The 227203-nt window shown below is 40.1% G+C and overlaps 1 protein-coding gene across 1 annotated transcript; it reads right to left on the bottom strand.

The window, feature by feature from the left end:
- Positions 1–16519: 16519 nt before the first annotated feature.
- NEB (nebulin) lies at positions 16520–214570 on the bottom strand. Its single transcript, XM_080669929.1, has 165 exons — positions 214454–214570; positions 213774–213858; positions 213209–213273; positions 209292–209333; positions 206971–207168; positions 204687–204794; positions 204108–204212; positions 203437–203541; positions 202641–202745; positions 198001–198105; positions 193941–194045; positions 193198–193305; positions 190330–190446; positions 186255–186359; positions 186066–186173; positions 185878–185982; positions 185394–185492; positions 184229–184333; positions 182447–182554; positions 182250–182363; positions 180343–180444; positions 180141–180248; positions 179954–180058; positions 178795–178893; positions 177041–177145; positions 176366–176473; positions 176169–176282; positions 172220–172417; positions 170283–170390; positions 168342–168440; positions 167455–167559; positions 167261–167368; positions 165537–165848; positions 165225–165431; positions 163043–163147; positions 161961–162068; positions 159636–159947; positions 158440–158646; positions 156214–156318; positions 154582–154689; positions 152925–153236; positions 152167–152373; positions 151596–151700; positions 151232–151339; positions 150312–150623; positions 148896–149102; positions 146244–146348; positions 142605–142712; positions 141293–141604; positions 140967–141173; positions 140440–140544; positions 139373–139480; positions 137087–137398; positions 136683–136886; positions 133590–133694; positions 131901–132008; positions 131251–131562; positions 130635–130838; positions 130218–130322; positions 130024–130131; positions 128661–128972; positions 128183–128386; positions 127639–127743; positions 125931–126038; positions 124027–124338; positions 121522–121725; positions 121103–121207; positions 119538–119645; positions 117787–118098; positions 117005–117208; positions 115854–115958; positions 114692–114799; positions 113288–113599; positions 112138–112341; positions 111594–111698; positions 110583–110690; positions 108443–108754; positions 106781–106984; positions 105687–105791; positions 105436–105543; positions 104728–105039; positions 104359–104562; positions 103446–103550; positions 102422–102529; positions 100495–100806; positions 99529–99732; positions 98362–98466; positions 97711–97818; positions 96622–96933; positions 94292–94495; positions 93697–93801; positions 90164–90268; positions 89751–90062; positions 88950–89054; positions 87827–87925; positions 87528–87629; positions 87298–87405; positions 86262–86573; positions 85109–85213; positions 84896–85000; positions 84440–84547; positions 83578–83685; positions 83362–83475; positions 82770–82967; positions 82272–82376; positions 81452–81556; positions 81250–81354; positions 79085–79192; positions 76538–76651; positions 75996–76193; positions 75532–75636; positions 74774–74878; positions 73747–73854; positions 72525–72632; positions 71045–71152; positions 70839–70943; positions 70633–70737; positions 69897–69995; positions 69467–69577; positions 67616–67720; positions 66835–66939; positions 66475–66579; positions 65616–65720; positions 65083–65187; positions 64333–64437; positions 63028–63132; positions 61608–61712; positions 60890–60994; positions 59196–59300; positions 58727–58834; positions 56503–56607; positions 54858–54962; positions 54333–54437; positions 53617–53721; positions 53420–53530; positions 52636–52746; positions 52314–52415; positions 52125–52229; positions 47372–47482; positions 46742–46846; positions 46111–46215; positions 44712–44816; positions 43079–43189; positions 42567–42677; positions 41905–42018; positions 41028–41132; positions 37436–37540; positions 36817–36921; positions 35475–35567; positions 34494–34586; positions 31772–31864; positions 31190–31282; positions 30085–30177; positions 27870–27962; positions 26794–26886; positions 26118–26210; positions 24449–24541; positions 24070–24162; positions 23663–23755; positions 22754–22861; positions 22466–22649; positions 22067–22159; positions 21063–21215; positions 20454–20560; positions 16520–18246 (listed from the first exon to the last, which is right to left on the bottom strand). Exons 3-165 carry the CDS (start codon positions 213242–213244, stop codon positions 18073–18075), a joined length of 22575 nt encoding a protein of 7524 aa, XP_080526055.1. The 5' UTR covers positions 213245–213273; positions 213774–213858; positions 214454–214570; the 3' UTR covers positions 16520–18072.
- Between the last annotated feature and the right edge of the window lie 12633 nt (positions 214571–227203).

Below are 227203 nucleotides of genomic sequence, written 5' to 3'. Positions count from 1 at the left end.
CTCAAGTCTTTAGAAAGGTCTTGTACTTTGTATACAGACAATGGAAGTTTTGACTTTTAACAGTGTTTCTCAAATTTGCATGTATGTGTGAAAATGCAGATTCTGTCAGTACATCTTTGGTGGGGCACAATCCTTCATTTCTCAAAAACTTCCACATGACATACTAAATAGTGATGTCTGTGGACTGCACTTGTCCTAGCTAGGCTGAAGAGGCTTCAAGCTGTGAGTGAGTTTTGGATAGCCCAAACTGATTTAAGTCCTTACAGTTATTGTCACAAAAAATAAAACTAGTCTTTTTTTAAAAGTAACTCCCAAATTTATGAAATGGAGAGATAGAACACTTCAAATTAAAGTTCAAATGGCAAAGAAAGTTTAAAGTAGAATTTTGCCACATTTGGAGCCTTGTTAATGTGGAAGATTTATATTTTTAAATAGGCAGATAAAAATCTTATTAAGCAGTTTGGACAATGAGTCTTGGATTATGTTCTGATTTTTAAAAAATATTAAAGTAATCTTTAAAATATTAGAGATGGCATTTAGTTTCTAAATGAATCTTGCCTTCTAAGTTACGGGACTTCATTATTTTATTTATAAACATTGAAAATAGACCACCCCAAAGATTAAATGGCAGTGAAGTTAGCAATGTAACAGCTCTGTTTTGACATTGTACTGAAGACCTCCAGTGTCTTTGTTGTTAAGGCACATGGTTGAAAATTGCAAAATAGAGTTTGAAAGACAGAGTTGAATAATTTGTATTCTCTAAACATGAGTGTTGCTTGGCATTCTGTTAAGACACTGTATTTCTCTCACATATTTAAGTACTCTTTTTTTGTAAGAGCTACCCTCATCCAAAGCATTTAAGAAAAGGTAGCCAGAAGTTAAGTGATGTACTTAACTAAATGGTTTTATCAAAATTTATTGACTACTTAATCTATGAAACAAATCTGGGCTTTGTGGCTTGTAATGGCCCAACTAATATATCTATTATATGCCAGGCTTTGTATATTGCTTTTGAAAGTATACATTAAAATCTGAGTCATTTGGATTTGAAGATGTATAGATATTTAATGAAACAGTAGTCTTAACAGAATTGAGTATTTATGCAGTTCTCTGGATATAATGCTAAATTTTACAGTGTGGTCTTATCATTTTTTCTTTACATGACAAACCCTTCACCAAAGAACAGTTAAAACCGAACATGAATTGCCAAGCTGTATAAATGCTTACTCCCCTGAAATAGACTATTAGAATGGAAGATAATCTTTTTTTTTTTTTTTTTTTTTTTTTTTTTTTTTTTTTTTTTTTTTTTTACCTGAGAGTATAAGTTTGAAAGCAGTATTTTAAATGAAGGTCACAGAGAAGAAAAATAAACTACCTAGCTTTTGTCCTCATAGCAGAGGAAGCATTTTCTTTAGGCCACAGTGTACTGATTTGTAATTGTGGGTAAAATTGTGCTTATTAGACAGCAGGTTTATATGTTGATAGAGATTGATGCACTGATAAGTTATAAAATTTCCAACAAGAGGCAGCATTATTTCTTAAATACATAAAATGCATGTAACTAGAAAGCTGACCTTCAAAAGTGTCATGGAACTGAAAATGAATATAGTGTAGCAGTTATTTTCATAATTAATTGAATAACAATACTTAAAGAATTTTTATTTTTATAGAATGGGAACTTTGTAATAGAAAAATGGAATTAAGAACACAGAATCAGTTTTGAATATAAGAACAAAGATGGCAGTCTTAACTAGTATGTTTTTATAGATCAGGGGATGATAAACTACAGCTGGACACCTGTTTTTGTATAAATCCTATGAGCGAAGAATGGTTTTTACATTTTCTAAATGGTTGAAAAAAAAGAATATTTTGACATTTGAAAATATATGAAGTTAATATTCAGTGTCTGTAAGACATGACAGTAATACAGATTTTATTGGGATACAGCTATGTTTTTACATATTATCTTTGGTGGCCTTCCTGCTACAGCAGCAGAATTGAGTGGTCTGACAGACTGACCTGTATTACCTAGCATTTACTGCCTGGCCTTGATGTAGAGTTTACTGATTCCTGTTACAAAGGATAGTTTTTTTGTTCACACATGGCATGTAGTCAGTTTGGTTATTTGCTTCTAGCTGGTGGGAAGAGGATCTAGCTTCCTTAATTTCTTAAACCTGTTGCTGTTATTTAGGTTTTACTTTATAAAATGGGTTCCCCTATTCCATTTATGTTTTCTTACTAATGTGCAAGTACACATATTCTAGAAGATACTAGTACTTTTAAGGAACTTGTTTTCTCTTCCTTAATCTTAAAATATAGTTAATGTGTTTGCCATGGATATTAAGGAACCATGATATGTCAGAGGAAGGCATCTGGCACTAATTGGTTAAGTCACAGTTTGCTTTCTGAGTAATTGCATTGCTTTCAAACTACCTCCTGTGGATAGACTTGACTAATACGCACTTAGAGAAAGACAAGAGAAGTCAAATCAGACATTTATTAGCCCTGTAATATTTTTGTTCTGATGGCTTGATAGACTTTCTAAGAGAGCTTAGTTTTGCATTCAGAAAGTATTTATATTTGGTAAGTTAAATGACTTAAGTTGAAACCTCATAGAAGTACCTGTTCATTCCTCAGTTAATGCATTAGTAGATCGGAAATAAGGGTGTAGTCAGTTTTATCTGTGTAATGCTTTTATACAATGTTTGCAGCAGCTGGACCTATGGTAGTATATTTTCAGGTTCAAGACTGGATTGAGGGAGGGAAAAACCTTATGATTCACAGTAAAAATTTTCATGACCTACTGAGTTGTTATCACTTGCCAATTGAAACTGGACATTGAAACATTTTAAAGAAATGCACTTTAATCTGTAATAAAAGTATAAAAACTAAAGCATAATGGTACTTGTTTGTTTGGTTTTGGGTTTTTATTTAATGAGACCTGAATTGAAGAACAGCATAATCCAAATACCAACTTAAAGTAAACATTGTATTCCTCTACAAATAAACCATTCATTTTTGCCTCCTTTTATGGCCTGCTTTTAACGATAGGTTTTCTGTTTTATGAGTTCCACACACTTTTTAATCCATATTTTTAAATTTTTTTAAAAAAGTAATAGACTTGTTGAAGGATAACATTAATTTATTATGGTTGCTATAACAGCCACAGACAGTGGCTTAAACAGCAAATTTGCTGTCTCAGTTCTAGACTCTGAGATAAAGTGTCCTTTAAGGCTGTGTGGGAAACGGTTCCATGCCTCTGTGTCCTAGCTTCTGGTGGTTTGTTGGCACTTCTTGGCTTTCCTGGCATATAGAAGTATCGCCCCAAGCTCTGCTCTCATCTCCACATGATGTTCTCCCTATGTGTTTGTCTACTTGTCCAAATTTCCCTCTTAGAAAGGCACCAGTTCCATTGAATCAGGGCCTACCCTTAGGATCTCATCCTAACTAATAATTTCTGCAATTACCCTATTGACAAGGTCACATTCTGAGGCACCGGGGGGCAAAAACCCCTAACATTTCACAAGAGAGTGGCGTTGAGTAGTACCGGGGAGCATTGGTCATTGAGAGAGCTGAGTTGAGTTCTGGCTTGAGTGTAATCTATAGACATTATTTATCTCCATTATAACCTTTTGAATATCACATGGATTTCTAGTCACACAAAGGACATCTCCAGTGTTAATGCACTGACAAAAATGGGGGCCCTAACAGATGGCTACAAAGTGGAATGAAGAGGAACGTTGAACATTAGTGTTTTAAGGTGTGTCAATTGTGATTTAATTTTTAAGAAATGTGATTACTAGGAATCCCACAAGGTAGTGGGAGGAAAGCATTGGTGTGGGAAAGAGAACAAGATTAACCCTGAGTTGATAACGAGGCTAGGAGATGGGTAGAGTAGAATTGAAATTTTTTAATTGAAGCTTTTAAAAAACTAAAATTAGATAAATGTTATGTCTCTTTTTTCTTTGTATAGCAACTATAAAGTGCTTGGGCAGCTTTTCGAAGTGAATGGGAAATTTAAAAACAAACATTTATTGTAACTGAGCATATGCTTTGGATGTTCCCCAAATTTAGGGGAAAACTAGTGTACAATGGGATTGTTGCCCAGCTTAACTGTGGGAACCCTTTTCATGTCCCGCGTGGTTCAGGGTTCAGGTTCAGGGTTCGGGTTCTGGAGAAGGCCGCACACAAATGAAAGAGATTTAGAAAAGTATTAATTTGGGAATACTGGGGGCCAGGCGGGAGCCCAAGAGAGGACTACACCCCGCTCTGGCCTTGCTATTCCTTTTGTTGAGACTACACCCATAGCCCTTAGGCAGGAATTTACATAAGACAAAACAGGTGGAGGCTGCTTCAGCTAACAAATGTTTCAACTAAACAGTGAGTGATTATCTCTGACCTTTCAGAGCAATTAAGGTTGTTGACCAGCCTTCCGGGTTTCCTGTCCACATCTTTTTATTAGTGAGACAATGATCGGTTTCTGGCGCTTAACCTGGATTTTTTAACCCAGTTTAAGTGAAGATTGAAGACTTGGGATGGGGAGAGTGGCTGTCTCCACCATTAGGCTGCTTAGGAATGGTCTGCCTTTTTCTAGGGTATGTGAGTTTAATCCGGACACCAACTGTCTCTTGTTCATCACTCAAACCCCAGCATCTCACACAGTGCCTAGCAGACGTGTAGTTGCGGATCATTCGCAAGTGTGGGCACTTCGCTAGTGTACTCCCTGAGTCTCAGACACATTAAGAAGTCTGTGGACACTATACCACTATGATGCCCATAGGCTGGCCCACCATCTACACGTAGTGAGTGCAGGCTCTGCATGCAGAGCCATGGCCCTGGATGAATCCCAGATGCTGCAGGAGGCTGGGGACAGCATAGGCCTATGTGACAGTCACAGTGGACTGCCCAGAGTCCTAGCAGAATCTGTGCGCCTCCCAGCAATGTCGGTTCTTGGTTCTTGAGTTCTAAAAGAATTCAGAGCCAAGAACTCTAGTGCTAGAAGAAGTTGATTTATCATGCAAAGTGAGAGTGCACTCTTAAGAGATTTGAGCAGGCTGCTCATAACTCCTTGGCCTTTTAGAAAGACATAGAGGCTGAAGTAGTGAAAGAACCCCACGAACCCTAGGAAGGAGAGTATTTCGTCTGCATTCCTCGGGGGTGAGAGGTCTCTCAAGGCCGCTAAGCGGTCGCTCGTCAGAGAGCGAGTGGTTGGAGTCAGTTTTATTCCTGGATAGGTAACCTCTGAGAGGAATAGCTGGGCCTTTTTGGCAGAAACTCGATAACCTCTGCCTGCCAGGAAATTTAGTAGGCAGACTGTCTGTTATGCCCAGATTTCGTGATCCCCAAAGACCACCAGGGAGCCAAGTCCGATGCAAAAGCAAAGAGCCTTTAATCGAGCTAGCTCGAGCCCAGTCCCCCCCCCCCCCCCCCCACACACACACACCGGGGCAGCGGCGAGGTGGAGAGAGAGAGAGAGAGTCAGCCCCCAAACGCGCTGATTTATAGGGGGCCTGGGAGAGATAGGAGGGGTGAGGTAGTGTGGCCTCAGCTGATTGGTCGGGATCAGGTTGCACATGGGGGCAGGGTGAGGCTTACCTTCCCCTTGCATTTCTATTGGCTAATTCAAAAGTGTGGGTTGGGCTCTTGGAGAGGTTCTAGGGCGGGAACCTGACTCCACGAGGTGGAAGATATGGAACAAAGGGAACATGGAGTCGGTCTCTCCCCGCCCTTTCATTCCCCCCTTGTCTTGAAACTTACAGGCCCAATCATGGGTCGGTTTGTATTTCTACTGGACAACATTCCTGGGTCACGAGGGTACACCATCCCAAATTCCCTGTACTAATAAAATCAGAGTCCCCAAGTCTTCCTTCCCCCTCCAGCATCAGGCAGGTCAAGCACGCCGTAGCTTGAGCTTGAGCGGGTTGCGTTGATCTCGATCGATGCTCCATTTGGTGACGAAGTCTTCCTGGATCACAGATGGGTCCACTGACCGGACGTGAGTGTGATGGACCCAGGTCGCGACGCCGTCTACCTTGAGAGCGGTGGGGGTCGTAAGCACCACGACATAGGGACCCTTCCATCGTGGCTCAAGGGTCTCCCGGCGGTGTCTCTTGACATAGACCCAGTCCCCGGGCTTATGCTGATGAGGAGTCGGGGCTGGGCCGGTCTCGTAGATAGCGCGGAGGCGTGGCCAAATGTCTTCGTGCGCCCTCTGGAGCCCTCTCAAGGAAAGAAACAGTTCTTGACTTTCAAATTCTGTAAGAAATTCGGCTTTAAGGTTAGGGATAATAGGGGGTGGCCGGCCAAACATGATCTCATAAGGAGTAAAACCCAGGGTGTAGGGAGAGTTCCTAACCCGGTAAAGGGCATATGGAAGGAGAGCCACCCAGTCCCCGCCAGTCTCCATGGTCAATTTGGTAAGGGTCTCTTTTAGAGTTCTATTCATCCTTTCTACTTGCCCTGAGCTTTGGGGCCTATAAGCACAATGCAATTTCCAATTTGCCCCAATGGCCTTGGCCACTGCCTGCGTTACCTGCGAGACAAAAGCTGGTCCATTGTCTGACCCTATCTCAGCGGGAAAACCATACCTGGGCAAGATGTCTTCTAGCAGCTTCTTAGCTACCGTCTGAGCTGTTTCATGCTTAGTTGGATATGCTTCTACCCATCCGGAGAAGGTATCTACAAATACTAAAAGATATTTATAGCCATACTTTCCTGGTTTAACCTCAGTGAAGTCGACCTCCCATTGTGCCCCAGGCTTGGTTCCTCGAAGCCTGGTTCCTTTTTTACTCGGCCTTATTCTCGCATTTGTGAGTTGACAGGTCTTGCAAGCAGATACAACCTGCTCTATTTTAACGTCCTGCTGGTGGATCTTAATTCTGGCGTGTCGGATTAAGTCCTTTAATTTACATGCCCCCAGGTGAGTGGACCGGTGCATGTGTTTTATCATGGAGACTCCAAGCCGGTCTGGCAGTATGAGCTCCCCTTGTGGTGTATACCACCACCCCTTCTTCTCCTTTGCTTGGGGAAGCTTCCTAATGCGCTGTAACTCCTCCAGGGAATATCCTGGATGAACTGGCAGAACTGGGTCTCCTGGGTCTGGGAGCTGTAAGGCCATGGTGGGGATCGGAGAAATGGCTACTGCCTTGGCCTCCTTGTCAGCCCTGCGGTTTCCTCTTGCCACTGGGTTGTCAGCCTTCTGGTGTCCTTGGCAGTGTATGATGGCCAGTTTGGCAGGGAGCCATAAGGCTGAGAGTAAGTCGAGTATCTCCTGTTTATTCTTTATAGTCCGCCCCTCTGCTGTTAGTAGCCCTCTCTCTTGGTAGATTGTCCCATGAACATGAGCGGTGGCGAATGCATACCGGCTGTCTGTGTAGATGTTGAGCCGCTTTCCAGCTCCCAGTGTCAGGGCCTTGGTGAGGGCCACAAGCTCTGCTCTCTGGGCTGACGTCCCGGAGGGTAGAGCCTCTGCCCATACAGTGTCCGTTTCAGTGACTACAGCCGCACCCGCATACCTGCTCCCGTCCCGTACGAAGCTGCTTCCATCGGTGAACCAGGTGACGTCTGCATCTGGAAGGGGCTGGTCGATCAGGTCCTTCCGGAGCCCATGCACTTGCTCTAGGATTCCTGCACAATCATGTAGGGGAGCATCTAGGTCTGGGTCGGGCAGCAAGGTGGCAGGGTTGAGGGCCGCACTGGGATGAAACCGTACTCTGGGAGGGTTGAGGAGACTATGATAGTGGGTTATACGTGCATTGCTCATCCATCTATCAGGAGGCTGCTTCAGGACTCCCTCAATGGCATGTGGGTGGTGATCCAGACTTCCTGTCCCAGGGTCAGCTTGTCAGCGCCTTTGACTAAAAGCGCCGTTGCCGCAATAATCCTTAGGCACGGTGGCCAGCCGGCAGCTACAGGGTCTAACTTCTTGGACAAATAAGCCACCGGGCGGCTCCAGGGGCCTAGGGTCTGAGTTAGGACCCCTTTCGCTATTCCTTTGTGTTCATCTACGAAGAGATGGAAGGGCTTCGTGATGTCTGGCAGGCCCAGGGCCGGAGCACTTAGGAGGGCTTTCTTTAACTGCTTAAAGGCTGCCTTCTCTCTTTCAGTCCATTCAAAGGCCTTTCCCTCCTTGGTTGCCTCGTATAGGGGCCTGGCAATCTCTGCGAAACCCGGTATCCAGAGGCGGCAGTAGCCAGCCGATCCTAGGAATTCCCTTACTTCCCTTCGGGAGGTGGGGGATGGGATTTTCAAAACAGTCTCTTTTCTGGCATCCGACAGCCGCCGCTGTCCACCCTCCAGGATGTATCCCAGGTAACTCATCCTTTCTTTGCATATCTGAGCCTTCTTTGCAGAAGCCCGGTATCCAAGGGCCCCCAAGGAGGCCAGCAGGTCTCTTGTCCCCTCCTTGCAGTCCTTAGCTGTGTCTGCTGCAATCAGGATATCGTCCACATACTGAAGGAGAGTGAGGTTGGGGTGTGCTCTCCGGTACTCACCCAGGTCCTCATGCAGGGCCTCATCGAAGATGGTGGGCGAGTTCTTGAACCCCTGAGGTAACCGAGTCCACGTCAGTTGTCCACTGTAACCCTCTTCCGGGTCATGCCATTCGAAAGCAAACGGGGGTTGACTACGGGGAGCGAGCGGCAAACTGAAAAAGGCATCCTTCAAATCTAACACAGTATACCAGACACGGGAGGGTGCCAGAGAGCTTAAGAGAGTGTATGGGTTGGGGACCGTTGGATGTATGTCCATAACTCTTTTATTTACTTCTCGGAGGTCCTGTACCGGCCGGTAGTCATTCGTGTGGGGCTTCTTGACTGGCAGGAGGGGGGTGTTCCAGGCAGACTGGCAGGGGACCAGCACCCCTAGGCCCCTCAGTCTCCGAATGTGTGGCTGAATCCCCTTCCGGGCTTCCTGAGGCATGGGGTACTGTTTGATTCTCACAGGGCCTTCCCCTGGTTTTAACTCTACCAGGATTGGGGCCCTGTGGGCGGCGAGCCCCACTCCCCCTGTCTCCGGCCAAGCCGTGGGGAACTCCTGCAGCCATTCGTCTGTGCTGCCCTCTATTGGAGAGGCTTTTTGGTGAAGCCGGTACTCATCCTCCAGCCTTATGGTCAGGACCTGAATGGGGTGGCCCTTGCCATCAGTAACCTGAGGCCCCCCTTGTCTGAAAGTTATCTGAGCTCCAATCTTAGTGAGCAAGTCTCATCCTAACAGTGGGTAGGGGCATTCTGGAATTACCATAAAAGAGTGGGATACCCAGCCCGTCCCTAAATCCACCGTTCTTCGGGTAGTCCATGAATACTGGCTCATACCAGTTGCCCCTTGTACCCAAGACTTCTTATTTGTTAATTTTCCTTGAGGCGTACAGAGGACCAAGTGTTGCGCTCCGGTGTCAACAAGGGAGTCAATGGGGGTCCCCTCCACTTTAAGAGTTACCCTGGGCTCGGGGAGGGGATCCGAACCCCGACTCCCCTAGTCACTCAGTTCATCTAGCTCCAGGACCTTCACTCGATCCGCTTCGCCTCCCTTTTTGCTGGCCCTTCTCGGGCACTCTTGTTTCCAGTGCCCTATCTCCCTACAGTAAGCACACTGATCTTTCTGCAGCTTCCGCCTCCCGCCCCAGGCGGTCCCCTTACCGTCCTCCTGGTTGCCGGCGAGTCGGCGGAGACGGCGGTTCCGTTCCTCGGAAGAGTCCTCGGTGGTGGCGAGCAGGATCTTAGCTAGGTCTCGGGTTTGTTTGCTGCTCACAGCCGCCGCAGTGTGAGCCTGCCTTTCTTCCGGGGGCTCCCTGTTATACACCTTCTCGGCTACCTCCAGTAGGTCCTTTAAACTCTTCTCCCCCAGCCTATCTACTTTTTGCAGTTTCTTTTTAATATCCGCAGCTGATTGGTTTACAAAGCTTATGATCACAGCTGCCTTGTTTTCAGGAGCTTCTGGATTCATGGGGGTGTAGGTGCGGTATGCCTCCATGATCCGTTCTAAAAAGACAGCTGGAGACTCATCCCTTTCCTGCTGAACATTCCCTACCGTGGCCAAATTAGTTGGCTTTCTAGCAGCCATTCGGAGACCCCCCATTAGAGTCTGGCGGTAGACCCGGAGCCTCTCCTTACCTTCTGCCGTGTTGAAATCCCATTCAGGCCTAGTTAAGGGAAAAGAGACATCTATCTGGACCGGGTTGGTGGTTGGGTTCCCGTCCACGCCTGGAACCACTTTCCGGGCCTCATTGAGGATTCTTTCCCTCTCCTCAGTTGTGAACAGGACCTGTAAAAGCTGTTGGCAGTCATCCCACGTGGGCTGGTGGGTGAAAAGGACAGAATCTAACAGATCAATAAGCCCTGCTGGCTTCTCAGAGAACTTAGGATTCTGAGCCTTCCAGTTGTAAAGGTCACTAGTGGCAAAAGGCCAATAGTGATGGAGTTGATTGCCATCCGAATCTGGGGGCCCCGCGGCTCATAAAGGTAGGGCTTTAATAGTGGAGTCAGGGGCTGTGACAGACAGTTCCCTCTGAGCCCTTTGTCTAGTAAGAGGCGTGCTTCCCACTGGAACCGCAGCTGCTCCTGGAACTCCGCCCCCAGACACTCCTGGAACTCCGCCCCCAGACGCTCCCCTTTGCGTGGGAGCATCGCCCCCCTGTGAACTTCTAGGGGGCTGATATGAGGGAGGAAAGATTAGTTCCTCTTCAGTTCCCCCCTGAAAGACAGGGTAGAGGGGAGCTGAAGGCGGGATGAGGTCCTTCTTCTTCTTCACCTTCTCCGTTTCCTGCAAAGCAAGTATGGGTTTCAGCTCCAGGGAGCTCGGGGACAGAAAGGGTTTAAGCCAGGAGGGTGGATCTTCCACGAGGTCCTGCCAAGTAATAATGTAAGGGAGTTGATCAGGATGTCCCTTCTTGGGCTGAGAGACGATGTCCCACACCCGGTGGATGGTGGGGAGGTCGAAGGTCCCCTCTGGCGGCCACCCAACATTAAAAGTCGGCCACTCCCTAGAACAAAAAGTTTACCACCGGCCCTTCCGGACCTCTACACTGAGGTTGCTAGCTCTTCCCTTAACCTCTTTGAAATGATCAACCATAATGCTTAAAGGAGTGGTTTGAGTCTGTCCCATGATGTCCGTCAACAGAGTCCACAAAACAAAACAGAAAAACACAGACACAGACAAAAAAAGGGCCCTTGAGACAATCTTTCCAACGCAAGTCTGTTGGAACAAAACTGACAAAACCGAAAGTGCAGACGACGGCCTCACGCCGATCGGTGGGAGCGACCCACCTCGTCCCAGAGGTTCGAGGGGAATACACGTCCCTCCTGAAGGAGGATCAGGACGTCTCCCGATTCCTCCCGCCCGTGGTCCTCCGGTGCGTCCACCTAGACAGCTTCGGGCACTACCAGAGATTCAGAAATGAGCTCACACAAAAAAGAGACAAGGAACAGACAGACACCTACCGTGGCCAGTCAGACTCTCCAGATCGGGGGTCCCTTGAGGTTCTTGGGGATCCCGGACGAGCCCCCAAATATTATGCCCAGATTTTGTGATCCCCAAAGACCACCAGGGAGCCGAGTCCGATGCAAAAGCAAAGAGCCTTTAATCGAGCTAGCTCGAGCCCAGTCCCCCACACACACACCGGGGCAGCGGCGAGGTGGAGAGAGAGAGAGAGAGTCAGCCCCCAAACGCGCTGATTTATAGGGGGCCTGGGAGAGGTAGGAGGGGTGAGGTAGTGTGGCCTCCGCTGATTGGTCGGGATCAGGTTGCACATGGGGGCAGGGTGAGGCTTACCTTCCCCTTGCATTTCTATTGGCTAATTCAAAAGTGTGGGTTGGGCTCTTGGAGAGGTTCTAGGGCGGGAACCTGACTCCACGAGGTGGAAGATATGGAACAAAGGGAACATGGAGTCGGTCTCTCCCCGCCCTTTCATCTGTCAGCGGGAATCCGCCTCCGAGGGGCTGCAGAGTAAGAGATCATCTACATACTGCAGGAGAATAGATGGGGTAAGCTGACATTCCTGGAAGTCTCTAGCTAGGGCCTGGCCAAATAAGTGGGGGCTGTCCCTGAAACCTTGTGGTAGGACCGTCCAAGTTAGTTGCTGGGCCATACCGGTATCTGGGTCCTCCCAGGTGAAGGCAAACAGATTATAGCTGTCCGGGTGTAGGGGGATGGTAAAGAAGGCATCCTTAAGGTCGAGGACGGTGAAGTGGGTAGTGCCTGAAGGTATTCTGGATAGGAGGGTGTAAGGGTTGGGAACTACCGGGTGTAGGGGGATTATTGCCTGGTTGATTAATCTGAGGTCTTGCACGAGGTGTTATTCCCCCGATGGCTTACAAACTGGTAGAATCGGGGTATTGTAAGGAGAGTCAGTAGGGATTAGGAGGCCTCTGTCCCGCAGACGGGGAATTATGGGTTTTAGGCCCTGTCTGTGTTTGAGTGAGATTGGGAACTGAGGACGGCTGGGGAAAGAATTGGGGTCCCGTAACCGAATGCAGACCAGAGGGTGGTGCGCAGCCACACTGGGGGGGGGAAGTGTCCCATACAATGGAATCTACCTCAGTAGGGGAAATGGGTGGCTTCCGGGTTTGAGAGAGAAGGGAGTCTCGCGGTGGAGAGGAGCGCGCGAGAAGAGTGGAATATGGGAGGGAAGGTAGGTGGATACTGGCTCTGAGGCGGTGTAGGATGTCGTGACCCAGTAGGGGAATCGGGCAAGAGGGAATAACCAGGAAGGAGTGTGTAAAAAAGGTTTTTTCAAGTCGGCAGCGTACTGGGCCGGTGGCTAACGGGTGGGATGGTTGGCCGTCAATCCCCACTACGGAGACCTGGGAAGGACATAAGGGACCGGAGAAGGAGGGAAGGACAGAGTAGGTAGCCCCCGTGTCCACCAGAAAGGTGGTTGACTTACCCGCTACCTGGAGGGTTACCCTAGGCTCGGCGAGGGTGATGGGGGTCTCCGAGTCTGGGCCTCCTCAGTCGTCCGCAAGTCCAAGCATTGCAAGATCCAAGGCCGGGGCCTCAGCTCCCTCCCCACGTAGAGGTGCCGAGAGTGAGTCAGCGGTCCCAGGACAATCGGATTTCCAATGTCCGGCCTTTTTGCACAGTGGACATGGCTTGCAGGGAGGACGAGTGTTGGGGCAGCTTTGGGCCCAGTGACCTTCCTGATCACATTTGTAGCAGCGTCCTGGAGGGACGCCGCCTTTTTTCGGGACCCCCTTCCCAGCCGCTGGCCTCAGGGCGGCCACCAGGGCCTGGGCCTGGAGAGCAGTGGCCTCTTTGGCCTGCTGCTGGCGGGCTATCTCTGCGTCCTCCTCGCGGGAGTTAAAGACTTTAATTGCCATGTTTACCAGGTCCCGTACCGGAGTTTGAGGGCCCTGTTCTGCCTTTTTGAGCTTCCTTCTGATGTCCAGGGCTGACTGAGTGATAAAGTGGGTCGCTAAGACCACAGCCCCGGCAGGGTCTTCAGGGGATAGTCGGGTATGGAGATGCATGGTGGCTTAGGAAAGTGGCTGGGTTTTCGTCTTTGCCCTGGGTGATTTCCCTGAGTTTGTCGTAGTTGACTACCTTCTGAGCCGCCCTTTCCATGCCTTCTATAAGGCATCGGAGCACGTAGTCTCGGCGTCTCCTTCCCCCCTCCCCATCCTGATATCCCCAGTGGGGGTCTTCTACCGGCACAGCCTCTGTAGCAGCGGTGGTGTTGGCTACGTGTGCTCGGTCTGCGTAGTCTCTTGCTGCTGCTTGGACTCGGTCACGTTCATCTGCAGTCATGGTGGAAGTTAGAATTATGTGGATGTCATGCCAGGCGAGGTCATAAGCCTGAGAAAGGTATCTGAACTCCTTGATAAATTGGGTAGGGTTAGCAGAGAAGGAGCCTATCCTTTTTTCTATAGAGGAGAGATCGGCTAGAGAAAAACGGACATGGACCTGGACGATTCCCTCAGGTCCTGCGACCTCTGGGAGGGGAGCTAGAGTCTGGGGAGTCTGAGGGAGAGTCCAGGGAGCAGCGAGGGTGGGGTGATTTGACCTGGTCCGACCTGCTATAGGGGAAGAACCCAGCGGAGGTTTAGAGTCCTCGGTATGAGGAGAAGCGGGAGCGTACGGAGGGGGAGGGAGAGGGGGAGGGGGATTTGACGCAGACGGGAGTGGGGGGTAGAGTGCTGCGGGAGTGGGGGACAGCATAGGGACAGGTGGAGATGCTGGGACCGGCGCAGGGACAGGTGGAGATGCTGGGACTGGTGCAGGGATGGGTGGAGGTGCTGGGACTGGCGCAGGGACGGGTGGAGGTGCCGGGACCAGGGGTGTTGCGAGCGATTCCGGCCAGGGGCGAGTCGCCCGCGGGTCGCTGATCCGGAACCTGTGGAGCGGAAGCTTTCGGGTCTGTTTTAGCGAGGAGAATTTGGGTGGGAGAGCAGGTCATACAGAGCTGGGGCGAGAGCGGAGGTACCAGAAAGCCTGAGCATAAGGGATTTCAGGCCATTTACCTGTTCGTTGGCAAAAATTGGTTAGGTCAGTCAAGATTCTGAAATCGAAAGTGCCGCCCGGGGGCCAGACGGAGCCATTGTCTAGAGCAGGGGTCCTCAAACTTTTTAAACAGGGGGCCAGTTCACTGTCCCTCAGACCGTTGGAGGGCCGGACTATAGTTTTTTAAAAAAAAACTATGAACGAATTCCTATGCACACTGCTGGCCCAGGACGAGTCGGCTGCTAGGCAGGACAGGCAGCGGCACTCGGTGGGCCGGATAACTGTCCTCGGCGGGCCGCATGTGGCCCGCGGGCCGTAGTTTGAGGACCCCTGGTTTAGAGTGTAGCAAGGCCATATTTCAGTGGACAACTGGATGAGGCGTCGCTTTCTCTGTTCCGTCTGATCATACCCTAATTCGCGCCAATTGGAGAGAACGCACCCTAAGGGTGTTTTGGAGCCCGGCTTGGAGGAATTGCTGCCCATACTGATTCAGGTCCCCGTCGGAGAGGTCTCTCAAGCAGGCGTCCCCAGTTGGGAGAGAACTCCGAATACAGACAGAGGCAGGGGACAGGCCGTCTCAGGGGCGTCCCCACCGGAGAGGCAAGTCCGTGGAAGAAATCCCTGGGATACCTCACAGGAGGGCTCCCTCGCGCGGCCTCAACTACAGACAGGGGTGCCCTAGGAACTCTGAACAGAATGGGTGGAAGCTTACCTCACCAACGGGCGAAGATCGGTTTGGAGACCGGCTGGTCCGGTCAGGGAGGTCCTGGCCAAAAGGCGTGGTAGACCTCCCAGGTTTCGGCACCAGGATATAAGGTTTAATCTGAGATGTAAGATTTAATCTGACCGGAGCCAATAAGTTGACCAAGACAAGCGGGGTAAAAGCGAAAGATTGCATTTATTGAAAGCTCTCGGGTGAGGTCCTGCGGTCCGAGAGCATAGGCCGGGGGAGTCACACCCGCCTGTGCCTGGCAGAGTTCCTTTATGCTGTTGTTGAACCAATCAGGTTTATTTGAGGTAGCTTATCTGAGGTAGCTTGTGGCGGGTGATTTATGATCAGGAAGCTGGTACAGCTACACTCTGGCCATCCTTGAGAAGTCTCTGGCGGTTATTTATTGTCCAGCAGGGCGCCAGCATGGCTGTGGCTTGTCCAACTCAGCGGGGGTGGGATCGGGAAAGTTCCTGCTTTCCCAGCCCCAGACCTTACACTGCCCACTACTCCCCTGGTTGCAAGTCTTGTGTGACCCTTAGAGCTTAGGACAAAGAAAGCAAAGATACATGCCTGAAGAAAGAAGGCACAGGCAAGCTCTAGAGAGAGAGTTCACCTTGGGTCCTTTGTCTTAAAGGTTTTTATCTGTTTACTAAAGGAGGAATTTTAGGAGAGGTCTCAGGGAAGGATCTGAACAGAATATTCATCAGCTTTCCATGGGTGTCCTTTAATATACCGATCCATCAAAATGAGAGTATAGCCCTGGCCAGAGAGGCTCGGTTGGAGTATCGTCCCTTACGTAGAAAGGTTGGGGTTTGATTCCCAGTCAGGACACATTACCTAGATTGTAGGTTCAATCCCTAGTTTGGCATGTATGGGAAGGCAACCAATTGATGTGTCTCTCTCACATCAATGTTTCTCCCCCTCTATAAAAAAGAGAGTATAAGGTTAGGATCATGGTCTCTACTAATAGGTCATTGCTAAGGTAGGGGGTCATTTGTCACTGCATCTGGTCCTGCTGTCAGTCATGATGTTGCTTCATCTGGTTTTGCTGCTTTTCTGGGCCTGGAACTGAAACACAACTGACACCTAGATGTTACCCCTAATTTGACCAAAATTCTGTCTCTGTGATCAACAGACCTGAGGCTTTGTTCCTAAGATTATTGGATGCTGATTAGAACCTCATGGGCCTGAGGGCTTAATGCTTAAGAAAGTGGTCATGCAAGGGAGAAGGAAGCAGGTGAGTCAGGGTACTGGTGAGGCCAATTTGAATCAGCTGTCTCAGTGTCACATTCCATTTGCCAAGGAATTTTCCTGGCTTCTTACTACAGGCAGTCCTCGGGTTACGTCGGACTCGACATAAGTCGTTTCGTGGTTACGTTGCCATCTCCCATTTATTTAAAAAAAAATAAAGTTCCATCATTTCGATATATGACATATGTGCTTTATGTTCTTTATTATTTATTTACCACAAGTAAAGGTCAGGTATTGTTATCTTTCTTTTAAATTTTTTTTTACTGTTTCACTTCATTACTGCTGTGTATGTGATCCATGTGAGTGACGTAGGTGCTTATGCATGTGGGTTCCGACTTAACGGCGAAAATCGCATTATGTGGTGCCGGAGGAATGGATCTGCAATGTAACCTGAGCACCTACTCTATTCTGCCTCATGGGGCAGCAGTATTACTACAGCTCTAAAGTAACATGGACAGATCTTTTTTTGTTTAGAAAGGATACTCTGCTAACTTGAGCATTAAGCCATCATTGGCTGGCACTCTACCTTTTGCCCACTTAATACCTTTGTCACCTAAAGCCAACCCACTGGATTCAGAAGAGAAAGATCCCTGAGGTTAGGATTGGATCCAACACTGTTTCTAAAACTTTATAAGCTGAGCCATAAAGGAAACTTTCGGAACACAAGTATGGATAGAGTTTTCATAAAATCTATGCTTGTGCATTTTTAACAGTACATTTTTTTAAGTTTAATTTTTTTAGTGAAATGTTTGTTTTATTGAAATGTTTATTTGTAGACCATCATAAAACTATTAAAGGTAAGTAATGCTGCCCTAGTCGGTTTTGCTCAGTGAATAGAGCGTTGGCCTGCGGACTGAAGGGCCCTAGGTTCGATTCCAGTCAAGTGCACGTACCTCAGTTGCAGGCTCCCAGCCCTTGTCGGGGACTTGTGGGAGGCAACCAATTGATGTGTCTCTCACATCAGTGTTTCTCTCCGTTTCTCCCTCTCCCTTTCACTCGCTATAAAAATCAATGGAAAAATATCCTTGGGTGAGGATTGAAAAATAATAAATAAATCTCATTCCATCAGTGGCATTTATTGCAGAATTATATATTTTATTAGTTACTAGCTTATACCAGTTTATACTGACTATCAGCTTATAACTTCAGAACTGGATTAGAAATAAAAGCATCAACATTCAGTAAGCACGGAAAAGGTGAACATCTCTGCCATTTTCCCTTTAACGTGTACATGTTCACGTTTTAGACAAGAAATAATGTTAAACATTTTCATAATGCAGAAATGGGTTGATACAGCAATAATATAACATTGCAGAAACTTTTAAAATGTCTATTCTGAAATTAAACTTGATTTTAAAACCCAAAAGAAAGTTTGATAGTGGCAATTTAAAAAATAATGAACATATGGATTTAATGTTGTCCTTTGTCTTATGTGCAAGTCCAGAAGATAATGAAGTAGAACAGTTTAATAATTGGACAGATTAGTCATGCTAACCTTTTTACTGGAGAATTGTTTAGGTTCATATATGAACAAATTGAAAGATGGTACAACAATAATTCATATGGACACAGAAAATCATTAGGCGGCTTGAGAACTTGGTAATAGTGGAGAATCTAAACAAATCCTGACTGCAGGAGTTGTAGATCCTGTAGGCAGGCATGATGCTTTGAAATGCCTAAATAGCTTCAACATAGTTGGCTGGGAGCATGCCGGTCCTGCCGGTCCTCTGCACAGTGCCATACATCCAACCTTCATCTATAGCTTGAACATTCACTATAGCATCTCCATCCTTGAAGGACACCTCATCAGCATCAGCAGCCATGTAGTCGTACATGGCACGGAAGATTTTCTATTTGTGAGGGTGGAAAGAAAAGGGGGGAGATATATTAGATTTGCAACAATTAACCCAAACTCTCAATTTTAAGGTCTCCTATGACTCCATAAACTTAAGTTGCCCAAAAGAGAATGTACAACCACCAACAAGGAAGTAAAAAGACAACTCACAAAATAGGAGAAAATATTTGCAAATCATATATCTGATAAGGGATTACTATTCAAAATATCTAAAGAACTACAATTCAATACCACATACACACACACATACACACACACAAAGGTGGGGGCAAAGGATCTGAATTCTCCTAAAAAAGTATACAAAGAACCAATAAGCACATGAAAAGATGCACAACATCACTAGTCATCAGGGAATTGCAAATAAAAAAGAATGAAATACCACTTTTCACACACCAAAATGGTGAAGAGCAAAAAGACAGACAATAACAGGTGATGGGGAAGATGTGGAGAAATTGGAACCTTCCTAAACTGCTGATGGGAATGTAAAATGTGCAGCCATTTTGGAAAACAGTTTTGGGAGTTCTTCCCATGTTAAACATAGAGTTCCCATATAACCCAGCAATTCTGCTCCTAGGGCGTAGACCCAAGAGGAATAAAAACATATGTCCATTCAAAAACTTATATACACTTACTCATTCACAACAGCATTATAACAGCCAAAGAAATGAAAACAACTCATGCCCACCAAGATGAATGAATTTTTTAAAAAGTATTTCCATACAATGGAATATTATTTGGCAATAAAAAGGAATAAAGTACTCAAAACATTAAGTAAAAAAAGCCAGTTACAAAGATCTCTATTGTGTAATTTCATTTAAATGAAATGTCAATATGTACACAGAGGCAAATATATACAGACAGAAAATACATTAGTGGATGCCTAGCATTGGATAGACAATGGAGGGAAAGACCCAGGATAGGGAGTGACTGCTGATGGATACAAGGGTATTTTTGGGGGTGATGAAAATGTTCTAAAATTGCATGATGGTCATGTTGAACAACTCTTAAATGAACTAAAATTCAATGGAATTGTACATTTCAAATGATGAACTTCCTAGTACGTTAATAATGTATTCAACATGGATATGTGTCCATGTGAAATATGTGGACTTGTTTATATATGGACTTTTTTTTCCCTTTGGAGGAGGTCAAACTTGTGTTTTGTAGAAGAATTGAAAAACCATAAAATATTGTAGGTATCTCTCGCTTTGGGAATTTGGGAGCATACCAGTAGTATGCTGACATATAATTATTTTAGGATCCATTTTTGGACTTTATCTTTTTTTTAATTTTTTTCCCCATCACCATTTATTCCCCATATACTGTTTTCCACCTCCAACTTCCACCCTCCACCCTCCCTGGACTTTATATTTTTCAAAAATCTATCCCCATGCTAAATCCATATTTAATTATGATAGCTTTGTATATGTTTTCCTTTAACATGGTTAAGTCCTTTCCTATTGTCATTTTCAAAATTTACTTGGTTATTCTTGCATCTTTACTCTTTCAAATAAATTTTAGGCTTAACATACAACATTTAAAAAATGCTTTTGGGATTTTGATTGCCTTGAATTTATGGATTTATTTTAGGAGATATGACATCCTTACAAGATTCCCTTCTGAAATATAATGGCTCTCAATACTTTTTTAGATCTTCATTTACATCTTTTAGTAGATAGTTTTCTTCATACAAATATTCATTTCAATCCTAAATAATTATGTGTTTGTGCTATTATGAATAAGATCCAGGGTCTTAAATTGAGAGTTTTGAAGTAGTCTGGTGAACTGTGAACATGATTTGACTTAACTTTTCAATATATATATATTAATAGGAGAGGTCTAAGATATGACATGTTCATGTGTGTGATGTGCATACAGATCTACTGTATATTCTTGAAGAATGATTCCAAGCAGCAAACGTCTTAGTTAAAATTAGTGGGTGGGATCAAAGAGCCCAAACTAATCATGTGCTTTGTTGTTTTTTTGTTTTGTTTTAAATCATTGAATAATGCTTTATAATTAGTTTTAGTTTTGTATGAAGGTTTTCTGATATTGCTATTAACCTGAGATGTGTTGTAAAAAATAAAATAGCATCATATAAAGTAGTAAGTGTGGTGCAAAAAAATCAGAATGCCTATCATTATTTTCATATATATCAAAAAAGTAAGAATGATTTGAGTAAGTTCTTTATTATTTACTTACTCCAGCAGTAGATGGGTGAGATGGGATAGAGGATACTGTTGTCTGTTGGGTGGCAACTGAAGATGATCGTTGTTGTGGGAGCTCTGTGGTTTTTGCATGTTTGTAAGCTGAAAGGAAGGAAGAAATAGTTTATAAGAAGAAAATATAGCCAGACATCATTAAATCTATGTTCAGCTGCTGAACAGTGCTGGCTTTCCCCATAATTTAAAAATAATAAATTCCAAGAAAGGAGAAATGAAACATCTAACTCATGTGCCCCCTCCACAATTATAGTCGTTTCTCATTAGAAGAAAGAATCCAGCCTTAGCCTGTTTGGCTCAGTGGATAGAGCATCAGACTGCAGACTGAAGAGTCCTGGGTTTGATTCTGATCAAGGTCTCATGCTCAGATTGCAGGCTCACAGCCAATCAATGATTCTCTCTCATCATTGATGTTTCTATGTCTCCCTCTCTGTTCCTATGTCAATAAAAATATTTTTAAAAAAACAAGAAGAAGAAAGAATCCAGATTTATTTATTTATTTATTTATTTATTACTCAAAGCTTCTGTTATAGTAACTGCCAGTGAGCTGGCCGACCATGCTGTCAGAGTCAGTGCCACCCACTTGTACCTGTTGAGGTTGCAGAGAAGAAGATGCCGCCGTTGCTGTAGGTGGACAGGTGGTGGTCGGCACCTTCTGAGTGCTCAGACTTCTCCTCGCCGCCACTGACGCTCAAAGCACTGGCTGATCGCGACTGTTCCCGGCTCCGGCGCTGAGCTTGGGCTGGGGAGGTGAGATTTAGAGAAGGAGCAGAGATGAAACGTTGATGGCAGGAATCCCTAGCAGTATTTGAATCTCTGTTGGTTTTTGTTTGTTTGTTACCAAGCACGGTCTTAAGTAGTTTTCCATGGATGAAACCCCCAAAGCACTTATGGTATATTGTGTCATCCTCATTTTCCAGATAACAGTTTAATTACCAAAAGGCAGGTGATAGTGAAGTGGTACAGACAGGCTGGCAATCCCGGAGTCTGTCCCTGAGACTGCTCCTTCTCTCCATCCAGCCCATTTTCCTGCCTCACCAAAATGAACACATGGTCATATTCACATTCACACTCCAACTTTGCCTTCTCCAGAAAGTCCTCCCTAACTTCCAAGTCAGTTTAGATGCCTTTTCTCTGTGTTCCTCTGTGTTCAGACCTTTCAAACTGTACTGTCAAGGAGTAACCACTGGTTTACTCGTCTCCATCAGTAAACTAGAGTGTAAATCCTTTGAGGACGGGCACTACATGTTATTTGACTTTTTAACATGAATAGAGGCATAAAGGCATGCGTGTGACCTCTTTAATTGAATGACTAATCTTTGACATAAGACAGTTCAGAAAGTTGCTAAAGGTCAAATCCATTCTTCCCTTTGCCTATATATTTTTTTTCATTATTTCTCTAATAGAAAGACTTACACTGAGGCAGTGAAACTTGACTAGACATGAGTTTGGCCCACTAGTCACGGTGTTTTTATGCTGAATGGGCAACTCAGGAAATTGAAAACCCTTGAGGAAAGGAACTTCAGAAAGTCATTGATTCTAGCCCACTAAATGGTGACATTTTTGTTGTGATCCTTTTGTGGCATAACGTACCATTAATCATGTGTAAGCTTCGGGATTGAATGTTGTCTTCTGCTGGGTCATAGTCAAAAACTGAGCCAGGATTAGTACGCCAGACACGTAAACCTGAAAGTGAGATGAAGGATCAGAGCAGATGTTCTTGGACTCTCTCAATGATGTGGAGACCTAGGTACGAACTTAATCATAGGAGGATTGATTTAGCTTAGGTTTTAGTCGTGTCTCCTCCTGGGAGAAGATCAAAGCGTAAATAAGAGAGGTCAGGCTTGCAAGTCATGAAATAATAGAGGTTTTCTTTCACACCTAATGAAACACAAATTGAGGTCCTTTATCCTTTGCCTTGCTATAGATAATTCACTTCTGTTCCTCTACCCCCTTACCTTCAAGTCGATTTCCCCACTATGGCTCAGTCACCTGTAATAGTCTCCTGATCCTGGTCATTCCGTTTTTGTTCCATTTGCACCACTTTTCTCTGAATCCCTCTGTAGTTGATGTCACTGAAGTCCTGTGTGTTCTTCTTCACTCGTTCAGTGATAGGGTCTGTCACCACCGGTGTGAAGCAACCCTTGTGCTTCTCAAAGTCTTCATGATATTTCACCTGAAATTTCATGAATTCGTTTTGTGAAAACATGATGGTGGATCATTTCCTTTGCCCCATGTGCCCACAGGCTGGCCAACCAATCCTGAGAGTTCCTGACTCACGGTTGAGATGTGGCGTTGGGTCTCTCTCACCCGTCTCATCTCTGGGGTGTCCAAGACATAGGCAGCTTTGCCTTGTATTTGTTTCCGGAAGCTATCGGAATAAAGAACCTGACGGAGGAGAAAAAACGAATGAGCACAGGTCATGGTACTGTCCTCACTCTGAAGCCTCCAACCCTCTCCAACAGGTGGGGGTGGAAGGAGCAGGGAGGGAAGCTTGAGTCCAAAGGACCCAGCAAGACCCAGGAGCAAGACCCATGAGTAACATGGAGCAGGTTAGCATGAGGATGGGTGGGCAGGGCTCGCATCCAGGAGGATCTGTTTTGACTTTGAAAATGTAACTTTCGTTTTCAAAGGAGAAGAGGCACAGTATAATTTTGAAGGGAAAAGGAAGGAAATGTTCTCTTGAATTTGCTGGGAACTGTAACACCAGCATATCAGATGGTATTTGGTGCTAAATGTGCTAATGACATTTGAAAGAACTATCCCTTAAAACAAGTAATGGGTTTTTTTTGTAGGTTTATGTCAAGATTTTACCGTATAAACCCATATGCAAATACAGAAATCAAAGTCCTCCAGACACGAAAAACCCAAAACATCAAAATCAGAGAAGGCATCCATTTCAGAGTATTAACTGTTTCCTAAGGTACCTTAAAAGGAAAGGAACGCTGAAGGCTGGAGGTGTTAGGAAGTCAATTTGTTACAGGTGGTTACATAAAACTACCTCAGAGGAAAGTAAAAGGGGCGAGAAACGTTGGCAATTAACTTGTTACGTCTTAGCATGATCATTTGGAATTTAAAAGCACAGTTGTGTTAATTTCAGTGGAATAAGGAAGTGCACATTTTTATGAAGTTAAAATGTTATTGTCCAAGTTGTTGCATTCCCTTTTTTTTTGTAATCCTAGAAAATACCGAGCTAATGTTTTCTTGGTTGCGCTTAGCTCTCTCCATCTCTGGAGTAACAGGTGTCGGAGTTGCTTTTCTCATGTTTTCTTTGTACAACACCTAGAGGAGCCAAGAGAGTATCCAGACATCAGAGAGCAGAAAACCATTTCTGAAAACCATCAGCTAGCTGGTGTTATGGCTCAATTAAATCACACTCGAGAAACACCTCAGGAAGATGAAGCCATTAAAACGTTATTGTATAAAGCACAAGGTGAAGTTTGGGTTGGAGGGGTTGGTTTGTTGTTTTTAAGTAGGCAAAGAAGAATTTTAATAGATAAAAGTTTGGGGAACACAGTGAGATAAATTAGTGGTATAACCATCTTTGCCAGGCTTGTTAAAAAGTGTAGCAATTTCTTTTTTCCTCTCTGAAATACCGAGCTAAAGTTTTCTTGATTGCGTTTGACTCTTTCCATCTCAGGAGTAAAAGGTGTGGGGGTCGCTTTCCCCAGGTTGTCTTTGTATAACACCTGTGAGATACAAAGTTGGACCCGAAAGTCACTAGGAGGCAATTTTCAGGCTATTAAATATAATGCAATTTGGGTGAGAAAATCCCATGTTTAATCGATTATTATTAGTGAGGATAGCTCTCAAGAAGAAAGCTTAAAGCCAGTTAATGGCTAAATGTAGTATGTCATTTAGAGAAGGTTCTAGAAAACTGGCATGTGGTTTGTTTTTAACCTGGGATGGAGTTAGGAGCAGGCCAAACTGCAGGGATTACTTTGCAAAAATAAAAGCACTTTCTCAAGACAATACCGAGCTAATGTTCTCTTGATTGCGTTTGACTCTCTGCATCTCTGGAGTGACAGGGGTTGGGGTGGCTTTCCCCATATTTTCTTTGTACAAAACCTACATGAGTCCAATGGATCCAAAAAGGCAAAAAGAAGAAGAAGAAACAAAAAAGAATTACAGTCACCAAAAGATTAAACAGAACAGGTAACTCGTTAGGAGGCTCAGGGTGCCAAACCACTTGGGCAGTGAGGTTAGACGGAAAGGAATATGCTTCCAAAGGAAGTTGGCGTAGTTAACAGCAAGACACACGTTTCCAGGGCAGGACCCTGCGCTGACATCCTTGCAGCCTGCAAGACAGAACTGCAGCGTGCACCCCCTTCACCCTGCCCTGGTGCATGAATTTCCAGCACCTGCTAGGTCATCTAAACAGCACCTAGGGGCCTGGGCTGGAACGCTACTGAGAAGGGTGAGGCTGCTCCTGATTTCGCAGTGGGGAGCCCCACCTTTTTGCAGCACTTAAACTCATATAGACACCTCAGTAAAACCGTGGGTCCTTAAACAAGCAAAGGATATCTCCTCTCTTTCCTCCTTGCTATCATTGTGTTGTGCCTCTTGCTTCAGTTTACTACAACATCCAACTTCTCAGCAATAATGTCACTATATGGTAAGTCATTCAATACATGGTAACACATCATGACAAATCCTCAACCTCGATGTCTCCCCTCAGTGTCATTCTTTTGGAAATGCCACTCTAGAGGAAGACTTCTGTTAAGGTAGTGGTTCTCAAAGTGGGGTCCCTGGACAGCAAGGTCAGCAGCATCTGAGAACTTGCTAGAAAGGCACATTTTCTGGCCCCACACCAGACCTACAGAACGAGAAACAGTGGGGGCAGGACCCAGCAGTCTGGTTTAACAAACCTTCCAGGTGATTCTGGCACACAACTATTGTAGAAACCTGTAGACTGCGCTCATGTGGAGGCCACAGCGTTCTTCATTACGTAAGCTAGAGTCATCCGGACACAAACCCCATCCCCGGTCATTTATCAACATACAGAATATTGCAGAGCACAGGCTTACAGGAAATGGCTTACTAAATTAGCAGTTAAAGATCATGAAAAAGACAGAACAAAAAGAACTCAAATTGGTAAAACAAAAAACAGTTCTAGTGACACTTTCCTTTTTAAGTTAATTAATGACTATTTGCCAAAACCACTACTGAATCTTCATTTGTCATTGTTTCTGAAGGAGAGGATCGGGATTATTTTTCCCAAGGTCGCTTTGTCTAAATCTGACAGGGTAGAACTTAAAGTCATAGGCGCAAAAACATACAAAAAACCCGCACAACTCCAATGTACCAGAAAGAGCCCTTTACACCGACTATGCCACCTCCCAAATTTCACAAATACAGAAAACAAAGAGACCTTGGGGGTAGTGAATAGAGAGTAAGTTTGGGGAGAGATGAGCAAAACAATATTTTATTGGAAAATCCATTACTTTCTGATATTAGAATTTTAAATTGTGGATTAAAGCAATCTTGTTATTATGGGGTTAAGGCTAAGGTAGCCCTGTAGGGAAAAAGGATAAATGTGATCAAGAAATTCACAAAATTTAAGTTGTCTTTAAAAAGGAGGATTAATATGTATTATTTTAAATCACTTTTAAGTAGTAGTTTTTTTCTTTTCTTGCCAAAGTACCGTGCTAATATTTTCTTGATTGTGTTTGACTCTCTCCATCTCTGGAGTGACAGGTAAAGGGGTTCCCTTGCCCATGTTTTCTTTGTATAACACCTGTGTGATGAGAAAGCATCCAGAAAACAACCATAAGTAACATTTCGTTTGTTGTGAGATTTTAAGGGTGAGTTCAACTTCTTTGTTACCAAGTTACACAGTAGTCTAAGAAGCCAGGAGTTATACACGGACCAGATGCCACAAGCTACTTTAATGGCAGCCATTCTTGGGATCAGAAAACACTCGCCAGGACGCCAAGGACCTCAGCCGCAGTGGGTAAGGCTGTCGGAGTTATCCATGTTATTTTTTCATTTCTTTGAGCACAGTACCTCCTAAACAATCACATAGGGTTTTAAGATGGTTAAAACTCAGTTTCGTTGTTATCCAAGCAAATGAAAAGGTAAGGTGGTTTAAAAAATATGAATATTTTAAAATATCAAGTGGCAGAGAAATCAGGATTAACTGAAATTTAAAAAATCGAGTTGATAGTAGTATAGAAATGCAAGCATTGTATGTATGTCCTTTTGCTAAGTGAGGTATATTAGAAGCAAAGGAAGGGAAGTGGGTTTCAAAAAAGAATAAATGTTTAGTATCAATTTATGAGGTTAAATGGCATCTTCTTTTCCCTTTCTGTCCAAAATACCGAGCTAATGTTTTCTTGATTTTGTTTGACTCTCTGCATCTCAGGAGTGATGGAGACTGGAATTCCTGTTCCCACGTTTTCTTTGTATAGCACCTGTATGATAAGAAAGCATCCAGAACAAAGAGAGCAATCAACCACTTGGCCCTTCTGTGGAGCAGTTGGGAGCAAAAGGAAGAACGTGAGTTAGAGGAAGGGAAATCCCACAAGCTTCTAGATCCAACCTGTATGAGCCTAGACTAGAGTCATCTTTAAAGCCAGGGAATGCAGGAAAGAGCAGTGAACACTAGGAGACGGGAAAGGAAAGTTTTATAATTGGTGTTGTTTGAACTAATCTCTGCAGCAATGAGCGACGGAGAGCAAAGGGAATGACCAGCCCTTCTCAGCTTGTTATGAGGAGGAGGGAAATTAAAAGGGCAAGAGACAGAAAGAGAACCAAGGAAGTTATTCTTGATTTGGAAATGTTAATAACAAAACACATAAGGATATTTGGGTTTTATAAACAAATAAGAAGATTCGTACACAAACATCTTCTTTTGTTGACTTTCAAAAGAAGTTCAAGTATTTAATTTTTAGTTTGGGTGAACATATTGGGGAAAATTAATCCTTTTAAAGGCAAATGGAGAGTAATGACAAAATGACAAAAAAACAAACAAAACAAAAACAAAAAACCCACACAAACAAAAAACACCTTGAAAAAATCTGTACAAATACCAGCAGGGACAGAGGTTAGAAGAGGAAATGAGGCCAACTGTCTGACTGACACAGGATGAATGTGAGCTTTCGTTCAGATCAAATTGGCAAAGCGGGTAAACGTGGGCGCTTAGGCATTGAGAATGTTAGGCTTTTAAAAGCTGGTCTGTAATACGGAACACTTTTTTAAAAAGTCAAATGATTATATTAATGTTTAACCAAAATGGGGAAACTAATTCATAGGAAATGGCAGCATTAAGTTGCGAACAAGACGTGTCAAAGTTTTTATTGGGATAAGTTGATTAGATTTTAAAATATAGCCATTAATCTTTTAAAAATGTTTTTAAAACAGTTAAGGGATTTTTTTTTTTTTCCTTTTTAAATACCGAACTAAAGTTTTCTTGATTGTGTTTGACTCTCTCCATCTCTGGAGTGATGGGAATCGGGATCCCCTTCCCGAGGTTCTCTTTATACAACACCTGCATGACACAAGAAACCATCCAAAAAACAAGAGCAGTCAGCACAGCCCTTCCCTCTCTGTCTCGCAGGGAACCTAGTATGAGACTGTGACATCAGACAGGAAAGACAACTTCAGCCTGTCTTTTCAAGCACGGATCTGGAGGACAACATGCACCATGGATCTATAGCTAAAGTGCTAGTGTATTCGATATTCAGCATTTAGTCTAACTCATATATTCAATGTTTGTTTTCTGTATCAAGAAATTAAGAAAAAAATACAAATGCTAATTTCATAAGAGCACTAAAATGCTTAGTGTACAATAGGAAGATTATCTTTCAATTAGATTGGCAAATATTTCTTTTTCCTGTACAGAACATCTATATTAGATTGGCAAATATTTCTTTTTCCTATACAGAATATCTTACAGAAGAACAGATATTCAAAACCCCAGGCCAAATCTATGAAATATGGTGAAATTGGTCTTTGCTAAGTAACTTCAAATTGTGGAGGTGGTCCAGTCTACAAGTCAAGGTTTTAATAAATACACAGCACTGTTTATTTTCCATGGTGTCATAAAGGTTCTATGCACCACTGGACAACTTGGCCTGAATGCAACTTGTGTAATAATTAACAAAAAGGGTTACTTAGAAAAGCACCTGCATGATAAGATCCTGTCCAGGATCATCGGAGTCATCAAGATCTTAAATAGATATAAATAATAATATACTTACTCTAATATAGAAGAAAATAATTTTGAAAAATTAATGCAGACCTTTGCAAAAGAAGGAATAATAATAATAAACCCAAAAGGAAAACAGTGATGGTAGCATTCCAAAAGTAGTATTAGTTGACATTGAAAATTTAAACAAAATCAAAAGATTGTTAGTGAATAGTAATTAAAAACAAACAAAAAAACAAAACAAAAATACAGTGGTACTAATAAGAGTGATCACTTTCTAAGTTATATAAATATCTATTCACTATGTTGTATACCTGAAACTAATATAGGTATATTGTATGTCAACTGTAACTGAAAAATTAAAAAATATTAAAAAAAGACAATGGGACCAAAGACAGTTACCGATCTAATTATGTGAAAGAATCAAACTCTGAGAAAATATTTAAGCAATTAAAAACCATTTTGGAGCCCCATTGGTATGGATCAGTACTTGAGTGTCAACCTATGAACCAGGAGGTCACGGTTCAATTCCTAATCAGGGCATATGCCGGGGTTGTGGGCTTGATCTCCAATAGGGGGCATTCAGGAGGCAGCCGATCAATGATTCTTTCTCATCATAGATGTTTCTCTCTCTCTCCATCTCACTTCCTCTCTGAAATCAACAAAAACATTAAAAAAACCACACAAAAAAACACATTTTGGATCAAATCTTCTCCCATCCTCACCACCCCCCCCCCAAAAAAAAAATTCAGCTACATTTTCCTAACATTTGATTAGATCTGATTCAGATTTTAGATTTGAATCTAAGATCCTTATATAGAAGTCTCACAGACCCTTTGAGGACTGTAGAGGTTTTCAGCAATAATAATACAAGAGAAAATAACATTAAATATAAGCTTATGGTCTGATTTGTGTGTTAAAAACAAATCAGAAGGTTTGGATTTCTATTCATGGAGTGGCTTATTTAGAACAAGTATCAAGATGAGATTACTTTGGGTCCTGATACTGAGCCATCTCCTTTCTCAGTATTGCTGTTTCTCCAGATAGGACCTAGTCCAGATAACCCCTGTTCCAAGCAAGAGCCATTATTTTTACATGGGGCCTCAATCCTGTGTCTTTTCTTGTGATGCTTATCCAGAAATATTGAATAAAAAGAGTTCCAAGTAAATAATACTGACAGTGTTTGTGGGTTTTTTGGACATCAACTAACTTCAAAAGTCCCAGTAATAACATAACAGGTGAAAAGATAAGAAAAGGAACCAATTAAAAGTTTTAAGGGACTAGTATAGAAAGCATAAAACGTTAGAATCAAATGCTGGTTAAAGAAGGATTCAGTTGATGAGATTTAGAAAGAGAATTTGTTAAATTGAGAATTTTAAAGGGACTCATAGTAAGTTTGGATTTATAGGAAGTTAATTATTATTTTTTAAATATGGAGTTAAAGGAGCTTTCTGCCAAATACCGAGCTAAAATTTTCTTGATTGCGTTTGACTCTCTCCATCTCAGGAGTGACAGGTATGGGGGTCCCCTTGTTCAAATTCTCTTTGTACAAAATCTGTGTGCACAAAAGCAATAATCAAATCAGCCTGGAGCCATCATTTAGGTAGACATAACCTTTAAAATAGTCTCTAAAATTATTTTTGTTTATTTTCATAATTATGTAAAATAGGCCTAAATAACTTTAGGAAATAGAACTATAGGCCACCTTTGGACATTTAGTCAAACAGCACAATGTCTGTCTCTAAGTAGCATTAATACAGGCATAGCTGCCAGGATGCAGGCAGGAGTCACTTACACAGGCCTTCTCTCAAAGGCAGAGGACTAGGCCTTATCAAATAGCATTCAAGTTAATTGAAATTAATATCTATAATGAGCTGTTGGTAACTCTAAATTAGGGAACGAGAGATGATAGATAGACAGATAGATAGATAGATAGATAGATAGATAGACAGATAGATTTGGAGAATAAAATAAATATTAAAAGCTAAATAAATAGTAGCTTTCAATAATTCTGAAACTATGCCAAAGGAAAACTCAGTTATATCTTGCGTGGTATACCAACACACCTAACTCAAGGAAACTTGTATTTCTGAGTTACTAAAAACTGCTGCGTTGTCTTTTGAATGAAAATGTTTAGGAATCACATTTTTTAAAGAAAAGCTGCAACCACAAAATATACATCAAACAGAGCCAGAATAAATACCACTAAAATTCTAATTAACATTGACCTTTTAACAGGATGTTAGATTTTACTTTTGACATGTGCCACACCAGTTAGAAACACTTATTGTTATTCAAGGAGGATCTGAGGAAGGAAACACTGAGTATTACAGAAATTTAAGGAACGTGATCAATACTATGTTTTAGGGAAAACAGTTAAAATTTCACACCAGAACTAAAGTAAATACTACATTAGATTTAGATTATAAACTGAAGTAATATTTCGTATCATTATTTTTATATAAATTTAGTAATTTTATAGGCAGAAAAATCAGATGTTTGTAATGTGTTAAAATATTATTTTAAATAAGAGTTAAGGGATTTTATTTTTGTCTCCTAAGAAATACCGAGCTAACGTTCTCTTGATTGCGTTTGACTCTCTCCATCTCTGGAGTGATAGGTGTTGGGGTTCCTGTCCCCAAATTTTCTTTGTACAAAACCTGTGAGATACAAAAAAGTACCCAGAAGACATTCAAAACAAGCATAAGGATTAAGGAAGGGAGAAATTTAAAACAGGAGTATGTGAGGGGGGTTATTTCAGTGAATAATATTTAGTATGGAGAGTGCTTTTACTTCACCATTTTAATGATTTCCACAATGCTATTCTCAGAATAAAAAAGTACAACGGAAAGCACTGAGCTTAAGATATGAGTAGAATGATGAGAAATTGTGTGTTAATTTTACTTACAGTATTTCACATCTAAGTACTCACACTTGTCAGTGGTTAAAGTACCATCAGAAAGGGGAGTCACTTGGTGTGAGTCCCGATGGTTTGGGTCAGGTAATAACACACACGCGCACACACACAGACACAAATACACACGGAACCGTTGTTAAGATGTTACTCTTTAAAAAAAGGATGATGGGTTATTCTGGTAATTTTTTTTAATGGGAAATAAGAGTTTCTTATTTGATATATGTATAAATACCGAGCTAAAGTTCTCTTGATTGCGTTTGACTCTCTCAATCTCTGGAGTGACAGAGGTTGGAATGCCTGTTCCCAAGTTTTCTTTGTACATAACCTGCAGGAGATAATTAGAATACCCAGAAAGGTAAAATGACCGCGAATCCTTTGTATTACAGCTACACGTGTGCTATTTGGTGGAAACTCATAAAAACAGTCTTGCTTTCAAATATGACACCCAAGGAATAAGGAGAAGAAATTCCACAAGTATTTACGTTCTCTCTTCAAAAGTAATAATTTTACTACTTTAAAAACTGAGCACTAAATTGCACATTTTGTATAGTCAACACTTAAGAGATTCCTAAAATGCACTAAATAGTAGCAATGCTTTCAGCAATGAGAAAAATCTCTCCATTTTGTAACATCTTGTATTAGTACCTTTCATATAGCGGGTCCACGAAAAATCTATTTTACTTAAAAATAGGTAGCTTGGTTTAAAAATTTCTAATTGCATGATAGTGTATTCCTTCAGGGTCATTGAGAATTTTCTGTTTGTTTTTCATTTTCTACTGAACACTCCTAGCTGGCCCCTAGTCTGTAGGTACCTTTAATGTGAGGAGACTGAAGCAGTTTATTTTTTCAGGAAGAGCGTCTTCCTGAAAAATGTGGTTGTCAGATCACTTAAACTGGTGCTTTGCTAACAGGTAAGTCCCTATTTGTTAGGGTTTTATCAGAGGACTGGACACTGTCATGAAGAGTGAGGAACTTCCTGAACCTCTAGCCACCTTTCCTCTGAATGCTAAGCATTTTCAGCCTAAAGGAATGAATGAACTCATCTTAAATGGATGGATTCTATGATGTACCAGCACCTGGTCTGAGAGCAATATGAAAAATCTAGGGGTTTGTGTCACAGATGAATTCCTAAAATCACTGACCAACTGGTATTGATATCTTTGTTTCACTAGGAAACTTTTAGGGATCTTAAAAGTCTACCATGTTGGTACAAAATTTTGTTTCTTTACCCAGCAAGGCAGTATAACTGACCATGGACAGCAGAACAAAATAAAATCAGAGAAAGACAGGAACTTGCATGAAAAGTGACAAAGAAGCTATGGGCTAGTTTTCTTGGATTAGTGGACACAAAACTCAAAGTGAAACTGGAACCACCAGGAAGCCAGAGTGTAGGCAGGGAGTGACATCTAAATAATATGAACGCCATGCAAGAGAAAGATCAAGTGTCTTCTAATGGAAACTAAATGAGAATTCAGCCCTCTAGGCACCAGAAGAATCTCTAAGAACAAGGTCTACACCTTTTATTGGCCATAAACTATTTCCCAAACTTCACACAGTCTCTTGCTAGTAGCCAGCAATTGTTTAGAATCTGCTTATGGATGAGAAAGTGTATGAATGTGTGTGCACCTGAAATTCCTGGTAGAGAACAGGCTTAAAATATAATATACCCTTGTGGGAAGAGGACAGCTAGCCCCTTAAACACACTCTGAATTTACAAGGAGAGAGCAGAGGACACAGGGCAAGGAATCTTGAAAGGAGGGGAGAAATCTGCAGAGACTTCAAAGTCTACCTTGGGTCCTCTAGACAGTGGAGAATGTCCTGATATATACACACATGTAGACACACACACATATATATATGTTACTTCTATGTTTATATGTATACTAGAGGACCGGTGCACGGAATTTGTGCACGGGGGTGGGGGTGTCCCTAGCCCAGCCTGCACCCTCTCCAATCTGGGACCCCTCGAGGGATGTCCGACTGCCCTACCAGGATCGGGCCTAAACGGGCAGTCGGACATCCCTCTCACAATCCAGGACTGCTGGCTCCCAACTGCTCGCCTGCCTGCCTTCCTGATTGCCCCTAACCGCTTCTGCCTGCCAGCCTGATCACCCCCTAACCACTCCCCTGCAAGCCTAATTGATGCCTAACTGCTCCCCTGCCAGCCTGATTGCCCCTAACTGCCCTCCCCTGCAGGCCTGGTCACCCCTAACTGCCCTCCCCTGCAGGCCTGGTCACCCCTAACTGCCCTCTCCTGCAGGCCTGGTCGCTCCCAACTGCCCTCCCCTGCTGGCCATCTTGTGGTGGCCATCTTGTAACCACACGGGGGCAGCCATCTTTGATCACATGGGGCAGCCATCTTGTATGTTGGAGTGATGGTCAATTTGCATATTATTCTTTCATTAGATAGGATGCTTTTGGTTAGCTAACTTGAGATCGTCCAATAACCATATTGCTACTGTTGGCACATTCACTTAAAAAATTGCAGGTGTGGCCCTGACCGGTTTGGCTCAGTGGATAGAGCGACGGCCTGCAGACTCAAGGGTCCCAGGTTCGATTCCAGACAAGGGCATGTACCTTGGTTGTGGGCACATCCCCAGTAGGGGGTGTGCAGGAGGCAGCTGATTGATGTTTCTCTCTCATCAGTGTTTCTAACTCTCTATCCCTCTCCCTTCCTCTCTGTAAAAAATCAATAAAATATATTTTTAAAAAAATTGCAGGTGTGATGATTAATCAAGAAGCCAACTCCCCCCTGCTTGCTGACCATGTGAAGACAGAGGTTTCTTATCTAATCTTACAAATTGCAGATCTCCTCAGGATGGAGGGAGAATACCCACCATCCCCAAGGCATGGGAAGCCCTTGGTAGATGGAAGGAGGGGTGAGATGGAGCTAGGGAGCGACTGGGACGGGCTGGTTGCACAAACCCATGTGTAGCAAGCATATGAGTCACTACCGAGCTAATGTGCTTCTGCGTCTCCTTGACACGTTTCACTTCCGGCAGGTCAGGGATCGGGGTTCCTTGTCCAATTGCTTCCTTATACTTCACCTGCAGATATGAAAGGGGTGTGTTTGATTAGCAGTCCCACAATTTTTAAAATCACAATTAAATAGCAGGAGTTCTCCACTTAGTTTGAATGGGGCCCATTCTGAACTGGGTCAGAGGAGAGCAAAGCCAAGGACAAGGACACTTGGCCGCTCTCTTGTCTCATTAGGGGTGGGGCTCCGGGTTAAATATTTGACTCAAACCTATTTTGTTTTCTGACAAGTGACAGGGTCTCTCCTTAACCAAACTTTGGTCAGACTCCTCTCAGTCTTCTTCCTAACTAGACCTTGACTTTTGGACTTCAGCATCCATCTTTGCATTGTCCAACTTTGGCAAAAATCCTGACAGCATCTCCCACCCTGGCTATCTGATCCCCCTGGATATCTGACCAAATTCCTCGCCCCACCATCCCACAGGTGCAGCCTGATCACCCCGCCCCGCCTCCAGCAAGGGTGTGGTTAGTGTGTTTAGTTAGCCACAAGCCTCCTTACCCCAGAATCTGGGGCCCAGATGTTTTCTCCACCCAGTCATCCTCCCCCTGCCCACCCCACCGCCCAGCTATAAATTCCCACTTTTCCTTGTTGTATTTGAAATGGAGTCCAGTTCTGTACTGAGATCTTTCCCCTATAGTGCAGTGGTCCTGAATAAAATCTGTTTTTACCGTGTTACCATCCAGCCCTGGTTTGCTCTGACACAGGCCTCTCCGTTTTCCATATCTAACCTCCACTCACAAAAACCGCCCGGTGCTGCACTGACTATGAGGCAACCCTAACCGATTTGAGCAACTTAAGCTCCTTCCAGTGACAAGGGTTTTGAGTGCAGCTCAGACATCCGAGTAAATGATCAAAAGGAGGCAGGAAATACCAAAAGTGAGTCCACGGGTGTCCTTACCGAGCTAATGTGGTCCTGTGTTTGCTTCACTCTCATCATCTCAGGTGTCTTTCCAATCGCTGTTCCTGGCGAGGGGTCCTCTTTATATAAAACCTGGACATTCAGAATCGGGAGAGTGTTACACAGAGGAAAGGGAAACCGGAGTTACCGGAGAGAGTCTAGGAAACTTGGCTTCTGTGAAATCAAAAGACACTAGAGGAAGTTCTTAGGCAAGTGCCCGAGTACCTGACGGCTTCCATGTCAGCGTTAGTCACTCCCACATGCAATAATGGGTCCCTTTCCAGATTTTGAGGTTTCTTTTAAGATTATCATTCCGTATTAATATGGAATGAGGAAAACCAGAAAATATTGATTAAAAAAACTCGAGCTTATATGAAATACAAAATCCATGAAAGAAATGTGAAGTTGGTCAGTTATTTGGGGAAGGATAAGAAAAGAAATCACCCATGGAATACTACGCTGCTGTGAAAAAGAAAGGAACTCCTACCATTCACAACAGCATGGATGGACCTGGAGAGCATTATGCTAAGCAAAATAAGTCAGTCAGAGAAAGATAAATATCACATGATCTCACTCATTTGTGGAATATAATGAACAGCATAAACTGATGAACAAAAATAGATCCAGAGACAGAGAAGCATCGAACAGACCGTCAAACCTCAAAGGGAAGGCAGGGGCGGGTCGGGGGAAGGAAGAGAGATCAACCAAAGGACTTATATGCATGCATATAAGCATAACCAATGGACACAGACACTTAGGGGGGTGAGGGCATGAGCTGGGGGGGCAATGGGGGATAAAGACACATATGTAATACCTTAATCAATAAAGAATAAAAGAAAAAAAATAAAGAAATCACAATGTTCAAAAGAACTCCATCCTCCTGGAGCAAGACAACACAGGTTACTGCTGTGGGATTTAAAAAATTTCAAGAGCCCTAGCTGGTTTGGCTCAGTGGATAGAGCATCAGCCTGAAGACTGAAGGGTCCCAGGTTCGATTCCGGGTTGCAGGCTCAGTTCCCCAGTGTGGAGTGTGTAGAAGGCAGCCAATCAATGATTCTCATAATTGATGTTTCTGTTTTTCTCCCTCTCTCCCTTCCTCTCTGAAATCAATAAAAATATATTTTAAAAAATTTAGAAGAAGAAAGGTTACTTTGTTAGCAGATTTAAATTGTTATGCAAATGGTCTGTGGAATGATGGTTTTACAGCAGAGTATGGAGAATGTTAACAAATAACTGCTGGTATTAACTGGGGAGGTTAGATGTTAATTGTCAAGCTAGTATATTTTCAAAGAGTATGGAATTATTAGATTAGCATTGAATGGGAAATAAAGAGTAAATATACCGAGCTGAAATTCTTTTGATTTTCTTTCACACGCAGTATTTCTGGGGTGTCTTGAACAACTGTAATTTTTCCCTTGCTGTTTTTAAGGTCACACTGGTATTGGAGCTATGAAGAAAGAGTAAACATTTGTTAAGATTTCAGCATTGTTTTATATACCTTTAATTGTCCTATATTGTGTGAAGGAAGTGAAAATCCTGTGTTTAAAAAAATGTCTATGCCACAATAATCACCATCTGATAGCCAAAGGGAAATTCTTTAATAAAAATTTATGGAGAGGTTAATTTCTAAAAACCTTAAGACTTGTAACATGTCAAATTAGGGTGTATTTTTTTTAATGTATACCTTACCTAGAATTAACTGTGGAAAAAACAGATGTTGCCACTAATAAAAACGATGATAGTTCATATTCAGTGACAGGAAATCGCCAATAAAGTGACAGATGGGTCTGTCATGCTTTGATTGGGCTTGAAGCATGAGGTGAGTGGAGAAGAGAGGGTGGGACTTGTAGGACTGCTCCACGCCCTACTGCAGGGGTGATGCCCACCTGTGTGTGCCCAGGGGCAGCCTCCTTGCCCTGCCTCGACTCGGGGGCTGTGCTATAGATTCAAGAAAAACTTACAAGGCTGAAGTTCTTTTGGTTCTCCCGAACTCTCTGCATCTCCGGGGTGTCCAAAACCGTTTCATAAGAGGACATGCTCTTCTCTGCATCTTCCTTGTACTTTTTCTGGGAATAGATTTAAAAAATCAGGACGGTGAACACCACAGGGAGATGATGGTCCAGTGAGACCTAAAATAGCTCTTTCTGCTCAACAGATGGGAAGTCCTTCGAATTTTCCTGGCTGTTTAAGGAGGTTAGGGAGTTACAGAGCAGAGCTCGATCCATGAGTAGCAGAGGCCTTTTCTGCCCTGGAGGACCAAGCCCAGGTATTAAGTAGGCCCCACCGACAGGCAGAGCTGGCAGAGAAGGGCGCTTGTTGGCTGGCCCATAGGAGGGAGGTGACTGTGCATGGCTCCTGCAGGGAGACGGGGATGCCTACAGTGACCTGGATGGAGCCAGGCTGTTCAACAGCATGTGGAGAAAAGCAGGGGATTAAGAGCCATCAACAAGGCCTCCTGAAAGCTGGCCTTAGTTGGCGAGAAGGACGTTTTCACTGGCCAAGGACTGCGCTGAGCCAGCCATCACTTTCCTTGGGCTCTCCCACCCCACCCCGCTGGTGGGAGTGACTGATCACAGGGGCTGGTCTTCCCCCACTAAGCTAATCACCTCCAGCTCAAAAACATGGAACACTTCCTCTGCCTTAGAGTCTGACTTTTCCTTTATCGCTTGTCACCAAGTCCTTCCACTTTCCTCTCTAGCTTATTCATTTCTACTTTCTGACACTTTTTTGAAAAGTATGTTTGTGCAGGGCTGAGGGCTGAGGAAAGAAACTGGCTGCTTTTGTAAGGGGGTAAAACTAATCTTTCTACATATCTTTATTTAAATTGTATTATACAGGGTGGGGCAAATGTAGCTTTACTGTTGTGAGTACGTGAAACAGTTTATTCTTGTATTATTATTTATTAATTATTGTATTATTTTCCATATAAACAACTGTAAACCTACTTTTGGCCCACGCTGTATACAAATTACATGTATAAGTGTTGAAAAATTTAATATAAGAGATTTTTGTTTTTTAAGTGGTGGAATTTTTTTTATTTTTGTTAATTCTCACCCAAGGATATTTTTCCATTGATTTGTGGAAGGGGTGGGGGAGAGAAAGAGAGAGAGAAACATCAATGCAAGAGAGACACATCAATTGGTTGCCTCCTGCATGCACCCTGACCAGGGCCCAGGCTGGGGAGGAGCCTGCAACCAAGGTATATGCTCTTGACTGGAATCAAACCCGGAACCCCTCAGTCTGCAGGCCAATGCTCTATCCACTGAGCCAAACCAGCTAGGGCTAAGATAAGAGATTTTGACTTGGATTTTATTGTGGAGAGCAGCTACAGTGTTTGGCCAGGTTCAAGCCTCGGACTAATGAGAGGGCACAGTCCTCTCATGGCCACGTGCAAGTCCCAGCTTGGAGGGCAGAGCCCTCCCAGCACAATTATAGCCAACAGCTATAGTTGTAAGCTTGAACCTATGGTCTGAACATGTGGCCCCACATGCCTGAGTGATGTGGGCTTGATAGAGTTCAGGTGCATGTAATTGAGTGAGAATGTTGTAAACATCTTGACCACGCCCTTACTTTGCCTCGTGGAATCTGGCTATAAAATAAAGACCGACTGGTAGTCCGTGGCGCTGTTGCTAGTTCTCCACCAGAGAGGCTCTCCATCAGAGGACAGCATCCCACCCAGACCCAGCTTTCTTCTCTTGTCTGTCTTTTCTCAATCCTTCACTGCCCCCTCTCAGGTTCACCCTTGGCCGTACTGGCGCAGCACAGTTTATTCATCTAACAGTGGTCGGCAAACTGCAGCTCGCGAGCCACATGCGGCTCTTTGGCCCCTTGAGTATGGCTCTTCCACAAAATACCACGTGCGGGCGCGCACATACAGTGCGATTGAAACTTCGTGCCCCTTGCGCAGAAGTCGGTTTTCGGCTCTCAAAAGAAATTTCAATCGTTGTACTGTTGATATTTGGCTCTGTTGACTAATGAGTTTGCTGACCACTGATCTAACAGGAAGCCAGTTAGAGCAGACATTTCTGAAAGGAAAGGGCAGGTCACCAGGACCAGATGTTTTCCTTCAGGACAAAATCACTGGAATGACCCTTCATAGTTATGCAAATATAAGGCAAAGGGTTCTCACTGTCCTGGGAAAAGGGAAGAACCAGACCACCTCCTTTTCTTCAGCAAAAGCTGTTTTACCTGGTTTGCAGTTCCTGCTAGTCCCTAAGAGGAGTGGTCAGTTTGCACCGGGAATTCAGGGGCATTCTGAGAGGAGGGAGTCCCAGACCTCCTGGCGTTGAAGGAGTATTCAGAATATTATTCTGAATTTGTGGGTCAGCTCACAACGCTTGCATGAACACTCCTTCCCCCCACCCCCCATGTGAAGTTTATAAGTTATGAACTACGTCCTCCCAGTGGAAACCAGAAGCAGTTTTGAGGAAAGCACACAGGGGCAAATTCTGATCTGAGCCGAGAAGGAAGTGACCTGCGGGTCATCCTTCAGGCTTTGGGGCACTAGCCCAGGAGAGGCCTAGGAAAGCACATAAGAGCAGAGTAAGTGAACTAACCCCTCCCTGGAAAAGGTGCACATGCTGAGGTTGTCTTTGAGGGTTAACAAGGTCAAAAGGCAGAGGTTATTTGGCTGGTAAGCCTCTCATAGCCCTAAGAATTTTGGCCTCCCTGGCTCCCGCAACGAACACAACATGGTAGTTTGGGGCCCACATAATTTTGCTAATCAAATTCTTCCCCACTCCCACCTCTAAAATAAAAGGTTCAGTTCTCCCATTGGAATATATCTGCTTCCTAATTAGCCCACTTCCTGGAAATAACTATATTTTTCATGTCTAACTTTATGATAGAAAATTATGTGTTGCTAAAAAAATGTTTAAATTCATGATTCTTCCAACTTGATTGTCATTAAGTTGATCATCTCTGAAGATTAAAAACAAACAAGTAAATATACAAAATAGATTTCCAGGGTCTACATCAGACTTACTAGCTTCAAAATTCCAGGTGGAACCAGGAAAATCTACCTTCCCAGGTGTTTATAAAGCATAGCCAGGTCAGGTAACTATTGCTTTAGAACTCACTGATCAGAAGACAGCAAACATCCTAATCCGGGGCTACTCAAATAAATGGCAGACTCCCAATATCATGGAAGATTAAAACAAATGAGGGTATGTCTGGTGTATGAAGGACATCCCATATTTCTTCATCTCTCTTTTTGTAGGATGATGGAGAGTTATCCACCATGGGAGGAATCAGGGTTAGCATTGATGACATAACCTTAATCTCATTAAAGAAATTGATAATCCATATGTAGACTGTTTACTTTGTTTCTTTAGTTCTTCTGAGTGTTCTTCAGTAACTTAAGATTCTCTCATTTAATTTGTTGTAATTCTGATGCAAAAATCTAAACTTTGATTCAAACTTGCATCATAGATAAATCCCATCTCTTTTACTGGGCAAGATTGTGATTTGAAAGGACCTCCTTACAAATAAACACAAAGATTTTTGTACTTCATGATTGGGGTTGATGAGTGATATCCTGATGAATGTCCTTACCTGGCTTGAAAGGTTTTTGACTTGTTGGGCATGAATGATCTCAGGTGTATCAACCACAGAAGTGAAATTGGCTTTTTCCATTTCTGCTGAATGCTTGTACTTAATCTGCAAAAGAATACCCAACAATTGAGTAAATGTTTACAATGTGCACAACACTTGTTGGTTTAATTTGATTAAGAGGTGATCAATATTTCTTTCCCCCCAAAATTCATTTATTTGACAATCAACAGACATTTTCTCTATTATGTTTATAGCTTTATACTAAAGAGTGAAATTCAGAAAGAATGAGTTCTAGCTGTTGAGAGACTATCTAGGTGGCCATGGGGAACAGAACTGGGGGAAAGAAGAGGGGGAGGAGAGGAGTAATGGGGAATGAGGGAGATAATCAGCAGACAGTAAGGCATGGATTGTTTATATACACAAGTAAGCAAAATACCCAAACCAATCACTGTGAGACACTGTGGGATGCCTAAAAACTGTGTTTTAAATTTAGGCCTTGAAAGAAGGGAAAGAAAGGACTCCCAAAATATTCTAAGCAAGGAACTCTTGGTGCCAAAAGAGGAGTGTAATGACTAAGAAACAAGGCCAGGATGGCAGAGAGTCTACACCATTTCCAAGCAGCTATTTGGTTCCCCAATTTCCGCCCTTTGCTCTGAATGTCTCCTGTGGCTATAGACTCAGAAAGTCAGATGGAAGCAGGCCTAACAAAGGGTCCTTGATTCTTTTATTACACAGATTCACCAGGCAGATGTTTAAGAATGATACTATATGCATTCGCCGGTCATTGACCAACAAATTAGATAATAGAAGGACAATCTGTGTCCTTATAATCACAGTCACTTTTTTTGGAAGATTGACATGAAATAGGGACACTGACCTGACTGGCAATATCAGTAGCGTTCTTGGCCCTCATGAAGTCAGGAGTTTCATTGGCCATGGCATTCAGGCCTTTTCCTTTGACTCCCAGTTCCAGGTCTCTCTTATATTCTTTCTATAGTAACATTTTTAAAGAAGTTTTCTTACTTCCATGATTAAATAAAAGATGTACAGAGTGAATATAAATCCACATAACATGCGACCTTTGTTGCTAGTGTTCATCCTTCCCTATGGTAGGATGCAGTGATGACCACCAAAATCCATTTTAAGGCCTCTTTTTGAACACTGTAGCATCCTTTATTTAGAAAATTAATTATAAAGCAAATTTTAAATCTGGTTTGGTAACAACTAGGATTAAACTTAGAGCACACCACTCCCATTTGGTGTTTTTATTTAAATGAGCACACCAAATGGCTCAAGGTTAATAATATTAGATAAATAATAGGTTATGATAGTGATAGCCTCTACAGACACAGATTGTTATGATATCCACTCATTAGAAATTAAGATATATTTTATTTAATGGTAATAATCATGTTGGATATGGAATTTGAAGTTCAAAAACTCTCTTTTCATCTCTTTGGATTTGTGTGTGTGTGTATCTTGGCTAGGAAGGAGAAGATGCTCTGTGCATTATGTGCATGCAGTTGGCTGGGGACCCACCTCATTGAGGATGTGAGTGGCGTTCTTTGCTCTTATCATGTCGGGAGTATCTTCCATTTCATGGAGACCCTTCCCACGGATGCTTTCCTCTAGATCTCTCCTGTACTCTTTCTATATCACAAAATAAAAGCAGCAACGATGACCAGAAAGCCTGGATTGCTCTTCTCAGGTAAAGAGTCAAAATACCCAAAGATAAAAAGCCCTTTTAATTTTAAACATTTGCAATTTAGTAAATAAAGATATCAATAAAAGCAGGGTATAAGCTTCATCAGTTAATATGAAATACTCAGTAAAAACTAGAAATTAATAGAATGGTAAGGTAAGCACATTTTATTAGGTACTCAATTAAAATATCTGACGAATGAACATGGGTCATAGATTAGGTGGCCAAATGTGAACCCAACGCGATCCCCACAAAGTTAGGTGGTGGTTAAAATGGTGGAAGGTGGTGAAAGTGGCATTAGTGCAGTTATTTGGATCAAGAGGGAAAGAAAAGACCAACTGGGCACTACCTCGCTGATTATTTGGGTTGCATATTTGGCATGTAATGAAGCTGGCGTGACCTCCAGGCCAGTCAGGTTTCTGCCTTTGATGGACTCATCATATTCTTTCCTATATTCTTTCTAATGTGAGTAGGAAGAAAAGACAAGTTAAGAAAAAAAAAGTTATTATTATTTACTAGAGGCCTGGTGCATGAAAATTCGTGTACTCAGGGTGGGGAGTCCCTCAGCCTGGCCTGCAGTCTGGGAGCCCTCAGGGGATGTCCGACTGATGGCTTAGGCCCGCTACCCATGGGGAGTGGGTCTAAGCTGCAGTCTGTCCTTCCTCTGTGGGATGTGACCGGTGGGCCAATCAGGGGATGGCACCGGCCAGCAAGTGGGCAGCCCTGCCACCCTCCACCCCCCATTGCCCCTCCACCGCCACTGGTCACCGCCGCCACCCCCCACCCCATTGCTGTCCCCTCTCTCTGCCCGCTGGCATGCACCTTGGCTGGCCTGGTGCCGCCTGCTCACTGGCCCCATCCCACTAACCCGTCATTCCTCCTTTTGGTCTACTTGCATATTATGCTTTTATTATATAGGATGTCTCAATCTTAAGAAGATATTACATTTTCTTTCTATGTTGGCCTCTTAAATTGGTCATAGTTCTGCTGATGGTCACATACTTGAAACATGTCTGATTTTTCTGGAAATACTTTTTCCAGAGCAAATGGCTTCAAGGAAATGTGACTGGGGCTGACCCTCCATGAGAGCAGAGGGAAGGACCCAGGAATCCACTGTCATCTCTCCTGATGACATTTTTCTTAAGGCAACAAAAGATTTTACTTCTGAATTAGAGGTAAGCGACTCAAGGGAAAAAAATAAAACAACCCAGAGGAAGGAGAGCCTGAGGTCACCAGATACAAACTTGACCCTTTTCATAATCATGATCTATTATTTTTAATCACTAAATAGGTTATGTGGACAAAATTATTTTTAGATGCCTCTGCTAACATTTCTAAAATAGGAATTATGGCACCCTGACTTTTGATGTTTTGATAAACATCAAAACACCTTGATCACTAATCTCCTTTTGTTTGGCTTGGGGCTACCTATCAAGAGAAGAGCAATCCAGCCCTAGTCGGTTGCTCAGTGGGTAGAGCATCAGCCTGTGGACTGAAGGGTCCTGGGTTCAATTCTGGTCAAGGGTACATGCCCAGTTGCAGGCTTGATCCCCAGTAGGGGGCATGCAGGAGGCAGCCAGTCAATGATTCCCTCTCATCATTGATATTTCTATCTCTCTCTCTCCCTCTCCCTTCCTCTCTGAAATCAATAAAAACATATAAAAAATAAATTAATTTAAAAGAGAGAGAGAGAGGAGCAATCCAAAGCTGATGGTAAGTCTATGCAGAGGGAATGTTTCATTCATGAAAAAAAAAATTATATTCAGTATAATTTCAGCATTAGGAATAGTTTACTATGTTCTATTTCTATGAAAATGATAGTTAAAATAAAACATATGTGGTAAATTTTAGTGATCATATGGTAAAACATCCCATCATCTACTACTTTTGGATAATAGAAAGCTGGATACATTTGTGGGCAGAGCATGTTTTCATCAGGTTAAGGGTGTTTTTGTTGTATGGTGTGTTTGCGTAGGACTTACCCCGCTCTGCATCTGCTGAGATTCTTTGGCGGTGATGTACGTTGGTGTTTCAAAGTCCAACATGGGCTTTCCTCGTTCCTTTTCATACTTTTCTTTGTATTTCACCTAGTGATGAAAAGCCTTATTAGATATCCCTCCTCAGGTCAATTTGTAGACAGATACCAGTTTAAGGATAGTATTTTTCAATTGACACATTATGTCCACTTGTGTGGCATCTCTGCCACTCAAGACAGATCCAGAACTTTTTTGTTGCCCACGGGGAAAAACACCATTTCTATCTGCAATGCATAATCAGGATGTGTGTTCAACTAATGGAGACAAAAGAATCACTGCAGAAGGATCAGCAGAGCGAAACGCTGAGGCAAAGAAACGCATGGGGAAGATCACCCATAGATAAGGTTGGCCAAGATTTGATATGTATAGATGTGAATATTTTAACACTGGTATTAGTCAAAACTTCTGATTTTTAAAAATCTCCAGTTTTTCTTTCATAAAACTTGTTATCAGACAACTGGAGTCTTGATTTGATGGATAATGCATGCAACTTCATAGGTTAATAACTCTTTCTAGGTCATAACCGTAATCCTATTAATGCAACCAATATAAATTGGTATAAAAATAAAAACTAGTTTACATGTGACTGACTTACTAATAAACCTGACATTCTCTAAAAACCCCCAACACTATTTTACAAACACAATCCCTCATGGGATGAAAGTCAGAGGCCCTTGTTCATGCAGTATCTTAGTGGCAATGCTCAATGTCAGCTCATTTTAATATAACAACACATCATTGAGGCCTGGGGGCAAGCACTACTTTATGGATGACATGGGGATATTTCTAGTAATTTAGCCCTTGTGGCTAATGCCCAACCAGGGACCTTAATAATGCTGAATTTGTAATAAAGGAGGACATGCGACAGCAACCTCCTTCTCTCAATTCTTTCCATTATTTGCAAATTTTGCAATTTCTAATATACCCGGAGACTACTTCATTGGTAGGACTGATCATATCACTTATTTGCTTAAAATCTTCCCAAGCCTCCCTATCATCCATTGTTTCTTAACTAGCAGTGCAAGCTCATGGGGCATATCGAGGTCATTGTAAGCGCTTTGTTCCCCTTTGTAACATAACCTTATGCTTCCAGTCCCAGTCAGTAATCTGACTCACACACTTTGTACTATTTCTCCAGTACATGTTGATGCTGTTATCATTGATAACCTAAACATTTGTTTCAAAATGTTACTAAATTCAAAGCCCCTGTATTTATGGACATTTTCTCAAGCAGTAGTTACCAGAACTGTCACTACTATCCTGGGAGGTGGGGGGGATATCCACGCAAGCTTCTGACACTGCAGACGATGAGCATCAGGGGAAAGGTCAGTCTTGATCAACTTACAATGCTCTGCAATTCCGTGGCCTCCTTTAGGTGCAGCTGCTCCAGGTTGTCGGGTATGGTGTGGTAGTGGCCTTTACTCTTCTCATACTTCTTCTTGTACTGGTACTGAGGGGAAGGTGGCAAAAAGGGCATGTGGGTGTTAAAGCTGCGAGGCATTCCTATGTTTCCTCTTCGGATTAGACATGTACACAGCAGCAGGAGCAAGGCCACATTAAAATGAGCACATGCTAACTAGGGGGTAAGAAAAAGCTTTAAAGGCTGGAGATCCACCGTCAGCTTTGTCAGTTAATACAGGTTGTACACACTTAGGGCATACGGCATATTCGAAGTGGGGTTTCAGAGTGAAAAGTGAAAGAGGTCCTTTAAAGGAGGAAAGAGATTGGTTAATTGAAAAAAGTTTAAATATTCTAAAAATAAAAGCATTTTCTTATATTCTGGGAGGTGTTATAGTCAGTGGAGAGGTGGTAGGTTACTGTTGTAATTTAGAAGAACGCACTCAAAACAAGAGAGGAGCTTTTTAATCAACGTAGTGTGTCAGTAGCAGAGAAGTTAGATGCCTGTGAGCTCAGAGGAGGAATTTAGCTGCGATTGGCTGAAACAAGCTGATTCTGGAGCAAATGACCGAGCTTACAGAACTGGCAAGTTGGCTTGTATTCAACACATGATTCATTATCAGAGATTCCTTCATGTCAGTCACAGGTTTGTGAAGTTTCTTGAGGTCAGCCTTATATTTAACCTGTATGTTAAGAGGTAAAAAGGATATTATGTAAATAGGGAATAGTAAGCAGTACGAGTGGAAGCCATAGTAAGACTCATCTGGAAACAAATGCTGGAGATGGTGATGAAAAATCGTGTCTTAGTCATGTAGCCAAAAAGTGGAAACAACATAATTCATCAACAGATGAATGAATAAACAGAATGTTTATACATACAATGGAATATTATTTAGCCATAAAAAGGAATGAAATTCTGGATACACCTTACAACATGGATGAACCTTGAAAACATTATGTGGGTGAAATCAGCCAGACAAAAGAGACAAATATTGAATAATTCCACTTATATGAAATCTCTAATAGGCAAATTTATTGGAACACAAAGTAGCTCAGAGATTACCAGTGGGGGGAATGGAGAGTTTTTTGCTTAATATATTGGAAATTATGGTGGTAGCTGGATAAAATTGTGATGTAATTAATGTCTGGAAAGATAGTTGAATGACAAATTTCACGTTATATATTTTACCACAATTTAAAAAACATACCTCACTTGCGAGATTGTTAGCATCTTTCATGACTTTGTAGAGCTGGCTGTCTTTTGGGTTGTATTTTGGTGTCTTGCCCTTCTCTTTGTCGAAATTTTCTCGGTATTTAATCTAACAGTAAATGCAAAAATCCAGATTATTCCTGAACATAAGTTAACTTGAGGACTGAGAATTGGAAAAAATATAAATGAAAAAAATATGTTATACATAAAGTGATCATATAATTTATTATCCAAACTAGGGCTCTTTTAACAGTGAAAGGGACACTATGGTAATTAGGTTGGGACAACAGTAAATCAAGAATAAGATCCAGTGGAATTGTATTTGCCATCTTTCATCACTCTGGCTAATCATTTTCAGATTAGCCAGAGTGATGAAAGATGATCACCTCCTTTTAATGCAAAACAAAAACGAAAGGAAAATGTATTAGGCTAAATTCAGAGAAGTGATCTGATGTATTTGATTTGGAGCACCTTGGCCCTTCTAACTAGACAAGCTGAAAGCATTTTAGGTCTGTTTCAAGGAGTTCCAAGAGGGATTGTCAATGATCAGAAGGGTGAGATATCAGGCATCTGTTAAATTAGGAGAATTTATTGTAGTTTTAAAATAGTACTTGGCTACATCATCTTAATTTTTTTAAACTTGGCAAAAAAATGGCATAGCTTTCGAGTAAAAAGGACAAAGTTTAGGAATTAATGGCTTCTACATCATTTCAGACTAGAAGAAAGAAGTGAGCTACTTTAGAATAATGGGAGAATAGGATTAAATATACTTTTAGGTTCATAACACTAAGACTATGCAAAGAACTAAAGTAGTTCAATTTTAAAAAATAAGCATAATGCCTGGCACTAATAGTTGCTCAATAAATGTGATTTGATGGAATGAAAGGAAGAAACAGTCATTATGCCTAGGTAAAATAGCTAAAGAAGATGTTTCATTTATAAGAAAATTCAACAGGATAAACTGAAACAGGAGCATTTCCTTACTGAAAGACAGACTAATGTTTTTGTCAAGAGTATTGTAGGATTAAGTCCCCTAGTTGTTCACTCTAAGAATGAAAAATGAGCTATCTCTAGATGCTTGCCAGCTAAAAGGGCAATATTTGACTCTGGGAAATCTAGAATTTCTGTTATCGGTAAGATGAAAGACTCGCTCATTCATTTAGCACCCCAAGACCCGCTCACCCCGATATTTTACTCTATAGACATTTGAAAGCAGCACCTCTCATGCTTCATCATGTTACTTCACTTCCCCACCACTTTACGTATTCAGCAGGACAGACACAAATGAGACCACTCAAATGCTAAGAACAATGACATCTGCCACCTCAGAGGAAATGCATCCACAAAGCTGACACTCACTTCTTTTGAATAAACCTTCAGTGGAAATGCATAAGGAAAAATAAGCATGCAAAACAGTACCACGTGATGCAGGCACATGGAGACAGATACATAAAGGAAGAGGAGGAACACAACATAAAAGGAAAAGGAAATGTAAATAACTGGCTCCTCTCTGAAAAAAATTCATTCTCAAAATAAAGAAATGAGAGGCCTGCTAAGGAAAGTCAGAGGTCATGAGGAAATTTTTGTAAGGGACATAGAAACCCGTAAGGCTGGGGGTGATCCCAAGAGCTGTGAAACACAGAAAGGCAAAGGAAACCAGATGTCCAGAGTCAGACCGAGGAAGAAGAATTGCAAAGGCCCAGATTCTCGGATGAAAATAAAATCTGCTTCGTTTAGAAGTATGTTAGATTCCTCTTTCTATCTTTTAGGAAATAACTTGTTTCTGAAGAAATATTTCCTTAATGAGCAGCAAATCCATTGGTCTTGCTTCCATATCTTTTTCCTGTGCTAATTTCAAGTAAACTTAAATTTTCAACTTTTTAATTAAAAAAAAAAATCTATGCCTCCATTTCCCACAGAAAGACTCCCAAGCAAATGTAACCTAGAAAACTACTATTATGAATCTGAGTTCAGCACAAAACAGACTTCCTTTTTGACTGGATTTCCTTAAGAATTACTTACTACATTTTGAAAGATATGGACACACATCAGAATCAGGACTCCAGGAATTCTGGGACTAGGCAGTAAGTATAGTAAATTCCTGGCATTGGACTAGGAATGAGTACAGTAAAACTACATACATGTGCATTACGGAATGGTAAAGACTTCTTTTTCTTCTTAATCATGGAACCTGAGAGGCAACCATGCAATGCCATGTATTGGCAAGTGCAACACCAGCATTTATAATCCCATCAGGCTCAGATATTGGCTTACATGGATGCGGTATAGGAAATATTTTCAAATCAATTATTCTTCCAAAATTTAATTTAATTAAAGATCTGAGATCCAACTGTTCAGCTCCTTATCAAGGAATTGGTACTTGTAAAGGCCCAAGAATTAGAAAACTTCTTGCTATTAAGACTGTAAAACAGAGGGTGAAAGAACTATGAGTTCACAGTATGCCTGAGTGGAGAGACTGTAGTAAGTGTCAGTCTCAAATGTATTAAACATCAACAATGGCCATCAGCAGAGGTTTTCTTTGTGTGGTTGAAGATGAAATTCTTCATTTGTTTTCATTTCATCTTTTAATTTGCTCTTTGTCAGCTACCCCAAATATACTGGGAGGCCATGTCCAAGTCTAGTCTATCTTCCTACTCCAAGTGGTATGTTCCAGAGGGCAAGCTTCATGCATGAGAAGATGGGTGTGTGCAAAAGTATATTCTTTAACAAATTTCCATAGCATTCTACACATGCCGACACAAAATCAACAGAAAAGAGTGCAACTTGGTCAGTCAGTCCCCTGACCAAGGCTAGGAAAGTCGACAAGAAAAAGAGGAAGACAGAGATCTCAGCTTGCTGGTGCCAGTCTTACATCACTCATGAGTGCATTAACTTTCTTAAGATGCCTCATCATAGGGGTGTCATAAGATGCGGCGCCGTGCCCGTGTCCTCTCCTTTGGCCTTTGAGGTAGTCTGCCTAGAGTGCCAGCAAGACAGCAAAGTCAGAATGGGGAGGGTCCACAAATAGGTGGGCCAGGGGGTCACACCATGAAGCTGTAAATGCAGAGGCAAGCCTTTCACAGAAAGTTAACACAGGAAGGTGAACTCATAAAAGGATCTGGTTGGGTCTCATTCTCCATATCAGAGCATTCACTTAGAATTAGGAATATGAGCCTCTTGATTTTTAAATACAGCAAAGTCTTTAAAATGTCAACATGCAAAGTCATTTCTTTGTTTTTAACTTGATAATGGTATGACCTTGGGAATTTAAAAACATATTAAAAATTTTTGCATTAGAAAGTTCTTGTTACATTTCATTGTTCTTAGAGATTACACTGTTTTTTTTGTTGGTGATTTCATATTTTGATATCAAATGCTTATACAATTCCATTAATTTATAATAAAACATTGCATAGGAGTATTACATTAAAAAACTTTCTATCTTTTAGGAAATAACTTGTTTCTGAAGAAATATTTCCTTAATGAGCAGCAAATCCATTGGTCTTGCTTCCGTATCTTTTTCCTGTGCTAATTTCAAGTAAACTTAAATTTTCAACTTTTTAATTAAAAAAAAAATCTATGCCTCCATTTCCCACAGAAAGACTCCCAAGCAAATGTAACCTAGAAAACTACTATTATGAATCTGAGTTCAGCACAAAACAGACTTCCTTTTTGACTGGATTTCCTTAAGAATTACTTACTACATTTTGAAAGATATGGACACACATCAGAATCAGGACTCCAGGAATTCTGGGACTAGGCAGTAAGTATAGTAAATTCCTGGCATTGGACTAGGAATTTACTATAGGTTCAGTATGTCATTAGGCATTTGAACCTTTTGTCTCTTCAGCATTATGGCTTGTTTTGTCACTTGGTATTACTACTTTATACCTTCCAAAAGATTGGAATCCCATGTGTGCTACTGCTGAAAGTCATACATAAAACAACCAAATGTATCCCAAACCTGTTTCTTTAAACAAATACTTGAGAGAACAGACAATGAAGAAGAAGGTAGGACCTCTAAATTAGAGAAGAAATAAGTTATTCTTGAGCTCAAGTCCTACAGGACTAAGACTGGCTCTCTGAAAGAGCTGGTGGTGGATCATGGAGTCTCTGAGCTAAAGTCTGAAAGTCTGTCATAACTCAGGAGTATTATAGATAATTGGTCTAACAAGGGAAATTAGGTAATGTGGCAATTAGGTCTGAGCAACACATTTCTGAGTCCATCTTCTCAATAATATCAAATCTGCTAGAATAGAGTATTCCCACTCAGCACCCTGGGAATACCTTGATCAAACACTTGTCACTCCTATGGTACTTACTTATCCATGGATGGATATATAGTCTGAGGACATCTTCCCTAGGTCCTAGCGCAGGCACTTCATATATGTACGTTGAATGAAAGAATAAAGGATACTGCATCTGGTTGGATTCTAGAAGTTAGAATTTCATGACACTTGCATGTTAACAAGACCTCAGAGGTGAGTTAAGTATGAATTAAGCCCTTGGGATGTAACCTCCAATGTCTAGAGACAGGTTCCAAGAGGAGCTCTGGAGCTGATGTTCTTATCACATGAAAACAGCTAAGCACTCAACACCTAGACACATACCCATACATGGAAAAGTGGAGAAAAAGAGAGGCCTGGAGATGTTAGCCATAAACAAGAAAGATGGTCCTTAACACACATGTTCTGGTACGTTTCACAGCTAATCTCCTCATGTTAGAGCTGCCTCTTGCCCATCTGCGTTACCTGGCTGCTCAGCTTGGCTGCCTTTTTGGCCATTTCAATGTCTGGGCGACCAAGCATGCTTAACCCATGGCTGCCCTCCTTCCGGTGCTTGGCTCTGTACTCCACCTGGATCAAAGAAAACCAAAATGGGCAATGCATTCTAGGTGCTGTGGCCCTTGGGGATCAGGCACATGTTAACCACATCTTTACCTCGCTGGCCTGCTTGGCTGCCTGTGTGGCCTTCTTGATGTCGGGCCGATCAGCCACTGTGGTGTAATGCAGGTTTTCTTTGGCATCTTTTCTGTAAGCAACCTTTATATAGGGGGGAAAGAGTTCACTCCTTTGAGAGATATTCTCTTTCCAAAGTCCTCATTAAGTACAAGGGACCTTTTTTTTAAAACCAAACTAATCCCACCACCATATTTATTAAACTAGAAGACACAGAAGTTAGGGTGACAGAAACCAGCATGCACCAATTTGAAATCCACAGGCTCAGTGGTCCCCACAAAGAATGTCGAGAGGAGAAACTTACGTCACTCTGCTTCTTGGCCACTTCCATGGCATGTTTCACGTCTGGGGGCTCCAGCATGATGGAGTAGTTGGATTTCCCTTTCTCCTTGACAAACTTCTTTTTGTAATTTGTCTGAAAAGAGCCGGAATTACATATGTGAGCGGAGGAAGCTGGGAACAGGATTGAGAAGATCTCCAGGGAAACCCCTGGCTCCCCATTTTGGACCTGTCTGGAACCCGGGTCTCTTGGTCCATATTCTAGTTCTTCCCTGTCACCTCTGTCCCATAGCCCAAAACTGGAACCACACACCAATCTTTGGAGAAATGACCACAGGGAACTTAAGCTCTGTCATGCATCATTTCTACCTTTTTAAAACAGATGGAACTATATAGGGCTCATAAACTATGACATCGTGATTATTAATGTATTATTGATTAGGCCATAGTAGTCAGAGATTACCAAGATACAGAGTTGGTTTGCTTCTCTAAAATTGTTTAGCAGTTTAATGGTAGGAGAGGCCAATCTCCATTAGCGATCTTTTCTCCCCTTATCAGCACTAGGTTAATAACAGCTCACTTATATTGCTAGATAACATGACCCATGGCAAAACCCACATCTGCTGTAGTTGCCATCATGGGATAAATAATAAGTTGTCCTTTTAACCAGAGTTCAAAATTGTGATCACAGACAGGTGTTGACGGTAAGAACACAATGACATAAAGGAAGGTGTTTGGCAGCTTTCAGTCTGGCTGGATCCTAAGGTAAAGGGCCCTGCTGCTGCCCAGTGCCTGGGGCTGTCACTCACATCGCTGACATGCTTGGTCACTTCCTTGACGCGAATAGTGTTCGGGGTCTCTGGCAGCGTCGTGTATGAGCCCTGGGCCAAGTGCTTCTTCACGTAGTCCTTATACTTGTTCTGAGGGAATCCACAGAAAGTGTTAGAGCGTCTGGCTGGGCGTGAGCCCAAGACGAAAGCAGAGCCCTCGGCAGCGGGAGGGGTACCTCGGACACCAGGTTGCTGACAGCTTTTGCCAGGAGGATCTGAGGAGTGTCGGGCACAGCGTGGCAGCTTCCTCTTTCCTTGACATGTTTCTCTTTGTATTTCAGCTGCGGGGGTGAAGAAAGCATGTCGTTAGCTCCTCTGGGTCTCCTGAATAATTTTATTAAGCTTCAAGGTCACTAGACAGAGCTGGGAGGACAGCGTGGTTGACACCGTGGGCACATGAAACTCGACACAAGACGTGATGTTTGGAAATCTTGGGAAATATGCAGTCATGATTTTCTTTATCTCTTGCAAGTTGAGGTTAGATTTTAATAATAATCAAAATGGGGCTTGAGCTGAATCTTTATACATATAGCCTAGTTCAAAGCACTTTCAAATATGTCATTTGACCCTCCCCCAAAGCCCGGGAGGCTTTGTTATTCTTTTTTCCCAGACGAGGAAAGTGCAGCACAGGAAGAATGGGTGCCCACATATGTGAATTAGTTTCCCTATGGAACCCAGCAGGGCCTCACATTCCTGATTCTTGCTGTATGAGTGCCAGAAGGGTCAAGACAGTCACCAGGGTTTAATACCTTCCTGCTGTGCGGCCCTGCTCTGCCATGTCAGGTCCTATTCCAGGACCCACACCCACAGCAGCAGGCCTGGTCCCTCCCTGGTGTCCCTGGGGAGACGGCTCTGAGTGGGGTTAGGGGTCATGGAAGGAATAGGTACTCACGTCACTTTCTATTAAGGAATTCCTCAGGGCCAGCACCATGTCTTTATCATCGGTGACAGACAGCTTGCAACCCTTGAGGAACTCTCGGTCCAGCTTGTATTCAAACTGTCACAGAAGAAAGGCAGAGGAAGATGGGAAAGGGGGACAGGCCCAGGAGAAAGCCAACCTTTGATCAAACCCATAAGGAGGCCGCCTCTTAAAGAGGGTTTGCTACAGAATGGGGACAGAGGCCTCCTGGCCCCTCACTTCCTGCTGAGCTCCTCCTTTCCAGCCCCGAGGCCAAGACCAAGCCCCCATGCCTGCCCGCCTCCAGCCCCACCCCATCCTCACTCAGGTCTCCGAACCATCTGTGTGTGGGCCCAGCTGTGGGAGCCAGGCTCTGAGGCCAGGTCTGCTTCCTTAGCCGGCCTTCTACTCCCACAACCCCTGTCCTTGGATCTCAAATGGGCTAGGTTAGCACCCTCCATGGTGGTTATCATGACTAATTATTGATTTTCTGTCTCAGGCGTGTCTCTTCTATCTCACATCGCTTTGCTGCAGGGAGGACTTGGCGGCCTGGAGGAAGTCCGGTCGGTCAGGGGTCCACCTCCAGTGGGCTTTGTTGGCTTCATACAGCTTCTTGTAGTCCAGCTGTTTTTAATAAGAGGAAAGCGAGTCGCATCAGTCACGGGGCTGAATTCCTAACCACACGCATGGCACAGAGGGACTCACCTTGCATTTTAACATACAACAAATCCTGGTTCTTTATGCAAGAGAGAGCCCCAAATAAATTTTCTCTACAATTTATGCAGCTGGTCAGCCACTCAAGAGGTCATCTTGTGGGACCCTTTGGTCTCAATAGGGGCTAAAATTTTTAAAGGCCTCTGGGGGAAAAGATTCTACAATATTTCCAGCTCTGCCAGCGTAGCTTAGTCATCTTCAGAGCACTTGAGCACTTTTAGCTTCTAAATAAATTCAGGCTTAAGTAAAACAATATTAAACATATATAGTACATTCTTTTGTGCCAGGCACTTTTCTAAGTGCTTTATAATTATTAGCTTATTTAATCTTTGCAAGAACTGCATGCAGTCGACAGCTGAGGAACTGCCTAGAAGGATAAGTAACCTGCCCAAGGTGAGACAGCGAGTGAAAGGTGGAACTGGGATTCAAAGCCAGGCAACCTGGCTTTAGGGTGCCTTCAGACCTGCATCTAAGCTGGAGAACTGGCTGCCTCGAGCCAAATCTGAGGCACAGAAGTGTCTGCAATTTAATTTGTGTCCTTGGGAAGAGCCCTCTGTATCAGGCACATTCTTTCCTCTCTCTTTTTTGTCAAGGGTTAATTTGCACACAAAATGTGCATACATCTATGTATACTACTTGATGAGTCCTCCCCTCTCGTGTTATTGTGAAATTTTTCAAACATACAACAGAATTGCAAGCATCTTATAGAGACTACCCACCACCTGCATTCTACAATGTGCATTTTACTGCAATTGCCTTTCCCCACATCCATCCTGCTTCCCATCCCTCAATCCATCCTCAGGACATCTGTAAGTTACCTGCCAGCCCCTACAGGCATTTCAGTTTGCTGGCCCTAACAAACATAAGTTCTCTCTGGCACTACTGGGCACTAGTTGGGTTGTGATGGTTTCATTTTATAACCATTTATATATATGTTTTTTAAAAGCTGATACTCAACTAAATGCACAAAAATGTGGTTGAGGCTGTAAGATGCCCCACTACAAAGAAATGAGTCAGCGCAGGGAGATCTGAGCAGAAGGAAGGCTTAGGCCAACTCCTGACAGCACCAAGTGGTTAAATTTTTTTTGTCCATAAAGAACAGGCTCTAGGGTGTGGGGCAGGAGGAGAATATGGAGGGTGGAGGGAATGAAAGATACTGAGATACTTTCTAAAATGCAACTTTCATTTCAAAATTAAGTCTCATATTTCTCAGCCACCTCGCACCAAGGCTGAGTGGGTGTAATGACTGTGGCACAGGCTGGCCACCCTTGCTCTTCCCCATTGACCTCTGCGAGAATCAGGGGCAGCGTGTCGATTTCAGTGTCCTTATGCACGCTCCTGGCGCCTAACTCTTGATCTGGACTCAGTCGCTGGAAGAGATGTGAGAGAACCTATGTCCTGCAGAAGCTGATGAAGCCCCCGTGAGGCGAGGGGACGTTTATGGACTTACGTTGGTGTTGACTTTGTAGGCGTCCTTGGCTGCTTTGATATGAACAGCATCTGGTTTAATGGTGCAGTTGGACTTGTTTCTTTGGTAAACTTCTTTGTATTTCAGCTGCGGGAGGCAACACAGTGGCCAGGTTAACTTTGTATAGCAGTCTACTAAGATACTTAAAAAATAGGAATGAAAACCGTGATTACAGTACACACTGCTCCTTAGGACAGAGTGAATCTGTGAGTAGAAAGGTTGTGGCCATGCAGACATGTGCGTTCCTGTCTCAGATCTTAAAACCAGCTCCCAGGACACACTGAGCGTGCTCACTAGTGTCACGGTGGCACTCATGTCCCTGAGGTTGTGCTGGAAGGGCCAGCTGCACAGCTTTCCCTGTATGTTCTCCCTTTTCCAAATCAGAAAATTCCAAGTTCAGAACATCTTGAAAACTGCTGATGGAAGCGAAGCTCCTCCCACCCAGATGGAATGAGTCTTGCCCTCCTTCTGTACCCCCCACAGTTCCAGCTGTTATCACCTCATATTGTAGTTATTTGCTTAACTGTCTATTCTTCCCATTAAGCTGAACTCCAAGGGCAAAGACTGTGTGTCATTCATCATTGTTCCTAGTGTCAGGGACATTTGTTCCTGGTGTCAGGCACATAGAAACCCAATAAAAGTTTGATGAATGAGTGAACGGATGGATGGATGGATGCAGTCATCACTATCATCACTGCTAGAGCCACATCTGGCCAGTTTGGGCATGTGAGGGCTTGGATGAGAGGGAGAATGTCAGGGAAGGCTTAGTCTCAGGGCCCAACAGGTAGTTTCCCCATCCTGCGCCCAGAAGTTCTAGCTTCACCCAATTCTGCTCCTCGTAAATTTCAGGTCCCTGGAGCCTCACTTGGATTTTCTCACTAATTGTTGCTGAGGGATCCCAGGTGTTAAAGTGGTTAAATCTGAAGTGAAACTGTTCTAAGGATGCCTAGTAGCATTACTAAATTTGCTTGATCACAATTTTCTGCACTCCACCACACACATAAATCAATATCTTTAGGGGAAAGGCCTGGAAATCCATATTTTACATCCATATCTCAGGTTATTGTTATAATCAGAAAATGTGGGAGAATGGACACCAAAATGCTTCATTTTTCTACAGTGAAAGGGGAAGGGCTGCTCTGCATAAAGAATTGACCTGACAGATGTTTATGAATACATGGGTGTCCATGTTTGAAATGCCAATACTTAGTTTAACATGAAAAATATGAAAAATTTTTATATGCATTTCTGCCTTCATACACGTGCACAAATGTATTTAACATTTTTTCACGGCAGCTCAGGGCCAGCATTGTGAACACATATATTCATCTATCAGGGAATTCCTGAGCACCAGCTGAGGTCAAGGCTATGGGTAAGGATGCGTGTACTCCACAGCTGCCTTTAATATTCTCTCGGGTGCAGTACAGCCATGGACTTCCTTAATTTTTTTTTTTAACAAACTATCATGATAGTTTTCAACCACAGAATCTATCTATAAATCTGAAAATTTCTGAATACAATTTCTCCTCAAATTCAGGATATTTGAATTTAATGGCTACCTTGTTCCTCTTAGTCAAAATAAAGTGTATAGACTCTATACTATAGAGTATTCTTAGCATTTATGGCATATTGCATTTTTCAAAATGGTATCTAAAACACCCCCCCCTAACTCCCCCAACTTTCTACAATGTAACCCTGCCATTTGTTCATCCAGAGGTGGCACCTATCTCTTCACCCATTGAATCTGGGTATCCACTGTGCCAATAAAATACAGCAAAAGTGTCTCTTGTCAGTTCTAAGAATAGCCATTAACTGGTCTGGAAGCTTCTATTCCAGCCTCTTGAAACCTACCCACTGTGCTGTGAGATGTCCAAACCACACGGGGGGTGAAGGGGGGTGCTGTCTATGCAACAGCAGAGCACCAGCCCAGAACCACCATCAACGACCAGCCAGGTGAGGGAGCCTTCTTGAGGTGCTGGCCCACCTGAGCCTCAGCTGTCTGCCAACAGCATGTGGGATAGAAGACCCACTCGGCTGTGCCCACTCAGCTCACAGAATCACGAGGGGGAAGGGGGAAATGATTGTTGTTTTAAGTCGCTAAGTTTTAGGGAGATTGTTGCACAGAAATAGATAACTGAACCAGGGTTTGCTAGATCACATTAGAGAGACCAAGATGAGAGGACTGAGAAGCCATTCTGATACTTACATCACTGACTTCATCTTTGACCTTCCGGACATGCAGCAACATGGGCGTGTCGTGGATTGTGGTGTAGCCTCTAGGCTTGGCCTTGTTGTATTCCAATTTGTAAAGTATCTGAAGGAGAGGAAAAAGCATAAAGAGACAATGTTATACATCTCTATTTACAGTGCAGTGTGATGGGACATTATAAGTGCAAAGGGCTTTTGTGAGTGTGTATAAAGGTGAGTAAATTGTATAAATTCAGCAGGTGCTTTCATGCTTTCTGCCAAGGCCCTGGTGCTTCTAAAATGGGGTGTCTCCCCATTTAGTTGGAACAGTTCTATATTGTAAAAGAAGTTCTGAGCATTTAGCACCCTTGCCTCACTCCCCCTGAATGGCAGAAGAGTCTTCTGGACATTGTGACAGTCTAGAATACCCCCTACATTTGCAAATGCCTCCTGAGTTTGAGAATCTGTTCACTGTTTCTTGTACTTACATCACTGATTTGTTTGTTGACTTTTGTAGTACGCAGGTGTTCCGGTGTGTCCACAATTGAGGTAAATTTGTCCTTAGATTTTTCATACTTTTTCCTGTACTTGATCTAAATTGTGCAATAGAAGAACAAGTTAATTCTAAGAAGTGGAAGAGAGGGCTTTAAGGAATCTAATTTTCCTCTTGAGAGAGTCCCACAGCAAATAGTAGGATTATTATACAAGCCACTGATGTGGGGGAGTGGGGTCATGCTTTCTTTTTAAATACTAATTGAAAACATTTAATATAAATCTGTACTTGATAGCAAGCTTGCAATGGAGTGAGCAAATAATAACAATAAATAATTCCCATACATTTTATACATGCAGAAACTGAAGCCCAAACGGGGTAAGAGACTAAACTAAGGGTACATGTAGAGTGAATCTCAGAGCCAGGACTAGACCCTTAATCTCTGGACTCTGACAAGTAATGATTCAGTCACAATACAGGGTGGGGCAAAAAGTAGGTTTATAGTTGTTCATATGGAAAATAATACCATAAGTAGATTTACAGTTGTGAGTATGGAAGATAATACAATAATGAATAAATACTAATATAAGAATAAACTGTGTTTCCCATACTCACAACTGTAACCCTACTTTTGCCCCATCCTGTATGCTGCATCAAATATGTATCATCTCTTAAGATATGTTTTCATATAAAAAATGAAGTAGATGTAAAATAAAAAAAACAAGTATACAGAGTTTAAAGTATTTATCATTTTAGAGAACACATTCACTTTTATAATTTTCAAGTCATAATTTTTTTCATGCACATAAACTGTTTCAAGCAGCACAGACACAGAGAGCACAGAAATATCTCATGCACAACTATTGATGATCATATTAGGACAAAAAAAGTGGCAGGCAAATAGGATATTCCTAGGGAGACCTCATCCCCCTCATTTCATATGCTGATGATGTCACACTGACGTGATAAAACAAGTTCCTAATACAAAAGATTGATTAAAACTTTTTTTGTATGGGGACAATGGCATTTTATTAACATGGTATCTGGTAGTTAAGTAATTGTCACCATTTTTTGCTGCTTCAAATTTACCTTTTAGCATATGATGGAAAGGCGGTGGTGGTGTGCTTCTACTGACCTTGTGCAAAGGTAATGTTATCAGCAACGCTGTTAACAAGTATGCGAGAGGGCAGATGTGCTGGAAATAACCTAGCAAATTCAGCGTCAAACTCAAGAGGGGCCATGACTATGTACAATTGTAAAAGAGCTGTACTGTAATCCTCATCTGTCCTAAATGGTACACTTTTAGTGATCATTGAACAATAGCCAAATTAGATAAAAATATTACATATTCAGACCTTTTAAATGCTGTTGAATCTATTTAATATACCCAGTCTCTCAGGAATCTACTTGGGGAGGGGGCAAATATTGAAAAATATAAGTTAATGTTATACCAATTTGGAAATAAAGTTTGGAAAAGTCTCAGCTAATCTTACTATGACTTCCCTAGGTGTCAGATGATATACAGATGGTGTCATCACAGTGGTGGCCACATCCAGTGTTCATTTACAAGGAATGAACATTTATTCAGCTTTATCATGTGAAACCGTGGGCAGGGGGCAGGGAAAGGAAGTCAAGGAAAGCATAAAGGCGAATGCCCCCAAGACTTCTTCCCATCACATCCGAAATTACCTGGCTCCACATGTATGTGTTGTAGAGGGCAGTCAACATATCTGGACGCAGAATTTCATTACATCCTCGCTTCAGAAGCATCTTGGCACTAGATTTATATTTTCTCTGTTCATGCAAAGAGCAGTGAAGCACAAAAGAGACTTAAGAACATGGCTCTATATCCCCACCATCTCTGAGTGAAGAGATGTAGGCAGACACACTTTATGTGCTCACATATACGTGTGGGTGAAGACAACAAATATATTACAATGCCAAGTAGAGTGACTGCAACACCTGCAGTTGACCATCCATCATCCTTGTGAATGGGGAATGAATGACATAGAAAATGCCTTATAGGAAAAAGGACATCATTGGAGTATAGGAAAATATGGCAGGGAGTTTTGTCTTCTTTCCTTCCATTAATTTGCTTCTTTGTTTTTGCAACTCAATTTGCAATTTACAACTGCAGGCTGAAAACAGGGCTGCCAGGGGAATAAAGGGTGGAAGGACCCAGCTTTCCTTTTCCTCTTCACTGCAGCACATGTGAGCACACAGAGCATGGACTGGCACACTCAAATAGCTCACGGGCTCTTTGGGTGGCTAGACAGATACTGTGAAACAGAACATCCCAATATCATAGGCAGAACCTATGACATCCTTGCAGCAGACAGAACAACATCTCATGAGAAACTTGGAGCACAGTCCTGCCTGGGCTGGCCAACCAGCCCCATCACAGTACCTGACTGATCTGGTCGCCTGCGATCTTAGCCAGCAGATGTCTAGGCTCATCGACTACCAGTTGGTATTTATCTTTCCGCTGCTCATAATCAGCTCTGTATTTTTTCTGCTCAGACATCAGATCAAATTATAGCAAGAGTACAACTTCAAGGCTACACAGAAATGTCCCCAGATAAACACTCCAGAGGACCAGAAATATCTCATTTTGGGAGGTGGGCGCCCAAAGAATCCGGGATAAACACAGGGAAGCAAAGAGAGTGAAGTGAGGGAAGATTGCCTGGAGAGGGCTGGGGCTTGGGATAGATCGGATTTATGACATCAAATTGGAGTACCTTGTGCCTAAACATTTTCCATCTCTACATAGGATGCCATTAGTAATGTTAGGATTTATGGCACTTTACATTGTATTTAAAATAAGGCATGATAATCTACAGGTCTACAATCTAAGACTGTGAGAATCAAAAGGAATATTCATGAAAAATTCTAATAGTCTTCTAATGCTAGTTAATTTATTTAATTATAAAAGAGACCTGGAATTCCTTTGTGAGTGTGAAAAATAGAAATAGACTGTATTCTAGGAATATACTAACAGTAATTCTTCAGAGTTGTTCCACCTGGAAATCTACTGAAAATGAACAAAATCAAATTTTAAAGAAAAAAAAAGTCATATATTGAAATAAACATACCATTGGTTACATTTCCATTTTTAGATACATTTTACTAATTTTCTAACATTGTGCATAAATTCATGTAAGTCTGTGGAATATCCAAAGATAGGAAATTAAATATAAAACCATCCAAAATTTAAGTTAATCAATAGCTTGGTCATTTCAGTCATTTTAAGCTAAATTTAACTTAAATTATTGCAAAGATAGTTCCAGGAAAGACCAGGTAGAAAATAAAAGAATATTCTGGGGACAAATGGCTACTTCTTTGCACCAATATATGAGTAAACAATGGCAATACAATTGAATGCCAAATCACAACAATCCCTTTAGGGGTGGCTTTCCCAATCACTGCCATTTCTGTGCCATGGTAGAGATGCTAAAGTAACCTTGAACTTCTGTGTCTCCCAATTCTACACAGTATCCCTTTTTAGGGAGTTCAGCTGATAGTCAACAAAATCCTTTACCTCCTTGCTGTCAGCACCCAAAGGGCTGTGCTGCCCTGTGCTAGCGGGAACAGAGTGGTAATGGCCGTGGGGCCCTCCCACCATGCGGCACAGTCCCTTCACTTGCTCTGATTCATGCTTTTGGCAGAGGCTATCAGAGGGTGACTTTACAAGACTCTTTCCAGATCTTTATCTTGAATCAACACTTAGAAAGGCTTTTCTGTCATTTTACTTATTGGGTTGTAATCAAATAAGTCTATAGACTTCTGAAGGGAACTGCATAGGGTTAATTGGGTCAGGTTATACATACCTCATTCATCAACTGAGTTGCATACTTGAAATGCCTATTGATTGGACAATCGGCTTCATACTTGAAATCTGACTTTGTCCTTTCAAATATCTCCTTATACTTATACTAGAGAAAACAGAATGTGGTTAATAGATAGCAGGCTGTGATTATCTGAAGAATGAGTCATGCCTTTTATTTTACCATACAATTGTGATAATTTCCTCATAGAGTTAACAAGTAATTACTAAACGCTTACTCTGTCTCCCAAGGCAATGAAGGGGACAGCCACCTGGATTCCTTGAAAACTCACTCCAAAATATATTTTTTTCACTGAATGGATGACAAACAGATCTATTTTCCAAATTAGGTAAAAATCCAAATCAGTTCCTTCTTTGTTTCTATTTATTATAGTGATTAATTTGAAATAGTTTTTGGTAATTAATTAGATAATCATAATATTTTAAGGCAGGGATGGGCTAACATTTAGATCATCACCTATTTTTAAATGACCCCATGAACTAAGAGGCTTTTTAAAAAAATAATTGTAAACAAAGAATGTGTGACAGAATGAATGTGGCCCACAAAGTCTAAAATATTAACTATCTGGCTGGTTTAAGAAAAGTTTGCTGACTCCTATTTTAGAATTCAAAAGAAGCTAATCCAACAGCTTTATTTTGAAAATAGGAAAATGAGGCCATAAAAAACAGTTATTTGCCTCGAGTCACAGAAGTTTGTGGATTTGAATAATCGCATTTTAATCCTGAAGTGGTTCAGTGGTTGAGCATCCATGAATCAGGAGTCCAGGTTCGATTCCTGATCAGGACACATGCTCGGGTTGTGGGCTCGATCCCCAGCGTGGGGTGTGCAGGAGGCAGCCAATCAATGATTCTCTCTCACTATTGATGTTTCTATCCCTCCCCTCTCCCTTCCTCTCTGAAATCAATAAAAATATATTTTTTAAAAATAATCTCACTTTATATTCCACCATGTCAACTCTAATAGGGTGAATTACCCACAGACATATTAATAGGGAGGGAATTCTGGCAGACATATGAGTTGTTCTGAAATGACCATTTATCAAATTCAAATAAATTATATAACTAAATGATGACTATAGTCAATGAGGTCAGTACTAAAAAAATTTGAGATATGCCATTTTAGCAGAGCCCATCAGACAGTGGACAGTTCAGTATGTACTCCAACTACAGGGACTAGAAGCGAAGATCAGGGTGGAAATATGAAAAAGCTATATGCTCAGTGCTAATTCTCTCTGTGAGCACTGAAATACGTTAAACAGATGTGGCCATTCTCCTTGAGGAGTTATACCTTGCTGTAGAGAGTCTTGTTCTGTTCAGCCAGAGTGAAGTCGGGGGTATCATAGGCATAGCAACCAATTCCTTTAAGCCAGGTCAAATCTTCTTTGTATTTTACCTGGGAGAAGAACATCATCAAAGAGTTTTAAGAACCTATCTCCAAATAGCAGTAGGTTAGGATCGATACAAGTGGAACAAATAAAAGTTCTGACCACTGAGACATATAGGATAATAAAGTATCAAAACAATTATTTAAGAGAAGTTTCTAATAATACTTTTTTCCTGCTTATTTCATGGTGTATTATATTATATATGGACATTTATATTTTTAATACTAATTAAAACAATTAAAATGTAACAGGCGTACTTTCCTAGAGATTATATCGTGAACTTGGCAGATGTATTTTCCTATTGAAAGCTGACATTTCTTTCTAAGTGAGCATCGCTACCTGTCTTGATTGCTTCATGAAGTTGTCTCTTCAATTGACCAGAAAGAGGTTATTGCTTAGATGAAGTATATCACTTCCAGCCATGTAATATGATATAATACATTTGGGAGAAAAATTAGGTTATAAATTGGAATATATTTTTTCTCTCCTAAGTTGAAGTTCACTCATTTATCAATGAGTTTTATGATTTAAACATCCATACATAAGAACCAACATTGAGTCACGTGTTTAATCGGTTTTAGTGCAGTGTTTGATTCCCTAAGTCACATGGAGATATGAATTTATACATAAAAATGGAAGACTTGAAGACTCACATCACTGACTGCATCCGCGACTGCCCGGTGGTGGAAATGCTCTGGGCTATCAGGAATGGACCTCCAGATTCCCAGCTGGCTCATGTAGTTCTCCTTGTATTTCACCTGTGGGAAAAACACAAAGACAGGTATAACATCTGACCCAAAATTAATGTAAAAAAAGTCTACTTATTTCCAGAGAGTATTCGGGAAGGGAGGATACTTTTTGTTTGATTGGTTTTTAATCCTCACCCAAGGATATTTTCCCATTGATTTTTAGAGAGTGGAAGAGAAAGAGAAAGACAGAGAAATAGTGATGTGAGAGAAGCACATTGATTGGTTGCCTCCTGCATGAGCCCTGACAAAGGCCTAGACCAGGAAGAAGCCTGCAACCAAGATATGTGCCCTTGACCAGAATTGAACCCAGGACCCTTCTGTCCACAGGCCAATGCTTTATTCACTGAGGCAAACTGGCTAGGGCAAGGGAGGATTTTTTTAAAAAACTGATGGTGGCTTATCAAGCCTCATGCAAGTAGCTATATGGAAGGACGTACTTTACTGATGTCGTCTGTGACTCTGCGATGGTACACAATGTCCAGAGCATCCTTCACAGTGTGGTATTTCCCTTTGGTCTTTTCAAATGTTTCTTTGTAGCGTAGCTGGAAAGAGAAAACACACATGGATTATGAAAAACTACCCAGTTAAATAATTGAAGTCTTTTAAGCTTGAGGTTTCTCTCAGGTTTTCCCATGAATAAATTTAGGAGAGATTTAAAAACTGATTTCACATCCTGGAAGAGAAAAAGGACATGAGGAGGAACCTAATAAAATCTGAATAAATATAGAGTTTAGTGAATAATGTATTAATATTGACTCATTGGTTGTGACAAATATATGATGGTAATGTAAGGTGTTAACAACAGGGGAAACTAGGTCTAGTCTAGTTTAATTATCACAATTCTTATCCACATTCCACATATAAGAAAACAGTCTCAGAAAAAATTAGGTAAGGTATACAGAGTCAATCAGCAGGCAAATGACAGTATCAGGATTTTAACCATGTTTGGCTGACTCCAAGAACATGACTTTATCGGCAAGTAACAATTAGTTGTCAAGCATTCCCTAGGAAATGCTACCAAAGACTCACAAGAAAAGGCCATATTCTTCCTAGAAGAGCAATGAGAAGAGTTATAGGCTTTTTGCGTTACTTGTAGCTACTACTGGTATTGCCTAACTGGTATTGTTTGTGCCTATTTTTTTTTTAAGTTTTTGGATGTGGTGTTTCTTTTTTTCCTGCTCGGCTTGTGGGTCAGGACCTTGAACTATGAATATGAGTATAATCTTTTCTGTTTCTCAGATGCCTCAACCTCCGCTGTCCCTACCACATCAGAAGAAAGAAGGAAGGGAAACATACATCACTGGCGTTCCAGTAAGCCTTCTTGGCTCTGATGAGGACTGGTGTATCTGGAATTGGGGTGTACTTGTCCTTCATCTTTTCATACTGAATCTTGTACTTGTTCTAAGAAATAAAGATAGAAGAGAGAGAAAAAGTTAAGTTCAAGTGTTTTCATCCCTCACAATCTGCAACCATGTCACAGATCCACCCTAGGGACACAGTGTATTGTGCTCATTAGGAGAATGGCCTTACCTCCTGTTCTTGGTGCTGCTGAGCACCATTTATAGACATGAGCTCTCCTATCAGAGGCAGCAGGTGAAGGATTTAGCGAGCATTTTTTCTTTAGCCCAATGCCTCTGTGCCAAATTCCCAGCTTACCTCGCTGACCAGGTCCTTTACGTCTTTGGCATGCTTCAAGGCTGTGGTCTGGTTTCCAGCGTGATGATGGGGTCTCTCTTTGGTGGCAAGTTCAACATATAGATACTAAATAATCAGAATAGGTATCAGATGTTATAGAGATAAAACGTTTTTTAAAATTTAGCATTTAGTCTTCTCTATTCAGCAGGCGTGCACCTGTCGTCCTGTTTTTTTTGTTTTGTTTGTTTGTTATATGTGTTTCTGTTCATTTGTTTTTCTTTATGTCTCACATCTGGAAACACATATTTGCACTCCAGTTGTCTAATAACCTTATTGCTGAGTACAGTTTAATCTAAATCCATATAATAAAGAATGCAGATAGAAGAATAAGAGGATTCTGACAGAGCCTTCAACATATTTTTTTTCCATTTTTGCCTGAATGCATGAATTGTAATTTCATTTGTCTGTGGAAAATACATAGGTCCTACAGAATAAGTCAAGCAATTTATTTTCACTCCCTGGAGTCCACAGACTACTCATCCAATAACAAAAGTTGAATAGAACCAGAAAAGAAGACATGGCATTTACCTGCTCATGTAAAACAAACCATGGTTAGGATGGACCAGACAAATACTGCCTCTTGAAATTAATGGGCATGCAATTGCATCAAGGACAACCAAGTGTGAGAGGCTGCTACTGACCATGAGTGGTCAGACACACATAACCGCCTCCTGTGATGCCAGTGTGGCAGGTTTATGACTCTTTCTTTATTAACTTTAATAACTTTCTTTATTAACTTTACCTGACTCTGAAGCTTCTGCCCTCGCTTGGCTCTTAGAAGATCAGGTGTATCAGGAATTGAAGTGAAGATTGACTTCTGCTTCTTGCCTTTAGCTCTGTACACCAGCTGGACATAAAACAGTCATCACCATCATTTCTGCTCTGTGGACATGTTCTCTGCAGATGCCTTTATTATTTACTTCATGGAAGAAGCAGGGGCCATCCCACTGCAACAATTTCAGTTTCTTCCCAATAGACCAACATTTTATTTACCTCCCTGGGCTTCCTTTACTGTTTTCCCTCTTTTATCAAAATACACTCTGTAGCTTGTCCAAGATTCACGCCTCCTGCTGTGATCCTGGTTTCTTCTTACCTGTCCCTTCTAGGACCCAGTTCCAACAATTATCCCTTCCCTTCCCTGACCTTCAACCCTCCAGTTTTCCCAGCCCTCTCCCTTCATCTGCAAACAGAGTCAAGTCTCTCCTTTCATTTTCCAGCCTCTACCACTGACCTTGTTCCTCTTTTTTACAACCAAGCAGACTATGCGTTTGGTGGTTTTTTTTCCTTCTCAAACAGTTAATAGCAAATAAACAAAGAAAGGTACCACACTTGTCAGATACAAAATGACTTTTTGTCCATGTGCCTGTGCAATTAAAACAGATTTAGGTTCCCGATTGGGACAAAAGAAAAAACATGCAGAAAAAGGAGATTCTTTTTAAACGCATACTCCCTTGCTCCAAACTTGTAACATTTTTTTTAATCCTCTACACAAATTCTGTGATCAGGTCAGAAAAGCGACAAGGGCTCTTCTTGCCTTTTATAAGAAAACCATTAAAGTAAAATCCATAATTTTCTACATAGCACAATGTTCTTTTTCTTTCTTTTAATTTCTCAAGGCAACTGTCAGCTTCCCCTTAATCACTCCAATGAAATCACTCTCAATCTACACTAATAAAAGAGAAAGATGCAAATTGACCGTACCTTCTCAATGCCCACCAGCCAATCAGGAGTGAGTATGAAAATTAACCCAACAAAGATGGTGGGTTAATTTGCATATAAAGGCTCTGAGTGGCTGGGGGCGGGACACTTGCATTGTTGCCATGCAACGATGCAGGTGTGCCGCACCGCCACAGCCGTTCCGGGCCTCTGGGCAGCATGGGAAGGTGGAAAGGCGGCTCTGGCCGGAGCTAAGGCGGTGCCGGCAGCCAGGGGAAGGAAAGCCCATTCTTGCACAAATCTTCGTGCATCAGGCCTCTAGTAAGATTATAAAAAACTTTACAATTGCCAAATCCAAGAATGCTTCTCTGTAGCAACTGAAACCCTGAGCAGTTTCATTCCTGAGCATTCGCCTCTGCCTTCCATTCCACCATTCTCCCTCGGGGAGCAGCTTCCTTCTGTGGTTCTGCCCTCCCCAGGCTGCTATTCACCGAAGTCAAGGGTTGACCCTCAGTGCCAGGAGGACAGATGAAAATGATGGGCACTCAAATACATTGAAGTAGTTTGGAATTTGTTGAGCAGGAACAGAGCAGGGCACCAGTGAAGACTTTTCAAATGACACTACCACAATTAGGGTTCCTGATAGCAGGAATTAAAGAGAAATTTTTGAAATAAATTCATTTGGAAACTACAGCAATAGTGTAAGCTGGAGGGAGTTTCCAATCTATATAATCATGTAAACTCTCAGCAGTCCTGGTCCTAGGTAGAGCAAATATCAATATCCTCATCTTATTAAAAGGGGACAAAAGTAAGCTGAGGCAAAGTGAGATCTGTTGACTTTCTTAGACGTGGTGGCGACTCCGTAATTAAGGCAGAAAGAAGATCTTTGTCTCCTGTAGTTGCCTGAAAAACGCTCACTAAAGGAACACATCCTTACCTCACTCAGATGTGTCTTCAGTTCTTGCACTGTTCTGTATTCTGGAGTGTCAAGTACCACTTTGTATTTGTCTCGCATCTTCCTTGCATTATCAGTGTACAGGTAATTAGACTAACAACCAAAAACAGAACGAAAATAAAAGTTGAGTCATTCAAGGAACTGCATGTCGTGGTCACACATTGTCTTTCAAATGGCTGATATGTGCAAGTCAAGCTGAGCCTCCATGTGCCCTGGAGGCCTTCCCAGGCAGGGACAAAACAATTGTCATCTACCTAAGCTCATTACCTTGTTAGGAGTCATGGTCATGACTTGCTCAAGTGGGTTAATGTCAAATTTCCCCTTAAAAGTAGCTGTAGGCAAAGATTTTCTGCCCAGCTCCTTGAAGCCGTGTAGGGGTAGCCACGTGTTGTGAAGATGGGCGGGCACTCACCCAGAGCTTCCTCAGATGCCGGGAACGGACCATGTCAGGAGTGTCCATCAGGAAGCAGCCCATTCCCTTCAGGATCTGCAAGTCCTCTTTGTATTTAATCTGTGTGGCAAAAATAGAAATATAGCTGGTCGGGAGCAAATAGAAATCAAGAATAAATAAGACAGAGTAGTGAAGCTTTTTTTTTTACTGATATATCTTTCATTTTGATTCAACACATCCACCTTGTACTCTTAGTTTGTTTGCACGCAAGTAAATCACAGATTTTGAAATTTAAATCTCTAACCCTGATCTGAGAACACAGCTATTATTTTATGACTGCATTGATGGGAGAGGGGCTTAGATGGAATAAAGTGGTCTTTTAGGAGAAGGAAACATTCACGGAAGAAAAAGAAACAAATGGCAGCAGGAAGTTGCTTAAGGGGGTGGGAGCAGGGATGAGCAGGAAAAGATACTAATCATGAGCTGAAACAGAGGCCACCTAGAGAGTGAAGACTTGGTAATAATTCAGGGTTGCATGAAGAATGGCAGCCAGCAATTCTTGCATTTCCCAAGTGGTCCTCTTGCTACTGTTTCCAAAGCTGGTAAAATGTGGGGTCCTGCTTCCACACTATTTCACCTCCAAGCTGTACATTCAGTTGAGAGGTACTTAGAGGAAAAGACCGCTGGTCGGCTTCACTACTGAAGGAAGCCATCCTCTTTGTAACAGTCTCCCAGAAAGACCCTATGAGATGCTTACGTCACTGGTGATGTCTCCCACGTAACGGCAATGGAGCACTTGGGGTGTGTATGGCAGTGAGATCATGTGACCCTGCATCTTGAAGAAGTCTGATTTGTAGATCAGCTAAAGAAAAAAGTGTCCAGAAAAACACATATTAGTGACTGAATGGCTGAAAGTCACCCCTGGGTTCCCTGGCCTGTCTTCTCTCCTAAAATAATACACACCTCACTGACAGCCTCTTGTGTCTTCTTGACTTGGCGGAGTTCAGGTGTGTCAGGGGTTGTGTGGATCTTATCTTTGAGTTTGTGGTACAGTTGTCGATACAGCCTCTACATTGGAAGAAACACCATTTCAGGTGGTCAATGTGGGATACTTACTGATCAATAAGCAAATATCAATATTTTCTCCACAGAATTCACATTCACAGTACCTCACTGGTAACATTGTTGACCCTCCGGACATTGACAAATGGAACATCATTGGGGCCAAGTGTGTACCCATTTGCCTTGAGGTGTTCATAAACTTCCTTGTACTTGAACTGCAAAAGCAAAGTCAGAATGAGATTACTGATGGGTAAACGAAGAGCAGGGTTACATTTCTCAAATCGAAAAGAGCTGTCACTTGTATTTGAAAATTAGTCTCTAAGCATTAAGTATAAGGAAAAGTCATTGACAAAATTTCAATAATAATCAGAGTCTAGAAAATTATTTTGTTGGCTAGTAAAGCCAGATCCAGAAAGGAATAAAATTCAAGGTTGCTTAGATGAAATCTGTTTGTATGCAGTTATGCAAAATGAAAAAATCCTATATTTTTTGCCACAATATGGCTAGTAAATTAGGAAATGCAAAGAAAAAATAAGAGACTAAAGATTGATGGATGGTTTTACAGATTGATATTGGATTCTCACTGGCCAGCAGATTTGATACACAGAACTCTGAATGGCAACCTGGAAGGGAGAGCTTATTCTCCAGCTGATGGCTTATTTATGGGTCTGGTTTGAAGGCCAGTCACTGGGATAGATTCAACTTACCTAGGCCTTGTCCTTTGGGTAAATGGTATGAAGTCCCAACCTGGCACTTTTGAAAAGTGGAGAAGGTGGGTGCCTGAGCTAACTCCAGGGCAAGGTACAGGTAGTGAGAAGCTATCTACCCCTCTGAGCTTTCTATGAAATGGTACAAAGGGTAAATAGTGAGGCAAGTACCAGCGCCAGCAGCCCGACAAAAAGTTCTTTCTATTCACAGAAATATACAGGGATGTTATATCTTTTTCTTAAATATATTTTTATTGATTTCAGAGAGGAAGGGAGAGGGAGAAAGAGATAGAAACATCAATGATGAGAGAGAATTATTGATCTGCTGCCTCTTGCATGCCCCCTACAGGGAATTGAGCCCACAACCGGGGCATGTGCCCTTGACTGGAATTGAATCTAGGACCCTTCAGTCCGCAGGCTGACGCCCTATCTACTGAGCCAAACTGGCTAGGGCTGTTATATCTTTTTCAATGACACACTGCAGAAGGAAGACAATACCACTGCCACACATCAGTAGTGACGGTATGATTTAAATTTCCAGTACATGGCTTGGGATTGTCGAGGATGCTCTGTGCTAAGGCTAGCAGGAGTAGAAGCATCCTGGCAGCCATGAGCCCAGAGCCAAGGTAACTGAATCGCACAGATGTAATCCCACAGGAGTCCTATGCTAACGTACTGGGCTGTGCAGACACTGCTGACCTAAAGGAGCCAGCCAGTTCACAGCACCGCAGGGAAATGTGCTGTCTCCCCTGCTCTGCTCCTATCATTGTATCATGTTGAACCTTCAGGGTGGGACTGGGGGGATGAGAACAGGCTATTCATGAATATTAGTGCCCCCTCTCACTTCAGACCCCATCTCAATGAGGAGGAGAGCACTCACATAACTGCTCATGTACTGGGTGTCCTTGGAGTGTTTGAAGTGCGGAGTGTCGACCGGAAGCCTGTATCCGGTAGGCAGGGAGCGCTTGCCCGCATCTCGGTACAGATTCTGCCGAATGAGGAAGAACGGGTTAAATGACATCTACATTTAATAACTGATCTCAGTTAAACAAGTCACCTCCTGCTCATGTTAGGTTTTCAATTAGATACTTAAAGTACTATGCTTACTGAATTAATTTCAGAAAGAAATTAAATAAGCTCTAAGAGGCAATTAATCAAATTACTCTTATTGTTTTTTTAAAAAGAGAGCAATGAATGCAGAGACTTATAGAAATTAATTCTTCTGTGCTTCTTAACATATGCCCAGTTGACTGCCTGGTAACTAGCAAGAATTAGGGTTAAATAGAGAAAATAGTCTACCAAGTGCCACCTCTGTTCTTCACCACACTCTCAGGTGATATTCAAGTTGCCACCAATCTTGAAGACAGTCATAGTTATAAAGCACATCTTTGGAATCCTATCTCTCACTCCCCCACTCCGCCGCCGCCCGCCCCGCCGTTAAACACAGCATTAATGTCAGACTATGAAGCGAGCAGGATGCTCATATTCCTGGCAGAAGGTGGAAGGAATTTCTGTGACCTTAAATAGTCTGTCTCTCAGAGGAACTATAGGAATAAGAACAGTATTTAAAATATTAAAAACCAAATTATTCCTAACAGTCAACATAGGAGGGTAGCAATGAAGGCTGAGACCAAAGGTGCACCATCAGGTAACACAGAATAGAGATCTTACATGTGGAGTGGAGTCCACATTCTTTCCTTGTCTGAGTTTCAACAGCAATTTCTAGCTTTATCTCTTATTGTTAATAATCTTTTGTGATCATATGCCTTGTCTTTGTCATCTTGGTTTTAAGCTTTTTGAGAGCAGAAATAGTAGATTGGCCCTCTTCTTTGTAACCTGTAAACATTGCTGCAAAAATGCCCATTGCATGCTTAGAAAGAGCTGGCCAGCCAAGAAGGAAGACAGGCTATGCGCTGTTTTTTGTTTTTTCATAACTCATGTGAGTGGAACAGCATGTACAATATGGAACAGCATTTACAATGTACAAGGTCAGGCTGAGAAGATGCCCACGCTGAGGTGCTTCAACAGAGGCCAATGACCCGGCCTTTGTAAGTGGCATCCAGGACACCTGCCAGGCACTTTGTAGAGTTTTCACAGCTCACCTCACTCTGGAGCTTGTATGCGTGAAGAGCCCGGTCCAGATCCACGGTTTTTGTAGTTGGAGCCACTTTGCCTCTGACACTGTGCACGTAGTCGTAGTGGTAGACAGCCTGGTGCAGAGAGAAGCAGAGTGCGCTGATTCAGACTCTGGCAGCATTGTTAGAAAGAAGCAATGTAAAAGGAAACCCAAGTTTCTTTCTCTCTTTCTCTTTTTATTTTTTTAAAGGAAGGGTAGCTTGCATCCCTTTGCCTGAAGAATTCTATCTGATATGTGACTGTGCCTTGTTCAATAAGATCAGAGCCAGGGTGTGGCCCCAGACTGAGAAATAAGTGGAAGAGTTGGCTCAGTCATTGAAGAGGAAGAGTGGCCATTTTAGCACTACAAGTTCAAAAATAATAGGTCTCAATGTTCTAAGTCATTGGTGGGATAGTTTTATTTATTAACCTGTGGGGTTAATTAAAAAAAAAAAAAGCAACTTTGTGTTTGTTGTTCCTGCTCTATAGCAGGCACCGTAGTGGGTGCTTTTCATCCATTGTCTCATTGTACGGATAAGGATGCTGAGACCTGGAGGACTAAGTGCTTTTCCTAAGCCTCATTGATTAGTAGAGGCTGGACTCCTTCCACACCTCTAACGTCAGAGCCTTCTTCCTTCTCATTCTACTTAATTAGCTTGCTCTAATTTATTAGAAGATCTAGACCTGCTCTTGATACAAGGATACAAAAAGCAATTTTGGAAGCTTTAAAACAAGCATTGTATAGCCTTAGATCACTTACAACCCCACCCCAGGGAGTTACCTGAACCCATTAGGTTTTAGGAAACAAGAGCAGAATCTTTTTTTATTTTTCAACTACAGTTCACGTTCAATATTATTCTTTATTAGTTTCCGGTGAAGAGCAGAATCTTAAGTACTTCCTTCCCCAGTGAGAAAAAGCCAGGCACTGCCCAGGCGTGGTGTTTACCACGTCTGCTTGAATGGCAGCCCCTGTCTTTATCACTGGCCACAATAACAGCCCCGATGGGCACTTACGTCACTTATTTGTTTCCCGCTTTGGACAGCCTGGACATAGACTGGAGTATCCATGACCAACTTGTAGTCATTCCTTGTTTTCTTCACATGAGCTTGGTACTTGATCTGCCGAGAGGAAGAAAATAAGCCTGTGTTAGACCATTCATTATATCGGAAATTGCTGGTTTTCACAGCAGTTTTGGTTGTTTTTTAACTCCTGGCATTTATATTCACCAGCATTTATTCACTAGACCAGGCTGTGTTTAAAGTTTATGACAGTCAGCATAATCAATGCTTATGGTCATATGGGACTTCTAGGTGTTTTGACAATTGCTCTTCTAGGAATATTTGTTTTCTTACAAAAATCTTGAATACAGTATTGATCTTCCTAGCAAATCCTCTCTTTGCCAATAGATCCCGTCTATAGCATCACAAACTCCTAACAAATTATATTTTCCTAAAATGACAATTATGTGCTCATTAATATATCCAAAATAGCCCAAAAGATAGAGAGAAGAGCCACGTGCACCTTCTCCTCCAGAGAACAATGGGATAGCTCAACTGCTTGAACAGGAATGCCATATGCACTCCTGAGAAATGGTTGCTTTCTATGGCTTAGCATCTTTCTCTAGCTCAGCCATCCTTACCATCACTTAAGACACAGCTGGTCTGTGACAATGTTCCTAGTTTACATACTCTCACCTTGACACTAGACTATGAAAAGAAGAAAACACATAAAAAAAAACAAAACAACAACAAGAAAATCAAGACAAACTCACATCATTGCGCAGATCATAAGCATGCTTGGCGTGGAGAATTTCAGGAGTGTCCCAGACATAGCAACCAATGCCTTTCAACCAGTTGAGGTCATCCTTGTATACAATCTACAGAATTGAAACAGATGAAGGGGATTGGCAAAATAAAATTTGACCATAATTTTAACTCCAAAGACAAGGGGAACCCTCTGGACCGAGGTTGGTTTTGTAGACTGAGAAGCAAAAGGCATGATGCAGTGAGGCCGAGGGGGCCACGGAAACATTGGCACACAGAACCCTGCTTCCAGGGATACCTCTGAGTTCCAGTGGGACCCATGGGTATACAGGAAAGCAGTGTTAGGGGGAGGCTGGGTGTACAGCAAAGCAATACTGGGAGGAGGCTGAGGTAGAGAAGTAGGTGAGTATGCTTCTCTTTAGGCTGGGCATGAGGGGCCAGGAGGGTGGGCCTTCATGAGCAATGGGCTTACATCGCTGATCTGATCTGTGACTTTCCTGACATGACTGTTGACTTGCAAGTCGGGGTGGCAAATCCACTCATGGAGGTGTAGGCGGTAATCAATTTCACTGACTTTCTTCTGAGAATCCTTAGCAGTAACCATCTCTACCATGTCGGGCACAATGTTGATTTTCATCTTGTTCTTTTCATAAACGGACTTGTACAGGCGCTGTGAAGTTAAAACAACATGCCACTTACACAGGAAATTGTGCTCAGAATCATGGCAATGTATGATCTTCCAATATGCCTTCTTATACACTTCTTACACATCTGAGAAGTCACGGTGACCAGCTTATAGCAATCAGTTGGGGGAAGGGCAAGGACTGGAATTTTCTGACACTTTCTACAGATTTGTGTGGGCTGGAGATGCAGCTTGGGCTGAAATAGCCCCTAGCTCTTTCATATATACACAATCAGAGCCATATGAACTGTTTAATAGAAACGGTTCTGATTTACAATAGACGACTCTATTACTTGGCTTCAGTTCGAAGTAAGGCCTTTGAGATTACTTACATCAATGTTATATTTGCCAACTCTGAGGCATCGCGCTGTATTTGGGTCATCTTCAACACTTCTTGGTAAGGTATAAAGAGCTTTGAACTTTTCATATTCTTCCCGGTATTTGATCTATAGAGATAAAGCACAAAGAAAGAAACATAGTTTGGGAGAGTAATGGATCCATATTGTCATAAGAGCATGAGACTGAATAGGAAGATCTCATCTCTGAGATCCAGCCAACATGGGGTTACCACTTCTGCAAGACCCTTTCCTCATCTGTGCATGGTCATACCTGCCCAGGTTTCCTGAGGCTTAATTCAGACTAGATCTGAAAGTACTTTCTAAACTGTAGAGAGCTATACAATTGTAGTTACTATTTGTAATACTTCTATGCCAATACTAGTACTGCTGCTACAACGAACTCTTTTAAAAGAGTATGTAATTTTAAAATAACCTCTTGTCCTGGCCCGTGTGGCTCAGCTGGTTGAGCATCATCCCATGCACCAAAAGGCCGCCAGTTTGATTCCCAGTCAGGGCACATGCCTGGGTTGTGGGCTCAGTGCCCAGTAGGGGGAGTGCAGGAGGCAGGTGATGGATGTTTCTTCTCTCTCATTGATGTTTTTCTCTCTCCCTCTCCCTTCCTCCCTCTTTCTTAAATCAATAAAAACATATAAAATAAGCTCTTTTGTAATAGTGGCTTTGTTTTTCTTAATCATAAGTGAGAGGAAAGATGTGTTCAGGAATTTCTTTGTTTTTAATAATTGACAAACCTGATGCTTAAGAGACACAATCTTTGACTTTCACTTTGTACAAGGGTTTCCAAATATACAGTGCAATCAACTTCTACAGAAAATCCAACTTTTAGTTTGTAAGTTTTATTGCCTATTAATTAATGCTGCATGATTTCCTGAACTAGGAAGCAAGGCCTTACAGAAACTAAGATATCTCCTAGCACACGATCAAACAGCAATTCTCTCACAGCTCTGAACCCCACGTCTCAGTGCAACAACAGGAGACAGGAGTATTGGTGTTAGAATTCTCGCAAATCTCTTCCTTGACTAGAAACCAATCAAAATTCCCATCAGAATTTTTTAGAACATTAGTTCACATGTCCCCGCAGCTAACCCATTCCTCAATTATAAAGAAGGTAGTATTCAAAGGCACCTTTAAGAAAAAAACAAAATCCTGCTGTTGGAATCCTTCTTTTAATGGGTTAATTTCTCAGTGTCCCACCTTATTCCAAGAACAAGTTGCCAAGACTCCTGCCTCTGTAACTTTTTCCATGACAAAAATAAATGAATGAATGAATGAATAAGCCTCTGCTAAGTTTTCTAAACTACTATCTACAAAGCTTCCCTTCCAAAATGAAAAGTTTGCTCCTTTGGGCTAGTCTGTTTGCTGTCTCCCAAATAATTGGGGCTTGGAAAAATCATTTGTATTAGTTTTTTTCCAGGTAAGAATGAAATTAATTTCATTATTACATAACAAAGGCTTTTTTTAAAAAAATTATGCATCTCTGGGTCCATTAGAGGGTAGTGAATCAACTTACTAGGTCACTAGCATTTTAAATGAATAGAATAGAATTGAAATGATCAGAGTGCATTGTCTTTAGTGTAGCAGTAAACATTTATGCCAGAAGAAACTCACATAAACTTTAGGTGTGTGTGGGTGCGTGTGTGTTTGTGTGTGTGTATGTGTGTGTGTGTGTGAGAGAGAGAAAATGTGTGTTGACTTGAAATATAAAATTTCTCACTGTGGTTCTTGATAAAAAAGAAGTTTTGAAAAATACTGGTCTAAAATGTTACATAAAATGTTCACAATTAAGGGGAAAAAGTTTCTAAAGAGGTAAAGTTCCTGAAAGAGAACTGGGTTTATTAGAACTGCAATGAAGGTTAAAGGAAATTTTATAATAAAAGGTTTTACTTAAGAACATTTTAGGCATAAAGGGTTAAAGGTCACAAGACTTTATACTATATTTAAACAGCCCATGTGATTTAGAATTTTTTTTTTTACAATCATGTCTATACCTAAGAAAAGTTGTGCTTTAAAAAAGTAGAATTTCAAAAGATTTAAATTTTTTTGTATTTCATGGTTATGAAGATATTTATTTACTTTTTAAATCATTTATTCTAGAATGGTGTAATGACCAGTTAGTTATAACATTCACTGGTTTATTTTAGTACTACAATTTACATAATTCTATTGGAAGAAAGCCTATTCTGTATGGCATATTATGTCTTCTGTCCATCCCCATTTCTGGCTGAAACAGTATATCCACCTATGTCATTTGCGGGCAACCAGCCTAAAAGGCCACAGTTGTTCCTTAATACAGGTGTTTGTGATTCTCTCTAGACTTCAGGGCCCTTGAAAAGAAGAAATACTAGTAAGTGCCCAGTGTCTGTGATGGCTGAGCGCCTGGAATTATTTGCTGGTGGCACACTCCTATGGAAGTGCTGGGAATACTTCTGGGCAACATGTGTTTCAGCAAAAAAGATCCGAGGAGTGGTGAGCTGGGGCAGGCAGGGAGTGGGTGGCAAGGCTATCACACTTGTACTGACTTACATTGCTGGCCAGGTCCTTCTGGTTCTTGGCGTGTGTCAGGGACATGGTGCTGGAAGGCAGGATGTAGCTGGTGGCTTTCACCTTTTCCCAGGCCTCCTTGTACAGGTTCTGTGGGGGTTAAAAACCTTCTTGTGAATATGGAAAAACACATTCTGGTTAGCTTCTGAGTAGCAGATTTCCCCGTTTCTGTCCTTCTCAGACACGCCCTAACAACCTCCAGATCTTCTCACTCTGGAGGATCCAAGTGCCCCTAAGTGAGTAACTGGTTTAATGCCATGATAGTAATTTCGTAGCCCATTATTTTGTTCTCTACCATAGTACCTATCACAGTTTGATAGTTACCATAGCTTTTGATGCCATATTCGTTCCTCATAGGTCTAAGAATTTCTGGAGGGTGAAAACCACTAACATTAAAAAACACACACACACACACACACACACACACACACACACACACACACTTGTTTACCCTCCCCTACTTTTATGTAGCTAGTGGGACCTCAAAATACATTTGTTTCCACTCCTACATATTTATTTATCCAGGAGAAATGAAAACTATGTACACACAAAAACCTATATGCAAATGTATATAGCAGCTTTATTCATAATTTTCAAAATCTGGAAACAACTCCAATTCCTTTAACTGTGAATGGATAAACAAACTGTGGGACACCCATGCAATGGAATAGCATTCTGCAATAAAAAATAAACTACTGATTTATGCAGCAATGTGCATACTACATAAAGTCATTTTGCCAAGAGAAGGAAGCCAGGCCAAATGGGTACATACTATATAATTCTATTCACATGACTTTCTGGAAAAGTTAAACTTTAGGAATAGCAAACATCTCTGTGGATGCCAGGTGAGAAGAGGGGGGCAAAAAAAGAGAAATTTGGAAGGGATACAGAATATTTATGTATCTGGACTATGGTGGTAAATACATGACTTTGTGTTTATCAAAAGCCACAGTACTATATACCTCAAATAGTAAAATTTACAAAGAATAAAGGAGGGGAACTAAAATGGAGTACAAATTACAACAAATAAATTTAATCTGTATCTATAAAAGTCTAAGTGATCGTCCAACCATTCGACCAGTAGCTATTACACACAATGACCACCAGGGGGCAGATGCTCTGACCGGTAGCTATGATGCGCACTGACCACCAGAGGGCAGACGCTCAACGCAGGAGCTGCCAAGCTGCAGTGACTTGGCAGCTGCGGTTCTTGGGTGACACACCCGGAACCATAGAGGAGGGAGCCTGATTCTGGGGTGCATCACCTGAGAACCACCCTCTCCCAATCCGGGACCCCTCCGGGGACGTCAGAGAGCTGGTTTTGGCCCAATCCTTGCAGGCCAGGCTAAGGGACCTCACCAGTGCACGAATCCGAGCACCAGGCCTCCAGTTGTATTATAAATGGGTAACAAGACTACAGTGGTGGAAGTGGGAAAGAAAACAACTAATTTAGGTTATTTTGGAAAATGATATTTTGACAAAGAAAAAATTGAGAAATGATCAGATTGTAGGAGACTAAGGAGGCATGAAAACTAAATACAAAGTGGGATCCTGGATTCCATCTTAAAAAGAAAAGGTACATTAATGAAAAAACTAGTGAAATCTAGATAAAGCCTGTAACATTCTAACAACGATAATTTCTTAGTTTTGATCATTATACTACAGAGAAAAAAACTATGAGGGAATTCTATGTACTATTCTTGAAATTTTTTTGTAACTCTCGAATTATTTCTAAATGAAGCTTTTAAAAAAGTGTGTTGAATTAATCAATTCAAAAGGGTTTAAAAAAGTTTTTTTGTTTTTTTTTTTGGTTGGTCCGTAAACCACTGGTCACTAGAGAAGCCAGAGGACATGTTCAGCGTCAACAAAGAATAGCTCCAACAGTACCTGCCTGCCACATGGAGGAAGTTGCTGAATTTGTGTCAACTGTGTGCAATCATGCTATATTCAAATTGGGGCTCATCAGATTGCAACTAGGAGGATTTATGAGCTAAAGTAGGATTTTGAAGGTCCAATAAAAAAACAAAAACTGGACAAACCTTTGGGAATAAAGTGCCTATCCCTTTTATTTTCTTATTGTCTCCCAAGCGGGGGCGGGGGGGAGGGAGAGGTAACTCAAATGAGAGAGGAAGGAAAACTCAACTCACGCTGCTATAAAGATTCTTCAGATTCTTGGTTCTGTCATAATCAACTGTTTCCAGTACTGTCGTATACTTGTCCTTAGTCTGATGATAATTTTCTTTATATCTCACCTACAGATAAAGAAAGATGGGTTATTCTTTTCTGCTGTTGAAAAGATGTAAAGACAAATGAAGGCTCGTTCTGGAAGAGAAGACAAGCAAGACGCACCTCACTGGCATTGATGCCGCTTTGAACAGCAGTCACGTAAACTGGTGTGTCTGTGACCATGCTATAGTTTTGTAGATTGTCTTTACTTGCTGCCGTGTATTGTATCTGTGAAGAAAAACCAAAGTCTCTATGAGGGTAAAATACGGGTCTGCAGTCAGATGTAGCAGTTTGTGCCAACTTAGACGTGCCCTTATTCTTAGGCTGGGTTTCTGTATCATTCCTAACAAAGAGGCCACCCTTGTGTGGTCCTGCAGATTTTGGATGGCTGTCAAAACTAATAGCTTCTCCTGACCAAGAGTGAGGTCTGGATCTTTTCTGGGCCCCCTTCCTCATTTTGTTGTCTTTCCCATGCCTATACACCACCCTGACGGTAGCCCCTCAATTTCGACACTGCGTTAGTCTGCTCTATCCAAGCTGAACCATATGCTGGGAGATTTTTCAAGTATGTATGTTTTCACTACGGAACTTACCTACCTACGGTCAAAGCATGCATTTGCATTCTACTATCTACACGTTAACCTGATCAACTAAAGTCCTGATGCTTAAGGTAGTTTACTAGGAAACACCTCCCAGGCAATGTTCTGTTAGAAACGTCTGATGCCTTAAACTACTGAGAAACTCACACTGAGAGGGTCCAGCACCAGAGCAGGCCACCAGGAGAGGTTTGACTGGGCAGTGGACCTTCGGCTCCCTTTCATCATGCACTGTTAGAACAGCTTTCTCTGCCTGGGCACCGGGACAACCTGGCTAAACCCCACTGAGAGCACCATGGGTTCCATTGGTCCACAGCCAATGAGTCCTTCTAGGAAGATTGGCTTACCTGACTCTGAAGGTCATACGACTTCTTGGCTTGGAGGATCTGGGGTGTATCCCAGACATAACATCCAATACCTTTCAGCCAATTCAAGTCATCTTTATACACATTCTGCAAGAAAGAAGAAATGGTGAAAGATATAGGTACTCAGTGAATTTGCAATGGGATGCTTTGATAATTTCTGATCAGCTCTTGGCTGTGCTTGGTGGTCATAGGGTGGACTTCTCAACAGCTGGGAGGTCTTTAACGCCCTGGCCTAACAAAGCTTAGGAGGAGAACAATAGCTAAGTTTTAGTCTAGTGTTAAACAGACTAAATATTGAACATGGATATCCATGGTTCAGAAGGAATTCTTACACCAAAAGGTGGCTATTCATGCCACTTTGTGTTGAAAAGCAGCAGGGTTTATGAATACAGGGACAATTAAATAATTAAGGTGGGGGGACAGGGGACAGGGCAGGCTGGGTGAATCCTGTAATTAAGTTAAGCTGCAGGAAAGACATACATCACTCAGGATCTCCTGTGCGTTCCGGGCCAGTAGAACACTGGGTTCTTCTGGGAGAGACGTCCACTGGTGGAAGTAGTGTCGGTACTCGAGGTCGCTGAGGATGTACTGGCACTTTTTGGCCAGCACATGGTTCATCATATCATTGGGGATGTGAATATTTGCTTTGGTGTCCTCATAATGTTTTCTGTAGTTCAACTGAAGAAGAATATTTTTTAAAGACAAAAATAAGAAAGGAAAATGTAAATTATCCAGATCAATCTCTTAGAGTTTTATTTCCAATATAGATCAGTAACTTTAGAATAGACTAAGGTTAAACAAACATACTATAATATATTCTTTTGTAAAAATTTCCCATGATTTTATAACACAGGATAGTGACCTTATCGTCAAATACAGAGCCCTCACTGTGTTTTTGGTAATGAAGGAGGGAGGGAATGGAGGGTGGAACACTCAAAATCGGCAAAGACACACATGCTAAATGGCAGGGGTGGGGAAGTCTCAGGATTGACTCATTCCTCCCCACCCCATCCCCAGCTAATCTCGAACAAAAAGGCAGGTCAGAAGTAGAGTCACAGTGAACTTTGCTTACCGCACTCCTCATCTTTTGGAAATCCAGGCAGTGAACCACATTGGGGAACTCACTGATTTCTTTTCCAGCCAGGTAGTGACCCTTCTGCTTCTCAAATGTCTCTTTGTATTTAAGCTGTAAAATGGGTACAACATTGAGAACCACTGGGATTTTCTAACCAACCCTCGTTCCCCAATGAAGACTCTCAAGTCTCTGAGAGAAAAAAGTCCTACTGACCTCACTGTTCACATAGTCAGCATGCTTGGCTCCAACAATGGGGATGTAGCGTTCATCCAAGGTATAGCCGTAGGCCTTGGTTCCCTCCCACGCCCCCTTATACAGTATCTAGAACAAACAAAAAAATTTGTGTCGACAAAAGTTTACTTTTAGATACCACCAAAAAGAAAGTGGTAAAATCAAGGTAAAAGATTTATGTTTAAAGGCAAGACTTAGATCTCTGTTTAAGCCATTAGTGTACCTACCTAGGAACAAGGTAGAGTCTTTTGGCTTGTTGCAAATGAAATCTACAAACTCTGAGGCATTTTATAACAGAGGTTAACTATATTTACAGATCTAATAAAAGCAAAAACCAATTTGCTCCTAGTGAGAAGATCACCAAAAATTGCTTTCCACTGAGATTAAACACACAGGCATACTATGTGCACACATACATTGTCCTTTAAATGAGCCAAATTAAAATTGGAGGGCAAGTCCTCCATTCCTTGGCTGGAGATGTCTGTACATGACTGCTGAAGATGGTGGGTGCTCAGTCCTATGTGCACCCAGAGCTGGTACAGCACTTGTTACACTATTTGTGGGTCTGTTCCTCTCACTTGTATGAACTCTTGAAGGGCTTGTCTCATTTGAGCTTTAGCTCCTCAGTGCCTCCTCCAGAACCTGGCACATCATAAGTAGCTCAAAATATACCAGATGAATAAATGCTACATGCTTTGAACAATATGTTACTTTTAATAAATAAAATTAATGTAATAGATTTCCTTTATAAATACATTTGTTCACAAAATCATCCAAGAATGTGAATAGTGACAAGAGCATAAAGTTAGGAACTGAGTTGTGTATTACATAAAATAGAACTTACGGTACTGTAGAGTTTTCCCATGTCTTTGGAGTGGGTGATATATGGTGTCTCTGGAGAAAATGTATACTTGCCCTTTATTAATTTATTAAATGTTTCTTTATATTTTATCTAAGGAAAGCAAACAAAATAAAACCTCTGGTTACTATAAATGTATATTTAAGGTTTCATAAGATCTACCTAGTTAGATAATAATCAGTCTACATTTAGAGATTAAAATGGACTGGAGATTAAAATTTCAGTCCATTTCAGCTAATACAATAGAATAACTTGGACAAAAATGTGGATATTATCTAAAAGCCTGTACAATTATACATTTACTGGTGGCTTTTAAGACATTCTCTCTCAAAGATTACCTTCTAAACCCTCCTCCCTCAATGTTCTTACAAACCAATCTGTTCAACGACAAACAACTGGCGTTCCAGTCTATGTACCTCATTATACACAAAGCAAACTTACATCACTTTGATTAACTGAGTTAATCTTGGCCAAAACAATCTCGGGAGGATCTTCCACACTTGTAAAATTAGGATAGTTGTCGAGAGCAGCTTTCTTATATTTCACCTGCAAAGACAGAGATGATGAAGATGGGTCTCCCCCTATAGAGTACCCATTCCCACAGGGCAGGTAAGGAGGACAGGCAATTAGGTAAGAATAACAGGCTCTGTGTACCTGATTCACCATTTCTTGGTTTTTAGTAACCCTCACATGGTCCACAGAATCCAGGGGGATCCAGCCAATGCCTCGGAGCCATTCCAGGTCGGCTTTGTAGACATTCTGAGAACAGGAAGAGAGATATAATGCAGGGGAAATGACCGGACACAGGGTTACAGACAGCAGATTAAAAACAAAGTTTTTTCAGCATTTAAAGGATTTGAATCTTTTGTAGCTGTTGTCTTTTCCACTCAATCATGATTTTATCTGTACACCTGAGCAATAAGTCTTGAACCTCTTACTATGAATGAGGAACCTCCTTCTAGTCAAGCCTGCCTCTACACTTCCCCACCTACTTCCTGGATTCTCCCAGTGCACTCACATGGAATGATGAGGAGTTACTAATATGATTCAAGCTCCACAATGGTCTTTCTGCTGAGGTTCAAGTTCAGCACCTGTGCCACAGGCAGTCTTTTACTCCCTGTTTCTGTATTGGTAGTGATGAGACCTATGCAGGGTTAGCTCCTTTGTGTGCCTGAGCATCATGTCAGTGCATCGTGTTTATGTTCCTACAGACAGCTGGTGTTGGGTAGAGATCTTGATTCAGGGCTCAGTGCAAGGTGGCCTAAGCCATATTATCTACCCTAGCTTTACCACAGTCTGAATGAGAAATTCTGGGCCCTCATGTGGCTCATCAGTATTTTGCATCCATTTTGCTTTGATTCCTTGCAAGCAACTGCTTCATTAATGCCTCGAAGAATGAGATGCTTGGCAAAGCAAGAATGGGGCATTCCCAGGGGCGTGGCTATTCTATCACGCACTGTGGTCAGAATCCCAACTCAATTCCCACCCAAGCTAGTTATTATTTTAAATCCATTGATAATTTTTTATGCAAATGTGAGTGAGGAGTTGCTAATGCAATGGTACAAAAGCAGCAGATTAAACAAAAAAATTAGGTTGAAGTTTACTCAGAATGCAGCCAGTGGGTAGTGCTGTCACTCACTCACTGCTCCTGATCTTGCTCTACTTCATATCCAGCTTCAGTTCCTCCTGGGAACAAACTAAATATTTACGGCTCCAAGTTTCAAAGAGTGGTGGTTCCGGAATGCTACTTACAATTCTCAGGGTATACTGTATGTTTCTAAGTAATTAAGAAACAAAAGTCACTTACATCGCTCTGTAGTTCATAGGCCTTCTTGGCCTGAATAACATCGTTTTGGTCAGGATGACATGTCCATTGGTGCAGGTAATTACGGTAATCGATATCACTGATAAGGGACTGCCCTTGCTTGGCAGCCAACACCGACACGGTGTCGGCAGGTATGTTGATCTTGGCCTTTGTTTTATGATAGTCCTCTTTGTACAGTCGATCATTCTGAATCTGGCCCGCGTGCTCAAACCACACTAGGTTAGGATCATCCCTCATGGTCGGCACACCAACATAATGACCTTTTTGCTTTACATGCTCAGCTTTGTATTTCAGCTGGTGGGGAGAAGCACGAGATTCATTCCATCAGCTTTGATAAGCACACAGGGCAAAAGGGACGTTGGGCATCAACATATTCAGCCCCCCAGCCTTTGTGTCACAGCCCCAACCCCGAGAATAAATAACAAAAAACATTGAAATAGATAAATAAATATTTAAAATATCAAATTAAAAATGGGGGGAAAATTTCAATCTGTCTTTCTTGGACCAGTATCTTGTATGATGTGGTTTTATCCTATTATGTGAATAAAGGCACTGATTTTAATCACATGGAAAAAAAATGGGGGGAAAAAGTCATTTGTTTTCTAATTCTGGCAATATTTTATTTGAAGGCCTAGCAATCTTAGGAAAACCAGGGAAAAGAAGAAAAAGTGAAGATGGTGATGGATGTTAGCCAGACCTTGTGGTGATCATTCCACGATATGTACAAATACCAAATCATTATGTTGCACACCTAAAACTAACAAAATGCTATATATATATATGTCAATTTTACCGCAATAAAACAATAAATAAAAAAGTAAAGAACTCAAACGATGGCCTTTAAAGAAGCCAAGGATGGGGGGGGGTGGACTCCCAAAGCCCATGAGAAAGGACCAGAAGGGAGCAGGTGCTCCCAGCACGCCCTTGCCTGGCCACGGTGCTATGCCGTAGCATAGCTGGGTTGCCCCACGTGCAAGGGCCAGCCTTTGCGAAGGGCACTTATAACAGGATGAATTACCTCGCTCTGAACATCACTGGAATGATGGGCATGAACAAACGGCACAGCATCCGGAGGCAAAATGTAGCCTGTGGCTTTTTGTTTCTCCCAGCCTTCCTTGTAGAGGTACTAGAAGACAGAGGGACACAACAAAGGGTTACACTGAAGAGTCAGAATGGAGGGAGAAGTCGTGTGCAGACATCTCCAATAGTCCCCACACAGAGTCCCAGGCATCTGAGTACAACCCATACCTGGTCCAGTATCCGGGCTGCCTCCTGGGCCGTGTGCAGCAGGGGGGTTTCTGTGAGGGTGTACTTTGATTTGGTGTCATTCCAATCTTTCCGGTATTTAATCTGGAAACCAGAGGCAAGGGGCAAATTAATTGATGTTAAGAAAGCATAATGTAAGCAAACTAGCATCAGTGATCTATCTCAACGATTAAAATCTGTATCTCAGACAATGATTGCATGCCGAGTGTGAGTAGGTGGAAAAGCTTTGGAAACGGTATCTTCATGACTGGGCAATTTCAGAACGGCAGCCATGTACTTACATCATTTAGGATTTCACCACTTTGTTTCGCTGTCACATAATCAACTCTGTCATCCACAGGAGTAAAGTTCAGACTTTCGATTTTTGTTCGATACTTATTCTGTGGGAAAGAAAATAGCTTTTAGACAATCGTAGTCACTGGTCCTGTGTGAGCTGAGAAAGAGATGCTAAATTTAAGGATCCTTTTCTACTAGACGCATAGAGCACCATATTTGAATGGCATCTTCTTGGCAATTTGGCTTCCTTCCTAGCATTTGTTTATTTATTATTTATTAAAAATATTTTTATTGATTTCAGAGAGGAAGAGAGAAGGAGAAAGAGACACATCAATGATGAGAAAGAATAATTGATCTGCTGCCTCCTGCACACTCCCTACTGGTGATCGAGCCTGCAACCCAGGCATGTGCCCTTGACTGGAATGGAATTGGGAACCTTTCTGTCTGCAGGCCAGTGCTCTATTCACTGAGCCAAACAAGCTAGGACCTTAGTATTTTATTTTGAACAAATGGCTAGCTTCTTATGCCTCCCATGGATTTTAAAATAGCAGGTTTGATTAGCTCCCAAAGTCATGCAATGTATCATCATATATATTACATGTATCATAATACTCAATACATTTTTTTAAACTGGACAAAGTTCTCTCAAAGTATTTTCCTGTTGCTGACAATACAAGTTTTTCATATATACAATTCCAAACATAATGAGTGTGCTGGATATTATATTATGAATGTGATCCCATAGTGTCATAGCAATAGCACAGGATTATTTTGGGCAAAAAAAAGTATGCCTGGTTCAAATGACAGCAATTGAAATTGTTTAAATTGCTGATAGGTAATGACTAAATTTTGGCTTGTGTATTTTTTTTTTAATGCTCACCTGAAGATATGTTTAGATAGAGGAAGTGGAGGGAGGGAGGGAGAGAGAGAGAGAGAGAGAGACATTGATGTGAGAGTGAAACATTGATAGGTTGCGTCCCATATGCGTCCTGACCGGAGATCAAACCTACAATCTTTTGGTGCATAGGATGATGCTCCAATCAACCGAGCCACCCAGCCAGAGCTTGTGTATTTTTTGTTCATTCTTTTAAGAAGTGTAACGAATGGCAGGATAAAATGTTAGAATACCTCACTGAAGATATCCCCAGCATATTTGGCGTGATTGACGGAAACGGAATCATTGGGCATCCACCCGATCCCACGCAACCATTCCAAGTCGGCCTTGTAAATAGCCTGTGAAAAAAAGGGCAGAGGTAAAGTCAGCAATGCTACCCACAAGTCCTGTTTATTCTGTTCGTTGGTCTGATGGAGAAATACAATTCAAGAACGATATACTCCAACAGCCAGGCAGGTAACATGTAAATTAATTAGGAAGCCAGGTGGCAAAAACTGAGTAACAAACTGAGGGACCCCCACATGGGGATTAGCTTCCGTTCGGCTAGAGGTTATTGTTGTCTGGGCTCACGCACATTCAGAGCTTCCTCCTCTGACTTTTTAAGAGAAGTGGGAAATCCTAGATTTATACACAAAATGTTCTGATCTAAAAATTCTGGCAACTTAATTCAAAAAATTTAAAAATAGTTTCAACTGAAACAGCATATCTGTGCCTACACCCTGTCCATGGACTGCCACTATTTTATTTATGATATAAACCTGTTGCTACTTAAATTCTACGGAAATCATATTTTCAGTGTAATTGTCCGTACCCTGTAACAATTAAGGACTATATTCACACTACCATTTATTTCTTGACACAAAATCTAGATCTTTTATTTTGGTGATTTTGATATCATACTATCAGGTGTAACTAAAACCAAATTCTTGGCAGTATAAAGACATGGAGATCTGATCCAAGGACTTAATGACATAAATTTTCTGGGAGTCCTGGCAAAATACAGAAGAGCTCATCCTAAAATGCAGCCCACTCACATCGCTTTGCAGTTCGTAGGCCTTTTTGGCCTGAATCACATCGTTCTGGTCGGGCAGGCATGTCCATTGGTGTAAGCGTTGGCGGTAATCAATGTCGCTGACCAGAGTCTGGCAATTTTTAGAATGCAAGATGGAAAGCATATCCACAGGGCTTTGGAACTTCGTCTTCCATTTGGCCCAGTTCAGCCGATACTCTCGTTCATTCTGAAGCTTGCCAGCTATGAGGGCCCACCGGATCCTGTTGTCATCCCTGGCGGTGAGGGTGCCCACATAGTGGCCCTTCTGCTTCTCATGGTCAAGCTTGTATTTATACTGGAGATACAAAAACAAAGCAGATGGATCACAGCTTGTACTCTCAATGCACCTCGGGCATTTGCTTACAAAACTGAGAAGTTAACCAAGGCCACACTCACATCACTGGCGATCTCCCTGGAAGCCTTGGCAGACTGTATAGGGATGGCATCCAGACGCACGTCGCAGCTCATCTTCATTTCATCCCAGCCCTCGCGGTAAATTTTCTGAAGAGAACAGAGGGTATCATTCCAGGTTCAAATTTACCAATAACTCCAAGGGCTCATGTAGAATTATTATCAGAGGGGTTTAGTTTTGAAGACCCAGAGCCAGTTAAAGAAAAGGGGATAGGTGAGAGAATCATTCTGCCCCTGGTACTAAAATATAAAATCATGTCTGGTGTCCAAATATCTGAGATTGATCAGAGTTCTTTCTTTTTAATTTCAATCATAGCCTCCACATAGTTATAAATGGTTTATGTAAAAGAGTTGAGTTGCTTCATGGATTGGTAGCTTTGGGATAAATTTCAGTTCAGACATGAATGGGCTAGTATTGATTTTCTTTATTCAATCATTTAATTTATTTAATTTTAAAATCCAATTCAATTTTCTAATCTTTAAAAGTAGAAACTTTTTAAATTTGTGAGGGTTTCTCCCCAATGTGGTTTCTTAGATTTTTATGTGATTGATGATGCATATTGTTTGGGAATGTTAGATGTTCCCGCTGAAGTACAATTGGATATTAATAGCCATTTTTAAAGAAAAATGTAGTGTCTTTTTGTTTGTAAAGAGAAGTTAATTAAGAGAATAACTGGTTTACAGATAACTTTATAAAGACTACACTTTCAGGGATCATTTCTATAGTTTGTTATAGAGGACTTTAAAAATATATGTTTGTATTTAAATAGGCACAGTCTGTAGTGACAATGTCACAAAGACTCAGAAATAACAGTAATTTCAATGTATAATTTAGAAAACATACCAATCAGTATGGGATCTTGAACAGTGTCTGGTAGACACTGTCTTGTAGGATCTCCTGGGCATTTTTTACTCTCAGGCTTTTTAAATTAATAAAATAGACAAGCAATTTTGTATGTTACATTTTATCTTCCAAAAACAGCAATAAAAAATGAGTACTCCCCTGACAAACATAACTTCTCACATACACATTATTGATAATTTCATGGCCTTTGCATATTTGAAATATGAGTGTTCAGATAAATTTTGTCTTTGTAAGTATGGATACATTTTATAGGAATTTTCATTAAAGTTTTTATATGAATTTGGGTGGTCCTATTTTAATAATCAACTTGTTTTCTGTGCAAAAGAAAAAGTATTGGGGACAATGGGTGGATAAGGACACATATGTAATACCTTAATCAATAAAGAAAAAAAAAGAAAAAGTATTCTCCATATTTAAATTTATTATACTAGAGAATATTCAATGCAAACTTGTCATTATATTAAATTATTTTTGTTTTTTATTTATTTCATTTTGTTACATATTATCATTACATTTTTTTATCATGTCTTTATTTCTTTATTTTTGTTTGCTTATGTGGTCAAATGTATTTTTTATTTGAATTAAAAATAAATCTGGCTTGAGACCAAACTTCTTTATCTACTAACTTTGAAAACATGAGAAAATTCCTTAATCATTTTAAGTTTCAACTTTCCTATTTGATAAAACAAAATAACCATATTTTACTCATGTGGCTAGTTTGAAGATTAAATGAGTCAATTTAACATGAATTTGCTTGGTTACCTATAAAATTGTATACAAATATTCTAAAAACATTGTGCTTTCTAAATGATGGAAAGTTTTAAATAGTGAATTTCATAAAGTTATAATAATGGTGACACCTAAAGAAAATGCACATTTTGGTTGACATGCAAATGGGATGGTTGATTTCTTCGCAAATACAAGCCATTCTCATTAATGTGTAAATATCTAAAGTTAATAACTTTACTTTTGGCATAGTTTCAAATATTAGTCTTGCTTATATCATCATATCCAGCTGGGAAATTCATCATGCAAACAAGACCACAAGAAACTTTTGAGAAAATTCCTGCCAAAGTTGTCTCTGGATCAAACCAGAGAGCTGACGAGGCCGTGTTCAAATGAAGAGCTGAATGCCTCTCCACCCCAGTCACTTGACAAGCGAACACTGCACAAAATACTGATTCTGGTCCCCCCACCCCACCCCGCCCAAAAAAAGTATCAGGGCCCTAAAATTTTATTTTTTCCCAAGCCTTGGAAAAAATTAGCTCTCAAGTGGCTCATTATAATAGAGTTGAGGGTACACAGTTGGACACATGGTGAGGAATCTTTGCTTGGCAGGTTCCTTCTCTCACAAAGATGTATTACTTTTTGAAAGATGCAAAGTTGCAATCTATGGTGAGTTGCACTAAGGAAGTATCCTTCTTCTAAGGTTATGCTTATTCTACACGAGAAACCCCTGTGATTCATGAAGGTGGTACCTTCTTGAACGTTGCTGAATTACATTAGCCACATAACTAAATTCTCTCACTTTATCTAACAGATTTTTAAGTTGATGTCCTTGCTTCTCCCAGGCATATAATGATTTATTCTACAAATAATAATAATTTTGAATTTTTTCTTTCCAAAATTTATCTCTTATTCTTACTCTTATTCAATTATTTTGGCTTGAATGAGAGGCTTACTCAGCTAGAACTTTCAGCACACTGGCAATGTTAGTGGGCATCCTTGTTTTACTCCTGACTTGAATGAGAAGTTTAGTTACTGAGGATGTGCCTGGCCTTGGATTTGAGACTTATTCTTGTAGACACATCAAGACAATACTCATTTATTCTTATTTTGTTATGATTTGATTTTAGAAAATAAGAATAGATATTGAATTTTGTTGCATGCATTATTCCCTTTTGTTCTATCACATTATTGGGTTTCTGAAAATAGAATCCTCTTGGAATTCCTGGATGAACCCTAGTTGTTTGTGTCATGTATTTATGTCCAATTTTATGTATTAATATTTTACTTAAGATCTTCCTCATCATTGGTCTAGTTTCCATTTGTGAAACTATTTGGACAAGTTTTGGTAACTGTAATGGCTTTTTTTCTTTCATTGGGCTCTATGGTAGTCTTTTTTTCCCCTTAAAGTTTTGAAACAATTCTTCTGTAAAATCATCTGGGTGACTATGGCATTTGAGAGAATGTAACATCTTTAATAATCCTCTCAATTTCTTGCTATATGTTTTTATTCTTTTTCTGGGGTCAATTTTGGTAATTTGTAATTTCCTAGAAAATTCCCTATAGTCCAGATTTTAAAATTAATTTGTAAAGTTTTGCAAAGAATTCTCATATTTCAAGTTCACCTAACTCTGTCATTAATTCCCCTTTCTTGTTTGTTGGTCTCTTCATTCCTCTTTCATCTTTCTTGTCCTTACTCTCTTCTCCCTTTTATCATGTTGACACTGGCACACCAATAACTGACCCTGTCCACTGACTCTGAGCCGGGGATCTGCTCCTTTCCTCACTCCTGGTCCAGGCTGATGGTGAGGAGTCTTTCTTGCCCCCACCAATCTTCTCTCCCTTGACTACGAAGAGTTCCACTGGTGATACTGTAGCACCAACTCAACGACTCTCTAAACAAAATGGAGTCTGTTGCAGTACTTACATTGCTCACATTGAGAGCATTGGCTCTGGCGAGATTAATTTCTGGAGTATCTGGCATTATGTGGATCGAAGTTTTATCCTTGTCCCAAACTTCTCTGTACTTTGGCTATGGAAAGAATCAATAACAAAAAAGTTACTTCATAATTTGTAATTTTGCTAGTTCCAATGCACAACTTTTAATTTTTCTGATCCAAAACATTTTCATATCTAGAGTCTTTTCACATAGATTACTCAAATTTGATATAAAATCTGTATTACTGTATTAAAACCTTTTATTAATACTTTGAGTTTTGGTTTAAAATTAGAAAGTAATAATAGAGCAACTCTGTCAATATTACTTATTAAAATATTCGCTATCATCAATATTATGATTATTAGATTACCAGGTTAATGATGATTTTTTTTGTTGTTTTTTTTTGTTTTTTTGTTTATCCTCAACCGAGGATATTTTTCCATTGATTTTTAGGGAGAATGGAAGAGAGAGGGAAAGACAGAGAGAAACATTGATGTGAGGGAAGAGCCTCACAGGGCCCGGGCAATGCTTTCATTTATTTATAACATGAACCTAATTTTATTATAGAGAAAATGGTACTTACAATACTAATATTTTCAGCATTTGACTTAGCAAGGACAACTTCCGGTGTGTCGACGATGCTTGTGTACTTGAGATTCACCACAGGTGTCCGGTAGACACTGTCTCGTAGGATCTCCTGGGCATTTTTGACTCTCAGTACTTCGGGAGACCCATCCGGCATCCAGCCAATGCCACGCAACCACTCCAAGTCAGCCTTGTAGATAACCTGAGAAAGAAAACAAAGTCAGCTAGGAACAGGCTTTTTAAAAAATTAGTAAAATAGGCAAGCAATTTTGTATGTTACATTTATCTTCCACAAACAGCAATAAAAAATGAGTACTCTCCTGACAAACATAACTTCTCATACACACAGTAGTGCTTTGTTCTGCCTTTCCTCTGTGGCAGGGGGGTCCGTGTTTGGATGCATGTGCACATTTTAAAAAGCAGAAAGAGGTAGAAAGAATTCTCTGTTTGGGGGATGCATGGAAAATTTTTGAATAATATTAGATAATCATCCTACTAGTCAATGTGGAATTTAAAGCAAGAATAATGGGCTCTTTAATAAGTTCTCCATAAAGCAACCAGAATGATCTTTTCAAAGTTCAAAATTCAAATCTGCTGTCACCACATCCCCTCATCCTGTGACTTCCCATTGGTCCTAGGATAAAGATCAAAATCCCTAACATGGACTAGAAGGCAAGAGCTGATGTAGCACCAGTCCCGACCGTTCTCCCAGCCTCATCTTACGTGTGCTTCCCTTCCACCTGTGTATTCTGACCAAACCGGCCTTCTTTCAGTTTGTGTTTTGCATATGGCCCCCTTTGCATATGTTGCTCATTCTGCAGGAACATCCTCTGTGTCCTTCTCAGAGCCACCTCCTACTCTCCCTTCAGAGCCACTAAATCAGTACTTCCTTAGATAAGCTTTCCCACCTCTCATGAGCCACAGATCACTCCTCGGCCATCTCACTATTTGCTGATATTCTCCAATTAACACCTATTTCTTTGTTATCAATGTGAATTCTTAAAGTCAGGAACTTGGTCTCATTTCTTCTTTATTTACAATTGTATCTTTAGTGCTTAGCACAACACTTGGCACCTAATGTGTCTAATATTTTAAAAAGACAATTAAGAATTCAATCCCTACCCTAGCTTTACAATTCTGATCTCAATTGTTGTGCTTTTTTTCCAAGATAGCAAGCACCTCCCTTTGAATTGGGATTTTCATTTTCTTGATTATCTAAACCTGTTTCCCTAGACATAGGTAAGTGGCAAACCATATCAAATTGCTTTATGTTAAACACCAGTTATTAATTTTATAAAAAACCACGGTGTTCTTCAGAAATGATATCTTTTTTACGTTTTTTTAATTGTTTAAAGTATTACATATAGTAGTACATATATCTTCTTTTATTTTCCCCCATTGACCTTCCCCCAGCCTCCCCTACCCCCTGTCGCATGACCTCATCCCCAGAAATGATATCTTAATAACTAGGTAATAAGATACAAATACCAGGCTAAAAAGGTAGTAAGAGGATTGAAAAAGGTAGGAAACTGTCTACCTATTTGAAGAATGACATACTCAGAATTCAGAAGAAAGGATTCTTAAAGAAGATTACATACACATTTTGAAATTTCCCGCCCTCATTCTCTAAGAACTTGATTGCTGTGCATGCCTCAGTTCACTAATGTGGGTCAGGTTAGTGAACAGACTGCGTTTCTTGAGAAAATGGCCTACATTCACTAGGTGGCAATTCATTTCAAATGATGGGCGTACATCCTGCAGAAAACTCACTCATTATGAGAAAGCATCTTTTGAAGCTTAGGGGAACCAAGTTCACATAATTAAAAAAAAAAAAGTACCCCTTCTATAGAAAAAATAAATAGCCTGAGGGAATCATTATTTCCAAAACATTGAATGGGCATAAAATATGAGTAAATCTAAAAGCACGTCAGGTAAATTAATGAAACACCAGGTTGTGAAGAACACCAAGTTAAGGGAAACCAATGAGTCTGGAGCATGCTGCTAACCTTTGAAATTAATTTTAAGGAAAATAGCCTGTCCTTCTTCAATGCATAGTTGAAGGACCAGGACAGTCCTTAGTAAACTACAAACACTGCCAATGTTCACAAGTTCATAGAGAAATTATGAAAATAAAAACTTAACAACAAAAACAAAAACATTCTGAATAAACCCAGCAGTAAGGTAGACACTTAAGCTTATGTAGGGGGAGTTGTATTTTCCCACGCACTGGAAGAAGTGGTCTGGCAGAGCTGTGGAAGCCTTCCTTCCCGGGGAGAGCTCACCCCTCAGGCCCCTGCCCTAGTGCTCCCTTCACAGGCACACACTTACATCACTCTGCAGGTCATACGCATTCCTGGCGTGGATCACATCATTCTGGTCAGGAAAGCAAGACCACTGGTGCAGGTACTGGCGATAGTCCACGTTGCTTGCTAATGCCTGGCCTTCTTTGGCAGTGCTGATGGACACCATGTCCCCCGGGATGGAGATCTTAGCCTTGTGGTCATTGTAGGCCTTTTTGTACAGCCTGTCATTCTGCATCTTTAATACATTTGCTGCCCACGCCAGTTTAGGGTCTTCCTTGGCATTGCGACATCCAATATAGTGGCCTTTCTGTTTCTCATAAGCGTTCTTATATAGATACTATTGGGTGTGAACAGAAGAAAGAAGAGTTGTTTTTCCAAATTCAATTCGTCTAGGCAGTCAGTTCAAAATAGCTCCATTCCCTTAGATTCCTCTCTTTGGGGCACTACAAGAACCTCTAAGCAAGAACATTGTGAGCATCTCTAAGGCAAGAAGTGTGCTTCTAGGTTATCCTCCAATACAGGCTTGTCCAGTGTTTCCCAAACTTCAGTCAAGGTTTGGCAACCTCACATGTTTTGCCACAAACATGTACCAAATGTACTTTATACTTTAAGTCAATATGATCCTTTGTTTAAATTAATTTATTTTTTTAAGTGTAAACTTACTTAAATTGTTATTTTAAAATTTATAATTCTATCTAAGGGGATAAAATCAGTATTATTTCTAGCACACATGGAAACACATATATAACCATTTTAAAAAATGCTTGTTTATGTATTGCATAATATATCACTTTGAGAAACAACAGAATTCTCTTCACCCATAAATCTCTAAGTGCTAGTGAATTAGCTTATATTGAGAAGATATTGAAAATAAAATAAAAATCTGTGCTTAAACATAGGAAGAGCAGAACTAAGCAGAGATGCATGAAGATCATCAAATTGTTGTAAAGTTGTTCTTAAATTTGGGATTTTAAAACAAGACACTAATAACAATGACCTCCACTTTACTTAAATATACTGTAATTCCTGGGGAAATAAGTTAAAGATTAGTATGGCATTAACACCCTGTGTGCCTCCTAGTGTTTGTCAAAGCTGGGCAAGGAGGAGCTCTTACATCACTGGCGATATCCCTGGAAGCCTTGGCATGCTGGATCCCAATGGCATCTGCTCTCAGGTCATAGCCGGTCATCTTGACATCTTCCCAAGCTTGCTGGTAGTGTTTCTGCAATTGGAGATTGCAGTGCTACAGTCAATCTGAAGAGGGAGCTACTGAGCAACATGCTAACAGTTACACTGAAAACGAATTTCCCCTAGAGCTTTATAAAATAGTCTGGTTTCATGTTGAACTTACGTTCCAATCGTTTTTTCATGAAATTTAGTAAAGTTATCTCTAATAACTTTTTTTAAAGAAGGAAATTTAGGAGACAGGAAATCATGTTAAAATGAGAAAATATATTATTTGGCTTTTAAAAGGAAAATCAATGATGGGCCACTAAAAAGAGAGCTAAGTATTATTATACATGCATAGGTACTTTTATGTTGTGTTTTGGCAAAATCACTGCATTTTTCCTTCCAACAAAGATAAACACACACATCTCTAAACACACACACACACACACACACACACACACATTAGCTTAAAGACTAGAAATAAAAGGAATGGTAGGGAACCTCCTTTTGCTAAATTCTTTCCAGAGCATATTGCCTAAAGGTTCAGTTAGGCAAGAGAGCATTGTATAAAGCAAATGGGTGTGTAGTGCCTTACGTTGCTGATCTGCAGGGCGTTGATCTTGGACTGTAGCATCCCAGGAGTGTCGGCTGGCACATTCACATTAGTCTTCTCTTTGTCCCAGGCATCGCGATACAATGGCTGGTAAAAATGAAAAACTAAGGATGATTGACGAGTAAATAAATCAATTACCATATGAATAAAATTACAATTAAAAATTCTCTTTGAAGGTTTTCTTATATAAATATAGATCACATTTTGTTTTTATTTAGGAAGTGCCAATAGTGACTTCAACAAGAGGAATACATTTGTGTGTAATATAATATAAATGTAAATGAGTCAGAAACATGGTAGTAAAATAATCCTTTTGCATTTATTCACATGTAATTATCAGGCAGTAAACCTGCATCATAGGTAACTATGATATTCCACATTGCTAATAAAGTCCTGGCTCTCTTAACTAAAATAACTTTAATAATGTCTAATGTTGCTAACCCTGGACTTTTCAACTTATTTTATGACTGAATACAAAAAAAGATGTCAATTTTGTAATCATGGTATTAACTGGTTGACCAGCATTATAGGCAAGGTCTTAAAATGTGTTCAAAGTATACATCAGAGTCTGTGAAACATGAAGATACCCACTACACTTACATTGAGCAAAGAGTTATCTAAGCAAATGAAATGTGGATACTGTTAATTGACTGACTATATAAAATTCTATCTGGATATATGTATCTTCAGGATTCTGATGCTGGTATTGAGAAAGCTAACCCCTATTTTGTAAAACTACTGTTTGGAATTCTCTGGTATTTTTTAGACAGCCTCTTATTCTAAAAAAAAAATAACTTTGCTTTCTAGCCTGCTTTAGCCTGCTTGAATAATGAGGAAGATAAACTTAGCTATCTGACCTTGTAGGCCAGAGACTAGATATGCCCACACTCTCAATGCCATGCCAGGTGCATTTTTTAATTGGAAAGAACTATGTTGTTTTCAAGGCCAGCAGCGAGATAACCACTAAGCACACATAGGGCTGGCTCTTTAATAAAAAGGGAAGTTCTGCTTGTAGCTTTGCTTAGAATTTGAATTCATTTTCTCTAAGTCCACCTCAGTGAATAAAGTGTAACTCCAAACTCTCTGAGCATTGCTTGATTTATTCCAGTTCTCTGTAACAGTATTAGCGGTTTAAAGTTCACAGCTTACCTCGCTGATCTGTAGAGCATTGGTCTTTGCCAGAATGACTTCAGGCGTATCAGCAATGCTGGTGAATTTGAGGGTCTCAGGCTTTGTACGATACAACTTTTCATTGAGGAGATCTTGGGCATTCTTCACTCTCACCACTTCCACAGAACCCTCTGGCAACCATCCGATACCCTTCAACCATTCCAGGTCTGATTTGTACACGTTCTACATGAAGGAGAGGACCAGAGTGCGGAAGAGTCAAATTTGTAGTAGAGCACAATGCCAACAAATCACACACAAGAATCAGCTGGGTGGACAATCCCATGAAACTCAAGGATCAGCATTAAATGTTAACATTTGGGTGTAATGTCTCTGGCACACATCTCTGGGAGAAGCTCACAGGATCTATCCTGCAGGAAATGGAGCAGGGCTGACAAGTGGCATTTGGGGAATGACAGACTGCAATGGCATAAAATGCAAAGCTGAGTTTTTGTGCTCACCACTTGAAATCTGCCTTTTATGTACCACTGGGGATAAAGTCCTTAGATGCATGTATAATGAGAAAAAATACATACCTATAAACATTTTTCTCTATATATGAAAACATAATATAAAAATGTATTTTCCTATATGTACCAGATAATCTTGAAAGGCAAAATTTTCTTATGATTAAACTGTTTCTGAAACTTAGATATCTGATAATGTATCACAAAAGTACTGGATCAGAACAACTGGGACTGAAATTTTATATCTAATTACATAGAATAGCAGAGTGATTTTCATCTTGATGGGTAAGGCCTTGTTGCATAAGAAGGAATCCTCTATAAGATTAAAAAATACTCAGAAAAACTCTACTAACATGAAATGTACAGACTATGCTAGGTTCTTTCTATGAAGATTACCAGTTAAATTCTGTCCCCAGGGAATACACTGTGATTCCACACACAGGCACACATCTCCCCAAGGGTCTGGTGATAATATACGCACATCGCTCTGCAGTTCGTAGGCTTTCTTGGCCTGGATTACATCATTCTGATCTGGCAGACATGTCCACTGGTGCAGATAATTGCGATAATCCACGTCGCTAACCAGGACCTGGCATTTCTTGGCTTGAACAATTGACATCATGTCCAAGGGTGTATTGTAAATTCCTTTAGACTTCTCATAAGCTTTCCTATATTCTCGATCACTCTGGATCTTGGCAGCATGGATAGACCATACCAATTTGGGGTCATCTTGTAGGCTGCGGAAACCCACGTGGTGGCCCAGTTGCTTACGGTAACCTTCTTTGTATTTGTACTAAAGTGGTGAAAAAAGAGATAAAAAGACATATGAAAATAATGTGTTAGAGAACTTTTCATGTCATGTTTCAGAATATTTTCCTTTTTAAAAAAATATATTTTATTGATTTTTTACAGAGAGGAAGGGAGAGGGATAGAGAGTTAAAAACATCGATGAGAAACATCGATTAGCTGCCTCATGCACACCTCCCACTAGGGATGTGCCTGCAACCAAGATACATGCCCTTGACCGGAATCGAACCTGGGACCTTTCAGTCCGCAGGCCAACGCTCTCTCCACTGAGCCAAGCCGGCCAGGGCAGAGAATATTTTCTTAATGTAAATTGGCTCGACATTGGGAGTCATTATGTACATCAGTTCACTTTAAAGAAATTAGAAAGGGCTGTTTAGATGGCTTTACAGAGGACATGAGTAAATCAGGAGGGATAGTATGGTGAACAAGAGTAATAAAAAATAATAATAGCTAACATTTATTGAACCAGATTCTATTATGAGTGCTTCAAATGTATTAGGTTGATCTATCTGATATTGTTGATTTTTTTTTTAGTTAAAAATAGTTGACAGTGGCAATTATAAGTTCATTTAATCCTCACAACATCTTTATGTGGCAGTACTATTATTATCACATATTTCAAATGGGGGGCGGGGGGAGGCACAGTAAGGGAAACCATTGTCCCCAAAATTGCCTGGCAGGTGGAAACATTAGGTCAGATGGCCCCCCAAGAGTACTGAAGGTACTTCAAGTAGGAAAAAATCATGTGTGATTTAGGAGACAGACAAGAGGTACTAGTATGTTTCAGGAATGGAAAGCAAGATTGCTGGTTTGAATCAGAAGATGACAGTAAAAGACCCATGGATAAGAGTTTGTGGTCCACACTTGTCCTAAATGTTTTAGGACTAGAGTTAGATAGCTTCTCTTTCCCATGTTTAGATCCGATAGGCAAATTTAGACAAAAGGGAGATAGAATGGGAATAAAGCAGACGCTATGCTCAGGAATAGTTTTTAGAGATAAAAAGGAGGAAGAAGATAGAAACAGCTGGATACATGAAATAAAAAATAGAGAAGAATGGGGAGAAAGGGAACAAAGATGGCTTAAAGATTTGGAACTGGGGGGGGCGGAGGGGCAAACTTGATAGGATAATTGTTTTGACCATTAGTAAGTTTTAAAAGTACTGTTAGATGAACTTCAAAAGGTTACTAAGAGCATTATACATAAGCCTCCAGGATTAAATCTTGTTTATAAAATGTGATTTCCTTCTAAGTCTTCTTGTTTGACACATTCACCTGTGATTTATATTTATTGAGAATGTCATAAATATTTTGGGGGTAAAATCACATTGTATCGGTTCCTGAATTTTCCCCAAGAATTTCACACAGACCCTTCACCATATTTTTCTTCTTCTTAGAAACAACTTAGAAGTTATTTACACATATACCTCGTTTATGCTTACCTTAATGTTTTTTGACCCACTTTAATGTTTTTTAAAATAAAGTCTTTAGTGTAAGACAAAACATGATCATTTGTATAGATCTTTAAAAAACACCCAAATTCTTGAAAAATACTCTGTTTGTTGCATGGAGGAGGAGAAGCACAAGGAAGCAAGGAGCCATACCTCACTGGCGATTTCCCTGGAGGCTTTGGCATGCTTGATTTCAATGGCATCTGCTCTTATGTCGTAGCCTTTCTGCTTGGCCTCATTCCAGTCTTTCTGGTAGAGTTTCTATTGAGGGAAAAAACAGGTTTACAAGAATTGAAGATAAGTGAATATATTCAAAGTGGTCATATGAGTCATAAGGCATAATGTCAATGATGGCAACATAAGAACAGAACCTGTCACTTCTGAGTTCTTCTCTTGGTTATTGGTTATTTACTTTGTGGAGTTCAGGATACTTCCGATTACATTTTCAAAGGTAAACATCTAAGTGTAGCAGCTAAACACCTAAATCTAAACATCTGAATCCAAATGAATATTTGAATATCTGCATTCATCACAATATGGCCCACATCTGAAGAAATTACATAGCAGATGAAAACTAAGAATCGATGGTGAACCTTCTTCACAAGGCAACATATGAAACCTGATTAGATTTTCTTCCTAATGTTGTCTTTTGACTTTTTAGAGGTCTCTGCTAACGATGTGACATATATATCATACATAGCCTGCACTTTGCATATAATGAAACGTTGTCATTTGGCTTTTCTTATGGCATTTAAATGTCAAACAAGAAAGTTCTGGATCAATCAAAAACTGATAAAGGCAATAGAAAAAAAGATAATAGAGACAGTTACCTCTCAAGAGGCATTTAACCAGGGATTTCATTATTCTCAAATGAGATACAATGAAACTGAGCTGTAAACATTAGATATACGACAGTGATTTCAAGGTTGAAAGAAGTACACCAATAAGATTCAGGTATCCCACACGTTGCAGTCCAGGGACTCAACCATGTATCTAAACTAACATTTAAAAGAGAATTTCCATTCATATTGCATTGGGAGTGGTAGCTAGAGAGAAAGTGTCGAGTACCAAAAGCTGAAACATTTCTAAGATAGGTAATTCTTCAATTATAACACACTCCATAGCAGACAGATATTGACTCATAAAGGCATTGACACTTCATATCCATGCCACTTACATTGCTGATTTGCAAGGCATTGATTTGGGCCTGCAGCATGACTGGCATATCGGAAGGAATGCTGATGTTGGTTTTGTCTTTATTCCAGGCTTCTTGATACAGTTTCTGTGGAGAGAAGGGAAATTTATTTCAATATTTCATAGATAATAGAGATCTGAAACATAAAGTCTAAGTGACCATTTAATCTGGAAAAATGTTTTCATATATGGTTGTGGTGGTTAATTTTATGTGTCAACTTGCCTAAGCCACAGTACCCAGGTATTTGGTCAAACATTATTCCAGACATTCTGTGAAGGTATTTTTAAGATGACATTAACATCTCAGCAGACTTTGGGTAAAGCCTCCTACCCTCCGTATTGTAGGTGGGCTTTGTCCAAAGGCCTTACTAGAAACAAGTCTGACCTCCCCTGAGCAAGAAGGAACTCTGCCCATCGATGCCTTTGGGCTTGAACTGCAGCTCCTTCCTGCCTCCAGTCTGCTGGCCCACCCTACAGATGTTGGACTTGCCGGCTCCACAACAGAGCCAATTCCTTATAAGCAATCTCTCTCTCCTACACACCCTATTGGTTCTGCTTTTCAGGAGAACCCTGACGAATACAATCTTATACCGTTTAATATGCAGCATTGTTGCACAGGGTTTAGTATTTTATAGAACTTAAATATTTGTTTTCCTGACTCACAATGAAGTAACACTTTTCTAATTTTAGTGCTTCCAAATGTGTGGCAGGGGACAGGCACGTTGGCATGCGTCAGAGTTCTGCTTTGCATGCGCCCTCACTGAAATAGTCAAGAGACTCTTAGAGGTGCTCCCATCACTAGTCTTTGAAGAGGAGCAGTCCACCTGCCCCTGTGGCTGGCCTCATTTGATAACAAAGCCCCACACAACGAAAGCCTGAGATAAGATGGTTCTTACCTCACTAATTTGCAGAGAATTGGCTTTTGCCAGGACAACCTCTGGAGTGTCAGTAATACAAGTGAATTTCAGGGCTTCTGGTCGCGTCCGATAGAGTCTTTCATTCATCAGGTCTTGAGCACCTTTCACCCTGGTCATTTCTACTGAGCCTTCTGGCATCCAGCCGATGCCACGCATCCACTCCAGGTCTGCCTTATACACACTCTACAATGGATTAGAACAAAATTTTGTTCCCATGTTATTAAACAATGTGAATGGTACCCCCTAGGATTGTGCACAACCCATGGATCTGTCCACAGAGGAAATGACTGGACAACTAGTAAATCTACATCCTCCCATTCCACCTTTCCCAGTGTTCATGTTACGTACATCACTCTGCAGCTCATAGGCCCTCTTTGCTTGGATAATGTCATTTTGATCAGGTAAGCATGTCCAGTGATGCAGGATATTCCGGTAGTCAATGTCACTGACCAGTGTCTGACATTTCTTGGCCAGCAAGATGCCTAACATATCCACTGGGGTACTGTACTTGGTCTTGAATTTTTCAAAGTCCTTCTTGTACTCTCTTTCACTTTGAATCTTCCCTGCATTTATGGCACACATAATTTTGGGGTCATCTTCAATGCTCTGGGCTCCAACGTGGTGGCCTTTCTGTTTTTCATATGCTTCTTTGTATTTGTACTAAAACGTCAGAAATATAGGTTTAGAAATCCACTTCTATTACCATATACACACTGACAATTACAACATGAACATCCAATGGCAAACGGGTAAGAATTTTACTTTGCAAATATTTTGGCATCTCTGTATAATTTTAAACTAACATTTTATGCTAACATTACACTAATAACTGTAGTGTAATCATATATCTTCATTGGTGGAACCCTTTCCTCCATCAAATCTAACTGTGATCCCAAAATGTATTTTTCTTCTCTATGACAACAAAGGGAAAAGTCTTAGAACACAGCAAGCAGCCTGGAGGAATACATGTGGGAGCAGTTACAAAGTGGGGCCCGCCAGCTGCACTAAGGTTGTTCAGCCATGTGAGACCAAGGGGGTCAGATCGAGGGCACTTACGTCACTGGCAATGTCCCTCGAGGCCTTGGCACTTTTGATGGAAATAGCATCAGCTCTCAGGTCATAGTCCTTCATCTTTGATTCATCCCACCCCTTGGTGTAAAGTTTCTATGCGGAGGATAATACACAATGGAAAAATAAAAGGGTTATCGGAAGTTACTAGGCCTATTCCAGAAAGGAAGGTGGTAAGATAGAAAAAGTATTTTAATTACTCCTAGAGAAGTTTAAACAACAATCAGAAAATCTCTTACTTGGCTGATATTGACAGAATTGCTCTTGGCCAGCATGATTTCTGGGGTGTCTGGCATCACATGGATGGAAGTTTTGTCAGCATCCCAAGCTTCTGTATATAAGTGCTATGAGGGAAATAAGGTAAGACCCATTTTTTAAAAGGCAGTACATTGCAGTTATTATTAAATTTAACTCACTTAAGTAAAATAGCCTATTTAAGGTTATTTAAATAGGGAAGCAAAAGGGTAGTAAGAAGAGTCAAACATGGCAATATTTAAACAGTCATATGATCGTTTCACAGCTAATATGAAACAACATAATGATCTCAATTATTAATTCTTTTCATCCAGTAAAACTCAAGCTTACTCATAGTAGATGGAGCTTGGCTATAGAACTGTGATGTAGTAGAAATCCCTAGACCTCAGAGTCAATTCCAAGTTTAAATCCCACTCCACTATGTCCAAGCTATGTGATCTTGAAAAAGGCATATAATGCCTCATATTCCTCATTTCTTGGAGGGAGGTAATCATATCTTTTTATTGAGTATTTTTTGAAGATTAACAATAACATATAAAGTGCATCAGTCATAGTAGGCACTCAACAAATTTTATATTTTTTATTGCTGTTATCACTGTGGTTACTGCTGATGGGTGTGGTATAGAATAGAATTTCTGGAGCTTTAATACCCCTAATTCTGCAGTTCGCTGAGAGCCAACTTCACATTCTTCACTGAGCAAACACTCAATATCACCACCTGAATGTTCAGAAGATATCCAGGCAGGTAAGGGAGAATTTAGATAAGTTGAATTCCATCTAAAATTAGCCCAGTCTCAATAAACAGATTGCTAGAACTCTGGAAAAAAGAACTGATCATCTATCTTATGTAATAAAACTGAACGCAACAATAGCAGCTCACTTTTTAAAATGGATTTCCACAACCCAAGGAAGAATAAACCAAGAACTAATTTGAGTTATGCATTGATACTTCTATAAACACGGTGTTTCCCAGACTTTAGAACAAAAGGCTAAATGTTATATATTTCTCACTTTATGTAGTCATACCTACATTCATGAGAGGTATGACTCAGGTAACTGGAAAGAGCCGAAGACTAACCTTGCTCATTGTCAGGGCATTACTCTTTGCCAGGACAATTTCTGGGGTATCTGTAATGCATGTGAATTTGAGCTTATCTGCAGGCAGACGGTACTTCCTGTCACTCAGGATTTCTCCAGCTCTCTTCACCTTTTCGACCTCTACGGAGCCAATGGGTACCCATCCAATGCCTCGCAGCCACTCAAGATCAGCCTTGTAAATAGCCTGAAAATGAAATAAAGTCAAATATTTATAAAAGTTACCTAGACAGCTTGGTGTCTGACCCTGATTTAGCATCTACAGAGGATGTATAATTCTGAATCTTACTTGTGTAAATTTCTGGGAAGACCCTCTGTACCACAGTGTACAGAGGAGCTACTTAAAAACATTGTTCCTGAAGGTAACCTTGTTTTAAAGACCCCGAAATCGCTATAATAATATGTGATTTCATTGATACAAATGCATTTTAAGGAAATTACTGTCTGCCTCCTGATACAAAGAGCTTATTTTCTGATTTGATTGCCCATATCTCCTTGGTGGGACTAATAGAACACAGTTTGTTCTTATCTAATTGGACATTGGCCTTCACAGCCAGTCCTATAATCTAAAGAAAGAATGACCACATGTTGAATTAATGTGCTTCCTGAGAACAACAAAAAGGGTGTCTTTTTTCATATAATTCTATATACATGCTTCTAAGACAAAGAGTACATATATTTTCACTCTTATTTATCTTATTTTCAGTCCTCTTTTCTGTCATAATTCAAGTAAAATAAGGTATTTCATCTTTCAGTTTTATTCTTTGAATTTAAATAAATGCTTGCAGGATAATTTTTCTCATTATTAAGGGTTACAATCCTTTTTATTTTTATGGATTTTTTGGGAAACTCTCTTTTTACAATGCCACTACTTTATCATTCTTTTGAAAGTGACTACTTATGAGAGCCTGATTTAAAAAACAACGAGCTACTAAACCAATAAGGTAGCATTTAAGTGCTCAGGACAATTTACTAGCTGACAACAAAAGTACTTGACATATTCCTAGGAAACTGCTGTTTTCAGCTTCTTGGATAAATTATCTCAATGTATAATTCATTCCTAAACTTTCTTTTACAAGTTATAATAGATATTTCCTGTAAATTAATTAGTCAGAAAAAGGTAATGCAATCAATTCATTTGGAAAATTAGGTTGAGTTAAACTAGAATATCAATGAACTTAGATAGAAAAATATATATATATATATATATTTATTTTCATTACCCTCTAATGGAAATGTAGCATTTCTTTCAATTATGAGTTTAGTTGAGAGATCATAGTAGTATTGACACTACATGGGATTTGGTTGGCAATAGAAATTACAAATATTTTCATTTCCAATTACAGTTGTGCAGACATCTTGAAATATTTATGCTCATCACTTCTTTGAAATTAAGCTAGTTACTACACTCACTGCTAGATATTTTCATTTAATGTGTTAATAAAAATCCATATATATATGCATACATATACATGTAAACACATATGTATGTATATATATTTTAAATTTATACATTTTATGACACTGTCCTGAGAAGTTGTCCATAGGTCTCACCAGATTGCCAACAAATTCCATGGCACACAAGAAGTTAGACCTCTTTTTTAAGCTTTTAAAACACATTCTGAATAATAGTAGACCTACTCACATCACTCTGAAGGTCATAGGCCTTCCGAGCCTGAATGACATCATTCTGGTCGGGCAGACAGGTCCACTCATGCAGGGGATGCTTGTAGTCTATGTCGCTTACAAGGATCTGGCACTTCTTGGCCAGCACCACCCCCAGCATGTCCACGGGGCTGCTGAACTTGGTCTTCGACTTCTCAAAGTCCTTCTTGTACTCCCTGTCACTCTGGATCTTGGCCACATGCATGGACCACATCATCTTGGGGTCATCTTTGATGTTCCGGGCTCCAATGTGGTGGCCGAGCTGTTTACGATAGCCTTCCTTGTACTTGTACTGAAAAAATGAAAAGGGATATGAGTCTAATGATAAGAACATCTCATTTATATCACATTTCATAATTTCATACACAAATTCCTGTATTTATTTTGATCTTTGCTACCATTAGTGTGAGAGAGAAAGGTAAATATTATCAAGCCCATTTTATAAAATAGAAACCTAAAACTTAAAGGGATTAATTTATTCAAGGTCACATCATAAGTGGGAGGCAGAGTTCAGATTAGAATGGAGTAGCTTCTGGTTCCTAATATTTTTCCCTTTCTCTTAAACAATACTACTTAGTTTACATTGGATTGCTTAACAAGTAAAGGTAAAACATCTTGTATAATCTAAAAAAAGCATCTACTTAATTTAAAGATGTGGCTATTTTTTTTCTAAAAAAATGCTTTGATGCTTAGAATATGTTAGAATATCTTCCTTGTAATTAGAATTTATGGTGAATTCTTTGATTGAGTATATGGGCCACATTTAGATAGTTTCACCAGAAAATGCCTCCCTTATTAGCCTATTAATGTCATTGAACTTTCACTGTGAGAAAGTCATGCCTTGGGTCAACACTCTACCTACTTTTAAAATTCAAGAATAACACCTTATGGCTCATTTTGCCATAAGATGATCATAGAATGGGCTTCTTCAGTTTAATAGCCAGAAAAAGTTTAAATAATTGAAGGAATGAAGCATAAATCTAAAGCATGGGATCCTTCCGGAAGAAGGAAAATCTGGATTTGGGTTCTAAGCAGCCCTGGAACATAATGAGGGCACTGGACATCCTCCCGAGATGTTTCTCACGAGAAAGGAAGAACCAGAGAGAAGAGATAAGTGGGTACTGAGAAAAAGCTTTGCTTACTTCTCAATTTGTTCTTGTAACCAGTTAGGGGCCTCTGGGTGGGAAAACTTCACTGAAAGTTAAATTGTATGAATTAAAACTCTAAATATCCACCATCAAGTCTTCTTTAATGCCAGAATAAATGGATAGAAGAGGTAGAAAAGTGTTCACATTTATATTGGTTGATTTGCATGTGCTATCCATTTTTTTTCTAACAAATATCTGGGTCAACTGCTGCTCAATTTCTGACACTCAAAAATATGAACTCATTTTTAGTGTGCATAAAATATTTATTTTTTAAGAAAATATCTCTCTCTTTAATTGATTAATAGGTATAATGGACATAGTAACTTGTGCTTTTCTTTGTTTTTCTTTGCATCTTTGTACATTGGGAAATCACTAAATGAAACTGAGACATGTATGGACAACAAAAATTCTGTCAAGAAAAACCACAAAAGCTTCCATTTATGAACGCTTTTGAATAAAAAATGCCTCTTCTAAAAACATCAACTTGTACCATAGTTTTCTATATCTACACAATGGAATACTACACTGCTATAAAAAAGAAGGAATTCCTACCATTTGCAGCAGCATGGATGGAACTGGAGAGCATTATGCTAAGAGAAATAAGCCAGGCAATGAAAGAAAAATACCACATGATCTCACTCATTTATGGAAAATAAAGAACATTATAACCTGATGAATAGAAAGACAGATACAGAGGCAGTAAAGCACTGAACAGACTGTCAAATTACAGCAGGAAGGCTGGGGAGTGTTGGGGAGAGGGGGAAAGAGATCAACCAAAGGACTTGTATGCATGCATATAAGCACAACCAATGGACACAAGACACTGTGGGGGTGGGGATGAGGGCATGTGACAGGGGGTAAGGGAGGCTGGGGGAAGGTCAATGGGGAAAAAAAGGAGATATATGTATTACTATATGTAATACTTTAAACAATAAAATAAAATTAAAAAAATAAATAAAAACATTAACTTACCTCACTGGCAATATCTCTTGAAGCCTTGGCTGCTTGGATTGGAATGGCATCCACACGCAAGTCATAGCCTTCCTTCTTGGACTCTTCTAAAGCAAGTTTATAGAGTTTCTGCAGAAAAGAGAGTCATTAAATCTCTCCTCCTTTCATAAAAAAGAAAACTGTTAATTATTAAACTTTCTTCATCCTCATTTAAACTACAGAAACAAATTCACAAAGTGAAGTATTAGGGTGGGTTTGTACAAAATTTGGTTTCATAGGCACTTAAAGATTTTAAGGCACATGTTCTAAACTTTGGAATTTTATTGATTGGCAAATTTCAAAAATTTGGGGTTGCCAAAATTTTGTCTTGTCAAACAAATACATGCTAAAAAACCCATTTACTATCACTATCATAAAATAAAAGAAAGGCTATTTTAATATTAAAAAAGGAGCAAGAATAAGGAAAGTATTTTAAAACTAAATATATTTGGACTCATAAAAAACTCAATGCCTTGTCCTTTTTCTTCCTCATTTTGTTGTGGATTATCATTACAGACTGTGATCTATTTGTAGAGTTTCAGAATCATTGGCCTGATGAAAATGTTGTTCCTGAATGAAACACCTAGAAAAATGCTTTCAAATAACATTAAATGGTAACCAGAACATTAATAAAGCAGCAAAAACAATCATTAGCAAGTGAGTTCTAAGCCAGTGCCTGCCTGATAAATAGTTGTTGAACCAAATAATGACTTGATACCCACATTGTCATATAGGGGAAGGCTTGAGGAGTAAAATTCCTATTGGAATATTCCTCCATAAGCATTCCATTCCCTGATATTCTGTTACTAAAGGATTGGCCTACTTTGTAGATCTAACATATAGTCCAAAATTGAATCAAGGGAGAACTATCTCTTACTGGCAATGTTAGTTTGGAGTATGTATAATATATTAGTCAAAATAGTTCATTAAGAAGACAGTTACAACAGTTCATTTTTGCCTTTCTGTTCATGATAAAAGCAATAGTTTACTCACATCACTATAGTTTATTCTGTTAAGCTTGGCTAGCATGATTTCTGGAGTGTCAGGCATGACATGGATTGTTTTCTTATCATTGTCCCAGGCTTCAGTATATAAGCGCTATGGAAAAAAAAAGATGAGAAAAATTATTTTGGAGTTCACAGATACTTCTTTGATTATGTGCCAGTCATCTCTCCTCTATACAAAATAGAAATAAAATTATTAAAGTTGCATATAGTTCTATCTTTTATGTAGATAAATTAGTATTTCTAAGAGTATTTATCTCACTATTTTGTTCACTCAGTTTTTTTGTTTCTTTAAAAAAAATTTATGAAAGTATAATTGGATTGCAGCATTTAATCTGTAGTTATAAAATAATTATAGCACATTGCATTTTTAACATAAGTTTAATATAAGTAACTATGATATTATAATGAAGAAGTAATTTTTAAAAGTATCATAAACCCTATGGGAATTTTTAAAATGTAGTAATATGTTAGCATTTTTAACTTGTTCTAAGGTGAATTTTGGTATCTAACAGGAAGGAGTGAAGACTTACCTTATTCATGTTTATAGCATTGCTCTTTGCCAGCACCTGCTCCGGGGTGTCAGTTATGCTGGTAAATTTCAGTGTATCTGGACGCTGACGGTAGATATTATCACTCAGTATCTCTGTGGCCCTCTTGGCTTTAACAACTTCCAAGGAGCCAATTGGAACCCAGCCAATGCCTTTCATCCATTCAAGGTCTGACTTATACAAATTCTGCAAATCAACAGATTAAAAAACCACATTCATTAATTAATGTTTCAGATTCACAGTCACAAAATGGCTCATACTAGAGAAAATACAAAGTACTGATGAACAGATAAGGCTCCCAGCACAGTCAATCACTCATTCATAAACATTATTGAATCCAGAGTATATTTTTTTCCTAAGTATCTTTTTGTATAGAGTATTATACCAAGAACTAGGAAAGATTTTTTTTTATATATAATAAAAGACACAGTCATGTCCTTGAGTGTATTACAATTTTTTTTACACAAGATAGTATATTAGATATTTCCCAAATTACTCCTTTTATTTTACTCTCAATAGAACAAGCTAATTGTTAATAAAATTAGATTATTGTTTTCTTAAGAACCAACTTTATTTTATTTTTTATTGAATTTATTGGGGTGGCATTGGTTCACAAAACCATACAGGCTTCAAGTGTATAACTCAACAAAACATCATGAAAAAGATAAGAATGCCTTAGAATTTTCCTGTCAGTAGGTATAAAATATAAATGTTTTTAAAAATAACTTAGTGATATATACTTTTGTTTCCTAACTCTCTCCACACTACCCTCCATTGACATATACATACATTTCTACCACTTCTGCAAAAAATAAAAAAAGTGTAGCTATATATTTTTTGAGGATTAAGTTTCATCTAACTCAGACAAAGGAAGCCTAAATTACCAGGAAGAAATATACCTGTATAAAATTGATAATATATACTTTATTTCCTCTTTTACCTATAACTTTTGGGGAAGAAAAATTGTGGAATAATTTGTAGTGCTACCAAAGGGAAACTGTTTTGGAACATTCAATTGTATACTATTTAAAAATATCCAAACAAATTCCAGTTCATTGGTACTAGTCAGAACCCATGGACATGCTTCAGATCTGCTTTATGTTCATGCAGAACCAGCATCAGGAATACTCACATCGCTCTGGAGGTCATAAGCTTTCCGAGCGTGGATGACGTCATTCTGGTCAGGCAGGCACGTCCACTCATGAAGGAGATGTTTATAGTCCACATCACTGACCAAGGTCTGACATTTCTTGGCCAAAACGATGCCAAGCATGTCCACCGGGCTGCTGTATCTGGTCTTGTATTTCTCAAATTCTTTCTTGTACTCGCGGGCACTCAGCACTTTGGCAATGTGAAGGGACCACATCATCTTGGGGTCATCATGGATTGCTCGGGCACCAATGTGGTGACCCAGTTGCTTACGATAAGCTTCTTTGTATTTGTACTGAAAGAGAGAACCAGTAACAGAGGAGGAAGTTTGACGAGCTCTTCCCTGTTGTTCTTGCTGTGGTGATGCTTTTCTGGGAAACCCTTAAGACACTAGGGGTGTTTCATCATGTGCTGCTGTAATGCTACACATTGGGAGCATGCTGACTCCCAAGGAAGAGGCTGGGGTGCTTACTCTCATACTCCCACAGTATAACTCTCCAATGACTCCTTTACATTGTGCTAAAAATTATTTGTTGGCAAAAAGTGATTAAAAGTGAACATTGAAAGGCTGAGCTCAATTAGAGTGACAGTGTCTCAGAAGTCGGTCATGTGGGTGGGTACATCCGAGATGTGTTTACATGGTTCCTTAATTTTATTTTCCTAATGCATGCTGAGAAATTTCCTCTGCACAAATAATCGGGGGGGCGGGGTGTAGTTTAAAACCAGGCAATTTTTGTTGTTTGATGGGTATAGAGTTTCAGTTTTATAAGATGAATAAGTGAGAACATACTTAACACTACTGAACTGTACACTGGATAATGGTGTTATGTGTTGCTTTATCATGCTAAAAAATGAAAAACCTGCAAAAATGGACAATATTGTTACTCTTGGATTAATGTCTAGGTTGTCAATGAATCTGATATTTTTATTTTTAGGGTAAAGGAATATTGATTTTGTGGACCCCTCAGCAGGAAAACTTATAGCTTTCTTGCTATTCTATGTCCTTCTTCAAGTCATGGGCAGAACTCAGTTAACCTTACTTCTTTCCTGGAGTTTTTGCCTTGGGTCATCCAGAGGAGAGCTCAGGGGGCTTTAGCAGTAACTCAATACATGTCCATCTAACTAATCAAAGCACTCAGTTTTATTAAGCAAAGCCCAAGTGACAAGAATCAAAGGAACCACATTCCACGCCAGGCTTTGTCCTGTGATGCTTGTGACCTTGGGCAGGTTACCTACAGTTTCAAAGCCTCCATGTATTTGCCTACACAATAAAGGTGGCTAAGATGGATGATGACTGAAGAGACTTCTAGCTGTGTTCCTATACGGTGATGCCCCATGTAGGGACTGGCTTGTTGGTAACAAAGATAGGGCCTTCATCAGCTCTTACATCACTGGCGATGTCCCTGGAGGCCTTGGCAGCCACAATAGAAATGGCGTCACTTCTCAAGTCATAGCCTTCTTTCTTGGCTTCTTCCATGGCCTGGCGATAGAGGCTCTGAGAACAGAAGTAATACCTTTTAGGTACAGCACTTGCTTTCACTCTAAAAATGTATTTTTGCTAAAGGAAGACTACCTTAGGATGCAGAACTGCACTAGTATATTCTGCTTTAAATATATTTTAAAAAGATATAAGCATGCCTCTTCTTTATAGATACATTGTATTAGGCAAAAAGTAATCAATATGGGTAAAACAATGAATATGGCCAAATCTTGAAAATGAGTACTTAGATTTTCCAATGTTCTCAAACTGAAGAAAAGTCTGCCTTCCTCCTCTTTTGTTAAAAATGAAGACACATGCACGTACATACACACACATACAAAATCACGATTTTTCCTGAATAAACCAGATAATTGTTCTTTGTCAAGAACAACTGAGCAAGAAGCTGTTTCTGCAACAGTATTTCTCTGCAAAGATATATGATGACAAATTTAGCTAGAGATAATGCATAAAAAATGTATTTTACTGTCTTCGGACAATTCCAAAATGGATAAAGCTAAGAATTCTCTTTCAGTTCTTGTAAATAAACAAATAAACCTCAAGTTATTTTGAGCATGTTAAAAATTTAATTTTCATGGTGACTTGAGTGTGAAGGGAAAAAAATTAAAGTTACTAAGCAACTATTTTGTACCAGGCTCCACACTGGGCATATTATATATATGACCTTATTTAGTCATCACAGAAATTCTTCAAGATAGACATTTTTATCTTGTTTGACAGATAAGTAACTGAGGAAAAATTCACAGAACAAATTTGTAGTAAGTACTAATCTGATAAGAGTAATAAATATTTTTAATTAAAATTACAATTTGTTTCAATCATTAATAGTTGACTTTGAGAGCTTTTCCCCCCTTTCTGGAGAAATTTTTGTATTTATCAATTTCTCTATCTATTTTTTGAATTCAGTAATACATATATTCAGGGTAGAGTAATGGGTATAAAAATAAAATTATTTGGACCACATGAGAATTAAACCCATAATTCTGACCTTCTTACTACACCAGCAAAGATCAATGTGGTCAGATCAAGGAAATAAAGTAAATAGTCTTACCTCACTATAATTTATTTTATTTTGTCTTGCCAACGTAATTTCAGGTGTATCAGGCATGATATGGATTTGGGTCTTGTCTTTGTCCCAGGCTTCTGTGTACAAGCGCTGTGAAAGATAAAAAGGTTAATGAATTAGAAACACAATGCTTGCTGTAAACAGGAGTTTGCAATTTAGAGATCATGACAAAGTTGAAAGCCAGCATCCTCACTATCTGTGCTGTGTGCTTTAGTATACCATACTGTTCAGTCGCTTTGATATTACAAGATATACACTGAGTGGCCAGATTATTATGATCTCTGAATGCATAATAATCTGGCCACTCAGTGTGTGTGTGTGTGTGTGTGTGTGTGTGTGTGTGTGTGTGTGTGTATTAGAGGCCCGGTGCATGAATTCGTGCATGGGTGGGGTCCGGCCAGCCTGGCCAGGGGGCGGGGACATGGGTGGTTGGCCGGCCTGCCTGCTGGTCGAACTCCTGATCGAGGGGACAATTTGCATATTAGCCTTTTATTATATAGGATATACACTGAGTGGACAGATTATTGTGCTTTCAGAGATCATAATAATCTGGCCACTCAGTGTATATTATCACTAAATATAAATGTAGACTAAGATATGACCAGTAAACATGTGTGTTTCATTTCAAGATCACCTCCATTCCAATTAAATGAAAAGCAAATATTTCCAAGCATATATGCACATCCATATGCACTGTGGCTATATAAACAAATCCTTCTCATAGTTTTGTTGTTTGTTTGTTTATTAACTGCAAATGTACCTGGATTAGCCATCTCCAGATTTCTTATTTTATAAATGTTATGGAGATGTGCATTTGACTTGTTTGTTCTATATTTACCTAGACGAGTACCCAACAAGAAAGAAACCTTCATACAAAACCATGTATAACTCTCATAGACTTCAAACAGTTTGCACACCAAACAGCTGTCCTATTCTTAATTCTGGCTATTTCACCAAAGACCTCAAAGCAGAAATTCCCAAATATATTTTTGAAATCCTAATGTAATTGAATAGAGAACTCAACCAAATCACTACACATAGATGGCAATGGAATAAGACAAAAAAAAAGATGAATTAATTATCAATATCCAAGAGCATATAGCCCTGTTTTACTTTCCCCCAAATTGGGGGCTCACCTTGTTCATGGTGATGGCGTTGTTCTTTGCCAGCACCTGCTCCAGGGAGTCAGTGACGCTGGTGAATTTCTGCTTGTCTGGAGGCTGGCGGTAGATGTTGTCACTCAGGATCTCTGCAGCTCTCTTGCACTTGACCACATCCAGAGACCCAATGGGGACCCAGCCAATGCCTCTCATCCACTGGAGATCTGATTTATACATGTTCTGGTGAGATAAACACAAAGGCAAGTATTACTCAAGCTGTTATGACACTTGATTTAGAAAATAAAAGAAAAAGACTGGAAACCTTGGATAGCCAGACTCCATGTCTATGTCTTTTAAAATATAAAGGCCAATTGGATAGAGCTTCATGTATTATGATCTCTTTAAAAGAAAAGGCACAATGAATGAGGGGTGAGAGGAAAAGCATTATTCTTTCTGAGAGCTTTATCTAATCCTAGATCACTATCTATGTATTAACTACAGTTATTTTCAACCTTTTAAATCTCATGGCACACATAAACTAATTACTAAAATCCTATGGCACATGGAAAAATAAGTTACATTTTTTGCTGATCCGAAAAAAAAGGTATAATTTTGACTCATTCACACCAGACGGCTATTGTTGTGTTGGCTGTTGTCATATTTTAATTCAACAATCGAAGAAAAAAAAGGTCAGTGCCCTTGACAAAATAGTCAGGTATTGCATGTTTTAAAAATTCTTACAGCAAGATGGCTGAATATCACTGTATCACTATCCTGAGGTTGGTCACCATTGGTATTTAATGGGTGTCAGTACTCACGTCGCTCTGGATTTCATAGGCCTGCCGAGCATGGATGACATCGTTCTGGTCGGGCAGGCACGTCCACTGGTGCAGGTAGTTCTTGTAGTCAATGTCACTGACTAAGGTCTGGCATTTCTTGGCCAGCACCACTCCCAGCATGTCCACAGGGCTGCTGTACCTGGTCTTCGACTTCTCAAAGTCCTTCTTGTACTCCCTGTCACTCTGGATCTTGGCCACATGCATGGACCACATCATCTTGGGGTCGTCCTTGATGTTCCGAGCTCCAATGTGGTGGCCAAGCTGCTTGCGGTAACCATCTTTGTATTTGTACTGAAATAAAAGCAGTGATTTTAAAAATAAAATAAATAGAAAGGGCTAAAAGTTTCATTAATTTAAAAGTTTATTATTTCAAAATTGGTAATTCTTTCAGGGAAATGGAATCATCTGAATATCAACTTATTTCCTCATCCTAAACTCTGATTAGACTTCACAATACTCCCAGGGGTCCTCAGACTTTTTAAACATGGGGCCAGTTCACTGTCCCTCAGACCGTTGGAGGGCCAGACTATAGTTTAAAAAAAAAAAAAACTATGAACAAATTCCTATGCGCACTGCGGGCCTGGGACGAGTCGGCTGCTAAGCAGGACAGGCAGCGGCACCCGGCGGGCTGGATAAATGTCCTCGGCGGGCCGCATGTGGCCCGCGGGCCGTAGTTTGAGGACCTCTGCGAGAAGCTATGCCAAACTACATAGTTTTATAGTTTGCAGACATTAAGTCCCTAAAACAAAAGAAGCAAAACTTTTAGGAAAAATCAGTCAGAATTATATGCTGCCTTTTCTTCATCTTGGGCCAGTGAAACCAGAAATTTTACATATGATTTTGAGAATGCTACTCCTGAGTACACAGGTACCATTTCACCCTCCAAATCACCTGTTACCCCTCCCAAAACCCGGCTCTGCTGACTTTTATTTGACTCCTTGAAATGGACTGGCTTGGGTTTTCCACCCAGTGTGTCCGGCTCTGTCAGACATCAAATTTGGCTGAGGTTTATTGGGATTCCTCAAGTAAGAAATCAGATTCTATAACTACAAGAAAGCATATTGTTGGAGGTGGTGGGAAGTGCTGACTCTGGATATTTTCTCTCCACTTCAGGTAACAACATGTCGCAAATCCTAATGTATATTTATGGAAGTCTGAGTTCTCCTCCAAAGGACCAACTTCCTTTAGAGACAGTGGAAAGAGAAATCAGGCTCACCCTTTTGTTGGTTTTTGGTTGTTTGCCGTTGCTTTTCTGTTTTTGATGAAAAGGACCTCAAAGGAGGCACTTAAGATAATTTTTCAGAGGAAGAGTTGGCAAAAATACAGAGCAGGTTTCCCTAGACCTAGCTGTAACCAGGTCTCTTTCTGATGTTGAACCAATACATGTAAACCACGTAACTTTTTAAAAACTTTTCTGGCATTTTCTTATTTCTCTGTGAGTTCTGTGCTCAAAATATGGAGATGAATGCCTCATAATTGTAGACATGAACAATTGTATATTCAAATTTAATTTTATACTGAAGTTTAGGATGCCCTTCTCTATGGGGCCTGAATATTAAAGTCTTTTGGAGTTAAAAATATAAAAAAGCTTTTTCTAATGAAAACCATTTCTTTCATTTAAATCACAATAAATGTACTTAATTGGCACCCAGATGCAGCTCCCTGTTGGAATGATGACCGTGATGACCCCCTGTCCCATCCAGCCATGTACATGGAGTGTTGTTACTCACATCGCTGACAATGTCTCTGGAGGCCTTGGCTGCCACAATTGGGATGGCATCGCTTCGCAAGTCGTAGCCTTTCTTCTTTGCTTCTTCATTGGCGAGTTTATACAGAGTCTACAGAAAGAAAGTCAAGGTTAAAGCAAGAGGCCTGAGAGCAACCATTTGGAGATTTTCAAGTGACATACCATACCATTTTAAAAAGGATAGATTCTGGAAAAAATTTAAAGTCCTAGCAATATTGAAAGTAAATAAATCATATCTTACCAAAAAAAACCTAAATAGCATTAGAAACAAATGAGATATATCAATGGGTAATAACATTGATATATTAATCTATTATTAATCTACTATGATACATAATAGATTAATATATAATATGTAGATTTATATGATATATTATGCATATCAACAGAATAATATAATCTAGTATATAGATTGATGGATAAAACATCAATCTATACATATTTTGAAATGAAAAAGAAATTACAGAATATGTTTATTTGTTTATAATATATATATACTTATATACTTTTACTCATTTCTTTATTACTTAACATTTTTTGACAATCATGTAATATTTTATCATTTTTAGAAAAAACTGAGAAAAAAATTGAAGTACAATTTAAAAAGTAGATAACTTAACCATCTTCACAATTTTGATTCTAAATTTTAGCTGTATCATGTTAGTAACACATGTACCTATGACATTGCATTTTAATAAAAAATCAGTGTTGTTAATGGAGAATACTGCTTTTCATGCCTGAGGCTCTCTTTCTACAAAAGGAGCTCAATTATTTTATCTCTGGCCTTATTCCTTTCCCGGGTGCCCTTACTCTCTGCCCCTGGAGAGGTATAGTGATTTACTGATTTATCTGACTGTAGGGCTGGGATAACTGGGTATGCCCAGCTCAGCCCTAAGCTGTTCCCTCTAGGAACAAGCTCAGTGCCCTCCTCCATGTCTGTGGGCTCTAAGCGGGACCTCACCCTGAGTGGGGTGGAGCTGATTGTCCTGCTACAGGGTGGCCTGTGCCTGGATGAGGAACCCAATTCTTTGGTTCAGTGAGAAGACTGCCTCTCCTACAAATATGTCCTTGAGTCTAACTTTAGTAGTAACAAAAGTGAGATTTTAGTTTCATGTCTACTCTTTAGTTTTCCTTCTCAATTTTACTAAGGATCCAGGTGGGGAAGAGGTGCATATTAGCAGAGCCCCCTTAACACATTGCCAGATTTAGCAAATAAAAAGATAGCATGACCAGTTGAACTTGAATTTCAGATAAGCAACAAATAATATTTTAGAATAAATATTGAGCCGGTGTTTTATCTGGCTATCCTACCTCTAGCAATGCCAAACATACTACTAAGTCCCACTAACTCACACTAGCAGTGGCCATACGCTGAAAAGGTAATGTGACTTCAGTTTGCCTGTGGAGTCCTATAGCAACCCAGATCTGAAAGGTCGGATGGGCTGAGTGTTCATATCACGGAGCCGCATGTACCATAATAGCTGAGCACCTCCATAAAAGTAAGTGCAGCAACAAAATAAGTGTCGCACCACAGAACTTCGCTCCTACCTCACTGTAGTTGAGTTGGTTCTGCTTTGCCAACATGATCTCCGGGGTGTCAGGCATTATATGAATTTGAGTCTTGTCTTTGTCCCAGGCCTCTGTATATAAACGCTATCAAAGAAGATATTGATGGAAAACCATTTGAAACAAGAATTACAAATTGTCAACTTACAACAGGGTTATTACTGATCTAATTAAGAAAAATAAATTGGACTCGAATGTAAGATATTCAATTGGAGGTTTGAATCTTAATGCTGATTATCAAGGTGTAAAATGGGAATAACAGAAATCATTTAGAGGCTTTTAAGTATGCAATTTAGGAGGTAAATGTGACCCCACACTTTCATGGATAATACAACTCCACTAGTCATTAAAGTATAATAACATCTTTTGCATCCTGAAGAAGCTTGGCAGCTGGGGCTCACCTTGTTCATGGTGATGGCGTTGTTCTTTGCCAGCACCTGCTCCAGGGAGTCAGTGACGCTGGTGAATTTCTGCTTGTCTGGAGGCTGGCGGTAGATGTTGTCACTCAGGATCTCTGCAGCTCTCTTGCACTTGACCACATCCAGAGACCCGATGGGGACCCAGCCAACACCTCTCATCCACTGGAGATCTGACTTGTACATATTCTGGGAAGAGGAAAAAGGCAGAAATTCTTCACTAAGACCAATAGATTTAGGGTAAAGATGCAAATGGATTCAGTAATAAAGTGCCATTCTAGTTGTTATTGTTTTTCATAGAAAACAAGCTCACTGTATTAGGCAGACAAAAAAAGGAACTATGTTCAAAAATGACCCCCAAAACTGTCTCCTATCCCTAAAAAAAGTGGTCAAATATTTCAAGTTGGTAGGAGAGAAGTGATCCAAACTAATATCTTCTGTAAGTCAATTCGGTGAATGCTGTTGCAATGTTGCAATGTCCATGTACACAGGAAAAGAGTGCCAACCAGAGTAAATAAATGTTAGTCCTCATCAAATCAAATAGTCTGCACCTACTAAAAGCCATATTTTAAGAATATTGATGACTTGTTGAAATGTCAGTAATGCAATATTAAGTGAAATAATAGCACATAAATTATGTAGATACATTGTCTGGATAAATTATAACAGCAGGAATGGGCTTTTTCAATGGTTGGATTATGCTGGATTATTATTGCCTTCTGTGTACTTTTTCTCATATTTCAAAATATCTGTAATGCTCTTTTAAAAAAAGAGAGAGAAGTTAAACTATAATGATGATTTAGAATCCCTGAAGCCCAGGGCAGAAGTTGGACAGTTGTTACACTATCCAAGACTCAGGGCAATAAGGGACCATTTCATTGGTCCAGGGCCCAGTCTAGTCCCTACCAAGTTCTCAGGAAGGGAAGCATTAACTTCTTTCCAGAATCATCTTTTCATATTTTTATTTCTCACTTTACTTTAAATCATTTTTTCCCTGCTAAAGACTTTTGTAAAGAGCAATGAACTCATAGATACAGAGAATAGACTGATGGTTGCCACAGGGGAGGAAGGGCTGAGGACTGGGTGAAAAAGGTGAAGAGAGTGAGAAGTACAGATTGGTAGCTACAAAATAGTCACAGGGATATAAATTACAACACAGGGAAGATACTCAATAATATTGTAATAACTATGTACGGTGCCAGGTGGGTACTGGAAATATCGGGGAAAGACTGTAAAATATATGATTGCTTAATCACTAGGTTGTACACCAGAAACCAATACAAAATAATATTAATGTAAACTGTAATTGAAAAAATAAATAAAAAATAAAAATATTTATTTAAAAAATTGTGTGTACCCATAACATATTTATAACTATATCACAACAAAAGGATTGGACCTTTGCCCGACTCGTTACAAGGATTTTACCTGTAATAACAATGAAGTAGAAAAATAGACTGATCCTTTGCAGTCTAGACAAGAAGCCTATTGGAATTGTCCTGTGCTGACTAGTTATTGTCCCCTAAATAACAACAGGAGGAATGAAAACATTAATATTTATACCTCTGGAGGGCCTTTTAATGTTCAAATGCTTCCACATTATTAAGTCTGTGTCACAGTGTGAGGGAGGCGATCATGAAAAGAGGCTCAACAGATTGGAAGAATGCAAGCTGTCTGTCACTGCTGTCACTCCATGGAGGGCATGAGCCATTTTAACTGCCTTTCTTTTTGGAAAGAATTTCAAAACACAAGGTTCTGTATGTCCAAAACTACCCAACAGATGTGAGAGTTTTCACAGGTGGGCTATCCCGTTTCTAAGAACAGCCCGGTAATGTATAATTATTATTAATTAGTTTTATTCTCCAAAGTCCTCTAATGTTTAATGATTCCTTCAAACGTTTATAAAATAGGTGCTGCAGGAAATGTGCTTCTCACACCCGGTTTGAGATGGTGCACCTGCTTCTCTTAGGTCCAGCTTCTGTCACTACCCTGTGACCCCTCCACAAAGAGCCAGGCCAGGAGGAGAAAGTGTCACTGAAATGATCCCATAGCTTCCAGGCTCAGTGACTTTTTTTTTTATTTCCTAAGAATAACATTTAGTGACGTAGCAGGCATGAGTATTCCATCAATTACAACGCCATTTGTTTTGTAAGGAGAGCTAAAAACCAATTTCAGTGTAATTAAAAAAAAAAAAGGAATGTTGTTGCCCCTTAAAAAAATAAAAGAAAATGTCTCCCTCTGGTGGACCCTGAATTCTAACATTGCTTAATTCCGGTTTTACTTTTATAAGATCAAATCCAGTTTATAAACTTACCTCCTTATAAATCCTATTAACATATTCACAATAAAGCCATAAAACTATAGACTGATTCAGATATCAAATATCACTAAAAAAAAAATCCTAGTTTGATAGGCCATCGATTGTATACAAAGAATAATTTTTGTATAGTTTGTTTCTGCACACAGCTCTGTTATAGATGGTGTACTCACGTCGCTCTGGATTTCATAGGCCTGCCGAGCGTGGATGACATCATTCTGGTCGGGCAGGCACGTCCACTGGTGCAGGTAGTTCTTGTAGTCCACATCACTGACCAAGGTCTGGCACTTCTTGGCCAGCACTACCCCCAGCATGTCCACGGGGCTGCTGTACCTGGTCTTCGACTTCTCAAAGTCCTTCTTGTACTCCCTGTCACTCTGGATCTTGGCCACATGCATGGACCACAACATTTTGGGGTCGTCCTTGATGTCCCGGGCTCCAATGTGGTGGCCAAGCTGCTTGCGGTAACCATCTTTGTATTTGTACTGAGATGAAAATGGACAAACCAGGTTTTTATGGTAAACCCTTAGAGGCCCCAAGACTACAAAATCATCTTGCTTACATTTCAGTTGTAAGTTGACTTTTGCTAATAAATACTAACTCAAGCCAGTATCCTGACCTTTACCCTAGAAGTTTACAGAGGCAGTTCAATAGATGTAATCAGTATAATTGCAGTGTATGCCCTAAATCACTGATAGCCTGGTAATAAGAAATAGTTCTGGAGGCAAGATGTGCACACAGTAGGGAGAGGTTACCTGTGGAAGTGGGGGAGGGGCTATTTGAACCTTGGAGAAATGGATTTTATGCACTAGCAGCATGTCAGGAAAGAGATGCACTTGGTGACATGGTGTGTTTAATGAGCAATGACAAGACTGTCTGGTTCCTGCAAGGGTAGTACTCTAGGTCAAGGGCTATCTGCAGTAGCAACTAGGAGAATTTATTATTTCATAATGGATCCATGCATTCTTTGGTGATGGCAAATGTATGGCATCACTTTGAAAACTGATTATTCTAGTAAAGTTGTAGCAGGCCAACTGGGTAGAGTGTGCTCCTAACATGGGCCAAAAATGTTTTTATTAGTCTATGTTTAATGGTTTTATCCTGAAATCTGAGCCAATTATCTAAAATATATGCTTCTAGTCTTAAATAATGCTGAGAAAGTATAGATGAGTCAGCAGGAGGCAATATGGTACAGTGAAAAGGAATGAGGTTGTCTGGAGTTTCAACGCCGTCATCCACTAAGAGTTTAACTTTAGACAAGTTGCTTAAGCAATCCACAAAATGGGGATAATGACAATAGGGTTTATCATCCTAGGGTAATTATGAACAGTAAGTAAAATAATAAATAAAAAGCTCTTAGCAGAGTTATCAATACTTTGGGTTGTTATTATGATCTCATTATTTATTATTATTGGCATAAATCCATTTGTAGGGGAAGTCCAAGATACACTAACTAAAGTGAGTCACTCACATGGTTTTCCAATAGAAAGGACCATGTGTTACCATATTCCTGAATTTGGGTCTGTATTTTTAGAGCAGTGTCCTGTTCCTCAAGAATTCCCTGAGGCACCAGGAAAGGATGCTGATTTTATTCTGAGAGGTGTGAGCTACAGAGCCAGGTGCTGGTTCTGATCAACTGCCTTCTTTTCGTAATCCTGTAAGAGTGAGTTGTAAGGCAAGCATCACATGCACTTTAAAAATATTGTATGTTAAAATGTTACATAAAGCCAAACCCAATTCTCACTGAAAGAACTTACGTTTCTGACTTATGCTTCCTATAAGCACTGTGATAATTTTTACATAAGCATTTCCAAGCCTGCAGCTACACTCTGACCATTTCCTCATGGATGCATCTGTCCCTCTTCTTGGTGGACCAGAGTTAACTATGTCCTAAAGGTTACAAACTCCTTTTATGAACATCACATTTTCCATTTCGCTCAAAATTAGGTTTTTTAAAATCCCCACAAACACATCGGGGTGTATTTTCAAAGGGCTAGGAACGTTCTTTGTAAAGATTTAGTTCAGTGAAAATGTCACTTCTGATGGGTCAGATACTTGGATAAAACGAACAACTCACATCGCTGGCAATGTCCCTGGAGGCCTTGGCTGCCACAATCGGGATGGCGTCGCTTCGCAAGTCATAGCCTTTCTTCTTTGCCTCTTCATTGGCGAGTTTATACAGACTCTAAATTTGGGCAAAAAAAATATATCAGTTGGATGTTGACACTTATATCAAAAAACTGATGGGGGAATTGAAATAATTCACTATGTCCTACACAGGTAGGTGCCTATAATAACCTTACTTTTGAGAGATCTAAGCCTTCTGCATTTTCAGCTTTTGGTAACAATGAAGAGCTAGTTATATAAGCACTAAAATTATAGGTTGCACACCCCCGGAATAAAATGACTTAAGATGGCAGCTAACCTATCTAAATTATTTAAATTACATTTTGCAGAAGAATAATATACTGTTGATTTACACTGTCAAAGAAACACCATTTTCTTTGCTGGCAGTACAAAGCTCAGAGAAATAACCAATATATTCTCAGACAGAATCTTAGAGCCACAAACACCTCCACAGGCTTAAACAAAGAGGTTCAATATAAGAAGAGATTGCAGAGAGAAAAATGTCAGTCTTTGAACTGAGATTTAAATTGCCAACTATGTACATGCAGGATAGGGTAAACTCAGCCTAAGCCCATGTAAGATGTCTTAGGGTTTCAGTTGATCCCAAATTCCCTGTGGTATGGCAGGGGCACAGCTGCCAGTGTGCCCTGAGACACATGGTGCAGAGATGGAGGTCAAATGTCTAAAAGAGGAAATAGGACAGCAACTGTAGTCTATACTGATCATTCCTCACTTGCAGAATTTTGTTTGTTCTGAGAGTCATGTTCTAGCAGAGAGGTCATATGAGCAATGCCCAGGCACTTGGGATGTTTGGATTAGACGAGAACCTGGGTTGAGGTGGCTGGGGAGGTACCATAGTTGCTATCGGCCTCTCCATGGAGTTGGCACAGATTGGTTCTGCATAGCCTCAGAGGACTATGTGTGTCTGCAGAGAGAAATCTTTGAGTCAATACATCAGAAGCACCTTCTCATGGAATTTTCCAGAACAAATGGGTTGACTTACGAGATAAACTTCTTTTCACTGAGAACACTTAAGCAAAAGCAGGATGACAACCTATCGGGCGGGGACTCCTGTACTAGGAGAGGCTGACCTCTCAGCCTAAACATAGGTGCTTCTGTGATGGTCCATGGCCCTATGCTCACAGAAGGTGAAAAGAAAATGGGCTTGCTAATATGTACACTGCCAGGTCCTCTCTGCCTCTGTTTCTCTCTTTCTCTGTGTTATTTGGTACTACTACTGTGATTTTTGTCCTTGACTCAAAAATCTTAAATTTTGATCCTAAACTATAATTTAGGAAAAATATATTACATGGGGAAATATGTTTAGCACAGCTATACAGCACAATGATGAAATAAGTGTATATTTGGTCTATTGCTAATTTCATAACTTAAAAAAATTAATAAAAGGAAAAGGTCTAATTAATCTTATGGTTATTGCTGAAATCATTAGTTCTTATAATTGTACTTCCAAAAATGTAATCTGTATTACTTGAAGTTTGATGTTTAGGATGGTGACTGAGAAATGCAAGAGTTGCTATTCACATGGAGCAAAAAGAGATTTTTTATAAAGTTGTCCTTTAGTATTACATCCCCGAGGAATAGATGAATTGTAGTAAGAAACAGCATGCAAATGTTACGAAATTAGCATCTGCTCCCACCTCACTGTAGTTGATTTTGTTCATTCTTGCCAACGTAATTTCTGGGGTGTCCGGCATGATGTGGATCTGGGTCTTGTCTTTGTCCCAGGCTTCTGTGTATAAACGCTATCAAAGAAAATACTTAATGTCATCAGGGGGAAAAGTCAGTGTATAATTAGTAGGAATTTCAGGGCCATAAGAATTTTATAAAAAAACAACAAAAGGCTATGCATTTTTTACATTATGTATTTTATATATATTTCTCAAGTGAAGTAATCAGCTCATAGTAAAATAGATATTTCTAATAATATGAAATACAATTTAACAAGAGGAAATTGAGAATATCTTTTATGCAAAGATGACTTCCATAAAGATATGCCATTTTATAAAAAAACCATAAAATAATTACTAAAGTAAATATTAGGAATAACATATCAGATTGATATTTTAGATAGATATCTTTTGTTGCTCAATGCTCTCTTTCTTTCTTTCCTTGACTATGCTTCTTTTTCTTTAATTCAGCTTTAGAAGTCCTACCTTGATTCCCTGATTTTTGAAGCCTCACCTTGTTCATGGTGATGGCATTGTTCTTGGCCAACACTTGTTCCAGAGAATCAGTCACACTGGTAAATCTAAATTGGTCTGGATGTTGGCGATAGATTTTATCACTCAAAATTTCAGTTGCCCTTTTGCATTTTTCCACATCCAAAGAGCCAATGGGAACCCAGCCAATGCCTCTCATCCACTGCAGATCTGACTTGTACATATTCTGTTGACACAAATAGTCAATAAATGGTTATCTTCATTGGGAAAAGTTTTCATCTAAAGGATATGAAATAAAGTAAGAGCATTCTTGAAAATATAGTAGACAATATTTCTTTTTGGTCTGGAGGGTTAAACCATTAACACAAGGAAAAAAGAGATGCTATTCCCCCCTTTGCAGGGGTTGGTGAAGTTGGTGCCACCTATTGCTACCTTCTCTGAGGAGTGTGAGTTCACTGATTTCCCACCTTTGCATGTCTTTATGATCCTCAGGTACTCACATCGCTCTGGAGGTCATAGGCCTGCCGAGCATGAATGACGTCATTCTGGTCAGGTAGGCACGTCCACTGGTGCAGGTAGTTCTTATAGTCAATGTCACTGACTAAGGTCTGGCACTTCTTGGCCAGCACCACCCCCAGCATGTCCACGGGGCTGCTGTACTTGGTCTTCCACTTCTCAAAGTCCTTCTTGTACTCCCTGTCACTCTGGATCTTGGCCACATGCATGGACCACATCATCTTGGGGTCATCTTTGATGTTCCGAGCTCCAATGTGGTGGCCGAGCTGCTTTCGATAGCCTTCTTTGTACTTGAACTAGAAGAAGAAAAAAATGCTGATAGTCACTTATTTTAACTTAAGTAAAAAGCAATTACTAAGGCCACATTTTTCTATTCTTTAAAAGATAATGATTTGACCTAAGTACATAAGTATGCATCTTGTAAACCATTTGGAAAATAAAGCATATATATGTATACAAAAAATAAAATAAAAATGAAGACATTATTCTGCCATTCTGTGATAACACCTGAAAAAAACTGCTTTTTGTGGTGTGCGTGTATATGTGTGTGTGTGTGTGTATGTGTGTGTGTGAGAGAGAGAGAGAGAGAGAGAGAGAGAGAGAGAGAGAGAATAAGATTAAAATAAGAATCATACTGTACATAGGTTTGTGCTTGCTTTTTCAATTATCATATAAGGATTTCTCTGCATCATTAAATATTCTCTATAAATATGAATTTTAATGGTAACAGACATTATATTGGTATATATTAATACTTCTAACCCTTCTGTGATTGTTGAACACTTATATTTGAGTTCTGATAGTTACTTTCCATATTTTGGAAATAAATACAAAATATTTTTGAGCAAATTTATGCTTTAAAGAAAATAAATATCCATAGCCAGCCACTGGATGCAGAGCCAAACATATGGTCCATATGAATGGCTGGACTCTGAATAAAATAATGTGTCCCATTTATTCAGCCCTTATATGTTCATTGGTTCACAGGGCATGGGTTAGGAGTTGAAGGAATCCTACAGTGAGTGTGGTTATATATAAGAATACATCATGTGGAAAAGCCAAAAGGATGTCTGAACTATAGTCAAATACCCAATGCTTTTATTCAGCAGGAAATAGACAATATTTTGAAATGCAAGTTGCTATGAACTCAGACATAACTAGGAATTAGCCTTTGTGTCAAGAATTTCATTACCATTATTTTAAACTATTTACTGAGAAAAAAAAACCGTTAGCAAGAACTTTAACCTCATAGATTAATTGCTCTACCATGTATTTAGGAAAAAAAAAAAAAGAAAAAAGAAATCTTTGAGCCAAAGCTAAGGCGAAGAACTTTTCAGGTGCACTTACTTCACTTGCAATGTCTCTGGAGGCCTTGGCCGCCCTGATGGGAATAGCATCTAGCCGCATATCATAGCCTTTCCTCTTGGCTTCTTCTAGGCCAAGTTTATATAGTTTCTAAAGTAGAAATAAATCATCATAAGTTTGATTTATAAAGTGCAGTGTAAGGAAAATGTATCATGCACCATAATTATATTGCTTACCTCACTGTAATTTATTTTGTTTTGCTTAGCTAGTAAAACTTCAGGGGTGTCTGGCATAATGTGGATACTGGTTTTATCTTTATCCCAAGCTTCGGTATAGAGGCGCTAAAACAAACAAACAAAAAGACAGGACTAGTGCAAACCAGTAATGAATAGATACATACAACTAATCTGGTTCACCAGAGTACAGAGCATCTGCTCTATGAGCTGGTATTTGTGACACCTTCAGGTCCAGATATCTCATGTCAGTAAAAGCATAACACTCACTTAAAAAACACTTTAATACAAAGCAAAATAATTGAATATGATTTTTCTTTTATAGAAACAGATTTCAGTGTTTACATTCACACACGCGCACACACGCGCAAACACACACACACACAATTAATACTCCTCCCAAGAAAAGAAAAAACTTACATGGTTCATGGTAATAGCATTGTTTTTTGCCAAAACCATCGGCATGGAGTCCATAAGGCTGGTAAACTTGAATTTATCTGGGTGTTGACGGTAAACATGCTCACTCAAAATCTGCATAGCTCTCTTGTTCTTCTCATCCTCAAGAGAACCACTAGGTAACCAGCCAATGCCTTTTAGCCACTGAAGGTCGGCCTTGTACAAATTCTGAAATTGTAAGTGAAAAATCACTAAACATAATAATATGCCCCTAAAATTATAGTATAGTAAAATATAATATACATTTCAATGCTTGAATTCATGGTAAATTAAAAATTTTTGGTACGTCATGTGAGTCAACAAAATATTCAAATTTGAAGCAATATTTTGGAAAACATTTTAAACAGCAGCATATATAGAAAGACCCAACTCTTCTGTGTCAGCCATGTAGAGGCTTCTACCAAAACAATTGGGGCTTTGCTGGCTCTTTCTTTGTGGGATAATATTTGGGTGCCTGGATAGAGTGTGGGCATTAGTCCAGGGAAGTTGTATAAACTCAACTCCCTTCACTTTGGGGGAACTTTGATACTTAGGAAAGCATATGTGGTGTTTTATTAGCGAAGGAAAATCTTAGACTCACATCACTCTGGAGGTCATAGGCCTGCCGAGCATGAATGACATCATTCTGGTCGGGCAGGCACGTCCACTGGTGCAGGTAGTTCTTGTAGTCCACATCACTGACTAAGGTCTGGCACTTCTTGGCCAGCACTACCCCCAGCATGTCCACGGGGCTGCTGTACTTGGTCTTCGACTTCTCAAAGTCCTTCTTGTACTCCCTGTCACTCTGGATCTTGGCCACATGCATGGACCACATCATCTTGGGGTCGTCTTTAATGTTTCGGGCTCCAATGTGGTGGCCAAGCTGCTTGCGAAAGCCTTCCTTGTACTTGTACTAAAGGGAAAAAAAAGTCTCATCTTCTTAGAGATTAAGTTATATTGCCACCTTTGTGGCAAATTACAAAGCACATTAACTACAAATATTTCACTAAGCCTAAAGAGCCACAGATATACGTTCTTTTGATGGGAAAGATTAAAGGCTAAATCCAGTTCAAATTTCATGCATAATAAATGAATCCTTGAGCTATCCTCATCCCACACTGCATCTCGAATCATTTCACTCTGTTTTAATTGGTTACTCGTTGAAAGTTTTTGTTCAATTTAAATTGAAGTTGAGACTGCTCAGAAATGATACACTGCAATCAAACCAATGAAATTGGGATAAAGTCTTACTTCACTGGCAATTTCTCGGGATGCTTTCGCTGCTTTGACTGATATGGCATCAAGGGGCAGATCGTAGCCTTTTTTCTTCAGCTCCTCATAACCCATTCGGTAGAGTTTCTGTCAAAAGATGAAGATCACTTTGATAAATAAACAATGGAAGCCTAATGAATCCAATGTGAATAGTAACTGTACTCTAGAATACTCAGATGCAATGGGAAATTATGCCCATCGATTGCTAATGATGCTGTTTTAAACTTCAAAGCTCTTCAATTACCTAGATCAACAAAATCAAATGTCAGCTCCTTTCAAATGCTTATGAGAATGAAGCAGAAGTAAACTGGTAGAGAAATGAAATTAAATACCATTTAGGTGCTGTTTTCCAATTAACTTAAAGTGTTTCATTTGAAGTTTCTGTTAGAAAAGAGCAATATATGAGAATGTCATTTAATGCCTTTTCATCTAACACATCTAGTGGGGCAAAAATCATGCCTAGTGAGTTGTCTCTTCTGTGTAGCTACAGCGTTGGGATATACTAGTAGCATCTATTTCACAGTCTAAGGTCATCCAGCATAGGATTACATCTGTAGGTATGAAACAAAGTCCTTCATAATTTTTAAATGTAAGAGTTTTTGAGGGAACTTTAAATATTGAATTTGAAAAGCTTAAGTGAAATGATGTGTTTCTTCAGTTCTGTTACATAATTGAGAATGCCATTTAATGCACTTTATCCAGAAACCAGATAGTTTAAAATGCCTATTGATCTTGGATTTGTGTTTATGTATATACTAGAGGCCTCATGCATGGACTCGTGCATTGGTGGGTCCCTTGGCCTGGCCTGTGGGGATCGGGCTGAAATGGGCTCTCCAACATCCCCTAAGGGGTCCCGGATTGCGAGAAGGCGCAGGCCAGGCTGAGGGACCCCACTGGCACATGAATCCTTGCACCGGGCCTCTAGTATGCATATAAGATCTTTGGTTAATCTCGTCCTGCCCTCCCCTCCCCTCTTCCCTCTGAGATTCATCAGTCTGTTCCATGATTCCAAGCCTGTGGTTTCTGCTTCTGTGTTGAGCGTCTGCCCGCTGGCCAGTGTGCATCATAGCTACCACTGGTCGGCCGGTCACTTAGGCTTTTATGTATATAGATAGTTTTCTTTTTGTGGCATTTCTTTAATACTGTACATTGCTTCATATTAAAGTCTTTCTATTAGAGTTTAGAATTTGTCTTTAACATATTTAATTTTTATGTCTAAAAACTTCAGGAGGTTATGGTATGTTGACAATAAAAATAAAAATGAAATTGTCCTGCATGAGTTATTTATGCTCATTCATTTGAAATTTCATTGAATTTTGTGTGTGTCAGGCACTATACTAGTGAAGCACTGCAGATCCAATAGTAATTGTCTCTGCCCACAAGGAGCTCCTATCTGTGTGGGGAGAGTGATATAAACCATTACCTTATGACAATATATGTAATGATGGACTACAAAGAACAGACAGCACACATTCCCACTCTGCCTGAGATAGGGAGTACCAATTATGTTGATGGTCAAGCTAAAAGCCACTAAATGAGGAACCTAAGTCACATGTAGTTCATTAATGAAAATAATTCAGGCATTCAAAATAACTTCCAAATAAATTTACTGCCTTAGAACCAATTAAAATGAACTTTCTGAAAACACATGCTGAATTGGAAACTCACATCACTTGTGTTGATTAAGTTTGCTTTAGCCAGAATAATGTCAGGTGTATCCGGCATGATGTGGACTTGAGTCTTGTCCTTGTCCCAAGCTTCTCTATAAAGTCTCTAAAATGAGAAATAAGAGTTTTTCAGTGGAGTTGTTAGATTAGTGAATGACATAGTTAACTTCAAACAGGATTATTGAATTCATCTGAATTAAGCCTTATGACTGATAGCATAAGCAGATAGCATATGCAGAAAACAGCTCTAGTATTTCTTGATTTATCTGGGACATAATTGCCTTTCAAAAGAGAGCTTTTGGATTACCTTTTCCAAGTTACAGATAACCCTGCCTATAAGAAGTCAACCCAAGTAATGGGAGCCTTTGCCAAGATCATCAAATGGAGCAGCAATTCCCCATCTATTAGACTGTAAAAGTCTCCCTCAGTGTTTCATTGGGAGACTGCCCTTGCTTTCTCAAAAGATGACATAGTCCTGGTATGTCTAGAAATTATGGAGTCTCATTTCCTCCATGGTTTATCATTTACTAGAGGCCTGGTGCATGAAATTCGTGCACGGGAGGGGGGGTGAGAGGTCCCTCAGCCTGGCCTGCACCCTCTCCAATCCGGGACCTCTTGAGGGATGTCTGACTGCTGGTTTAAGCCCAATCCTGCAGTCAGACATCCCCCTCGCAATCCAGGACCGCGGCTCCTAACTGCTCACCTGCCTGCCTGCCTGATTGCCCCTAACCACTTTGCCTGCCTGCCTGCTCACCCCTAACCCCTCTGCCTGCCTGCCTGATTGACCCTAACCACTCTGCATACCTGCCTGATGCCCCTAACTGTTCCCCTATCTGCCTGATCACCCCTAACTGCTCTCCCCTGCCGGCCTGATTGCCCTTAACCGCTCTCGCTTGCTGGCCTGATCACCCTCTAACTGCTCCCCTGCCAACCTGATTGCCCCCTAACTGCTCCCCTGCCGGCCTAATTGCCCCTAACCTCCTCTGCCTTGGCCCCTGCCACTGTGGCTTTGTCTGGAAGATGTCTGGTCTTCAAGAAGACTAACGACATGACAAGTGAATTCCATATGTGATCTTCAATTGGATACTGGATCAGAAATTTTTAAAAATTTTGTCTAAAGAACATTAGTGGTAAAATTGAATAAATTCTGTAGACTAGTATTGTTTCAACATTAATTTCCTGATTTGGATCATTGCACTGTGGTTATGTTCTTTTGAATGTTCTTTTTTTCAAGAAACACACAATGAAGTATTTAGTTATAGAGTGACATGGTGAAGATGAAAGAAAGAGGAAAGATAGAAAGCAAAAAAAAAAAGCATTTGTAAAATGATTTATGCTATTTTTGCAACTTTTCTGTATGCCTGAGATTATTTCAATATAAAAATTTGGAAAGTATCATTGATTCCTTGGACTTAAGAATTTCCCTTTGAGGCACGCAGAATGGAGTGGTGGGGTTGGCAATTTTCTCTTTCTGGAGCATGCTTACTCCAGTCCATATAACCCAGAGAAGCTAATTAAGACCCTCAGGGCAAAAACCACACAAGCCTGTGAATTTCCATATCCATTTTTCCTGGTTCTGTGCTAACCTTTCTGATTAAGATCAGAGTTTCTCAACCTGCACTATGAGTGTTGTATTCTGGATGATTCTCTGTAGGGGTGCGTCCAGGAAGGGGCTGTCCCATACATTCTGAGATGTTTGCAGCATATCTGTCTTCTATCCACTAGATGCCAGTAGCATGCCACCCTCAAATTGTCACAACCAAAAAGGTCTTTAGGTGTTGCCAAATGCCCCTGTGTGACAAAATTGTCCCTGGTTGAGAACCTTTAAGTTGGGCAGGATGTTTAATGGCATGTGTCACTTTTACTCCATGGAAAACAGAGAAAATACTATTTGTTTATTCTGAGGTAGATGTATTGGTCTATTCAAAAGGAGAGACAGCAGAGCCCCTCCCTGAGACTTGAGGGGAGTAATATCTCAGCATTTCTGTAACCAGGGCACACTGTTAACAAGTCTGTCCTGAGGCATTGATATTGATAAATTTCATGACCCAGGGTTTTTCTCTTGGCCACCTTATTAGCTCAGAGCTTTGTAAAGAGGCCCGTTTCTTGGAGAAAAAAGAAACTTGGATTCAAAGGGGGGAATATTTTCCATAACTTTGTTGCTTTATGAGCCAGCTAGTTGGATTAAAATTTCTATCATAAAAAAAGCTTGAACATTCATGATAAAGCTGACATGTCAGCATTTACTATAAATTTTGGAAACCAAAATTGCAAGAAATCTGTGAGAGGTAGAATAGGAAGAGGGGAGCTACAGTTTATCAAATGTTTGCTATAAGCTGATTATGAGCTTATATATATTATGTGAAAACTAATATGTCTGACAGATCTAAAATATATGGCATATTATATATATTTGGATTCTTCTAAGACCCAAATTGTTATTATGATGTATTAATTTAAACTTTCTTACCAGTTCCAGAATCTCAGTGCACATAATTCAACTTATCATAATTTTCAGGGTTATATTTTAGAATTACTCTATACTGCTATCTTTCCTTTATTTTATTCACTAAATATTTATTGAGCACTTAGTATGTGCCAGCTACTGGTGTCAGTGCTGGAGAAGGAAGTTAAAGATGGAATATATACATTTATATATAAATGTTTATGTATGATTCAGCTAAACAAAATGCATTATAATTATTGGGAAGAAAATAAACTCTTTATAACATTTCCATTGTATCTGTTGTGTAAGGTACTGACGCTGTCTTTCTTATAGACCATACACCAATAACAGCACACAACAATAAAATCTGGGGTTTAAATGCACTCAAGTTTCAAAGAAAAAAAAGTATGTTTTGTAGTTTTCTCATTACACTTTGAATAAATGAACAAACAAGCTTTGGGGCACAAAAATTGATACCCATTTTTACACGATCCAATGTGGGGTAGTTGATAATTCAAATGAAGCAACTAAATATAAAACATTATGCTGTGTTGTGCTATCTGTGTGATATGCTGCTGTTATATTGAACACCTACCAAGTATCAGGCACTATAAGTTATTTCATTTATTTCCAAAGAATTATACTCACATCACTCCTATTTTTGGCATTGGTCTTTGCCAGAACTACATCCATGGCATCAGGAATGCTGGTGAACTTGTTTTTGTCTGGAGGCTGGCGATACTTCTTCTCACTGATGATTTCTGAGGCCCGCTTGTTCTTTTCTGCCTCCAAAGAACCCAGGGGACTCCATCCTATGCCTCTCAGCCACTCGAGGTCAGACTTATACAGATTCTGTGAAAACACAAAGCAAGCCTCAAAATCCCATCCTCCTCTGGGCCCTTGACTCAAGTGAGTCTATGCATTCACAAGCAGATCTGTTTTGGATATTCAGTAATAATTTCTCTTTCTAGTTTCTCTCTCTCTGCAACTAAATGGCCTCTCCTTTGAGATAGGAAGTCATATATAAACGATTAGATTTACTAGAAGCTGACCTCACTCTGTATTTCATAGACTTTTTTAGCTTGGATAACATCATTCTGGTCGGGCAGGCACGTCCACTGGTGCAGGTAGTTCTTATAGTCCACATCGCTGACCAAGGCCTGGCATTTCTTGGCCAGCACCACCCCCAGCATGTCCACTGGGCTGGTGTACTTGGTCTTCCACTTCTCAAAGTCCTTCTTGTACTCCCTGTCACTCTGCATTTTGGCTACATTCATGGATAGCACAAGCTTTGGATCATCTTGCAGACTCCGGAATCCAATATGGTGGCCGAGTTGCTTGCGGTAGCCTTGTTTATATTTAAACTGAAATCAGAGGAAACAGTCCTTTTAGTAACATAAACAGAGGTTAAGTTCGGTTTGCTTTGGTTGTATGTTTGTTTTAGAAAACTGAAATGAGAGAAGGTATGCCTATGTTAACGTAGTAAGAAGTGTAAAAACTTAAGCAGAGACTTTCAAAGAAATGTAATGTAATTGAATATCCAGAGAGGTTGCAGTGAGAAATTAATTCCAATACATTGTGTATGCTGACTTTAGGGTAGTGTTTGATAAAGCACTTATGATATCCTTATGGAATAATGGGAAAGTATGGGCTGAATGGCAAAATTTAGGAAGATTCATGACTTGATGAATGACCTAATAATGTAGATTAATTAAGAACCAGGACTTTTAGTGACTCACTGTATGGTTATGTCATATAAATTTGTCTTGTTCAGGATCCATTTCTTAATGCACATATAGCTAAAAATAGCTAAATACGTTAGATTAGAAAAAAAATTCTACATGATCTCAACATATCGCCAATGTGGATCAAAATGAACTACATAAATTTAAGAAAGTAAAAGTGAAATCCAGTATTTAGATTCAATTGGGAAAATCACATTAGTACCAAATGACGATAACAACAATGATAATAGAGATAATAGCAGCATTTATATAATACTAGATGCTGAGCACATATTACACCTTATGGAAGTAGATTCTACTCTCTCTTGACACCCAGCTTCATGGTTATGTATATTAAAAATAATCAGGAGTTCAAGTTGACTCTAAGCTCTATGTGGGCAATCTGACAAAACTGCTTATAAGTAGCATCACAGATTCTGTAGAGACACAAAGGCAAGTCAGAAGCTCACTTACTCTTGTCTGACCTCCTGTAACAGGAAGACAACACCAAGGTTTAGGCACTCTATTTTGAGAGGGGTCTTTAAAAAACAGAGTAAACCACAAGTAGAATGATCAGGAGATTAAAGGAATTATAAAACTAAAATCAAAGGAGAATAAGTAAGAAACTTCAAATGTTTGAAGAGATATCAGGTGGAAGAGGAAATAAGCTACTTTGTGGTGTTTCTAGAACACAGAACTAGAGCTGATGGGTAACATAGTTAAGTTCCATGTAAGATAATGTATAATAACAATTCCAGATGATCCAACAAGGAAATGGACACAAAAATCCTTATATTTTACAAGTATTCACAGACTGGATGGCCACCTGTTAGAGATGGAGAGAAGGTAAGGCATTGAGTGGGTAGATTGGATTGAATAACCTTTAAGTTATCTTCTAACTCTAAATTCTATGGTTTTAATTTATTAACCATTTATAAAAATAGCTTTAATTTTCTTAAGTTTTATAGATACAGAACCATTTGAAACCGAAAGGAGATATAATCTCTATGATGTTGGCAAAGTTCACTTACAGTTAATTTAATTTTGGGGTAAGATTTCCAAAGTTTCTAACCATAGGTTCACATGGAAAGAAAACAGATACTACCAAATGTTGCATTGTTAGAAAATTACTGATGCATTTCTTCAGTTCCTAAACTATCTTTACCTAATGAGGAGCACATAACATTAAATGAAAATGAGTTTATGTTCTGGGGAACATAAAATCATCATTATTGCTCTAGTTTCTTCACTTTATTGATTCATTTTCATGAGGTATTGACCTTCAAGCCAGAAATTAGGTAATAATACATTATCTAATTAGGTTTCCAACACTTCTGGAGTGCCACAGATTAATTGAATTAGGGAGAATCTTATTTTATATTCCTAGAATTTATTGTTAGATTCTGTCTTTAGAAAGTCTTTCTCTCCAAACCAATTTATTATTTTGTCTGATTTTAAAGGTTTAGATTAAGAGGTTGTGCTTCCCTATGAAATTCTGGTAATTTACTCTCTATAGCCAAGGTCCTCTGATTTTTGTGTGATTAATTTTGGGATTAACAAAATGAAGCATTAACGATAAAAATACATCCTTATAGAAGTCAGAGTAGTACTTACATCACTAGCAATGTCTCTCGAAGATTTGGCCAGCTGTACAGAAATTGCATCAACTGGGAGATCATAGCCTTTCTTCAGAGCTTCTTCCCATCCAAGTTTATAGAGTTTCTGAAAATTAAAGAAATTATTTAATATTCAATGTATATTAAAACCCCAACAGATTCCTGAAATTTACCTAGAGAATAAAGAGAGATCTGGGTAAACCTAACATCATCTACTTTCTCTCTGAAGATAGTGATAAAAACAAAACAAGCTGTTTAATAGGGCACTGACTAAGCATCACATGTTCTGGCTTCATTTTTTTTGGTTCTGAGATACCCCTCCTCCCCAGGTATAAGTGAATATGGTGTTTTCTGTTCACACACCTATGGGTATAGATCAGCTATATCAGGTAACTTTCCCATGCTATGTACTCATATTTTGAACACAGATGTTAAAATAATAAAAAAAGTTAGGTGGCAAAATATTAATTATCTAAGTGATAAAACTAATAAATGATGAAATGTCTTTTATAAGGTGCAACAAATGAGTTAACCTTTCTGAGTCAAATTCATTGAATGGAGGCATGTGTGCGAAAACTGGATAATAATAAAAACAGCTGAAAGCCATCCAGTACTCTGTTCCAGGCACTGTGCTGAGAGCCTTACGTGGAATTTCTCACTGGCCCTCACAGCAATTCAACGTCATAGGCACTTTCATGGTCCCAGTTTTAGGGATGAGGAAACTAAGGTTTAGATCCAATATTATACAACTTATAAATAGCAAAACCAAAACTCACACCAGTTCTGTCTGATACAATATTTTCTTTCAATAATCATTTACCGATTCCCTACTCTCTGCCAAACACAGTAAGTACCGAGAAAAGTAAGACAGGTACAGCGCTTGCCTCCATGGAGGGCACCGTCGTACCTGAAGCTCTTGATTTTACCCACATTTTGCAACATCCCTAGGCTAGCCAGTTTGTGTCCCTCATTTCCCATGCTTTAGCATTTATTCACATCAGTTATTTACCATTACTTCACTGAATACGTTTAATTAATTTTGAGCCCAATTTTTAGAAACTTTACCTGACTGTATATTGCTTGATTCTGCTTGGCTTGTAAAATATCCGGAGTATCGGGCATCAAATGAATCTTGGTTTTATCTTTGTTCCAATCAACAGTGTATAAGTGCTGGGAAGTTTAAAAAAAGGCATTTGAAATTTGAATAACTTTTAGAACAAACCAGAAAGAAAAAAAAATGTAGCAGAGTATTTGAATTAAATTAATTTAGTAATGAAAGTAGTATATAATTCAGAGAAGACACCAAAACCAAACTCAGATTTTAAAACATAACCTTTTAAATGTTTTCTTCTATGATAAATAAAAAATACTTAAGATGTAATAATTTAAAAAATAATTTCTGACTAAATTAGAAGGGCAGGAGAAATAAAAATAAGGGGTAGGCAGCAGAAGAAAATGGTGTAGGGCCGTGCTCTGGAACTGTCTGCACTGCTCAGTAGAGGTGAACCAGAATCAAACATCCCAAACAAGAACCAGAGGCTGCTAGCCCCGCCTCACTCGGGACTGTATGGAAGGATGGCTGTTTGGTCTACCTTGTTCATGGTAAGCGCATTCTGCTTGGCAAGAACCATGTCCATGGAGTCAGTCAGCTTCTTAAACTGGAAAGTGCTAGGGTGCTGGCGGTATTTCTGATCACTGGCATATTCAGTTGCTTTCTTGGCCTTCTCCACTTCTAGGGAACCAGCTGGACTCCAGCCAAGCCCTTTGTACCATTCGTTGTAGTCCTGCTTATATTCATTCTATAGAGACAAGAGGCAAATCTAATTTACCTTACCACTTTAGACACAAAGTGTGGCACAGAAGACTGTGATCCCGCCCCATGCTAGCAATCCATCGCCCAGAAAGGAGAGAGCCTTACGTCACTCTGTATGTGATTCATATTCTTGCTCAGCTGGATGTTCATGGCATCTGGAAGGAGGATGTACTTGTGAATCAGGTGCTTATAGTTGGTGTTGGTGATGTTGGCTTGGGCATCCTTGGCGGCCGTGACACTGAGCATGTTGGGAGGGGTGTGGTAGCTGGTCTTCGTCTTCTCATAGTTTTTCTTGTACTCCCGATCAGATTGCATCTTAGCCACTTGCATGGAATGGACTAACTTGGGATCGTCCTCAAGACTGCGGAAACCAACCATTTTCCCCCTCTCCTTTTCATAGTTATATTTATATTTATACTGTGAAGAAAATTTGAACATTTATTCAGAGCAATTCAAATCATTCTAGTGTCAGCATTCTGTATTTCATAACAAGTAATACTTGTATAGAATTCTACAGTTCACAAAACACATTTTTCACATTTATTTGTATAACTTGATACAACCCTACCTTACCAGGTAGATAGCAAAGTTATTGCCCCCATTTTATGGATAAATAAGCTGAGAGCCAGAGGTGAGGGACTTATAAGGTCACTAAGGATTAGCCAGATTTTATGATGATACACCATACTGACTTTCACACATATTCTGTTGTTAGTGTTAAAGAGGTCTACAGTTGGTAAGAGAGTATAGCAAATGAGAGGAAAGGAGAGATGGAGAACAGCGATAGAGGAAAGAGAAAGTATAACTGGGGGGTGGCGAAGGAAAGAGTGCTCTGAAACGTGCTTCTCCCACTACCCCAAATCATTGAGTACTCACTATGAGTGGATTTCTTGGACAAACAACCAAATGGAAGAACTGAGTTTCACAAAGCTTATGTTATGGCAGTGGTGCGCTGGCACACCAGCTCCCCAGGGGGAAAACCCTAAGTTGTCGTCTTTGTCAATTTCTGTGATGTAAATACTCCCACTGTGGCTAATGTCAAACTACCAACAGTTTAATAACTGGTTTGCACAATTCCCGATTGTTTAACAATCAGTTGTCATCAGCACCCCCAGCACACCACTTCATGAGACATCCTGTTAGGAAGACAGATCCTAAGAGGCAAGAACAGTACAAGTCTTTGGATTTCTACAGGCCATAGCCTTGGTGACTTAGGGATTTTTTTTTTTTTTTTCAGAAATACCAGAGAAAACAAAAGAGCAAAGCTAAGAGGCATTCACAGAATAGAATGAGGCTATTGTTAGCGGCACATCCCCACCCCCCATATTCTATCCACTCAGTTTTTCCAGAACTGAGCCGTTATTATTTTGGTAGATTAGAACCCCCCAGCCAGGTGACTGCTCTCCTTCAGACTTACATCACTTGCAATATCTCTTGAGGCCTTGGCAGCTTTGATAGAAATGGCATCAGTTCTGAGATCGTAGCCTTTCTTTTTAGACTCTTCCATGGAAAGTTTGTAGAGTTTCTATAAAAAGAGGCAAGGGAATAGTTTTCTTATAAATAGGAAAGCCTAGATTTATTTTTAAAAAGTAAACTAGCATTGTTTTTTATTTTTGAACAGAATGTTTCACTGGTGAATCAATGGCTAAATGTTCTCACAAATAACATAACTGTGTTTGGAAAAAAATCAATTACAAGCTCATACATATCTTCAAGAACCTACCAGAAAAAAAAGAAAAGAAAAAAGAAACTACCAGAAAAAGTAAAAGTTCTCCATCTCTATTGAGTTATAAACATGCTTTTTGAAAAAATGTGAGGGGGGGGGGGGGGCGATGAGGGATAAGGACACATATGTAATACCTTAATCAATAAAGAAAAAAGAAAAAAAATTAAAAAAATAGAAAAAAAATTTAGTAGGAAAAAAATGTGAAAGCCCAGTAGATTCTTTCTGATGCACTTTTATCAAATAAGAGTCCAGGGATGACTACAAAACAGACACATTCTTACATTAAAAAAATTTTCATTGTTTCACAGTTGATATTTTTATTTATATAATTGTGTGGACTCTACAACCCAAGAAGAAGTCAGCAATTTCAAATTCCTATGTAATTCAAACAAAGAAAAGAAAAAAAAACAACCTGGCAGAATTAGAGGATTTCCTAGCAACTATGGTTAGGATGAGAAAGGAAGTGAAATAAATCACCTATGCATTTTCTGACATTAAGTGTTGTACATTTCTTCTTATGAGGCTTGCCCAAATTCTTCAAAATGTGCATCTTCCCTTTCCATTAACTTTCCCCAGACCCCTTCTTTTTTTTTTTTTTTAAATAAATCTTTATTCAGATTATTACAATTATTTCTCCTTTTTCCCCCCATAGCTCCCCTCCACCCCTTTCCCACCCCACCTTCTGCCCTTACCTCCCCCCCACTGTCCTCATCCATAGGTGTATGATTTTTGTCCATTCTCTTCATGAACCCCCCATACCCCTTTCCCCCTGAGAATTATCAGTCCACTCCCTTTCTATGCCCCTGATTCTATTATATTCACCAGATTATTCTGCTCCTCAGGTTTTTAATTCACTTGATTTTTAGGTTCGCTTGTTGATAGATATGTATTTGTTGTTCATAATTTTTCTCTTTACTTTTTTCTTCTTCCTCTTCTTTAAGAATACCTTTCAGCATTTCATATAATACTGGTTTGGTGGTGATGAACTCCTTCAGCTTTTTCTTATCTGTGAAGCTCTTTATCTGCCCTTCAATTCTGAATGATAGCTTTGCTGGGTAGAGTAATCTTGGTTGTAGGTTCTTGCTATTCATCACATTGAAAATTTCTTGCCACTCCCGTCTGGCCTGCATAGTTTCTGTTGAGAAGTCAGCTGACAGTCGTATGGGTGCTCCCTTGTAGGTAATTAACTGTTTTTCTCTTGCTGCTTTTAATATTCTCTCTTTGTCTTTTGCTCTTGGCATTTTAATTATGATGTGTCTTGGTGTGGTCCTCTTTGGATTCCTTTTGTTTGGGGTTCTGTGGGCTTCCTGGACTTGTAAGTCTATTTCTTTCACCAGGTGTGGGAAGTTTTCTGTCATTATTTCTTCAAATAGGTTTTCAGTATCTTGCTCTCTCTCTTCTTCTGGCACCCCCATAATTCTGATGTTGGTACGCTTGAAGTTGTCCCAGAGTCTTCTTACATTATCTTCAACTTTTTGGATTTTTTTTTTTGCTTTTTGCTTTTTCGGTTGAGTGTTTTTTGCTTCTTTGTATTTCAATTCTTTGACTTGATTCTTGTGTTCCTCTATTCTGTTTCTGGGTCTCTGTATAATATTTTTTATTTCAGTCAGTGTATGTTTAATTTCTAGTTGGTCCTTTTTCATATCTTCGAGGGTCTCGTTATATTTATTGGCCTTTTCTAGGATATTCTTAAAAAGTCTTATAACGGTGGTTTTGAATTCTATATCCAGTCGTTTGTTTTCCTCCATTTCTTTCGTTTGTGATCTGATTCTTTGACCCCGCATTTTCATTGATTCCCTGAGTTGGTAAGGTAGATATTTGTGCTAGGTTTCCAGTATGGCCCAGTGGGTCTGCTTCTCCAGTTAACCTGAGGTGGTCACTCTTGGTGCACCCCTTTGTGGACTGTGTGTACAGCCTTGTTGTAATTAAGTCTTTATTGTTGTTGGTATCACTGGGAAGAATTGACCTCCGGGTCAGTTGGCTGTAAGGATCAGCTGTGTCTATGCTGGGAGAAGCCCGGTGCTGGAGACAGCCCTATAGGATTAGACTTGCCAAATTGCAATAGCCTCTGTGCTCAGCTTGGATGGGGTGGAGCCTCAGTCTTGGCTTCCTGTCAGCCCCGCCCCTCCGCGCACGTGCGCTTTCAGTCCTCCGCCTTCCCCAGCTCGAGTCTCTGCCTGAGAGTCCAGACTCCCCCCACAAGAGCGTGGGTCCCCAGGGGCTCGCCTGGAACCGGGGTTCACTGCAGTCAGAACTGGGGCACAGTGCCGTCAGGAGCCTCTGACTCCCCTCCACCAGGGAAAGCCCGCGACAACCTCCGCAGCCCTTGTGCGCACCGGCGCGGGCGCGCTTTCAGTCCTCCGCCTTCCCTGGCTCCCGAGTCTCCGCCCGAGAGTCCAGATTCCCCCCACAAGAGCGTGGGTCCCCAGGGGCTCGCCTGGAACTGGGGTTCACTTCAGTCAGAACTGGGGCTCAGTGCAGTCAGACTCCTCTGACTCCCCTCCACTAGGGAAAGCCTGTGGCAACCCCCGCAGCCTTTGTGCGCACCAGCGCGCGCTCGAGTGTGCACTTTCAGTCCTCCGCCTTCCCCGGCTCCCGCGTCTCCGCCCGAGAGTCCAGACTCCCCCCACAAGAGCGTGGGTCCCCAGGGGTTCGCCCGGAACTGGGGTTCAGTGCAGTCAGAACTGGGGTTCAGTGCGGTCGGAGGCTTCCTTCCCCCTTCCGCCAGAGGAAGTCAGCCAGGCTCTCAGCTGCCCTTCCTCTCTGCGCGCACAAAGCCCCTTTGCCGTACCTCCAATTCTCTGTGAGCTTTTCTCCTTCCTTCTAGTTGTAGAATTTTCACTCAGCCTGCTTTCCTGTGGTTCTGGATGGTGTCCGTTCTGTCTTTTAGTTGTAGTTTTGAAATTGTTGTGAGAGGCAGCAGTTTAGGTGTTTACCTATGCCGCCATCTTGGTTTCTCTGCCCCAGACCCCTTCTTTAGAAACATCTCAAAAGCTTGGTGGATGGATTCTAAGAATGAAGTCCTAAGATTCTCACTTCCTTTTTCTCTTCTCCTGGCCCCCAAGTGCTTCTCTTCTTGCCAAGTATCTTAGTTTGAGAAGGAGGACCTGCCCCACAAAAAAATGAACCTGCCTTTCAAATTTCAATTGCTGGGCCTGAGTCCCATCCACAGTTTGCAAAGCAAGACAGAGAAAGATTCTCATTTTTGGATTCCCACTCTTACTTTCAAAACATTTACTCTTAAAATTAAGGCATATTAATTAGTTAATTCATTTTTACTGCTTCAAATAGGCAGGAAAGAAAGATGACAACAGGGGTAATGATACTTACATCGCTCATGTTAACTGCATTTGCCTTTGCCAAAATAATCTGGGGGATATCTGGCATGATGTGGACTTTGGTCTTGTCAGCCTCCCATGCTTGTTTGTAGAGGTGCTAGAGAGTAAAAACAAACAAACAAATAAACAAACAAAACCCAGTGGAAGTCAGTATCTTACAAGGAGCCTTGCTTAGTACATACATATCATTGTACATAAATATCAATATTTTATGTATTTTTATTAGCAAGTTCTTATTTTTATAAAATTTAAATAAAAAGGTGCTTATTTCAACAAGACAATGCAGAGAAGATGGATATCCTATCCTCTTATTGGACAGCCTGGAGATCGCATCTGCATTCTAAAAATTTCTAGGCATATTAAAGCCCACATATAGTCCTTTTTAAATATAAATGAGGTCACATATACATAATGATCTACATCTTGCCTTTTTCACTTAATAATATAGTTAGGGATCTTTTAAGCCTCTTAAAATAATTTATATAAAGAGCTTACTATCCCATGAGGAGGTGCAACCCAATTGACTTAACAGTTTCTCTACTGACAGCGTTTGATGTGTTGTTTGCAGTCTTCTACAAGTCATGGCACCATGGTCTTAGTGCTGGGCTTAGAACATGTTGCCCCAGCTATTGGCAGACAGCCTCCAGTTGTCACCTGCTGCACAGTTTGCTGCCTCACTCAAGAGCACACCCTTCCCTGGTGGCCACATCCAGTGACTCATCAAAGTATGAATGGTCAGGCCAACACAGGACACATCTGGCAGGCTATGTACATTCAAGGGTCTCATAGTCAGGCTCCTCTTTCTGCCTGGTTCTCCCTCCCACAGGTACTGAATCCTAAAAAATGCCTTGTACTCTTAATTCCAACTCAGCATCTCTATTTAGAGACCTTAATCTCCCAAAAAATATTAGCGTGTGTGTGTGTATATCTTTGCACATATATAGGGATTTCTGTAGGGTATTGGGCATGTGAATATTTTTAACAAATATTAACAATATATTGATTAGAAGTTTACATTAACATGAACTCCCTTGCAAATACTCTATATAACAACTTTTTAATCTTTGCAATCTGACTGGTAAAAAATACTATTTCTGTTTTAGCCAAGTTTAATAAGAAAGCAAAAACAAAACTTCTTCTAGACCAGGGATCAGTAAACTTTTCCTGTAAAGGGGCAGGCAGGAAATACCTCAGGCTTCATGGGTCAGAGGATCTCTGTCATTAACTACTCAACTCTGTTGTTGTAGTTCAAAAGCAGCCAAAGAAAACATATAACATTTTAATTTATTTAAATTGCCACATGTAGTGGTTGTAGGATTAGCACAATCCTAGTGGCAAGAGCAATAGCTAGTCATCAGAGTCTGATCCAGTTCTAATCCAGACTCAGTAGTTAACCTGCTGTGTATCTTTAGGGGAAGTGCCATGGTTTTCTCAACACTACAATGAAAGGATTCAACTTGATGATCACCAAGCTGCTTCTCAGTATTAGCATTTTCTATTTCTATGATTCTCACCTTGGTATTATTATTCTGAAACAGTAATCATTAACAATGAAGAAACAATGAAAGTTTTAATATTTTAAAAATAAATGTGCTCTTGTGATAGTTTAAATTCTAAATGTTAAAAAGGGCACTGCAAGTCATGCCTTGTCTTTTAGGCAAGTTCCTTTCCAAGAGGTTGGTCTTCTTTACGAATCTGTTTTCTCAGAAGACTCCAGGGGATTCACTCAGAGACAGCATAATACAGCTCTATCTTTAGGACCATCATTTTCTGCAACTGCTTAATGTTACAGTCCAAATAATTTCCTCCCTTTTTCTAATTTTTAAAAATATATTTTTATTGCTTTCAGAAAGGAAAGGAGAGGGAGAGAGAGATAGAAACATCAATGATGAGAGAGAATCATTGATTGGCTGCCTCCTGCATGCCCCCTGCTAGGAATCAAGCCTGCAACTGGGCATGTACCCTGACTGGGAATCAAACCGTGACCTCCTGGTCCTAGATCAATGCTCAACCACTGAGCCACGCCGGTTGGGCTCTCCCTTTTTCTAATCAACAGCATTGCAAATTGTGATCCACATAATACAGCCAACGCTCTGCAATTATATTATTAGTTGTAACTTAAAAACAGATGTCCAAGGCTGATGTACTTATTCGTCCTGGTATCAACTAACAGCTAAGAAATACACTAGTGCTTTTCTAAAGGCTAGAATTATTAGTAATCCAAGAACTACTGGTGGAGAAAGATTGCTCTCATGATTGCCCAGAGAAGGTCCTGGCTCAGAACGCTGCTATTGCCACGTGATCTAGGAGTCTGCTCTGATCCCATCAAAGCAGCTAGGCAGCAGGGAGGGGTGCAAAACCCAGCTGTTATTAGTCAGTCTTCTGATTCAAACTCGCGAACTTCTACTCAAATTCACCTTAGAGGGGACGCTTTTCAAGATTTGCATTATGGGGTAGAGAAGTTCATTGAACATTTGGGTGGGGGCACTTATTAAGACTTTTTTTTTTAAATTACAGGCCCTCTTTCAAGGTAGAGTAAACATTAATTATGATGCCCTAAAACTGTCAGGAAAATCTGAAGATTAAATATAAGATATGCCTGGCTTCTTCCTGATACATATGAAACACTACATTATTGATTTACCTCATTCATAATTTTGGCATTATTCTGAGCCAAAACCATGTTCATTGAATCCATCAATGTGGAATACTTCAAAGTGTCTGGGTGTTGGCGGTACTTCTTTTCACTGATGATCTCCATGGCTTTCTTGTTTTTCTCAGCCTCCAGGGAGCCCAGAGGGAGCCATCCAACGCCTTTCACGAAGTCATCAAAGTCAGCTTTGTATTGATTCTGCAAAAGAGGAAAAGTTCCAGAAGGAGAAGAAACCAAAACTTCCAGGAACCACGTGTGGGTATTTGATATTCCCTAAGTATAATGAACTTCGACTATGTTTATCCCTAAACTTCATCTTTTATACATTTTCTTGCATGAGAAATTAAAAATAAGCAGTAATATTTTTGTAACCTGTTTTTCTAAATGCCTTCCTGAAGAAAAAGTGCTAAAAAATACCAAGTACATTAATTTACCACATTACTATTATCTCAAGATTGGTGACTATGCTGGCCCAACTTTCTTACAAAATTCTTAAGTTCCCTTGGTTAATAGATGGCTTAGGGAGCCCATTACTCTCTTTTGCTATAAGTCTTTGATCAGTTACCACTGTTACAATTCCCTCAGGTATATTGGAAACCTCACTGGTACTTGGCACAAATTTCATTTTTCTCCCCTTAACTCTGACATTTTCTTCTACACCTGTGTACTTGGTTGCTTTCATTTGGGCACTTATGTACCTCCTCATATATGTAATATACTTATATGTAATATATACTGTATATATATTTGTTACATCTATTGGGTATATTACATATACATATATAATATTATACATATGAGATAATAGCTCAGTTTTTACATTTCCAAAAAGAAATACAAGCTCGGGGCCTGCCTTTGGTTCATAATTTAAATTCACTTTCTCCAGCCACCAGATGTCCTCTATAGCTGAATTCTTGGCTCTCTACTGTCTATGCCTTCCTCACACTCATTCTAATAAGCTGCCTCACCCATCACCTCCTCAAAAGCTGGACATAGTGAAAAGAATGCTGCTTGGGAGCGAGAGGCAAGAGCTATCACATCATCTGAGGTTCTGCTTTCCCTCGTGCTCCTCTATCAGGAGCCTTTCATGCTTCTGACTCTCTTTGTTAGACACAGTTCTTTCAACACATTCTTTCTGAAACCAAATTTAATTTGCCATTGCCAAATCGAGCACCCAACAAGACTCACAGCCATAATGGCAGAAAATAAGACTTTCGTTTCTAGAATTGATCCCTTTTTGTTAAAAATAAATAAATAAATTTAACCTACGGTAAAAAATGAAACACCTTATTGGGAAATTACGCATGAATTTCTTTCAGGATTTTCAAAATGTCACTACTTATGGTCACTACTGATTTGCTTATTATCCAGAGTAAATGTTCTGCAAATGGAGTGGCTGTCACGTACATCACTTTGAATCTGCATCATGTTTTTGGCCAATTCGAAGCTCATGGCATCAGGAAGCATGTTGTAGGTATGGATCACATTCCTGTAGTTGGTGTTGGTGGCCACTTCCTGAGACTTCTTGGCTGCCACCACACTGAACATGTCCACCGGCGTGTGGAAGGATGTCTTGGATTTCTCATAGCCCTTCCTGTATTCCCGGTCTGACTGCATCTTGGCCACCTGCATGAAGTGCACCAACTTGGGGTCGTCCTCCAGGCTCCGGAAGCCAATGTGCTTCCCTTTGCCTTGTTCATAGGCTTGCTTGTATTTGAACTGTAGAGAGAAAAAAAAACACATGGTGATGAAGATAGTGGAGGAAAGAGAATTATAATAAACTAGATGCCTTCAGCTTTGTCACAGGTTTAGAGTCTTAGAGCTACCCTAAAATTAGAAATAAAAGAGCTCATAGGGGGCAGGGAGCAAAATCTTTTTATTTCAAATTTCATGCCAGACATAGGTCCATGGAAAGAAAATGATCTCAGAATTAATGAAAGCAACGTGGAAATAAGCTGTATAGGGCGCTTTAGAAAGCAGCTCTTTCCACTCGGCTGTCTGACCAGCAGAAAAGGCTGCATCTTTAAATTCAGGAAAAGCCTGGTCAGGGGTCTCCAAGGTGAAACCTGTAGCTGCATCCCTATATTTGTTTAGAATTGCCTATAAATGATTAGAATACTTTAAAAGCAACTTATTTTAACAAGACCCAGTCACTTTTTAGATTAAATAATGGACAAATGATTAGAGGGTCCTTGGACTGAATGAAGGGATGTGGCTTGTGTGTTACACGGGACGATGGTCCCACCAATCCTGGGTAGGCTGACTGCAGCTCCTTGAAAACACACAAACTCCGCTCATCCTAAGGAAGGCCCAGCGGAAGCACTTACATCACTGGCAATGTCTCTAGAGGCCCTTGCAGCCTTTATTGAGATGGCATCCGGCCTCAAGTCATATCCTTTCTTCTTTTCTTCTTCCCAACCAGCTTTGTACAGTTTCTAAATGATCAAATAGAAAAGAAAAGAAAAGGAAAGGAAAGGAAAGGAAAGGAAAGGAAAGGAAAGGAAAGGAAAGGAAAGGAAAGGAAAGGAAAGGAAAGGAAAGGAAAGGAAAGGAAAGGAAAGGAAAAAGAGAAACGTCAGCATCTTTTCATTTGGGTTAGACGGGGATCCTGACTTCTGGCATGTAAAAGACAGACATTCCATAAGCGTTAGTTCACTTCACCTCCCCTACTTTTGTTGTTCATCTACTTACATCACTCATGGTGATTTGGTTCATTTTGGAGAGTAGAATGTCTGGCGTATCGGGCATGACGTGAGTGGTGGTCTTGTCTTTGTTCCATTTCTCAATGTAGCGCCTCTACAACGAGAAGGGCAGGCACGTGACTGAACAGCAGGACCAGTGTGTGGGAGTGCTAGCAAGGGGAAGAGACTCACAGCTCCATGGGGAAGAGCTTAACTCTGATATTGGAAAATGGGTGAAATAGCAGGAGGGGCTGATGAGACTAGGCACACGCTGAGGACAAAAATGATCACACAAGGGAGTCCTTTTCCACTGAAACAACAAATACCATCTTGCCTCAACCTCACATGATGTAGGTTTTGTAGTTTTGTCCCACCCTCAACATGGTGTTGACAGCCCGAGGATCAGTATAACTGAGAATCTCTAGACATGACAAAAGGTACAGTATGCCCCTCCTACCACTGCCACCACCAGGGCCATCAGAAAGATTAAAATGCAGACAGAGATCATAGTGGCAGTGCCAGGCTCAGGGGCATGAGCACTAGGAGGATTCTGGGGCTGAGGTCAGCAGGTGACTTCTTACCTTATCCATGATCAGTTTGTTACTCTTGTTAAGTTCTTGTTCCATTGTGTCCATGGAATATGTGAACTTCAGCTTCTCAGGGTGCTGGCGATACTTCTTCTCGCTAAGAATCTCTCCTGCTTTCTTTGCCTTCTCCACCTCTAGGGAATCTATTGGGACCCAGCCAATCCCTTTCATCCAGTTGGTGAAGTCGGACTTGTATAGGTTCTTTACAATATAAAAGGAAAATTTGAATTCAGAAAAAGTCAGGGCATGGGTTTCTTTAGTTAGATGATTCAATCATTATCAAAAAGAAAGAAAAAAAGGAGTTGGGGGAGAATGACTGGCTTTTTATTCCCTATTATCTTCTGGAAAACAATTAATTATAAAAGCTATTACATTCATGGTGATTTTTAACAGGAAATCCTGACCCAATAATTCCTTAAAAAATTTAACTTTCTTGGGGTGAAAGTGAACAGAATTTTGCACTAGAAAATATACTATATAGTACTCATTTGAATCTATTTTTTTAAGGGTACATCATATATTGGGTTTAACATCCAAAGTTCTAAAATATGTATATAACAACCCCCAAAGGAAGCTACATATGGTTCAAATGAGTAAAATCCTAAAACTCCAAATTCTGGAGAGGACCCCTAATTATGGTGAGTCTAGCCAGGTTTAGGGTGGAGTGAGTGGAATTGCCTATTTCTTGTTCTTCCCTCCTGCCAACTAGAAATGAATAATTCTATGCCAACAATCTGTTGATTGTTACATACATCACTTTGAATCTGCATCGCGTTCTTGGAATGCTCCACATTCATGGCATCGGGCAGCAGAGTGTAGTTGTGGTAGGGTTGTCTGTAGTTGGTGTTGGTAGCAACCTCCTGAGATTTCTTGGCCGCCGTCACACTGAACATATCCAAGGGCGTGTGGTACTTGGTCTTGCTGGCTTCGTAGCCCTTTTTGTATTCACGATCTGATTGCATTTTGGCTACATTCATGTAGTGAACCAGTTTAGGATCATCCTGAAGACTACGAAATCCAATTTGCTTGCCTTTGGCTTTCTCGTGGGCCTCTTTATATTTGAACTATATGAAAAAGAAGGCAGACATAAGTTTGAGAGGGTATAATGCAGGAAATACTAAAATATTAAACTGAATTTACCTAACAAATTAAGCAATAGCTGAATCCACTCTGAATCTAGTGTTTTAGCATTGTTAAATAAACAACTAGCAAAGAATTTCTAATGGATGGTCTTGAAATGTGCTCTGAAGATAATCAAGAATGGAATAATTTGTAGTTTATATCCAGATTATTCATAAATAGATTCTTTGAATATTCTCAAAGGTTCCTGAAAATTTTACTTATTAAGGATTTGGTAGAGAGAGGAAGGGAGAGGGGGAGAGAGAACATTGATGAGAGAGACATCGATCTCCTGCTTCCCACATGCCCTATGGGAGATTGAGCCTGAAACCCAGGCATGTGCCCTGATTGGGAATTGAACTGGTTATCTCTTGGTACATGGGTTGACATTCAACCATTGAGCCACACTGGGTGGTGTATTTATTTTTTTATTATATGTTTCAAGTGTTACTTTGCATTATCTTATAAAGTCTTTGCATAATTCTGAGTAAATTTCTGCAATGCCTTTATACAAATTAGTGTATGGGATTACAAAAGAGTTTTTAACTCTATCTATGTATTATATTAATTCATATAAAATTATAACTTAATTTGTTAAAATGAATTCATTATATAACTAAAATCCTCTCATTTTAATCTATAATTCTTCCTGGGTTTTCATATTTCATCAATTTTTGTGTGGAAATTATAGTATTTAAAAATTGTATTCTTGCCCTGGCCTGTTTTCTCAGTGATTAGAGCATTGGCCCTCATACCAAATGGTCACAGGTTCAATTCCCAGTCAAGGGTACACACCGCAGTTGCAGGTTGATCCCCAGCCCTGATCAGTCATGGTAGGTATGGGAGGCAACCAATTAATTCTCTCTCTCTCTCTCCCTCCCTTCCACTCTCTCTAAAAATCAATAGAAAAAATATCCTCAGATAAGGATTTAAAAAATAAAATAAAAATTGTATTCTTTTAAAACAGTTGGAGACATTTCCAATTTAGTGACATTTTAGTATACGAAAGCTTTTTTTCTTGACAAAATAAAAATCAGTTTTCAACTTCATAACAATGAGAGTTCCAAATATTTTACAGTTTAAAAAAGAATTTTCTTATTTGTAATAACTGTATTGATTTTTTAAATATTTTAAAGTGGAGCAGTATAAAAGAATCATTGTTACTTAGGATACCAGAAAAGTATTTTAATATCATAACTTTTTTATTTTGTTTCTAATATAGATCATATAGCCTCCATGTGAAGATTTTGAAAATAAAGAGAAAGTTTACTGCTTTCAAATTAGACTTACATCACTAGCAATATTTCTTGAACTTTTTGCAGCAACAATTGGAATAGCATCTGTTCTCAAATCATAGCCTTTAGCGAGGGTTTTCTTCCAGTCTGCTTTATAATAAGCCTTGAAAGAAAGAAACATTATTTTATTATTTAACAAAATTGAAAGAATGAAACAAGATGCCAAAATCTTTCTTATAAAACATGTCATACTTTACACCTTTCTATTGAGAGAATTTGTGGAGTTAGGGCTATTAGTTCATCTTTTATGTATCTATCAGAGCCTTTTTTAAAAACATCAGTAACTACACAGTATGATCTCAACTGCTTTAAAAATGTATATGTTGGCATAACAAAGCAACTGAAATGTAACGCTTTAAATGTGGAATAACAGATTTAAAATTTTTCATAATTTTTTATATTTCCAACTTTTCTATAATAAGCATGTAATAGTTTATTTTCTTGTACTTTTAATAATAAAGCATTTTAATTTACAGAAAGGCATTTAATACTAAAATTAAAATTTCAGATGTAGTAGCATCCAGTTTTAATTGACCTTCATGTTTAAATATTACTTATAACAGCAGAAAAAATTCTAAATAAACCAAAAGCATAGAAATGAGCACCAAAAAATGTTTATTTGGAGATACCAGAGAGCCTAAAAAATTAGGAAGAATGATTAAGGCATCTTTTAAGAAATCAACACTTTTCTTCAGGTTTGATTATGTTTTTAAATTAGAATTTACCAACTTAAAAACAAACAAACAAAAGGAAACAATTTATAAGAGTAAATTTAAACACTACCACCAATTAGGTATCTAGACTACCTGAGAGAGATGTTCGTTACATACAAAAAAGTGTTTCTAAAGAAAATGACAGTAAACTTTTTCAGAAGTTTTAACAAATAACTGAAACAAAAGTTAAATAAAGCAAAATTAACCTTACTACAGACTATGCACTACTGTATTTTTCTATCTTGTCTATCCCATTTCGTTCTATTTTTTTTAATGGAACACAACCTACTAGATTGGTTTTATAACTCACTAATGAATCATAGCCCACAGTTTGGAAAAGTCTGCATTAAGTGAAATGTTATGGCAGCCTCTAGTTTCATATTGTGTGATAGGAGTCTGATCTGAGGACTGTTGATTGGCTCCTGTACACGGAGGGCAAGGAGGGACTGAAGAAAGAGGCAGGTCACTCCAGATTGGTAGGTGCAGGTTAATAAGCAAGGGAGCGTACACGTATGAGGTCTGTCTTCAGTGGCCTCATAGTAGATCTCTGCACCCACGGCCAGAATCTTAAAAGTTTATATAGAGACTCTAATAGGGTTTAGGCACTCATACTGTCCAGATGGTCTCAACAACACATTGCTCTCTCAAGGCTGTGCCTTTGCCAATGGCTCCCATTGTGGAAACGGGCAGATCGTACATTCCTGGGACAGGGGAGGGGGTGAACAGCCTGCAGTTGCCCGGGGCCAACTAAGGGCCAACTGGCAGTCACATCTTCTCTGTGACCTCCTCTAAAAGAAACTCATTGGGGTCCCATTCGGTTTATTCTCCAAAATTCTAAGTTCTACAGTTACCCAGAACTGGAAAGGAAAAGCCCCCATTAGCAATGTTAGACTATCACCAGGAAAAATACTCACATTGCTCATGTTGAGGGCGTTGACCTTGGCTTGAATAAACTGTGGCAATTCGGGGTCTATCGTGTACTTGTGCTTCAGTTTCTCCCCCTCCACCTTGTAGTTCAACTAAAAACAAAGGAGGCAGCATGCAAACATCATTAGCTGACAAAACGTAGCTTTCCTTAAGCACATCCTCCCTTAAAAAGCAAGACTGTCATTTGTGTTTTTCCATACGTAGGCCTACCCCAGAGATATTGTGGGTTAAGTTCCAGACCACTGCAATCAAGTGGGTATCACGGTAAAGTGAGTCACATGAATTTTCTGGTTTCCCAGTGCACATAAAGGTTATATTTACCCTATACTATAGTTTATTAAGTGTGCAATAGCACTATGTCTAAAAAAAAACAATGTTTATACCTTAATTTAAAAAGACTTTATTGCCAAAAAAATAAAGCTAATCATCATCTGAATCTTCAGTGAGTCATAATCTTTTTGCTGGTGGAGGGTAGTACCTTCCATTTGTAGAAAACGCAGTATCTTCGAAGCATAAAAAAGCACAATAAAATGAGGTGTGCCTATATGAGGCAAATACCAAAACTATCATACGGGGGGGAGGTATTTGTAGTGTAGTCATTGGCTCATTTCACCAATAATTACTGGACAGTGCTGTGGGCCAAGTAGGGTGGTAGGTTCTGTGTTTAAAGGGTTGAACAGGGCAGACCTGTACTTTTGGAGCTTAGAGACCAGTAGAAGAGACAGAGAATAAACACATGAATTACAAGATAGAGTTAGAATTTATGATGTGTTGTAAATAAAATAACTTTAGGAAAGAAACAGGGTGGTCAGCAAAGCCTCTTTAAGGAGGTAATATTTATGCCCAAATTTGAAGATAAGGGAGGGGTCCAGGCAGAAGAAGAGCATTCAGGGCCCTGAGTCTGGAAAGGGTGTGGCCTGAGAGGCACCGAAGGCAGCCCTGAGTTACAGGGGCTGGAGTTACGGGGCTGGAGTGGCCGAGGACGGCCAGAGGTCAGACAGGATGGGGAGCAGGGCCTCCCAGACGAGTTAATATATTTAGATTTTATTTTCAGTTCAAGAAGTTACTAAGGGGTTTTAAGTATAAGAGGGATGTGATTTGAGCTAAGATGGTCTCTCTGGTTGTAGTGTGTGCCTCAGGCATGGAGTCCAGATACCAGATGACTATAGTTGTCCACAGGAGAGATAGGGAGCCAGAACTAGGTTGGTGGCGGCTGAAAGACAGCGAGGAGTTCGACAGGATGGCTGAGAGAGATTTAGGAGACTGACTCAGCGGAGGAGTTGGGTGTGGGGTTCACACAGAGAGGCATCAGTGGTGAAGCCAGGTTTCTGGCGTGGGTAACGAGGAAGATATTGACGGCATTTATTGATGGGGAAGACAATTACTGAGAGCAGTTTTCCTAGCTAACTGGAAAATGGTGAGAACACCTCAGTTAGTACAAAAGAAATCAGAGAGTCTACATTGATTTTAGCACTAAAATAGAATTAATCTTGAAACATCCATGGTAGTGTGGGAGCAGGGAATGGCCTGAGAAATGAAATTTACAGATAAGCCTCAAATCTGAGTCAATCAAAGCATTCCCCACCTCCCAATATCTGGGGCTTCCCTTCTTTGCTTTTTACTTATATCCCTCTTTCCGGTGGAGGTCTTTTAAGAGAACTCTGAAATTACCAAATGAGGGGAAGCACTGAGTATTGCAAGTAGCCTCTGACTAAGACAAAGGGTCCAGAGAGACCTGGGCTCAGAGAGGTGACTTGATGCTGAAAGTAAACTGCTTATCTCCTTCCCAGAGGCCTCTCTCTAGATTACCTCTCACAACATCCAGCTATTGTGCCCGGGGATGAGGACATTATTATGCCCTTTCCCTGCGAAGCTAAGTAGAACTGTTGCAACTCAGAGCAATAAAATAGCTTGGTTTGCAATTCAGACCGAGTGATAGATAATAATACTAAGTTCATTCCATATGTCTAATGAATAGCACAGACTCTCCACTTTGGGAAAATAAAGCAGATTTGGAAGTCTCCTTCTCCCCTCCCAGGTCTACCTATGTTCAAGTTCCAAGGTGCTTCAAAAGTACAACCTTTTGATCATACCTCTGAAAGCTGCTGATTTGCTAACATAGATGCCGTCTCACGTATCAAATTAAGAAGGATGTGGAGTGGCTTATCAGGGGGTTATTCATCAACAAACCCTTCTGAAGGGAACCCACTTACTTCACTCAGCTGCTTTGTGTTCTGCTGAGCCAGAACCATGCCCATGGAATCAGGCACGCTTGTGAATTTGATGGTATCTGGGTGCTGTCGATACTTCCTCTCATTTAATGCATCGCCTGCTTTCTTGGCCTTCTCAACCTCCAGAGAACCAATAGGGATCCATCCAATGCCCTTGAAGAAGGTGTTATAGTCGTCCTTATACACATTCTGTAAAAGAGCAAGCTCGTATGAGGAGATGTCCTAGAGAACAGTCCAGCACTGGTTCTGAAATCTGCAACCCTCTGCCGGGGAAATGAATGGCAACCTTTTCAACACGCTCCCATCTGTAGTGGAAGCTATGGTATGTCTGTCACAGAGCTTCTCACCCAGAATTTGGTAATAAGAAACAGCAGTGCTGTTGTTCGAGGGCGTTATACAACACAGAGAGAATCTGGGCCACATATTTCCACGGCTACTGCTGAAAAAAATATTGTCTCTTTTGACAATAAATGCCTTTTCTTTTGATTTCACTGAAAACTCCACAACTTTGAATTTCACCCACACTGTCCACCTAGGCTCTTCCTGATCTCAGCTGGGGAGAGACATTTTCATTGAGCCACAATAAATGAACACCATTTCTTCCCTTCACAGAGGACGATTCTTAGAGACATCTGGATTCTGTGGAAGGAAAAGCCCTGAATATTAAACACCTCCCTCTGCAGCTCCCCGTGAATCATGCTGCAATCACAAAGCCTTCCTGGTTCATTTTAGATGACTCATCACACAGATTTACATGCATGAGAGTGTGACCTTGAGTTGAAAAAAAATAAGTCAAAAAATAACTTTGCTGAATTCAGAAAGAATAAAGAATGCTCCTATTTTGCCTTATTCGTATCACCATCGAAGCAAGCACCCCAGGAGCAACCATTTCCTCTTGCTGAGAATTAAGGTGGCTTATCTACTTAGTGGAATATGGCTTTCTCTTTGACTCAGAAGTTAATAAAGGCAATGTCAATGGTGACAGTAGGAGTGCAGAAAGCCAGCAAAAGCACAGCTTGTCCACCATGCCTTTGTTAGCCTTTCAATAATGACTATTTATTTTAAAGTACATTTCCCTCCCAAATATCTTCTTGTATTGTGAAGTCTACTAAAATAGGAAGAAAGGATTATCCCTTAAGTACCAGCTTCTCTGGGTCTGCTCTGTTCTACATACTTACATCACTCTGAATTTGATTCGCATTCCTCGTGTGCTGGACACTCATGGCATCAGGTAAGTATGTGTAATGATGGATCGGTTGTTTATAATTGACGTTGGTAACAACATCCTGGGCCATCTTTGCGGCTGTGATGCTAACCATGTCCCCAGGGGTATGGTAGCTGGTTTTGGTGTTCTCATAGTTCTTCCTGTATTCACGATCAGATTGCAGCTTGGCTACGTTCATATAATGGACCAGCTTGGGATCATCCTGGAGGCTTCTAAAACCCACATGCTTTCCCTTGGCCTTCTCATAAGCTTCCTTGTATTTGTACTGCAGAGGCAGAAGTTGGTTAGCAAAGTCCTAGGCAATGATACTAGTGGGTGTAGCAACTCTATTCACACACAAGAGCTCTCAGAACACTGTGACTTTCTGGAAGATGGTTCAAAAATGCAAACCATACCACCCCCCCGCCCCAACTCACACACACACTCCCCAGAAAGTTCAGAGTGACAGCATTTATTTCCATCACTTCTGTGTTACAGTGGTGTCATGATACACTCAGGACCAGTTTCTTTTCTTTGTTATCAATCATATAGATGACTTTCATTTAGAACTTTAGTTAAAGCCAACTGAATTTTCACACTTACTCTAAACATGACACATTCCAAATGTAAGACCCGTATCTCTTGGTTTTCCAGCAATGTGAATTCACCTAATCCATTATGTTACTGCACATCACAGATTATTAGAAATTATGGAGAAAACCCATTTTCTCTTCAGAGTGGCCTAGTAATAAGGTACACAATAGGTACAGAAAAAATTCTAAAGACTCTACATGTGAAATGTTTGCACTCAGGTCATCTTGGGGTGGGGGAGGAAATCATTACTGTGATTTTTGTCTCAGGCTGACCTAATAGGGTTAAAAAAAACCCTCTTCTTTCTAGGGAGCATCAATTTAGATGCTGCATGGGTAGGTAGCCGGGTCTTCACCCACGCCAGTCCTCAGCAGCTCCTCTCCCAGCGCACTGCTGAAGCAGCTAAGATGAGTAAAGGAACTACATTGAGGGCGGGAACACTGTGAGCTTTCCCCACCGGTAGATATCTAAAAGCTGTGCTGTCCAAAATCTCTCACTGCTCGGATCGCCAATGTGGTGTAGACTGAGCTACACTGTATGTAACAGGTCAAAACCTCAATTTCCACATAAAAGAATCCAAATCCACCTAAACCCTGCAGATATGCAGCTTCTGCTGTTTAAGCACCCACTTAACAACAGGAGTTTGGCACGCAAAAGAATTATCATATAATCTCTAGGCGTGTTAGGAGCAGCTCTGTGCAAGTGCTTACAACAAAAAGAAGATAATGTCATGCTTTAGACTTTCACTTCCTCCTTAAACTAGAAATGCATTTCACAGTGATGTGCACATCTTTGAGGAACTGTTTTCAGTAGCACCCCTACAAGAAAAAGCTCCAGAAGTCTTACCCCCATCTCCCCTGTGGCCTGCACACATGTGTGGTTTCTTTCTTCTCTCCTCAAACTAAGATTGTAGCCTCTGTAATGGTGTGTTACAGTGAAGTGTGTGGGGGCGGGAGGAGGGGGAGTTGGGGGTATGCTTTGTGAAAATGTTGTTTTTCAATTATGGGAAGAAGAATAAGTGTCTGCTGTTTCTGTTATAGGTAAAATGGGCATCAATTACATAAATCAAAATTACATTCTAGAGCAGTGGTTCTTTCCTCCATTGGATTTATTAAATGGTGATTGCCAGCAGGGAGGGGCTGGGGGAGGCAGAAAAAGGTAAAGGGGGGATAAATGGTGATGGAAGGCATCTGACTTGGGGTGGTGAACACTCAATACAGTGTACAGACAATGTGTTGTGGAACTGTGCACCTGAAACCTGTATAATTTTGTTAACCAGTGTCACTCTAATACATTCAATACAAAAAAATGAAAATAAAATCTGTACATTTTATAGAACATCTTTTCAATCGTCTTAATGCAATTATAATGCAGGCAAGCACCTGAATTTAATGTGTTAGTGTCAGTCAGGATGTTCTCACTGAAAATAAATGCGGGCTGTCAGGGAAGGTGTAGGGGGGAGGTAATTTGGGATATGAATCAGGGAGAAAGCCGCTGTCAGGCTTATGACAGCTCTACCAAGTGGGGTCAACTGAAAAGAATCACAAAACATGGAAAAGTGACAGTTTCTCAAAACATTACTTTGTGGAGAATTTGAATGTCATGAATTCAACATATTGTTTTCAATGTGACACCATTTAAACAAGCACACATCTGTTTACTTTTTCAAAAGGCAACCACCCGCATTTCACCTAGAACGTGTACTCACATCACTGGCAATGTTTCTTGACGCTTTGGCTGCAGTGATGGGAATAGCGTCTCCCAGCACATTGTTGCCCTTGGCTATTAAATCATGCCAGTCCCGTTTGTAGCAGACCTGGGACAGAAGAAGAAACGGGATGTCAGCATGCTGTGTATTCATCCGCTGAAGTGATTCCTCAGCAGCTGGGATTGTTTTATCCCTCTGCAGATGGAAGCTAAAAGAATCTTCTAGAGCAAAATGTCTCATTTTACATAGCATGGATTTACTGGGCTCTGCACTAATTATTCACCCAAATCTGGTTTAGGCACATATTGAAGAGGGACATGAGAAACTGGAGTGGGTCCAGTTTGTGGATCTAATAAAGGTTCTGGAGACCAGGGTATGTGAGGACCAGCTGGAGAAAATGAAGTTGTTCAGTCTTATGAAAAGGTCAAGGGAAGATCTGGTGGTAAGATCTAACAATTTTAGGATTGTTGTTTAAAAAATATATATTTTCTTTATTCTTATTTTTCTGGAGGATAATAACCTCCTCCATATGCAAAAATTAGGAAAACTAATTGGAGGTTTAGAGAACTAGATGTTAAGCTCTACATAAAGAAGAATCCTTTATGGTGATTGTCAGGGGGAAAGGGAGGGATGGGGTGGTAGGAGAGGATACAGGGGGAAAATGGTGATGAAAGGAGACTTGACTTGGAATGGTGAACACACAATACCAAAAACAGAAACCTATATAATTTTATTAACCAATGTCACCCCAATAAATTCAATACAAAAAAAAGAAAGAGTGAGAGGAAGAAAGGAAGGAAGGAAGGAAGGAAGGAAGGAAGGAAGGAAGGAAGGAAGGAAGAAAGAAAGAAAGAAAGAAAGAAAGAAAGAAAGAAAGAAAGAAAGAAAGAAAGAATCTTTTAAAGTTGTCTTACACTTTAAGAGGCCAACTCAGAGGTATAGAGCCATCATCATTGGCTAGGCTGCAACGGAGGCCATGTGGAAAACTGACCTAAGTAATTGTCAAGGCCCCATCATACCTTAAAATTTTATTATTTTATCACCAGTTCTGTATTTCACACCCCATCGAAGACCCTACTTACATCACTTATATTGTAAGCATTGCACTTGGCCTGTAGAAACTGAGGAAGATCAGGACTCATCGTGTATTTATGTTTCACATCTTCTCCTTTAGCTTTGTATAAGATCTGCAACACACAGCCACAAAACCAGAATGCATTACAAATAGTATAAAAAGGAAAATGCATTAGTTGCATGCTTAAAGGAGTTATTCCCAGCACAATCCCCACCATTTCTATTGTGCAAAAGTATCAAAGGCATTTTCCTGTTTTTAAGAAACTCAAGCACCTTGTTGTCTTTAGGAAGAGCCAACAACTCTGTGTATTATAATAGAAAAAAATCCTTAAGAGAATAGAAATAATTTACTGCCAAAGATAAATGAAAAATAAGTCAAAATGTGAAACTCTAACATGAATTACACCAAAGCCAGAAAAGTTCATTCTTTGCTAGTGGAGCTAATAGCTCTTAAAGTCTTCTGTTGTTTTGGTTTGGGCTTGTTATTTTTAGAGAGAAAATGATGGTTAGAATGTCTTTCACTTCTGCTTTAAACTTTCCAATTATAATTGTACAAGTAAAAGCATATAATAATTTCCTCATTAAATGAAGTTGCTTATACATAAGTGTACTCAAAAGATTTACCATTCTGGATTTACCCTAGCTTGTCGTTTTAAAGATATCTGTAGATATCATATTATATCCTCCTCTTGGTGATAGAAACGAAAGAAATTGCTTAATTTCTAAAACTAAACTAGAACAGGAATCACAAGTAGATTTTCAGTCTCTCCATTATTTATCATACATACCTCCATTTCCCAGGCATGTCTATGTGGAACATCATATGTAAACTGGTGTATATGTATCACAAGTAAAGTCTGAGATGGCTGATATCTAAGTGCATCCTCAAATACTAATAAATTCTTCTAAGAATCCCAGAGCTATCCTTACTTCCTCACTGACTTTAGAAACCACTCCTAAGCATTCATATAATCTCATCAATTCTACTTTCTAAACATCTCCTTTCCCATTCCTACTGACTTAAAGTCCAAGTAAGCCTTCTGTTGGGTATCTGTAACAGCTTTCTAATTCATCTTCTTTTTCCAATCTCTCCCTCTCCAATACAGCCTCCATATTTTTTGTCAGATTTAAAACACAGATGTGATAATGCAACTCCATGAATTAAAAATATTCAATACATCTTACTACTTACCCCATAATGTCTAGACTATAAGTTGGCATACAAGACCCTCAAAGATCAGGTTACAATCCTGAACACTTCACTGTTCTTCCATTCATTACTTCTTCACTGTCATGCTTTTCCTTCCCGAATTTGCTAGGGAAGCTCTGGTAGGCAGTTACCTCTTCCCTTGTACTTACCGAGCATGTGTGTCTCCTGTAGCATTCATCTCTCTGTGTGGCCAAGCTGTTCTACCCACGACTTTCTTATACTCTTGTCCTATATTCTTGTTATAGCCTATATCCCACTAATCCTCGTCTACTTAATCTTTGTACCATCATCACATAATACAGTGCCTGGCACATGGAAGGTATTCAAAAACATTCATTCAATGAATTAATGAATGTGTGCTTTTGATGTCCCTTTGACTCTTCTATTCATCAGTCTTTCCTTTAGGTTAGACTTTAGCAGATCATATATATGACTTATGGACAGGCAGGCAAACAATGTACTAATCTCCACCAAGACATAAGTAAAAAAAAAAGTCTCTATAATAATTATCTATGGTGAAATGAGGTGCAAAATCATATACTCATGTGTATTATTTCCCTGTATTATATATAAACACTAAATATAAGGAACTTAATATAGAATTGGATATGATAAATTTACCACAATAAAGTGTCTGGGATTTAAGCTTAAAGTTAGTGTGTGTGTGTGTGTGTGTGTGTGTGTGTGTGTGTGTGTGTGTAGTAGAAGTAGTAGTAGAGCAGAATTTTTTTCACCATGTCAACTTATCCAATAACACAGTATTTCAAGGTAGTTAAAGAGGAAGAGGTTTCAAAAAGGAAGGTAAAAACCAAGATAAAAGAAAAAGAAAACATTAGTGACCAAGCTAAAAAGTATTGTAATTTTTAATTTTAAATTAAGGAAAAGATATTAGCTCAGAAGAATTTTTTAAAAAGTGGGCCAATATTTATTTTCTTGAAGCCTCCCTCCATCTTTTGCACCCTCTGTTTTGTTGTACTCACATCGCTGACTTGCTGTGTGTTCTGTTTTGCCTGGACCATAACTGGGGAGTCCACGATGCTGGTGAATTTGAGGGTGTCTGGATGCTGCCTGTACTTCTTTTCACTCAGGGCATCACCCGCCTTTTTAACCTTTTCTACATCCAGACTCCCAATAGGTATCCAGCCGATGCCTTTCATCCAGGTGTTGTAGTCTTCCTTGTAGGCATTCTACGGCAAAGGGAAAAAAGAGGAGTGAGCGCCCCAGGCAAGGGCTTCTCTCATGCAGGCTCTGACCGTGAAGGGAAATTGTCTTATGGCGTAAATGTCACTTACATTGCTCTGTATGTGCATCATGTTTTTAGACAACTCCAGGTCCATGGCATCAGGCAGGTAGGTGTAATGATGGAGTGGATGCTTATAGTTGGTATTGCTGACAATATCCTGAGCTTTCTTAGCTGCCACAACATTGAACATATCATGGGGTATGTTGAACTTCGTCTTTGTCTTCTCATAGTCATTTTTATATACCCGGTCTGATTGTATCTTGGCTACATTCATATAATGAACCAGTTTAGGATCATCTTGGAGACTTTGGAAGCCAACCATTTTCCCTTTGGCTTTTTCATAATCTTTTTTGTATTGAACCTATTAGAAACAAAGGTGGGCATATTTTAAAATGTATCAATGAAGATTTTACTAGCAATGAGACCATGGTTTGAAGCAATTGGGCTTTTCCAGAAATTACTTCAATAACCAAACAAGTAGATACTCGCTTATAAGTAGCCAGGTAAAATTAAAATGTTATTTTGAGCCTATTTGATTGTCTATAGCTGCTTCTGCTACCCCAGCAAGATTGGGGTAGGGGTGTTATCACTATTCATATCAATGACAAAGTAAAATAACTTCCTTCCCACTTAGATACTTGAGAGAGACAAATGAAAAGATAAATACTTCACAATCTCTACCAATGACGTTGGGCTGCTAAAGAAGATCCCAAATAGCTGGCTATTTGATTAGTAGAATTGTAGTGGTGGTAGTAGAATTTTAATGAGTTTGCATATTCAAAGGGAGACCCAGAGCCAGTAATGTGTAAACATTAATTGGCTCTGAATAATAGTGAGGAGAACTGAGCTTCCTTGGGGAGATCTGGGAAGAAACCTGGGAAACCGAGAAGCAGAGATGTGAGGGAAGGTTTGTGTGTACGGGGGTGGGAGAGAGGGGAGACTGGAGGAAGCCACCCACAGAGGAAGAGGATCAGTGAGAAATTCTGGATGGCAGGGCCTTTAGGACACAGGCCTTTATTACTCAACTGTCACGTAGTTACCCTGGTGCAATGTCAATTTCATTTCAGTCAGTGACATTGTGCTTGGGACTTGGGGGAAATCAAAAGCAAGGGTCTGTGTTCTGTCCTTGGATCATGCAGAGCAGAAAGAGAAGTAAATCCGGGGAAGGAGAACCCAGGAAGCCAGAGCAATACCATCATAAACAAACCAGGAGACAGGGAATCACAAAACAAAAACCTCAGGACAACTGCAGCAGTACAGGCAGGGTATCCCACTTCCTACAGGACAACAGGTGGGGGCCCGAGTCCATTGTATTTACATTTAAGAGCAAAGGGACTTCAGCTCGCAGCTGGGTAAAAGTAAGACAGCAAAAGAAACAAAGTTCCTAACTGTAATGGAATGGAATGACAGACAATTGGAGGCTATAAAAATCGAAGCCGAGTCATCATCTGAAGAAGCAATAGGGAACTCATATAAATTAAGCAATTTTTGGGACAAAATTTTACCATTAGGAGGCTGTTATACTTAAATAGTATGTACCTTATTTATTTTCACAAGGAGAATAAAGTGCATCTGTATAGAAATATTGATGAGAATTTTTAATTAGGGTGCTTGATTAGAGCTGATCAGATCTGTTTAAGGAACTTTCTTTTCTAAACAGTTTTCGACCAGACTTGCTTCCAGGTGGGGACAGCAGACGTGGGGACTTTGGGATAACAAGTCCACCCGCCCACAGTTTCTGGTTACACACAGGTGACCACCAGCTGGACTTACGTCACTCGCCGCCTGCCTGGCAGCCTTGGCAGCTTTGATGGGAATCGCATCAGTTCTCAGGTCGTACCCCTTCTTGCTCATATCTTTCAAGTCTGCTTTGTACATATTCTGAAAGAGAAATGTCATTTAAGTATAACTCAGTCCACACTTAGAAAAGACTTATCAGCAGCCCGCAGCCGAGCCCATGCGCACACCTCACTGATATTGTAGGCATTGACTTTAGCCTGGATGAACTGGGGCAGGTCCGCTGGCAGGCTATATTTGTGAAGAGTTTCCTCTCCTTTGGCTTTGTAGGCAATCTGAAAGAGGAAAAAAATCTATAAACAAACTAATAAAGTAGGAAAAAGGACTTAATGGCACAGGAAAAGAATTTTAGGGAGAGTTGCATGCCAGAGGTGCTTTTTATGACTCTTTGTGCAGTCCCCATATTCACCTGCAAATATCTGAAGGCATTCAAGGTCTCACATGTAATTACACAGGGTCTTATCTTCGTGCTGGTTCAGTCTGGACAATGGCCTCTTGGTATGTATGCACTACAAACCCCTGGACCGAGGTCAGGGCACCTGCTGGAAGTTAGCCTAGGGAGGTGTCCTGATGAAAATGTGAATGTGTAGACACTTTCCTGAGCATAAGAGAGGCTAATACAGTGGGATACACCAACCATCTCTATTATACTCTGTGGGCTCCTAAAGGGAGTGATGGATAGTTTGACTATTACATGATTTTTGTCTTAGTTCTGACTTAAAATATAACTCCTCCATATGATATAGTGCCTCTATTCATCTTCCTGGTCTTTCCTAGAAATAGGCGTGTAGTGTTTCTTGTTATCAAGAGAAGCCCCTCATACCTTCTCCTTGGAAATCAAGGCCCAAATACTGGAAGGACAGTCCACTGTACATAATACTCTTAAGATCTGAATTAGGAGTGCTTTGTTAATGAAAAGCTGAGGGAATTATACAGTTGCTCATGTAATTGAGTCTCTTCAGATTCCATAATAACTACAGGTGATCAGTACAGTTGGAATACAAATGTGTTTGTATTAGTTAGCATTCATGGAGACACAGATAAGATTCACACTTACATCACTCCTCTGGGCCTGGTTAATCTTAGATTGTACTGTAATTGGAGCATCTTCAATCGAGGTAAACTTGAAAGTATCTGGATGTTGGCGATATTTTTTCTGTTTGGTGAATTTAAAAAAAAAGAAAAACAATTATATTACTTGTACTGAAGGCTAATATATGAAAACCTTTGAAATTTATTTTGGAGAGACATGACTTTTCCTGATTTTAAAATGTGAAAACACTAGATTTTTGGTTGGTTTGGGGGGAAAAATGAATACAATGCAAAAGCCATTATTTAAAAATTGACTTAATCTTGGATTTGTCGATACAATTTTCAGGAACCAGACTTTACTCTCTTAATTTCTTGCTTATGACACAAAAGAGGGCACTCTCAGATAAGCAGAATACAGAAACATCCCAAATTTTTCTAAAAGATTAAGAGAAAACCACCCAGAAAGACAATTTGGGGTTCTTTGCACTAACAAGTTCTCAGAGATGTCATTTCCCCCATCACACCATTAGCAGTTAAAGTAGAGAAGCTCTCTAGTCGAGCGAGGAGGAATTGGGGAACTGGGACAGTAGCTAGGGATTATTAAAAAAGAGAGGAAGTGCTCTAGCTGGTTTGGCTCAGTGGATAGAGTGTCGGCCTGGGGACTGAAGGGTTCAGTTCTGGGCAAGGGCACATGCCTGGGTTGCGGGGTTGATCCCCAGTCGGGGGCATGCAGGAGGCAGCTGATTAATGATTTTCTCTCATCATTGATGTTTCTCTCTCTCTCCCTTCCTCTCTGGAATCAATAAAAATGTTTTTTTGGTTTTTTTTAAAGAGAGGGAGTACTTTTGCTCTGCAAGCCTTAATATGGTTAGTACTTAGATTGTCACCAAAGTGCTGAGAAGTCACAGGAGAGGAAACACTGGAAGCTGACAACTTCTAGCTACCCTTATCACTATATTCTTCTTCACCTATTCTCCCACAATTGCATCACTCTTTCAGCTTCAGGCTTCTGACAACAATCAACTCAGAACTTTTTTCTGAAAAATTTCCGAGTAGATACAATGGTCTTCACCAAAAACAAACAAAAGCACAAAACAACATGAACAACAAAATCTTGAGTGTGGAAGACAACTCTCACTGAGCACCTCTGCCCCTTTTTTATGTAGTTTAACCTCCTTGATGATGGGTTTGCCTGGCAGTAGCGGGATGTTTCACTGTAGGCAGAGAAGGGACAGATCACCTGGTTGCTTTGAGGCTGTAAGATCATCGTTGTTTTTTCTTAGACTAAATAATAACTTATATACTACTTCACAGTCATCGAGAATATGACATAGGGTATAATACTGAACACAATTCCTATAATATTCTTTATATACATTATTCACAGTCACCGAAAAGTGGAAAAATTCATATGTCCACCAACTAGACAACAAAAATGCAACATAGCCATACAAATGACTGCTACTCAATAATAAAAAGAAAGGAATTGCAGACACATGTAGGTATATGGATGAACCTTAACAACATTATTCTAAATGAAAGAAGACTGATATAAAGGAATTTTCTAGAAAAGCAGAACACTAGAGACAGAAAGTAGATGAGGGGTTGCCTAGAACTGAAGATGGGAGCAGGAATTTTACAAGGAATCTTTTTGGAGAACTAGCAGAATTTAAAAATTCGACTGTAATGATGATTGTATAACTATAGGAACCTATTAAAACTAATTCAGGTGTACACTTAACATAGTATTTTATGGTACCTTGATAAAGTTGTTAAAATATTTTTATCATGAACGGTTCCCATACGTGATTTATCTACCAGAATAATTCATGCATGTGTTAGTTTTCCCCCTCAGCAACAATCGCTAGAGAATGAAGTGGTAAAGGAGACACTTCCCATGGTTTGGGGAATTTCCTCATGGCACATGCACAAATCTCTCTGTGACAAATGAATGCACTGGCTTTACCTCATTAAGGATGTCTGAAGCTCTCTTTGCCTTTTCCATTTCTAAGGACCCATAAGGCACCCAGCCACAGCCTTTCATCCAGCTGTTGTAGTCAGCTTTGTATTCGACCTAGAACACCAAGAGAAAGGTTACATTTCTTTTGCTCAGCATCATGCTTATTCGAAAAATCATTAACATGTTAAGATTTCTGACCAGCTTTCTTACTCCAGACATTAAGGTTATTTTAAACATATCCTTGGTGAGAGATTTTAACAGCCCTTAGGTTCTCACTGCTTTCCCAGTAGGCATATGTTTCATTTCATCTTTATTTCCAGCTGAGTGGAAGTTCAATCAGGAAAATGCTAATTTCAAAGCTGCATTTCAAGGAATAAGTGAAGTTGTTATATTTATATAATCAAATGTGAGAGGTTTGCTCATTAGAGCTCTAAGTATTATGTGTAAATGGTCAAATTAGGACTGAAGACCACATTAAAGTTGGATAATTTTGCTCATTTTCTGACAAGAGTTGATAGTAGTTGTTTGCTCGCAATGCCCTTCATGTGTAATAGGCAGCTTAGGAGTTTTTCTACATTGGCTGACAGTGCACTTTAACACAGTTGTGCTCATTAATTTGCTTATCATTTGGAATTGGTTCTATTTTGAGGACACTTACTTAATATTATTAAAATAATGAGTTACCCTTATTATCTAGCTATGATAGTACCTAAACTTAAACTCTAGAATCTTCAAATTGTTGTTCTTTAGTGTGGGCCTTCTAATTAGAATGAAAAAAAAAATCAAGAAACCATATGGTTCCTACCTGTAAGAGGCTTACAGTTTTTTTTTGGAGGAAGAAACATAGCAAAAATTAAACAAATAAATAAGATGACTATGTATAAAATAGAATTCTTAGTGATGGAAATGTTGGTATCCCATGTTCAAATCGGCATTATTCACACAGCCAAAAGATGGAAGCAACCCAAATGTCCACTGACTGGTAAATGGCTAAACAAAATGTGGAGTAGCATAAAATAGAACTATATTCGCCTCATAAAGGTAGGAAACTCTGACAAATGCTACATGACTGATGAACCTTGTGGACATTACACTAAGTGGTTAGGATTAGGGGAAGCCACTCACAAAAAGACAAATATGGGATTATTGCATTTACATTTGGTCTCTAGAGTAGTCCAACTCATAGAAACAGAAAGTAGAAGGGTGGTTCCAGGGGTTGAGGGAGGGAGGAAATGACGAGTGGTTGTTTCGGTGTGTAGAGTTTCAGTTTTGGGAGATGACAACATTCTGGAGATTGGTTGCACAACAAGGTGAATGTAATTAACTGCTACAGAAATGTAGACTTAAAATGGAAAAGATGGCACATTTATATTAAGTGTATTTTGCCACATCTTTAGAAAATAGAATTGTTAGGATAAAGTGTTCAATTGAGTAGCTCAGACAAATTAATTTGCCTAAAAAAGTTTTGATCTGCGGAAAAAAGTCCAGCTACTATAAAAAAATTGATGCTGTAATTATATATCTTATTTTTAGACAAGATAGAAATCTATGTAAAAAATTATTGATAGTGATAATAATCATAGTGGATGTTTTTTGAGAACTCACCAAGACCTGGCACCCTGCTAAATATTTTTGCAAACATTTAAATCCTCAAAACAGTTATTTTGTTTTATTCCAATTTTAGAAGGAGGACTGTAGACTCAGCAAAACTGATAACTTTCCCCAAGGGAAACACTGATGGGGTACATACTAGACCCAGGTCTCTCCAACTCTGAAGGGTGTGCTCTCATAGAACCACAGGGGTAACTTTCCTATTACAGAGTTCTTACATACAGAAGATCATGCAGACACCTGTGAGAAATGCCAAAAAACTCACTCCACTTAGAAATCTTTCTCAGTTCCTACTTTGATTTAGGAGGGAATAGAGGAAATCGGATACTCACATCGCTCTGCAGTGCATACGCCTTCTTGGCAAGGTCCAGGTTGATGCTATCAGGCGGGTAGCTGTAACTGTGTGGGACGTGCCTGTAGTCCATGTCACTGGCAATTGCCTGAGCTTTCTTAGCCTGAGTGACTTGGAGCATATCAAGAGGTGCCGTGTAGATAGTTTTTGACTTTTCATAGTCTTTATGATATTCACGCTGTGAACAGGAAATTACCATTTATTACCTTAATGGATTTCCAGAAAAAGCACAGAGATCTCTCATCAACAACAAATATGAGTTCAGAAAAACAGATCCAAACATCTGAGTAGCTATTTTTTCTAAAATTTCTTCATATGTTACACATTGTTGAAATACTCCCCAAAATCATACATGGACAGATCTTCTCAAATCTCTTTTTAGATCAAAGTACAACTGTCAGACATCAGGAATGGGCCATGGCTTCTGCTTCAGCCAGGTATTACTTTATTTTAAAACAGGGGTTTTCAAAGACTGCTAACGAACTATATGATCTATGGAGGTAATCTATCCTTTGAAGAGTTTTCCAATAAGGGGTTTTTAAAAAATATATATTTTATTGATTTTTTACAGAGAGGAAGGGAGAGGAATAGAGAGTTAGAAACATCAATGAGAGAGAAACACCAATCAGCTGCCTCCTGCACACCTACAACTGGGGATGTCCCCGCAACCAAGGTACATGCCCTTGACCGGAATCGAACCCGGGACCTTTCAGTCCGCAGGCCGACGCTCTATCCACTGAGCCAAACCGGTCAGGGCAGGGATTGTTTTTTTGATTGACCAATCATTTCATACTTCTGGTTTTATAAGATGACTGCTTGGTAAACAGAAGTGTTTACTTGATTCTTGGAGTTTCTAAAGTCATCTTTAAAGGAATAGTTTCTGATTTTTCAACCTGACTATTCCACATTTGACAGGAGATAACCGGCACTGAGAATCTCAAAGGTTTTTTCATACCATGTTTAATTTTGGTAACAATTTAAAAGAAACTTCAGATTGCAGTAGCTGTAACATCTCAAAGGAGAAATGTCTGTGAAGTTAAGCCATTAAAGTAACCTTGGCCCTCCTGTACAGTGTTCCCATAAAACAAATGTCCTCACTGAGCCTCAGAAGGCACTTCCATTGGCTGTTTTTCTGGAATGGTTAGCCAGGTTACTAACGAGGTCAAAGTCCCAGCTTCATCAACTGCCTTAATGAGAAAATTGCCATTAGGAAAATTCTAAACCCATTATATGTCCCCATAGTCATAGAATCATTAAAGACAGTGACCCAAGCTAACAAATATAGATGTGCATTATAAATCTGTAGAAATTCCTTTTGCAAATGATCCAGTCTATTAGGGAATGTGATCTTCCTTCTAATATTTTGTAGGTAGTAACTTTCACTGAATACATTTATCACTTAGTTGTAAAATCTAGATCCTAGTTTATAAAAATAAAATGTGAAAACTTTCTGATGGTATGCAAAAACATTAAAAAATTTAAAGATAGTTTGTCTTTATTACAAATAAACTGATAAAGCAATGTTGCAACAGCAGTTGGTGTGTGGGAGTGTTTTTAACTCTTTTGTTTATGTTCATACCCGTTCACACATACCTGCACATATAAAATGTTGTCAAAAGTCCAAAGGGCTTTAAAAGATTCTTTTAAAAAGCTATGCATGTTCTATACCTGCAGCTTAGCATTGAGCCAGGATATACTATCTAATAAAAGAGCAATATGCAAATTAACCACCACTCTGCTACAACCACAAGCCACGCCCACCAGCCAATCAGGAGTGAGTATGCAAATTAACCCAACCAAGATGGCTGCGGCCACAGAGTGAGCAGGAGGCTTGGGTTTCCCTGGCAATGGAGGAAGCCAAGCTTTCCGCACACCCTGGCAGGCTCAGGCCTCCACTCAAGGCTACAAAGTTTCAATTATAGAAGATAAATAAATCCCAACAAAAATGGCTGCGGCCATGGAGCAAGCAGGAGGCTTGGGTCCGCTCAAGGCTACAAAGTTTCAATTATAGAAAATAAATAAATCCCAGATACCAGGGCCTCTGCTTGGGTCACCAGGGAGCGTGGCCGGCCTGCAAACCACCACAGGCCCCTTGCCCAGGCTGCCCCATGCTCCAAGGGAACCCCCACCCTGATCCGGGACACCCTTCAGGGCAAACCAGCTGGCCCCCACTCGTGCACCAGGCCTCTATCCTATCTAATAAAAGAGTAATATGCAAATGGATCATCACTCCAACACACAAGATGGCTGTCCCCATGTGGACACAAGATGGCCACCACAAGATGGCCAGAAGGGAAGGGCAGTTGTGGGCGATCAGGCCAGCAGGGGAGGACAGTTGGGAGGGACCAGGCCTACAGGGGAGGGCAGTTAGGGGTGACCAGGCTGGCAGAGGAGGGAAGTTGGGGGAGACCGGGCCTGCAGGGAAGGGCAGTTGGGGGGGACCCAGGCCTGCAGGGGAGAGCAGTTGAGGGGGATCAGGCCTGCAGGGGAGGGCAGTTAGGTGCAAACAGGTTGGCAGGGGAGCAGTTAGGCATCAATCAGGCTGGCAGGGGAGTGGTTAGGGGGTGATCAGGCTGGCAGGCAGAAGCGGTTAGGGACAATCAGGAAGGCAGGCAGGCAAGTGAGCAGTTGGGAGCCAGCAGTCCTGGATTGTGAGAGGGATGTTCAACTGCCTGTTTAGGCCGGATCCTACAGGGATCGGGCCTAAACGGGCAGTCGAACATCCCTCGAGGGGTCCCAGATTGGAGAGGGTGCAGGCTGAGCTGAGGGACACCCCCGCCCTGTGCCTGAATTCCGTGCACCGGGCCTCTAATTATGTGATAATGGCTCATTAGTGACTATTCTTTTGGATGCAACATCAGTCAATTAAGAAGTGCTTACTGAGCACTATTATGTGCCTAGTGTTCTAATGGGTTCTGTGATAGGATGAAAAAACAAAGATAAATATACATGTGCTCTCAACAGAGAGCTATGACCTTTTTGAGTTAAGAACAGATAAGGAAGTAGAGAACAAGATAGTTTTATGTATATAAGCACGGTATACTGACGTAGTTCAGTGTGATATTATTAGGTAAAGTAACTGAATGGGATGTCTTAAAGTTCTTTATGAGTAAATGCAAAATGAATGAGAGAAGGTATCACATGAGCTCATGGGTAAAAGGAAAGCAAATAATACAAACATCCTTCTATTCAATAATGAAAAACTAATATTTGCAAGCTATGTTGAACATTCTTAACACTCTTACGTGATTCTCTAAATATTTTTTAAATACATCATATACTGCAATTTGCAATAGTAGATGTTTGCTCCTCTATAGTAAAAATTTTAACCAAAAGATAATAGATGGTCCATAGACAAGCCTTAGGAAATCCATAAATTCTCTGAAATGCAGGGAAAAGGCATGGAAAAAAGTTTGTTTTTCGAGATGGATAATCCAAATTCTTTATCAGATTCTTGAAGGGGCCTATGATTAATGAGCATTTTTCTAGGCCAATACTAATTACCAAATTATCAATAAAGAGCAATGATAGCTATACTAAGTTTTTTATCTGTTGACTCAAGATTTTCTTCCAAAATAAAGACAGTTTTAAAACCATGATTTCAAAGGTTATTTTTCAATTAGAAGAAAATATGACAACACCTAGTGATGTTTTCCAAAAGGTTTTAAGAATTACAACCAATATTCTATTAAATATCAACAAATTTTTCAAAGTGAATGGACATCAAGTACAAAGCAATAATTTTCCTCCTCAATCATGAGAGATGTAAGAACCTGGGAGATCATGCCACTTCTAAAGTTCTCCCCAGCAGTTTGTTGTTTTGAACCTGAGAGGTCTGTGGATAGAGAATCCTTTTACTTGCTACTGCCCTTGGGCATGTTAACAGGGATGCCATCTTGAAAGCAAGACAGACTGACAAAAGCACTCACGTCACTCTGCATTTTGGCTGTCTTCAGAGAGTGCAGCATCTTGGGATCATCATTAATGCTGAGGGCTCCGATCATTTTCCCCCTGTTTTTCTCATAGTCTTTCTTGTACATCACCTGCAAAGACATCACACATGCCAGCTCCCACTCATCAGGGAACAGCACCGAGTTCCCCAGCCCAGCTCCCAGGCCATACTCACCTCACTAGCATTCTTGCTGTTGGCTTTGGCTGCCAGCAGGGGAATGGCATCCACTTTAATGTCAAATTTCTTAGCTTTGGTCTTCTCCCAGTCGTGCTTATAAACATTCTGGACAGGAAAATTTCAGCAAAGGAATTGTAAAAACATCTAACACAGATTCACCCAGTAAAAATAAAAACATTGAAAATGTGCATCTGTGGATTTCCCTATATATAATATATTTACCAAATGGTAGTATACTACTGATTTACCTATCATCCATCTTTATTTCCCCCCCCCCCCCGCAAACTACCAAATAAGTATCACATCCTTGTTCTAATGTTCTGTGAACTTCCTGAAGACTCTGCTGTCCTGATGTATAAAGGATAATATAAAATAGAAACCACTAGGAGGTGAAATATGACATTCACGTGGGAGAGATCTTGTAAAACTCTAGGGATTAGCAGAGGAGTAACAGAGAATGTTTCTGACAGTAACAGAGACTGTGGTAAATAAAACCTGATAACTAAGTAAGATCTTTAAGGGTACTTAGGTCTTAAAAACTCTGCTTACACCCTGATAACAATCTCACAGTTGTTTATTTGCATAGCTCTTAGTCCAGCCTTTTGGAACACCTACGGCATTGCCTCTTTTCATGTGCATATAAACATAGGCCTCTGTGGCTTTGGTACTCACATCACTCAGGTTATAGGCGTTGACTCTGTGCTGGATAAACTGTGGAGCGTCTGCGGGCAGGTTGCACTTGAACTTCTCACCTTCATGTTTTGCTTTGTAATTCAGCTGAAACACAGTAAAGAGTGGCCAAACAGTTCAGGATAGTCACTTTCTTGAATTTATGTAGAAGAATATGTATCGCTAAGTCATCACTACCATTTTGTTTTTGTTTTGTTTTTGTTTTTTAATGCCTCCAAGAAAGAGTCAATCCCATTGCAGTGCGGCCCAGAGCCCAGATGCTCAGTCCCTCCTTTGGGGCTTGTGGTATAACCAAACTTTGGGTTGTCATTTTGTAAATCCAATATGTACATGGTAAACTTATTGTCTGATCTAAACTTCTAGGCTGTACCCTGAAGGCACAAACACCCTGAATCTATGAAATTGTGTAAGAGCACTAACAACAACAATAATAATTCTAAATAACATGCTAGCAGAGTTAAAAAGATATGTAAATTCTTATTAAAAAATACGAAATATAGGACTTTATTTAAAATTTTTAGAAGTTACATTAGGTGGAAGGAAGGCAACATAAAGAGCAAACAGGGCTGTTGAATTGTGGAGGAGGAGGCGAGTGGACAAGATTGAGAAGGATTGTGCAATAAGCATCTTCAAAGTAGAGCCCTTGCCCTAACCAGGCCAAGGAGAAGAGTGTGTGGGGGACTAGGCACTGCACACAGCACTGTATTTCATCTTGTCAAGTTCAGTGGGGTCAGTGGTATTAATGATTAGCTGTTCTTTCTGGGGCAAAAAATGTTAATATGCTAGGAAGCATTGCATATGAACCAATATGACTTCTGGGTTATGATGATGCCATTCCCTTCTTTACCCATGGCACATGAGCGAATTCATGCCATTAAAACACGTTTCATAGAAGGGCAGTCTGTATGTTTTCATTTACTGTCTTGAGAAGGATGTGCTGCTCCTCAGCATTTAGTTGTGTTAGCACCTGGCTGCTCGGTTGGGTCTACCAATCAGCAGGATCGGCATCACCTGGAGCTTATCAGAGAGTCAGACTACTGAATCAGCATCTACATTTTAACAGGGGCACTGGGCCACCCACATGACTGTGAATGGTTTGAGAAAAACGGCAGCTTTCCCCCGATCTTAGTAGGACAGACCATTGTGCCATAGATCTTCCCTGACCACCCAATTTAATTCTGCAACTCCATCCTATATTTGTTTTTTTAAATTATTGTCTGATATCTTTCTCATTTCTGTGCTCTTTTTCTCATTGTAAAGTCTTTATTAGGCAACTTAAGAATGGGAAATGCTTGCCTTGTTAGCTACTCAAATGAATGCTTCTGTTGTTTATTTAAGTTACCATGGAATTTTAGTATGCACTATTTTTAGTATGCATTATTTTTGGTATGATCCCGATGAGCAAATTCCCACTAAAAATTAATGTTATTGAATAAAATTACTATTTTAATTATTGTTTAACATCATTTTTCCTGAGGCTGCAATTCAATCTAGCAGTTACTTATTTCTACAGAAATCATCCCCTCTTTTATCTCCTACCATTTCACCTCTTACTATTTATTGTCCCCCTCCCCAGTACGCTTCGGCCACTTCATTCCAAGATTTTAAAGAAATCTTGAAAAATGACATCGTTGGGATGATGGATACATGCATGAAGATTAAGCATGTAAATGCTTACGGTTCAAACAATCAAGGCATTCTGGGCCACCCACGTGCTCATCAATCAAGGCACTTACATCGCTAAGCTGCTTCGTGTTGAGCTGGGCTTGCAGCAGCACAGGAGTATCAGTGACGGCTGTAAACTTGGTCTTATCTGGATGAAGTTTGTACGCATGCTAGAAAAGATGTTCTTTATTGAAATTTCATGATGTCGTTTTATATTCTTGTTCATATACACACATATAAAACACATATATAAACAGAAAATGTTTCCAGACCAAAATAGTTTACTTCCTGAAAGTTTGGTTATGTTCTTACTTCCTCTCTCTCTCTCTCTCTCTCTCTTTCTCTTTCTCCTGAAGTTGCTTCTAAACTGGTCCCCTACTGCAGTTAGCAACCAGATTCATCTTCCCCATGCTGAAGCCCTACATGACTCTCCACTGGACTTGATATTCACTCTAAACTGTCTCTTGGCTTATAAGCTCTACCCTACAGAAACCACTCTTCCTTCATCTTCTTCCATTTTATCTCTTACTACTCAATACGCTTCAACCACCTCATCCCTTCAATCCTTTAATGCCAAGCTTGTTCTCTCCTTGGGCTCTTCTCATTGTTGCTCTTACCTTGATCTTGGCATGGCTGCCTTAGACTTTCCTTGACTATCCAATCTACAAGTCCATGCACTCCCTCTCTCCCAAAGCATCCTATTTTCATTCTGTAGCATTCATTCTACGTTAGCTATCTTAATGCCTGATATCTTTATCTTTCTTGTTCTGTGCTTTTTGTTTGTCGTCTGTATCTCCTATACCAGTGGTCGGCAAACTGCGGCTCGCGAGCCACATGCGAGCCGCGGTTTGCTGCTCTGTTGACTAATGAGTTTGCCGACCACCGTCTATACAAATGCACACTCCATGAGAGGCAGCCAACCTTGTCAGCACCGAGGACAGCATTTGGCACAAATTGGTTGAATGGATGAACACCCATTGCTCACAAATCTCCATGTCCTTCGTTTCCCTTGCGGTCATATATACACTAATGGAAACAAAGATTTCTGAAAGCTGAAATTATTTTGTAACAAATAGCCTTCTTCACAGTCATTTTTGTGTTCCCCAATTCTACCCAAAAGCCAAAATTTAAAATTTAATACCTCCAAAAGCATTTAAACTCCTGCTCAACTTACCACTAGATGGCACAAGCATTCTAAACCCAATTTCAGAAATTCACAGCAGCACTTACATCTTTACACTGGTCTAGCTTCTTGATTGCTTCATATTCTTGTGTGATTGTCTGAGGGAAATAGCATTTCCCTTTATCTTCTTCATATTCTGCTTTGTAATTTTTCTGTAATGAGAAAGAACGAAAATGATGACTGCTATTGCTCCCGGTGTTCCCGTGAGGCACAACCAATTGTCTTCAAACTTACCTCACTGTTCTGTGCTGAAACTTTCATGCAGTGTGTTTGATATGGGTCTTCAAAAGTGCCTATGTAATGTCCCAGAATATTCTGTACATACTTATCTTTATATTTAGCCTAAAAAAGGAAACATATGTAATTCAAATGGACAGTTATTTGTCAGACAGGAGGAAAGCCCCCCAACCCCAGAGGTTGGCATGGCCTTTCAAACCTCACTGAAGCTCTTCAGCAGAGTATCAAGTTGGTACTTAGGGGTCTCACAGTAATTCATGCTCTTTGCCTTTGTCTTCTCATAGTTTTCCTTGTACAATCTCTGTCAAAGGAAAAAGAAAATCAAACAAAGGGAAACACTCTATCGTGGTGTAAAAGCCATTCATTCACATCATTGCTGTACTTTAACTGAAAGAGAAAATTTTGTATTTTTTCAGCATCAATTTTCCACAAAGCAAAAAAGCAGGATGAGCATGGGAGAGGCTCATGTCTTGTATAACCTAGTCTGCTGATAAGGTTAAATATCTTTGCTTTACTTATCCTGATATTTCTCAGCTGGAATAAATCAGAGCATACAGGTGCTGCTGTCTAAGCAACTTTTGGTCTTGAAACAATCCTTTCCTCTTGAGTATGTAAAGGACAATTACTTTTTTAAGAGTTGGAAAAATGAGGTAAAAGGTGTAAAGTGAGCCTTAAATACTTAGGCACCGTCTTTTTTTAAATATATATTTTTATTGATTTAAGAGAGAGAAAGGGAGAGGGAGAGATAGAAACATCAATGATGAGAGAGAATCATTGATCGGCTGCCCTTGACCAGAATCAAACCTGCAGGCCAATGCTCTATCAACTGAGCCAAACTGGCTAGGACTAGGCACAGTCTTCAGAAAGTATTTAGTTCAGCACTTGATGAAAACCTCTGTAAGTTACCTTTTATCATTAAGGACAGATATTTTACTTTATAGTAACAATACATGAAAAGATGGGGTTTCTATTTTATTGTATGTATCATATATTTCTTCATATTCTCTTGTAATTTCCCCATATAGAAATGAAAAAAACATACTTACTAAAAACAGAACTATTTGTAAATGATACAGAATAGGAATTATTTAATTTTTGATATTAATTAGAAGAGCAATTTTGTAGTTTTATTTTTATTTTTTTTTAAATATATTTTATTGATTTTTTACAGAGAGGAAGGAAGAGGGATAGAGAGTTAGAAACATCGATGAGAGAGACACATCGATCAGCTGCCTCTTGCACACCTCCTACTGGGGATGTGCCCGCAACCAAGTTACGTGCCCTTGACCGGAATCGAACCTGGGACCTTTCAGTCCGCAGGCCGATGCTCTATCCACTGAGCCAAACCGGTTTTGGCTGTAGTTTTATTTTATATATAATAAGTATTGTAAAGGCTTTAAAATAAGATCAGAAAAAATAAAATGAGATCAGTATTTTGTAAAATTCCTAAAATAATGCTTTTTAAGTTATCCTTAATCTAGTTATTCCTACTTTGTCTTTAGCCTGATTTCTCACTTTTTGCCTTTTATTTATTTACCTGTCCTTACCTGAGGATATGTTTATTGATTTTTAGAGAGAGTAAGGGAGAGAGAGAAAAAAACATCCATTTGAGGGAAACATCATCAGTTGTCTCTCGTACATGCCTTAATCGGAGATCGAACCCACAACCTTCTGGTGTATGGGACGATGTTCCAACAAACTGAGTCACCCGGCCAAGGCTGCCTTTTATTTTTCTCTATGTATTTTTGTAAAATACCTTTCATCAGGTCATGGCATGGAATGAATATATGTTCATACATCCTGAGATACTAAGCCCATTTCTAGGAAAAACAATACAGAAAATGATATTGCTGATAAAATTTCCCCCTAATAAAACAGAAGGCAGTAAGGAGATGATGGGGGAACATTTACAATATTCACTGATGTCTCAAAGTACAGAGACATCATAAAAATGTGGAAGTTAATCATCCTCTACCACAGGGCTTTCATGTTTGACTTGTCATCCTGAATCTGAGATTTCACTTAGACTAACATCACAGCCAAGGTTACATTAAACAGCAAGTGCGGCCACATCTGAAAATCAGGGGGACTGACAAAAGCACTTACGTCACTCTGCATTTTGCCCGTCTTCAGAGAGTGCAGCATCTTGGGATCATCATTAATGCTGAGGGCTCCGATCATTTTCCCCCTGTTTTTCTCATAGTCTTTCTTGTACATCACCTGCAAAGACATCACACATGCCAGCTCCCACTCATCAGGGAACAGCACCGAGTCCCCCAGCCCAGCTCCCAGGCCATACTCACCTCACTAGCATTCTTGCTGTTGGCTTTGGCTGCCAGCAGGGGAATGGCATCCACTTTAATGTCAAATTTCTTAGCTTTGGTCTTCTCCCAGTCGTGCTTATAAACATTCTGGACAGGAAAATTTTAATAAAGGAATTGACAAAAGGGATCTGCATGTTATCACACTTTGAAGACTAAAAGGTAACCCAATACTTTGTCTTACTATAAAATAAAGAGACTGTTTTCATTGTCCACAAAATCATGCATGTTTTAGATACTTCTCCTCAAGCTGAAGCTTCTATCTACAAGATTAACCTTTTCTACTCTCCATTAGAACATTTTATCAAATTAACTTAATTCTAGTAATCATACTAATATATGATTCCTAACACTGGGTATTTTATAGGATGGCACAAAAAGTTTTATAGTTAACTTTTTATGGTATTAAAGCATTGTTTTAATTTGATCTCAAAATCCTTTGCAGAGCTTATTTTATAGTACTCATTGATGCTGGATAATATTAGTACTTATTTATAGGATTGTTGAAGAAATGGAAACCCCTAAGGGTAATTTGGCTTTCCTGTAGAACTAAGTCTGGAAATAAAAGATAGCACTGGATACCTGTTCTTATGCCTTTTGAATACCTTTTATCTTCCTTAGTGCAAGGACTCTTACATGTAGAAATGAGATCATTCATGTGAAACAAGAAACATTAGGGGCTTGGGGAATAAATGAAATAACACTCAATCTTTAAAAAATCAAATCCTGGAAGAAAATTAAACATAGTGTAATACAAATGAATATATGACTAACAAATCTAACATCAAATTGCCATTAGACACACATGAGTGGTGGCATTTTTTTAAAAATATATTTTATTGATATTTTACAGAGAGGAAGGGAGAGGGATAGAGAGCTAGAAACACTGATGAGAGAGAAACATCGATCAGCTGCCTCCTGCACACCTCCCACTGGGGATATGCCCGCAACCAAGGTACATGCCCTTGACCGGAATCGAACCCGGGACCCTTCAGTCCGCAGGCCGACGCTCTATCCACTGAGCCAAACTGGTTTCGGCAAGAGTGGTGGCATTTTGAAGGCTGGTTAAAATCTATTAGGACTGTCTCAGTGGTCGGCAAACTGCGGCTTGCGAGCCACATGCGGGAGCTGCGGTTTGCCGCTCTGTTGACTAATGAGTTTGCCGACCACTGCTGTAAGACATTACCCTTACCCAGAAGTTTTGACTTCAGGTTAAAGACATTAGTACATTATTAAAATGTTTTTTAAGTGTTTTTCCCTAAGGCAGTGGTCGGCAAACTCATTAGTCAACAGAGCGGCAAACTGCTGTATAAAGCTACTTACGTGATTGCTACACACATTTTATAAGGTAAAGTCAAAGTTACATTGGCAGAGGCAGAGGAACAGGATACAAATGTTAACTGCTCATCCCATCTTTTTTTTTTTTTAAGTTAGTTTTGTTTTTGTTTTTTTTAAAAAAATATATTTTATTGATATTTCACAGAGAGGAAGGGAGAGGGATAGAGAGCTAGAAACATCCATGAGAGAGAAACATCGATCAGCTGCCTCCTGCACACCTCCCACTGAGGATGTGCCTGCAACCAAGGTACATGCCCTTTGACCGGAATCGAACCCGGGACCTTTCAGTCCGCAGGCCGACGCTCTATCCACTGAGCCAAACCGGTTTCGGCCTGCTCATCCCATCTTTAGCATTATATTTATTTAGTGAAACACTTAACAAATAAAAGCACAAGTTATCGCATGGCATAGCGGTAAGGAACTCACATCACTCAAGTTATAAGCGTTGACTCTGTGCTGGATAAAGGCGGGAGTATCTGGAGGTATATGGCACTTGAACTTTTCACTTTCATGTTTTGCTTTGTAATTTAGCTGTGAGAGAGAGAGAGAGAGAGAGAGAGAGAGAGAGAGAGAAGATTAGTTCGGAAGAATTGTCTTAAGTACAAAAACTAATTTTCATCAAAGAAAACGTAAAATACATTTTGTTAAATAACACCTGACAAAGTTGTTAAGGTTAAAAGAGAAAGTTGGAGCGAGGGGAGGCCACCTTGCATTATTGACAACCGTGTGCTGGATGCATGACTGATATTGTCACATCTATTACCCTGGAAGGACCCAAGTGGAAGGAGGTGGCTCTTTCATCTGTGGTCCCCTTCCCATATATCACAATTGGCCCTGTGGATTCTGAGAGGACAGCCCTTTCAAATCTTTTCTTACAAATACAGGGAGGGGCAAAAATAGGTTTGTTTATGTGGAAAATAATACAATACTTAATAAGTAATGTTTTGCATACTCACAACTGTAAGCCTCCTTTTGGCCTAACCTGTATGGTTATGTCCCTGTGCAAACATTATGGTTTGTTGATACTCTAATTAAAGCCTTTCATTTCTTGCCATGTATCTGAGCTTACTTTTATTTTTTAGTTCAACATAAGTTTGGAAATTCATGCTTAAAACTTAAATGATAAAACTTATTACAAACACTCCATTTTCCAAAAACGTATTTGAGAGAGAAAAATCCCAGGTGTTAAATACCTGCTCTGGGCCAGGATGTGGACTATGCACACATCTCCTTTCACTTAATTTTCAAAACAACCACAAGTTTTAAAAAGGAAGTATGAGGCCTGAGAAGTTAAATGATTTGCCTAGACAGCTGGAATTTGAGTCCAGTTTTGACTTCAGAACTCATGTTCTCTTCAAGGCATTGAGCTACATCAGTCTCCGTTATAGAACCATTTTACTAGAATTATTATCCACCCAAGAAGATGGGGAAGATAAAAGACAACTAAATGGAAAAATATTTTAGGTGATTACACAAATATACAACTTACATAGCGTTTTGTGTAACTGTGACAAGTTACTGGATTTTCTGTATAGAGTTATGCTACATTTTCCCTCATAACGGCATTGCCTGGGTAGGTCAAGGAACTTACGTCACTCAGCTGTTTGGCATTGATCTGGGCTTGCAGCTGAACAGGCGAGTCGGTTACTTGAGTGAATTTTGTCTTATCTGGAGGGACTCTGTAGGTGTGCTGTGGGCAAGGAAATGAATCGAGTTTAGCAGATATCACCTGTCAAAACCACAGTGGCTGGTAGGACGGGTGAGCAGAACCTGTCGTTAATAAAACACTTATTTTTTTCTAATTAGACTGCGGCATCTGTGAGAGACACTTTTACAGTATACAAGAAACTCTCCCATATCTTCAGATGCCCAATAACACTTCTTAGGGAAAATCAGCTAGAATTAGCTCTTGAAATGTATGGATGATAGAAAAAATAGTATATCTACTATAAAATAAATTTTCTTTCATTTTTTTGGGTTGCATTTATTTGTAAAAATGTCAGAATTTTAAAGATATCTTGACCATGAGATGCCATGGAGGGCAGTCACATCCACAGTTCACACCACAGACTTACATCCTTACACTGATCCAGTTTCTTCATAGTTTCATATTCCTGAGTTATGGTCTGGGGGAAGAAGCCTTTGCCTCTGTCCTCTTCATATTCTGCTCTGTAGTTTTTCTACAAGGAAAAGAAATCGACATAAGGATGCAACCATTGTGTTCATGTAATTTGGAAAGTGAAGCAATTGTCTTAGAACTTACATCACTGTTTTGAGCCGTGACTTTTATGCAGTGTGCATAATACGGATCCTCATAGCTGCCTACATAATGTCCCAAAATATTCTTTAAGTAGGAATCTCTATATTTAGTCTGAAAAACAAGGCATTTCATTTAGTTATTTGTGAAATGATGGGTCTTTTCTTTAACAGGAGTAGTCGTAGGATTGCTTACATCACTGCTGAATTTCTGCAGAACTGCGTCCAGCTGAAATTTGGGGGTCTCGCAGTAATTTATGCTCTTTGCCTTTGTCTTTTCATAGTTTTCCTTGTACCGTTTCTGTAAAGAAAAAAAATTAGTTAAATTCCTGTCACTCCCATGCTGATGAGAGCATTTGTATTTTCCAACACTAAACCAAAGAAGAAAAAAAAATAGCCCCTATTAACTGCCTTAAAAACTGACAATTAGATGCTGGGGGTGTCATGAATGATAAGCCTTTTCTATTAGCGATTATTGTGAGGCCTAAGTTTTTAAGGTTCTTCAAAAAAAATTAATTAGTTACGGAGATTCTTGTGTATTTCTGAATTGCTATTCTCTGTCTCTCAACTCACATACCTTTCCCTCACTACAGGGGCCACAACAAACAGGAATATTCTGGGCAACAGTGAATTTTTCATTTTTTTATTTTTATTTATTTATTTTTTTATTTTTTTATTTTTTAATAAATCTTTATTCAGATTAGTACAATTGTTTCTTCTTTTTCCCCCCATAGCTCCCCTCCACCCGGTTCCCACCCCACCTTCTGCCCTTACCTCCCCCCCACTGTCCTCATCCACAGGTGTATGATTTTTGTCCAGTCTCTTCCTGAACCCCCCATACCCCTTTCCCCCTGAGAATTATCAGTCCACTCCCTTTCTATGCCCCTGATTCTATTATATTCACCAGATTATTCTGTTCCTCAGGTTTTTAATTCACTTGATTTTTAGGTTCACTTGTTGATAGATATGTATTTGTTGTTCATAATTTTTATCTTTTTCTTCTTCTTCCTCTTCTTTAAGAATACCTTTCAGCATTTAATATAATACTGGTTTGGTGGTGATGAACTCCTTTAGCTTTTTCTTATCTGTGAAGCTCGATAGATATGTATTTGTTGTTCATAATTTTTATCTTTTTCTTCTTCTTCCTCTTCTTTAAGAATACCTTTCAGCATTTCATATAATACTGGTTTGGTGGTGATGAACTCCTTTAGCTTTTTCTTATCTGTGAAGCTCTTTATCTGATCTTCAATTCTGAATGATAGCTTTGCTGGGTAGAGTAATCTTGGTTGTAGGTTCTTGCTATTCATCACATTGAAAATTTCTTGCCACTCCTGTCTGGCCTGCATAGTTTCTGTTGAGAAATCAGCTGACAGTCGTATGGGTGCTCCCTTGTAGGTAATTAACTGTTTTTCTCTTGCTGCTTTTAATATTCTCTCTTTGTCTTTTGCTCTTGGCATTTTAATTATGATGTGTCTTGGTGTGGTCCTCTTTGGGTTCTTTTTGTTTGGGGTTCTGTGCGCTTCCTGGACTTGTAAGTCTATTTCTTTCACCAGGTGGGGGAAGTTTTCAGTCATTATTTCTTCAAATAGGTTTTCAGTATCTTGCTCTCTCTCTTCTTCTGGCACCCCCATAATTCGGATGTTGGTACGCTTGAAGTTGTCCCAGAGTCTTCTTACACTATCTTCAACTTTTTGGATTTTTTTTTTTTTTGCTTTTTGCTTTTTCGGTTGAGTGTTTTTTGCTTCTTTGTATTTCAATTCTTTGTTCCTCTAGTCTGTTTTTGGGTCTCTGTATAATATTTTTTATTTCAGTCAGTGTATGTTTAATTTCTAGTTGGTCCTTTTTCATATCTTCAAGGGTCTCATTATATTTATCGGCCTTTTCTAGGATATTCTTGAAAAGCCTTATAACCGTGGTTTTGAATTCTATATCCAGTCGTTTGTTTTCCTCCATTTCTTTCGTTTGTGAGAGACGCCGCATTTTCACTGCTTCCCTGAGTTGGTAGGGTAGATTTGTGTGCTAGGTTTCCTATATGGCCCAGTGGGTCGGCCTCCCCAGTTAACCTGAGGTGGACACTCTTGGCGCACCCCTTTGTGGACTGTATGTACAGCCTTGTTGTAATTAAGTCTTGATTGTTGTTGGTATCACTGGGAGGAATTGACCTCCAGGCCAGTTGGCTGTAAGGATCAGCTGTGTCTACACTGGGGAGAAGTTCGGTGCTGGAGACAGCCTTATAGGATTAGACTTGCCAAATTGCAATAGCCTCTGTGCTCAGCTTGGATGGGGTGGAGTCTCAGGGCGGAGCAGACAGTCTTGGTTTCCTGTCAGCCCTGCTCTTGCGCGCACATGCGTGCCTTCAGACCTCTGCCTTCCCCGGCTCCCGAGTCTCCGCCCAAGAGTCCAGATTCCCCCCACAAGAGCGTGGGTCCCCAGGGGCTCGCCTGGAACTGGGGTTCAGTGCAGTCAGAACTGGGGCTCAGTGCAGTCAGGAGCTTCTGACTCCCTTCCACTAGGGAAAGCCTGTGGCAACCTCCGCAGCCTTTGTGTGCACTAGCACGTGCGCGCCTTCAGACCTCTACCTTCCCCGGCTCCCGAGTCTCCGCCCGAGAGTCCAAATTGCTTCCGTAAGAGCATGGGTCCCCAGGGGCTCGCCTGGAACTGGGGTTCAGTGCAGTCAGAATTGGGGTTCAGTGCGGTCGGGGGCTTCCTTCCCCCTTCTGCCAGAGAAAGTCAGCCAGGCTCTCAGCCGCCCTTCCTCTCTGCGCGCACTTAGCCGCCCTTCCTCTCTGCGCGCACAAAGACCCTTTGCCGTACCTCCAATTCTCTGTGAGCTTTTCTCTTTCCTTCTAGTTGTAGAATTTTCACTCAGCCAGCTTTCCTGTGGTTCTGGATGGTGTCCGTTCTGTCTTTTAGTTGTAGTTTTGAAATTGTTGTGCGAGGCAGCAGTTTAGGTGCTTACCTATGCTGCCATCTTGGTTTCTCGAATTTTTCATTTTTTTAAACAAACCTTCATAAAAGACTTTACTAAATGTTGATAAATACACACTCTCTCTTCCTCCTTCTACCAAGGAAAAATTTGGTACTGTACCATAAAATAAAGTGTATATAAGAACTCATATCACGAATCAGCTAAGTCCTCTTCCACTCCGGGATTTGTCTTTTGCTGTAACAGTGGCCATACACAATGACTGGAGTGCAGATGCACAACTGAGACAGCAGGTCGCTGTCAGTTTTTCACGTTGGGTTTTGCAATTGTGAATGGTGCTATTCGTTTTTAATATTTTGACATTCCTGCCTTTATCAGCAGAGTGGATTTAAACCTTGGCTTTTATATGTTTGATAAAGATGGCCTTTCTGTAGGAAGCAGGAGATGGGCATTGATTTCCCCACAGAGCTACATGGACAGATCCATCTACACTCTCTCTCACCTGTCACTCACTCACCCCACTTCTCAATCACATGTGTTCATTTCCACAGTGCTGACAACCCAGGGGACAAAGAAAAGATAACAAACCCACCCAGAGAGCCACATATAATCCTCAAACGTTGGGAAAACTTAATATAACCCAACCGTAAGGGAAAAACTCAACTGATCACGTGGTTAGTCTCTTTAAACATAGAGTCAAAGTTGACTGGGGCTGCTAATGCCAGGCCCAGTTCTTAATTTATCTAATCTATTTTAATCCAAATGGATTAGTAAAGCTCTTGACAATTCCAAGTAGTAATTCCTGTGAAGATTTAGGGAGTGGTCTTCTAAGTCCTGCTGTCTGCAGGTGATCGTTTCTGTGGCCAAGATCTGAGGAGACAATGGCAGAGCTGGGGGAGCAGCTGTACAACAGGGGGCATTTTCCTCCTTCTCCCAGCAGCTGGCATGAGGAACCCAAGGGCAGGGCACAGAGCTGTGTCATCTCTCTCTCCCTCTCTCCTCCCCTTTCAAATTCTCCTTCTGCCTCTGTCAAAAATCACAGCACGTCTCCTACAATGGACTCTAGTCAGGGAGGCTCAGGCACCTGCAGCCTAGAAGCAAGTGAGATTTCCCTGCCCCTTGAACTTGATCCACAGCCCCCACCCCTACAAATTGACACGCCATGCTCAGAGGCACCAAGGCCTTCCTGCGGTTAGATGGTTCCAGGGGAACTGCTGCACCAGAACCTTAAAGCATTTGCAAAGTTATATTTGCATTTAGTCACAATAGAAAAAGAGAGAGTTTGTCTCTCTTTCAGCTAAGGTTAAACACACACACACACACTTTTTGATAAGAATATACTTACATCACTTAGCGTATTTCCTGCTGCCATCATCTGCCTCAGCAGTGGGTTCTCTGAAGCAGGAAGTACATTATAATCTGCTTTTCCTTTATTCTTTTCATAGTTTTCTTTGTATTTTACCTGTGGGAGTGAAACAAAGTGATAAACTCTGCAGGTTATTTTTGCTCTCATCTCTATTGTGAATATTATGACATAGTTCCACAAATCAATTTTCTCTCTAGAAAAAATGGCAGCTTGACATTTTATAAACAAAATACTCATAGAAACTAATAACAGGAGCAGAGAAACTGCATACATTTCCAAGATAGCTTTTCTTCCCACTCATTTACTCATTTAAAAATCTCCATTATGATATTTTTCAATATCGATTACATGCCAGGCTCTGGGACACATACAAAAAAGAATAACACATGGTCCCTGCCCTAAAAGATACAGGTAGATAGATACATAAATAATGGGGGAGAGAAAGATACACAAATAATGACAGCACATATCCCAGATGCCTGTTGCTCCAGAACCCTGATTCAGCTCTTAACATCCAGCTGCCTATCCACCAACACATTTTTAAAGGAAGAAAGCACCATGAATCTACTCTTTCATGTCTCATCTGTGGCCATGCCTGTGAGCGAGCCTGTACTTAATGTACAGGCAGGAGAGGAGGAAAGGGCTGGGGTTGGGACGAATGGTGGCAACTTCACCTTTCTCTCTGTCCTTTCCTCTTTGCACCTTTGTCCTTTCCAGCTTTAGCAGAGGCTTTACATGAGGGCTCACAAGCCCCTGTCAGGAACATGTCCAAAAGAGGAGAAGGAGAAAATGGTCCCAGTTCTGACCATAATCCCTAGGGCTAGCCATTTGTTCAGCCAGTATAACCATGGAATATAGATGAGCTCAAAGAATCCCAGATAATCTATCAACATTTAAGAACCCCAGGAAACAAATGCAATCAGCTTGATATCCAAAGGCAGGAGATACACAACTGAAAACCAGATGCACCGCCCTCCCCCCTACAGACCACACAGGGGGCTCACCAGGGATGGAAGACAACCTCTCTCTGTCTCATAGAGTTATGTATTCCTTGGGGGGAAAAAAGTCCCCTTATGTTTTAAAAAAAAAGTCCCCTCTTCACACATTCATCCATTTTCTTCTTTTCTTTTTAGCAAAATACCTTGAAAGAGTTGAATATATTCCTATTTTTCTATTTCTCTCTTCTCATTCACTCAACTGAATTGCTCTCATCAGATTCACCAGGGACCATACACTGATAAATCCATCTCAGCAACATGTGATACAGTTGATCACTGCCTTCTCCCTCCGCTTGCTTCCTGAGAAATCGCTCTCTGGACTTTGCTCCTACCTCATCTCGCTGACATCTTCACATGGAACACTCCAGAGTTCAGTCCTTAGACATTCCCCACTCATTCCCTTGATGGTCTCCATGCTTATGACATTAAATACTATCCGTATGCTGATAACTCCCAACTTTATACAACCTTGCTAGACAGCTCCCCTGAAACTTCGGACTCGTGTAATCAACTGCCCACTTGACATTTCTACTTGGATGTCTAAAATGCATCTCTTACATGTTTGAAGCTGAGCTCACAACTCTCTTGCAAAAAAAAAAAAATCACTGCTTTCACAGTTTTTCTTATCTGGATAAAGGGAAACCCCATCCATCTAGTTGCTTAGGCCAAACTTTCCTCTCATACTGCACATCCAACCCAATATCAAATCGAGCCAGCTCAACTTGCAAAATACTTCTCATCACTTGTCCTGCTACCCTCCTGGTTGAAAACCTCACTGTGTTTTTTTTATTATTTTTTTATTAAATATGTTCTTATTGATTTTAGATGCAGAGGAAGGGAGAGATAGAAACATTGACTAGAGAGAAACATCAGTATCAATTGGCTGCCTCCTTCAGACTCCTTACCTGGGATTGAGCCTGCAACCAGGCATGTGCCCTGACTGGGAATCGAACCAGTGACCTCTTGGTGCATGGGTCAATGCTCAACCACTGAGCCACACCAACTGGGTGAAAACCTCACTGTTTTGCACCTGGATACTGAAACAGCCTCTTACATTATGTGATCTTTCTTCTCTCACTCCTCCAGCAGAGCCAAAGCCAGGGTTAGAATCAAGTCTGTTTGGCTTTGCAGTTTATGCTCTTTCTAGTGCCCAGCCTGCTCTAGAATTCCAATGTGTCTGATGATTTACCAAAGTCACTCCATAGCATGCCTGAGCCTATGCATGGATTCATGTATGTTGTCTATGACTACATTTCCACCAGTTCATCGGAATGTAAGAAAAATAATGGTAGTGGTGAGTGTGGAAGGGTCTATATTCAACTGCCTTTTCCTGAGGGGGTCTTAAGACCCCTCTTCTGCATTATGTATGAAATTATAGCATTTCTACTTCTGGGTATCAAAAGTCCTCTACTGCCGAAACCGGTTTGGCTCAGTGGATAGAGCGTCGGCCTGCGGACTGAAGGGTCCCGGGTTCGATTCCGGTCAAGGGCATGTACCTTAGCTGCGGGCACATCCCCAGTGGGGGGTGTGCAGGAGGCAGCTGATCGATGTTTCTCTCTCATTGATGTTTCTAACTTTCTATCCCTCTCCCTTCCTCTCTGTAAAAATATCAATAAAATATATTAAAAAAAAAAAAAGTCCTCTACTATATGAGATTTGGGAATGGTAACTGGGTATTGTCAATGCTCATACACAGCAAAAAAATTTTTTGAATTTGGTAGCCCTATTACAATCCCAAAGCACTTTTTTGTCCCCCCCCCCTCTTTTTTCTATTACATACAAAAACAAGAGTTATAAGAAGTTCACGCACACTGAGGTGATCAAGATAAACGAGAGAATTTCCTCATACCTTGCTAGCTGCCACCCCGGCTTGTTTATTCATTTTGTACTCCGGTGTTTCCGTCTGCATGAAGTAGATCTGGTCTTTCATGTTCTCAAAGCTTTCATGATATTTCCTCTGTAAGACATGAAACATACTGAAGAACTCTGTGGGGGAAAACTGCGTAAGGCTTTTACATGGGGGGACAGAGGCTATTTAGAGAAGATACCCAACACCGTGCCCCTCTTGGCTTACACAAGTTCGATTTCAATTACAGAATGTGGTGCCATCACCAAAACAATTAGCAACTTAACAGGGGTTTGGAGCAGTTACAGTAGGTGAAAGACAGACTCCAAGAACAGACTCTCAAAGGCTGGGACAAAGACCTTAAGAGGGCTTCTGTTTCCCAGTGAGGAAAACCTGGAAGAAACTCATGAGTTTCATACATGTACTGTTTAGGTTCCCAGCAAAGAATAAATTTAAAAGGGCCCTTTTGATCAGTACTCACTTTGAGACCATATTGTTCCTATGAGAATTGAAGCAAGAATAATGGTATCTGATAAAAAAAAATATTTCTCAAAAAAAAAAAAAAAGAAAAGGAAAGATTGTGGTATTTCTTTTCTTAATAGGAACTCTACACAAGCCTTGCTCCCAAGAAGAGGTGCCAGGACATAGGTCTTCCAGTATCACTTTGGGTGCAGCAGGTGGCTAGAAATCATAAAGGAAGGATCCCCTCTCAGACTAGGGCTTTCCAGCCATCCCTTTCTACTTACTGTGCTGAAGTTATCGGCATTTATCCTGGCGGCTGCAATTTCAAAGCAAGGTGTCTCACTCCATTTGCCTTTGACTTTGTTTTCATAGTCTTGCTTGTATTTTAGCTAGCAGAAAAGAAGACAAGCAAAATCCAGGATTTAACACATAAGAGTGCAAATCAAGTGGTAATGGTTAACTTTCAAAAATATCTTGATTAGACCTTTCGTGGGTCCTTAAGAGATGTCTTCAAATCTTCCAATACAGTGTCAATTTACCCAACAAGAAAGCTGAATGAGGGAAATAGAGGTACTAATTCCTCCTCCTCTCACTGAGATTGGGGACTTAGTTCATTTCAGAACTCACAGGTGTTCCCTGATGTTTGAGGAAGGAGAGAGACAGAAGTATCTTCCATTTGTAATTAATTGTTATAATAAAACCACTCAACCCCAACTTTCCATGCCAAATGAATTTAGCCATTACTTTGTGAGCTTTAACAAAACCTCTGGTTATATAGAAAGCAATACCATAACAAAATTTGGCTTGCAGGCCAATGAATGAGACTCATTTAGACTTCAAGAAATTTTAGTGAAAACTGGAAAGTAATTAAAAAATTAAACTGGGATCTCTTCATAGGTCCCAGACACCATAGCACCAGAGCCCTAGGCTGTGAAAGCCTTGGAGGGAGGAGTTATGTCTTCTTCATTTTGCATCCTCAGAATCTGATACAAATGCAGCATGCAGAACTTACCTTATAAATGTTTGTTCAACCGCACTAAATCAACCGCACTAAATTGAACTGAGGCCATGGTATGTGGTTTTGAACGACCTTGGCTTGAGTGTTATTTGAATTAGCCTAGCCAACCCCAAACCTAAGCACATGAGCCGGAGTCAGAGCTGGGTTAGAGCAGTTTCCCCTCCTTGGCTCACAGAATGTGTTAACAGACATAACCAATGTGTTTCAAAGTGTTTGTATGCCGAACCTCCCCATCCCCCATCACACTCTTCAAGGAAAAATAAAGTGGTTTTCTAATATACATTTAGCAGAACAAGTACTAAGGGTAACTGATGTGTAAAGACAGTGAGTTTGAGGTAAAGGAATTCCACCCCTCTCTCAAGTGCTCTATGTCCTTCCTTCTCAAAAGGTTAATATGCTAATTAATAACCAAGTGGTTTTAATAGCTATACATTTAAGAGCTCTGGACCTGAATTAAAAAGCTCTGGGCCCACAACTTGATGCCATCATTTCCAAAGGTGTAAGTTAGTGTCTCTAAGCTTCAATTTTCTTAACCATATGTGCTGACAATAATATGTACACATAGGATTGTTAGGAATTTTTAATAAGGTCATACATACACTGAAGAATGGTTTATAAACTCTACAGTGATAAACAAATGTGAGGTATAATAATTGTAACATAAAGAGAGTAAGAAACTCTGAAGAAAAGTGTGTGTGTGTGTGTGTGTGTGTGTGTGTGTGTGTGTGTTTCTTCAATGGAAAGTTTTGCTGAGATAAAATTTGCTTTATACTGCTGATTAGTTTGCCTACTCTTCTTTTTTGAAGCTTTAAATAACTGAAGTCAATAAAAACTGATTTTTCAATTTGTTAAGACAGCCTACAGAAGTGTTTCTAAACGTCTTGGAGAATAGACCTTATCAGGAATTTGAGAAAACTGTAAAATGCCCATAAATACTTACAACTTCAGAGATACTTGATGTGCACACACCAGAGGTTAAGATCTCCTATTGCAGAGATACTGCCATTCCTCTGCCTGCTGTCAAAGGCAGAAAACTCTAGGGTTGGGGGTGGGGAGCAGTTGGGCCCGATGCACCCCAAAACTGAGATATGGAGAACTTTGTAATAAAATGTAAGGTTGAGAAGGCGGCAAATATTCTTAATGAGGTCCCAAAGTGGGCTATTATTTAGAACTAAGGATCACATATGTAGATTTGTTAAGCAAAATTGAGTAGGAGATTAATTCTCACAGTAAGAGATGTATGTCTGATGTTTTTAAACATATTAAACCAAGATGCAGAATAAGACTGGAAGACTACCTTATCCAGAGTCCTTCCCCCTTCTCGACCTTCATGAATCAAAGCTTGTCATCCCATCCCACCCAGAACCCAAGTGGGTCCGGGTGGAGGCGGGTCTCTCACAATCCGTTCCTGAGTCCTCCCAAGTCTGGGAAGATTTTCACTATGAGAGAGGAGGCTGGCGCTTGTTAACTGCTGAGAAAGGTATGGCCTTCCCCTTTGCAGCCTAATTTAGTAAAGAGACTCATAAGGGAGTTTGAAAGTGATTTTAAGAATCATTTTCAAATACCCACAGTGCATACTCAATAAGGTAAAAGAATGTTGTCTTAGTAAGATATCTTTTAAAATATCCTATATAATAAAGAGCTAATATGCAACTTAACCCTCATGCCTTCACAAGATTGCTGCCTACAACCAGGCTAGCAGGGGGGTCTTAGTGAGGGATGACCAAATGCCTGAACAGCAGGCTATGTGGGGCGACCAGGTCGGCAGAAGAGTTAGTGAGGGATGACCAAAAGACTGAACAGCAGGCTGCGTGGGGCAACCAGGCCAGCGGGGGAGCCATGAGGGGTGACCAGGCCAGCAGGGGGGGTCAGTAAGAGGCGACCAGGCCGGGGGGGTGCAGTTGGGGGCGACCAGGCTGGCAGGGGGGCAGTTGGGGGTGACCAGGCCAGCAGGGGGGGCAGTAAGGGGTGACCAGGTCGGTGAGGGGGGCAGTTAGGAGTGACCAGGCTGGCAGGGAGGGGGCAGTTGGGGGCAACCTGGCTGGCAGCGGGGGCAGTTAGGGGTGACCAGGCAGGCAGGCAGGTGAACAATTAGGAGTCAGCGGTCTAGGATTGTGAGAGGGATGTCCAGGGATCAGGCCTAAACTGGCAGTCAGACATCCCCCAAGGGGTCCTGGATTGGAGAGGGTGCAGGCTGGGCTGAGGGGACCCCCTCCAGTGCACGAAATTCATGCACTGGGTCTCTAGTGCTTTAAATAAAAATAGATTTATTTTTCTTTCTAAATGACTATTTGAAAACAGCTTTTTCTTTTTCTTCCAAAGATCAGGGGTCTTTGCTCCCCTGATTTTATTTACAATGTCAACCCTTTCAGTATGCCATCTCTTTATGAACAGTTCTGAAGTTAATTTCTGCTTAGCCCTGGGCAAAATCTCAGATTCATGGTATTCCTACTAGTGAAATTTTACTGTACATAAAAAAATTTAAGAACAAACTGAGACTCAACTCCACAGAGGGCAAAGAAAAGTATTTATTTAAAAGCAGTAGTATCCCAGGAGAAAGTGGCCCCATTTGGACCAATTTTTAAAAGGGTATTTATCAGGGATCTATTCATCAGCTGAACATCTGTCTCTCTGCATTCCTCAGAGCTAGTTTACCAGCCTAAATATAGGCTGACCAGGCTGTTTGCCAAGGCCTTGCAAGTTATGAGGTGCCCTCCCCACAGCTGTCAATCTAAGCTATGTCTGAGAGACCACTCATACATTCTTATTTTCTCCAAGTCTGACTGAGAGCATAAAACTATATGGGGTCTTCATACTGGGTTAAAACAGATTCCGTGTAGTTACTAGGTTATCTGTTCATATCACTTCCATAAGTCAAATGTAAAAGGATATTAGGACATTGCTTCTGTTTTCAAAATACAGCTTTCATATTTACCAGTCACTAAGTCGTCAAGCTGGCTGAACATTTATTCACAGTTTTATGATGTTCATGGATGTATTGCTTTTGCTGTAGCATTTTTATGGTCATATGCAAAAATACTCAGTGTTTACTTTCTATCTTTTCACCTTAGTTATTTTTTCTGAGGATTGAGGTTTTTTTTAAATTTCAATTTATTAGTTTTAGAGAGAGAGAGGAAGGGAAAGAGAGAGAGAGAGATTTGTTGTTCTACCTGTCCACACATTTACTGGTTGCTTCGTGTATGTGAACCCACAACCTTAGCCTATCGGGACAATGCTCCAACCAACTAAGCTACCCAGCCAGGGTGAGGTTGAGATTATTAAGCAGAGTTTTCAAGGGAACCAGTGTTCTAGTCTTGTTTACTTACCTTGCTCGCTTGATCATTCACTTTCTTCGCAAATACTATATCTGGAGGATCCGCCAGAGATGTGAAATGCGTTTGCTGTTCAATGTGACCTTTTTTGTAGGAAATCTGACCAAAAGAAAGGGATGTAAATGAGCCATCAATAATTATTCTATTTCTCATGTTCCATATGTTGACATTTTAAAAAGACTATGTTTTTATCTTTACTTGAATTTTAAACTTTAGTGTACCAATAGCCACAGTTTATCCTTGTAGATGTTAAATGGCCTTCCCTCAGCATTACTGGTGATTTCTCTCTTTGAGTTTTCTCTCCTCTCCAAGATTATTGGCCTTAAATCTGTTTCCTTCCATTTGACTCCACGTCATAATCTGCAACTGAAATTATTCTCTTAACTAGCATCCTTAACTCCCAACCTCTTGTCTTTCCATCACACCCGTTAGCCTACTGCCAGCTCTGGATTAACTTATCCACACACTACTTACATCCAGGATGTTGAGTGCTACTGAAGAAAATCTATGGATTGGGTAGTGATAACATGATAAGAAAGGTTAAAAGGGTCACAGGAAGAAGGTACAGAGGAGGAAGAAGGAGCCGCTTGAACCCAAGCCCTTAGCTTGAAATTTACATGCCTATCCAACGATATATTCTGTGAATAACAGCTTGCTTGGGGCTCTGTGCCCAGGACTCGGAATTTATCCAATTTCCTCTTTGCCTTTATTGAAGCTTGAACATCCCATGTGTACCTCTGGTCAGCCTCTACTCCCAAGAGCTAGTCAAAAACTGCAACACTGTCCTTAAGCCCAATCAACTCCATCTTATTCTCAGCTTCCTCTTTCATAGAGTAAAGACAGCCTACACACTTATCTTCCCCTGCCTCTCCCACCCCCATCATGGCTCAGAGGGGAAGATCCTTTGCAGGGCATAAGACCAGCACAATGTAGAACATGCACAGATCCCCAGACACATGAAGCCCTCTATGTCTCTGGATCCCACACATTCTGCTTCCTTCCTCTGGAATGCCCCAACTCCACCTTCTCTCCACCTGCCTGCAAACTGCTACTTGTTCTCCAGGTCTCAGGACAAGCACAATTTCCTCTTTTGTGCCCTCCCTGACTCCATGACCTTCTCTGGTGTTTTCACTCAACTTACTTAGCCCTTACCTCCTTTATAGGAATCATCAGATGACACTGTAACTGGCTGTTTACACATATGTCTCTCCTTAGATTGTGAGCTCTGGGACGGCAAAGAACATAAGGTATCATCTGGGAAGCTTTGTGGCCTCCACAGTACCTTACTAGAGTTGAGGGTTCAATGACTAATTTCTGAATGTGTGGTTTATGCACTGAGGCCATCGGGGCAAGTCTATAGAAGAGAAACATCCTCCCAACTCGTTCACTACTCAACTATGAGACTTCTACCTCCCCTGTTTCTCCTTTCACCTGGCAATATCCTTATTTATAAAGTGAAGAGGTTGTATATAGTTCCAAGGTCCCAATCATTTTCTTCATGCTTTAACCAAGTCTAACTCTATCTCATTCTAATAATATCTACCTAGTATCTATAACAAAAGCTTTCATGAACATTAAATCAAGTAAGATACAAAAGACAGATTTTTAAATGTATTCATTGAATTCCAGTGCATAATTTCTTTTAAATGAGTAAAGACCTATGTTAGGCATAGGGCAACCTGCATTTTCCATGACTGCCTAAGTCCTTAAGGAGAAAGGAATATTCTTCCAGGAGAAATGCTTATTAAGTATGACATCCTGTCAAGAGCTTTCTGAGAAATCAGTTCTAGAAGTCCTAATTTCTCAGGAACCTTGCTCAGAATTCTGTCTATTTAAAATTTTGTGCTCTGGATCAGCTGAAGGACTCTCTTAGTGTTTACTTAATCTTTACTTAGATAACAAAGAAATCATGATAATTAGGGTTAAAAGAAACACAGGAATAAGATACAGGAGAAGAAGAGGGATCCTCTGAACCCAAACCCTTAGCTTGAAATCTACATGCCTACCCAGTGGTATATTCTGTGAACAACAGCTTGCTTGGTGCCCAATAATTGTAAAAGTTCATGATGCTGACAGCAGTATTAATAGGCATGTCAGTAATCTGATACTTAGTGCATACTTAGTCTGTAATAAAATAAAAGCATACCTTTATTATAATTCACTTTCATTATGTCTTCTATTGAGCTATCTCAAAAGATGTGGTCAACATTAATTGCTCAAAGTCCATAGCACTAGAGTGGCATGGAGGCAACCCTTCATCTCTCCACTTTGAGGATAAAGGGAGACATTAGGAGATTAAGTGTCTTCTTGGAAACCTCCCCTTAGGCTTACATGACATACATTTCCTGGTTCCCCTTCAACTTCTCCAACCATCTGTCCCCTCTTTCTTTTGCTGGCTCCTTTCCAGATGTCCACAGTGTGGGTGTCCTTTACAACTCGGCCCTTCGTCATACATTGTTTTGTCTTCCTCATACATTTTTATGTCTTCAGTTGTCACTTACATTTTGATGAATCTCAAATATTAATCTCTTGTCATCTCACATTTATGCAACAGTACTAAATTTCTAATTTATCCATAGGGTGCCTTGATCTGAATATTCCCTCCATTATTTCAACTCTATTTCTCTTTAACTAATGAATCTTTACCAGTTATACCGCTATCCATCCTGACTGCCAGTCTTGGTAATAAATTCATCTGTGGCTCCTTTCTCTCTTTTGTTTCCAATATCCAATATCATTGACACTTTTTAAATACTTATTACCTTAAGATTTTTTTCCTCCTCTTTGTCCCCATCATCTCTCTGATTCATCTATATTACTAAAATAGTCTTATACAAACAGTCTCCTATGATTTTGCCTAGTCCCAAACTATCATATTGTCCATCAATATTTCTCCAGATTCTACTTTTATCTTGTAATGAGGTTTCCCCAAAATCTTATGATGCCTCTTACTGCCTACCATATCATATTAAAGCTGTTTTGCATGATTTTCAAGGTCCTGGTGCCAGTTTCTTACAAGTGCACTTGTAACTTGGCGCCCACAGCATTCACTTTCTTAGTCCCCTGATACCCCAAACTCATTTCACCCCTATCCCTTTGTTCGAGATCTCTCTACTTGAAATGCCCTTCCTGTTCATCACTGCCCATTCTCTTGAAATTACCACTTCCACATGGCCTTCTCTGATTACTCACATGTGTCTTGTCTTTCTCTTAGCAAGTATTAGACTGTAGAGCTTGTATTTTTTAACTTTTTTCTTGTAGTTTAATATATAACAATTTCATCTGACCGGCTTGGCTATAGGTTTTTCAAGGCAAATGATGAAAACTGCTTATTGTATGCTTCTGTCCTGCCAGGGATGCATGCATATTGGACTTTCAATAACTAAATTGATCACTTGGTAAAGGTCACATTATGTTACATATTCATGAGATACAGAACCAAAAAGCTAACCTTAAAAGAAAAGCAGGAGGTCCCCACACATTAGAATTGACACACTAGATGGCCTTACAATTTTTACACCTTCTTTAGTTCTTAGCTTATCATATGCAAGAATAAGAATATATCTGCTGTATTTTAAACAATTACATGCAACCTAAGATAGAAAATACATCCACTAAATTTGCAGGTGGTATCAAGTGAGAGGCGATAAAAATGAGAACTCCAAAGTTGGATACACCATGAAATGAGTATATATAATTTTTGTGCAGGGCAAGATAGAATGGTAAGATCCATTAGAAATAAATCCCAATAAGTTTTAAAATGCCAACTGGCTTGTTAAATTCATATTGAATATAAGTTCCAGGGATCTAGCTGACAACTAATTGAAAAACAACTTGGCATTTTATAATAGAGTGCTCTCCTAACGACTTTGAATTTTCAGCGTGGCCTCTAGCAAATCCAGGGGCAAAGAAATAAAGCAACTTCAAACAAGGGGAAGTGCTGGGCCCATGCAAGGCCCTCTGCTGCTGCTGCTTCCCACCCTAAGGACTCTATCAGGGCTTTAAAGTTCCTCTAATAAACAGCTTACAAGGTCTAAAATTCTAGCCAATGGGACTGCTAACATTTCTGCTAACTCTGTAAGATCCTCTATTTACACCGAGAGCAAGAGGTCTTCGTGGGAAAACTACACACGTTTGGTCAAGTATGTCAGACAAGTCCCCATGCAGGAAAACAGGGGACACGCCACAATTCTGACTTTATAATTAGGATAGCAAATCAACTTGGGAAGGTGGCGGTGATTCCAATGGGTTTTAAAAATGCTACTCTGTTATACAGGAAAACTTCAGCTCCAGCCAAGGGGACAGAAGAGAGCATGCTCTTGTGGGAAGAACATTGGCCTTGGGATCCATAAGACCAGGCTTCCCGTCTGGGTTCTACCACTAAAATACCTATGTGGCCTTAGACTTAGGTTCCTCACCTGTAAGAAAAGGGAATTGGACTAAATTATATCTAAAATAAATGATAAAATGTAATTCCAATTAGACATAAAAACTATAATGATTCTAGATATATTCCTCCTCTGCAATAATGGCATTTAGTCTGTTCTAAAGAATTGCAGTGAACTTCTGGCCAGACGATGTATTTGAGGCGCCCGAGTGCACACTACAAATGGTGCTGACTGCAGTCCACTTACATCACTGAGAGCTTTCTGGGCTTGGGCAACCCTCCTCAGCTCCGGGCTGTCATTATAGGGGTAAAACAAACTTTTGTCTGCGTCCCACTCCTCGGTGTATAGTTTCTATATCAGAAAAGAGTGAAAAGTTGTGAGAAAATGAAATCACACAAGAAATACATAATTCTCAATTCATCCATCAATGGCATAAAGAACCAAGGGCAAGGTGAGAGCAAAGGTAAATGGAACTCACAGATCACCTCCCCCTTCCCATTCAATCCAAGTCATAGTTATTAATAGATTCTCCTGCTTCTCCTGACAAATCTTACTGACAGAAGAGCAGCTGAGTTTAATTCTATTTCATCTCTTCTCTGTGGCTTTACCTACTTCCTGCAACAAGGGCCAGTGCAGGTGTAAGGAGCCAGGAAGCTAATTAATATAGTTTCTGTCACAAAATAGACCCTTCGTAAGAGTGACAGCCAGGAATATCCAAAGTGTAGCACAGGGTCTACAGAAACACTAAAATATTGCTTTGTGGGCTAGCAGAGCTGGATCTCAGGAGCATCTTTGCCCCCTGCCTCCTACTCCTCCCCCAAGTGGCTCAGGTTCCTGATAGGACCCTCTCCTCTGCTCCGCCCAGGGCTTTCTTCTCAGTTCCTTCTTGCCAAGCCCTGCCCCTGCAGCCCCACAGGTCTCAAGGCGACTCACAAAATGACTGGAGAACCGTATTTCAGATTACCAAGAGTTTAGGAATAATCCTCTAAACGACATGGTAGGGAAACAGGAGATAGAGGGGTGACAAAGAAGAGGCCCTTACCTTACTGAACAGGGCTGTGTTCTTAATGGCATGGACAAGTTCAGGGGCATCAGGGGGAAGCAGGTACTTATCCTTGTTGTCTTCCCAGTTCTGCTTGTATAAAACCTAAACGAAAAGAGCAGAGGGTTTGATGTCTCCCTGTGGACATGAGGATTGAGAACAAAGTTTTCTAGCATCGATTAGGAAAACATCTACCACACCAACATCCCATAATAATTTCCTCCAATTTAGTAAGCTTTTTCTTGAAAAAAAAATCTAATTTTTAAAACTTAATTATGATTCTTATTCTCTATAGATTCCTTTTAAATGCTGCAACCTATCCATTATTGTCTGAATTTGGATGGTACACATGTGTGTGTTTTTTATTTACATGGTGTTTTCAAAAAGTGTTTTTAATTAGTTCCCTACATTTAAAATTTGCAGATTTATCATAAAAATTCAGCTCCAACTTCCTTAAAAAGTAAGAGACTCTGACAACACGGGGACTGCGTTCCATGCAGCAACTGCAATGGAGTCACACGGGCTCTCCAATCCACCTAGCTCCTGCGGCCACTCGGTCATCTGGGCAACCTCCCTGACACGTGTGCACTCAGAGCTCACAGTGCCTGTGATGCAGTGGGGCTGGCGAGCAGGGTCAGGCCTGTCCAGTGCCATCCATCCCCTGACCTTACCTTACTGACTTGCTGCGACACTTTTTTTGCATGTTCAATGTCCTTTGCTTTTTCATCTACATGACAGATAGTTTTAGCAATATCACCATCCATTCGATATTTTACCTGCAGAAATAATGTCCAGTTAGAATTCAGGACAGGCAAGACCATATGAGTATATTAAAGAATATCTTAACAAAGAGCATCTACCCAATCACTCTATGTCTGCATCGCAAAGCAAAGTTTCTTTATTTCCAGTAGAAAACTATGATCGTTGAAGATCTGCAGAGCCCTGTATTTACTGTGTGTCTGCTTTCCTGGCTGAATGTCAGCCTCCTTGTGCTCCAGTAGGGAGGACCACAGTGAGTTGGAACTTCCAAAGCACATTACCTCTTAAATTAACTCTCTGAACAAGCTTTTAGAAGCCTCTTTGGGTTCACATTTAGAGCAGCATCATCTATGGCCAATGTTTCCTCTGGATTCCTGAACTGGCTCACAGTAATTCAACCCCTTATTCTCTCCACACCTACTTAAAGCCAATTCCCAGTGGTAGGCGTATTTGTATATGTGTCTGTGTTTTATTTCAACAATGCCGCCCACCTCACTGAGTTGGTCTTGTACTTTCTTGATTCTGCGATGTTCTGGGGTGTCTGTTGTGATGGTGGATGGCTGTCCTTTTCCTTTTTCATAGTTTTCCTTATATTTATTCTGAAAAGAATAGCAGGTATTAGCCTAAAATCTTATAATGCAGCAGCAGAAATTTCAGGCAATGCATTCATCCCCATCTGATAAAAAGCAAATCTGCAAGTTATAACAATTATCAGTTTTAACAGCATTTTTTTTGTCCTCTACTCTGATTCTCAGCAAACACTAAAATAGATTTGTTAATTGCTCTTCCTAAACATGCTTGTATAATAGAGACGGTAGAAATGATATTACAGACTATTGTCTTGGATATGCCCTAAAATGACTCTCTTAATGTTTTTATTGTCTGAGTGCACACATAAAAAGCTTGAAATGCAATAATTTTAGAAAATAAATACAGAAATGGAACCAAATGTGAAAAGATTTAACTGCTAATACAATGCAAAAATATTCAATTCAAAAGTTGCAGCTAAACTCAGTGATCTGGATAGTTGACACACCACCTGAATTAATGGAAAATCTCCATTATGGAGTATTTTGAAAAGAAATGCAATTTTATTGTTTCTGCTAAATATACAATGAGTTTTTGCCTTATATATAATATGCATAATTTATTATATTATTAATATTTCAAGAGTATTCATGAGTGGAGTAGTCAACAATCTAAATTATATTATTGATTTAGTTACTAACCACTCTTAAAATATTAAAAACCTTTGCTAGCATTCTGCTCAGTCTACCAGAAATTCTAGGATATCAGTGTCTGAATTAATGATATTTTTATGGCAATTAGTTGACAAAAATAATTTCTATTTTTGCTCAATACTACAGTGATAAAAAAGGCAAGGTTATCTTATTTTTAGAAATCTAAGTTTTAGATCATTCAAGAATATGAACTAGAAATGTACTCAATAGTCCCCAAAAGTTAACACTCAACCAAAAGTAAATATTTATTGCCCAACCACAACAGGATGCTTTTGACATACTAGTAAACATTAGTCTTATATAAACCAATGTTCCCTGAGATACTTTACATTTTTTTTGCCCCTCAAAAGGACATGCAATCAGGCTACCTAGTGAGATCTCAGCCCTCCATAGACAATCAACAAATTAGATCCATTCAAATGGATCTGATTCTGCTACCAATCAGTGTAACTTACAGAACTTTAAAGACCAGGGGCCATCAAGAGCAGTGATGCCTAACCTGGACCACACCTTAGAATCACCTGAAAAACTCTTAAAAATCCTTCTACACTGGCCCCAAACCCAGACTGATAAAACCAGAATGGCCCAGCATTAGTAGTTTTAAAGCTCCCAGGTGTTTATAACCATACAGCCACAGTTCAAAACCACTGTTCTAGGGTACAGCTGAACATTCTTATCTGTGCTGGGCCAGCACAGCCAAGGGTTCGGTGAGCCTGCGGCGGGAGAGGGCAGCAAAGGATTAAAGAAAAGACAGACAAAGAGAATAAGCTGGGGCTTGGTGGATCTCCTGTACCTGGCTGAGGCCACAGAGAGAGATTCAGATGGCAAGCTGATGCTTTATTTTATAGCCAGAGGTAAACAAGGTAGTGGTCACCACAGTTACAATGTTCTTGTGAGTTTCACTTGTTTTGGCAGCACTTGCTGCACCTCCCACAGCCCATTAGCTACCTGGGAAGGATCTAGGGGGAGTCATAAGGTCAAGCTTGATTATGTTAAGAGGGCTGTGCCCTCTAAGCTGGGACTTGTTTGTGGCTTTGCCAACAGGTCAGTCTGAGGCTTAACCCTATAGCCGCTCCCTACATCGATCCTTAGTTTCTTAGTCTGATCCTGGTTTTCTACACTACATGTTCTTCACCAACCATCTCTTAGAGACCTACTTAAGAGGCATCTTGCTCATTATTTAAATAGATGCCATTTACTAGTAGCTTCTATGAACCGATGTCAACTAAATCTGTATTTATGATTTTATTTTTCTAGATTGGCTATCTGTCAATAAATTCCAATAAGTGCTTTATAAATGGCCTAATGCTTATTTTGCAGGAATAATTTAAACAAGCATGCTTTTCCTGATGCTGCAATGGTACAAATAAATCACAGGAAAGGAAACCTCAAGGCTCGCAAGAGTATATATTTCTTCAAAATAATTTTGTCTCATACAAGGAGCAGAATCCAGCCAGCATCCAAAACAGAGTTGGTTGAGATCAGTAATTTCTCCGTAATAAATCCAGGTTAGCAGAAGTCATGTTAAACTTACTATGCTAAAGAGGTCCTGCATTTTCCGACTGTGTGCAATGTAGGGAGTCATGAATTTAGAAGAGTCCACTTTCTTCCTGATAACCTTCTTCCTCTCGGCCGGCTTTGCTGGTTCTGGCTGGGCCAGCCCTGGTTTCGAAGGTTGCTCATAGTCAGATATTGTCTTTGTCGTCGTAGTTTCATAGATTTCTGTTATTGTCTGAAAATTCGACATACCATTCAACATTGTTATAAAAGTAAAAATTGCAGTAAGCATGATCTTGGTATTCTGACTTATATCCCTGGTGTTACTTCTCCATAACTAAAATAGGCCAAAGCAGAAAATCACACACTATATCCATTTGAAAGCACATTATGTCACATACATACTGTTGATTGTTCAAGATTGCATGGAGTAGAACGGTTGCTTCTTATTAATTTACAATATTGCCTTAAAATTCCACTTGCAGAAAGGAACTCAAACACTTTAAGGTGGGATTAAAATAAGAAGTAAAGTATTCTTGAACATTTAAAAATATTTTAAAGTTGATTGGGTAAAGTAAAAGCAAACTTGGGATCAGAGGACAAAAGATTAAGACAATAAAATAAAGCTCACATTCTTGACTTTGATATTAACTTTTAAATAAGTCTAAGGAAAAGTTGGTTAGTTATTCTGCAGATATTTAAGCATTCTCCCCTGTAGTATGAAACAAAGAATAATGAACTTTATAAAAAATGAATCACAACAATATTACAAGTGATCACCATGCTCTTGGCTTAGTAAGTTAGTTAAAGTGAACTGGAATGCCATTTATACTAATAAAGGACAAGAATAATGATGACAACATAATGGGGTAATTATCCTCACAACAGCCCTATGTATGTGGTAGGTGGGAAATTACTGTTTCTTTCAAAAAGCTCTAGTGGAAGAAACTGGGGCCCAAAGTTCAGGTCTAGTCCAAGGTTAAAAATACTGTATGTAAGAAAAGACAATAAGCAGCCAAGTCTTCAATCAATCTCATAATATAACTTTCTTTACAGCTAAAACCACCTGATCAAAGGCAGAGTTCTAGCATCAATTTTGAGAAGAGAAACCTAAGTAATAAGGAAATTGTGTATCTAAGACAACTTTCTCTAGTGTTGTCAGACCATTGCTAATAGGCTGCTTTCTGCTCATTATTTATGACTAGAGGCTCGGTGCATGGATTTGTGCACCACTGGGGTCCCTCAGCCTGGGCTGTGCCCTCTCACAATCCAGGACCCCTCGGGGGATGTCAGACTTTCAGTTTCGACTGGATCTCCGCTGCGGAGATCTGGCTGAAACTGGCAGTCCGACATCCCCGAGGGGTGTAGCAGTGCGTGAAGCAGCAGGTGGCCAGGGAGGAGCCGGGGCGGGCGCCATGCGCTGTGCTGCTCTGGCTCATCCAGGCCCCAATGCACCTGCTGCCACCGCCACTCGGGTAGTGCTGCAGTGGAGGCGGGAGAGGTCCACGCCGCTGCAGCTGCGCTCGCCAGCCCTGAGCCCAGCTTCTGCCTGAGCGGCACTCCTGCTGTGGGAGCGCACTGACCACTAGGGGGCAGCTCCCGCATTGAGCGTCTGCCCCCTGGTGGTCAGTGCGCATCATAGTGACCAGTTGACTGGTCGTTTGGTCGTTGGGTTGCTAAGGCTTTTATAGATATAGATGTGTGGTTGACCATGAAAAACTAACCAATTTACAGCATCTACAGATGTTAGTTTCCACGAAGTCACAGGCTCTCTGAGTAGGCTTTAGGGTTAGTCATCCATATCATTGTTTGTCATGCTCAGGAGAAACATCTCCATGTAGAAAATGAGGCATGCGTGAGATATTTCACCTTGGGGGAAAACGCTTCAATATGGGATATGGGAATGGCTTTCTCAGAATTCCTTATGTCCTAAAGTCTAAGTAGCATTTTATGACACTGCCAAGGACAAAGGGTTAGAGGCACCATCCCTATCAGCAGAGATGGTGCCCAACACGTTACAACTCTACACAGCACACCTACTGGTCCCAATGCGAATTACAAGTTCAAGGCCATCCCTTTGCTGCAGTCAGAGTGGTGATAGCCACTGATGTTACTCTAATTAGCTTCACCTGCATCAAAAATACCACATGAACTATGGGGCGAACCATCCCCCAGCATCTTGGAGAGGTTGAATGGCAAAAACGGAGATAAAGCCTGTCAAACAGGTATCATTCCTTCTTGTACCCCCAGCTGCCGAGCGCGCACATGGTAAGTGATCCTCAGATTCTTTTTGCCTGCTCTGTGGCTCTTCCTGCTTTAATGAGCGTGCAGTTCATGCAGGTGTGGGCTGGGTCTTACCTCACCCGGCACCTCTTCGTAGACTGTCTCCTCCGTGTAGTACTATAAATAGAGCACAAAGGTGTGGTCATGAGAACCAAAGCAGAAATCACCTCTCCTCCGCCTCCGCTACCCCACCTGGGTTATTTCACTAGCCCACTTTGGTTTGCTACATGTGGGGAAGGAAGCAGAAGAGGGAGCCTGTTCATATTCCGGACCCCATTTTAAGTCGGCGAAACTTCGGGAAAGCTGAAGCAGACGCCATCAGACAGGACAAGGAGATGCAGAGTGATGAGAAAGGTGTCTGGGGCCGGTTACTAGTCATGGGAGGCTATTTTCCTTGGTACAAGTAACATTTTTTTCTCCTGGTACTCAAGTAGAATTTGCTGGGGAAATAATATAATAACAATACCTGGAGTGGGTGAATAATCAGTATCAACACTAACACAATTATAAAGTAAATTGCCTTTCCTATGATGCTAAAATCAGAGAGAAACTCTGATGAAACTCACTGTTGGCTAACTAATAATAAAGCAAAACAGAAACCTCAGTGTGAATAAAATGTTTAAATGGATTGTGTCATGGAAATAATAGATCCAAAGGCATAGACACATCTCAATTATCCCTAGATCACCCTGATTGCTAAGTAATGAGCTTCTTCCAGAGTGTCAAGCAAATCCCTTTCCAGTGGTGTGATGATCCTAAAGGGGTATTAAAAGGGACATTTACAAATGCCCAGGAGGGAAGAAAAAGTGAGAGATTCCTCATCACAAAACGTGGGAGTTGGGCAGCAATTTGCCACGGATGGCTCAGAGGTGCCTGCAGCCGGGACCTGAAATCGAATCTACTTTTGTTCTACTTCTGACATCACCAGCAATAAATAGACACGGATAGGAACTGGCTGACATTTTGTTTCAGATGCGTAAGGAGAATGGAATCCTGCCCCCAGCCTCAGCCCACCAAGCTGGGGGAGCAGGAGGAAGACTGGTTTAGGCCAAGACACACAGGAAGGGGATGAAAATGAAACACTTGGCTCGTTTTCGCAGTAAAAAAAAAAAAGTAAAGGTTTTATGCTTCATTTGTCTTTTCTTTGTCACCAAAACATACACTCGGGGAAATGAAAAACCATTGAACAAAAAATTTCCCTCGGTGGCCTTTTGTCTTCTGCCCTTGACTCAGTGAACTCTCAAGTTATTGACCCATTGTCAATAAGCCACATGCTCCATTTCACTTGCAGTAAAATTAGTATAAACCTCGCCTAATGTCCCTCACTCTTGCACTTTCTTTGCTCCTTTACTATTTTTTTTTTATTTGAAATCTAACTCCATCTCTGTGTCCTTACACAAGGCAACAGAAATCACAAGCACTTACAGGACCGAGAATATCTTCCACATGCTGGTGCTTCATCCCTGCGAAATACCTTTTGGACACTGTGGGAAATATTATTTGAGGCGGATCCAATGGAACCATTCCTCTGGCCATACAAAACATCCGTGATTTGAGAAGAAATATTAAACTTGAAAGAATGATTCATAACTGTTTTGGATCTTTGCTAGCAGCCAAGTGAAAGCAGCTCTTTGGTAGCCATCCAGTTTTACCTTTGCTGGGCGCTCATGATTGGTAAATGTACCCTAGAAATAAGCTTATAAAAAGGCAACGTTACCCAAATGGTTGGCGTTAACTTGTTTGCCAAGTCTCACTTTTTAAAAGAGCTCTGCCACTAATTAGACAATACATGGGTTGCTTCTTTTTCTTTCTTTCCAAGTTCATTTAAATTTGAGTAGAGTGACAGTACAATTTTATTTAGATGTCCAAGATCCCTAGGAGATGTATTTTTAAAAGCAAATTCCTGCCTGTTTTGTGAACTCTCCCCTGACTATTTTCTCAAATTTGCCACCACCCCATTCTCGTGTCATTTTTTTTGAGGTCAGAGAGACCTTGGTTCAACACTCTCTGGCAGGAAGTCTATTAGTTTAGCACCTGCTGGTCAGACCCAGAGCAGTAATGGGGACAAAATGGCAAGGACGAGAGGCCTAAAAATAACCCCCTCCATTTTTATGACATCTCGTTAAATCAATCGAGTCCATTGCTAAGGACAGTTTTCAGTGACTGATGAACACAATTATATTAAGAAGGTCAAGGGATGTTTAAGTTGGAAGCTAAAAAGTATTCCTGGTTTTAGCATCATAGGAAAGGCAATTTACTTTATAATTGTGTTAGTGTTTGATACTGATTATTCAACCCTTTAGAGACATATGTGAAATGCACACTAGTGATAATTTTGAACATTGACAAATGTGGCCTTTGTCACTGAAGCCAGAGAGTTTAAATGTTATATTGGATGAGATTCATTCTGGGATGTGTGTGTGTGTGTGTGTGTGTTTCAGTAATAAAAGCAACTTTATTTGTAGAATAAAATAAAAATTTCTTCATATAAATATAGACTGGTCCTGCCCTGGCCAGTGTTTCTAAGTGGTTAGAGCATTGGCCCACATACCAAAGGCTCATGGGTTCGATTCCTGGTCAAAGGCATGTACCCGGGTTGCAGGTTTGATTTCTGGCCCCAGTCAGGGCATGTGCAGAAGGCAACCAGTCAATGTGTCTCTCTCAAATTGATTTTTCTCTCTCTCTTTCCCCCTCACTCCCTCCCTTCCACTTGCTCTAAAACAAAATCAATGGAAAAAAATCATCAGGTAAGAATTAACAAAAACAAACAAACAAACAAACAAAGAGATATAGACTGGTCCATAAAATAATCTTCCAAAGACAAATTTTGGCACTTTCATTTGAAATTTGATTCTAGGTAGCTCTTAAAGTTATTTTCATTTTTTTTTAAAAGCACAGATTTTCAAAACTGCCTCCAAGTTCATATATGTATTTATAATACCATCAATTAGTAATTATTAACCACTTTTATATTCCATAGCAGTATATTTATATGGATGTGGAACTAAAGGCAAGAGCTGGTGAAGAAAAACCATAACATGATAAAAACAAAATTATATAATATATATATGAAATAAACAACAACTTTGTAAAATATGTTAGACATCCACCAATAATCTGGAGCGAATTTTTCAAGATGCCACTGTGGTCTTTGTTCTTTTTCAAAATTCAAATGCAAAGCTAGTTTTGTTCCCTTGGGTAAATGCAATGGAGTTGGTGGGAAACTGTGGTTCCAACTCTTTCTTGGGAGCATCCTGAGTTAACTTATTTATTTGCTTACCGATTTTATTTTAAAGAGAGAAACATGGATGCAAGAGAGAAACATCGATTAGCTGCCTCCCGTACACACCATGACCGGGGATTGAACTCAAAACCTGGGTATGTGCCTTGACCAGGAATTGATCCCATGACCTTTAGTTGAAGTGAACCCGTGACCTTTTGTTTTTCGGGGGCTGCTCCAACCAACTGAGACACATGGCCAGGGGTGAGTTTATTTTTTATGTGTGTGCATGCACATGTACATGTATATAAAATCTCACATATTCATTTAATTCATATCTCCCTATAGATAATCAGCTGCTTGAAGTAAAGAGTTTTTCCTTCTATTTCTTTGCAGACACTAAGAAATAGAATTCAGTTTCCAGAAGTTTTTCTCCATCTTCTCTGTCCCTTCGGGGTTGGGAGGTGGGGGAGAAGGTAGTTTTAGTTAGAAGATAAATTAACATCTGCCTTTACCCTACACTCTGTGTTTTGTTTTGTTTTTGAGAGTTTAAAAAAAAGCAAAAGTGGGAAACAGTGATACTTCTTTTCAATTTTAAATCCCACATAATTATAGTGAAACTGAATATAAAATATTCCTTTCTCGTGTGTTAATGATGACTCTTGTGAAGTTATAATAGGCACTGTATTTTTCAAATGATTAATTCACCTACATGGCTTTGATTGTTGCTACATAAAATGTTTTGCTGTCGGAGTCAGTTTTTGTATCTTACCTCCACCACCTCCTCATATTCTTCGTCATCTGCCATTTTCTCAGAGTAGTAGTGGCACCTTCACACTGCTCATGTTCCAGACAAATGAAGATACGTTAGAATCTATCCCCAAAACTGAAATCAGCTTACAACATTATAAAAGCAGAATTTTAAAATCTTATCCGTTCTGCACGTACTTATATGTTTGCAGGCTAAGTGAGAAAAGACATTTAAGTGCAGGTTTGAAAGAATGAATCTGCTTGTGGCTACAAGATCAACTTAGTCCAAGTTGTAAAACAAAGGCGGAGGGGGTTGGGGGTGGCAAGGGAGTGAGAGGATTTAAATCAAAGGAACAGAGTACTTCAACTTCCAAATACTTGGAGAGAAACATTTTCAAACAAAAGGATGGTCAGCTCGGCTTTCCTTTCGGGAGAAATTGTCATTTTCCCCCCATAGCACCAAGATTCTCAGAGGGCTGCCTTAGGTCTCCATATGCTCTGATATACGATACACAGTATATCTTATGTTTCAAATGAGAACATAGCAAAATAAACCTGCCAATAGATTTTAAAAGAAAAATAGAAACCTCAAGGCAATGGGTTTATTTTCCTCCCGAACACCATTGGCTTGTGTGGACTTTTCCCTGTCGTTTCTGTAGCTCTCGTTCAAACCTGGAAAAGAACAAATTGTTGATGCACTAACTGAAGGATGCATAAGATCGAGGGTCTTCGACCTAAGCTTCTAATTCGGGCACCAACCAAAGGATCTCCCAAGGCCTTTGTAGTCAGACGCCAGGGAGTGGGACTCTCTTGATAAAAGTGGATCATGACTTGGAGCAGCTGTTCCTTGGCCCAGACATATTTGCCATGTAAACCTATACCCTGCTGTGGCTGGTTTTGTTAAGCTAGCGAAACTGCCACTCCTCAGGCAAACGAAGCCCAGTAGAAAAGGATAAATATAGGATCCTTTTTCGTACTAATATACTTAGAAAAAAAATCAAAGGCAAAAATGAAAAGATGTTGTTAGATCAGAGAGCCAGCTCGGTTAAGCAGTAAATTGGTTAGTATCAGACTTGATTCTAACCACACATTACATGTCAGATATTAGTAGGGCCTGGGTATGGCGATGGCGTTACAGACTCTCCTAGTCACCGTTTCCATCACCGATTTCCCCAGTTATGACCCACAACTTTGGAAAATACTTCAAGGGAAGTTGTGGCACATCTCCTGAAAGAACATTACAGAAAAAGCCATAAACGGGCCTTACCTTCAATCTATCAAATAAATTTCCTCAGCAGCAAAGCCTCTCCCAACTCTCCCCTCCTGAGAACCCCAAGCAAGAGCCAGCGTGGTGCCTGGGCTCCCAATTATCATGTGGCGAGAGCAGCCAATCAGATCTTGAGTTGCTCAAATTTCAGAAGCTAAATATACTGAGTGATCTTCTGAAAACCACCTGTTCATCAATTTCACTAAAGGATAAAGGGTAACAAATTGCTTGCTTAGAACTTCAAATGTAGCGAAATTTTGCCTAACTTCCAGCATATGGAGTTCAAATTTACGTGAAATCGCTCATTTACTGCAGCCCTGTTTAATGCCATATTCGTGCAAAAGAATTTGGGAGAAAATAAGCATGATTTTGAGAGGCTTTGACCCTTCTGTCACTTCTTTCTTCACATCATTTGTCCAACCTTCACAGAGGTAAACATGCTCACTCTGGTACAGCTCACCAGGCAAGCCACAGATATTGATGTGAAAGAAATAGAGGAATAAGACCCAGAAAGTACCAAGTTGGCAAAAATAATTCTTTTAAATGTAACAAAATGAAGAGTTAGGTGAAACTATTTGATGGTGACATTCGATAAGCTATCCATAGGGTGTAATTAAAGAGATCAGGCCCCATGATTTTTCTATTACTAAACCAGGAGGGTATGCCAAGATCACATACATTATCTTCTCTCTCCTCTGGTAAGGCTGGCTGCTAGGAATACAGAGCCTCTCTCATATGTGACGATTACTGATTTTATATTTACTCAGATGGCTCCTAGACGCAAAGTGTGAATGCAGACACAAAAGGGTGCAATTTCTGAACAGCAAGAGCAGATAAAATGAAATCAGTAAATTACTGGGAGAAGATAACGATTAGGCAAGTCAAAATGTAGGCCATTGACTTTGAAAAAATTATCTGAAAATTTTCAACTTAAAGACAATTTTCACTGATTTAATCCCTCTCCAGTCCTCTGTACTGAGGCAAAAACCCTGTGGGTCACCCAATTATTGATATAGATTTGAGACTAAACATATGGTAACAGCTATTTCTGAGTTAAATGTTAGGAAGTAATCTCATATTTTAAACATACTAGTATGTGCTTTTCCTCCTTCGGTGATTCATATGGTCATAAATAAAATTGAACATCATTTTCATGTTTACTAATTATACCTATTCACTTGGTATATTCTCACAGGTCTTATGACTGAAGGATATGTGTTAATATGAGATCATTCACTTGATAGTTGCATACTAGAAGAATTGTGATTACTATTCATTATGTGTTTTAAAAGATGGTGTTAAATTAAAAAATAATACAGGCCCCATATTTTAAATAACATAAGGTACAAAATAATATAAAGTAAAGATAAACATACACATTCAAATGCTAACCTGGAATTGTGCCCTCTAGGGAGGAAAGAGCAGCTCTATCCATTTTTCCAGCCTATCTGTATTCTCTTCTGTGGAAGAGTAAACAGATGCCCTTTATCGGTAGGTTCTGATCACATGCCTTGCACATAGCAAGTGCTCAGTAAATGTTAGCTGTTATAATTGATGTTATTACCATATTTCACACTTTATTAGAGTCTTTGCACTTTAATCTGTATTAGACTGAAACACCAAAATATCACAAAGTTTCTGAAATCAGACATTTGTTAGTCTAAGAATTTATGAATCAACAGGAGTTTGACTAGAAGCCTGTATAACTGATGACAAAGCAAAGCAAAGTGCCAATAGCAAAACTTCAGAGGATGCTTTCCTAGAGATCAGAGTGCAGACGTGTCGTGTCAGGAGACCAGAAATGATTTCATGGGGGAGATAGCATTGCAACAGAGTCTTTGTCATTGCAGTTTACTTGATTTTATTAATTATTTTAATAAAATTATATCTGCACATCATTTAAGAACTAAATCGTTTGGCAAGGCTTATTATCTTTTGTTATTTATCTCTACACATTTAACAAAAGGTCTATATTGCTCGATACTAATTTTTTTTCAATCATAAGCATTATCTGTTAAGTTCCCACCTTGGAAGATGAAGTTTCACTTCTCTTTCATATAAACCCCCGTTCTCATGAGACACAAACCTCATCTCCCATCCCTCTATCCTAGTAATACTTATGTAATTCAGAATTCAATGTTTACATTATTATGCTTAGAAAAATGCTATTAACAGCTGAAACCCATATATTGTGATTATCTTTTGTTTCCTGCACAAGGGTTTGTTCTTCTGGGAGTTGATCTCTCTCTCTCTCTCTCTCTCTCTCTCTCTCTCTCTCTCTCTCTCTCTCTTTCCCCCTCCCTTGGCTTAATTTTTCTAGACAAGCTCGATTCAGTAGCACCTTCTGCATGATGGTATGTGGTAGCCACTGGCCACATGCGACTATTGAGCATTCAAAATGTGACTAGGGTGACCACAGGACTGAGATTTTATATATTTTTACTTAATTTAAACTTAAATAGCCACATGTGGCTGGTGGCCATAGTGCTGAGCAGCACAATTCTAGATATGTATCACTAATTACCTCAAGCTTTCTGTCTGAATCTGCTCTAGGTATTTTCAAAGACATTAAGTAGCACCTATAGTTGTATCCATTTCATCTTAAATCTCTCAGGCAGCCTTTTGTTCCCTCTGGACTAGTTTCCTCTGGAGCTAGGGCTCGGCTCTCAATTCCCCTTCACTGTCATCCTGGGGATTATGCAGATTTAACATAAAAATCCCAATTCCTTTATCTAACTAATATTTGAGTAAGTATGATATACCAGGCACCCTTCTAGCTGCTTCTTTCACACAGTAGACACTGCCAGTAGTCTAAGCAATATGTATGCTCCACTTCTTGCTTATTAACAGAACCACAATTTAGTTTTGAAACAGAAATATGCTCATTTAAAAAATGCATTCCTAAAAAAAAAAAACACCCAATAAATATTCTCTTAATAAATAAATAAATGTGGTACATCTACACAATGGAATACTATGTCACTATAAAAAAGAAGGAACTTTTAACATTTGCAACAACATGGATAGAACTGGAGAACATTGTGCTAAGCGAAATAAGCCAGTCGGAGAAAGATAAATATCACCTGATCTCACTCATATGGGGGATATAATGGTCAACATAATTTGATGAACAAGAATAGATCCAGAGACAAATGGTAGGGGACGTGGGGTTAGAGAGCAACCAAAGCACTTGTATGCATGCATATTAGCATAACCAATGGACACAGGCACTGGGGTGGTGGGTGCTTGCCCGGGGTGGGAATGGCTGTGGTGGGGAGTCAATTGGGGGAAAAGGAGACATATGTAAAACTTTAGACAATAAAAAATAAATAAATAAATAATAAAAAATGCACTGCTAAAAAAAAAACAAACAACACCCAATAAATGTTCTATAAATAAATAAATAAACAAACAAACAAACAAACAAACCACCTCGATTCCCTAAGGGTGACACAGTTTGTCAATAAGATTTAAGTGTAACTCTAGGGAACAAGGCTTCTGGGGAAAGTATAGTATTACTGATGAGCAGGTCAGATTCACTGGCATGTACTGTTTTCCTCTTGCCATTCTTCCCTTCTCCATTGCTGGAACACAGATGTAATGTCTGGGGCAGAGCAGTCATCTTGAGACTCTGAGGGTGTATTCACACACTAAGAATGGTAAAGCTAGAAGAAGCCGTACCTGTAATGATTTCTTTAATTTTTATGTTTAGTGATTATTTCATCATTTACTAAGTTTAATATGTAATTGCACAAATGGTTATATTGGGATTATTTTCAATGTCCCTCATATTATATATTAATTTTTTCTATTTTGCACTTTGCCAGTGACTAATGAAGTTGGTTATTTTTTCATATTTATCAACCATTGTGTCTTTTATTCTATGTGTTGACTGCCCATATTTCCTTCTACATTGATTTATAGGCATTCTTAATGTGTTATGGGTATTAGCCATTTGTGTCTTGTACATGTTGTGAATATTTTCTCCAAGTTGTTGTGGTGTCTGTGGCCATTGGAATGTTTTAATATTCATTTACAGCCAAGTCTGCAATCCCTTCCTTCCAGCTTCAGCAATATTTATTGAACAAACTGATTTTGAAATGCCACTTTTGGCATATATTGAATTAATATGCATGTCTGTTCCTCTGTTATCAATCTTATCCAGATGTGTATGAGTTCTTTCTGGGCTTCCTATCCTATCCACCTGTTTGTCTATTTCTGCACCAGAACCACTGTTGGTGCTATTGTTATTCCTTATGATTTTTGGGTTTACTTTATAATTCCTTATGATCTGCCTTGATGTCTGGAAGATCAAGTCCTCCCACTGTATGCTTTATCTTTAAGAGAATTCTGACTCTTCTTGTCTTAGATATTCTATATAAATTTTAGAAGCAGTTTACCAATTTCCCTAAGATATATAGTCTCTTTTGTTCAATTAATCTATTTGATGTTCTAGTCAGTATCACACTGTTTTAATGACTGTAGATCTTGAGTATATTTTTATATCTATAGAGCAAGCTAACCCCATTCTTCTAAAGTCATTCAGCTATTCTTATACTTTTTATTTAGTTTTTAATTCTTTATTGTTTAAAGCATTGCGTAAGTCTCCTTTTTCACCCATTGACCTCTCCCCGGTCTTCTTTTAAAAGTACTGATAATTAGCTTATCAATTTCCATTAAAATTATTCTTGGATTTTTATAATTTATTTTAATTTGTAAATTTATTTAGCCAGAATTTACACTTTTATAATATAACCTTCTTATCTACATCCTTTTTTTAAATCCACCAGTAAAGTTTTGTTGTTTTCTTTACATAGATCTTGCACATTAAGTAGTATAAGTATATTTCTGGGTATACTAAAGCATTTATTTTCCTGGTAGATAAGAATGTGTGTAGACTTTCTAATATACATTGTTTATCAATGTTCTTTTTATTGCTACTATTGATTTCTCATTTACTTACAATTAACTTTTTCAAAAAATTCATTAAGAGTTTGAGAAAGGTGACCATAAATGTGTGTTCAGTCAGTCACCTTGAATCCAAAGCATGGACATAGCATTTTGAGTGAATTTTGAATGGACTTTAAGAGCTAGAAATGACAGGGCGAAGAGTATTCGAATTAGTAGGTGGTATCAGCTGTTCCTTAAAGATGGAAGACTGTGTGGCATGTGTGGGGAATGAAGATTAATCTGGTTTAGATCAAGTAAGGATTATGGAGGGAAATAATGGAAAACTATAAGGTAGAAGCTATGCTATGGAGGACCCTGAGTGCCCAGCTCAGCAGTAGGAAATGGTAGGTGCTGACATTGTCATATCGCTTTCTCTTTTACAGAATGTAGAGCTTTGAGTCAATCAGACATTAGCAAAGTCAGAATACATCAGCAACACGCATTATATGGTATACAGTTAAACACGTTCAATTGTGAATCATGCAGATTCAATAACACAGCGGGGCATATAGGTATGAATATCTCAAATTATCAACCTCCCAGGCATTATTTGCTTTCCAAAATCCATGTTGAACACAATAAGTTTCACCATTGTTGCCCACTCATCCTTCTGAATACTCCTATATCCTTCTCTATGTTCCCTAGAATCAGACCCCATGAAAAATACATAAACATAGAAGAGGGAGATTTTTAAATGTTAAATTACCCTCCAACCCATGCCTAGCTTCTTTTTCTTCTGCCCCTGCTTCTTTGTAGGACTTGGGCATAGGTTATCTTCTACGTGAGCACTTCGTTAAGGTGCATTGTTTGGAGAGTCCTGACGTTGAAGCAGTGTGTCTCTTGATGTTTGCATGGAAATGAAAACAGCCAAGGTTTTCTGTGTTTTGCTTCTATTATCCCCTCTTCACAGCCTACCCCCAAATTGTTCTTTCAACTCACTATCCACAGTTTTTCAATAGTCATTGAGTAAGTTACAGAACTTACAATTTATTGCCCATCTTTAAACAGTCTTTGTAAATGAATGAGTCTCAAATAATGCAAACCTTAAATTGCTGACTTATAATGCACTTTCAATATGAGATATAATATAAAATAGCAAGGCCTATTTTCTTGTGTAGCTTGTGAATCAACTTCATAGACAGTACCTTTAACTCTCACTCTCACACACAAATTACATGTGTCTAGGTTTACATGTGTGGATGCACACCTATGTGCGTGCATGTATAGGTGTGTGTATTTTTCCCAGGAAAAATGTCTTTCTAAACACTAGTTTGAATGAAAAGTCCTTACACTGCTGTTAAAAATAAGGTCTAGTGTTTGAAAATTATTTATTACATGTATTCATTTATGTATATATCAACATAAACATACTAATAGAGGCAGCCAAAGAATTGACAACATAAAAGGTGCCTCTTGCTCAGACGGCAATTTTTAAAAATTGCATATACATTTTTGTTATTTTATATTAGTTTTTATATAAATTGGTCTTAGGGGAAGAAGCTGTTGTGTCACTTTCTAATTAGCAAAAGAAGACTCTGTGGCGGAGGTCCTGTATATGCCAAACTAACCCCCCAAGCCATCCTTGGACAATAGTTCTTTTTTAAAAAAAATTGATTAAGTAATTCCTAATGTTCTGCATAAGGTAATGAGCAGCTCAACAGTGCCTAACTCACTTGACAATTTGAGTCATTGTCACTGGACCAGAACAGGTTGTTTTCCAAGAAGGGAAGTGAAGAGGAGAGAGTTTGTCAGCAATAAGTTTTCATAGCCACACAGCAGTGGAAGTTGGAATGTGTGACAATATAGCAAATACGGGCGGGTAAACAGTGGATGACAGTTTTTTAATTCATTCATCTGCTGATGGGACTTAGGCTGTTTCCAAATCTTAGCTATGGTGAATTGTGCTGCTATGAACATAGGGGTGCATATATCCTTTCTAATTGGTGTTTCTAGTTTCTTGGGATATATTCCAAGAAGTGGGATCACTGGGTCAAATGGGAGTTCCATTTTTAGTTTTTTGAGGAAACTCCATACTGTTCTCCACAGTGACTGCACCAGTCTGCATTCCCACCAGCAGTGCACGAGGGTTCATTTTTCTCCGCATCCTCGCCAGCACTTGTCTTTTGTTGATTTGTTGATGATAGCCATTCTGACAGGTGTGAGATGGTACCGCATTGTCATTTTGATTTGCATCTCTCGGATAATTAGTGACTTTGAGCATGTTTTCATGTCTCTTGGCCTTCCTTCTGTCTTCTTTCGAAAAGTATTTATTTAGGTCTGTTGCCCATTTTTTGATTGGGTTGTTTATCTTCCTTTTGTTGAGTTGTATGAGTTCCCTGTAAATGTTGGAGATTAAACCCTTATCAGTGATAACATTGGCAAATATGTTCTCCCATGCAGTGGGTTTTTTTGTTGTTTTGCTGATGGTTTCTTTTGCTGTGCAAAAGCTTTTTATTTTGATGTATTCCCATTTGTTTATTTTCTCTTTAGTTTCCATTGCCCTAGGAGCAGTATCAGTGAAGAAATTGCTTTGGCATATGTCTGAGATTTTGCTGCCTGTGAATTCCTCTAGTATTTTTATGGTTTCCCATCTTATGTTTAAGTCCTTTATACATTTTGAGTTTATTTTTGTGTATGGTATAAGTTGGTGGTCTAGTTTCATTTTTTTTGCATGTATCTGTCCAATTTTCCCAACACCATTTATTGAAGAGACTGTCTTGATTCCATTGTATGTTCTTGCCTCCTTTGTCAAATATTAAGGGTCGATTTCTGGGTTCTCTATTCTATTCCATTGATCTATATGTCTGTTCTTGTGCCAGTACCAGGCTGTTTTAAGAACAGTGGCTTTATAATACAGCTTGATATCTGGTATTGAGATCCCACCTACTTTGATCTTCTTTCTCAGGATTGCTGCAGCTATTCGGTGTCTTTTTTTTTATTCCAGATGAATTTTTGGAAAGTTCGTTCTAGGTCTGTGAAATATGCCGTTGGTATTTTAATGGGGAGTGCATTGAATCTATAGATTGCTTTGGGTAGTATGGACATTTTGATGATGTTGATTCTACCAATCCATGAACACAGTATGTTCTTCCATCTGTTTATGTCTTCCTCTGTCTCTTTTTTCAGTGTCCTGTAGTTTTCCACGTATAGGTCTTTTACCTTCTTATTTAAGACACAATGGAATACTATGCTGTGGTAAAAAAAAAAAAAAAGGAGTTCTTACCATTTGCAACAGCATGGATGGAAATGGAGAGCATTATGCTAAGTGAAATAAGCCAGTCAGAGAAAGATAAATATCACATGATCTCACTCATTTATGGAATATAATGAACAACATAAACTGATGAACAAAAACAGATCCAGAAACAGAGAAACATCGATCAGAATGTCAAACCTTAGAGGGAAGGTAGGGGAGGGTGGGGGTAAGGGAGAGAGGTCAACCAAAGGACTTGTATGCATGCATATAAGCCTAACCGATGTACACAGACAATAGGGGGGTGAGGGCATGAGTTGGAGGGGTTGGGAGGGTAAAGGGGGGATAAGGACACATATGTAACAGCTTTATCAATAAAGAAATTAAAAAATAAAAAAACATTAAAAAATAGTGGATGACAATGTCCCATTGAACCCGAAGTATAGTTTAGGTCTAGGAAGATCCCTGGAGGTCAAGTCTAATCCTGAAATCCAGCTCATCATGTATGGACAGTCACACTGATTTAGTCAACATAAGTGGTATGAAGGTCACTGTTGAACTGGGTCAATTCTATCATCTCCAGTGACCTAGATATACTTTGGGGGGCAAGATGGCACTAGATCCAAACAGGTACTCTCAAATCCAAACCAAAGTCTAACTTGGTGCACTCCTGGAATTATCATGTCAGTAGACAGCTGACTAGAATGGGCATGATCTGGTATTTGGTTAAACTTGAGAATATTTCCCCCCGCAAATGGTCACATAAAACCTCTCAGTGGCTTCCTTTCCTCATAAGTAAATAGAGGAATTGGCACTGGCCTTTCTTAATATGAGTCTTCAGAATCACTAGCCTCACAATTTGGCCCAGGAGAAGAGAGTCCGGTTGTCAACAGTGTGGAAAATGCTGAGCATTATGGCCCCTCTATGAGATGTGCTGGCTCTTTCTATTGCAATGGCCCAAAGAAATAGCCTCAAAGTATTGCCTCCCCTATGCTGCCTAAAATACTTTCTTTTATCTTCTCAGCTAGCTTCTTTTGTTTCACCTTACATGTCTGAAAATTATACAACCACAGAACAGTATCTTTAAGGAACATCAGTTAATTTTGTCCCATTGAAACTCTACATTGACACTTGTCCAGAGTAGCAACTCCAGGACTACCTTGGTCTAAACCAGTGGTTCTCAACCTTTCTAATGCCGCGACCCTTTAATACAGTTCTTCATGTTGTGGTGACCCCCAACCATAAAATTATTTTTGTTGCTACTTCATAACTGTAATTTTGCTACTTTTATGAATCGTAATGTAAATATCTGTGTTTTCCGATGGTCTTAGGCGACCCTGCTAGTGAGCCTAAGACCATCGGAAAACACAGATATTTACATTACGATTCATTACAGTAGCAAAATTACAGTTATGAAGTAGCAACGAAAATAATTTTATGGTTAGGGGTCACCACAACATGAAGAACTGTATTAAAGGGTCGCGGCATTAGAAAGGTTGAGAACCACTGGCTAAACCTAAGTTGTCGGGACTGACACAGAGAAAAACTGGTACCCTCGGCCTGGAAGAGAGTCCGTTTACTATCCTCTCCTTCTCTGACTTGTATGCCATTTAATTTTTAACTAAATGTGTTACTCTTGGAAACGCTCCCCTGCTTTGGGACTAATTTTCCTCATCTGTAAAATGAGTGAGCTGTGTGACCCTTTCAGCTCTGTCATTATGTGAAATATCTTCCCATGTGTGAGGTTCACTTTAGAATTTGACCTCTCCATTTCCCCTTGGGCTTCTGTGTGACAGACACCACAGCTAATCCTCCATAAATAGATGTTCCATATCTTGGGTCTCAGGATGAATTTATAGCTGAAGATTGACATGTAGTAACTTTCAAACAAGACCAATTTGAGCTACAAGAAAAATATTTTACCTATTTTAAACCATTACATTACATTATAAAACAATGGTATATTTTTATTTAACAAATATGAATTACAGTCCCAATTTTTATTTACAAAAATAAGTTTCAAGCTCACCAATACTTACTGAGTAATTTCTCTGGAGAGGACAACATCTAATAGACATTCCAATGCACCTTAAAGCTATGCCAGGAGCCATTGGTTAATAATGACTTTTTACATAGAAAATTCCTATTTATTTCTTTTGCTTTTCATAAAAAGCAATAAAAGACCTTTCAACGTGATTGGTATAATTCTGGATTGATTATAGGTGTACCTCATTCAACCACCACAAGAGCTTAATAAGTAACTAAAACATTTGGTTTCTCTGTCATTTTTATTAACTCTGAATGGTGACAAAAGGAATATCATTCCAACTGGTCTAAAAATGAATCTGAGGCTGCAGAGACTGGAAGAGACTCAAGATAAAAATGCAAATCTAATTTAAATGCCCAGGAAAATATAACTTTCAGGAAAGAATATTTAAAGAAATACCAAGTCATGGTATTTTCATCGAGAAAAGATAATAGAAAAAGAAACTAGGAGACAAACTATTAATATATTAATATCAAGTGATAATCCAAAACAAAATCCTAACTACCTTAGAAGTTTGGAACTTACTTCTGCTTCTTAGAATAAGCAAATAATAATTCTACAGATAAGAAATAGATAAAGAACAGTCCTACATGTTAGGAATAGGTAGAGAATATTCACTCTAAAATGCACTACTCCCAGAGATTAAGTACCTGGCATCCTTACAAAGCAAAGAGGAATTCTCCCCCTTATCCCAACTCAATTCACCTTAATGGCTTTTTCCTTCTCCAAGATGCACAGAATAAAAAGAAACCAAGATCACAGGCTGATTATTGTTTTGCTGCCTAAAGGCCCAGACCAGGACCCTTTCAGGGACCATTACTGGCATTTATCTCGCGGTTGCCTGAGATGGTACTTTATCACTGTAATCTCTCCTTTGGCCTTGGAATAGATTGAGCCACTGTGCTCTGAAGTTCTTTTCCTCAGGACTAAGGGATGCTGCAGAACAGACTGCCAAGGAATTAACACACACACACACACACACACACACACCCTGGGTCACCAGATACCACACTCAGTGACAGGAGTTTTTGTATAAATACCCCAGCTCCCTCCCACCTTGGTTGAGATCATTTCGAGGCATGTAGTTTGCCCTGTGGCTTAACAGCTCTGCTTTCCCTTTCCTGTGTATAACATGCCTCTCTCTACCGGAGTTTCCTGCACTTCTCAGATAAAGTGCTTTTACTAAATCGTTCTCCAGTGTCTGCATCTGGGAAAACCCACACTAAGACGTGCTCTGTTCGATGACCATTTCACAACATAAGGAAGAGACATTCTCAAAAAGAAGGTAATACTGCAAAGGGGCCTGATGATAACAGAAAGTTTCATCTCCGCCATGCTCAAGCTCTCAACAGGCCATTCCTTTTTTAAAAAAAAATATGTTTTTATTGAGTTTGAGAGAGGAAGAGAGGGGGGTAGAGAGAGAGAAATATCGATGAGAGAAACATTATTGATTGGCTGCCTCCTGCATGACTCTTTCTGAGGATCGAGCCCGCAACCCAGGTATATGCCCTGGGAATCGAACCGTGATCTCTTGGTTCCTGGGTCTACACTCAACCACTGAGCAACACCAGCCGGGCTCAAGAGGCCATTCTAATAGGCAAGTCATGGTCTCTTTTTATTACCTCCCCTATGCTGCCTAAAATACTTGCTTTTATGTTCTCAGCTAATCTATGTTTACTAGTAATTTCCTCCTAAAAGCTACATGGAGATGTAACTACACTATTGTCTAAGACAGTGATGCTCACAGTATAGTTCCAGGACTGGCAGCTTCTTGGGGACTTGCTGAAAATGCAAATTCTTGGGCCCCACCCCTGCCTATTGAATCTATACTCTTGGGGAGGGGCTCTGCATCTGTATTTTAACAATCCCTCCAAGCGATTGTGATGCACACTAAAGTTTGAGAGCTACTATTCTAGAAAGTATTTCCTGTCACCCCAATCTGACTGTAAAATCTCCAACTCCAGTTCCCTATCATCTTTCACATTTATTTAGTCAATTTAAACTCTCAGTGCTACCTCCTATATCTCTCATGTTGACCTCTTTTCTCCTTCTCTATTGTCATAATTTAATTCAGACCAACCCATATTTCTCACCTGAATTATCAATGCAGCCTCCCACCTGGTCTCCCTGAATATAAGCCTCCTGTCTATTCTCCATCAGCCACTATATTTTTAGGTCTAAAGTGCAAATGTATTATGTCCCTGTAGCACTTCTGTCATCTAAACGTAAATCTAAGATTCGTAGGATCTGCATGCAAGGCCATTTGTGATTTGGTTCCTGCCTGTCTAACTTTCCCTGGACTATAGACACATCAAAGTATCTACAGTGCACCTCCCTATCCACCTCCTCATGGAAGGTACCTCCCCATCCACCTCCTCAAGGAGGGCCTGAACTATAGGTGCCTTCCTTAGGGTCTTAAAGGCCCCTCCAGTATCCCTCCTTAAATAAACCATAGGCATATAAAAAATAATCCTTTAAGGCAATATCAAATCTTGGAGAGGAACAGTAGCTTAAAGCAATTCAGGCTGCAGCAGAGAAGCAAGAACATAGGAGTGAGGGG

The sequence above is a fragment of the Plecotus auritus genome, assembly GCF_963455305.1.
Source record: "Plecotus auritus genome assembly, chromosome: 5".
Taxonomy (NCBI): domain Eukaryota; kingdom Metazoa; phylum Chordata; class Mammalia; order Chiroptera; family Vespertilionidae; genus Plecotus; species Plecotus auritus.
This window is presented reverse-complemented; position numbering and strand designations above follow the sequence as displayed.

Bases quoted from the DNA above. Each gene is read 5' to 3' on its own strand.
- NEB (XM_080669929.1), bottom strand. From the start codon at position 213,244: ATGGCAGATGACGAAGAATATGAGGAGGTGGTGGAG. The intron at 154,690-156,213 runs GTGAGTATTTTT...CTTTCTTTCAAG, and splicing joins ACGCCCTCAACATGAGCAAT to GCTTATTATAAAGCAGACTG. The intron at 83,686-84,439 runs GTAAGTTCTATT...TGTTTGTTCTAG, and splicing joins TGGGAAAACTCTACAGTACC to ATACTGTATAAGGGGGCGTG.